The sequence below is a fragment of the Pyrus communis genome, chromosome 15 (genome assembly GCF_041283825.1).
Source record: "Pyrus communis isolate YQ-2024b chromosome 15, ASM4128382v1, whole genome shotgun sequence".
Lineage (NCBI taxonomy): Eukaryota > Viridiplantae > Streptophyta > Magnoliopsida > Rosales > Rosaceae > Pyrus > Pyrus communis.
The window spans coordinates 37,091,791-37,337,698 of record NC_142579.1 but is presented as its reverse complement, the minus strand read 5'-3'; the positions used below and the strand labels follow the sequence as shown (position 1 = coordinate 37,337,698).

At 36.4% G+C, this 245,908-nt stretch overlaps 18 protein-coding genes, 6 long non-coding RNA genes and 8 pseudogenes across 60 annotated transcripts; 19 read left to right on the top strand and 13 right to left on the bottom strand.

Moving 5' to 3' along the window:
• Positions 1-11,032: 11,032 nt before the first annotated feature.
• Positions 11,033-14,066, bottom strand: LOC148690975 (uncharacterized). Its single transcript, XR_015956540.1, has 3 exons — positions 13,560-14,066; positions 12,801-12,859; positions 11,033-11,240 (listed from the first exon to the last, which is right to left on the bottom strand). It is a non-coding gene; the product is annotated as an uncharacterized LOC148690975 (long non-coding RNA).
• Positions 14,067-17,752: 3,686 nt separating this feature from the next.
• On the top strand, positions 17,753-20,101 carry LOC137729181 (BURP domain protein RD22-like). The gene is made up of 3 exons (XM_068468037.2): positions 17,753-17,911; positions 18,006-18,114; positions 18,791-20,101. The coding sequence occupies exons 1-3, from the start codon at positions 17,873-17,875 to the stop codon at positions 19,861-19,863; spliced, it is 1,221 nt and encodes a 406-aa protein (XP_068324138.2). The 5' UTR covers positions 17,753-17,872; the 3' UTR covers positions 19,864-20,101.
• A 144-nt stretch (positions 20,102-20,245) lies between these two features.
• LOC137729433 (BURP domain protein RD22-like) lies at positions 20,246-22,363 on the top strand (annotated as a pseudogene). Its single transcript, XR_015956157.1, has 4 exons — positions 20,246-20,759; positions 20,848-20,959; positions 21,036-21,052; positions 21,684-22,363. The product of XR_015956157.1 is annotated as a BURP domain protein RD22-like (transcript).
• Positions 22,364-30,434: 8,071 nt separating this feature from the next.
• On the top strand, positions 30,435-32,749 carry LOC137729190 (BURP domain protein RD22-like). Its single transcript, XM_068468048.2, has 3 exons — positions 30,435-30,559; positions 30,654-30,762; positions 31,440-32,749. The coding sequence occupies exon 3, from the start codon at positions 31,879-31,881 to the stop codon at positions 32,509-32,511; it is 633 nt and encodes a 210-aa protein (XP_068324149.2). The 5' UTR covers positions 30,435-30,559; positions 30,654-30,762; positions 31,440-31,878; the 3' UTR covers positions 32,512-32,749.
• A 2,684-nt stretch (positions 32,750-35,433) lies between these two features.
• LOC148690974 (uncharacterized) lies at positions 35,434-36,254 on the top strand. Its single transcript, XR_015956576.1, has 2 exons — positions 35,434-35,651; positions 35,954-36,254. It is a non-coding gene; the product is annotated as an uncharacterized LOC148690974 (long non-coding RNA).
• A 3,040-nt stretch (positions 36,255-39,294) lies between these two features.
• Positions 39,295-40,956, top strand: LOC148690973 (BURP domain protein RD22 pseudogene; annotated as a pseudogene).
• A 2,914-nt stretch (positions 40,957-43,870) lies between these two features.
• On the top strand, positions 43,871-45,383 carry LOC137729154 (BURP domain-containing protein 6-like; annotated as a pseudogene). The gene is made up of 3 exons (XR_015956156.1): positions 43,871-43,955; positions 44,077-44,208; positions 44,470-45,383. The product of XR_015956156.1 is annotated as a BURP domain-containing protein 6-like (transcript).
• A 1,954-nt stretch (positions 45,384-47,337) lies between these two features.
• Positions 47,338-49,659, top strand: LOC137735877 (BURP domain protein RD22). The gene is made up of 3 exons (XM_068475234.2): positions 47,338-47,497; positions 47,592-47,700; positions 48,379-49,659. Exons 1-3 carry the CDS (start codon positions 47,459-47,461, stop codon positions 49,449-49,451), a joined length of 1,221 nt encoding a protein of 406 aa, XP_068331335.2. The 5' UTR covers positions 47,338-47,458; the 3' UTR covers positions 49,452-49,659.
• Positions 49,660-53,359: 3,700 nt separating this feature from the next.
• On the top strand, positions 53,360-54,384 carry LOC148690972 (uncharacterized). Its single transcript, XR_015956374.1, has 3 exons — positions 53,360-53,634; positions 53,716-54,076; positions 54,177-54,384. It is a non-coding gene; the product is annotated as an uncharacterized LOC148690972 (long non-coding RNA).
• A 1,553-nt stretch (positions 54,385-55,937) lies between these two features.
• LOC137729705 (aminopeptidase M1-like) lies at positions 55,938-57,762 on the top strand (annotated as a pseudogene). Its single transcript, XR_015956372.1, has 7 exons — positions 55,938-56,051; positions 56,361-56,542; positions 56,630-56,740; positions 56,838-56,905; positions 57,037-57,114; positions 57,252-57,329; positions 57,425-57,762. The product of XR_015956372.1 is annotated as an aminopeptidase M1-like (transcript).
• Positions 57,763-59,191: 1,429 nt separating this feature from the next.
• LOC148690971 (uncharacterized) lies at positions 59,192-60,672 on the bottom strand. Its single transcript, XR_015956373.1, has 4 exons — positions 60,124-60,672; positions 59,627-60,024; positions 59,425-59,535; positions 59,192-59,223 (listed from the first exon to the last, which is right to left on the bottom strand). It is a non-coding gene; the product is annotated as an uncharacterized LOC148690971 (long non-coding RNA).
• A 1,262-nt stretch (positions 60,673-61,934) lies between these two features.
• On the bottom strand, positions 61,935-65,357 carry LOC148690970 (uncharacterized). Its single transcript, XM_088685061.1, has 3 exons — positions 64,118-65,357; positions 63,639-63,808; positions 61,935-63,155 (listed from the first exon to the last, which is right to left on the bottom strand). The coding sequence occupies exons 1-3, from the start codon at positions 65,205-65,207 to the stop codon at positions 61,935-61,937; spliced, it is 2,481 nt and encodes an 826-aa protein (XP_088541187.1). The 5' UTR covers positions 65,208-65,357.
• Positions 65,358-71,018: 5,661 nt separating this feature from the next.
• LOC137748850 (protein ANTI-SILENCING 1) lies at positions 71,019-79,792 on the top strand. Of its 2 annotated transcripts, none has more exons than XM_068489040.2 (12): positions 71,019-71,312; positions 71,956-72,342; positions 73,341-73,509; positions 73,611-74,695; positions 77,047-77,073; positions 77,384-77,476; positions 77,677-77,755; positions 77,915-78,005; positions 78,432-78,537; positions 78,672-78,788; positions 78,924-79,023; positions 79,494-79,792. In XM_068489040.2, exons 2-11 carry the CDS (start codon positions 71,998-72,000, stop codon positions 78,990-78,992), a joined length of 2,181 nt encoding a protein of 726 aa, XP_068345141.2. In that variant the 5' UTR covers positions 71,019-71,312; positions 71,956-71,997; the 3' UTR covers positions 78,993-79,023; positions 79,494-79,792. The 2 variants fall into 2 exon arrangements, 1 of the variants encoding a protein (XP_068345141.2); XR_015956760.1 differs by having other exon boundaries at positions 71,059-71,312; positions 77,915-77,958.
• A 2,709-nt stretch (positions 79,793-82,501) lies between these two features.
• Positions 82,502-86,409, top strand: LOC137739773 (protein ALTERED PHOSPHATE STARVATION RESPONSE 1). Its single transcript, XM_068479480.2, has 4 exons — positions 82,502-83,867; positions 84,436-84,605; positions 84,847-85,070; positions 85,363-86,409. The coding sequence occupies exons 1-4, from the start codon at positions 82,910-82,912 to the stop codon at positions 86,138-86,140; spliced, it is 2,130 nt and encodes a 709-aa protein (XP_068335581.2). The 5' UTR covers positions 82,502-82,909; the 3' UTR covers positions 86,141-86,409.
• A 2,857-nt stretch (positions 86,410-89,266) lies between these two features.
• Positions 89,267-90,997, bottom strand: GLB3 (hemoglobin 3). The gene is made up of 3 exons (XM_068456167.2): positions 90,680-90,997; positions 90,432-90,562; positions 89,267-89,704 (listed from the first exon to the last, which is right to left on the bottom strand). Exons 1-3 carry the CDS (start codon positions 90,814-90,816, stop codon positions 89,496-89,498), a joined length of 477 nt encoding a protein of 158 aa, XP_068312268.1. The 5' UTR covers positions 90,817-90,997; the 3' UTR covers positions 89,267-89,495.
• A 927-nt stretch (positions 90,998-91,924) lies between these two features.
• On the top strand, positions 91,925-95,737 carry AME3 (Protein kinase superfamily protein). Of its 2 annotated transcripts, none has more exons than XM_068472754.2 (12): positions 91,925-92,328; positions 92,488-92,608; positions 92,714-92,740; positions 92,827-92,980; positions 93,070-93,118; positions 93,400-93,514; positions 93,675-93,766; positions 93,857-94,004; positions 94,776-94,840; positions 94,920-95,017; positions 95,180-95,285; positions 95,400-95,737. In XM_068472754.2, exons 1-12 carry the CDS (start codon positions 92,221-92,223, stop codon positions 95,541-95,543), a joined length of 1,227 nt encoding a protein of 408 aa, XP_068328855.2. In that variant the 5' UTR covers positions 91,925-92,220; the 3' UTR covers positions 95,544-95,737. The 2 variants fall into 2 exon arrangements, with proteins under 2 accessions (XP_068328855.2, XP_068328862.2); XM_068472761.2 differs by having other exon boundaries at positions 91,953-92,328; positions 95,422-95,737.
• Positions 95,738-95,922: 185 nt separating this feature from the next.
• LOC137716475 (putative pentatricopeptide repeat-containing protein At3g15130 pseudogene) lies at positions 95,923-97,569 on the bottom strand (annotated as a pseudogene). Its single transcript, XR_015956678.1, has one exon. The product of XR_015956678.1 is annotated as a putative pentatricopeptide repeat-containing protein At3g15130 pseudogene (transcript).
• A 6-nt stretch (positions 97,570-97,575) lies between these two features.
• On the bottom strand, positions 97,576-98,013 carry LOC148690969 (putative pentatricopeptide repeat-containing protein At3g15130 pseudogene; annotated as a pseudogene).
• A 3-nt stretch (positions 98,014-98,016) lies between these two features.
• MEF21 (mitochondrial editing factor 21) lies at positions 98,017-101,393 on the top strand. Of its 2 annotated transcripts, none has more exons than XM_088685711.1 (3): positions 98,017-99,803; positions 99,904-99,977; positions 100,072-101,393. In XM_088685711.1, the coding sequence occupies exon 1, from the start codon at positions 98,017-98,019 to the stop codon at positions 99,757-99,759; it is 1,743 nt and encodes a 580-aa protein (XP_088541837.1). In that variant the 3' UTR covers positions 99,760-99,803; positions 99,904-99,977; positions 100,072-101,393. The 2 variants fall into 2 exon arrangements, with proteins under 2 accessions (XP_088541837.1, XP_088541836.1); XM_088685710.1 differs by having other exon boundaries at positions 100,052-101,393.
• On the bottom strand, positions 100,118-101,336 carry LOC137718153 (uncharacterized). Its single transcript, XM_068457659.2, has 3 exons — positions 101,000-101,336; positions 100,813-100,914; positions 100,118-100,729 (listed from the first exon to the last, which is right to left on the bottom strand). The coding sequence occupies exons 1-3, from the start codon at positions 101,223-101,225 to the stop codon at positions 100,200-100,202; spliced, it is 858 nt and encodes a 285-aa protein (XP_068313760.2). The 5' UTR covers positions 101,226-101,336; the 3' UTR covers positions 100,118-100,199.
• A 908-nt stretch (positions 101,394-102,301) lies between the features above and the next one.
• On the bottom strand, positions 102,302-107,819 carry LOC137728959 (tRNA (guanine-N(7)-)-methyltransferase-like; annotated as a pseudogene).
• LOC148690968 (uncharacterized) lies at positions 103,939-104,571 on the top strand. Its single transcript, XR_015956364.1, has 2 exons — positions 103,939-103,968; positions 104,271-104,571. It is a non-coding gene; the product is annotated as an uncharacterized LOC148690968 (long non-coding RNA).
• Positions 107,820-113,970: 6,151 nt separating the features above from the next.
• Positions 113,971-117,382, top strand: LOC137715446 (NAC domain-containing protein 100). 5 transcript variants are annotated; one of them, XM_068454792.2, is made up of 4 exons: positions 113,971-114,197; positions 114,492-114,712; positions 115,398-115,669; positions 116,479-117,382. In XM_068454792.2, exons 2-4 carry the CDS (start codon positions 114,547-114,549, stop codon positions 117,094-117,096), a joined length of 1,056 nt encoding a protein of 351 aa, XP_068310893.2. In that variant the 5' UTR covers positions 113,971-114,197; positions 114,492-114,546; the 3' UTR covers positions 117,097-117,382. The 5 variants fall into 5 exon arrangements, with proteins under 5 accessions (XP_068310893.2, XP_088541328.1, XP_088541327.1 ...); XM_088685202.1 differs by having other exon boundaries at positions 113,973-114,197; positions 116,482-117,382; XM_088685201.1 differs by lacking the exon at positions 113,971-114,197 and adding an exon at positions 114,319-114,391.
• Positions 117,383-121,745: 4,363 nt separating this feature from the next.
• On the bottom strand, positions 121,746-126,478 carry LOC137743083 (uncharacterized). Its single transcript, XM_068483000.2, has 14 exons — positions 126,172-126,478; positions 125,617-125,744; positions 125,440-125,505; positions 125,222-125,335; positions 124,610-124,678; positions 124,468-124,524; positions 123,931-123,984; positions 123,793-123,855; positions 123,642-123,704; positions 123,150-123,314; positions 122,896-123,051; positions 122,405-122,485; positions 122,226-122,287; positions 121,746-122,120 (listed from the first exon to the last, which is right to left on the bottom strand). Exons 1-14 carry the CDS (start codon positions 126,353-126,355, stop codon positions 122,045-122,047), a joined length of 1,338 nt encoding a protein of 445 aa, XP_068339101.2. The 5' UTR covers positions 126,356-126,478; the 3' UTR covers positions 121,746-122,044.
• A 1,781-nt stretch (positions 126,479-128,259) lies between these two features.
• Positions 128,260-144,154, bottom strand: LOC137730275 (uncharacterized). The gene is made up of 15 exons (XM_088685359.1): positions 143,920-144,154; positions 134,165-134,560; positions 133,988-134,056; positions 133,754-133,867; positions 132,065-132,139; positions 131,914-131,970; positions 131,659-131,724; positions 131,383-131,496; positions 131,107-131,220; positions 130,522-130,584; positions 129,708-129,872; positions 129,500-129,622; positions 128,860-128,940; positions 128,684-128,745; positions 128,260-128,577 (listed from the first exon to the last, which is right to left on the bottom strand). Exons 2-15 carry the CDS (start codon positions 134,357-134,359, stop codon positions 128,502-128,504), a joined length of 1,374 nt encoding a protein of 457 aa, XP_088541485.1. The 5' UTR covers positions 134,360-134,560; positions 143,920-144,154; the 3' UTR covers positions 128,260-128,501.
• On the top strand, positions 141,579-142,859 carry LOC148690967 (UPF0481 protein At3g47200-like; annotated as a pseudogene).
• Positions 144,155-152,402: 8,248 nt separating the features above from the next.
• LOC148690966 (uncharacterized) lies at positions 152,403-153,135 on the top strand. The gene is made up of 2 exons (XR_015956437.1): positions 152,403-152,687; positions 152,858-153,135. It is a non-coding gene; the product is annotated as an uncharacterized LOC148690966 (long non-coding RNA).
• Positions 153,136-162,290: 9,155 nt separating this feature from the next.
• LOC148690965 (UPF0481 protein At3g47200-like) lies at positions 162,291-165,994 on the top strand. 2 transcript variants are annotated; one of them, XM_088685361.1, is made up of 3 exons: positions 162,291-162,471; positions 162,909-162,992; positions 164,506-165,994. In XM_088685361.1, the coding sequence occupies exons 2-3, from the start codon at positions 162,921-162,923 to the stop codon at positions 165,748-165,750; spliced, it is 1,317 nt and encodes a 438-aa protein (XP_088541487.1). In that variant the 5' UTR covers positions 162,291-162,471; positions 162,909-162,920; the 3' UTR covers positions 165,751-165,994. The 2 variants fall into 2 exon arrangements, with proteins under 2 accessions (XP_088541487.1, XP_088541486.1); XM_088685360.1 differs by having other exon boundaries at positions 162,337-162,471; positions 162,909-162,998.
• An 11,571-nt stretch (positions 165,995-177,565) lies between these two features.
• LOC148690964 (uncharacterized) lies at positions 177,566-180,911 on the bottom strand. Of its 2 annotated transcripts, none has more exons than XM_088685368.1 (4): positions 180,709-180,911; positions 178,139-178,290; positions 177,888-177,944; positions 177,566-177,713 (listed from the first exon to the last, which is right to left on the bottom strand). In XM_088685368.1, the coding sequence occupies exons 1-4, from the start codon at positions 180,833-180,835 to the stop codon at positions 177,570-177,572; spliced, it is 480 nt and encodes a 159-aa protein (XP_088541494.1). In that variant the 5' UTR covers positions 180,836-180,911; the 3' UTR covers positions 177,566-177,569. The 2 variants fall into 2 exon arrangements, with proteins under 2 accessions (XP_088541494.1, XP_088541496.1); XM_088685370.1 differs by having other exon boundaries at positions 178,139-178,287.
• Positions 180,912-217,444: 36,533 nt separating this feature from the next.
• Positions 217,445-221,218, top strand: LOC137730602 (UPF0481 protein At3g47200-like). The gene is made up of 3 exons (XM_088685362.1): positions 217,445-217,563; positions 217,999-218,113; positions 219,584-221,218. Exon 3 carries the CDS (start codon positions 219,885-219,887, stop codon positions 220,956-220,958), a length of 1,074 nt encoding a protein of 357 aa, XP_088541488.1. The 5' UTR covers positions 217,445-217,563; positions 217,999-218,113; positions 219,584-219,884; the 3' UTR covers positions 220,959-221,218.
• Positions 221,219-223,861: 2,643 nt separating this feature from the next.
• LOC137740917 (putative syntaxin-131) lies at positions 223,862-234,493 on the bottom strand. Of its 20 annotated transcripts, none has more exons than XM_088686639.1 (12): positions 233,993-234,493; positions 233,183-233,619; positions 232,896-232,968; positions 232,769-232,793; positions 231,548-231,757; positions 231,411-231,436; positions 231,242-231,319; positions 230,957-231,037; positions 228,611-228,699; positions 227,758-227,820; positions 227,004-227,078; positions 223,862-224,731 (listed from the first exon to the last, which is right to left on the bottom strand). In XM_088686639.1, exons 8-12 carry the CDS (start codon positions 231,001-231,003, stop codon positions 224,685-224,687), a joined length of 321 nt encoding a protein of 106 aa, XP_088542765.1. In that variant the 5' UTR covers positions 231,004-231,037; positions 231,242-231,319; positions 231,411-231,436; positions 231,548-231,757; positions 232,769-232,793; positions 232,896-232,968; positions 233,183-233,619; positions 233,993-234,493; the 3' UTR covers positions 223,862-224,684. The 20 variants fall into 16 exon arrangements, with proteins under 20 accessions (XP_088542765.1, XP_088542766.1, XP_088542767.1 ...); XM_088686640.1 differs by lacking the exon at positions 233,993-234,493 and having other exon boundaries at positions 233,183-233,242; positions 233,314-233,448; XM_088686647.1 differs by lacking the exons at positions 223,862-224,731; positions 232,769-232,793 and adding an exon at positions 224,801-226,882 and having other exon boundaries at positions 231,548-231,608; positions 231,693-231,757.
• A 5,734-nt stretch (positions 234,494-240,227) lies between these two features.
• LOC148690963 (uncharacterized) lies at positions 240,228-245,628 on the bottom strand. 5 transcript variants are annotated; one of them, XM_088685366.1, is made up of 7 exons: positions 245,343-245,628; positions 242,963-243,183; positions 242,719-242,775; positions 242,434-242,541; positions 240,877-240,957; positions 240,707-240,769; positions 240,228-240,600 (listed from the first exon to the last, which is right to left on the bottom strand). In XM_088685366.1, the coding sequence occupies exons 1-7, from the start codon at positions 245,467-245,469 to the stop codon at positions 240,589-240,591; spliced, it is 669 nt and encodes a 222-aa protein (XP_088541492.1). In that variant the 5' UTR covers positions 245,470-245,628; the 3' UTR covers positions 240,228-240,588. The 5 variants fall into 5 exon arrangements, with proteins under 5 accessions (XP_088541492.1, XP_088541491.1, XP_088541490.1 ...); XM_088685365.1 differs by having other exon boundaries at positions 240,228-240,551; positions 245,343-245,582; XM_088685364.1 differs by having other exon boundaries at positions 242,434-242,556; positions 245,343-245,566.
• Between the last annotated feature and the right edge of the window lie 280 nt (positions 245,629-245,908).

The window sequence follows — 245,908 nt, the reverse complement described above, 5'->3', positions numbered from 1 at the left end:
TAAGTTGTAATTGTATTGTAATAGTTGGTCATATATTTGTCTACATGGTAGGCTATTTGAAATTTGGGTTTTATTTGAATGTTTAAATTTAGATGGGTTTTTATTTGGAAAATAGGAGTTTCAAGGGTTTATATCTAAAGAACCCTTAATTTTATGATGAAACCTCAACGTTCTTCATTAACATTCATATTTACAAACTAGCATGCTAAGCCATCAAATTAACTTTTTCCTTTTTTAAAGGAATCGAATTAACCTTTTTCTATTATCATGGCACTTAAACTACTCAAATCAAGTACGATGTACAGAAAACTAAAACTAGTTTTTTTTTTTTTTTTTTTTTAAGACCGAAATGCGAAGAACTTAGTTAAAAAGGCAAAGGCATGCGGAAAGCTAAGCCTATATAGAATTAATCTTTGCATGAACTAAATAAGAAGGATAACACCAGCCGAAAGTATAAAGTGAGCAGAATAGTGTGTTAAAAATAAGTAAAAACACATGAGGGTATAGGCTTATAGCCTTAGGCCTATCTCCAATATAGGTGGAAGAGGTCAAGGGGGTAACTTAAACTAAATTCTGGAGTTGTTACTATATTTAGCATTTCTCAACAAAAGAATATTGGGAATGAGATTGAGATCAAAAAGTTGTTAATATATTTAGTAATATTCCATCTTCCCCCTCATATGGGAACTGAAAATCGAATCTAACCTAGCTAGGCTGTGGCAATAAGAAAATCTAACCTAACCGTATAACTCGACCTGCCCCTTTGAGAGTGAGAGAGTGAGAGAGAGAGAGTTGAATGGGACCCTTGGAAACGAGTTTGGAAGCCCACACTGAAAAGGATTCTAGCCGATCCTTTTTCTGGAAATTTTAGGAATTTTGTGTTCGTGATCATATATCGTACATCGTGCGATCATAAATTATTTTAAAATTTAAATTTTAAAATTCAATATAAATAGTATCTAACAAAAACTGACCATCACGATCACAGAATCTCTAAGATTCCTAAAAAAAAAATCCGCCGATGATTCTTTCCAAAACAACCAATAATTTGGGCACGCGGACTCTTTGAGAGCCAGACCTACTTAGTGTTAATATTTTGAAATTTTTATTTATTGAAAGAGTAAAGTGCGGTTTGCTATACGTGAGCCTGGCAGTCAGCACGCATATACGAGGTTTTGTTACTTTAGAGCTTTACCTCTTACCCGAAAACCTAGAGATAAATCCTAAGTGCAGAACAAAACAAGTTAAAATGCAAACCTAGTTGTGTTTTTGTTTGACACATGTACAGCTGCATGCAGATATGAGAGGTTAATTACTTTAGAGTTTATGTTCTTCTCACCCAAAAACTCGAGAGCTAAACCCTAAGTGCATAGGCATGCGAATCTAGAGACGAAATTTTGATGCCCTGAGCAAAAAAATTTAGTCATACTCATACATCTACAATTGGTAATTCTTGATTGTCGATGTAAGATCAAATTATGTATGCAAATCTAGAGATGAACTTTTGATGCCCTGAGCAAAAAAATTTAGTCAGACTCATGCATCTACAATTGGTAATTATTGATTGTCGATTTAAGATTAAATTATGTTGAAGGTATATGGTCAGCATAACAGAATATATATGAAGCTCTGTATTAGTATTTAAAAGGTTTTGTGCATGTCTATTCGTTGCCAATTGATTTTGTGTTGTAATTCTTAAGTTTAAATAACATAACAATATAATTATAAACTGATATATAATCAAATTTTTATGCCAAAGTATGTAAATTGGAATTATTTGCAAGTCTTGTGGTATGTCTAATCAAGTATTCTTTCACCTTTGCTTATCCAATTACTTATTAAAATGCCTACTTTACCTAAAAAATAGTTTTGTTTGATAGCTTTTAAGAACAATGAAAGCTAGCACAAACCACTTGCAGGTGCAATACAACACTTGTATAGTCTCAAGCTTTTTGATACATATCTTCATTGGTCATCATAAATTGCATATCTTTATACTTGTAGCCCACATGAAATCTAATGATGGGTACACACCATAATGCTTTTTTATTATTATTTGCTCGTAGAACCTTGATTCATCTCTATCATGTAATTTGATCTGCTCTTTGCAGTCGGTTCCTATTAACAAACCCCTGCCACTTAAAATTTTCAATTTACTTTAGCACTTAGACATTTTGTTTTGTCTATATTAGTCAATTCCACTATGAGTTTAGAGATAGTTTCCTGATTAAATGATGCTAATTAACTAGTAGGGCGGTCAAAGAGGGTGATTCCATCATATTTAAGCATAAATTAGGAAGTGACAATTAGGTTATTTTAGGTACAATCTTCATCCAAACATGAAATATTATCATGTAAACACGACATAAACTTCCATACTTTGGAAAGCACCCACACCCCTCTGTGGTTCCACTTCCATTAATCTATCTTTGCTTATAGTGCTGGACATTCTTCAACTTTTCCTAAATCGTGATACGTTTTGTAGTAGTCATCCACCAAATTCTAATAAAGGTGTGATCCTATCATGTTGGTTAAAATTTGACCTACCATGCTTCATGCCTTTTCTTTTCCTTTTTCTTTAACAACTTATTACTCCATTTAAATGAAGAAATTAATCCATATATATCAACCTTAACAAGAGAAAAATGTATCATCACAGTCCCACATATATATAGCCAGATGTATATGGGATGTGCGATGTGTACAGTACATGATGATGCAACGAAATCCCGGGACCAGCTCTACGTCTCCAATTTGCTCTTTTTTTTCTTTCCTTTCTTTTTTCTTTTTTGTCACTTCTAAGTTTCACTGCTTTCATAATCAAATTACACTCCAAAGTCCAAATTAGAAAAACAAAAACAGTAAAAAGTGAATGTGTGAAAACTCAACTCCTCATGAATAAGTATGCGTAAAAAAGAAAAAAATTACAAAATCAGTACTTACATCCATAATTATCCATTGAAAATCAAACCCGCGTGCACAAATTAGTAATTTAACCCACTAAAAGTACTCTAATCGTAGCTTAAGTTGACATAATCTTTGTGGTTTTTTAATCATCCTATTTAATTTGCCCAAGGGCATTATGCGGACGATCCTATAAAATTCAGATATTAACAGTTTAATATTTGTAAGTTGTACTATATATATATTTATAAAACCAATCTAATCATCACGAAATAAGTGGGGACGTGAGGAAAGGAGGACAAGCAACTCACTTTCGAAGTACTTAAATTAATAAAATTTAAGCACTCAAATATGAATAATTTAGTATGTTAATGGGAAAGATAGTATAGGTATATAGTATTATTGTGTGACAATTAGGCACATTAGGAAGCCTAACCCTAAGGTTGAAAATAACATCACTGTGAAGTTTAGATCCATTGATTAATTCCCCTTTAAGTTGAAGCACAATTAGAAAATGAAAAATTAGATTAATTACAGGCTCTGTATAATTTAAATAGAAGTTTGTTGAGAATAAATTCCACATTAGTAGGAAGAGAAATCTTGTATGGCCTTACAAGTAAGTTGGTCTATTCCTTGTTGCCAATTAACTTTATGGTAGAACCTCAATTTTCTTCATGATATTAGAGCAAGTTGTCCCACATGTGATGCTCAAAGCCTACATGTGTTCCTTACCACCTGATTTGTTTTGTATACGTGTTAGACTTGAAAATTCACCACAGTTGACGTTGTGTGTTTAGAATGAATCTCACATTGATAAGAGATAAGATATTACATGGGCTTATAATTAAATTGAACTATCTCTTATATTGCTAATTAATTTATAATGAAACCTTAATTTTTTTGAGGTTGATTTATTTTTTTGACCTTTCTTTTCTTTGGCTTTCTGAAAGTGCCTGCGTCAGAAAAGCAAAGTGAACAATTCATATTTGAGGTTTGGGGTAAGTTAACAGGCAGAAAGACCATATAAAATTAGTCTATTATGTCTGACTTATTCGAAGTGAAAAAGTGACAAGTGTTATACATAAACCCAGAAGACGACATTTTGATAGTGTAATTACCGAAAGAAGTTAAATGTCTTCTTCTGTAGCACCTATTTAAATCTTAGTGGATGATCCATGTTAAGACTTACACCGCACGTTTTCTATTTATTTGATAAGAGACACTTTGGATGCGGTTCTTAACTACCAATATTCTTTGATTGAAACCTTCGTGGTTTTTAGTTTTTTATCGAAGTCCCTAACATTAATGTAATAATGTATTTCTATGTAAGTTATTATATTTTTAAATTAAAAATGAAACTTGTAGTTACTTAAATTAATGAGATTTTAAATAAAACTCATAATTTATAGGAATAACAAAATTAAAAATGAATTATACTCTCCAATATATTCTGTACACACACACACACATATGGGTACATTCATCAAAACCAACCAAAAAATTATTGTACCAAAACATAGGCACATTTTTCAAAAACACAAAAAAAGAAGATATTAGGCTTAATAACATTATTAAATTTCTTCTATTAAACTTGACATGGATACATTCTCAAATAAATAGAATGTACCCATATAAGTGTAAAAAATGGACTACAGAAAAGATTGAATGGATTTTATATAAAAAAAATGGGTATATTTTATATTAAAAAAAAAAGAGTACATTTTTCATATAACAAATTGGTATATTTAAGAATGGGTACATATAAGATTAAAAAATTTAATAGGTACAAACTTATTCTAATTTTATTTTTTATATTTTGGAAATGTTTGAATTGAAAATTAATTAGGAGTTTAATAAGGGTGTGAGTATTAAAACTCTAAATCAATTACTAATTTTTATTATAAAAATTATGTAACTTATATGTAATTCATTAATATATTAATGTCAGGGACATTGATCAAAATCTAAAAACTGATAAGGTCTTAGTCAATAAACATTAGAAACTAGGGATTGGATACTAATTTTTCCATTTTATAATTCCACTATATTTATTTATTTTTTATTGAAAAAGAGATCAGTTGGTGGCTTCGTCATGGCAGTTCACCGTTTTGGCAATCGGAAAGACTCATAAAGGCATTTCAGCCTTTCACTGACCACCATCGTGCGATTTGCTAGCCTCATAAATTGAAACCAGGACATACCGTGTGGAATACGGACTTGAAATTCATTCTAACCATTGGGCCACCCTGTAATGGTTATTCCAATATATTGAAACATAGCTCTTTGTTTGATTTATTAACCTGGAAAGCCAACATGTCCATGCATATATTACCTTATCATAGCAGTTCTATTTTGATACTAAATACCTATTAGATTTAAATCATTTTGGACATAATCAGGCTATTCAAGCTTCATCTTATTTTTTTTTCATTTTTGATATAAAAAAAAGGTTGAGATTTAGTTCAATTTGAACCGGTTTATTCTGTTGAGAATGAATTCCACATATATGAAAGGAGAAACTTTGCATGTGCTTATAACATATTAGACTACTCTCTATATTTCCAATTGTTTTTATGGTGGAACCCAACTTTTTTCATGGTATCAGAGCCAGGTCGTCTCACGGCCACACGCATTGCATGTCACACAAGTTGTGTTGTTTACGTATTATAAGAGATTTGACTACTCTCATATTAATAAGTAATTTTATAATAGAATTTCAACTTTTTTCACAATTATTAAAAAAAATTCCAGGAAAGAATTTCCGCAACAAATATATATTCTACCTTGATGATTGCAAACTCCCAATTTAATAAGTTCAAATAAGAGCTTTTTAAACCCTTTTTGAACACAATAACACTTTATATTCCATCAAATATCATTGCACAACAAGAGATGTATCTATTTGATAGAGACCTATTTTGATATGATAAGAAAAATATATACATGAATATATTCATATAAAAACATCAATCCCAGAGATTTTATTAATTATGAATATAATTCTTCCACTCCCTCCATGGAACAACTTTGTAGAAGAGACAGAATCAGCGTGGGTCACGTTCTCCACTCCCTTCAATAACCTTAGCCTTTTACACTCCCAAAACCCTACATATAAAGCTCAACGTTTTGATTAGACAGTTGTGGGGATGCAATTAACTCTAATTTCCTTTATTAAATTAAATTAGCTAGTATCCCACTAATTTCAAAATGCTTGTATATATACCACTTCAAGCATGACATATGCCAACAGATCATATAATTTTAAGAAATTAATTTGGATCCTCAATAGACGAGGAGTTCCTCCTCAATGCTTCACTATTGATATACGAAATTTGGTACTTATAATCAGAATCGTTTATATTATAAATCACATCAAAAATATCATATATGCAAAAAAGCAAATTAAAAAAATGAGATCGTTGGGCCATTGAACTGTATAAAAATAAATGGTCGGATAGTATAAAAGCATTACGAACTGTTTATCTATTTACTACATTTGCTTTTTTGCATAAATGATCTTTAATTACATAGTAATTTATAATATGAACTATTGTATTTATAAATACAAAATTTTGTAAATTGGTAACAAAGCATCTTTAAATACTTCTACTTATTTTTAAAGGACACTTTGGATGCAATCCCTAACTACTAATGTTATTTGACTGAAACCTTGGTGGTTTTTAATTTTTGATCAAAGTCCCTGACATTAATGTAATAGCGTATTTCTAGTAGGTTATTATATTTTTAAATTAAAAATGAAATTTGTAGTTATTTATATTAATGAGATTTTAAATAAAACCCATAATTTATGAGACTAAAAATATTAAAGATGAATTATACTCTCGAAGATATTGTGTGTGTATGCGTACGTTCATTAAAACCTACCAAAAAATTATTGTACCAAAGCATGGGTACATTTTGCAAAAGCACGAAAAAAAAAAAAGATATTAGGCTTAATAACATTATTAAATTTTTTCCATTAAACTTGACATGGATACATTCTCAAATCAACGAAATAGAATGTACCCATATAAGTTTAAAAAATGGATTAGAGAAGAGATTGAATGAAATTTTATATAAAAAATGGGTACATTTTTAACGAATTGGTATATTTAAGAATCGATACATATAATGTGACATCCCACATCGTCCAGGGGAGTGGATCATGTAAGCCTTATATGTATATTCTCATCTCTACCTAGCACGAGATCTTTCGGAAGCTCACTGGCTTCGGGTTCCATCAGAACTCCGAAGTTAAGTGAGTTCGCGTAAGAGCATTCCCAAGATGGGTGACCTCCTGTGAAGTTCTTATGTGAGTTCCCAGAAACAAAACCGTGAGGGCGTGGTCGGGGCCCAAAGCGGACAATATCATGCTACGGTGGAGTCTAGCTCGAGATGTGGTAGGGGCCTTGGTCAGGATGTGACATATAAGATTAAAAAATTGAAATGGTTACAAACTTATTCTATTTTTGTTTTTTATATTTGGAAAATGCTTGAATTGAAAATTAATTAGGAGTTTAATAAGGGTGTGAGTATTAAAACTCTAAATCAATTACTAATTTTTTTATTATAAAAATTATGTAACTTTCATGTAATTCATTAATATATTAATGCTAGAAACTTTGATCATAATTTAAAAACTGATAAGATCTTAGTCAATGAATATTAGAAACTAAGAATCGAGACTAATTTTTCCTATTTTTAAGCAGCCAAGCTTTCCTCTAATTTCGAAAGGGTATGCAACTATATGGTGGATTATCTGAAAGATGCTTATTCCCTAGAAAACAACTAGCTAGCTGATGGCTCTGGGATGATACTAAACCAATCATTTAATGTACATGAATGCTTTGCAATAGCCTCACTAATAAAACATATATTATATAAAATGTAACATCAAATAATTTGGATGGAATTGGAACTAATGATCTAGTATAATTAGCTTCTATGCACAAAATTATATAGTACTACTATTCTGTATTGTTTTTTTCCTCGTCTCTTTTTCTGTGTGATTAGATTCGTTTCCTTTTGTAGTGACCAAAATATCAAGTGCTACAGTAGCAAGGAGCATATAATGCATTTAAACTTTTTTTCTCCCGATGAGGGTTCTCTACCATTCCATAGCTTCCTATTTGAACGGTCACGGTTAAGCCATGTCAACATCTTATATTCATTTTTTTTATAGAGATAATAAGATAAAAAATAATATGTGAAAGGAGGGGATGAGAATAGAAGGGTAGAGAATCCTTCTTCTTTTTCTCCATAGGATTACTGTGCCTCTGGGATGCATATCATATGACATTTGTTTGTGTGAAAGAACCTTTGAGTGGTCAATTATATATGCGGTTTTGAATATGAAGGTTTAATTTTTATATGCTTTCACTCGAATCAAATGAAATAATGCTTTGGCTACGTAACTTCTATAATTTTCTCGATTTAAACCAACTGAATTTTTAAATGACGTTGAGTGTACTGCGTCGGTCTCTAACAAAAACATTATATTAGGGCATAAGCACATAGAGGAAAGGTTATTGGCAGAGTCGAGTTATGCTCAACCTATACATAGATAAGCTTGTTGTGTGTATGTTAAGACAACACTAATTAAGGCTAATGACTATTTAGGCCAATAAGATTCTCTTAACATGCAAAACTTATCAAAACTCTCCATTAAGAAAACCAAAAAGAAAAGGAAAAGAAACCTTGCGATCGAGGAATTGCCACCATTCTTTAAAACCAATCTCTTTTGAATTCAAACAAAATAAAATGTCACTAATGATCTAACCTTCCATTTTGGCACAATGTTCTTGTCATTTACTATTTATGAAAAGTAGAAAGGAGAAATAAAAATTAAGATCACCAAATCTTAATTACTATTACTAATAGCCTAGGGGAATCACCTTTCTACACAAATGGCTTCTTTTCAATTTCATAGCCCTAGTTTGGTACTTAGTTGATTCTGAAAAAGTGGTTATAAAAAAAAACTCCCAACTTTTTTATGTTTAGTAAACATTCAACTTCAGTTTTTTTTTCATAGTTTGGGGTGAAAAAAAAAGTCAAAAACACAAAGCTGCAAAACCTAGCTTTGAAAAACCAGCTTTTTATTTCACATCTGTTTTACACAAAAGTTTATCAAACACTATAATACTGTTTTTTTTTTTTTTCAAAGGCACTTTTACAAAAAAGTTTAGCAAACACTCTGCTACTTTATTTCACATCTACTTATCCTCACAGTACAGCAGAAACAATTTTATTTCAAAGCACAGCAATACCAAACCAACCCTTAGTACAAGAATTGCTTTCATGACATGCTCAAGCTGTCCACATTGATTAGGATTCAAATTAACATCATCACAATTATCTCCACAACATTTCCTCAAGAGAACAATTGCTCAATATGCAAACCGCCCCACCAATGTTTTGCTTTGACAAACAACAAAAACCCCACAAGGGATTTGACTAATTTCATGAGTCTTAACCAAAAAGAAAACCAAAATCTTCTAATTAGTGGATGACACACCCCACCAAAGTTTTACTTGCTAATTATTCAACAAGAATGCCTTAATAAAGGCTATAATAAAAGGCACGTTAGTGGGGAAAGGTCCGAAAGGAGGCTCTTAGATCAAAACACCTGAAAATTGCTTGTTTGCCAAGATGCGAGAAAGTAAAAAAAAAAAAAAAAAACAAAGAAAGTAAAGGAAGATAGTGGTGCGCTAGCCCACCGTACAGACTATGGGCTGTAGGACTTGAAGTTTGTTATTTAAAGTAAAAAGGAATGTCACAAATTAAAAAGGGCAGCCGACATAAGTTTTACAAAACTAAACCATGACTTGGAATTACAGATCAAGTATTTTGTACTTATTTTATGTGTGGTATCTATCATTAATTGATATGTGATAAATTTATGATAATAAATTAAGGAGTGTTACATTTATTAACACGTATCAGCCAACAATAAATGTCACATAAAGACCACATACAAAATAAATGCAGAATATTTGAATTATGTAATTTCATCTAATGTTTTCATGTATGATTCATAATCTTTCAGATCGAACTGTTCTATTTTTATTTTGCAAAGTTTTGGTTGTCGGGATTAAGGTTTTGTCGAGATTATAGCAAATATTTTGCTTTCTAATGACCACAAAGACAACAAGCCCATAAATGTAATGAGTGCCTAATCTAGGGTAAATTACTTGATTGGCCCATAAATATATATTGGATACAAAGCTCCTACATATGCTTAAGGCTCAAACCATGACTCTTTGGCAAAAATTGAGGTAGTGGATTCACGTATGTTTATATTCATCCAAAGCCCATAACATGAGATTGAGAATTCTTTTGTTCATTTTGGAAATATCAAGAAACCCAACAATTTTCTTTTGACAAATAACAACCTTTTTTTTTTTTGTAACTTCAAAAAGCCAATATTGTTGGGAAATTTGGAAAAGAGTAATTCTTGGGAGACTAAATTTTTTAAACCAAATGATGTGTCACTAATAAGAAACAAGCACATTAAACAACACTTAATTTATAATCCAATCATCTCCAACCACATCATTTAGTTTACAAATTTGGTTTAAAAAAATTTGATCTCCCTAACATTATTCTTTGGAAAAATGTAGTTTTTAGGGGCTCAAAACACTTTTGTCCTCCATTTTAATTTTTCTAGAATTGTCAATTTTTACTATGGAACAACTTAACTAACCCTATGACAGTTCTAGAAAAATGGAAACCAAGAAAATAGTTTAATACGTGAACCACATTATTGCTAGCACATTATGAGGCTTAGGCCACCCCATCCCATTTAGTGTAGATAATATTGTTTGTTTACAACATACAAATATAAAACTTGGGAGAGTCTCAAGTTTTTTTTTCTTCTAAATTTCTCAATTTTACCCCGCGCAAGGTGAATTAGGTTGTTACCTTGGAGTAGAGGAACATAAAATATAGATACCTTTATCAAGAAGAAAAATATTAGTAGTATTTTAGCAAGGCCGTTTATGAGATTTTAGAAGCTCTGTATGAAATTTATAAAAGGGCCCCTTTATGACACACCCCAACCCAGAAAGTCCACTTGGACCCTGAATCGAACTGTGCTGGCCGACACCTGGAAGGTGACGAAGCCATAAAATGTGATAGTGTACAAAAAGTGAATAAATTTGAATCTAAAAGTGTCTAAGTACCAGAGTGCGCTACGAGTGAGAGCGAACCCATTTCACACACGATGTCAGAGCATAAGTAAGGTACAGTAGTATGGGTAAGAATCATACCCTCAAAAATATCCATTAATACTAAGATTCACCACATATTGTTGTCGATACAAACTCAGCAGCTAAAACCTGGAGGGCACCAAACAGAAGGTGTGAGTAAGCAATAAAACCAAGCTTCCCAAAGTTATTACCTCTCTAAAAGTAATGCCCTAATGTAAAACCCGTATCGTTTTCCATAAGACAGTACAACATATATACATATATCCAAACCATACTCAGAAATGACCAAAACCACGGTTTGCCATTAACTCCACCATACATTAATAAGTAGGCCAAATGAACTAAATCAATACAAAGTGATATATCAGTCAGAGTCATCTAAAATGACATGTACAACTTATTCGTATCTCATCAATCATGGCTAGCATATAAGTCGGAGTCACCTCTAGTGACCTGTACGACTTATCCATATCTTATCAATCCTGGCTAGCATATAAGTCGGAGTCACCTCTAGTGACCTGTACGACTTATCCATATCTCATCAATCCTTATCCATATCTCATCAATCCTGGCTAGCATATAAGTCGAAGTCACCTCTAGTGACCTGTACGACTTATCCATATCTCATCAATCCTGGCTAGCATATAAGTCGGAGTCACCTATAGTGACCTGTACGACTTATCCCTATCTCATCAATCCTGGCTAGCATATAAGTCGGAGTCACCTCTAGTGACCTGTACGACTTATCCATATCTCATCAATCCTAGCTAGCATATAGCTCAATAAGTATACCTGCACACGAGTCGGAACCACCTAAAGTGGTCTGTACGACAGGACTGGGTGTAAATAAATAAGCTCAAGTGCTACGATCACGTGAAAACTGGGCGAATAATCGCGGGTCACCTACGAGTCGGAACCACCTAATGTGGTCTGTACGACAGGCCTATGCACCTAACTTGGATCCAAGATGAGCGTGTGGTGCGGGAGGTGAACATCACGTGAAGGACTGTGCCCTACTCTGGGCGGGAGCACTAACACCGGGGGTGCAGGTTATGAGCTCTCTAAGCATCTCAATATAACATGTGCAACTCATGGCAACCAGTACGACAGTATCGAAGTTGCCTAACACATAACTGTAGTCATGCTATAACGAAATCGATTCAACTAGTACCATAAACTCACCTAAACTTACCTGGGTGTCCTGAGTTCACCTTTGCACTTGAAAGCATTCCCAATAATTATATGCAAGTAATATACATATTGATATACTATGATGCAATCTAATACTCAAACATGTCGTAGCATGTTCAATTATAAACAATACAGTGAGAAGTGTACAATCAATAACGCATTACTCCCAAACTATTTATTTTCAGGGATAATTATCCATGACGACCCAATTAACACTAATTTAGCTAACTAATTCATAAAACTAAAACTTGCCTTTACCAATTTCCTTCGCCTTACTCAATTTCCCAAGCAAGGCTTTGGTCTCAAATATTTTATGGCTGCATCTAACGTCTTGTTACACTGCCTACGTACCCTAAATAGGGATCAAGCCATTCGTAGTTCATATCGTACTTCAAGCATTCACAATAATTATATATGAAAGTAATATACCTAATCAATTTAAAAGTGTCGATAGAACTCTCAATAATATGTACGATAAAAAGGAAAAGATCCACTTACTTGGAGTCCACGCTATGATTCTCTAGCGCACACATCGAGGCGTCCTGAATGATTGGTCCCTGTGACCAATTATCAAATCACATCTCAGAACTCTTATCCGAAGAGTACGTAATTCACATAAAACACAACCTCAACGACATTCTAATATAGTTTGATACCCATTGACCACAAGTCAACCGTCGATCAAAGATCGACGGTAGGGTTTACAACCCTGTATAACTTGACCCGGAAGATCCGCATATCAGATTTCCAATCCGCAACTCCCAACGATCCACAATATGTTTCAAGAATAACATACTAAAATTTCATTACGATCCAACGGTCAGATCTCCGCCAATTGCCTAAAACAAGTGGCCATGAACATTTATTTTACTAACTTACAAATCCAATTCAGGAAGATCCGTAAGTCGGATTCCCGATCTGTAAATTCCTATAATCTTTAAATATTACGTATTATAATATATCCCATTTTGGTGACGATCCAACGGTCGGATCATCGATTCACATTTTCATCAAGTAACGTATCGTAATGAATTTAGGTTCCAACTATCAACCTACGTCATTCAAATGACAAAACTGAATTCAAGACATTTGACATAGCCTAAAAATAGCATTGGCGGCCCACTGCCGCACGCGCCGCCGCACGCGCCGCCGCGGGTGGCGGTCGGCCGCCCCGACTCGCCGGAAAATCCAACTATTTCCAAAAATTCTCAAACTTCACAGAAATGAAGATCTCAGTGAGTGGAGCAACTTTCATACCTGCCACGAAGTCCAAAAGTGGACGGAAGATGGTCAATTTTGCCCACGAAGCCGGCGGATGCCTAAAACTTCCCGACGTCGATTCGTCGTCTACGGTGGTCCAACGGGGTCAAGGTTGGTTGGGTTTTGCTCCTGGGATTGTGGGCTACAAAGCCCAAGTGGTGGCATCGGCCATTGCTTTGCCGATTGGCCGGAAAATCGAAAAGGGTGGCCGGAGCACCATTGATTTTCGTCAACTTTCGTGGCCTCAAACCGTCTCATACCATGGTCAATCAAGGTGGTTCTTGGGTGGGTTTTGTAGAGGGGAATGAGAGCTTCAAGATGGTGGTGGTGGCATCGAAAAACTCCACCGGAGTTGGCCGGAATCGGCCTTGGAAGGTGGTCTCGTGGTGGCGCGGGTATGGGTGCACGGGAAGCTCTCTTCCCTGTGTTTTTTTTTTTTTTTTTTTTTTTTTTTTTCTTCTTTTCTTTCCTCCCTCCGTTTCTGATTTTGGGCTTCCCCCACAAAGTGGGGGTTTAATTTAAATACACACTAAACCTTGAATAACCAATTTCGAACGTTCGTAACTATACCGTTATAATCCGGACGCGCAAACGGCTTTCGCCTATACGTTCGTACCAAAGAGTACTACGAGGATATGCTTAAAGAATAAGTCCCACATCTCTCAAGTCGATGGTCAACGGAAGTCAAAGTCCTTGCCTCTAGGGCAATTTAGTAAATTCACGCTTTTAAAATAAAATAAAAACGTAAAATTTGGAACGGGTTGTCACACTTTAAGATAGTTTTTAATTTTTTTTTTAATTTTTTTTAAGTAAGATAATGTGTTGATGCTAGAAAGCAATAACTTAAATCAAAATAAACTTTAGGACTCATTAATTGTAAGTTTACAAACGTCATTAAATAATAAGTAAAAAGAGTTACAAACATACATTCACTAAATAATCAAAAGCAGTCAAATCTTAAACAACCAAACAAGAAATAAAACTTCAAAAACTGTAACTTTAAAGTTTCACTTGAATATATAGCATTTATTATATAATAAAATTTGAAAAAAAAAAAGCGTTTTATAGGGTGTTATAGGCACTCCAAATTTTATAATTAAAAAGAAAACAATTTACACTTATGAAGAGTGCACAATGAAATTTTAAAATGCTAATGAAAGTAAATTTTTTAATATATAGCATTATTACATATAAAAATTAAATGGTAAATTTTTTTGGAAGCCCTTCAAATTTAGGAGTCCATATTTTATGCACCCAAATATCCCTACGACCCCTCTGTGACCCATCTAAATATGCGACACGTGTCCACCCACTCACTAATATTATCTCTGTTAATTTTTCAGTTAGCGTTGACCCCTGTTATCTGCTAAAATTATCAGTCTCCCTCTGTAAGTAATTTGTTCTTATTTTATATGTGAATGAATTGACATAGATGCAGCTTTTGTTTATGGCTTTTTTTGTTTTTTTTGTTTTTTTTTTTCACGGCTTTTGTCCTGATTTTGGTCTTGATTAAACTAATCCAAGCTGGATTTCGAAATTCTCAATCTTCATGTCCAAGCACTGAACCATGGAGCCCAGATTTTGATCTTGATAATTTTGGAAGCCAAAGCGAGGGAGAAGGAGAGTCGCGACAAAGGTAATTGGAAGAGTCCAAGCGTCATTTGCATTTTGCAATTATTTTCTAAAAAAATTTAGTAGATAAAAGAGGAAATAACATGGGTTAATGCGAACTGAAAAATTAACATAGCTAATATTAGTAAGTGATGGACACATATCGCATATTTAAAGGGGACATAGGGGTATTTGAGTGCAGAAAATTTAGACTCCAAATGATTAGGGCCACATAAGACCTTTGGTTCCCGAAAACCGACTCTATTTTTTAGACCTATATTATCAAGCAAATGCAAAAACAAAATGAAAAGAAAACAGTGATTATAATAGGTTTCGTCAAAGACCATTACGCTATAAGAATCCTTCATTTGGCCAAACACTGGTTGGCTTTTGATCTCTACGTTGTCCTAACATGCATCGATCCTTATAAAATTCATGCCATAGTTACATAGTAAATAATCAAATAAAAGTCATGTCATGTCATCTTTATTTCTTTGTGACTTATGATCCCATTTGGGTTGGGAATTGGAATTGCGTTCTTCACATCACGGCAGCTTTCCTCTGTCACCGTTTACCGCCTACCATTTCCATTTCCATTTCCATTTCCGCACAACAAACTAAAATAGGCTCTAGGAATGCTAAATCAGTCGGTCACTGTTTAACGTTGTCGACGATGACCGACAGACCGATAGTTGTCGGTGACCGCTGGTCACGCCACAAAAGGGGAACGGGCTCACGTAGGTCATAGGTAGATCCCATATCATCTTTTTGGGGTGTGAGTAGACATTTAACCAAAGGTATATCTCCAAAGTAATTAACTCTATTTAAACAGGAAAAAAAATTACATGGGTTTAAAGTAAGAAAAACTAATGAAAAAAGTTTGAAAACTTTGAGTTTTAACGATAAGAACAAAATAAAATGTAAATTGAATAGTACCAAGATTGACCTTTTAGTGTACAAATGTGGTTTTTCGTTAAAATGAACAGTACTGGAAGTTTTTCGTTAAAGTTTCCTTCAATGTACCTTGTGCCAAGTAGGGGACATCAAAGGAAAAAACCAAACACAGTATCCAAGTTCCATGATATTATCAAAGTTTTCATTTTTTTTCTTTGTGTTTGTCCCACCATGGGGGGAGTTGGTGGGATTTGCCCCAAAAGAAACCTTCAGAAGCTTCTGCAAAACAAAGATTGTACGTAGTGAGATATAACATACTTTCTCCAACCATCTCGATTAACTTCTGAACTTGGTAAATGAAATTAAGACCAAATAAGTTCTTGCCAAAACTAACGTGTGCAACAAATTCACGTTACTTATTCACAAGCTAACGTGGGCACCAATTCACATCACTTTTCCGAATATGGAAAGGGACATGAGAACAAACAGAAGAGAAAATAACTGGTCGAAGCCACCAAAAATTAATGAGAAAAGAAGACGACATGCAACTCCTACTAAACCCTAATAAATGGGGCAGTTGGTTGTTTAGTTTGAAACGATTAAAGTCCCAAGTAGTAAAGATGGCCCCATTCCTCTAAGAAAAGATATAATGTTTGTTTTTTTTGTCAAACGAAAAATTTTGTTAGATTAAATGTTAGATTAACTACCAACAAAGTTCGAACCCATGCTGTTATGCAAGGGCTCAATACCTTTTCACTACTGTGGCAAATGACCACTTGCGACATAATGTTTGTGTGTGGTGGTAACAATATATATACTACACATTTTCTAAAGAGTACTTGATAAGTTTGCATTAATTTTAAGTATTAACAAATAAAACATGTAATTCAATATTAATAGATTGTAAGCCTTTATGAAAGTGGTTTAAAAATACTCTAAATCGTTTTCAGCTCCCAATAAACGTTTTTAAATGACAAGAAAGTTCAATTTTTTTTTTGTTTAAAAAATCACTTAAATTGTTTTATTTTAAAAGTAAAATTTTTATTAAAATTTTTAACATGCTCTAATTAAAAAGCTTAACACTTTTACGTAAACTGATCCTATAATACCACCTAATAGAGTTACAGAGACCTTAAAATTTTATCAACTGTCTCTCATTGAATTAACTTAAAGTACAAACCAATGACCAGTCCAAGCTATGCACCTATTTGTTTTCAGAGTTTGCACGCACTCACACACTCACATGTATATCCTATCTTATAACAATTTTTGTCACAAATGATCTTGAAATTGACATATCAAATCAAGATGATCATTAAAATTAAAAAAATTTCAATGCAGTTATTAAATAAAAATGCTATAGATCAATATCATCCATATCTAGAGACTGCACTGAATTCAAGCACCTATGTTTAAAAATTACATTAATTGACTTTCGATTAAAATAAAATCATCTTAATTAGATGTGTCGAGACATCTTGCGATAAAAAACCAACTCATATTGTTTCTTGTTCACTCTCATGCAGCTGCATTGTCTTGAGTCCCTACATGGCCTGCACGTGTCCTAATCGATATCCATGAAATTAAGTATCAATGAAATTAAGTGAGTGAGCCTGGGGCAGTTGACGTAATTGAGTAGTCGACATGCTGGTGGAAGTCTTACTTATGGACCCATCAACTTTCAGTACATGGTACATTTTCCTCTATAAATGTGGAATCTATTTGCTATTGTTACCACATTCACTAGCTCTGAGTTACTTTCTTTCTTCATCCATTAGCTTTCTGTTCCAATATTTTCAGTCTCAATGGGGTTCTGTCTCCCTCACATCCTTGCTTTTCTAACTGTAAGCTTTCTAATTTTGATATATTACTTTTTGATTTCAGTTGATTTGCGTTTGCTTCCGTGCTGATGAGGGTTTAAATATTGTTAATTTGCAGCTCACACTGGTGGCATGCCATGCTGCTCTACCACCTCAACTTTACTGGAACTCTGTCTTGCCAAACTCAAAAATGCCAAAAGCTATCAGTGAACTTCTCCAGCCTGCAGGTTAGTATTAGAGTCTCAGAGAAGCTCATATATTGTGTATTCCTTAGACAATAATTCTATTTAGACATACAAAATTAACACCATTACTGACACTCTCGCTGACGAGTTTAACCATCGTATACATGTAAGAAATGCATCTAAATATTCTCTAAAAGTGATATAATCCATTGTAATAGCAACAATTTAGTATTATAAAAGATGAAGGGATGGAATAGCTTAAATGTTCTCATTGATCATTGGATTGTGGTCTTGGTATACATGTACTTATTTTCTCACATGTGTAAAAAAAAGCCAAAATATAAGAAGTCAATTTCAAAACAATCAGTCAACTTTTTATAAACTTTTCTCTTGTGTAATTAACTGAAATTTCTGAAATCAAGTGGTTGATGCGTTCTTAATACCTTCAATAATTTGACTTCACAATTGTGCGTATCTGCTGATAAACTTAATGGCACTTAGCTATATGATTTTATGTTGTTGAAAATATAATTTGACTTCAAAATTATGAATATGTGCCGATAAACTTGACTGCACTTTTAGTTTTAGATATATGATCTTAACAGTGAATCCCCATATTTTCTATATATGATCCGAATATTCTCACAAATTTTAGCTTAATAATTTTGATGTTCTACCTCTTCTCACTTGTTCTATATTTATGTTTGCTAATTTGCAGATTTCACAGAAGATAAGAGCACCTCTGTTGCAGTAGGAAAGGGTGGTGTCAACGTTGATGCTGGAAAAGGAAAGCCCGGAGGCACCCATGTCGATGTTGGGAAGGGTACCGGAGTGCATGTGGACGCTGGAAAGGGAAAGCCTGGAGGCACCAATGTAAACGTCGGGAAGGGCGGAGTGCACGTGGAAGCCGGAAAAGGAAAGCCAGGCGGCGGCACTAAGGTGAACGTAGGAGGCAAAGGCGGTGTTGGGGTGAACACCGGCAAGGGAACCAACGTTGGTGTTGGCAAAGGAGGAGTGTCCGTAAACACAGGGCCCAAGGGAAAGCACGTGTATGTTGGAGTAAAACCAGGAGAAAGCCCTTTTGTATACAAGTATGCAGCCACGGAAACCCAACTCCATCAAGACCCAAACGTCGCTATTTTCTTCTTGGAGAAAGACATGCGTCCTGGAACAACAATGAAATTGCACTTCACCACGAATTCAAACACACAAACCTTCGTGCCGCGCGAAACTGCGGAATCCATCCCATTTTCGTCGAACAAGCTGCCAGAAATCTTCAACCAATTTTCAGTGAAATCGGGTTCTGTGGAAGCGGATATAATCACTGGTACGATTCAAGAGTGCGAGAATCCAGCCATTAGAGGAGAGGAGAAATATTGTGCTACCTCTTTGGAGTCCATGATTGACTTCAGCACTTCCAAGCTTGGAGGAGAAAATGTTCAAGCAATTTCGACAGAAGCCGGGAAAGGAGCCACTCTGCAGAAGTACACAATAGCTTCTGGAGTGAAGAAGTTGGCGGCGGATAAGTCCGTCGTGTGTCACAAGCAGAACTATCCCTATGCTGTTTTTTACTGCCATGCAACGAAAACAACCAGAGCTTATGTGGTGCCCCTTAAAGGTGCTGATGGGGTGAATGTTAAGGCAGTAGCAGTCTGCCACACAGACACATCAGATTGGAACCCTAAACATTTGGCCTTCCAAGTCCTCAAAGTCAAGCCGGGAACTGTTCCGGTCTGCCATTTCCTTCCCAGTGATCATGTTGTCTGGGTTCCAAACCAGAAATCTACATGATTTGACTGATCAAACCTTCAGTTCTACATATGATGATGTGATCAGCTTAATTAGCATAGTTTGAGTGGCAACAGTTTGAAATTAAATCGACTGTCGATTACTTCTTATTGTCACTATGTATTTCAACCTATGTATAAACTCATAAATGAAAGCATGCTATCGTGTGGACTTGTACCAAAAGCATGCTATAGTGGACGTGCTCTACAACATTCAGTAATAGTTATATATGCTTTGACTCTGCGGTGCCAACTGTCCATTGGTTCAGTATTGAATTGTGGTGCTACTATATGCATGATACACAGGTTACATCTCTTTTGTCTTAGAAGAGGGAGGGTGTTGAGTATGTTGAGAGTGTGAATCACATGTTAGATATTTAACGAATTCTGTATTTGCTTATAAGGAAATGTAACCTCAATTTCTTTACGATCTAATCAAAGCAAGAGAATGCCAAGAAGCTAAAATCCTAAACCAAGGGACACCTCATAACAAAGGGAAGTTTCATTTGTACAAATAAAAATCCACAAAAAACCTTACCACAAAAATACAAATTGAAAAAAAATCAGGCCACTATTGCATGCTTCAAAATTAAAGAAAATTTCAGGCTACTGCATGCTCTTGCTTTCCGGGGTTTCCCCACAAAGTTTTTCTGTTGACAGGTAGGCCGACAAAATAATGAGAGCTTCACACCAGGCAATGGCAAGGTCTGCATGTTTTACACCTAATCCCAACAAATTTGGTAGTCCACCTTCTTACTTCCCTATAAAGATTGAACCCATATGCTATTGTTTACCATATCTCTCTTGAGTTTTCTTGTTTCATCCAGTAATTTTCATTTGTGTTGCAAAAGTTGAGTCTTTATGGGGTTCCTTCTCTCCAGATTCTTTGCTTTTCTAACTGTAAGTAAGCGCTGTAATTTTGAATCCTCCCTGTGACTGGTTAATTTGCGCTCTTATGTTTTTGCTAATTGTGCGAGTTTAGTTGCAGCTCACACTGGTGGGAGTCCATGCTGCTTTACCTTTGTCACCTCAGCTTTACTGGAATTCCGTCCTGCCAAACACACCAATGCCGAAAGCTATCAGTCAACTAGCCCAGCGCGGTTAGCATATATGTACAACCTCAGATTGGCTTCAAGAACTCATTTCCACAACCAATCGTCCTTGTGATTTACACAGGTTTTCACTTTCGCACGAGAAGAAAATGAGGCAACAACCACGGAACAAGCTTGGCTGTTGCTAGCCTAGTGATTGTTAAATACGTGACAAAAAGTTAAAAAATCGCACCAAAAAGTAAAAAATTATGACATACTGTTTGTCACGCTTGTAGGAATAGCTACCCCAGAAACAATCACCTGGCTCCGTGGCTATTTCCCTTTTTTCTTGCAGTGTTCGCATGTAGCTCTTGTTAATTTCTACTTTGTATAGTTTGAAGAATTCCATTTTGAATTTATTTGCCTTTGCTTAAAATGAAGTTGCGGTTTTTGAAGAGTATTCTTCGGGATTTCTAAATCTATTTTTAACTTCGATTTTTCATGTTCATATGATAAAGTAATTGAGTTAAAAAAAAATAAAAATAAAAAGAGAAGTTTTTTACTTAAAATGGTTTTTATGATTTATATAACTCCTTATTGGACAAACTCAAAAATTACTTCTACTAATTCTCATTATTAAGATAAAGGTGAGGAGTTATGTTAATCTCAAATACCATTTTGATTATAAAAAGTAGAATAAATTACGTTTTCCCTTAATGATTTTGACAAGCTAGCTACCCAAAAATAACAACCATCGTATGAAAAGTTTGGCTAACATATCTTGTTGTCCATTTATGTTGGTAAATCCGCGGACTTCATTACTATTGGCAAAGGGGGTGTTATCGTTCACAACCAAGTTGCAGATGTTGCAACTAACATTCAAAATCTTTACCGGGATGATTCAACTGAAAGCAAAATGTTCGGCTACAAGCAAGATGCAGCTGAAAAAGTAAAGACTTACAAAGATGCTGCTGAAAATCTAACACTTGAAGACCCAACTCGAGTACTTTTCTTCTTGGAGAAGGACATTCATCCTGGCACAACAATGAATTATCGCTTATCCGGAAATTCAACCAGAGAAACTTTCCTGTCCTGCAAGACCGCAGAGTCCATCCCCTTCGGTTCAAGCAAATTGGCAGAAATTCTTAACCAATTTTCAGTGAAACCGGGGTCTTTGGAAGCCGACATAATGAAAGAACCATCCAATATTGTGAAGGGGTGGCCATGAGAGCCGAAGAAAAATATTGTGCCACCTCTCTAGAGTCGATGATTGACTTCACCACCTCCAAGCTTGGAAGAAATAATATTAAAGCAAGCAATCACGACGGAGGTGGAAAAAGGAGCTACTCCGCTGCAGAATTACACAATAACCCCTGGGGTGAAAAAGCTGGCAGGCAACCAACTTCTTGTGTGCATAAGAGCAATTTTCCACCCCTAAAAATAAATACGCCAACATTCAGCTCATTTAATTCATTCAACGAATAGTGATAGACTCCAATAAACAGTAATAGGCCAAATGCATATCCACCCCTAAAACTAAATAGCCTAGTCAATTTTATTAAAATTTTATTAATTTTTATTATAAAATAATAATTTAATTTTTAATTTCTAACATGATCCTTTCTTCTTCTTACCACTTTTCTCAAAAGGGTCTCTCTGGACCCCCTTCTTTTATTTCTTCCCTAATTTTCCAATTGTGTGGTCAAGCACAGTTTCACCACTTTTTCTTCCCTTCTTCTTTTTCTTCTCTTCAAACCGCCAAAACCGTTCCTCCGCGTGGTTTGGTGTTATCCTAGTAAAACAATTGGTATCAGAGCACTGGTTGCTCTTGGGTACTGTCTAATTGCCAAAAATGTCAGACGGGCAAGATGAGAATTCTTTTGGAAGCAGCTCCGGATTTGCAAGAACTACGGTGCAAAACGCAAAGTTCGAAGTTGAAAAGTTTGATGGCACAAACAACTTTGGGATGTGGCAATGTGAGGTCAAAGATGTGTTGGCTCAACAAGATCTACTTGCCGCTTTGGGAGAGAAGCCGAAAGCTATGTCGAAGCCGGAATGGGAGAAATTAAATTTGTGGGCTTGCTCTTCAATTCGGTTGTGCCTTGCAAAAACTCAGAAGTATTTTGAGATGTGGGAGACATTGGCAAGTGTGTTGTGGCAAAAATTGGAAGACAAGTATATGACGAAGAGTGCAGAGAACCGGCTACACTTGAAGAAAAAGCTCTACCGCTTCCAATACAAAGAAGGTACAAAAATGATTAGACACCTTGATGCTTTTAATAAGTTGATTGTCGACTTGTTAAATTTAGATGAGGATATTAAGGATGAAGATAAGGCCTTAATATTGTTGAATTCCTTGCCGGACTCTTATGAGCATTTTGTTACCACTATTATGCATGGTAAAGAAACTGTGAAATTTGAAGATGTGTCAAATGCCTTGATGAATTATGAAATGAGGCATAGAGATAAAAATCATGATAGTACCTCGGAAGCTTTATTTGTTAGAGGTAGATCATCGGAGAGAAGATCATCTTCTAGTAGGAAAAAATCACAGTCTCGACCTAGAGGAAACTCTAAAGGTAGAAAACCTTTGGAAAGGGATGAATGTGCCTTTTGTCGTAATAAGGGCCATTGGAAGAAAGATTGTCCTAAATTGAAGACCAAAGGTAAAGAAAGTTCTGAAGCTAATGTTGCTGAAGTTGAAACAGATTTTCCTGATTTTGCTTTAACCACTTCCTCATCATTTGATTGTGCTACTAAGTGGGTGTTGGATACGGGTTGTACTCATCATATGACTCCTCACAAGGATTGGTTTTCAAGCTTGAAAGAGTTTGATGGCGGTGTTGTGTTCATGGGAGATGACAATCCTTGCACAACAAAAGGGATTGGTACAGTTCGTTTGAAGTTGCATGATGGCATGGTTAAAGAGTTGACAGGTGTTCGGTATGTACCGAATTTGAAGAAAAATCTTATTTCTTTGGGAACTTTGGAAGCCAAGGGCTTCAGGTTTCATTCAGATGGGCAGACATTGAAGGTGACTTATGGTGCACTTGTTGTGATGAAAGCTCCTCGATGTGGCCATTTGTATTTATTGCAAGGAAGCACTGTGACAGGTGAAGCATCTGTAGTCTCATAAAATATGGGCACATCCGATTCTGATACTACTAGATTGTGGCATATGAGATTAGGCCATGCCGGTGAGAAAGCTCTACAAGGGCTTGTGAAACAAGGTCTTCTAAAAGGTGCCACGACTTGTAAGCTTGATTTCTGTGAGCATTGTGTCTTGGGGAAGCAAACTAGAGTGAAGTTTGGTACTGCTGTACATTAGACGAAGGGCATTCTTGATTATGTGCATTCGGATGTTTGGGGTCCTACAAAGACTCCCTCTTTGAGTGGTAGACATTGGTTCGTGACCTTTGTTGATGATTATTCAAGAAGGTCTTGGGTCTACACTATGAAGCACAAGAGTGAGGTGTTGAGCATTTTCTTGGGTTGGAAGAAAATGGTTGAGAACCAGACTGGGAGAAAGATTAAGATTTTGAGATCGGATAATGGTGGTGAATACACATCCGACCCTTTCTTTAAAGTTTGCAAAGAGGAAAGGATTGTGAGACATTTTAGTGTCCGGGGAACTCCACAACAAAATGGAGTTGCAGAAAGATTGAATCGAACCTTGCTTGAGAAGGTTAGATGCATGTTGTCTCAGTCGGGTTTGAGCAAGTCGTTTTGGGTAGAGGCAGTTACTTATGCATGTCACATCATCAACCGATTACCCTCAGCTGCTGTTCAGGGTAAGACGCCAATGGAGGTATGGACTGGAAAACCTTCTACTGATTATGATTATATTCGTATTTTTGGTTCACCTGCTTATTTTCATGTAACTGAAAATAAACTTGATCCTAGAGCCAAAAAGGCTATCTTTCTTGGTTTTAGTAGTGGTGTCAAAGGTTACAGGTTATGGTGCCCGGAGATGAAGAAACTTGTAATCAGCAGAGATGTGACATTTGATGAAGAAAATATGTTAAGAGACTCTGAAAAGAATGTGAAAGATGTCCAACAGGTGGAGCTTGAGAAAGTTGCCTCTAGTACTTCAAATCCTATTTCCGCTGATGTCGAAGCCACTACAAGTGAAGAAGTGGGAGACCATGAGGATGTTGAAGAAGTTGAACTTGAAGATTCTATTCAAGTTGAAGAGCAAGTTTCACCTCAAGAGTCTATTGCCAAGAACAGAGGAAAAAGACAAATTACCAAGCCAGCTCGGTATAGTGACTATGTTGCTTTTGCTTTTCCTATTATCACTGATGAGATTCCATCCAATTTTGAGGAAGCCATTGAGAGTGAGGAAAATGAGAAGTGGTGCAATGCCATGGGTGATGAGATGAATTCTCTCTTGAAGAACAAGACTTGGGAGTTAGCTAAATTGCCTAAAGGTAAGAAAGCTATTGGTTGTAAATGGGTGTGTGCCAAGAAAGAAAATGCTAATGAGAAAAACAATGTAAGATTCAAAGCAAGATTAGTTGCTAAAGGGTATGCACAAAAGGAAGGCATTGACTACAATGAAATTTTTTCTCCAGTTGTGAAGCACTACTCAATTCGCATTATGTTAGCTCTTGTTGCACAATATGATCTTGAGCTTGTGCAACTCGATGTGAAGACGGCTTTCCTACATGGTGATTTAAATGAAGAGATCTATATGTGTCAACCGGATGGGTATAAAGTGAAAGGGAAAGAGAATTTGTTTTTCAAGTTGAAGAAATCACTTTATGGCTTGAAGCAATCTCCAAGACAATGGTATTTGAGGTTTGATAAATTTATGAGAGGCCAAAATTATTCTAGAAGTCAATATGATCATTGTGTGTACTTCAAGAAGTTGCAAGATGGCTCTTTCATTTATTTGTTGATATATGTTGATGATATGTTGATTACCTCAAATAATGTCAAAGAGATTGATAAATTGAAGAATCAAATGAAGAATGAGTTCGAAATGAAGGATCTTGGTGAAGCAAAGAAGATCCTTGGCATGGAGATCACTAGAGACAGAGAGAAGGGTCTGGTTGGTTTGAATCAAAGACAATACCTTGAGAAGTTGATTCGGAAGTTTGGAGTTCATGATTCAACTAAACCGGTTAGTACCCCTTTTGGCTCCTCATTTTAAATTGAGTTCTCTACAATGTCCTAAAGCTGATAAGGAGAAGCTGCAAATGAAAAATATACCATATGCAAATTTGGTTGGTAGTTTGATGTATGCAATGGTATGCTCTAGACCAGATATTGCTCATGCAGTTGGCATAGTGAGTCGATATATGCATAATCCTGGTAAAGAGCACTGGCAAGCAGCTAAGTGGATATTGAGGTATCTCCATGGTACTCAAGATGTTGGTTTATGCTTTGAGAGGGATGACTCTGGTATTGGTCATTTTTCTGTTGGTTATGTTGATTCAGATTATGCAGGTGATCTGGATGGAAGGAAGTCTACTACAGACTATGTGTTTACTATGGCTAAAAGGCCAGTTTGTTGGAGGTCCATTTTGCAATCATCTGTTGCCTTGTCTACTACAGAGGCTGAATATATGGCAGTTGCTGAAGCTATAAAGGAGGCCATTTGGATACATGGACTGATTAGAGATTTGGGGGTTGATCAGAAGCAGGTGGATGTACATTGTGATAGTCAGAGTGCCATTTATTTGGCTAAGTATCAGGTTCATCATGCGAGGACCAAGCACATAGATGTGCGTTATCACTTTGTTGGTGAAGTTGTTGGTGAAGGGGAAATCATTCTCCAAAAGATTCCAACTAAAGACAACCCCGCTGATATGTTGACTAAGGTTGTTGGTGTAGCCAAGTTTGTTCATTGCTTGAACTTGGCTCACATTTTGCCTATATAAAGAAGGCGTTGAGCAGTAGGAGTTTTTGGAGCATTTTGGCTTGTCATGGCGTTTTCGGAACTTGGCCAAGGTGGAGATTGTTGGATTATGTGGCCAAGTGGCCAACTCACATCCACTTTCGGCTAATAAAATAATAAGGTGGACAAAATCATTGTTGCTTTCCTTGTTTTGAGGAGAAAAGGAAAAGGCTAGCAAGTAGCCTTATTATTTTATTTGTATTTGGTTGTTTTTAAAAGGGAATGAAGGGTGCAGCCGAGAGAAGAGAAAAAGCAGGAAGGGCACCATTTGTTTTTTAAGCATTCCTTTTGTGAGAGCACCGAGAGTAGAGAAAAGTGAGGGAGCTCATTTCAGTTTTGGGAGCAAAATTAGAGAGTTGCTGAGAGCCCAAAAAGAAGAAGAAGTTGCTGCTTCAATTGGTTAGTAATCATCCACCTGAGTAGTTGTTGTTGTAATAACTTTGAGTTATATGTATAGAGAAGAAATTATTCATTATATTTCTTTTTCTATTTGTTTCTTTGGTGTGTGAGAGCTATTGGGTGTATTGGGCTTTTGGGTTGTGAGATTGCCGACACTTTGTAAACTTCCATTTGGTTGATAGTGGATTATTGGGTGAGCTCCTACTGCTCCGAGGATGTACTCCAGTTACACTGACTGTGGAGGAACCTCGTTAAAATCTTGGTGTTATTTTCTATATTGTTCTTGCATTTCATTTGATATATTTTCTGTGAGTTAGCTTGATTTGGTTCCGCGTGGTTTGGTGCTATCCTAGTACAACACATATATGATCAGATTTGTATATGTATAGTTAACCTGGTTCCTCATGTGGAACTCCAGGTTGCGGAGTTACAAGGGAGGTCTACAAGTTTGCAAAAGTGAACCACACTCTATCACACTGAGGATTTGTTTGGGAATGATTTTTTTTGCAATATGGAATAAGTATTTACAAATTTGCTATAGTGAACCACAACAGTCAATAACATGACTAAAGTTTCTTTTGATAATCGTTTCGCTTTTTTTTTTAGTTTTCCCCTCTAGTACTTGCAATATGAGAAAAATATATATGAAAAGAAACAAGGGTGAAGAAGTGAAGGAAAACTGATATAATGCATGTAGAAGAAAAATACAAGGAATGATACATAATAAATAAAAAAATTATTTTAAGTTATTTTCACTTTCAAGATTTTATTTTCATTCATTGTTCATTAGGGTTAGTCCGTTTTGGTGCACAAATAGCATAGGGGTATAAATGGCATTTTCAAAATGTAGGATGACTGATCATCGCTCAATTGGAAAGGTCGATAGTTGGAAAAAAAAATTAATGGATCTTAATTGATAAGCAAAATCACGATGACTACGCATAGTATTGAATCCGTAAGTGGTCTTATATGTAATCATATGCAAGATGACTTTTATAGAATACTTGTTTAACAAATAATATTATTTACACAAAAAAAGATGATATATTAAGTTTCATAATAAGTTAGTAATAACGTAATTATATAAAGTACTTGTTTTCGTTGAAAATAAGAAGCTCGATGTATCGGGAAGGACTCAATTGACTAGTCACTACATTAATGTTTAGTTTGAAACGATTAAAGTTGCAAGTAGTAAAGATTGCCCCATTCCTTAAGAAAAGATACAATGTTTATTTTTTTTGTCAAACGATAGATTTTGTTAGATTAGCCACCAACGAGGTTTGAACCCACGCCGTTATACAAGAACTCAACACATTTTCACTACTGTGGTAAATGACCACTTACGACATAATTTTTGTGTGCGGTGGTAACAATATATATACTACACATTTTCTAAAGAGTACTCGATAAGTTTGCATTAATTTTAAGTATTAACAAATAAAACACGGTAATTCAATATTAATAGATTGTAAACCTATATGAAAGTGGTTTAAAAATAATCTAAAGCGTTTTCAGCTCCCAATAAACGTTTTTAAATGGCAAGAAAGTTCAAAAAAATTTTTGTCTAAAAAATCACTTAAATTGTTTTATTTTAAAAGTAAAATTTTTATTAAAATTTTTAATATGCTCTAATTAAAAAGCTTAACACTTTTACGTAAACTGATCCTATAATACCACCTAATAGAGTTAGAGGGACCTTAAAATTTTATCAACTGTCTCATTGAATTAACTTAGGGTACGTTTGTTGACCGGACTGTTTCGGACTAAACTAACTTCAGGGACTAAACTGGACTGACTTAGACTAGACTAAGCTGGACTGACTTAGTGAAGCATTTGGTGTAGTGTCAGACTAAAAAAGAGGATTATAATATTATATTATTTAATAATATTTAATAATATTTTATTTTTAATTTAATATATCAATTAATATTTTGTTATTACTTTATCTTTTTCCCTATTTTTCTAGAACCCTCTCTTATCTGTTCATTCATTTTTTTTTCTCCGTTTCTCCCTCCCTATTCCCCATTCCCCATTTCTCCCATTTTTGTTCCTTCTTTTTTTTTTTTTTTTTTTTTTTTTTTATTGTAAATCCTTTGCCTTTTCACTTCATCTTCTTCGCCTCCTGCCTCTACAGTCTACACTTCACCTCTCCCTCCTGCCTCTTCACTGCCTCTGCACTTCACCTCTTGCCTCATTTTTTTCGATGAGTTGCAGATTTCTCGACGGGTTTTCTAACTAAACCTCATCAGGTTAGACGAGGTTTCCACCACTAACAAACTCTTCCTCATCTTTGGTCCCATATTCGAGCTTTGCATGCTTGATTTGTCATGGATTCGAAAAAAACCCAAACCAGCCGAGACTTCCAAGCCATTTTCCAGCCACTTCCGACCACCTTTTGGCCTCGATTCATGTAGAATTGTAATCCCTTCTCTCCCATCTTCAATTTGGTATTTTATATGAAAATTGGTTGTGAAAAGCATCCCATGGTTTTCAAGGGTGAGTGGTCGAGGAGCAAGGCGAGGGGGAGAAAGGGGACAATCTTAGCTAGTCCCATGGTTTTCAAGGGGTTACGTTAAGACTAGCTAGTCCCAGATTTAGTCTAGGCGAGTGAAACTTAGTCTCATTAAACCTAGTCCCTGTCAGGAGCAAACATGGGACTCGACTAATTCTTAGTCCAGTCCAGTCCAGTACACTTTAATGAGGGCAAACAAACGCCCCCTTAAAGTACAAACCAATGACCAGTCCAAGCTATACACCTCTTTGTTTTCAGAGTTTGCACGCATTCACACACTCAAATGCACATCCTATCTTATAACAATTTTTGTCACAAATGATACACATCAAATCAAGATGATCATTAAAATTAAAAATTTATCAATGTAGTCATTAAGAAAAAATGCTATAGATCAATATCATCCATATCTAGAGACTACACTGAATTCAAACACCTACGTTTAAAAACTACATTAATTGATTTTCGATTAAATTAAAACCATCTTAATTAGATGTGTCGAGACATCTTGCGATAAAAAACCAACTCATATTGTTTCTTGTTCACTCTCATGCACCTGCATTGTCTTGAGTCCCTACATGGCCTGCACGTCCTAATAGATATCAATGAAATTAAGTGAGTGAGCCTGGGGCAGTTGAAGTAATTGAGTAGTCGACAATGCCGGTGGAGTGTTACTAATGGACCCATCAACTTTCAGTACATGGTACATTTTCCTCTATAAATGGGGAATCTATTTGCTCTTGTTACCACATTCACTAGCTCTGAGTTACTTTCTTTCTTCATCCATTAGCTTTCTGTTCCAATATTTTCAGTCTTAATGGGGTTCTGTCTCCCTCACATCCTTGCTTTTCTAACTGTAAGCTTTCTAATTTTGATATATTACTTTTTGATTTCAGTTGATTTGCGTTTGCTTCCGTGCTGATGAGGGTTCAAATATTGTTAATTTGCAGCTCACACTGGTGGCATGCCATGCTGCTCTACCACCTCAACTTTACTGGAACTCTGTCTTGCCAAACTCAAAAATGCCAAAAGCTATCAGTGAACTTCTCCAGCCTGCAGGTTAGTATTAGAGTCTCAGAGAAGCTCAGATGTTGTGTATTCCTTAGACAATAATTCTATTTAGACATACAAAATTAACACCATTACTGACATTCTCACTAACGAGTTTAACCATCGTATACATGTAAGAAATGCATCTAAATATTCTCTAAAAGTGATATAATCCATTGTAATAGCAACAATTTAGTATTATAAAAGATGAAGGGATGGAATAGCTTAAATGTTCTCATTGATCATTGGATTGTGGTCTTGGTATACATGTACTTATTTTCTCACATGTGTAAAAAAAAGCCAAAATATAATAAGTCAATTTCAAAACAATCGGTCAACTTTTTATAAACTTTTCTCTTGTGTAATTAACTGAAATTTCTAAAACCAAGTGGTTGATGCGTTCTTGATACCTTCAATAATTTGACTTCCCAATTGTGCATATCTGCCGATAAACTTAATGGCACTTAGCTATATGATCTTATGTTGTTAGAAAATATAATTTGACTTCACAATTATGAATATGTGCCGACAAACTTGACTGCACTTTTAGTTTTAGATATATGATCTTAACAGCGAATCCCCATATTTTCTATATATGATCCAAATATTCTCACAAATTTTAGCTTAATAATTTTGATGTTCTACCTCTTCTCACTTGCTCTCTATTTATGTTTGCTAATTTGCAGATTTCACAGAAGATAAGAGCACCTCTGTTGTAGTAGGAAAGGGTGGTGTCAACGTTGATGCTGGAAAAGGAAAGCCCGGAGGCACCCATGTCGATGTTGGGAAGGGTACTGGAGTGCATGTGGACGCTGGAAAGGGAAAGCCTGGAGGCACCAATGTAAACGTCGGGAAGGGCGGAGTGCACGTGGAAGCCGGAAAAGGAAAGCCAGGCGGTGGCACTAACGTGACCGTAGGAGGCAAAGGCGGTGTTGGGGTGAACGCCGGGAAGGGAACCAACGTGGTGTTGGCAAAGGAGGAGTGTCCGTAAACACAGGGCACAAGGGAAAGCCTGTGCATGTTGGAGTAACACCAGGACCAAACCCTTTTGTATACAAGTATGCAGCCACGGAAACCCAACTCCATCAAGACCCAAACGTCGCTATTTTCTTCTTGGAGAAAGACATGCGTCCTGGAACAACAATGAAATTGCACTTCACCACGAATTCAAACACGCAAACCTTCGTGCCGCGCGAAACTGCGGAATCCATCCCATTTTCGTCGAACAGGCTGCCAGAAATCTTCAACCAATTTTCAGTGAAATCGGGTTCTGTGGAAGCGGATATAATCAAGGGTACGATTCAAGAGTGCGAGAATCCAGCCATTAGAGGAGAGGAGAAATATTGTGCTACCTCTTTGGAGTCCATGATTGACTTCAGCACTTCCAAGCTTGGAGGAGAAAATGTTCGAGCAATTTCGACAGAAGCCGGGATAGGAGCCACTTTGCAGAAGTACACAATAGCTTCTGGAGCGAAGAAGTTGGCGGCGGATAAGTCCGTCGTGTGTCACAAGCAGAACTATCCCTATGCTGTTTTTTACTGCCATGCAACAAAAACAACCAGAGCTTATGTGGTGCCCCTTAAAGGTGCTGATGGGGTGAATGTTAAAGCAGTAGCAGTCTGCCACACAGACACATCAGATTGGAACCCTAAACATTTGTCCTTCCAAGTCCTCAAAGTCAAGCCGGGAACTGTTCCGGTCTGCCATTTCCTTCCCAGTGATCATGTTGTCTGGGTTCCAAACCAGAAATCTACATGATTTGACTGATCAAACCTTCAGTTCTACGTATGATTATGTGATCAACTTAATTAGCATAGTTTGAGTGGCAACAGTTCGAAATTAAATCGTCTGTCGATTACTTGTTATTGTCACTATGTATTTCAACCTATCTATAAACTCATAAATGAAAGCATGCTATCGTGTGGACTTGTACCGAAAGCATGCTATAGTGAACGTGCTCTACAACATTCAGTAATAGTTATATATGCTTTGACTCTGTGGTGCCATTTGTCCATTGGTTTAGTATTGAATTGTGGTGCTACTATATGCATGATACACAGGTTACATCTCATTTGTCTTAGGAGAGGGAGGGTGTTGAGAATGTATGGAGTGTGAATCTCATGTTAGATATTTAACGAATTTTGTATGTGCTTATAAGGAATTGTAACCTCAATTTCTTTACGATCTAATCAAAGCAAGAGAATGCCAAGAAGCTAAAATCCTAAACCAAGGGGACACCTCATAACATCGGGCTGCTCTGTTTTCAAACTATGTTGGCTTGTCTGGTTACCGCTTCTCAAATTAATGTACATGTTGGCATCCAGGTTTGTCTCACTTTCTTTTTTTTTCTTCTAACTTTAAGGGGTTGTTTGACTTGTTTTGCAGGTTTAGACCTTTAGCTTTGGTTTTAGAGGAGTTAGGTTTCACGTCCCCCCTCCTGTTTTCTTTATTTCATTCTCGTTTTGTGTTTCTAGAAGGGTAAGGTTTATGTCCCATCTTCTTTTTCGTGTATTCCTTTTTATTGTCTTTGTTTTTTGAGAGGTAAGGTTTATATGTACAACCTCAGATTGGCTTCAAGAACTCATTTCCACAACCAATCGTCCTTGTGATTTACACAGGTTTTCACTTTCGCACAAGAAGAAAATGAGGCAACAACCACGGAACAAGCTTGGCTGTTGCTAGCCTAGTGATTGCTAAATACGTGACAAAAAGTTAAAAAATCGCACCAAAAAGTAAAAAATTATGACATGCTGTTTGTCACGCTTGCAGGAATAGCTACCCCAGAAACAATCACCTGGCTCTGTGGCTATTTCCCTTTTTTCTTGCAGTGTTCGCATGTAGCTCTTGTTTCTACTTTGTATAGTTTGAAGAATTCCATTTTGAATTTATTTGCCTTCGCTTAAAATGAAGTTGCGGTTTTTGAAGAGTGTTCTTCGGGATTTCTAAATCTATTTTTAACTTCGACTTTTCATGTTCATATGATAAAGTAATTGAGTTAAAAAAGAAAAAAAAAAGTTTTTTAGTTAAAATGGTTTTTATGATTTATATAACTCCTTATCGGACAAAGTCAAAAATTACTTCTACTAATTCTCATTATTAAGACAAAAGTGAGAAGTTATGTTAATCTTACAAACTATTTTGACTATAAAAAGTAGAATAAATTACGTTTTCCCTTAATGATTTTGACTAGCTAGCTACCCAAAAATAACAACCATCGTATGAAAAGTTTGGCTAACATATCTTGTTGTCCATTTATGTTGGTAAATCCGCGGACTGCATTACTGTTGGCAAAGGGGGAGCTATCGTTCACAACCAAGTTGCAGATGTTGCAACTGTTAGACAAATAAGGAATATGGTTGGAGTCCTTGTGTAATTGTATATAATATTATTATTGGAAGAATAAGCCGTCCTACAGCCGTCCTACCTTGTCCTACCTACACACTAGGACGGCTACCTTGTCCTCTACAGCCGTCCTACCTACACACTAGGACGGCTACCTTGTCCTACCTACACACTTGTATCATGTATATATATCCTTGTAATCTTGTAGAGAAACACAATGAGAAAAAATTAAGCATTCTCTTCCATTTGCATTCTCTTCCATAAGCATTCTCTTCCATTTGCATTCTCTTCCATTTTTCCACATTCATGTATCAATAACAAATATAATTTTTAGCCTACATACCTTTTTCTACATGGTATACAGAGCAGGTTTATAACCCTAGCCCTAATTTTTTTTTCGGCAGCTTTCTCTGCCGTTCCCATGGCTGACTCTTCTTCTTCCGATGGTGTTTTTTCCCTTCATCATTCCGACCACCCGAATCTTGTCCTTGTATCCAAGAAGTTGAATGGTGATAACTACACATCCTGGGCCCGTGGCATGCAGCTTTCCTTGAGTGCCAAGAATAAACTTGGTTTCATCACTGGCGATATCCAAGAACCTTCTTCCTCCGACGACCCTGATGCTCACGCAGCTTGGCGTCGTTGCAATGACATGATTCTCTCTTGGCTTCTGCATTCCTAAGAACCTGACCTTCAAGAATCTGTGCTTTTTTCCACCTCTGTCCAAGCTGTATGGGATGATCTTCGCGAACGCTTCTCTCAGAGTAATGCTCCACGCATCTTCCAACTCAACCGGGAACTTGCTACAATTTCTCAAGGTTATTCTTCTATCTCCGCCTATTTTACTCGCCTGAAAGCTCTCTGGGATGAGCTTGCTTCTTATAATGATGGCTGCACGTGCTCTTGCAACGCCAAGCATGACCGTCAACAACTCATGCAATTTTTAATGGGCCTCAACGAATCCTTTGCTGCTGTTCGTGACCAGATTCTTTTAATGAATCCCCTTCCCACTGTTCGTCAGGCCTGTTCCTCGGTGTCTCAAGCTGAAAAACAACGCTCCCTGGGCGTCCTCCGCTCTGTCGATCAACCTGCTGCCATGGCTGTTCGTGGCCCGTCCCGTCCCTCCTCTGCTCGTCCTCCCCTCCACTGCACCTACTGCAATTTTGATTATCATACCCGAGACACCTGCCATAAACTTCATGGCTATCCCGTTGGCCATCCCCTCCATGGCCAACCGTGGCGACCACCGCGCCGTGCCACTGCTTCCAGTTCTTCCCGCAGCCATGCACCTTCCAATCCTCCCCGGCAGCCACGGTTTTCTGCTTCCCGCCCCCATAATTTCACCCAGGCCCATCACGTGCAAGGCACCCAGGCCCCCGCCTCCTCTTCTACTCCAGCGACCCACCAAGTGCACGGGGCCCAGCCCACTTTGCATGACTTGCAGCTTGCCATGCCTGACCTCTCTGCCGAGCAGCACTCCCGTGTTCTAGCTGCTCTACGTGACACCACCACCCCTCCTCAGGCCAATGCCGTGCTCACTACTGATTTTGCCCAAGGTTTGTTACCTGTCACCTCTCGTCATGGTCAATGGATTCTTGACAGTGGTGCTACGGATCATATTACTTCTTCCGCTTCATGTTTGGTTAATCGTTTTCCTTCACATTTGCCGCCTGTTTCTTTGCCTAGTGGTGCTTCCGCTCCCATTACTTTTACCGGCACTCTTCCTTTAAATTCATCAGTTACTTTGAAGGATGTTTTATGTGTCCCTAATTTCCGAGTGGACCTTTTATCGGTTGGTAAACTTACAGATGGATTATCGTGTTCCATAACCTTCTTTCCTTCTTGGTGTGTTTTGCAGGACTTGGTTTCGAAGGCGATGATTGGTGTGGGTAAGCGACGTGGCGATCTGTATTACCTTGTGGCCCTTACCTCTTCTCTCCCCACCCGTCAACCTCTCTGCAACATCATTACCATCCCCTCCTCCCTCTGGCATAGGCGTCTAAGTCACCCCTCCTCCACTCGTTTGCAAGCTTTAGCATCTAGCTCTCTTAATTGTACTTTTGATTCTAGTCATATTTGTGATGTTTGTCCGTTGGCAAAACAAACTCGTCAACCTTTTCTTTTGAGTTCAATTTCATCAACTTTCCCTTTTGCTTTAATTCATTGTGATATTTGGGGCCCGAATCGTCAATCTTCTCTTTCTGGTGCTCATTATTTCTTAACCATTGTGGATGCTTTTTCTCGCTTTACGTGGGTCTTCCTCATGAAACATAAATCTGACACTCAACAATTAATTAAGGATTTTTTTGCTTATGTCACTACCCAATTCCGCACTACCATCCAATGCATTCGTACTGACAATGGTGGTGAATTTTTATCTCTACGTAGTTTTTTCTCTGATCATGGGGTGCTTTTACAAACTTCTTGTGTTTATACCCCCCAACAAAATGGCGTTGTTGAAAGAAAACATCGTCATCTTCTTGAAACCGCTCGCGCCCTTCGTTTTCAATCTCATCTTCCTATCAAGTTTTGGGGGGAATGTGTTCTTACCGCTACTTATCTCATCAATCGTCTCCCTACCCGTCTTCTCCATCATAAATCCCCATTTGAGGTTCTCTTTTCGAAAACCCCATCTTATGACCACTTCCGCGTCTTTGGTTGTCTGGCATATGCCACCTCTGTCACTCCCACCACCAAATTTTCCCCTCGGGCTCATCGTTGCATTTTTCTCGGTTATCCTCATGGACAAAAGGCCTATACCCTTTACGATCTCGACAATCACCGCATTTTCACTAGTCGAGACGTCATCTTTCACGAAACTACTTTCCCTTATGCCGTTTCTCACCCTCCTATCCCTTCCTCTTCGCCTACCCTACCCATCCCACCCCCTCTGGACTTTACATATAACCCACCCCTTCCTGCCCCGACGCCTCACCCTCCTCCACCTTCCTCCCCTTCCACGCCTCCCACAGATTCCCTTGCTGCCCCATTACCCGTTCCTCCCCTTCCTCGCACCTCTTCCCGTGCCCATAAACCTCCATCCTATTTAAAAGACTACGTTTGCTCGCGGGTGATTCTGCCATCCCACCCATCTTCGACTTCGCAACCCGGTTCTACACAAGGTACGCGATATCCACTTTGTAATTTTCTCTCTTATCACCGTTACTTTCCCAGGCATTTTTCTTACATTAACTCTGTCAGTCGGACTGTGGAGCCTTCCTCCTTTGCCGAGGTTGCCACTGACCCCAATTGGCAACGTGCTATGACTGAGGAGCTTCAAGCTTTATATGCTAATGGTACTTGGACTTTAACTTCCTTGCCCCCTGGCAAAATTCCCATTGGTTGTAAGTGGGTGTACAAACTCAAGCATAATTCCGACGGCTCTATTGACCGCTACAAAGCTCGTTTGGTTGCTAAAGGCTTCACTCAGGCTGAAGGTATTGATTATCATGACACTTTTTCTCCTACTGCTAAGATGATTACGGTGCGTTGTCTTCTTGCTCTTGCTGCTAGTCAGTCTTGGTCTCTTCATCAGCTTGATGTTAATAATGCTTTCTTACATGATGACTTACATGAAGAAATCTATATGTCTCCTCCTCCTGGTCTTCGGCGACATGGGGAGAATCTTGTGTGTCGCCTTCACAAGTCACTTTATGGTCTTAAGCAGGCTTCTCGCCAATGGTTTGCCAAATTCACTAGTGCCATCATTTCTGCCGGTTTTCAACAATCCAAAGCTGACTATTCATTGTTCACTAAAAAGTCTGGTATTTCTTTCACAGCTTTGCTCATTTATGTGGATGATATTGTGATTACAGGCAATGATGCTAGTGCCATTAATTCTCTGAAGTCTTTTCTCCGTGATCATTTTCGGATAAAAGACCTTGGTGATTTAAAATATTTTTTGGGTATTGAGGTTTCTCGTTCGAAACAAGGGATTTATATTTCTCAACGCAAGTATGCATTAGAGATTCTCAAGGACTATGGTTTTTTGGGAGCACGACCCATTGCTTTTCCTATGGATGACACAAAATTATCTGATAAAGGAGAACTTCTCAAGGATCCTAAAAAGTATCGACGATTAGTAGGTCGGTTAATATATCTCACTATCACTCGGCCGGATATCACCTATTCTGTGCATGTTCTAAGTCGTTTTATGCACGAGCCAAGGATATCTCATATGGATGTTGCGCTTCGTATTGTTCGTTATTTAAAGGCTACTCCAGGTCAAGGTTTATTATTTCGTTCTGACAACCAGACCAAGTTAACTGCGTTTTGTGATTCTGATTGGGCAGGTTGCCCTATCACTCGCCGTTCGACTACTGGGTATTGTGTATTCTTGGGCGGTTCTTTGATTTCTTGGCGGACGAAACGACAGAAAACTGTTTCGCTCTCTTCAGCAGAGGCAGAATATAGGGCCATGGCAGGTGCTTGTTGCGAGATAGTTTGGCTTCGTTTTTTGTTGAAGGATTTGAACATTCCTTTGGATGGTCCTTCCATTTTATTTTGTGATAATCAAGCAGCATTACATATAGCTGCCAATCCTGTTTTTCATGAACGAACTCGTCACATTGAGATAGATTGTCACTTTATACGAGATAAGATTGTAGATGGCACAATAGAGACCAAGCATGTGGGTACGGCACAACAGTTGGCAGACTTGTTTACCAAACCTCTTGGGAAAGAAAAGTTTTCGGGTATGTTACGCAAGTCGAGAGTTCTTGACATCCACTCTCCAACTTGAGGGGGAGTGTTAGACAAATAAGGAATATGGTTGGAGTCCTTGTGTAATTGTATATAATATTATTATTGGAAGAATAAGCCGTCCTACAGCCGTCCTACAGCCGTCCTACCTTGTCCTACCTACACACTAGCCGTCCTACAGCCGTCAAGCCGTCCTACAGCCGTCCTACCTTGTCCTACCTACACACTAGGACGGCTACCTTGTCCTCTACAGCCGTCCTACCTACACACTTGTATCATGTATATATATCCTTGTAATCTTGTAGAGAAACACAATGAGAAAAAATTAAGCATTCTCTTCCATTTGCATTCTCTTCCATAAGCATTCTCTTCCATTTGCATTCTCTTCCATTTTTCCACATTCATGTATCAATAACAAATATAATTTTTAGCCTACATACCTTTTTCTACAGCAACTAACATTCAATATCTTCACCTGGATGATTCAATTGAAAGCAAATGTTCGGCTACAAGCAAGATGCGTCTGAAAAAGTATAGACTTACAAAGATGCTGCTGAAAATCTAACACTTGAAGACCCAACTCGAGTACTTTTCTTCTTGCAAGATCGCAGAGTCCATCCCCTTCGGTTCAAGCAAATTGGCAGAAATTCTTAACCAATTTTCAGTGAAACCGGGGTCTTTGGAAGCCGACATAATGAAAGAACCATCCAATATTGTGAAGGGGTGGCCATTAGAGCCGAAGAAAAATATTGTGCCACCTCTCTAGAGTCGATTGATTGACTTCACCACCTCCGCTTGGAAGAAATAATATTAAAGCAATCACGACGGAGGTGGAAAAAGGAGCTACCCCGCTGCAGAATTACACAATAACCCCTGGAGTGAAAAAGCTGGCAGGCAACCAACTTATTGTGTGCCATAAGAGCAATTACACCCCTTAAAAAATGCATCAACATTCAGCTCATTTAATTCATTCAATGAACAATAATAGACTCTAATAAACAGTAATAGACCAAATGCATTTCCACCCCTAAAACTAAATAACCTAGTCAATTTTATTAAAATTTTATTAATTTTCATTATAAAATAATAATTTTAATTTTAATTTCTAACATGATCCCTTCTCATTCTTCTTCCCATTTTTCTCAAAAGGGTCTCTCTGGACCCTCTTCTTTTATTTCTTCCCTGATTTTCCAATTGTGCGGTCAAGCACAATTTCACCACTTTTTCTTCCCTTCTTCTTTTTCTTCTCTTCAAGCCGCCAAAACCGTTCCTCTAACGCCCGCGAAACCGTTCCTCTATAAAACGCAAACCCAGAACCCCTAATAAATCAGTTCACTCTCCCACCGCAACTCTCTCTGCATCTCGCTCCGTACACCCACCAAACTACTCACCACACTAACGCTCCCCTAAAAGTGGACCTCCTCCTCTTGGAAAAGACCCTTTTGGGTCTCTTCGTCGTCGTGATCGTCACCATCGCCATTTCAAAACTCCGCGGCAAGAAATTCAAGCTCCCGCCTGATCCTATACCCATACCCGTTTTTTGGAAACTGGCTCCAGGTCAGCGACGACCTCAACCGCCGTAATCTCACCGACCTCGCCGAGAAATTCAGCGACTGCTTCCTCCTCCTCATAGGGCAACGCAACCTCGTAGTCGTCTCCTCGCCGGAGCTCGCCAAGGAGGTGCTCCACACCCAGGGAATTGAATTCAGGTCGAGGGAGGCGTGGCGGTATTGCCTGGCATCATGTAGGTCGGGCAAGGGCTCAGCACATTCTGAGCCGGCCTAAAGACCAGCTTGGGCTGGGTGCCAGCCTATCTACTCGGCTGGAGTGGATTGGCAAGGTGCCGGCCTAAAGGTTCCCCGGTGGAACTACTCTAAGATGATTTATCCGTGTGCCGTTTTCTACTGCCATGCAATTGAAAAAGCAAGGACTTTTATTGTGCCTCTGGAAGGCGCTGACAGGACGAAAGCTAAAGCAGTAGCAGCCTGCCAGACACATCTGAACGAAGCCCAAAACATTTTGCCCTCAGAGAGCTCAATGTTAAGCCAAGAACAACTAATCTCATCTGCCATTTTCTTGAAAACGAGAATGTTGGTTGGGTTTCAAAACAAAAACCTACATGAGTTGAATCCGCCGCTCGGGTCCTCTACTTGATTATGTAGCCCATCAATAACAGTAATTAGCCCGCTCCATTGATAAAAACAATCCCATGAGACTGATTAGCTGTTTATGTCTGAGACTACGTACTCACTTCATAACATATTCTTATTACTCATTGGCAATGCAAAATTCCCTCTTGTAATAGAGACAAAAAAAGTACCTAAAAAAAAAAAAAAAGCAAAGGAAAAAAATAAGATGGGAAGGACAAAGATTAGTTACATATATTTTATTGTATCTCTTAATCTTATCCTACCTCCTATATCAATAATTTGAATGGAAAAAATAAGAGTAATGCTAAAAAAACTAAATTTGAAGATTAAAATTGCAAACTGAATAATGTGTCACCAGTAGAAATAAGCACGTCTTTTAACACTTAAGTAATAAACCAATCATCAACTTTTAAGTTGTTTAGTTTTCAAATTTTAGTCTTCAAATTGAGACTCCTTAGCATTACTCAAAAAATAATAATATCAATGAATATGGAAAAAATATATATATATAAAACGGTTGATCTCTATTAAACTTGCTAATGACCCGAAGCATAAAGTACTTGCTACCAGTGCAATAAACACTCGCATTACTCAAAAAATAATAATATCAATGACTACGGAAAAAAATATATAAAATGATTGATCTCTATTAAACCTAAATGACCCCAGGGTCGGCCTTGAGAATTTGTGAGCCCTAGGCGAGTCTTCAAAGTGGGGCCCTAAATTTCTCGGACCTCCGACTCTTTGTATATTGGTATGTAGTAAAAAGAATTCGCTAATTACATGAAAAGTCTATTTCTTCATCGAATATCTTTAAAAATGAATATCAAAAGAAAAAAGATATACTAACATTACTTAATATTACATGTCACATGTCTTTAGACACAAATGTACTACGTGTTTGCAGTCAAGAGTCTAAGTACTGATTTGGTACTGAGGTGTTTTTATAAAAAGTGGGTATAAAAAAAAGTTGAGTTCAAAAAGGTGTTTGGTAAACATTTAAAAACAACTTATTTTCACAGTTTTGGGTGAAAATAAGCTGAAAATGTGAAGCAACAAAAATGAGCTTATTCTCATGGCATAGCAGAAGCGGTTTTTTTTCAAAGCACAGCAATACCAAACTAGATTGAGAGTGAAGAGCAATAAAACTTGATGACCAAGAGAGTAAAAAACAATAAAACTTGATTGATGAATATAATAAGTCAACAACGCCAAGTGGTTCTCTTGTGTTCTTTCTAAAATCAACACACACTAGCGAATCAAATTTCAGAATAACCTAGTTTAACAATGAATTATTGAAAAAGAAAATTTAAATTCAAAGTTAAGGTTACCTCAAATTACAATCTTCAGGACCTAGCGATAGAAAGACTGGGAAGTTGAAAGAAAAGGATTCCAAAGTTATGATTATTCTGGTTTTTGTTATTTTTTTAGGTTATTTTCAAAAGCAAAAGAAAAACAAAAAAAGCATTTGGACAGATTGAGGCCATTAATTTCACTAGCCTCTTGTCACACTCGTAGGCTTGTGACAATTGGCCTTTGTATGTTTTTTATTTAAGAAACTCAAGTTTTTTTCTATTTATACAATTTTTATTTAAAATATTTTTGAAAATAAATAAGAATTTAAACATAAACCACCCATAGGTTTTGTTATTTTTTTTCTAAAGTTGAAAATTTTAAATTCATTCAAAATTAATATTTGTTGAATTATTTTAACTCCTTTTGATTCTAGTAATTTTAAAATTTTTAAAGAACAATTTATCTTTATTTTTAATTTTTAATTTCTTAGATTTGAAAAAAGCAAAAACTTAATGCTTACAAGGTGTTTCGAACTTCCAACCCCAATAAAAACAAAGCGTAACTGTTTCCACTGCACCAACGAAATAATTATGATGTTTCTTACGTTTTCTTTATTTATATTTTATATACAGGATGTATAAAAAAATTTGGGATCCCCCGCCCCGGGAACTTGAGGGCCCTAGGCAACCACCTACCTCGGCTATATGGGAAAAAAATATATATGGAAAGAAAGAAGGATGAAGAAGAATGAAGGAAAAATGGTATAGTGAATGTAGAGGAAATATACAAGGAATGATACACAATAAAAACAAAAAAATTTAAGTTATTTTCATTCTCAAAATTATGTTTTCATTCGTTGTTCTCTATTTTTTGAAGCACAAGTTTGGGTGACCAAAATAGCCTAAGGGGACCAAAATAGCCTAAGGGTATAAATGACATTCGCAAAATATAGGATGACTCATTGTCAGTAAGAAGTTGGTTAGTTGAATCAAAAGTTAATGTACCTTAATTGATAAGCAAAATCACGAAGACTAAACTTAATAATTGAAACATAAATGGTCTTATATCTAATTACGTGCAAAATGACTTTTTCAAAGGCGCTGTTAGAGTGAAACGTAAGAAAAAAAAATGTCGAATTAAATACTAGCCACCCCATTAATGTCGAATAAATTATGTATCCAGGGCTCAATCTACTAGCAACCCCATTAATGTCGAATGAATTATGTACCCAGGACTCAATCTACTAGCCACCACATTAATGTCGAATTAAACACTCCAATTTATTTCCACACAAAGAAACAAATAAGAAACGTAAGAAAAAAAATAAAGGCCACCGCATGCTCTGCATTTTCGGTTTCATCCGGTATGGATTATTGGATTTCTTATGGTTTTGACATAATATTTTATAATGTTAACACGAAAAGTTTGCTAAAACCACTACATGACGAAGAATCTACAAAATGTCTCACTTTTAAGAGATTTTTCTTACTATTTCTATTTGAATTTGGTACAAAGTTAGAATAAATGCGGAACATCACACGAGGCAGTGGAAGGGGGCACGTGTTAAACCTAATCCCGACAAATTTGGCACTTCAGTTGACTTCCTCTATAAAACTTGAATCGGTCTCCTATTGCTCACCATAGAACCTGAGTTTTCTTGTTTCATCCTTTTCAATGGGGTTCCTTCCCTTGAGAATATTTGCATTTTTTACTGTGAGTAAACTGTGTAAAATTTGAATTTTCCCAATGAATTTTTATGAATCTTATAGGTACACATATAAACATATCTGATTTTTTTTACCTCATGCTAACGAGAATCTTAACTATTTTTCAGCTCAGACTGGTGTCAACGGCAAGCCATGATACTTCTTTACTGCCACCTCAACTTCACTACTGGAACTCCATCCTGCCGGACACACCAATGCCAAGAGCTCTCAGTCAACTTGTCAAACCAGGTTTTAACTTACAACTCTGACTCAAAGAGCTTTTCCCATCCCATCATTTTATTGACACGATACGTGGTTAAAACTTAAAACCAAACAATAGGAATAATTATGAGTTATTTTTGTCATTTCAACATAAATATCCTGCAATCTTCCTTGATGAAAAAAAATATTTATATAAAAACTAGAAGATGGGGTTATGATTATTTTGAGGTGCTTATAAGATTTTCCTTCTAACAATTGTGATCTGAAGAGTTTCGCTTTTTCTCCATTTATGTTGATAATTCTGCAGACCACACTGGTGTTGGCAAGGAAGACTTGTCTTTTTCAGCCAAGATTATGCCCGAAACTGCTGGTGGCGTATTTTTGTAAATTACGATGGAGGTGGAGACATTAGTCAAGTAATTAATTTCTTCTTGGAGAAGGACATGCATTCTGGAAATGCAAAGAAATATCGCTTAGCTAAAAATTCGACTAGAGCTATTTTCCTGTCCCGCAAAACTGCAGAGTCGATCCCCTTCTCTTCTCACAAAATGCCAGAAATTCTCAACCAACTTTCATTGAAATCAGGGTCTGTGGAAGCGATGAAAATTAATGAAACCGTTCAGGAATGCGAAAGTCAGGCCGTTAAGGGAGAAGAAAAACAATGTGCCACTTCTTTAGAGTCGATGATTGACTATGCCACTTCCAAGCTCGGAAGAGGTGGAAAAAGGGGTGCAGAATTGCACAATAATTTCCCTTGGAATGAAGAACTTTTCTGCAGTCGACAAGAGCAAAGTCATTGTGTGCCACAAGTTAAGCTACCCATATGCTGTCTTCTACTGCCATTCATTTCGAAGGATTAGGGCTTATATGGTGCCTCTACAAGGATCTGACGGGACGACTGCGAAAGTAGTTGCTATCTGCCATGCAGACACATCTAGATGGAACCCAAAAATCTTACAAGGTTTGAAAGTTGAACCAGGAACCGTTCCCGTTTGCCATTTTCTTTCTGACGGCGATATTGCCTGGGTTTCGAAACAGAAACTTTAGCTACCTGGCATGATCACTTGCCAAAGAGCTTCCCTGTAAAATGAATTCAATAAGAGCAGTTGCACCCCGTTCTGTATGGTAAAAAAATCCCATAATTAATAATGGGATGTTACTTTCATCCCATTATCAATAACTTGAATGAAAACGATTGATCTCTATCAATAAACTTGCTAAGACCTGAATCATAAAGTACTTGCTACCGGTGCCATAAACTCTGCATTTGAAAAACTCTTCCTTCTTTATTCGTTATTGTATGTGTAATACATATATGATCAGATTTGTATATGTATAGTTAACCTGGTTCCTCATGTGGAACTCCAGGTTGAGGAGTTACAAGGGAGGTCTACAAGTTTGCAAAAGTGAACCACACTATCACACTGAGGATTTGTTTGAGAATGATTTTGTTTGCAATATAGAAGAAGTATTTACAAATTTGCTAAAGTGAACCGCAACAGTCAATAACATGACTAAAGTTTCTTTTATAATCGTTTCGCTTTTTTTTTTAGTTTTCCCCTCTATTACTTGCAATATGAGAAAAATATATATGAAAAGAAACAAGGGTGAAGAAGTAAAGGAAACCTGATATAATGCATGTAGAAGAAAAATACAAGGAATGATACATAATAAAAATAAAAAATTATTTTAAGTTATTTTCACTTTCAAGATTTTATTTTCATTCATTGTTCTTTAGGGTTAGTCCGTTTTGGTGCCCAAATAGCCTAGGGTTATAAATGGCATTTTCAAAATGTAGGATGACTGATCATCGCTCAATAGGAAAGGTCGATGGTTGGATAAAAAATTAATGGATCTTAATTGATAAGCAAAATCACGATGACTACGCATATTATTGAATCCGTAAGTGGTCTTATATGTAATCATATGCAAGATGACTTTTATAGAATACTAATTTAACAAATAATATTATTTACACTAAAAAAAATATGATATATTAAGTTTCATAATAAGTTAGTAATAACGTAATTATATAGAGTACTTGTTTTCGTTGAAAATAAGAAGCTCGATGTATCGGGAAGGACTCAATTGACTAGTCACTACATTAATGTTTAGTTTGAAACGATTAAAGTTGCAAGTAGTAAAGATTGCCCCATTCCTTAGGAAAAGATATAATGTTTGTTTTTTTGGTCAAACGATAGATTTTGTTAGATTAGCCATCAACGAGGTTCGAACCCACGCCGTTATATAAGGGCTCAACACATTTTTACTACTGTAATAAAGGGTCACTTGCAACATAATTTTTGTGTGCGGTGGTAACAATATATATACTACACAATTTCTAAAGAGTACTTGATAAGTTTGCATTAATTTTAAGTATTAACAAATAAAACACGTAATTCAATATTAATATATTATAAACCTGTATGAAAGTGGTTTAAAAATAATCTAAAGCGTTTTCAGCTCCCAATAAACGTTTTTAAATGGCAAGAAAGTTCAAAATTTTTTTGTTTAAAAAATCACTTAAATTGTTTTATTTTAAAAGTAAAATTTTTATTAAAATTTTTAACATGCTATAATTAAAAAGCTTAACACTTTTACGTAAACTGATCCTATAATACCACTTAAGAGAGTTACAGGGACCTTAAAATTTTATCAACTGTCTCTCATTGAATTAACTTGAAGTACAAATCAATGACCAGTCCAAGCTATACACCTCTTTGTTTTCAGAGTTTGCACGCATTCACACACTCACATGTATATCCTATCTTATAACAATTTTTGTCACAAATGATACACATCAAATCAAGATGATCATTAAAATTAAAAATTATCAATGTAGTCATTAAATAAAAATGATATGGATCAATATCATCCATATCTAGAGACTACACTGAATTCAAGCACCTTTGTTTAAAAAATACATTAATTGATTTTTGATTAAATTAAAACCATCTTAATTAGATGTGTCGAGACATCTTGCGATAAAAAACCAACTCATATTGTTTCTTGTTCACTCTCATGCACCTGCATTGTCTTGAGTCCCTACATGGCCGGCACGTCCTAATCGATATCAATGAAATTAAGTGAGTGAGCCTGGGGCAGTTGAAGTAATTGAGTAGTCGACAATGCTGGTGGAGTGTTACTTATGGACCCATCAACTTTTAGTACATTGTACATTTTCCTCTATAAATGTGGAATGTATTTGCTCTTGTTACCACATTCACTAGCTCTGAGTTACTTTCTTTCTTCATCCATTAGCTTTCTGTTCCAATAGTTTCAGTCTCAATGGGGTTCTTTCTCCCTCACATCCTTGCTTTTCTAACTGTAAGCTTTCTAATTTTAATATATTACTTTTTGATTTCAGTTGATTTGCGTTTGCTTCCGTGCTGATGAGGGTTCAAATATTGTTAATTTGCAGCTCACACTGGTGGCATGCCATGCTGCTCTACCACCTCAACTTTACTGGAACTCTGTCTTGCCAAACTCAAAAATGCCAAAAGCTATCAGTGAACTTCTCCAGCCTGCAGGTTAGTATTAGAATCTCAGAGAAGCTCAGATATCGTGTATTCCTTAGACAATAATTCAATTTAGACATACAAAATTAACACCACTACTGACACTCTCACTGACGAGTTTAACCATCGTATACATGTAAGAAATCCATGTAAATATTCTCTAAAAGTGATATAATCCATTGCAATAGCAACAATTTAGTATTATAAAAGATGAAGGGATGGAATAGCTTAAATGTTCTCATTGATCATTGGATTGTGGTCTTGGTATACATGTACTTATTTTCTCACATGTGCAAAAAAAAAGCCAAAATATAATAAGTCAATTTCAAAACTATCGGTCAACTTTTTATAAACTTTTCTCTTGTGTAATTAACTGAAATTTCTAAAACCAAGTGGTTGATGCGTTCTTGATACCTTCAATAATTTGACTTCACAATTGTGCATATCTGCCGATAAACTTAATGGCACTTAGCTATATGATCTTATGTTGTTAGAAAATATAATTTGACTTCACAATTATGAATATGTGCCGACAAACTTGACTGCACTTTTAGTTTTAGATATATGATCTTAACAGCGAATCCCCATATTTTCTATATATGATCCAAATATTCTCACAAATTTTAGCTTAATAATTTTGATGTTCTACCTCTTCTCACTTGCTCTCTATTTATGTTTGCTAATTTGCAGATTTCACAGAAGATAAGAGCACCTCTGTTGTAGTAGGAAAGGGTGGTGTCAACGTTGATGCTGGAAAAGGAAAGCCCGGAGGCACCCATGTCGATGTTGGGAAGGGTACTGGAGTGCATGTGGACGCTGGAAAGGGAAAGCCTGGAGGCACCAATGTAAACGTCGGGAAGGGCGGAGTGCACGTGGAAGCCGGAAAAGGAAAGCCAGGCGGTGGCACTAACGTGACCGTAGGAGGCAAAGGCGGTGTTGGGGTGAACGCCGGGAAGGGAACCAACGTTGGTGTTGGCAAAGGAGGAGTGTCCGTAAACACAGGGCCCAAGGGAAAGCCCGTGTATGTTGGAGTAACACCAGGAAAAAGCCCTTTTTTATACATGTATGCAGCCACGGAAACCCAACTCCATCAAGACCCAAACGTCGCTATTTTCTTCTTGGAGAAAGACATGCGTCCTGGAAAAACAATGAAATTGCACTTCACCACGAATTCAAACACGCAAACCTTCGTGCCGCGCGAAACTGCGGAATCCATCCCATTTTCGTCGAACAAGCTGCCAGAAATCTTCAACCAATTTTCAGTGAAATCGGGTTCTGTGGAAGCGGATATAATCAAGGGTACGATTCAAGAGTGCGAGAATCCAGCCATTAGAGGAGAGGAGAAATATTGTGCTACCTCTTTGGAGTCCATGATTGACTTCAGCACTTCCAAGCTTGGAGGAGGAAATGTTCGAGCAATTTCGACAGAAGCCGGGAAAGGAGCCACTTTGCAGAAGTACACAATAGCTTCTGGAGTGAAGAAGTTGGCAGCGGATAAGTCCGTCGTGTGTCACAAGCAGAACTATCCCTATGCTGTTTTTTACTGCCATGCAACAAAAACAACCAGAGCTTATGTGGTGCCCCTGAAAGGTGCTGATGGGGTGAATGTTAAAGCAGTAGCAGTCTGCCACACAGACACATCAGATTGGAACCCTAAACATTTGTCCTTCCAAGTCCTCAAAATCAAGCCGGGAACTGTTCCGGTCTGCCATTTCCTTCCCAGTGATCATGTTGTCTGGGTTCCAAACCAGAAATCTACATGATTTGACTGATCAAACCAGAAATCTACGTATGATGATGTCAGCAGTTTGAAATTAAATCGACTGTCGATCACTTCTTATTGTCACTATGTATTTCAACCTACATATAAACTCATAAATGAAAGCATGCTATCGTGTGGACTTGTACCGAAAGCATGCTATAGTGGACGTGCTCTACAACATTCAGTAATAGTTATATATGCTTTGACTCTGTGGTGCCATCTGTCCATTGGTTCAGTATTGAATTGTGGTGCTACTATATGCATGATACACAGGTTACATCTCTTTTGTCTTAGGAGAGGAGGGTGTTGAGTATGTATGGATTGTGAATCACATGTTAGATATTTAATGAATTTTGTATGTGCTTATAAGGAAGTGTAATCTCAATTTCTTTACGATCTAATCAAAGCAAGAGAATGCCAAGAAGCTAAAATCCTAAACCAAGGGGACACCTCATAACATCGGGCTGCTCTGTTTTCAGACTATGTTGGCTTGCCTGGTTACAGCTTCTCAAATTAATGTACATGTTGGCATCCAAGTTTGTCTCACTTTTTTTTTTTTCTCCTAACTTTATGGGGTTGTTTGACTTGTTTTGTAGGTTTAGACCTTTAGCTTTGGTTTTAGGGGAGTTAGGTTTCATGTCCCCCCTTTTTTTCTTTATTTCATTCTCGTTTTGTGTTTCTAGAAGGGTAAGGTTTATGTCCCCTCTTCTTTTTTGTGTATTCCTTTTTATTGTCTTTGTTTTTGAAGGGTAAGGTTTATATGTACAACCTCAGATTGGCTTCAAGAACTCATTTCCACAATTGGCTTCAAGAACTCATTTCCACAACCAATCGTCCTTGTGATTTACACAGGTTTTCACTTTCGCATGAGAAGAAAATGAGGCAACAACCACGGAACAAGCTTGGTTGTTGCTAGCCTAGTGATTGCTAAATACGTGATAAAAAGTTAAAAAATCGCACCAAAAAGTAAAAAATTATGACATACTGTTTGTCACGCTTGTAGGAATAGCTACCCCAGAAACAATCACCTGGCTCCGTGGCTATTTCCCTTTTTTCTTGCAGTGTTCGCATGGAGCTCTTGTTTCTACTTTGTATAGTTTGAAGAATTCCATTTTGAATTTTTTTGCCTTTGCTTAAAATGAAGTTGCGGTTTTTTGAAGAGTATTCTTCGGGATTTCTAAATCTATTTTTAACTTCGATTTTTCATGTTCATATGATAAAGTAATTGAGTGAAAAAAAAAAAAAAAAAAAAAGAGAAGTTTTTAGTTAAAATGGTTTTTATTATTTATATAAATCCTTATTGGACAAACTCAAAAATTACTTCTACTAATTCTCATTATTAAGACAAAAGTGAGGAGTTATGTTAATCTCAAAGACTATTTTGGCTATAAAAAGTAGAATAAATTACGTTTTCCCTTAATGATTTTGACTAGCTAGCTACCCAAAAATAACAACCATCGTATGAAAAGTTTGGCTAACATATCTTGTTGTCCATTTATGTTGGTAAATCCGCGGACTTCATTACTGTTGGCAAAGGGGTAGTTATCGTTCACAACCAAGTTGCAGATATTGCAACTAACTTTCAATATCTTTACCGGGATGATTCAACTGAAAGCAAAATGTTCGGCTACAAGCAAGATGCTGCTGAAAATCTAACACTTGAAGACCCAAGTACTTTTCCTCTTGCAAGACCGCGGAGTACATCCCCGTCGATTCAAGCAAATTGGCAGAAATTCTTAACCAATTTTCAGATAAACCGGGGTCTTTGGAAGCCGACATAATGAAAGAAACCATCCAATATTGTGAAAGGGTGGCCATGAGAGCCGAAGAAAAATATTGTGCCACCTCTCTAGAGTCGATGATTGACTTCACCACCTCCAAGCTTGGAAGAAATAATATTAAAGAATCACGGCGGAGGTGGAAAAAGGAGCTGCCGGCTGCAGAATTACACAATAACCCCTGGAGTGAGAAAGCTGGCAGGCAACAAACGTATTGTGTGCCGTAAGAGTAATTCCATCTCTAGAAAAATGCACTAGCACCAAGCATCTGCTATACCTCAATGGCAATCAGCAATGCAAGAAGAGTATAATGCTCTTAAATCTCAAGGAACTTGGAGATTAGTACCTCCTCCTCCTGACAGAACGATTATTGGCAGTAAATGGGTCTATAAAATCAAGAAAAATCCTGATGGCAGCGTGTCTCGGTACAAAGCTCGCCTTGTAGCTCAAGGTTTTTCTCAAGAACAGGGTATTGATTACTCTGAAACTTTTAGTCCAGTAGTGCGACACACAACTGTGAGACTTATTTTGTCCTTGGCAGCGATTCACAAGTGGGAATTAAGGCAGTTAGACATCAAAAATGCTTTTTTACATGGGGAGTTGCAAGAGGAGGTTTATATGAAACAACCTCAGGGTTTTGTTGATCCGTCTCATCCGAATTATGTCTGTCAACTAGTCAAGTCTCTGTATGGTCTCAAGCAAGCACCAAGGGCCTGGAACTCCAAATTTACTAGCTATTTGCCAACATTGGGATTCAGTGCATCCTCTTCTGACACCAGTTTATTTGTGAAAACTGATGGGGTGGATGTACTTGTTTTGCTCTTATATGTGGATGATATCATCCTCACTGGATCTAATGGTACCAAACTACAAGCTGTGATTCAAGATTTGGCTGGGGTATTTGAATTAAAGGACATGGGAAGACTTACATATTTTCTGGGCTTGCAGATTCATTACAAAGCTAATGGTGACATATTTGTTAATCAATCCAAGTATGTCAAGGATCTCATTCACAAAGCTGGTATGGAGTCTTGTAAACCTGCCTCTACACCATGTAAACCTCACTGTCAGATGTTGCTCACTGAGGGTACCCTGTTGAAAGATGCTACATTGTATAGGAGCTTGGTTGGATCATTACAATACTTAACATTTACTAGACCCGATATAGCATTTGCTGTCAACTCGGTATGTCAATTCATGAAAGCACCAACGGATGTTCATTTCAATTCTGTTAAGCGGATTTTGAGGTATCTTCAAGGAACTTCAGAGTGTGGCCTTACATTTACATCTGATACATCTATTCAGTTGACTGCATACTCAGACTCAGATTGGGCTGCTGATTTAAATACAAGAAGGTCAGTGACTGGGTATGTTGTATATCTAGGCAATAACCCTATATCCTGGCAGTCCAAGAAACAAACCTCAGTCTCTCGGAGTTCCACCGAAGCTGAATACAAAGCCCTGGCACATACGGCGGCTGATGTGGCCTGGATCAGGTTGTTGTTCAAAGATATTGGGGTTGAGTTACCTGAGCCACCAACCATTTATTGTGATAACATGTCCGCTATTGCTTTAAGTGCCAATCCCGTGTTTCATTCTCGAATCAAGCATCTCGATACAGATTATCACTTCATTCGGGAAAGAGTTCACAAGGGAGACTTGTTGGTTCAGTATCTGTCCACTGATGATCAAACTGCAGATGTGTTAACAAAAGGCCTTCACAGTCCTACCTTTACTCGGCATTGCTTCAATCTCAAGCTAGGTTACCCTAGTTGAGATTGAGGGGGGATGTTGACATATATTGATTTAGAAAATCTGAAGTGCCATGTCATCAAATATGAAGTGCCATGTCATAGAAAAGGTTGTTAGAATCTGTTAAAATAGTTAGGATCTGTTGGGATAAGATTGGTCTAGTTAGCTAAGATTGTAGAGGTGTGGTTACTCGTGTATAAAAGAAGAGAATGTGAGACTGTGAGTTTGATCATGTAATCAAAGAATATTCAGACCTTTCTTTAAGAGTTTCGTTGTATTTTCGTTCTTCTTCTTTCTTTCTTTCTTCATCTTCTTCTCTGTATTCTCTTGGTGGTTGTAATACAACCTAGACTGTTAATATTTATGGGATAAGAAATCATTCCTTAAGTTCTTGTTAGATTGTTTTACTAGGATTGTTTGAATTGACCCCATTTATTCTTATCGATTGTAACTTTGATTGACAGGCTACATTTAAGATTAGACTGGATGACATTCCATCTGAATTAATTGCACTGACCAACATGCCCATTATTGAAGAAAAAGTGGATGGACATCTGAAGACTGTTTTGTATGAAGAGTCACCTATCATGTCGACGTACTTGGTGGCCATTGTTGTTGGGTTGTTTGATTACATTGAAGATCATTCATCTGATGGTAAAACTCATACGCAACATCTCTTGTTCTGTATTTGTTAGTAACCGTTTCTTGACAGTGTCATATTTCATCTCGTCACAGGAGTCAAAGTGTGGGTATATTTTCAAGTTGGTAAAGCAAACCAAGGGGCGTTTGCTCTGAACTTTGCTGTCAGCGCTCTTGAATTTTACAGAGAGTATGTTTAGATCTCAAAATAACTCAATGAATCCTTTCTCTGATTTTTTCCCCTTCCGTGCTCATGTTCAATTGTTTATCATTTGATATGAAATCAATGACAAAAAAGTTCTACAGTTACTTTGCTGTGCCATAACCCTTACCAAAATTAGATATGGTTGCAATCCCTGATTTTTTTGGCGCCATGGAGAACTATGGTTTAGTTACATACCGAGAAATGCTTTTGCTCTTTGATGAACATAACTCTTCAGCTGCCAACAAGCAAATGGTAACATAAACATACTGAATGTCAATCTTGTTTTCATAATTTAGCTTCATTCTAGCTATTGTTTTTTAACCTTTATCATTTCATTTTGTTTTTGTGGAAGGTTGCAACTGTCGTGGCACATGAATTGGCACACCAATGGTTTGGCAATCTTGTAACGATGGAATGGTGGACGGATTTATGGCTAAACGAGGCATTTGCATCATGGGTAACACTTTCTTCATTTGTTGTACTTGTTATTTTACATGCTTTAGACTTAAAGTTCGTGTTTTGACGTCATTAGGTGAGCTATATAGTTATAGACATCTTGTTCCCAGAGTGGAAAATATGGACTCAGTTTCTTCGCATTGAAGTTAGTGGGGGTCTTAAGTGGGACGGGCCTGAAGAATCTCATGCCAATGAGGTTCAAAGTGGACTAGGTCTTCCATAGATTTTTTATTCTTTGTCTGAAGTTTTATTTTTCGCGGCGTAGGACCTTGATCACCTGCATAGCAAGCTTTAAATAGAAATATGCACGTATACTTTCACATTTGTAGTATTTCTTGTACATCTTATTCCCTTTTTTTCGCTAGGTGGATATTAATCGTGCTTCCGAGCTTCATTAAATATTTGATGCAATATGTTATGATAAGGGAACTTCTGTTGTTAGGATGCTACAAACCTATCTCGGTGCCGAATGCTTCCAGGTTGGTCTTTTGGTTTGTTAGCAATTGTCCTTGACGACTAAATCAACAATCTTATTTATGAGTTTTTTTTTACATTTATTCCATGGAAATTTCCGAAAATCCAAGGCTTCAAGGCATGCAGGATTATAAGAGGATATATCCTGAAAAATGATTATTCTTTGAGATTTTTGTTCACACGTATGCTGGTTCGTATTGGTTATCAAATATGTAACAACCCGTCTCAGGATTTACGGAAGAAAATAAATATTTTTGTATTTTCACTAAGTTTGGATGATACTTTCCTTTTTTAAATTGTTTTTTTAACCTTAATTGGTGAGCTCAAGGGGCCCACCCCTGTTTTGTCCCCCGTTCCCTTTCCCTTTTCTTTTTTTTTTCTGAAAAGTCTTCTCTTCTCTCTTCTCTCTTTCTTCCTCCTTGCTCTCTCTTTTTCCCGCCCTCTCGGTGCTCTTTCCTCCGACAAGAACACATACACATACACACACCCATGCCCACACCTATAGCTCTTTTCTAACCCTGTGGTTGTGTTTTGGACGTCAAACCACGAAGAAACCACCTCAGAGACATTTCCCAGTTTTCCGGCGAGCACCGCCCCTTTCGAGTCAATTTCCGGCCAAAAAGGGCGATTTGGCCGGCGTGCAAGGTATCAATCTCTTCGTCTCGCTGAGTACTACAACTTTCCTTTTTGTTTCACTCAATTTCATTGAGTATTGAAGAAGTTATGCTCATTTGAATCTTACCCAGTTTCCGGCGGACACTCGTGGCTTCCAGGCTGTTTTCCGGCCAACTCCGGCCACGATGACGGGAACCAAGGGTATATTTCGATTCCTTACCTTCGGGGCTTCAATTTGGTATATTGAATGACATGTTTTGGTTGAGTTTTGAGCTCCAACGGAGCTTGGGAATTCTCCGGCCGAAATCCGGCCTTCTCCCTCCTTGGAATCCGGCGAACCACCCAAACCCAAGGCCTTTGGGCCTTTCCTGCCAAACCCAATACCCTTTGTAATTGGGCCTTTGGGCCGTATGGTTTCTAACCTAAAACCCAACCCACCTAACACCTAACCCAAAAACTAAAGCCCTGACCCGTGACCCGTGACCCGTGACCCGTTGACCCGTGACCCTGACCCGTTGACTCTGCATTGTGTTAATTTCCCGGACTTATAACCTTAGTGTAATTCATGTTTTCACCTTTCACAGATATCTTATAAGCTGGCAAGAATTGCAGCTGATGCTGTACCGGATCTACTGGATCTTATTAATCAGTTCTTTCTTGGCCTTTTTCAGTACTCTGCAGAGTAAGCTTGTTCTCTTTTTTTTTTTCTTTCCCTCAACTAGCCAAGTACCTAGCTAGATAAAAATTCTTTACGCAGACATCGGTTCTTTAATAAATAAAAATGGGTGTCCAGTTGGTACTGCCTACAATGATATCGTTACATTACTTCATGGCATATCGACAAATTGGTATTCATGCATACTGTCTAGGTAAATACGCTTGTGTGATGACAATAGGGCTGGAGCAAAATGTTTTAACACTCCCAAACTATCCACAATTTTGCTTCTTTCTTTTCGTTTATTTATATATTTAAATTTGGTTTTGTTTCCAGGAAGCTTGGCTGGGAGCCTAAACCGGGTGAGAGCCATTTAGATGTAATGTTGAGAGAAGAAGTTTTAATTGCCCTTGCTGTGTTTGGACATGGCCCGACAATAAACGAAGCAAGTAGGCGTTTTCATGAATTCTTAGATGACAGAAATACGCCTCTTCTTCATCCTGACATAAGAAAGGTTTGTTTTGTTGTAAACCATTAATTAAACACTTTTTAATTCTCTGTTGATCATCATTATTAGTAACTCTTAATTCTTGCACTGCGGGCAGTGTATGTGGCAGTAATGTAAAGAATAAACATGTCTAACAGATGGGGCTACGAATCTCTTCTTAGAGTTTACAGAGAGACTGATCTGAGCGAGGAGAAATCTCGCATTTTAAGTAATACTACTGATTAATTTGTACAATTAAGGATGTTGATCCAACATCTGAATTTGTTATGTCGTTGGAATAATAATGTATCTGTTTGTGCCTGTAGGATCACTAGCATCTTGTCCAGATCCGAACATAACTCTGGAAGTTCTCAACTTTTTGTTGACTTCTGAGGTATTTCTGATTTTGTCTCTCTTAATCGCAGGTTTAAATTTTAATTAGGTACCACAACATTAGAGTATCTCAAACCAATTGTGATTGACGATACTGGGTTTAATCCCATCGATTGCCATCTATGCATATAGGTACGCCGTCAGGATGCTTCCGCTGTGCTGTCCTCAGTTAGTAGGGAAGGACGGGAAACAGCTTGGACGTGGCTGAAGGTAACTCTCAATACCACTAGTTTCTAGGGAGCATGCATACTATGAAATGTACGTACCCACATTCATGGATTTGGTTTCTTTCCTGGTCTTGTTAATATGGTTCATTTTGCCTTTCGGGGATGATATCCGAAATACAGGATAACTGGGAGCACATCTCAAAGACCTGGTGTTCTGGATTTCTAATTACTCAGATTGTCAGTGAAATTGTTTCACCGGTTCGTTCTCTCTCTCTCTCTCTCTCTTGAAACTTTTAATTGTTCTCGTATCTGGGGCGTTGTATCCTTGTGTAATTACCTTCCTTGCTACGCAGCTAGCGTCATTTGAGAAGGTTAAAGATGTAGATGAGTTCTTCAAAGTCCATTGTATCCCCTCGATAACTAGAACCTTGAAGCAGAGCGTTGAGCGGGTGCGGATCAAGCCAAGTGGGTTCAGAGTGTTCAGGGTGAGAAAGATCTTGCCGATGTTTTGAAGGAGTTGGTATACAGGAAATACTAGCTTTGATAGAAAAATGGGTCTGGATTTTCCTCAGTTATTATGCAAGTTACATATTTTCCAAAAGAAGAATAATGAGACATGGATAAATATAAATGTACTGTCAAATTATAAGACTATATTTTCGAGACACATAATTTTTGATCTATTTCATAAAGGGACAAAACTTATCCATGTGGCAGGTGATGTCATGGTTGCTTTTTTAATTGTCGTATTTGCATCCTTAGAGTTACTAAACTAGACAGCTAAATCGGTCAATCGATATGCTGACCTCACTCGGAGTGCGTTGTTGTGAAAGTTGAGAATGCAAACCCTACGTGCTATAACCGAGAGAACTAAAAAATCGAATGAAACAAGTGACTTGCATGTGAAGAAAGTGACATATTAGGGTTTAGGTGTCTTAGGGGATGCATGCTTATGAAAGGGGCTGCAAGTTTTGCACATAATTAATCCCAAAAATTGGTACGTTAGTTCAAATTACGGTTAAACTTTCCACGTCCGAAGAAATATTTAAGCAGTGTCGACAGAGGTGAAAAAAGGAGTGCCTGGAGTGAAGATGAGTATCATTTCCTTTGCCGTCTTTGAGGAATTCAGGTGGGCAGGGGAGAGATCCGTCAACACAAGCAATCAAACGGCGGCTCTTCAAAACTAGAACGATCTCAGGAAGCAGAAGGGAAGACGGTCAGCAGGAGGAGGATTGGTAGAAATGGTTGACGCGGTGGGACACACTTGCGAGGGTAGAAGCAGGATTGGAAAAAAAGACGGTGTGAAAGAGGCGTAGGCAGAGAAGATGACTGAAGTGAACGGCCTCGATAACTCATCAGAGGCATAAGGTGTGTATTATATAATCACGCTGTACAATGAATACATTTGATACATGTGACATATTTAGTTGATGAGATACATCTGTACAATCAAAGACTAAAAACATCTGATACAATGAATGATGATTTTATCGTTTTATCACCTGGCAGGTGACGAAAGAATTGTTTGTCATAAGCTCGAAAGAATTGTTTATCACCTGGAAAGTGATGACAACATGAACGATAAAGCTAGCAGTTTTCAATGTGCAGAGACATCAAAATGGAACCCAAAGCACGCTGTCTTCTAATTTCTCAAAGTTCAGCCACGAACCATTGCCATCTGCCATTTTCTTTTCGAGGACACTATTGGTCTGGTTCAAGAAATCAGGAGCTTACGATCCTTGAACCCGTCAGTTCTACCTGGTCACTTAGCATAGTGTTTCTATTCCGGGTGGTTCTTCTGTGCTCACTACATTCAACAACAGATGACATTCTCGGAACTGAACATCTTGGACAGCCCCAACCCGGATCACTACGTTATGAAAACCACTGCATTATCACATAGTGCATCATAAAACTTTGCATACAAAAGCTTGAAGCATAACTGCCCGTAGACCACTTTTGGATGCTATTTTTCCAGTGGAACATACTGAGAGAGGATCTCACAAGTTCATAAACCTGAGCGACCGCTCTGCAAATTTTCTTCAAGAACTTCTAGATGATGTGAACCGATGGCAGACATATTTGCAAAATTGAACTTTGACTGACATGCTCATAAGTCACATCGGTTAGCCAGAATACATAGTGAATTTCCCTGTGTATTATATATATCATCAGAACATGTAAAAAAGAAAAAAAAAAAAAAAAAAAAAAAAGAGCTGCAAAATGACTAGAAAACATGTCTTAGAACATTTCTTTTGACAACAAGAAGTACATAGATTGGTAGTAAGGCCATCACCCACCGCCATCCAATGCTAGAAAGTTTTACTTTTTCAGATCAACAACAAGAACACACCTTGGTCAATCTATGGTTCAGGCACAACAGCTTTATCTTTATATTGGTCGCCGTGAAAGGGTTGCAAGGAACCCCACGATCTTCCAACTTTCAGTTTGACATGCAACGGAACTGGACAACGAGTACTTAAATTAGGTACAGCAAACAAATGTCCTCAAATTATCGAGCACTAAGCAATGTTCCAGAAACTTTACAAATATACCACGAAGCGAAACAGCATTTTCCATGCTCGTCTGTAGCAGCAAAGCAGCCTCCTTTATCACAACAGGATCAACTTCCAGTACTACTTCATCATGCACCTGGTTAGAAACAACCAACAAACATTGTTACATGAGTTGCCTTGTAAATGAAGCAAAACTATATTTAAATAACAAAGCTAACAAGATGCTAAATATTTTAGTTTATTAATATCTTCCTCTACATTTCAAATTGACCAAAGAACTTAAAATTATAGAATTGTAAACAGAATTTCCAAAACCGGCCCTTCAGTACGTGTAACTTTGTTGCAGGGTGAGAAGAAGAATCAGGCCTTTCAACACCTTCAATTATCACGGAATATATATTTATCATTGCAATCTTAGTTATGTCAGCAGCAGATCCCTGTAAAAGGAAGACATCAGAGAAAAATACTACACTTTTGTGATTACCCTTAAACACCCACACTCCTCATCCCCACAGAAGGGAGGGAAAAAATCATACCCGACATATGGAATTCACAGCTTGTCTCTGAGCCATCGACTTTTCTTTACTATTCCCAAGTTTTATTTTTGACAAAAAGCGCTTTCTTCCCTTAAGGGTTTTGATGTATCTGGGCACAATAATGCACATAATGAACAGTTGAATAGCTTCAAAGAAATGTTTACAGCATTGTATTACAAGGGAACTAACAGACTCTTCTGGAATCCCAGTCCATCTAGCTGCTATCATGGTGAAGACATCACCATGGGGATTACTAAGGAGTTCAATGAGTGCAGAGTCTCTAGAGAATGTGCCATCAGCCGCAATTCTATCTGAGAATAATCTGCAGTTAACAGTAACCAGTTGTCCTGCAGTAGAATAGCAACAATAAATCGATTAACGTACACCATGGAGTCATAAATCCCATCCCCTTCTCCTAGTTATCCCACCAAAAAAGTCCTAATCTGAATATTTGACAATACTGCACCAAACCTCCCCCGCATCCTCATCTACTCGAGAATTTTATTGACTTTTATGGTATAAATATAATAATAACACACAAATGGCCTTCAAAGATCTTGAAGTTTTGGTTTCAACTTGTTGTTGTTTTCTTATAAAACTGCTGCAACGGCAGCATGGTTTATACACATTTTACATACACGCATGCACACATACGCATGCAATAAACAAATGCAATACAGGGTGTTGTGCTTGCTGTCCATGATGCAGCAACTAGAGAAAAATAAGCAACAAACCATGTGGTGTCTAGCTGTCAAGGAATATACAACATTCCTTTTCACGTGCAATATTCCCTTCCATACTGTCCATACTGTCAATACTCCCCCTCAAGCTGGATCAAGGGGGTTGATTGATCCAAGCTTGAACAATAACCGTTGAAACTGTGTAAAATCGAGATCTTTCGTGAAAAGGTCCGCAAGTTGATCATGACTTCTAGTGTACACAGTTTCGATGACTTTGGATTGAACTTGAGTGCGGATGAAGTGGCAGTCAACTTCAATGTGTTTAGTCCGTTCATGGAAGATAGGATTGGATGCAATATGCATTGCAGCTTGGTTGTCACAGAATAAGGACATGGGTTCCTTGCTGGTGAAGCCAAGATCAAGAAGGAGACTCTTCAACCAGATGAGTTCAGAAGCTGTTGCTGCCATGGCCCGATATTCAGCTTCAGCACTGGACCGTGCAACCACTGTTTGTTTTTTACTTTTCCAGGTGACAAGGTTTCCACCTACAAAGGTACAAAAACCTGTGGTGGATTTTCGATCAAGGGAATTACCAGCCCAGTCAGCATCGGTATAGGCCAGAATGTTATTAGACTCATTTTTCTGCATGAGTATGCCTCTGCCGATCGAACCCTTGAGATATCGGAGTATTCTCTTGACAATTTCCCAATGAACCAATGTAGGAGAATGCATAAACTGACTGATAAGGCTAACGGAGTAAGCAATATCAGGCCTTGTGATAGTGAGGTAAATGAGTTTCCCAACCATGCGTTGATACACATTAGGATTTGATAGGGGTTTACCTGGAGCATCCAATTGAAGTTTGCTAGCAAGTGGGGTGCGAGCAGGTTTGCAGTTGACCATATGTGCTTCTTTAAGAAGGTCAAGAACATACCTCCTTTGATTCAAGAATAAACCCTTGGAAGAGGTAGCCATCTCAATTCCCAGAAAATATTTCAAGGTTCCCAAGACTTTAATGGCAAACTGTTGGTGAAGCGACCTTTTAAGAGCCTCGAGTTCATCCATGTTGTCCCCCGTGATGATAAGGTCGTCAACATATATAAGAACTATGAGCTTCCCTTGGACACCACTTCAAACAAAGAGAGAGGAGTCAGCATGACTCCTTTTGAACCCTGCCACTTCAAGAACGGAGCTCAGTTTGGCGTACCAAGCTCGAGGAGACTGTTTAAGTCCATATATAGCTTTATGAAGCTTGCAGACTTTGGTAGGTTCTTGTTCTTGAGGGTGTCCTGGAGGTAGCTTCATGTACACCTCTTCTTGAAGCTCACCGTGAAGAAATGCGTTTTTAACATCCATTTGAAACAAGGGCCAGTCGTGGTTGACTGCTACTGATAACAACACCCTTACTGTGTTCATTTTGGCGACGGGAGCAAAAGTCTCCTTGTAATCAATACCGTAGGTTTGAGTGAACCCCCGTGCAACCAATCGTGCCTTGTGTCTTTCAATGGTACCATTGGAATTGAATTTGGTCTTGTAAATCCATCTACTCCCTACGGCTTTCTTCCCTTTGGGAAGGTCTACCACACTCCAGGTTTGATTTTCGTTCAGTGCTTTGAGCTCATTATGCATGGCTTCTCTCCACACGGGCATACATACTGCTTCTTGAAAGTTTTCAGGCTCAACATTATTTGTCACCTGACTTAGGAAGGATGCATGAGATGCTGACAGTTTGTGATAAGTAAGAGCTTCAGAAATGGGATGCCTTGCACTGTAAGTGATGTACTCTTGTAGCCGTAGAGGAGGATTGCGATCGCGAGTTGGGTTCCTTTTTGGTGCTGCTACAATTGGTTGTGTGGCAACAACTGGTGCTGAGGCACGAGGTATATCTTCACTGACCATCTCATCAACTGGGGAATCACTTATAGGGTGGTATGGGGGGGTGTCTGTATGGATTTCAGCAAGAGTTGGTAGTGGAAAAATATCCATTAGACTCTCCCCCTGAGAACTATTCGGGGAGTGATTGTTGAAGAAAGGAACGAGTTCATCAAACCGTACATCCCTAGAAACAACCAGCTTCCCAGTGTGTGGGTTATAACATTTGTATCCCTTTTGAGAACTCGAGTACCCCATAAACACACACTTGATAGCTCGAGGTTCAAGTTTATCACGATGATTTGCTTGAACGTGAACATAACAAGTGCATCCAAAAATCCTGAAATGAGTTAAATCAGCAGTTCTTCCCTTCATAACTTCAAAAGGTGATTTGGAATTCAGGACACGAGTGGGAAGTCTGTTAATGATATAGGCTGCAGTGAGGAGTGCTTGGGACCAGAATCTCTTGGGAACTTGCATCTGAAACATAAGAGACCTAGTTTTCTCCAATAAATCCCTATTCTTGCGTTCGGCAACACCATTTTGTTGTGGTGTACCCACACAACTAGTTTGATGCAAGATACCATGACTGCTCAAGTAGTTTGACAGATTATTGGAGGTATACTCGGTGCCATTATCTGACCGTAAGGTATATATTTTTTAGGAGAATTGGTTGGTTATTAGCTTATGAAAGTCTTGAAAAGCTGTAAAAAATTCACTTTTAGACTTTAAGAGATATAACCAGGTAACCCTAGAGTAGTCATCTATGAATGTAACAAAATACTTGTACCCATCAAATGACTCAACACGGGAAGGTCCCCAAATATCTGAGTGTACAACTTCAAAGAGTTTACTGGTTCTAGATTTAGAGGGTACAAAAGGTAGCCTAGTGGCTTTTGACATTTGACAGATCTCACACTCATGTGTGTTGGTACAATAATTTGGAAATAATTTAGACATTACTGGTTCGGAGGGATGAGCGATGCGTTGGTGCCAAAGTTGATGCTTCTGGACATGGCTTAGGGTGGCAATGGGTTCCTTAATTTGATTGAACTCCTTTGAGATGTAGTACAGACCATTTAAGAAAAAACCCTCACCAATCTTCTTCTGAGTGACTCGATCCTGAAACACAACTGTGTGAGGAGAAAAAATAGCAAGACAGTTCAAAGTATGTGTGATGTTTCCTATGGACAGAAGCTGAAATGGAAATGAGGGTACATATAGTGCCGTAGACTCTACATCACTCCCTATCAATTTAATTTTTCCTTTTCCTAGGACTGGTTCCCCTTTCCCATTCGCTACAGACACATGAGTAGGATTAGGTAATTTTTGAAACTCATGTAGACAAGCTTGGTTGTTGGTTATATGGTCAGTGGCACCTGAGTCTACAATCCAAAAATAGTGTGTGAGATTGAGAGCCGTGGAAAGTGCACAAATGATACCTGGGATATTGCCGGATGTAGTGGTGTTTGAATTTGCCAAAAAACCAGCAAATTTTCCAAGCATTTCTGTGGAATTTTCCGTGGTGACATTGTTACCCTCAGCGATATCACTCTTCTTTTGGAGAAAGGCGGCAAACTCATTGATCAGGGAGATAGGGCTTGAGGTGAAGTTTGACATCTCTTTAGATTGGAAGGCTTTAGGCACAAACCCTTTCCCATCCCTGATCATTTTTCCTTCCTTGTTAAACTTAGGTTTTAACTCAGGGTGTAAAATCCAGCATTTTTCCCGTACGTGCCCCTTGGTGTTGCAGTATGTGCATTTCCAGTCAGCTTTCTTTCCATTAAAAAGCCTTTCACTAGTGAAGTTGTGGTTACTGGTGAAAGCCCTAGCTTCTGGGCTAGACCAGGGCTCAACATGCATTACTTTCCTTCGAGTTTCCTCTCTTTGGATTGCATGACACACGTTGACGAACGATGGTAGCTCAGGAGTCATTAGTAAGTGGCTACGCAAGTCTTCATACTCAACTCCCAAGCTTGCCAATAGTTGGAACACTTTATCTTCATCAGCCCTTTTCAAGAGTGCAGCGGATTCAGTGGTGTGTGGACGGTATAGATCAAGTTCATTCCACATAGATTTCATGCTTCCAAGATGCTGAATGAAAGTTTGATTACCTTGCTTAAGTCCAGCGAGGCTTTTCTTCAGTTCAAACACACGGGCAGCATTGTGTTGACTGCCGTACATTTCCTTGATCGATTCCCATAAGATGTGTGAAGAATCTGAGTAGCTGAAGATCTCGGACAACTTAGGCTTCATCGAGTTAAGTATCCAGGACATAACAAGCTGGTCATTTGAGTGCCATGCATCAAAGGTAGCTGAGGAAGAATCTGGAAGCTTGATGGTTCCATTTACGTACCCTAGTTTCGATCTTCCTCCTAGAGCAAGAGATATAGCTCGTGACCATGGCAAGTAGTTGAACTCATTCAACAACACGGAGCACAGTCGTGGGTTGCTCTCCCCGTGTATCATGTTGGCTGGTGTTAGGGTTGAGGAACTTGTAGCCTCAGAACTAAATGAGATATCTTCTGCCATCACAACAAATGATGAACAGAGGAAGAAGAACAAGCTAGAAGGATAAACAACAGAGGCAGGACCCTATGGTTCCTGCTCTGATACCATCTTGAAGTTTTGGTTTCAACTTATTGTTTTCTTATAAAACTGCTGCAACGGCAGCATGGTTTATACACATTTTACATACACGCATGCACACATACGCATGCAATAAACAAATGCAATACAGGGTGTTGTGCTTGCTGTCCATGATGCAGCAACTAGAGAAAAATAAGCAGCAAACCATGTGGTGTCTAGCTGTCAAGGAATATACAACATTCCTTTTCACGTGCAATATTCCCTTCCATACTGTCCATACTGTCAATAAAAGACATGAGCAAGCTGATCGTTACCTGAGTAGGAATGAAGTAATCACAAGCATTGATGTTCAATTGATCAACATCAGTTTCGTTTCCATTTCCATCCTTATTTATTTTAAAGTCAACCATACGTTCAACACGCTGCATAAATCAAAAAGAACAAAATGTGATATTATAGTAATGATTAAATCTTGTTAACGACTGAAGGAGAGGGAAGAGAGAATAAAACGACTCGTGGGAAACCCAAACCTGGAGATTTGGTTCCTCCATTAAAGGCGACCAGTTGCTGTTGATGTTTGGAGCCATTGACCATGTAATGTGTACTAATTCTGTGTCCTCACAGAGCCTACCCAGTGAACAAATTGATCCCAATGTACAGTTTAAAAGTTTTGCCAACGTACAATGTTCCTTAATGACAGGAATTATGGGATGCTCATCCCTGAAATGAAATCGATTATAGGATGCTCATCCATCAAAACAATGAGAGGCTGATGCACAAAATCAAGACATTCAAATGTGCAAGCAAGAATACTTTAATACCATCTCCTTCAAGTGTTCAATATTCAAACGAAACAATCTAAATGGGATGGAAGCCTCTATGGAATCAAATAACTAAACTGTAATCCTATTCCCTTGAGTATTTATATTTCAATAGCTAATTCACACTTGAGAGGGGTAAGGTTACGAAGTCCAATAGAAGAAAAGAAGTCTCGCTAATACCTTAATAAATCCAAGCAGTGCTTGTCCGTACTTGGATGTTGTTTCCCCTTATTGCGCCCCTCTGGTATGGGCAGCTTCAAGTGTCCATACAATACATTAGCAATATCTGCTGCCGTAGATAACGAAAATGTCATGCCAGCCAGCTTATAGGCTTCCTTCTCAAGCTGCCTTTGCTTTTTTTCCTAACACCTTGCGTGCTTTTAAGCATCCCTCCATGTCAAGACCCACTCCCCAAAGCTCCATGTCGGCAAGAATATTAACCTAGCATACAAATAAGCAATAAGCTATTGTCGAAGTGGTTGGGTTGGGTACTGGTTCTCAAGCACCCAGCTAAACAGTGGTCATGCATTTAAATCCAAAACAAACAATAGCAATAATGTAAACCTCAAATAAAATGAAGCTCCCGCAAAAAAATTAAGTCAGATGCTATGAAAGTAACTTACCAATGGGAATTCAATATCTAGGAGGGCTTCAGTAAGGTCTTCAGCAACAAGTAACTTCCAAAGAACAGAACATAAGGCTATTTGTGCAGCCCGACGGCAGCAACCGTTATGTGCAGCTCTTCGCATCTGATTCTTCCACATTCCGATTAGCAGCTGACGCAGCTTCACTGGATAACCTTTTCTTAACTTCAAATAAATCGTTCTAAAATCTTCAAATGCAAATTCAATAGCGATGAATATGTAAATATTGAATGAAAGAATTATAGTTAAACACTTCTGCCTTCAAGAAATGCTTTGATTGAAATGATGAAGTTCCTTTTTTATCTTACCTTTTCCAGGTTAGGATTAGAGCTTCTCTCCTCATCAGGCCAAAGAACCCAGGCCACGATGCACATGTCAAGTCCATCTTTTATATGAACTGGAGGCAACAATAAAAACGAGCTGTCTATGATTTCAAAACAAGCACTTTTCCCTCCAAGATTCTGGCAGCCAAATCTCTGAGTATGAACTGCAGGACTTTTAAGTGCCTGAATCCGGACTTTCAACTTCCAAGTAAATTTTCTGACACCTCTTTTCCCCATTATTTTACCAATCCTATTCCTTTAGCAATTCCCCATTATTTCTAACATTTTCTTGTTATATGAGGGGTAAGGTTTATGTCCCCCTGACTAGGTGTAACTTCTTTTTTCATATCAATAAATTCGCATTTAGAAAAAGGTCTTGGCATAAGTTATCACACACTAAAACTTGCCTTCTTAGGCAGAATTCTTTTCTGTAGTTATTGGTTTGTAATGTTACTTAAACTCAATTCCTTTTTTAAAGGTCAAAGAGAATGCATGGAGTAAGCTAAGAAACACACTTCGGGGTTTCAGAATGTCTCCAAAGCAAAGAAATGCTAAGAACTAAGCTAAGAAACAATTATTTCTCAGTAGTCCTGGTAACCATCACAAATCAAACATAGTTTAGAAGAACATGATCTTGTCAGGACATCAGATGATATTAAGATATCATTTACCAGGAACTTATCATAGGAAACTGAGAAGCCGTGTACTAAAATTAGAATCTTATATGCATCACCTTGTTCGTTCCATGATGAAGATTCAAAAAGAGCTTTGACTATTTCAGGGAGTCAGGGATGGACGCTTCAGCAATTGCTACGCAAGCCAGCTTTATAGAGTGCCCTCGCTTTAGAACCCTACAGATCAACACATACCGTTTACATATAAATATATAAAAATTACTGTTGAGCATATATCAGGTGATGAGTTGATATTTTATTATATATTCTACCATATTCTTAGTATTAATATATTAGTTATTTTGATAGAATTTTGATACTTTGAATTACATATTTTCAATATAGGACATTCGACTTCCTCTGAAGCAAAAAATGATCAAACGGATGAATTTAGAGTGATTCGAATTGGAGGATGTTCGTGTGCCTTTCAAGTTGATTGTGTCAAAATTCCAGATTTCTCTATCAAGCCGTTTGACCATGGCGATGAAATTAAGGCTCAGCGCGCAGCTTTCCTAGATTGACGTTTTGGATATTTTGGAGGTCAAGATGGCGTATTTTGAGGAAGATTCATTCTGAGAATTTGTAGGGGACGTCTTCAGCTTTAAAAATAGATATTTTGGGACCAAATCGGAGATGATTTGGTCAGTCAAAAGTGGGATTTTCTATCCATATTTTTAATAATATTTTGTTTTATGATTGTTAGTAACTAGTTTCGTTTGCTAGGGTGATGCCTTGAGTCTTAGCATGAATATGTAGTTTTTATTTAATTACTTATGATATTATACATGCATACTTTAAATTATTAATCACTGTGCTTTAAATTGTCTCTATATCTTAATGCTTAGCTACCATTAGAATGTTTAGATAAGTAATTGGATGCAATTTTGGCGGAGGGCTGTCCCTAAAATTGACTAAGGCTTCTTGTGATTAACATGTGTAACTACTTAGGATAGATGACACGTCTTAGGAGTTACATGGTTTTTCAAAAGGTTTTCACAAAACTTAATGAGTCTTGCATGTTCACATTCGATCTGGACGTCACGGACGGGTTGCATGTTAGATATATGTTCTATGTTGGGGGTTCCAAGTAGGGCATACTTTAGGAAAACCTAACCTTCAAAATATGCATGTGTAATTCATAATGAATTAGAAGAATTGCGTATGATTGTTAAGGGGACGGCGGAACTCTAGGCTTTTACAATTTGGTTTTCAAAACGTTTTCCTTTGTTTTCTTTACTTTGCTAATTTCTTTAACCTTTTTAATTAAATTCGTTTTTATTATTTTTAAATTCAAAACCAACTTCTTCCAATTTTTGTTTTAAAATATTAATTAAGATTTAATATTTACATAAATTATTCATTCAATTCCTACGAAAAACGACATTGCTTAAGCCGTTTATACTGCAACTACCTTGTTCTCTTGCAAATATTTTTAAGTGTTTTTATCCCTACTTTTACAGACGGTAAAATCCCCCCATCATCAGGTATCAAAAGGAGATTACGAATGTAACTGTAGTTCACATACCTTGATATATGGAATTGTAGTAAGCTCTACAATCTCTGCTCTCACTCCAAATGAAACACGATTTTGGAACTTGCAAACCAAGCCCTCGAAATCATGCCATCCAAGCCTCTCACAAAACATGGTTACCATAGATGCAAACTTTCCAGCATTCTCTTGTAAGGCCTGCACCATACCTCTGGCCACTTTGAAAGCTTCACATGTTGGATTTGTGACCAAGTGCACAACAATCCAAACAACTTTGGCTATAAAAAATTATAAACAAAAGAAGGTGGGAAACACCTTCCTTGTTTTGGGGGAAAAAAAGGGAAGGCTGGTTTTGTTGTTGGCAGAGATTTCGGCTTTTGGCTCCCACACTTGTTGCCTTTGGTGAATATAGATACCGAGGGAGAAAAGAGAGAGCACCAGAAAAGAGAGTTTTTTCTGATTGCAAAGAACAGAGAGCAAGGGGAGCAGAGGAGAGAGCATTCGGCTCTCCCATTTGAAACAGTGCTGCTCCTTCCCATTTGTTTGTAATCCCCTTTTGTTAGTGATCACTCAATCAAAGTTATTTGTGCTACATTTTGTGGCTTTAGAGAGAGAAGGAATTTGGTATATGTTTCCATCTTCTCCATTTGTTCTTTGTGAGAGTGAGAGCTATTGGGTGTATGTGGGCTATTGAGTTTGAGAGTTAAAACTCTATTTGTAATCTCCTTTTGACATTAGTGGAATTTCCTCGCCGTCTCGGAACTGGATGTAGGCTTACGCCGAACCAGTATAAATCCTTGTGTTTATTTTTGGATTATTTGTCTTGTCATATTTTGCCGTATTAGCTTTGGTTTCATATTTGAAGCTTCCGCACAACATCACGTACCTCAGTGATAGCAGCTTCCTTCACCACAGATTGAAGAGTTCGCATTTAGCAAGGCAGAAGTCAACAAATCTCACAAATTATATAGAAGCAATTGCAATTCATATCCCATAAATAAATAAATAAATAAATCTAAACTGATAGATACTTGAAAAAGAAAAAGAACAAAAATTTAAATGACAAGACGAAAGGAAGAAAATGCATGTCACCTCCCATGTGCGTGTGTATAGATGGTTGATTTCGTCAGATCGAGTTCATTGAAGAGGTGAAGTCAAAATTGATTTGATGCTTCAGTTATATTGGTTTTATTCAGGTGAATAAGTAGTTAGCTTATATGAAATTAATATTATTTACTCCAATTTTATAAAGTTTAGTTAGCAGTTTCAATGTGAAAATCCAATTATGACTTTTCCTCTTTCCTTCCTCTTATTTTACTTACAAATTACTAAACGAGCTATAATAAAAGCATTACCAATGAAGGCTTTATCCTCTATAAAGGTACTATCTTTTAAGCCTTAATAAGAAATGAGGAGAAAAATATGTGTGGTTAATATTTCTCGTTTAACATGTTGAAATTAAGCATGCCGTATAAAAACGGCAAAGCTTTATTTTCCCTTACTTGAACAACTAAACAGTATTCCGTGATTTCTTTCACTCAAAGTAAAGCATATATGTCCCCAAGAGAACCCACATTTTTTTATTCTTAATTAAATTTTAATAAGAACATTTAGAATTATGATCTAGTGGTATTCCTCTTCATTTGTAAACGAGAGATCTTAAGTTCGATTCTCGTCAAAGATAAATTTGAACCGCATTTTATATATAAGTGTATTCTTCTCCAAAAAATACAAAAGAATCATAGAGATATCTAAAAACAAATGTTTTTATTATATATAGCATTTAAAAACATATGTTAGATTATAGGGAATAATATAGAAAATATAGCATCAGCCTCTCACTCAAAAATAAAAAGTAAAATGTAAAAAGAACAGAGAGACAAGTACAGTCGAGAAATTCTATAAATTGGAGCGAGGAGAGAAGAGGAAGAGTCCCGTGCAGCATCTCAGCGCGCGATCGTTTTAGGGTTTTTCATCAGAAACCAGAACAAGTTTACAAACAAAGCGAATCGGCTTAGGGTTCGCACTCTTCCAGTTCTCTGGAGAACCAGCATTGCGTCCATTACTATCTTCGGCTCTGCAGAGAGCCGCTGTAAGGTTCGATTTTGCCCCTCTCATTTATTTAATTCGTTAAATTTTCACTCGCGAATTGTTTCTTTGATTGGTGGTTATATCTGGGTTTTATTCGTTTGATTTAATTGTCAGATTTTTGTGGGTTGGTTGAAAAGTTTTGGAATTTCATGCATTTGGGGATTGTTCTACGTGTAATTATCTGTGGTTTTCATCATTTAATTATTTTTTATTTTTTATTTTTTCCCTTCGGAGGTCTTCGGGATGTAATTTTGATTGCTTAAATCAGAGGCACAAGATAGTGCAGTGTTAGTGTTCCAAGAAATTGGGAGTCTGGGATTCTAGGGTTTGTTTTTGTATCAATTGAAAGCTGTTTTATTAATTTATGGAGAGAAAGTCTTGATTTGTTATCGAACAGTTATTTAAGTCTTAAGATAAGACAAATTTAGTGGTGTCCTGAATCACTTTCATTTCGCTGGAATGTATTCCTCTTTATTGCTTTGAACTGCAGTAGCGTTTTCTGCTTAAGATAAACCGGGATTGGTAACTGTAGTGGAAAAAAAAAAATTTCTTAGGTGTAAATTGTTCTCGGGAATCATTATCTTCTTACATTATTGACTGGCAATTGTTCTATCACAATATTGGTAATAGGTTTTTCCTACTTTTTCAGGTTAACTGTGAGTCTGCTTTTGAAGAGGCCTGGTGGGGGAATATGGAACAAGATACACAGACTGAAAAGCTTGAATTTACATGGGGAAAGAAGAAAGGAAAGGGAGGGAAAAATAAGGACGTTCAGTTTTACGAATCTTTTACTTTTGATGGTGAAGAGTACACGCTGTATGATTGCGTTTATCTTTACAAGGAAGATGAACTTGAACCTGAGATTGGAAAGCTAATAAAAATATGGGAAACTGGTGAGAAGGCAAAGAAAGTTAAAGTTCTATGGTTTTTTCGTCCTTGTGAGATTTCAAATTTTCTTGGAGGTGAAGAGGTACTTGAGAATGAATTGTTTTTGGCATCCGGTGATGGTGTGGGCCTTGCGAATCTTAATCCATTGGTACTTACATTTTGATTTATGCTCTTAACTAATTTTATTATTTGTATTTGTTAGAATTGGAATGATTAATTGATCACATAAAGGTGTGGTATATAGTTTGTTAGCTTAAATGAAAATAGTCTTTCTGATTTTCAATCAATAATGATGCAGGAACTTTCTATGCTATATATCTTTGCAATGTTATTGTTTCTTTTCTTCATTCTGCTGCCAAGTTTGTCTTCAATTTTTCACTTCATTTTTCACCGAGTTCACTAAACCCTGCAGCTTCTTTTATAGATTGGTTGACGTGTTTGAATATAATTTACAACAAATTCTACTTCTCTGATATAGTAGGACAGTGAAACATTGTTAAGCTTCTTAGTGTTCTATTTTTTATATTTCTTAAAAGACTCTAATTGGCAATCCTTACACCTTTGATTTCCAGCAATACAATAAGATTTGCGTTCCCCTTGTGATGACAGTTAAATTGTGTCAGATTACATGTTGCCCCTCTCTCTCTAACACACACAATTACAAATACATGCTAAGGCTGAACTTGAGTTTTGAACTTTTGGTAGTATTTGATAGATGTTATATCCCTAATAGACATGGTAATATGACAAGTGAGAAATGGTTTCGATTGGTAGTAAATATTCTTGCACTAAATGAAACTAAGCACTTAGAAAAATATATTATGTTCATGTCTTGGTTAGTAGGAATTGTATTTAGACTTTATACTATGATAGCATTGTGGCACAATCTTAACAAGTTAAGATGTGAACCAACAGTTATGTTATGTTCTAACACTGCCCCCCAATTTTGGGACTCTTTATCACAAGAGTTCATTTGTGGATTTCAAGCTTTGTTGGAAGGTACAATTCCAGAGACTTCAACATTGAAATCCGATGCTTTGATACCATAATAAAATTTTATGTTGTTAGGATATAAATCAACAATTATTTCATATTCTACTATTAAAGATCAACGGTCTAGTTGCTGAAGTTTTATAATCAAATCAGGAAGCCATTGCTGGAAAATGCAATGTTCTTTGCATTTCAAAGGACAAGGAAAATCCTCAACCATCAGACGAAGAGCTTCAAATGGCCGAATTTGTGTTTCGTCGAACCTTTGATGTTGGGCTGCAAAAAATCACTGACAAGATAGAGGGAGCAATTGCTGGGATTGATGGTATGTATATCTATCAACTTGGAGCCTTGTAGTTTGACTTATAGTTACATGTTTATTTCCATATTTTGAGTCTTAAATCTTTGTTTATGTAATTGTTGCAGTTAAATTCATGTTTAACAGAAAGGATATTCAGAAGCCTGGTGGCGTTCTGAAAGTTGATTTAGGAAAAAATGAAGTTTGTGGGAATTCCATAGCAAGTAATGAAACAGTGGTTCTATCAAACAAAAACTCATTTAAAGAAAATATCACTTTAGAGACAAATGGAAATATTGTTGATTCGTCAACACTAGAAAATGGTGATTTGGTTAAGCATAAACCATCACTTGTAGAAAAACCTGCTTATGGTGTAGGTTTAAATTCAAATGAAAAGGATAAAATGAATGAAAAACAGGAACATGTGTCAAATCCCAAGGTCTTGTTGAGTTCTGAAGTTAAAAGTGATGAAGGTGAGGTTAAGCGTGGTAAAGTTCATGCACAAGAAGTTGAAGTGGAAGAAAAAGTGACGTTCACTAAGGATAACGTTGATTCGGATAATAGGCCAACCAAGAAGGCGAAGCTTGATGATGATAAAGGTAGTGAGCAAATACTTGCGGAGGTGGAAAGAAAGAAAAAATGTACCAATGTTTGTGATCCAAAGGCGAAGAATGACACTTCAATTGAAGCGGTCAATGACAAAAAGAATAGTAGTGACCTGAATTGTATGAATGTTACAAAGGCTGTATCCCCAAAGGTTCCTGTTGAAGTGGACCATGGACAATCTAAAAAGCCAAAGCTTGACACTTCAATTGAAGTGCCCAATGACAAAAGCAAAAGTAGTGACCTAAAGCGTGTGAATGCTACAAAAGTTTTATCATCGACTACCTCTGCTCTTGATGATGAATCCAAACATAAGTGTGTAGAGGATTCTCTTGGAACAAACAATGCTTTTCTCAAGAAGATGAAGCCTGATGATAAGGCAATGACCATTTCCAAAGGCAACAATGGCAAGTTGCCTAAAGCATCTCAACGTAAAGTCAAACATGTAGAGGATTCTCGTGGAGCAAATGAAGAGTCTTGCAAGAAGATAAAGCTCGATGAGAAATCCATGGCACTTTCTGATGGCAAGTTGCCTAAAGTACCTCCTACACAATCTCAAAGTATGGTCGAAAATGTTGATGGCCAAGAAGTTACTCGACGTCCCGATGTTGTAAGTAACGCCATTCTTTCCTCTTTTCATTCTAGTCCAAATGATTCCCTTATTGAGAGCGTGAGTTGTCGTTATTCCCCATATGAAGTTGAATATTGGTGTCATTTCTGGCATGTTTTTTTTCTTTGGGTCTTACAAATACCATGCATTGTTTTATATGGTGGAGTGTCCATGTATCCTATCTCTCATAGTTGAGGGTTTTTCCAATGCGAAATTTTGGCGACTCCCTAGGTTGTCATACTTGGAACTACTTTTAGCGTTGATTTTGGAACGTTAAATACTTTGGTGAAGGTTGATAGTTATGTTTTCGCAATTGCCTATCCTTGGAGATGTTCTAATTATGGAGAGGTAGGATGTTGCAGTTAAGGCTTTTGTAGTTAAGGCACAAATTGGCACTTGATTGTAGCATTCAATAATTGAGTTCTACTCGAAGAGTTGGCACACATTCATTGTACACCTGTGGCGAGTTGACTCTCGTTTGTACTTAATTGTGGTGTGGACATTGTGTGTCATGTGCTACACAAGAATTGCTTCATGCCTTGCCAACATTGGTTACTACCAAAGTTTTCAAGGAGTATTCAAATCATCAACCAAACTTCAAATTTGCAAAGGTTCTTTCATGACTTAAAAATGTTTCTTCACCAAATTGTCCATTTGCGTCAATTTTTTTTCGTGTTCTTGCCATGCAGAATTATGGTAAATTTTGAAACTTATGGTGTTCCAATATATAAAGTTGAACCATTCCCAAATGTTGCATGCGAGTTCATGTCATGAATTATTTCGCCAGTAGTTAATAGTAATGGCAACAATGTTCCACTATTTTATTTGTAGCTGAGGCATCTCCTTTGTTCTCATCCTTGCTAAATTTGATTAGTGTCCACGTGGTGAAACCTTTATTGGGTTGAAAGTAGTTTTTACTTGTTTCCTTCTTCATTGTGCTCCTTTCATTTAGAACACTAAGAGTGCGTTTGTTGTGTCGACTAAATCGGACTAGACTAGCTTCATGGATTTAGCTGAACCGACTTAGGATAGACTAAACTGGACTGACTTAGTTAAGCGTTTGGTGCAGGATAATTATACTAACTCTAATATTATAGTATTTAATCCATATCTATTAGTATTTTGATATTAATTCTATCTTTTTCTTTTTTATAGAAACCTCTTCCACTCTCTTTAAACCTCTCCCTCTTTTTCTTTGTGCCACTCTCTCTCTCCCCTCTTCCTCTTTTTCTCCCTTCAATTTAAGAAGTTGGAGAGCTCTAGAAGCATGACCAATCAAATCCCTCCAATCCCATTTGAAACTTGGATCGAATCCCTCTAGAAGTTGGAAGATCAAGATGAAAAACCCAAAAGTCAAGACGAAAGCTAAGTTCAATCATTTACTTGTTGGATCCCATTTGAAACCCAAATCGAATCCCTCCAATCCATCAAATTCATAGCCTCCTCCTACCCGAGCACCACCACACCCTTTTCTTAGGTAACTTCCACAACCACCTAGGTCACAGATGACGAGAACAACCGATCCTTATCGCCTTTGTCCGAATGGGTTCGAATTCAGAAGCCATCGATGCCTTTTTGCAGCAGAAGCTCTTAAGTGGCAGGGACGACGAGGCACCTCAAGATCCTGCGTAGCCCTTCACCACTGAGTCGAAGTTCATGATGGAGAGGATTCTCATTGAAATGGGTGAAAACGATGGGGAAAATGAACGCGGACTGCTAATCCCAACTTTTCACACGGTATTAGTGGTGAGGCGCGAAGGCTCTTCCCACTTAATCTCATTAAAGCTAGTCCTTTAACCGTGCCAAACAAGGAACTAGGACAATAACTAAGCCAATCCTAGCTAAGGAGGCCAAACAAACGGGGGCCTAAGGGCTCATTTGGAACTTCTTTTAGAATGGATAAAAGCATTTTTAGATAACCAAGGGCACTTTCTTCTTTAGGAAGTATGGTTACTCATAAGTGATTTTATACTCATTAATCTTTTCCTTTTTTCACATTAGATGGTTTCAAACTATGGACCTAGCCTACCGTGCAAGTCACCCTACGTCCACCCTCAATACTAGGCTCATAAGTGCTTTTATAAGCCACAATCATTTTTAAGTTTTTCTACCAAGCATTGAAGAAGTTTTTTGGTTATCCGCAAGCGCTTTAAAGCTCACTTGGAACTACTTGTTTAGAAAGCGCTTTGGCTACAAGTGCTTATTAAACACCCCTTGAGGGTTGGTGGTCAGATTTACTGTTAGTTATTTTGTGTTATTAATGCCTAGTTCTTCCAAAATGATAACATAAAGATTCCAAAAAAGTTAACCTTGTATTTAACTCTTACAGTTGCTCATCTTCATTCTTGCAGGACAGAAGAACATGGTTCAAGGGATTTGTGAGTTGTTCATTTTCACTTCTATTCTTGGTTTTAATTGTTAATTTTGCTTGTGAATCTCAAGTTTTTGTTTATTGTTGAATTTGATTCTAGTGCATTGCACCTGTAAGGCCTCGAAACTGTCTTCCACTCTATGGCCTAGGGGCAAGGAAACATAATGGGGTGTTCCCAATTTGAACCTCAATTAGTAATTACTTTCACCAAAAAAGTTAAAAGAGAAGTTCCTTTAAATTGACATTTAGTGGATGTTTTAATGTGGACGGTAGTGAGTGCCATGTTGGACTGATGAAATGTCTTTTATCAATGTCAGCCTTGGGAGGATAGAATTCAGGCTGCACATGAGCAAGGCACCCTTGTTCTACTCCAGAATTTGGATCCAGCATACACTTCAGCTCTAGTGGAGGTAATAGTCGCATTGGAGCTTTAGTTGCAAACACTGTTATTACTTGGAGTATAGATTTTGAACTAAATGTACTAATGCAGTATGTAGATGTGTTTGTACTCGTTCAATTTTTCATCTTTGTCAACTCTAGGCTGCCACTTATGTGTTGGGTTTTCTACTTTAGAGCAACATCTCATTTGATCTTTTGAATTACATTTCAGGACATACTATGGCATGGTTTTAAGGAGAGCTGCACGGCTAAGATGATTCAGCGGACCGCAAATTCTAGTCCTCACTATGGTATGGATAATGTATTTAAATCTTATATTTATTCTCCTATCTATTTTCTCAGAAAAATTGACTTGATCTTGTTTTCAGATAACATTTATTTGTAAACACAACATGGATGAAATTACTCTTATAGTCTACTTCTAAATTATTTGTTTGTTCTTATTGTAGGACAAGCTCTTGTTATTCTCAAAACTAGGGAAGCAGCACAAAAGGTTGTTAGAGAATTGGATAAGGGATGTTTATTGTTGTCAAATGGAAGGTTTGTAGTTGGCTAATATTCTGGCATAGGTCGTGTCATCAGGCTCTACAGCATGATGCATCTGTTTGCTATTTAGTCTCTATATCTTGTTTTATTTCTCCTTGTTTCTCTGTTCCACTCCCCATTAAATAATTTAGAATACTCCACATACCAAGTTTTTTATTTTGAAGTCCTTTCTTATGACTTACTGGTAATCTTTTCTGCTGTATCCTATTTTTCTGTCTTATCAATTCCAAGCAGTTGACATGTAAGAATTTTTCACTAGGTGGTATTTTTTTCTCTAGGTTCTGTTAATTAACTGTTTTTGATTGACGAAGGAGACGAGCTTCTGTCAATTTCAATGTGATTATCAACTTTTACTTTATATACAGCTAATTTCTGCAAATAGTGTGGTTCACATGATGATAGTTTTTATACAATTTGTAGGCCTCTTGTTGGCAGCTTTGGAACTCCTTGTTCCTCAGAAAAGAAGGCACCCTTTTTTGGTCATCTTACTATTGAGAAACTACGGCACCAAAATGCACGGGAAATGGTACAGTTGCATCTCTCTCTCTACAAGCATCAACACATATATGAGAAACACAAGCGTATAACGCTGGTATTGTTTGTTTCTGTTTTCACTGCCTTCTCATCTACATGTTTATACTTCTTCCTTTTTGGATCCAGAAAGAAGCCATATCTACTTCACATTGTTCCCAGCCCAACACTATTGAATACGATATGGCCATGGAGTGGTGTTTACAACAAGAAAGATCAGATCTCTTGTGGAGGAACTTATATAAGGTCTTGGAAATATTCATTGTCATTTACAATATATTGTATTGTGTTTGAATAATATGCGATTTAATGTTTCTGGGTGTTGTTTCCTTTGCGAAACTATCTCAAATGACTTTTTTCTCCTTTCAAATTTTGTTTTAGCAACAAGGAAAGGAGTTGAGAAAACTCAAAGCGGAACTTAAACTCAAACCTGCACTTAAGAAGAAATAAGCAATGTGGCTGGGTGAACTTACTCCCACTGGTAAGTTTTACAACAAAGAAAGATCCCTACTTTCATTTTGAGTTACTTAATTGCATTGCTCAATGAATTTTTTTGGCCATCATTTTCACGTCGGCTCCATGCATTGTGGTTCAAAAGAAGCTTTTCTCCTCTTTTGGAGCTTTATGAAATTGTCAAATTAACAGGATCTGCCATTTTTATAATAGACATTCGTGAATGATCTTTGTTTTTTTTTAATCTACTTGTGCGGAAGTGACTCATGAAAGTTCAATTCAAAGGTTTTCAAGGCTTTGGGCATGCATGTGATGTATTCCTGTGTAGTGTAGATCCAACACATTAAGTTACAGTTAAATACTTGCATCATTCGTCGTCGTTTCCTTGAGTAGGAGAAACTCTAAAATCATGTATATGCATATTCTGTTTAGTCTGTATCATCTCTCTCTCTCTCTGTCTCTGAGTTCAATCCTTTTTTCCTCCCCCATTTTTATTAGAAAGGTGATGAAAGAACTTATACGGTTGGGCCGTAATTCAAGGATCGGGCAATATCATGGTTGCGCAGGTGCAAGTCTTTTGTTCAGGACCGGTATCCGGCTGTTGTGAATCTCATGTGAAGTTTTTGGCGGTAGGAAATAACTGGACGGTCTGCTTCATATGAGCACCATCACCGAAGAAAAGTGTAAATTCCTTTGTATCATCTTCAGATAGTGAATGCCGTTGTTTGTACAGTTATTGTTTATGTTAAACAAGTGTTTTATCCCAGTCGAAAATTTAACAGCCCTAAGTTCTCGTCTACTCTTTCTTAAACTCGATTTACCAATGGGAAGTTTCTCTTGGTGGGGTAACTGGTAGAATTCACTCTTTCTATGGGAGAAGTAAGGGGGATGGCAAGTGTATGTTTTAAATTAATCACGTTGTGTCATGTGAGAAAGTTGGAACAAATGATGATGATGGTCGAGGGATAGGTTTGCTGCACTGCCACTTTGGCATGGGGTTTGTTGTTGAATTTCGGTATTTTAGCAAATTAGGGATAAAAAAGCCTTGCCCTTTGCTTTTAGGGTGTGTTTGTTTGCCCTCACTAAGTTTTATTGAACTAGACTAGACTAAGAGTGAGTGTAGTTTAGTGTTTGTTAACAGAAGGGACTAACTTTAAAGAGATTAGGTGGGACTCGCATGGACTAAAGAGCTCGCTAGGGGTTCTTAGCGAGAGACCTCGAAAAGCGTCGGACTACTAAGACCGTTTCTGGGTTTTGTAGCGTATCGAGAAATCCAAGCGTTCCAACCCCAAGTCACCTTAGTCTCTCACTCCCTTGAATCCAGAATCCCCCACTCCCCTCCGGTTAACTTGTCGGGCCTTGTTGCAGGCTGGTTTCACCGCTCCCTAGAAGCTGTTTGAAGATTCGACGACAAACAACGCGATGTCTCAACACATGATTCGGCCAAAAACACGAAGAAGGGGAATTTGGGAATTGCAAAAACCCCAAATATGTTGAGAAGACAAGAAGTGGAAGGGCAAAGAGGAGGGAGATTTGACTAATTGGGAGAAAAGAGAGCAGCAGCATAGAGGTAGGGGTTGGATGCAGAGTTTGATAGAAACAATGAAGATAAGAGAAATGAAAGTAAATTAAAATTAATATTTTATAATATAATATTTGACTGTTTTTGGTTTTTTAAAGTAAAAGTAAATTAAAAATGATAAAAAAATATTTTGGGCTTTAAAATAATTTTAGTCCATAAATTAGTCCGGCATTGCACCAAAGACTTTACATTATTATCATGCTTGGTCCAAGTCAAGTCAGTCCAACTTAATCCCTTAAGCTAGTCCAATCTGAGATAATCTATGCAACAAATGCACCCTTAATTTCTAATTAATGGCTGGATATTTAAATTTATATCTTATTCCATGGATAGTGTGGGGATGGGACATGGGTCCTCTTCGGATGTATGTATCCTAATCTACTAAATCCATGTATCCAGGTTGTTGAAATTTGATCTAACGATTAGAGTTATTAAAAATTTTAAAAGTGAGCCTTATTTGTAGTCATTGAATCAAATTTCAACAATTTGGATACATGGATTTGATGGATTATGATACATGGATCTGGAAAGGACCCATGTCTGTGGGGATGTATGATACTTTTCTAATGGATTTGACATTTCTCCCAGCAAAGCAACAAAAGTGTTGAACCAATGAAAAAAGTTGATTTACTTTCACAATTCTTAAAATTTTAACTCATTCAATAATAGTAAATAGCGGGATGAACATTACTATCACTTGAGAGGATGAGCAAAAATGTTTCGTAAAATATATTTTAAAATTATAGATTCTATTAATGGGGTAATTAATAACACCTGATTTGTTTTTTCTAGTTTTGTGCAATTTAAAACTTATGTTTTTACAATTTGGCAATGTCAATAGGACCTGGATTGTCTGTCATTCTCATCTCATACCCTTCCCATCTCCTCTTATTTCTGTGATCACGGTTAAGGCACGTCAATATTTTATATTGATTTTTTTTTATAGAAATAATAAAACAAAAAGCAATAGAAATATAAAATATCGACGTGACTTAATTGTGATCACAGAAATAAGAGATGATGAGAAAGGTATGAGGAGGAGGGTCGACAATCAGGTCCTTGCCGATAGGGCTGAGGGCTCGTCCAATAAACGTGTACTTTTTTTTTATAGAAAGCACATAGTGGGAGGAGAAACTGGCTCCAAATCTCGGGTGCAAAGTGGGATACTTTTAACCAATTGTTTTACAAAAGACTTAGCAGCACATACGTGTTTATGAGGCTATTTTCCCTTGAAAATTTCATCCCTTCCGTTTGCTTTAAAACTCATATGAGTATGTACCATTTTCGTTAAATGAAATGACAAGAATTCTCTTTAAAAAGAACTTGTACATTGTTAAGAACAATAATGATATTCTATTTTAAGTAACTTATTAGGCACATGACAACCTAGGACGATCCTCGTCGGATCCTTCAATCACATATGTTCATTGTATATCGTGCGGTAAAAAATTATTATAAATTTTTTTTATTTAAAATTGAATATAAATAGTGTCTGATAAAAATTGACCGCACAATATATAATAAACGAATATGATTAGAGGTTCTCTGAAATATTTGTAAAAAGGATCCGGGGGAGGACGGAGGGAGGATCCACCCTCCATGACAACGGCACAAAAAGGAAAGTTTTTGTTGGAGATGATCAAAATTTCAAATTGCTTAATAGCTCTTACAGTGGTGGCCACAGTAATATCACCTTTTACCTAATTCACCCCAACTGAGCGTTTATTCCATTTCACATTAAGTAATTTTTTTTTTCTTTACTTTTTCAAATGAAGCAAGTAATTAGGTAGGTAATTATCTGGTTGCCTACTCAATTTTTGACTGATTCACCACTTAATTCACTAATCAACAAGTACGACGCCGTTTCACGTGCCTCAAAAAATGTGACCGTTACTTTAAAAAATCATAATTAGGGACACCGAGTAATCAAAGCGCGCGAGTAGACGTTAATTCCTCCGTTCCGTGAGAGTACACAAAAAAGTCACTCCCTCTCTCTCTTCTTTCTCTCCTCTCTCTCTGCTCTGTCTGCTCACTTCTGCACCTGTTTTGGCAGCACTCACTCTCTTTTCATTTCACTTAATTGTCCTCCTCCATTGAAACCCTCTCTTCTCTCTCAAATCTCTCTGACCTACCAGGGCTCCCAAAACTCAGCTCCGACAAGCTTCGCTCTGCCATTTCCATGGAAGCGGCGCCGTTTTAGCCGCACCCAGAAGCTCCAAACCCAAACCCCACATCTTCTTTTTGTATATTTTTTCAACCCTTTGCTCTTAAATGTCAAAAAGTACACAACTTTAAGGAGTTTTTAGTCGTTTTTTCAAGACACCCACGAAAAATGGGGTGCGCCCAATCGAGAATCGAAAACGAGGAATCCGTGTTGCGATGCAAGGACCGCCGGAACCTGATGAAAGAGGCGGTGGTGGCCAGGAACGCCTTCGCTTCCGGCCATTCTGGCTACGCCGTGGCCTTGAAGAACGCCGGTGCCGCGTTGAGTGATTACGGCCATGGAGAAACCCAAGTGACCCCGGAGATGGAAATCCTTCACGGCCAACATCGGCCGATGGACCCCGCATCTGAGCCGCCGCCGCCTCCGCCGCCCCATCTCGAGAACCTGAACCTTCCGCCGCCTCCGCCGCCTCTGCCCACTTTCACTCCAAGCCCGATCAAGCGGGCCACCAGCATGCCAGTGATGAGCGCTGAGGCTCGGAAAATGGGGGGGCGGAGAGTTGGGCTGGCCATTGCGGAGGAGGATGAGGAAGAAGAGGACCATGAACATGATGATGAGGATGAGAGCCATAAAGGGTTTCAGAGGAGATCGAGAAATGGGGCTTCGGAGACGACATCGTCGCCGCCGAGGACGCCGGAGATGAAGGCGGTGCCTCCGATGCCGGAGTCGAAGGGCATGGCTTGGGACTATTTCTTTATGGTGGATAACATGCCGGGACCATCTTTGAGTGAGAATGAAGAGGCTGAGGAATTTGGTGAAGATGAGAATATGGGGGTTGGCGGTGGTGCTGATTTGGGTGATGAGGTTGAGCCCAAGACTCCGGAGAAGGTGGAGGAGATTGAGGAGAAGGCGGAAGAGGAAACTCCGGTGGCAATCGAGCATTCGAAGACTGCGCCACCGGAGTTTAGCAGGAGAGTAGCTAATGTGATTCCTGGTGTGACTTTGATGGACATATTGAATAAGATTGACGACCATTTCTTGAAGGCCTCGGAGAGTGCTCAGGAGGTTTCGAAGATGCTCGAGGCCACTCGGTTGCACTATCACTCGAATTTTGCAGATAATCGAGGTATACGAGTTCTATGAATTCCCTTTAAGCCAAATTCTTTATATGATGTTCTTGTTTTTGTTCTGCTCCTTAGGTGTAATGTAATGGTTAAGTTGATATTGAAGTTTGAAAGAGACCTTATTTTCTTCTCAAAAGCTTTCAAAAATGTCTACAAATTGTCCTATAAAAAACATGTGGGCAAACATCTTGACTTCACTCGGGCCTTAAGCCTTTAAATATCAAAATGATAAATCTTTGGTTTTCAAATTACTTTTTGTTGATCTGATCTCAACCTTAGATATTTGCACTTTCAAAAAAATTAAAGTGAGAAAAAGCACTTTGTATAAGCACTTTGCCCATATGTTGCCCTTAGTTGTCGGTATTTACCCTTTTCTGTTTAAAGGCTGATGCTTTGAATCTTCCTGTTCGAGGACTTGGAAATTGTTAAACTAGTTTCGGAAACCACTGTGTGAATGGCCGTTCCACCAAAAACATCTTTTGAATTTTAAATATTGTTGTCATTTGTTTTTGTGAGATATCTTTTGAATCATTTGTTGGATGCGGTACTGATTCTCGTGATGTTGTGCAGGACACATTGATCACTCTGCAAGGGTCATGCGTGTTATTACATGGAATCAGTCGTTCAGAGGCATGCCAAACGGTGATGGGAAGGATGAAAACTCAGAAGATTATGAAACTCATGCCACTGTTTTGGATAAGATGTTGGCATGGGAAAAGAAACTTTATGATGAAGTGAAGGTATATTGCATTAGTTTGTTTCATTTTGTTTTTTTGCTGCTTTTCATCTTGATTCACTAGTGTCAATCCACATCATGAACACTGTTCGTGGTGGCGGTCCCTTTTGTATTTGGATTGTTGATATCACAAAAAGTACACACCGGTTAATCAGGAGAATCATTTTCCAGCACAAAAATTATCTTCCTACTTATTTATTTTCTCACGCTGAACCTTTTTTTGTTATCTTACTTTACATTGATAGCAAGGGGAGCTTATGAAGGTTGAGTATCAGAGAAAAGTTGCAGTGCTTAATAAGCAGAAGAAACGCAGTGCTAGTGCTGAAACATTGGAAAAAACAAAAGCAGCTGTAAGTCATTTGCATACAAGATACATAGTTGACATGCAGTCCATGGATTCTACAGCTTCAGAAGTAAATCAATTACGGGATGAACAGCTGTACCCTAAACTTGTTTCTCTAGCTGAAGGGTAAGTTTGTGCATTGAGAATTCTCGCTATCTCTTTGTTTCGTTCTTGTTGCCCCTAGTGTCTTCTTGATTGATCAGACTATCCTTATTCTGTCTTAAAATCATTTGGCATGCGTCTAAAAAGCACCATTTCTATTGCGGAAAATTTGAACTGATGGTTTCCACTTCTGTAAGGATATGTGTTGAATTTTGTGGAAGTTATTGCTTCCTTCTTAGTTGATGTCCCCATTTGTTTATTGTGCTATTGAGAAAAGGTTTCCTCTGCAAATATATTCATCACATCTGCATCACAGGATGGCAAAAATGTGGGAGAACATGTGCACACATCACGGCAGCCAGTTGGAGATTGTTACAGGTCTAAAGTCCCTAGACATTGCCCATACTCCGATGGAAACAACCAAGCACCACCATGACCGCACTGTCCAGCTTTGGAATGTTCTCCAAGAATGGCATTCTCACTTTGAAAAGCTCGTGACTCATCAAAAACAATACATCCAAGCTCTTAATAGTTGGGTGAAGCTAAATCTCATACCTATCGAGAGCAGCTTAAAAGAGAAAATATCATCCCCGCCAAGAGTTCAGCGTCCACCAATCCAAGCTCTCCTCCATTCATGGCACGATTCTCTTGAAAAGCTTCCTGATGAACTTGCAAAATCTGCAATATCGTCTTTTGCAGCTGTGATAAAGACTATCATACTTCATCAGGAGGAAGAGATGAAGCTAAAAGAAAAGTTTGAGGAGACACGGAAGGAGTTTCTGCGTAAAAGTCAGGCCTTCGAAGAGTGGTACCAAAAGTACGCGCAGAGACACGCGGAAATGGATCAGGAGAGAGGTGAAGATGCAATTCCCAAGGACCCGGTCTCAGAGAAGAAATTCATTGTTGAGAGCTTGAAGAAAAGAATGGAAGACGAATGTGAAGCTCACCAGAGACACTGTATCCAGGTGAGGGAGAAGTCACTTGGGAGTCTCAAAACTCGCTTGCCTGAGATCTTCCGCGCCATGACAGACTACGCTCATACCTGTTCCGATGTTTATGGAAAACTGAGGTCCACCACAGAGGCAAAAGTATGAGTGGTGATGTCCTAATATGTGTATGATTTGTTTTGCTAGGAAGGAGGCTTTTGTACTGTTTTGTATCGGAAAACTTGTTTCGGTTAGTGATATCTTTGTCCTCGGGAAAATTTGCTGAAACATGCAAATCACGCGTAGAAGGCAATGAAGTTGTGACTCGAGGGAAATTTCGTGTAACTTATTTAACTTGTTCTTTTTCCTTGTGGATTTGGTAGTAGGCTATTAGCACTACAAAATAGTTATATTTGGCTCTTCTGCGTTTTTCTTAACAGACTGTTGATATCTTTGGAGTGTCGATAATAGTTTCATTAATTTTTTTTTGCTCGGGGTAAAGTGAGTTGATTTTGTGTATGGTAGCATTCACACAAATGGTGACCCGAAATCGCGAATGATTTCCACATGCAGTTTAGATTCTCTCGTGTCACCGTGACGACTTCTTATTAGACGGGCATTGCATTTTTTCAACACATGGCAATTGATTATGGACGGTGGCATCACAGAAACTAAAGCTTAATTACATAACCCCTTTAATAAATAATTATCGTATTATAAATCAATGATATGAGATAATCTCGTTTTTATGGGTGATGTGCATTGAGGTGGCCCTACACAAAAATTTCTTGGTAAAACACAGAATTTATCAGAAGCAATCACGGTGGATGACCAAGTGACATTGTCAGCCAACGTGCGTGCCAAAATTAGAGAGAGAAAGATGTCGTGAAATAATTGAGAATATAAGATAATATGTCATAATTAATACGATATGTCATGTGACATTTTCAACACAAAAACAAAGAAACATTATTTTTTGGCTTTGATTAATTTAACGGAATTTTAATGAAACATTTCTGGTACTGTTTATTTTTAATGAAAAATCACATTTTTACCTTTCCCTTGTATTATTCACTACATCTTTATTTGTCATTTTTCATTAAAACAAATTTTTTTTTTATTTTTTTCGTTAATTTTCCTTTAATTTTTAATCTCAACGTAATATGTTCTTGTATTTATGTTTTTGTTTTGTTAGACTACATTTTAAGCGAGCATATTTGGTAATCGCTCGATTACCAATTATGAACATTGCTTTTGACACAAGTGATAATTGAGAATGGAGAATCGAACCTAAGATGGAGATGAAGAAATTTTTTTGTTTTAGTCACGTCGCAAGCGTCTTGTGATCCGAAAATATATTCGAAGAATTTCGACGGAGGGAAAGATGGATGGGGCCGGATAGCTTGTCCCGGTTTTTCTAAGCTCGTTTTGCTAATCATGTTCGTGTTTACATGTAAAATGATTGAATTTGGCCAAAGTTTAGTCTTTGGACTTACAAGGAGAAGAACTTTCATACAAAGAATACGTCACTATTACGGTATTCTAAACCAATCAGACATTATTATGTGTTTTAACTTCTTTACGTAGTAGTGCATGATTGACTTGAAATACCGTCACAATGGCATTACAGTGCAGCCATGTAGGTGAGTTTTGCTCACATAGAAGGTAAAAACACAAGACGAAAAGAGAGAACCTTGAGTGTTTTGAGTTTGAACCTTTTTAGTCTCTATTTTGTACAGTTTCTGTGATTACTCGGATATATCAAGAAATATAGAACTTAACTTTCCTCTTTGTTTGCACAGCCTTCCGAAAGAACAAAGCCAAAGTTGTCCACATCCTAACCACAAACTGCAATGTTAAATGGGTGATTAGGTTGTGGATAGCTGAAGAATTTGTTGAACCTAATGATGGGGTCACACCAGAAAAAGTTGCAAAGGACTATCGTACGGAATTTACCGCACGTAGCATGCTGCAAATTATGCAAACGAATGAAGATGGAAGAGCAAAAACATGTAAGATGCATGATCTCCCGCCTGAGGTTGCTCTGTCGATATCAAGAAAGGAAAATTGTGGTGCTGCATTTGTTGGCAGAGAAGTGGCAAAGAAGTTGGAATGCGTAGATTGTCAATTCGAATAACTGAAGAATTTAATTCTTGCACAAGCATGTCAAAGCTTCGGTTGCTTCTTGCCCATCTTTGCCGCAAACATGTTGTATGAGTTTAAGAAATTGCCTTCTAGATTCAAGTTGCTGACAATTCTTGATTTGGAGGACGTCCCAGTTGTTAGAGTCCCGAATGAACTAGTGCACCTATCCGATTTGAGATATTTGAATCTGAAGGATACTCTGATTGAGCAGCTGCCAGAATCCATAGAGTGGATGTGCAACCTTGAAGCTTTGAACATCCCGTGACAGTAGGATATAGACACTTCCAAGAGCCATTTCAAAGTTAGTCAGCCTACAACATCTGATCGTGTACCATTACATCAGTGATTAGTATGTGTTTAGATAATACATGGGATCAAATTTTAGGCAGTTGAAGAAACTACAAGTTCCATCACGCGTTGACTCAAAAGGACAGATCATTAAAGTCGTCTGGAATATGATCCAACTTACAAGGAAAGGCATTACAAATGTAAAAATGCAAGTGACGAGATGCGGAGATGTGGAATTGAAGACATTGCCGGAATCTTGAGTTCTTTTTCAAAATAGAGAACTGAATTAGAGGCTTGTCCCACTGCAACTTATAGAGTCCATAGAAGGAGGCATCACGAAAGCTTGTCTAGTATACATTGCAGAAGGCATGGAAACCAGGAATGTGCTGCACCTTTACACGATCCATGCCTCCTTTTACGGACTCTATAAGTTGCAGAAACTACATATCGAACCTGGTTTTCTTACTCGTCCTGCTAACTGCATCAAACGGCTTATATTTACAGACTTACCTCTATACATATATATGGAAAGAAAATCCTTGTAAAATGGATGCATCTGGACAATAATTCATGGAAAATTGCTAGCTATTATATCATTTTCTTGTTTTTGTTCTGTCAACTAGGTTTTTAGCGTTTGGAACTTAGTCTGTCATCTCAATGCAAGAAGAACAACTTTTGTGCAACAAGGATGTCAGTGTAACGGTATTCCAAACCAACCAAACATAATTATGTAACTTCACCACATGGTAGAATCTTATTGACTTGAGAAGTTGTCGCAATGACATCCTCGATGTTGTATGCTCGTCCCCAACGGAAGCAAAAACGCCAAGTGCAAGAGGAGAGAACCTTTGAATGTTTCAATTTTAGGGTACGAAATGTATTTCTTCATGATTTATTCATAAGTGGCTAATAATGTGTCAAGTTGTGCTCATTTAAGCACAAAAATGAAGAGAGTTTGACAAGTAATACAATCTTGTTCCTCCTATGTCTTCACAACATAACACAATTGAGCTCTGAATATGGAGATTAATTTCCTGTCTAAAATCTTCGGCACGCACGGTGGTTGCTGCTGGCGATGCTTACTAAGAGGTTATTGTGCCGGATTCTGTCTCTTCTTCAACTCGTCTCCGGCCACAAGGAAGAACGCAGTGTGCCTGAAAAAGTTCATCATTTTGACCTTGGACTCTGCATCAATGTCTGGAGTAGTGTCCAGTGCTTGCTGCATATGATGCAGCCACCTCTCCGCAGCTTCGTGCGTGACGGGAAATGGACGGTGGCGTGCAATCAGAGCAGGATGGCCTGCCAATTTCCAATTACAACATAAGGACTCAGATTGGTAATCAAAATGTCACGGGCTTCAATGCAATGCATTTGCTAAATTTTAACCAGTCATATTGGACTGGTACATATTTCATTGTTCAGAGAAATATTCAGTGTAACAGTAAAATCACGTAACATACTGGATCGGACAATATCACGGTAAGCAGAGAAACTATTCAGTGTGTAGTGGCATAACACACCATGTCGTTTGGTGTTACAAGTCCAACCAAATTATAATTTTTGAAATCTGTAACTAAATCAAACTCGTCCAACGGAATAGTTGCGAGCATCAAATGCTATGTAGCATTTGATGAGTTTTGTTTTTGGAAATTCGTGTGTTAAGTAAACTAAATCAAACTCGTTCAAGGACACATAACATGATATGACAAACAACAGTATTTCCAAAGGGGAATTGTTATTAACACTCCAAAAATCTCATTCTACACTCCAAACTTTTTATATTATGAAAGAAAAATATACTACTAAGAATGTAGAATGAGATTTTTGAAATGCCAATAACACTTCCCTTCAAAAAATTGTGAATTATGAATACTAAATTTATCATACGCCCCATAAGAATGTCATGTAAAGTTATCGTCACACACAATAATAATGTTACGGACTTAAATTCGGGCCTCCATAACACAAACCAAATGCAAATTTGGACAATAAAATGGAAATACCAAAAAACTTGACACACACGTACCTCTTCTCTGAGAGAAGAGATTTGGGCCTCCCATTCTCTGCACGAAAAACTCGTACTGGTTCTGGATGGCGTCTTCCTTCTTCGAATTGGCGAAAATCGACCGGAACCACTCCTGTTCGTCATCGTATACCCTGCCGATCAAGGCCATAATCGTAAATTCACTACCAATCCAATCCAATCCAATCCAATTCAGCATGTGGTACGATGAGATTGATGAAGACTGAAGAAAGACGAACCAGAGAACGAACCTGGTGTAGAAATTGGTGGAGAGGTTGATGAAGGCCTGGAGACCGAGTTTCTGAAACAGGTTTGTCTCGTCGATGGCGAACGCGTCGGCCGAGTCGACGCCGCTCCACTCGGCGGCCTTGGCTTGCAGGCTCTGCATTCTTTTGCTCACTGGTTGGTAGCGGAGTCCGCGTGCTTGTTCGAGGAAGTGTGAATTTGGAGATTTGTGAGGAAGCTGTTTGGTTTATACAGGGGGACTCGTGCCGCCCGCGTGGATTGCACGCTGCTGGATTTGATTTGCCGACCAACGGGAAGTCGAGGGGCTCGAAACTATGGGCAATGGCGGATTTGACATGTTGGTCCCCTTTTTCCTCTTTTATTCTTTATGTGACACTATGAGCTAATCATGTTGTCACTTACAATTTGCAAACAAATACAAAATGCCCTTTCTTTTTCAAAAGGAAAAGATAGAAATATCCTATGATCCCAATCGGAACATAATAATCATTTGATCGGTTGTAAAAGAGATATATAATGCAAAAATGTGGAGAAATTTTAGATAAATATCCCCACCATAGTGGTAATTGTGGGGAACATCACCTGGACAAGTACCGGAAACCTTGAAATATCTCTCTAAATTATGAGCTTAAACTACAAGAATTTTTTTTGGGTGTGCGATCACACAATATTGATCTGATAGTTTATATTTAGTTTATTAAAATGTAAATACATTTGTTATAATAAAGTGAAACTGAATTGACAACTTCATATGACAATGAGGCAAAAGAAGATATATTTGGACGAAATAATTTTTTAAGGATCAAGGAACGAAAATGAAATTACATGTGTAACATGCGTCTATTACATTTTTTGGTTTCATTATTGTCTATTTTTAGTCCCAGTAGATAAAATGAGCACAAATTGAAAAAAGATAACAATGATAAATCAAATAGCTAAGGATGATGGTTGAAACTTAAAAGGCTCTTGTGCACTAAAACACAAAATTCAAATATTGAGATTTTAATTTAAGGAAGTTGTTATTAACACTTTAAAAGTTTCATTAAAGCATTCTAGATTTTTTTTATAATTAAAAAGAAAAATACGAATGTAGAATGAAAATTTTGAAATGCTAATAACAATTTTCTAATTTAATAGTTCGGAAAGAATAAAGAACATTAAAAATATTACGAATCATGAAATAGCAATGTGAGATGGGATCCGAATACAGTGTGGGGTCTAAGATGGGCCTAATTGGGCTTTAGACCAATAGATAGGAAATGTTAAGGCATGAAAAATGGCGGCGCAACTAATCTTATCTTTAAAACCGCCAATCTCCACCGTCGCATACAAAGCAAAACGCAGACTGTAACATCCTTATATAACTAACATTTAACAAGCCCTAACCTCCTCCGTCGGTACGGTGCCTGTTGGCTGCTAATCTCTCTCCGTTTCTTTCTCCAGTAACCGATTCCTCCGAGCTTCGTCTCAGAAACCATAGAAAATTTCCCAAATTTTTGTTGTGAGAAATTTGGTTGCCGACGGCCGGGGATCGAATTTGATTCAGATGGTGTCGACGGTGGGAGTAGAGACTAGGATGGAGAACTCGCAGAATCGAATCAGGAAGCGGCCGAGGTCGGCGTGGGACGTCGGCCCATCGCAATCGGAACCGGAGGTTGGTTTTGGGCTATTCAATTGTTAGGGTTAGGGTTTCCAAATGAGAAGGAACGACAAGATTGGGGCTTTTTTGTGCCGCATGTGGATTTAGGGTTTGCAGATTAATGGTAATCGGACAGGGATGAAAATGGTTGATGGATGCATCTTGTTTTTGTAGGCTCAACGGGCTGTGATGGCATGTAATGAAGGAAATGGAAGGCGTGGATCGCCTCCGAAACGAGACGATGATCGGGAAGGGCATTATATTTACAATCTCGGCGAGAATCTCACTTCAAGATGTGAGTTTTTCCTGAAAATTTAGCGCATTGTTCTTGTTTTTTGTCAATTACATGTTTGTATCGGGTAATGATGTTGTTTCGGGGTTGTTTACGTTGATTTGGCAGATAAAATACTTAACAAGATGGGTGAAGGTTAGATGTCAAGTGTCCTGCTGTCTACAAGATTTTATTTTTTTGTCATTCTGCTTGTGTCATTCAGCATATTGCTAGTGCTGTAGGCACATTTGGCCGAGTTTTGGAATGTTGGGACCGTCAAACACGAGAGTATGTGGCAATCAAGGTAGTTCGAAGCATACGAAAATATCGGGAAGCAGCAATGATTGAGGTTGATGTGCTTGAACAGCTAGCTAAGCATGATAAGGGCAACTCACGGTACATGTCTTCTGGGTTTAGCTGATAGAATTGCTGGTTCAATCATTGTGATGTCGTCTAACTTCGAGCATGTTAATACATTGATGCAGCTGTGTGCAGATTCGCACTTGGTTTGATTACCGCAATCACATTTGCATTGTAAGTATCCCAATTAAATTCCTTCATGCTACTCTTTTGCTCCATTATGTTGTACTCTTTGACTGTTTTCTGCTTGCTGTTCTGAATCTGTGTAATATTTTTTCTACCATGCTGGTTATCTTCCTTCAAGTAGTTTAATGATCGATTCTCATATGCATGCATGTAATACCAATCAAGCTTTCAGATATTTACAGTTTGATATTAGTGTGTCCATGGACTTTATTTATAGAACTGAGAACTAAACAGAAACCTTCATTTGGATGCATTTAATGGTTTCTCAGGTGTTTGAGAAGCTTGGACCAAGCTTATTTGATTTTATAAAGAGAAATAAATACTGCCCATTCCCTGTGGATCTTGTTCGGGAATTTGGACGACAGCTTTTGGAATCTGTAGCATGTGTGTGGATAGTTCTTAGTCTCATTCTCTTTTTTATTTTTATTGTAACCAGTCACGCAAATCTGTTTATTGGCCTCTTGTCTGTCCATGGCTGTAACAGGGTGTTTTAATTCAGTCCTTTTGTTTTTAACTCACAATTTTTCTTCAATATATCTAACAGATATGCACGACTTACGCTTAATTCACACTGACCTGAAGCCAGAAAATATTCTTCTTGTGTCCTCTGAATATGTAAAGCTTCCTGGTTCTAAGGTATCTTGGACTTTTACAATTTAAAGTTCATGCCATGTTTCATATTTGGGTACAGACTCAGTTAATAAAAAGTGCTTGAAAATGGAACAGAGGTTTTCTTCAGATGAAACGAATTACAGGTGCTTGCCCAAGTCTAGTGCCATTAAGCTGATTGATTTTGGTAGTACAGTGTCTGATGATCAGAACCATAGCTCCGTTGTTTCTACCAGGCATTACAGAGCCCCTGAGATTATTCTAGGTAACTAATTATGGTGCTGGCCAGCCAAAATGTGATATCATTTCCTTTTTTATTCACCTTCTGTTCCCATCTTCACTGAAACCATACTAAGCAATATGGTGATTGATGAAAAGAACTATCTTAATGATGATTTAGAAAAGTACTTGAGGCTGGTACATCTGTAAACAAGTTTATTCAAAGGGAGTGTTTAACAGAGTCATAGGAGGTCATTGTGGGCATTAGTCACGTTATTTTATGCTGGATCCCCCAACATGGTCAATAAAAACACATTACATTGTGGCATCAATAACCATTTGGAACATAATAAGGGCAGGTTGCAGTATGGCATTGATAGTAGACTTATAACAATCTTTATTAGCTTTTACCGTATTGGTGTGGTTTCTTCATTTTATTAAGATGCATCAGTAGCATAGGATATTCATGTTTTTTTTCCTTCCCCTAAGCTCTTTCTTGGGTCTGTTTTGAGTTGAGTTCGGTGGCATTTCCAGCATGGTCATCCTTTACTTGTCCTGGTTCTGCAGAGTGTAATCATTTTTTGTGTGTTGGTTTGTAAAGATTATAGCTTACCAGCTATTTGTTAACCTAATTTTGTTTTACTTTATTCTCTCTTGTCATTTTAACTTATTATGGAAGTAGAGAAAAAATCATTTAGTTGTTTTTGGTAATAATTATTCTGTTACAATGGTCAAGCTTTATCTTGCGTACATCTCAGGTACTGACCAGTAATAGTACCTAAATTGTTCTCATCATTGCTGTATGTCTATCTTGCAGGTCTAGGATGGAGTTACCCCTGTGATCTGTGGAGTGTAGGGTGCATTCTTATTGAACTTTGTTCGGTTAGTCCTACATTACTTTATCCTGGTTCGAATATGGATTCTTCTGGTCAGGAATTTCTAAGATGGGGAATTTTGTCAGGGTGAGGCATTATTTCAGACGCACGAGAACTTGGAGCATTTGGCAATGATGGAGAGGGTATTGGGACCTCTGCCACAGCATATGACCCGAAAGGCCAAGTATGTATTGAAATATACTGATTCTGGCTATTTTTTTACTAGAACATGGTTGACCGAGTTTTGTATTGGATCTGGAGCACTTTTAAGTTTTGATTATTTTATTGAATTAGAAATTGGATGAGATTTATTCAAAAATTGGTACCATTTTTTATCCGTGTGTAGCCATGGTGCTGAAAAGTATTTTAGGCGGGGTGCACGACTGAATTGGCCTTTAGGAGCAGTTTCAAGGGAGAGCATTAGAGCTGTTAAGAAGCTCAACTGTTTAAAGGTTTTACCTTTTTCTTCTCGCTATTTCAGTTCCATAAAAGTATTTACATGATTTGATATCTTGTGGAATTTCTTGATTTCTTAGTTGATATGATGTCATTTATTTTGTATACAGGATCTGATATTGCGACTTGTAGGGTCGTCGAAAGCCAGTTCCTACCTGACTGATTTGTTGTACGGGTTGCTGAAATATGATCCTTCTGAACGCCTCACGGCTCGACAGGCACTTGATCACCCCTTCTTCAAGATTCCAACCTGAGGAACCGCATCGCGAAATATAATTGGGTTCCCTATGTTAGGATTCGAAGAAGGCAAAGCTAGCTCTTCTAAGGATGGCGAGAGATCGAGGGGGAGAGAGAGATGGAGAGAGCTCAAATAGTAAGTTGAGCTTCACTTGTATATGTACAAATAGTATAGTGGCCTCATCTATGAAATACTGAACTTTTTCACTTACCCATTTTGAATTAGTCTTGGTGATTCTAAAATGCATGGAGTTTTCGTGCTTTTTCGGCGTGCTCTGCCTCATATTTTCACGTCCTTTTACCTCTTGCACTCTGCTCTTTATTTTGTCCCGTGATTTTCCTAGATCTATTATATTCGATGGCCAGAAAGTCAGAAATAAAGACTGCTATAATCGCTTTATTTTTTTTATCACCCACAATTTATTAGATCACACAAGTACACAACGCTGCCATTGATTGGAAAAAGTAGACCAATAAGTTAGATGAATAGAATTACGTGTCAATTGGCTATCACCAATAATCTCCACAAGAACACAAGCCGTCCTCAAACTTGTGAAACCTATTTGCATCTCTCACCACAAACACCACCTTCAAAACCTTCGACAAGCCTTTGATAAAAGCATGGCAATCCCCACACACTCTCAAGTTCTTGAAAATCCGAATCGTTTTGTTTCCCTTCTCCATCTCACCACACACCAACGCCAACCCGATTGCCAACTTCTCACTGTGAAATCTCAAGCTCTCCTCCTTCGACTCCTCTTCCACGTCGTGCAGCGCAAACCTCACCCCATGAACATAACCCAGCTCGGATTTTATTCTCTTTTCCATCTCCTTCAACACTTGATGAATCTTTTCCGTAAGCGGGTGTGTCTCATCCCCATTGTAGAAGAAGTAGACCCCCTTGTTGATCTCCACCCAACTGCGTCCTGCCTCTTTCTTTAACCCTTTCATCTTAAACAGTTTTCTCATTCTCTCGCACTCTTTCCAGTAACCGGCCTCAGCGTAGATGTTTGACAGCATCACATAGTTGACAGGGTTATTGCTGTCCAGTTTCAGAAGCGTCTCGCCTACTTCTCTCCCTATTTCCAAGTCCCCATGATCTCTACAAGCACCAAGTAGAGTTTGCAGTATTCCAACATTCGGTTTCAAAGGCATGTTGTCGATGAGATTCTTGGCTTCTTTTACGCGTCCAGCTCTGCCGAGGAGATCGACCATGCAAGCATAATGCTCTACAATTGGTTTGATCCGTTTGTCAAGACACAATCTTGAGAAGTGATCTTTGCATTCTTCTATTAGTCCAGAATGGCTGCAGGCTGAGAGCACGGCCAAGTAAGTCACCCCATCGGGTTCTATGTCATCCGATTGCATTTGTTGGAACAGACGTACAGATTTCCTTCCAAGACCATGCTTTCCGTAGCCTGTGATCATAATCGTCCAAGAAATTACATTCCTCGCCGGAGTTTCATTAAACAGTCTTTCTGCCTCGTCTGTTAATCCACACTTGAGATACATATCCAGAATCGAATTAGTTACTGATATGTCTAAACCAGATGGGATTTTGAGAGTGAAAGCATGCATTTGCCTACCTTGTTCAACCAGGGCAAAATCAGCAAACACGCCCATAAGGCTTGAGAGAACAAACCCGTCTACTTGATGATCGATACTAACCCTGAGCTGCCTAAACAAGTCCATGGATTGTAGTAGATTGCATTCTTGGGCATAACCAAGAATCAGGGAACTCCAGGATACCAAATTCTTCTGTTCAATTTGATCGAATACCCTCTGAGCTTCAGTTAAGTGCCCGCATTTTACATACAGATCGACAAGAGCACCAGCAATAGTAGTCCGAACTGAGCACAGGAATCCTCTTGTGATTAAGGAGGAATGTATTTGGCTTCCTTGCCGGACTGCTCCAAGACCACTGCAAGCTTTCAGCGTACTTGTAATCGTATATTCGTCGGGGACTTCTCCTAGCCCTTGCATTTTCCTAAATAAGAGCAAAGCTCTCTCCCCATTTCCTTCAAGTGTGAATCCAGCTATCATCGCGTTTCAACTGATAAGATTCTTAACTGGCATAACATCGAACATTCGTGCTGCTTCGTGAAATCTTGCACATTTCGCATACATGTCGAGGATAGAATTGCTCACCACTGTAACCCATTCAAAACCAGATTTGGTGCACATATTGTGAATCTGCATTCCATTCTCAACAATGCCCACAAACCCAGACGCTTTCAGATTGATCGAAAAGGTGAACTCATTCGGCTTAATTCCCGAAAACCCCATTCTACTAAATAGAGACAGTGAGCCTTTGGCATTACCGTTCTGTAAGTATCCACACATTACAGCCGTCCACGAAACAACATTTCTCTCAGGCATTCTATCAAACACCTCAAAGGCAATCCCCATTCTCCCACATTTGCCATACATATCGATGAGATCGTTGTTTAACATTAAGTCAAGCCCAAATCCCAATCTCATCACCATCCCATGAGCCTGCAGTCCCTGATCAAGCAGCAAATTCTTCGAACAGTTCCGAAGGATATTCGCCAACCTCTGCCGCTCATTCATCCTTCCGAGCAACCCCGTTTTGCAAAGTCCCTAATGGCAACGAGATTCAGCGCCTTATCTGTCAGAGAACTGGAAAATTCCTTCGTACCCAGGTTACTAAATTGCAAAAGCACAAAAGGGTTGAAGAAAATTCACGCTCAGATTGTGAAGCTCTCGTTGTCACAGAGCAATTTCTTGGTGACAAAAATGGTGGACGTGTGTGACAACAGTGGGGATTTGCGCTACGCTGGTTTGCTATTCGAACAAGTTATGGAATCAAACGTGTTTCTGTTCAACGCCACGATCAGAGCTTATACGCATAATCAAATGTATGATTTAGCAATCAATTTGTACAAGCAAATGCTGAGAGAAGCAGAGAACCAAAAACTTCCTGACAAATTCACGTTCCCATTTGTGATCAAATCTTGCGCGGCGATATTCTGTGAAGTTTTGGGGAGGCAAGTTCATGCCCAAGTGTGTAAATTTGGGCCGAAGTCGCATTTGCTGATTGAGAATGCTTTGATGGATTTGTATTTGAAATGTGATAATTTAGCAGATGCACGCAAGGTGTTTGACGGAATGTCTGAACCGGATGTCATTTCTTGGAATAGTCTCCTTTCTGGGTATGTTAGATTGGGGAAGATGAGAGGGGCAAGGGCAGTGTTTGAGGAAATTCCTAACAAGACTATTGTGTCTTGGACAGCAATGGTTTCAGGGTATACGAGAATCAGGTGCTACGCCGAAGCTCTGGATATGTTCCGGCGAATGCAAATGCTGGATATTGAACCTGATGAGATTAGTATTGTTTCTGTTTTGCCAGCTTGCGCACAGCTTGGAGCTCTTGAGGTTGGGAAATGGATTCACATGTACTCGGAAAAGAAGCTGCTATTGCAGTCGGTTTGTGTTTGCAATGCCCTGATTGAAATGTACGTGAAGTGTGGCTGCATTGATCAGGCTTGGCACTTGTTTGATCAGATGTTGGAGAGGGATGTGATTTCTTGGAGTACCATGATAGCAGGGCTGGCGAATTACGGGAAAGCTTGCGAAGCAGTTGAACTGTTTCAAGAGATGCAAATAGTGAAGGTTGAACCGAATGGTGTTACGTTTCTAGGTCTTTTATCAGCCTGCACACATGCTGGTTTATGGAATGAGGGAGTTAAGTACTTTGATTCCATGAGAGAAGATCATAATATAGAACCGGAAATCGAGCATTATGGTTGTTTAGTTGATCTTCTGGGACGTGCCGGACACCTTGATCAGGCTCTTGACAGAATAAACAAGATGCCGATGAATCCAGGCTCAAAGATTTGGGGTTCGTTGTTAAGTTCCTGCAGGACTCATTGCAATCTCGAGATTGCCATTACCGCAATGGAGCACCTTTCGGTGCTTGAACCAGATGAGGCAGGTAACTATGTGCTACTTTCCAATATATATGCAGACCTAGGGAAGTGGGAGGATGTGTCAAGGATGAGGAAACTTATAAGAAGTAAGAGCATGAAGAGAACCCCAGGTTGCAGTTCGATCGAGGTTGACAATGTGGTTATGGAATTTGTGGCCGGCGACGATTCAAAACCATTTGCGAGAGACATCTTTTCCATGCTAGAGCTGCTTCTTTCGGAGCAGAACATACCAGATGATAAGTTCGGCGCAACACCAGAGGACTGCAGTCAATTCTTGTGTTAAAATGGGTATACGCTCGGGCTGAGAAACGCCCAGAATACAAAACTGTAAACAATCACTTCATTCTTCCAGGAATCTAAATTGTTTTTTTTTTTTCATAGCTGGTTACCTGAACTGTATAACTTGACCAAAATGTTGGTTTTGCAGATGAGGGAGGCTAATGGCCGAGGAAAATGGGGTTAGAACTATCAAGACAAGTACGAAAATGGCGAAGACGAAAGGTACTAGCCATTCTTTCGATCATTTTTTTTAAATCCCAAATGAATGCATAGGTGCTAACATAGATAAAACATAGCTATTTGTCTCCAACTGCAGATTTCCAACCAACAAAATGACACAACGACAACAAAAATATCGGAAATTCGGAAGCAAAGTTGATCAATTTCATTTATATAAACTCCTATTCCAAACAAAAAAACATACAAATCCTACTCCTAGCTGAACTACTGAGCAAAAGAGAGGCCACAAACAACAATTATTGCATACACAGCACAGTCCATAAACAGAGCATCAAGTACCTTCTTTCCCAACAAGCCTATCCCTAAAGCCTTCCCTAACCGCTCAGCCCACTCATACTCACTACCACTCATAGTTTGACCCTCACCAATTCCAGCAGGCACTCTGTGGTGTCTTTGTCGACCGCTGTCCAAAATTCGAGCAAGCACAAGTGTCACATTGGTCACCAAAACCAGGTACAGAGGCCTAAAACCCAAAAGGGTTTTCACCAATTTACTACCCAGTAAAGGAAAACCCAGATGGGAAAAAACCACCAGTACCGCAACCGCGATGGAAATGTAAATTCGGATCCTTTCTGATGCTTCAATGGCGCCACTAATTCTACTCGCAGTGAAAAGTCTAGGCTTCTCAAACGACAATGATGATGGTCGTGACTCATTCTGAACAGTTGATGGTGGTGATTCATCCTGAACCGTTGACGATGATGACCGTCTTTCCTCAATCTCAGGAGTGAAATCTGCAGACCCACAACCGCCATTAGCAAACACAACAACAGCAACTAAAGATGGAGACTTTTGGAGATTGAGTGAAAGAGGGTACCTGGGATTTGACCTGGGACGTGGGTTTCGGTCTGGGACGTCGGTGATTCATTCTGAACCGTTGATGGTGCTGACCACATTTCCTCAATCTCAGGAGTGAAAACTGCAGACCCACAACCGCCATTAGCAACTACAACAACAAAGCAACTAAAGATTAAGGCTTTTGGAGATAGAGAGAAAAAGGGTACCTGGGATTTGATCTGGGACGTGGGTTTTGGGAATCTGATCCGGGGAAATCGACGGCCGGGATGGCAGGTCTGTATCTTCACTGTGAGTTGCTGGGTCTGGCGGTGGTGAAGAAGAAAAAGAGGAGGAGGGGGGTAGGGTTTGGATCCGACCCGTGATTAGGGCAAGGCGGTCGGACCCTCGCTCCATGATCTTCCTCCGTCGGGCTTCTCGGCTGTTTGTGGTCATTTTTTCCTTCAATCAATCGATGACCGCTTAGTATTTTGCTTCTCAGTGAAGGCTGCAGTTCATACGAGTCTGTGATATCAGCTCTAGTTCTGGGTCGGTTGGTTTTGGATACTCTGCTTTTGATTCGGACCCGAGTCCGATAGTAGTAAATTCCCAACTTGACCTCGTCTATTAACCAGCTTTTTTTTCTATGGAAATTGTTATTAGCACTTCAAAAATCTCATTCTACACTCTAAAGTTTCTATATTTGAAAAGAAAAATACACTTTTAAGGAGTGTAGAATAAGATTTTTGAAGTGTCAATAACACTTCCCTTTTCTATTTCTCATTTATATATCTCAAAACTGACGTCAACAAAATAAAGAGTGAATTTCACCGATAACGGTTATAGGCTATTACTTGACTCCACGACAATTCTTTGATTCAATTATTTAATAAAAAAACATTCATTAAAAATGAGAATAAGCGTGTCCTTCAATACAGTGGAGTCTGAGTTTCACTGACAACAATTATCGGCTATTAATTATGTATCAACAATGTCTTGGTTCAAACTTAATCAAAATTATTCATTGGAGGTGAGAATGAGCGTGTCTCACAAAGTGAATATTGAGTGTCACTAGACGAAATAATCATTGGTTATTAACTAGTCATCAATGATCATTGTCGATTCAATAAACTAATCACAACCGTTCACAAAAGAGTGAGAAATGGGCTCTTTTCAAAAGTACAACTAGTTAATTTTTTTCTTACCAATTACCGATTTAGGTGGGGTGGGAGAGCCTCAAATTCGGATGAGAAGGGCCACAATGGTGCTTGGTTCCCACCATCACACTAGCCCTCCTCCTTGCCAATTACCAACTTTGATAACTGATAAGTATTAACTATGAATGCCACTTAGTACTCCGGTCTAGTGACATTTCTCTTCACTTGTAAGTAATTTTAACCAAATTATTATGACCAACACATTGCAAGAGTACATGTTGTAAAATTGCTTTCTTAAATAGCATGAATAATGACTTGCTTCTTTGTAAAATGTAAGTGATATAATGGTAAATAGCGTAACGCTAAAAACATTCATAGTTCAACAAAAATTTGTAAATCAAAGATTTCAAAAACCAGATGATCTTCTCAAGAGTTGTTAGCAAACTCCTTCAAAAGAAAGAATAATCCACTACTATTTTTAAGTTAATCAATCCATCTGTCGACTAAGATAAAATACCCAGAGTCATAGAGATGGCGCAATGCGTCTGTAAACCGCTCGGAAAGTCTGTCCCCCATTTCTGTCAACCTTCTGTCCTTCCTAGGTTGCAGAACTCAAGAGCTTCGTAACTGGATCTGCGTTGAGCTCTTCGTCGGTGAGAGCTTCAAACATGGGGTGATTCTCCAAGCAAGTCTTCATCCAGTCTCCGAGTTCCTCAACATCCGTAATTGTGTACATGATCCCACCGCCTTCTAGACCATAAGCATACTCGTCCAGCAAGAAAGGACTGATCACTCCACGCCGATGATTTTTCTCTTTGAAGTGAGGATCCGGGAACAGGAAAAACGTCTTTGAAAGCTGCCCTTTCTCAAAGTAGTTTGGAATGTATTTCATGGAATTAGTCCGAACGACTGAGATATTTTGGTATTGACCCGGATTTGTCACCCTTAATGCCAAGATCCTTTCCTTCACGTACTCTGTCACCTTATCCCTAAGCTCCATTTCGATTATCAAAGTCTCGGGGAAAAGGGTTGACAGACTTATCAGAACCCCAAAACCACAACCGATATCTGCAAACTGGATCTTCTTACAGCTATCAACTTGATCGGATGAGGGGAATGTTAGACAAATAAGGAATATGGTTGGAGTCCTTGTGTAATTGTATATAATATTATTATTGGAAGAATAAGCCGTCCTACAGCCGTCAAGCCGTCCTACAGCCGTCCTACCTTGTCCTACCTACACACTAGCCGTCCTACAGCCGTCAAGCCGTCCTACAGCCGTCCTACCTTGTCCTACCTACACACTAGGACGGCTACCTTGTCCTCTACAGCCGTCCTACCTTGTCCTACCTACACACTAGGACGGCTACCTTGTCCTACCTACACATTTGTATCATGTATATATATTCTTGTAATCTTGTAGAGAAAAATTAATGAGAAAAAGCATTATCTTCCATATTTTCCACAAAGCATTCTCTTCCATATTTTCTACACATTCTCTTCCATATTTTCTACATGGTATACAGAGCAGGTTTATAACCCTAGCCCTAATTTTTTTTCGGCAGCTTTCTCTGCCGTTCCCATGGCTGTTCGTGGCCTGTCCCGTCCCTCCTCTGCTCGTCCTCCCCTCCACTGCACCTACTGCAATTTTGATTATCATACCCGAGACACCTGCCATAAACTTCATGGCTATCCCGTTGGCCATCCCCTCCATGGCCAACCGTGGCGACCACCGCGCCGTGCCACTGCTTCCAGTTCTTCCCGCAGTCATGCACCTTCCAGTCCTCCCCGGCAGTCACGGTTTTCTGCTTCCCGGCCCCATAATTTCACCCAGGCCCATCACGTGCAAGGCACCCAGGCCCCCGCCTCCTCTTCTACTCCAGCGACCCACCAAGTGCACGGGGCCCAGCCCACTTTGCATGACTTGCAGCTTGCCATGCCTGACCTCTCTGCCGAGCAGTACTCCCGTGTTCTAGCTGCTCTACGTGACACCACCACCCCTCCTCAAGCCAATGCCGTTCTCACTACTGATTTTGCCCAAGGTTTGTTACCTGTCACCTCTCGTCATGGTCAATGGATTCTTGACAGTGGTGCTACGGATCATATTACTTCTTCCGCTTCATGTTTGGTTAATCGTTCTCCTTCACATTTGCCGCCTGTTTCTTTGCCTAGTGGTGCTTCTGCTCCCATTACTTTTACCGGCACTCTTCCTTTAAATTCATCAGTTACTTTGAAGGATGTTTTATGTGTCCCTAATTTCCGAGTGGACCTTTTATCGGTTGGTAAACTTACAAATGGATTATCGTGTTCCATAACCTTCTTTCCTTCTTGGTGTGTTTTGCAGGACTTGGTTTCGAAGGCGATGATTGGTGTGGGTAAGCGACGTGGCGATCTGTATTACCTTGTGGCCCTTACCTCTTCTCTCCCCACCCGTCAACCTCTCTGCAACATCATTACCATCCCCTCCTCCCTCTGGCATAGGCGTCTTGGTCACCCCTCCTCCACTCGTTTGCAAGCTTTAGCATCTAGCTCTCTTAATTGTACTTTTGATTCTAGTCATATTTGTGATGTTTGTCCGTTGGCAAAACAAACTCGTCAACCTTTTCTTTTGAGTTCAATTTCATCAACTTTCCCTTTTGCTTTAATTCATTGTGATATTTGGGGCCCGAATCGTCAATCTTCTCTTTCTGGTGCTCATTATTTCTTAACCATTGTGGATGATTTTTCTCGCTTTACGTGGGTCTTCCTCATGAAACATAAATCCGACACTCAACAATTAATTAAGGATTTTTTTGCTTATGTCACTACCCAATTCCGCAGTACCATCCAATGCATTCGTACTGACAATGGTGGTGAATTTTTATCTCTTCGTAGTTTTTTCTCTGATCATGGGGTGCTTTTACAAACTTCTTGTGTTTATACCCCCCAACAAAATGGCGTTGTTGAAAGAAAACATCGTCATCTTCTTGAAACCGCTCGCGCCCTTCGTTTTCAATCCCATCTTCCTATCAAGTTTTGGGGGGAATGTGTTCTTACCGCTACTTATCTCATCAATCGTCTCCCTACCCGTCTTCTCCATCATAAATCCCCATTTGAGGTTCTCTTTTCGAAAACCCCATCTTATGACCACTTCTGCGTCTTTGGTTGTCTGGCATATGCCACCTCTGTCACTCCCACCACCAAATTTTCCCCTCGGGCTCATCGTTGCATTTTTCTCGGTTATCCTCATGGACAAAAGGCCTATACCCTTTACGATCTCGACAGTCACCGCATTTTCACTAGTCGAGACGTCATCTTTCACGAAACTACTTTCCCTTATGCCGTTTCTCACCCTCCTATCCCATCCTCTTCGCCTACCCTACCCATCCCACCCCCTCTGAACTTTACATATAACCCACCCCTTCCTGCCCCGATGCCTCACCCTCCTCCACCTTCCTCCCCTTCCACGCCTTCCACAGATTCCCTTGCTGCCCCATTACCCGTTCCTCCCCATACCCCTGCCCTCTCGGCATCCCCTCCTTCACCCCCCACTACTTCCTTACCTTTCACCCTTTTACCCACGGACATCCCTACCCCCCTCCCCCCCCCCCACTACCTACCAATCCTCCCCTTCCCCGCACCTCTTCCCGTGCCCATAAACCTTCATCCTATTTAAAAGACTACGTTTGCTCGCAGGTGATTCTGTCATCCCACTCATCTTCGACTTCGCAACCTGGTTCTACACAAGGTACGCGATATCCACTTTGTAATTTTCTCTCTTATCACTGTTACTCTCCCAGGCATTTTTCTTACATTAACTCTGTCAGTCGGACTGTGGAGCCTTCCTCCTTTGCCGAGGCTGCCACTGACCCCAATTGGCAACGTGCTATGACTGAGGAGCTTCAAGCTTTACATGCTAATGGTACTTGGACTTTAACTTCCTTGCCCCCTGGCAAAATTCCCATTGGTTGTAAGTGGGTGTACAAACTCAAGCACAATTTCGACGGCTCTATTGACCGCTACAAAGCTCGTTTGGTTGCTAAAGGCTTCACTCAGGCTGAAGGTATTGATTATCATGACACTTTTTCTCCTACTGCTAAGATGATTACGGTGCGTTGTCTTCTTGCTCTTGCTGCTAGTCAGTCTTGGTCTCTTCATCAGCTTGATGTTAATAATGCTTTCTTACATGGTGACTTACATGAAGAAATCTATATGTCTCCTCCTCCTGGTCTTCGGCGACAGGGGGAGAATCTTGTGTGTCGCCTTCACAAGTCACTTTATGGTCTTAAGCAGGCTTCTCGCCAATGGTTTGCCAAATTCACTAGTGCCATCATTTCTGCCGGTTTTCAACAATCCAAAGCTGACTATTCATTGTTCACTAAAAAGTCTGGTATTTCTTTCACAGCTTTGCTCATTTATGTGGATGATATTGTGATTACAGGCAATGATGCTAGTGCCATTAATTCTCTGAAGTCTTTTCTCCGTGATCATTTTCGGATAAAAGACCTTGGTGATTTAAAATATTTTTTGGGTATTGAGGTTTCTCGTTCCAAACAAGGGATTTATATTTCTCAACGCAAGTATGCATTAGAGATTCTCAAGGACTATGGTTTTTTGGGAGCACGACCCATTGCTTTTCCTATGGATGACACAAAATTATCTGATAAAGGAGAACTTCTCAAGGATCCTGAAAAGTATCGACGATTAGTAGGTCGGTTAATATATCTCACTATCACTCGGCCGGATATCACCTATTATGTGCATGTTCTAAGCCGTTTTATGCACGAGCCAAGGATATCTTATATGGATGCTGCGCTTCGTATTGTTCGTTATTTGAAGGCTACTCCAGGTCAAGGTTTATTATTTCGTTCTGACAACCAGACTAAGTTAACTGCGTTTTGTGATTCTGATTGGGCAGGTTGCCCTATTACTCGCCGTTCGACTACTGGGTATTGTGTATTCTTGGGCGGTTCTTTGATTTCTTGGCGGACGAAACGACAGAAAACCGTTTCGCTCTCTTCAGCAGAGGCGGAATATAGGGCCATGGCAGGTGCTTGTTGCGAGATAGTTTGGCTTCGTTTTTTGTTGAAGGATTTGAACATTCCTTTGGATGGTCCTTCCATTTTATTTTGTGATAATCAAGCAGCGTTACATATAGCTGCCAATCCTGTTTTACATGAACGAACTCGTCACATTGAGATGGATTGTCACTTTATACGAGATAAGATTGTAAATGGCACAATAGAGACCAAGCATGTGGGTACGGCACAACAGTTGGCAGACTTGTTTACCAAACCTCTTGGGAAAGAAAAGTTTTCGGGTATGTTACGCAAGTTGGGAGTTCTTGACATCCACTCTCCAACTTGAGGGGGAGTGTTAGACAAATAAGGAATATGGTTGGAGTCCTTGTGTAATTGTATATAATATTATTATTGGAAGAATAAGCCGTCCTACAGCCGTCCTACCTTGTCCTACCTACACACTAGCCGTCCTACAGCCGTCCTACCTTGTCCTACCTACACACTAGGACGGCTACCTTGTCCTCTACAGCCGTCCTACCTTGTCCTACCTACACACTAGGACGGCTACCTTGTCCTACCTACACATTTGTATCATGTATATATATCCTTGTAATCTTGTAGAGAAAAATTAATGAGAAAAAGCATTATCTTCCATATTTTCCACAAAGCATTCTCTTCCATATTTTCTACACATTCTCTTCCATATTTTCTACAGGGAAGTATTGCGGGTAATGAAGAGAATAATCTACGTGACGCGGGGAGACAGGTACTGGAAATGGAAGTCACTCAGAGGGTTGCTGTGTGCTCTTGCTCGGTAGAAGCGCTTCCGAGGCAGGCCAGTTGACTTGCTAAACGTTGGGTTTGTTTCCTTCCCCGACATGACTTATTTCAGCTAACTGCAGTAACAAGCAGGAATTTCAGGACATAATGCTAAATTATAAAGGGAATCATAAAATGCGAAACTAAAGTACAAATTCCCCTCTTGTTGCTTAGGCAACTTAACTTAAATCGTCAACATCGCGAGGCGTGGAGCGAAAGGCCTAACTCCACGACTGTCCCTAACTCCGCATTGTCGACATAATGCTAGTCAGGAATACGTAAGTTCCACTAAAACAAGTGTTGTACAAAAGATGTCTGGGAGAGCAAAATGCAATCACCACTGTAAATCTTTGGAAAGTAACTAACTGCGAGCAATGTATAAACTATTCCTTGGATTCTAACTAGACAAACCAAATTGTAAGGAAAGAGGGTTGTTTCGGATATCTAACTTTTTCCACTTCTCTTAACTTCCAAATAATTTATTGGTGCATAAATTCGAAAGCAATTTCATAGAGGCATTACCGCAAACAGGTGGTGGGCGTATGTAACACGTACCAATTTCAACAAAACAAAGAAGATGAATGTTTACCACAGATTAAAAAATCAATAGAAAACAAAACTAAATCATTTGAATTGTTCAGAAGAAGCCTCAGATGGCCTAAAACCACAATAACAATGGAAAACCAGAGAAGGAAGGTTCAAAGAGAAGAAACACAGACCTGGGAACAAAAATTTGAAGCTTTTTGGAAGATGGAGGATCTCTGCTACCAAGTGTCGGGAGGCCGGGAGGGAAAGTACTGAGCGACTGGAATTAATTTACAGAGCCAGACAGGTCGGAGCGAAACGAAAAGGAGAGACTAAGGTTGGGCTCTGTTGTATGCGGGTTGACTCAATTTTAGCCCAATTTCTTCAGGGTTAATATATCCAAGCCCATTTTGATACAAGTAAATAAAAAATGTGCCACGAGGCCCACGGGCCACGACTTAATGGCCCATGACCCAGCTATTTTTCGAGGTGACTCTTTTTTGCCACACAAAATTTTCATATTTTGTTCGCGCACTCTATAATACATGTAAATCTCACATGCAAATGTGTTATTTTTGTGTGTTGAATAATTCATAAAAATAATTAACGAGGGGACAGAATCACCAATGAAAAGAAGCATTGAGAAATGTTTTTTTTCATAAAATCACTTAAAAAATCACTAAACACGTGGAATGCATTTCTCTTCAATATCCTTAAAGTAATTATCCAATTAATTTTATTGTTTTTTGATAATATTGGAGGTGGAGAAATCGAACACATGACGTTATGTGCGAGAATCGTATCGAACAATGTATCACCTGTGTCTAAGTAATGTTCTTTAATCACTTAGCTGCAAGCCCATTGTAAGGACTAAACTATTTAGTTAAGAAAGATTTTAGTCCTTAAATAAAAATTCAAGCCCCAAATTCTTAGCTCTAAAATTGCCGAAACCATCCGGTACACCAAATTCAAACTTCAACTATGCAGTTGTTCTAGAAAAAAATCCACTACATTACAAAGATCTGATTCAACAAAATTTAGTGTAATGGGTAATGCTAGAGAAACTAGATTTGTAGACAAAATTTGCAAACTAAATGGCATGGAACCTCATGATTTGATTATTATTTAAGTATTGATAAAACGTGCTCATTTCTTATTGATGACATAATATTTAGTTTGCAAATTTTGTCTACAAATTTAGTCTCCCTTTACCTTAGTGTAATTTAATGCGTTGACGCATGCTAATAAGAGTCTAGTATATCAAGATCACAGAATGACGATATCTAATGATCGACTTGTGCCTTGAACAAACTTTGATCTGAGTTTTCCTTGTATTTCTTTTTCAAGATATTAATTAGATCTCCACATATATAGATAAGTGTATATAACTAATTAATCAGCCTCTCGACACCTGTGTATATGCAGGCAGAAGCAATTTACTGCCCGTCCCCCTCACACGTATTAATGGAAAAGATAACCTGAAATTTAATGTAAGGATTTTTACATCCCATCGTATGTGTTCTTGTCGTAATCATACGCATGTTTATATGCAAAATGATATCTAAATTTAGTAAAACACAATCTCAGTACTCAACAGAAATCAGGCAAAACGTGTCCTTTAATGTTTCTCTCCATAGTCAGCTAGCTGTGGGTACAAAGTCTTAACATAGCAAATTGATGGGTCTGCCAGCATGCATGGCCCGAGTTTCTAATTAAGTTCTAATTAAGGTCTAATTCTCACCCAACTTGACCAATAAGCATCCTGTGTTGATATATTTTGAACAAGAAATGCCAATTAAATTAACTATTACATCTAACTTACGTACATACGTACGCATAATCAAGCACATGATTAAGGAAGGACAGTACTGTTCACAAAACTATCTATTAACTGTAACAAGGATCATAATTATAGACTTAGCTCTCATTTGGAAATCCTTTTAAAATAATTGAAAGTAGTGTTTTTAGAAAGAATGTTTTTTAGTTCTAAAAGCACTTGAAGTACTGTTTTAGGATTCGCTTGAATTTTTTACTAAAGATTGGTTGCAAAAATAATTTCACCAAAAGCATTTTAGTTATTTTATAAGCACTTTCAAATGAGCCATTAATCGGGATTCCCCCTTAATCTGCATATAAAACATTGGCTAGATAGCTTCATGAAATCTTTACATGCAACTACTCTTTTGAAAATTTGCATCCCTTTTGGGAACAATATTATCTCACCCTTATGCTGTCTTCGTGATCTTTCTTGCACCCTATCCATCCCCAACAACTTAAATCTATTTATACCGAATAATTAATTTAAAAGTTTGCTTAATTATTTTGTACACTGCAGGAAGAATGCAAACACATGCAAGTGAGATTTACAGCAGCCTGGTATTTTATTGTGAAGTGTTTGACAAGTAGCATGCCAGACATGAACATTGTGAGACTGGCTTAGGGGTTAGGGTTCTTCGTCATTGTAGAGTGTCTTCTTTGATATAAATCTATCAACTACTACTTTAATGTTATCAAAGTCGACAAAGTCGTCTGAAATTTTCAATTTTCAAAAGTAAATCGTTGAGCGTTAGAGAATTTGATCAAACACGCACGCATCCTCTAATTAATTATGTATATGTCAAGTCGCTCGATTTATAATTTTTTTTACATTGTTTGTAGATGCACGCAAACTTAAATAAATCTTTTAGTTTTGGTACATATATAATATGATAATTGGTTACATAACTAGATGACTTGTTCCTTGAAAAAATATTTATGTAATTACCAGAGAAACAACAGAGTAAATCAGTCATAACAAAAGCATAATCATTCATTCACATCCCCAATTTATTGAATAAACTGTGTGATATTTTTTTATTGATACAAAAACTGTGATTTTAATCATGTTAACTGTGAAAGCTACTCTGACTAGTAGCTTAATTAATGTAGTCATCCAAAACCCTAGCAAGCTAACATATTACATAATCAAACTAACATATTAATTACATAATCAAATATATCTCTTAATTTTAATCGTACGTAGCAGATAAATTAGTTTGGATAAATATAAATCTTCCATGGATATAGACTTAAATAATTAAACGTTTCAACAAAATTAAAACTCTTTAAAACAGTTTTATAATCTTGGAAAGGGGAGACACAGATGATAATCGTCTCTACTAATCAATTTGTCTTTGCCTACTATATATGTTGATAGTTACACTGACAAACGTCCAACAACTACTTCGATCATCATCCTGGCTAATCTTCTTTGACACAGATTATGAAAAATCGGTCCCAAAATTGGACTACCATGAAGAGAGGTTGAAAGTGCGCAAGTCCTTGTTTTCCTTTGCAATCTGGAAAGTGTCCTAATCTTTGGAACATTTCACAATTGTAAATTTAACTCTTCTGTATTTTAGTAATGAGGTTAGTTATGATTATGGAAAGATTGAGAGGAACAGAATTATTGAGCATTTTGGTCCATCAGCTTTTCGAGAATTTAATAAAGCACAGTATGTATGTAGTAGTAATCCATCACATCTCTCTCTTGATTACTTGACAGACACTTCAAATATCAAATTGGTATATGGGTCTTGATCAAACTCACCTGTTCTTCCATCCAGTGCTGTACAGATCACAACTTGCTAATAATTTACGAGGATATTATGCGCGATTGACCAACATATTAGGTGATTGGAAAAGAAAATCAAATAAAATTAAGAATCTGTTATATAGGACTGATTAAAAGGTGATAGTACACAGATTCAGTTACATGTAAGTATATACCACTGCAGAAGCATTTCTCTTGCTTTCTCTCACTTCACTTTCTGCCAAACACTTTCATATATACAGGGCCTCTCCACAAACTTATTGGTTTGATATATTAAGCACTTGAAGGGCATGAAGGATATGTATAGGGTTTAGGGTTATATATATATATATATATATATGTATGTATAACGTATAAAAGGATATCATATATTGCTATCTTGGTGTTGGACAAGTATATTAGTTGCTTTCTCTACGACTTCTTGTCTATTAGCAACCACAAGACGGACCCTTTGCTGTTGTCAAACAAGAAAGTACCACCCTTGATAAATTGTCAAGCAAGAAGCCAAAACATAGAAAGAAAGGGATCCAAGTTGTAATTATTATTGTTGGGTTTTCTTCAGTGATAATGCATATACATTCTAAAGATCACTTAAGTTGAGATCAATAATTATAGGGTAAGTGTCAATTATCGAAGAATTGTAATAGTCAATTCATATATTCTGTAGTGCATCATGGAGGTATTTAATATTTATCTTGGTTCCGGCATAATTAACATCATAATTGCTTATGTGCAGAGATATGATTGTACATATTTGGTTGAGGATATTGAGGTCAATATACATCATCCGTACATATGCATGAATATATATATTTTGGACAGGAAGAGCTATAGCTAGCCTTCTAGGAATAAATAAAAAGATTTGCGCTGGTCTAACCAATTTGCTATTCGATAAAATAAGGATGAGAACATTTGAGGGTGGTGCCATGAGACTGGGGTTCCCGTACGTTCTCCATATATATATGTGTGTGTGTGTGTGTGTGTGTGTGTGTGTATGTATGTATGTATGTATAGATTTGCACTAACTTTTTCTGATAAAGAATAAGCATATTGTATGAGAACTAATTAGAATTATGGATATAAATTAACATAAAAGAGCCAAAAACACCAGGAACCGAGGGCAAGGGAAACCAGGGGGTTGAGTCTGGTTTGTGCCTCAAACCCTATTCCTCTCCTATTTTTCAGTACTCTTCAAGCATGTGACTCTCCGAGTCTTTCCAATTCGGCTTTGCAGGTAGACGCTTCTATTATATGGGCTGTAAGTACATGTTAGCATCTTATATATCAGAAACAAATGAGATAAAAATTGATATAAAAATTGAATAACTCATCAAACATACAATCATTTTGTAAACAAAATTTAGCAAGTACGTGAACTCATATTTAATTGTCTCGGGGCGACTTAGTGACACATGCCATGCCCTAGTTAGTGACACATGCCATGCCATGCCATACTCAAATGGAAGGGCATACATTGGACCCCTATGTCTAAATATGACCTAGCCATCACGCTGGCTGCTTCTGTCTGAATTTGAACGGAGTTTACGTGAAGCAGTGGATATGTATACAATGGTCTTCTGCATGATTTGCCTTATTTGCATGTAGCAAGTCTCAGTAACTTATAATTATAATTTAATCCGTTATCATTTGCATCTTACTGCACTGCATATATATATATATATATATATATATATATATATTCACTTATTCAACTTCTTCGTCTAAGCTTCGATCCCATCACAGTTACAAAAATAACCCTCCAACCTTCAGTATATACTGTACATGCAAGTACATAAGTATTCGTGATATCACACAATCTGAGCTAAATTTTTTTTCCAAAAATATCTAAGAATATAGTTGTAAAATCAAATTCAAACTTCATATATATAACCAAAAAGGAAGATCCAGCTTCAGTAACTGTAGGATGTATACTTGAAAACCAACAAAAATGAATGCGCACGGGGTCATCAATTACAAAGGTCATTTCTGTCAATTCACACTTCAGAGGTGCAGGTAGACTACCATGTAATAATCCCAAAACAAGGATTTCGTCCATGATCTTTAAGAATATTAAAAGCCGTAAACCTGGCAACCTTGTATCTCAAGACCCATAGTAGGTGGGAACTTCACCTTCACACACACAGTTTGCCCCCAATTACTTTTCTTCACACCAGCTACTAGAAAGTTTAAATTCCAAAATTTCTTGTGCATGCTGAGCAAGAAAAGCCCTAGCTAGGCTCACCGTCTCTAGATCTCTCTTGCACCTTCATCACTCATCCATCGTACCCCTCGTGCATCGGATCTCTTGATATTATTTTATCCCCAAAACAAAAAGGTTTTGAAAAGTGTCAAGATCTAATCAATATGCATGAGCACATATCGCTTTCCATATATGCTAGGAAGATAGCTAGTTTTTTTTCTTTTTCTTTTTCTCTTTTGGTTTGTAAGAGCTAGCTAATTAATTAACTAGCTCCTACAAGTACCCATCTAGGGTTTATGTTGTTGAGTATTTTTAGGAGTTGAAGAAAAGTTAGATAGCTTTTTCAAACTTAGCAAGTTTCAAATTGAGTAATTCAAGTTGAATTCTTGATCGATCGATCTCATATGATTGTCTTTGTGATATATGCAGAAGCCAGACAAGCCGGGCAAAACCCTAAAAAGGAAATTTGAAAGATCATCACATCATGACAGCAGAGCCAAAGGAGGAATTGCCACCAGGTTTCAGATTTCATCCTACGGATGAAGAACTTATCACCTTCTATCTCATGAACAAGATAAATGATGCCACTTTTACTGGAAGGGCGATCACCGATGTTGATCTCAACAAATGCGAACCCTGGGAACTTCCTGGTACACATATATATAGTTTTTCCAATCTAACCCTTGTTTTCAGTTCATCCGTCACATACTCAAATTTGATCTATTTCTATATATCCATAGTTTTGTAGTTTTTGCAAGCAGCTTGTTCTTTGCATATATATACCCTTTAAAAGAACCCCAAATATTTTCACCGATCATCAGATCTTTTTTAGTTTTATACGTGTAATATGATCTGAGGGGCCGGGAAGGGGGGGGGGGGGGGGGTGGGGTGGGATTCGGATTTGTGCAGAGAAATAGCATTAAGAGCAGTAGCTAGTGGGTAAATCTTGCTTACTTTTCTCGGCTCTTTGTTAGATTTAATTTCTTTTGCTTATTGATATTATTAATTAATTTTTAATTATACCAAGTTTTTCATAAAATGTATTTCACTCACGTGAACTTTGCATATGAAAATTACATGTTTCATCCTATATACTCTTCTTCGATCAGAAGTATATATTCTTCAAAGTAGTTGTACTCACAAGATATATTGTTCTGAAAACATTTCTTGTAGCATTGATAATGGAAAATAATTAAAAAAATTTCCCATATATACACACACACACACACACACACATATATCAATATTCTCACCAGCTAGCATAGACAAATTAGCTTCTTGTCTAATTTAGTAGTGTTGATGAACAATTGTAATTTCTTGGATCAAATATTGTAGCAAAAGCGAAAATGGGAGAAAAGGAGTGGTACTTCTTCAGCCTACGAGATCGAAAGTACCCAACGGGAGTGAGAACAAACCGAGCAACAAACATAGGTTACTGGAAGACCACAGGGAAAGACAAGGAGATCTTCAACAGTGTCACATCTGAGCTAGCTGGGATGAAAAAGACCCTTGTTTTCTACAGAGGCCGAGCTCCTCGTGGTGAAAAATCCAACTGGGTCATGCACGAATATCGGATTCATTCTAAATCCGGCTTTAGAACATCCAAGGTATACCTAATTAAATTGATTAATAACATCTAAGTATGAATTTGAATTAAGGATCTAATTAGTTCCATTTTAAGTAATCTTATAATTAGTGGAAATCACCTTTGATATTAATAGGACTAGGGCTGATGAACTTGTGAAACTGAAATTACACTTCCAATCTCTCTCTCTCTCTCTCTCTCTCTCTCTCTCTCTCTCTGAGATAAACTTGTGAATACATGAACACATTGAGTTGAGCACAAGTTACATTTATATACAGCATGATTCCATGCAAGATTTGTGAAACGATGTTCGTAGACGACATAGCGTCCATAGTCCATATATAATAGTTATATAATATCAGGTTTTGCAAATAGCTAGCTAGTACTTGTACCTTGAATATAATATTCTAACAACTAAGAAGACTAATACAGTAGCCAAGTCGACCCATTGCATGAAGTTAACGATAGAGTTTCCAATAGTATGAACCTTAAAACTATTATGTTCCAATTTATAGGATCACATAGTATTTGTCGATATTTTCAATAGTTCGCTCATATTTATATCAATAAGATATCCACAAAACCCTAAAGCATATATAATTAACAACATATCAAATTAATAGTATAAATTGCTAATACACGATACGCAAAAATATAACGAAGAATACTAAAAAACATTCAAACATCTATACCAAAAGTAAAAGAATATAGATATTCTTGCCCCCTGTGATTTATGTCCTCCACTCTATATTATTCCATGAATATAGATTTGATATTATGGATCAAATAATGAATAATTTAACTGATTTGACTAAATTACTATTGTACTAGCAGGATGAGTGGGTGATTTGTCGAGTCTTCCAAAAGAGTGCAGGTATTAAAAAGTACCCAACGAACCAATCAAGAGCGGCCAATCCGTACAACCTAGAAATAGGTCCAAGTATGGTACCATCACCCCTAATGCAGCTAGGTGATCCAAACCACCATCAGTTCCCCTATGGCAGAAATTACATGACAAGTGCTGAGATGGCAGAGATTTCAAGAGTCTTAAGAGGCGGCGGAGGCGGCGGCGGATCATCAAGTAGCACCGTTAACCTACCAATCCAACCCCCGTTCAATTACCCAATTGGTGGAGGAGGTGGTGGTGTTGGAGGAGGAGGAGGGTTTACAATATCTGGGTTGAACTTGAATCTTGGTGGCCCAGCATCACAGCCTATGTTGAGGACAATGCCACCACCACAGCTGCATCATCAAGGCCCTCCATCTATGAATCATCATCCTCAAGTGCAAGATATTACTAATACAGCCATGATGAACGGTCCAGATCATCAAGGTGGATATGGAACAATAGACATGAACAACAACAACAACGCAAATGGTGGGAGTGGAAACAGGTTTATGAACATGGAGCCTTGTGTTGATCTTGATAACTACTGGCCTCCCTATTAGGTTACTTAAGAGTATCAACTATCTAGTATTCTCAAGGCCAATTAAGTTAGCGACAAGCTTGATTATTATTAGTTATTGTTATGCTTTAGGTATAAAATCGATTTACATGTCCTTCGCAGTTAGGGTAATCAAGAACTAAGAACCTAGCAACTATAGTCCTATGAATTAGAGTCAAGTGGCTACTCTCGTTCAGAAACGTTACATCTTTGGTTGTTCAATCTACTTCCGTCATTTTAATGTCTTTCAACAATTATTAAGCTTAATTATCAAGTTGGTTTTGCCTTAACACACATTTGACATCCTTTTTTTGAGTTGCTTATTATTACATTTCAACATGATTCACAATTACTCAAATTGATGCTACGATTATTTTTCAACATGATTCACAATTACCCAAATCTATGTTGCATATAGAAAGAGAATTTGTGGTCATTGGGTCGTGTCCATATTCTACTAAAATAATGTCATGTGCTATTACCGGTGGTGCAACCAGAGATTCTACCATGAGATGAACGTTAAATATTGATAAGTTTAAAGTGAAAAATGAAATAAATGAAAACTTATATAATAACATAAAATCATACTTTGAAACTCATTAAAGACAATTTTAAATGTGTTATGTATATTAACTTCTACATTTTTAATATGACATGATTAGACATAAAATGTATAATTAGGGTTGGTTATTAGCTAATCATTGACATTGACACAATATAAAGAAAAAAAAATCAAATGGTAAATTTCATTCATGAGTTATATCTCTGAAGATAAGGTCAAATAATCAAAAGTATAATACTTTTCAATGAACCTTCATTGGCTCTGTCAGTGGATGTAACCAATCGATGTATTCTAATATGGGAATACAAATAATTTTGCTCTAGGGAGTAGTTTGATGGACATGCTATAACGTGCATGGATTAATGTATTTTGCATTCATTTTCACAGTTCATCTCTATACACGTGGACTTGAACAATTTTCCCTGTTCTTCAAACTCTAAAGACTCATTTAGAAATATTTTTAAAATGACTGAAAACGCTTTTGATAAAATATTTTCCAAATCAATTTTTAGTAAAAATTCAAATGAATCCTAAAATAACACTTAAAATACGACCTGCAAGAAACATGTATTCGGTTCTTCTTCCATTTTGGAACCCAAAATCAATAATTTCATCAACATAGGCCGAGGCACTATAGGCCAGCATAGACCTTGGCCTACCCTCACTCTTCTATCTTTCTATATAATTTAGTATTATACTTCTTTTTGTGTGGTAAACTTAGTATTATGATTATTTTAATTTACAAAAAAAAAAAAAAAAACTTTTAAATTTTATTCACCAATAGTTAAAAACAAGAGTTCTCTTTTTGTCACATCCCAGTCCGGGACGGATCACTTCCCGGGCCCGCTTCACCACCGTAGTACGATATTGTCCGCTTTGGGCTTACCATTCCCTCACGGTTTTGTTTTTGGGAACTCACGAGCAACTTCCCAGTGGGTCACCCATCATGGGATTACTCTAGCCCCCTTCTCGCTTAACTTCGGAGTTCCGATGGAACCCGAAGCCAATGAGCTCCCAAAAGGCCTCGTGTTAGGTAGAAATGGGAATATACATTTAAGGATCACTCCTCTAGATGATGTGGGATGTCACAATCCACCCCCCTTAGGGGTCCGACGTCCTCGTCGGCACACACGCGACCAGGGTTAGGCTCTGATACCAAATTGTCACATCCCGGCCCGGGACGGATCACTTCCCGGGCCCGCTCCACCACCGTAGCACGATATTGTCCGCTTTAGGCTTACCATTCCCTCACGGTTTTGTTTTTGGGAACTCACGAGCAACTTCCCAGTAGGTCACCCATCATGGGATTGCTCTAGCCCCCTTCTCGCTTAACTTCGGAGTTCCGATGGAATCCAAAGCCAGTGAGCTCCCAAAAGACCTCGTGCTGGGTAGAAATGGGAATATACATTTAAGGATCACTCCCCTTGGTGATGTAGGATGTCACACTTTTTCTTTTCAATTCCAATGGGACTCATCTCAAATTAAATTTAACATCTTATTTTATAAGCAAATCAATTGATCCTAAAATTAAAATCTAAAGTTTGATTTACTTTTATCAAAAAATATTGTTTTCACATTATCCAATCGAAGAATTATAAACTTGAGCTTTTCTTCCCCTTTCTACTAAATTTTTAAAATTTCATATATTTTATTATTCAAAATTTAAATCCATTCTTCTCATTTTTTTGTTCTAAAATTCCCAATCCATTCGATATTGAATTGGTGTGATACTAGAGAGACAATCTACTTAAATCACATTTTGGCAGTTAATGGATGGACTATTCTTTTAAATTATTAAAGAAGAAATTCAATCATCAACCACCACATCATATGGTCTCCAATATATAGTCTAAAAACATGGTTTTCCTAGCATTTTTCATTGACTTGATATTAGAAGGTTAATTTCTCTAAATTCTCTTTAATTTTTTATTAATTACTTTCTATATTGACTTGATATTGGAATGTTAATTTCAACATTAAATATAACAATAATAAATAAATAAATAAAACATTTAGCACCTAAAAAAAGTTAATTAGCTCACAACTCCAAGCATGCATTCTACTCTCTAATTAGTTTATTTTGTTTAACATTTATGTGAGGCCCCTCAATTCCTAAGATCCTAACTCCGTCATTGTTCATCAAAAGTGTTTTCAGTCGTTTTAAAAACATTTCTAAACGAGTCTTAAGACTCCAATTTTATACATTTTAACTTTTGTTTTAAACGTAACTTTTTAGTTAAATTTAGTATAGGCTATCTTAATTTAATTTTGTGAAAATTTAACCTAAAAAACTCAAATTTCAACCAAGTTTAAAAGACCACTTCAGTTTGACTTCATTAAAACGAGATCGAAAAATATTGAAGCAACTTTGTTAGTGAGAGTAAAAAATTAAGGGGTAGTTAGATCCATGTCTAAAAATTCAATTTATTTTTTAAATTGATTCTAATTGTAACATACCTATATTATAAGAAAACTACAAATTTTTTCAGCAAAATATATTTAACATAGAATTGAGTACAACTAATTTTGGAGAGGTAGATTACAAGTATAGAAAAATATCTATAATATAGGTAGCTAAAAAACAATTTATCTGTGAGGTGGGTAGATAATCGATGAAGAAATCTATGATATATGTATACTAAATAAGTAAAAAGACTAAATGCAACATGCTTGAAGGGATTTAATTCTTCCTAGCCTTTTGCCATAAGACTACGTGTGTGACAATTGGTTCTTTTTTATTTTATTATTTATTTTGTTATTTGATATTGTATTTTTTTTTCTTTTCCAATATTACTTACTTTAGTTGTTGTTGTTGTTGTTTTTTTTTTTTTTTTTTCATTAAAACATATTAAAAATAATGAACTTACTAACCACCCACAGTTACCCTACTGAATGTTTGAAATATCCTGGATATGCTCAATATTTCCACGGAAATATACAAAAATTCAAGGAACGATATGGAAATCAGTCAATTTCCTCTATATTTTTTATACTTTTAGGAAATATCCAATGTTTGCAGACAGTTTGCAAAAAGTTTGTAGGAAATATCCATGAATCTATGCATTCTTTATTTTTTAATTTCTTTCTTATGGTATTAGATAAAACATGTGTTGCTTTTATGACGAAAATTCAATGAAGTTATATATAATTTATTCTTTCTAGTGAAATGCTTTATTTTATTACTTGTCATTATAGGGAAGTTCTTCTTCTCACATATCACATACTTATTGTTTACACATTATCTAATCATTAATTCTTGTTTCGTACGATGTTGTGGCTTCATATGACATTCCCTAAAAAGTAATTTTAAATTTTCATCATTTCCATTGAATGCAATCAATATCAACATCAATATACAATATACGATATATCCGTTGATATTTCCACAAATCTGCCTATCGATATTTTCACCGATACCAATATTTTAAAGTTTTAAACACTGACCCTACTTGGGTTTTTAAAAAAAAATCTTTTTCTTTGTTTTTAAAATTTTCTGTTTGATCACAAACTTAACAAAAAGATAAAAGTCAATTTGGACCTATCTTTAAAAAGTGGACTATTCTTAATAATAAATGACAAAATTAGATTACTGAATCTACCCAAAAATAAATGACTTCGTAAATTATCAAATAAACAGGTAGGTATTCATAGAGTTTGAGATGAGGTTGGAGGATGGATAAGATAAAAACTAAATAAATTATATTATTATTTTGGCCGTCAGATTGAAAAACGGTCGGGCTGGATTCATGGTCAGGAAATCTCTGAGACATGCAATGGGAAGTTTTGTTAGCTAAAAGTTCAAATTAGGCTAACTAGCGAGCGGAGGGAACAACAGGCAAAAGAAAAAAACACATATCGACAAAGCGTTGAGGGTAGTTCGTCACAAAACAGTCGTCCATTATTAAGCAAGTTCACTTGGTGCAGGAACATCACCGTTTCGATTATTAGTCTCCGTCACAACCAACGCACGCATCGGCCATCCTGTAAGGCTAGCCGACCCGTGCCATTGGGGGCGAAAGGAGTAACGTTAAGGAAACCATTAACCACCGTCACGTACACTACAAGGTGCTCACACAGATTAACCACCATCATTAACATTCAACAGCTTTATTAACCACATAAACCGGTCATCTTCGCTAAAATATTGATTCTCCACGGCGCTTCAAAGTTCAAAAGAAAAAATGACAATCCTTTGGGCTGTGAATTTGTAAGAATAAAAAATAAACTAAAATACACCTTTCAACAACATAAGTAAAAACTGCCCACACTACACAGCAACAACTCCTAGACTGATCTTTCGTCTAAACCCGTGTATCACAGTTTCTAAAGTTGTACACAGACGATTCAATCATGCACGGAAAAAGGACATGAGAACAAAGCCAGTAGCAGCTTACTTCTCTGGATGGCCCCTTTTAGCCTTACGACGTGTAGCGTTGGTACCTTGAACAGGTTTTTTAGTCTTTGTACTGCATAATGACGCACAAAGTCGTAATCAGCAAACAGAAATATGTTGGACTACTTTTCATTTAGAGAAAGCGATGTGCATGCCTAAGCACGCATAAGTAACTAACCTGAAAAGTGAGGAGAAAATTCTGAACAGAATGATAATGGGCAGGGCCAACAAAGCCGAGGCCTGCAACATTTCAATTGCGACTAAATAAGGCGATCAAACATAACATTCAAAGAAAAAGAAAAAAAACAGAACAAAGAAAGAAATGCAAGAAGATTGATTTCATTACACTGCACGTACCGCAAACCACTCCAACTCCTTTGTAGCAAGAGGTCTTGTCAGTTCATGCCTCTTCAGCAAATCTTTTACTGTCCCTTGAACCTTGAAGAAATATTGATTACAAAATTTAATAAACTACTACAGCTGGTTCGCTGAATGGCTTCAGCTACGCATCCACCATGGCAAGAACACCAAAAGGAATAAAAAAGAAAACGTAATTCATGCGCAACATGCAGTAACAGTCTTCAACAGCAAATAACACATGAACTGAAGACTGTTCAACGTTGTCACTATAAGATAGCAGATAAAACATATATGTCACCTTATGTCGCAATGAAGTGATTGGTCAAAGCAGTTGATGATTAAATGTTAATTATCATCATGAAATGGAGAAGAAAAAGTAAATGGAAAGAGAAGGAATAATAAACAAACTTGCAGCAATCAACCCTTGAAATAATTTGCATCTAATAGTAGCATAATGAACGGAGATTATTGCAAATTGATGCTGATACCTGATGATGGTATGCTGTTGCAGATTTGAGAAACTTCTCGTAGGCAATAACTGCCTTTTTTGTATAAGGCTTCAATACTACTCGAACCTTATCGACATGAGGTTTTGCCACAGTGGCCACCTGATCAACATATGGCTTGCTGAACTTTTTTGCTTCCTGTCACCCAAAAATACAGTTGTAGGATGCATGCAGGCAACATGAATGGACCAAATTCTTTGCCTAATGAATGTATGTATATATGAAAATATACATACCTGAAAATAAGGATCAACAACTTCTTGTGCTTTTATAACGTGTGGAGCTAGTGTAGTCTTTGAAACCTCATAAACTTCAAAAGTTTTTGTACTTAACGATTTCACATGAGGTTCAACAGTATCCTTCACCACCTCCCATTGTTCCTTGATTGCCGGGATCCATTTCTTCAATAGAACAGACATGAAAAGGGGGGATAATAAAGTTTAGTGAGAAAGGCAAACCATTTCTTATAAACAAGGCGTAAACCACAACAGAATAGGAGAACATACTAGCATCCATACATACATTCATGCATACTAACATACATGTATACATATTAGCACGCATGTGTGTGACTGTATCCTGCCCAAAATTATTAACAACCTGGAACGATTTTATAGCTAGAGACGTCGGAAACAGCAACACCATCAATTTCAGGTTGTAATGATGCAAAATTCTACATTGTTACACAAACGTGGAAATTGAAAATAAAATAAATTAACCTAGCTTACAGTTTTTAATGTTTCCACATGGGGTTCAGCCCACTTTTCAGCCTGGGCTTTTTTCTCCAGAGCCTGAACAAATTTGAAGGACCTCGTCAGTTATTAAAGGATAATAATACTCAGTAAATTTGAAGGACCATACAGCAATTAATTGTAATACCTTCTGAATAGCAATATCCACTGCAGGTTTTCCATGCACATTCCAGCGTGTCTCTACAAAGGACTGCAAGTTGATAATGACTTCAATTCCTTGAAAAAATTAACTTTTCTTTACGACAGTAAAATGCACTCAGTTTACCTGACACTGCATAAAATGTGCAGCAAGCCATGGTGGAATCCATGCACCATGCACCTGGTTCAAAAGAAAAAACAAAATATTCTTTAAGGACCGCAATCAAAATCTAATCACCACACTACTTTGAATATCATATATAAGTTATAACACAAGGGAAAGATGTGTGAAACCATATGATATATAGAGAACAGAAAAAAAGAAGAAGAAGAAGAAGAAGAAGAAAAAGAAAAAAAAAAAAAAAAAAAGGATATGTGCGAATTGAAAAGAAAAAAAAATAAAAAAAGCAAACCAAGCTTTCGCATCACTTTCAGATTCCAACTGAACCATTGATGGATGAGTTATCTAAATTACTGAAGACAATTGCAAAATTAACTTTAACGAACCTTAATTCTATGACACGCTTAAACAAAACCTTCAAATTCTATGTTCTTAAGAAACTCACTTAACTGATTTTTCTCAATTTACAATTACCTCAGAAAGAATATAGACAAACATTGGGAGAGAGTTATAATGAGCGAGAGAATTCATGCAACTTAGTACCTCATTTAACTCTTTTGCTTTTAGAGTAGCTTCAAACTTTGCTTTCAACATTTCCTCCTGAAGACAAATTTTAAAAAATATACTGAGCATAAGCACCAACCCCATCTAGAAAAATGTGTTTCCGCAGAGACTTAAAAATTACCTCAGCCACTTTAAGAGCAAGCTCGGTTTTAAGGATTTTGGTCTTCTGCTCATCATTAGTCTTCTCAATCTGTATGAAGATCATCAAACATCATTCTACTATCCCCACGGGATAACATTAAGCAAATTTGAAGTAGCATTACAAATACTATAAAATGATATGAAAGAAAAAGGAAGTAAACTTTTTTGTTCAGCATTATATAGAAGTCAGGATAATAATACAAAAAGCACTACAGCATCCCAATTGTGTCTACATTGGTGCCAAAGAAGGATGTAAACTAACATTGTTTTGCCCACCAACAGCGTACATTCTATACAAAAGACATATACATCAACAAACTTATTTCTGGGGAAATTAACAAAGGACTCATCACAAAAGGGACATGAAACGAATTGACAATATCTACAAAATCACAAAAATACATACCCAAACAAAACAGTGATCGATTGACAGAGTTGAGTTAAATAAGACAACTTTTAGTATCCTTTCATCTTCCCTCACTATCATTCTTTAATTAACTCTTAAATCCAATCCAAAACAATGTTCTGTTCTTATAATCAGAATCACTAAGGACTTTCACTATGAGCACATTCAGCTACAAAAACAACTCACATTCTCTATTTTTAAAAGCAAAACATCGATCTTCTTCTCAGCTTCATTCGCCCGGGCTTCCAAGCCCTCTTTCTCCTTACGTTGCGATTGCAATTCCTTTTTAAGTTCATTAACCTGCATAGGAGAATGAAATGAAAATTCAGTGGTATTCTCTTTTTTCGGCAACAAGAATGTAGTGGTTTTCACAGAGTAAAATAGTCCATTTCATCGTATCTAACCTTTTTCTCTAGTTCACCGGCACGTGCATGAGCCTTCCCAAGCTCAGCATCTAATGACCCTTTTTTCTAATATACAGAAGAAACATAGATAGAAATCAATGTGCAGATAAACAAACCGTCATTCAAAAAACAGATTGGGTAATTGGTTTTCTGGCATTTCATGCAAATGTGCCTAACCTGGAGAGAATCAATTTCACTCTGCAACGAAGAAATGCTATCCGAGTTCTCTTGGATTACTTTCTCCTTCTCTTCTATAAGCTCATTCTTCTTTTTTAGTTCCTTAATCTTCTCACCGACGTCGAATTCTTGAACATTAAAGAAACACAAACCGTCAGCCAGGAAAACCCAAACAGCACTCAAAAACACTTTAAAATGCTCGAAATTGAAATTTAACTAACATCGATGTTGTTTCTACTCACAAAGTAACTAAACAATTAAGCATCTTTATTTCTCTGATTAAAATTATAAAAACTGAAAACTCAAAGCTTTACAAGTAAGCACCAGAGTCAGCTAATTGGCAGTATTACTTGGATTCCAAAACAGAAACGCAAAATTATAAATGGAAAGAAATTAAAACACTTCCCAAGTGAAAAAACAAAGGATCTCTAACTTCAGTAAAATCTGTTTGGATGGCGAGAAAACCGAGGGAAAAAATCGACCCCACAAACACTTGAAAAATCACAAATTTCGTCCAATAAACCCTATAATTCGCAGAAGACGATAGAAACGAACCTAGGGAGTGGATCTTAGCCCTGAGCTGATCCAACTCGATCTTCAGAGCGGCCGAATCAGGGCCGTCCGATCGGGGGAGCTTCACTGGCTCGTCTTCCTCCGCCGGGACTGAAGCGTCAGCCCGAATCTGGGAGAAAATAAGGGCAAGAAAGATTGAGAGAATCGCGAGCTTGGAGGCCGCCATGGGAGCATGCAATCACGGCCAACGAAACTCTCACAGCGACAGTTTTTCCAGTGTTTTTTTTAGTTCGAGTTTGATTTCTTCCGACTACAAATATTAAATACCCTTTTGGTACCAAAAATAAAAAAAAACGAAAATGAATATAACTGTCAACTAATTCATGACACCAAAAATTGTTTTTTTTTTTTTTTAAAGTAAAATCTCAAAATATTAAATTAATTAATTAGAAAGAAATTTGCCAAAAAAAAAAATAGAAAGAAAACGGTAATTTCAAAACAACCCTACTTAATGGCTATTACTTTCATGTGTTACTTTGAATTTACAAACATAATATTAGCTCATGGTATACGCCTACGCATATGCTAATTGGGTTTTTTTAGTAATTATATATTTTTGCTACTAATAAAAATATGGGGCTTTTAGATCTCTAAAAACATAGATTGTTATTAGGATATGTAACATTTCGTGTTTGAAAGAGATGAGTAATTTTCATTTTTATACAAGTAAAAATTCGTTGAGTTGTTTAATTTTGACTTTTTTCAAGTGAAAACTGTTTTTATTACAAAAACATTATCAGATATGAACAAACTACAAGATCATATTTATTTAAAAAATCATCTCTATTGACCTAAATTTCCTTTAACATAAAGATAAATAGACGATAGAAATTCCTCATTGAAAATACAACATATATGACTTTCATTTTTCTCAAATTTGAAGATAAACGTGACATTGAATACGAAAAACAAGGAAATTCTTTGTTGATGTCATGCTCGAGATAGCAAAAGAATATCATGAAAAGTATCATCGTCGATTTCTGAAAAAGCATAATTGAAGTGTTTTTTACTATAAAAATTTGAGATATAAAATAGGATTTTTGTTCCAAGACCTTCGCTAAACTAGTTGATTTGTAACGTACTACCGAAAAGGTAGTGCCAGTGATTTATAAAGAGAAACAAATTTCCCAAAATTATGTTACCGACATTTGTATTTAATTTAGAAAGGTAAACGTTTTAGGTCATCCTTTAACCAAATTAAAGGACGATTATTATATTCAACGAGTGGAATTCAAAATTTATCCTCTGTCGATGGCATGCTTGAAATAGCAATAGAATATCATCAAATAGCCATCATTAGTTTTCGAAAAAGCGTAAATTGAAATATTTTTTGTTGCAAAAAGTCGAGGTAGAAATAAATTTTTTGTTAGAAGACCTTCAATTTGCTGAGTCATACATACATTATTTTGACCATTTAACTCGAACTAACAAAAAGACAATACTGGTGACTAACAAAGCGAACCAAGTTTTCTAGAAAGATGTTAGCGACCTTTGCATTAGATTAAAAAGATAAACTTTTTAGATCATCCCTTGACAAAGTTAGAGGACGACTATTTTATTCAACGGGTGGAATTCAAAAAAGATGATGGCATGTTTGAAACTTTGAAAGAGCAATAGAATATCATCAAAAATCTCACCGTCAATTTTTGAACGGGCGTACATTGAAATACTTTTGCTTGAAAGAGTCGGGGTAGATGATTAAATAAAGGAATCATCTAAGACCATTATCATTAAAGTGCCATGGAATTATTACCTTTTTATTATTGTGAAAATGATTTTGTCTTGGGTATTTTGTTTGATAATTTGTACCCACCTACTTCTTTATATCAGTTAACATTCCCCTTTATTTTTTTTTTTATGGTTATAAACTTTTATACTTTTTAATTTTTGAACTTGAAATAATTTTAAATATTTTTTGAATAATGCACGTGACACCAAATTATTGGACATGTCATCAGAACATTTAGCAAAAAATAATATTATGAATCAAATTAATGTGCGCTAGTTAATTTCAGAGATCGATTTTGAAATTCAAAAATCAAATAGCGAGTGATGTAAATTCAAAGACTATTTATGATCGTAACCCCACTTATATATAATAATATTGATATGTAGTTTGTCAGCTTTTATTCCAAATACACTAAAAAGATAAACTAAAATACACCTTTCAACAACATAAGTAAAAGCCGCCCACCACCACCAACTCCTAGACTTATCTTAACGTCTAACTGGTGCATCACAGTTTCTAACATTTTACACAGACGATTCAATCATGCACGGAAAAAGGACATGTAAACAAAGCCAGTAGCAGCTTACTTCTCTGGATGGCCCCTTTTAGCGTTACGACGCGCATGGTTGGTACCTGGAACAGGTTTTTTAGTCGTTGTACTGCATAACGACGCACAAAGTCGTAATCAGCAAACAGAAATATGTTAGGGTTACTTTTCGTTTAGAAAATGCGGTGTGCAGGCATGAGCACGTATAAGCAACCAACCAGAAAAGTGAAGAGAAAATTCTGAACAGAATTATGATGAGCAGGGCCACCAAAGCCGAGGCCTGCAACATTTTAATTGCGACTAAATAAGGCGATCAAACATAAATTTCAAAGAAAGAAGAAAACAGAACAAACAAAGAAATGCAAGAAGATTGATTTCATTACACTACACTTACCGCAAACCACTCCAACTCCTTTATAGCAAGAGGTCTTGTCAGTTCATGCCTCTTCAGCAAATCTTTTACTGTCCCTTGAACCTTGAAGAAATATTGATTACAAAATTTAATAAACTACTATAGCTGGTTCGGTGAATGGCTTAAGCTACGGGTGCATCCACCATGGCAAGAACATCAAAAGGAATAGAAAAGAAACCGTAATTCATTCACAACATGCAGTAACAGTCTTCAACAGCAAGTAACATATGAACCGTAGACTGTTCAACGCAGTCACTATAAGATAGCAGATAAAACATTTATGTCATCTTATGTTACGATGAATTGATTGTTCAGAGCAGTTCATAATTATCGTCATCAAATGGAGAAGAAAAAGAAAATGGAAAACACAGGAATAATAAGCGAACTTGTAGCAATCAACCATTGAAAAAATAAAGGAAAACTAATGAAAAGGACTTGAAAACTTTGAGTTTTAACGATAATGACAAAATAAAGAGTAAAGTAAATAGTACCAGGATTGACTTTTTAGTGTAAAAATATGGTTTTTCATTAAAGTGAACAGTACCACGGGCTTTTTGTTAAAACTCCCTTGTATCTAACAGTAGCATAATGAATGGAGGTTATTTCAAATTGATGCTGATACCTGATGATGGTATGTTGATGCAGATTTGAGAAACTTCTCGTAGGCAATAACTGCCTTATCGACATGAGGTTTTGTCACAGTGGTCAGCAGATCAACATATGGCTCGCTGAACTTTTTTGCTTCCTGTCACCCAAAAATACAGCTGTAGGATGCATGTAGGCAACATGAATGGACCAACTTCTTTGTCTACTGAAATGTATACATATACCTGAAAGTAAAGATCAACAACTTCTTGTGCTTTTATAACATGTGGAGCTATTGTAGTCTTTGAAACCTCATAAACTTCAATAGTTGTATTACTCAACGATATCACATGAAGTTCAACAGTATCCTTCACCACCAGCCATTGTTCCTTGATTGCCGGGATCCATTTCTTCAACAGGACAGACATGAAAAGGGGGGATAATAAAGTTTAGTGAGAAAGGGAAACCACTTCTTATAAACAAGGCATAAAGCACAACTGAATAGAACATACTAGCATCCATACACATGCAAGTATACTAACACACATGTATACACACTAGTATGCATGTGTGTGATTGTATCCTGCCTAACACTATTAACGCCATGGAACAATTTTATAGCTAGACAAGTCGAAAACAGAAACCCCATTAATTTCAGGTTCTCACTTAGCCCTAGTTTGGTACTGAGGTGATTCTGAAAAAAGTGGCTATCAAAAAAAGTTGGGAGCTTTTTTATGTTTGGTAAACATTTAGCTTCAGCTTTTTTTCACAGTTTTTGGTGAAAAAAAACCAAAAACACAAAGCTGCAAAACTCGGTTTTTTTTTCACATCTGTTTTACATAAAACTTTATCAAACACTATAATATTGTTTTTTTTTTTTTTCCAAAAGCACTTTTACGAAAAAGTTTACCAAACACTCTGCTGCTTTATTTTACAATTACTTATTCTCACAGTACAGCAAAAACAGTTTTTTTTTCAAAGTACAGTAATACCAAACCAGTAATGTTACTAAGCTCTACACTGTTACACAAAAGTGGAAATTGAAAATAGCTAGCTTACAGTTTTCGTTGTTTCCACATGGGGTTCAGCCCACTTTTCAGCCTGGGCTTTTTTCTCCAGAGCCTGAACAAATTTGAAGGACCTCGTCAGTTATTGAAGGACAACAATACTCGGTAAATTAAGCACACACTTGTAAAAGAGAAAATTGTAGGAGTGAGGTATCAGGTTCTTCAAGTGACCATACAGCAATTAATTGTAATACCTTCTGAATCTAATCACCACACTACTTCGAATACCATATATAACATAAGGAAAAGATGTGTGAAAGCATATGATATGTAGAGAACAGAAAAAAGAAAAGCATATGTGTGAATTGACAAAAAAAAAAAAGCAAACCAAAGCTTTCGCATCACTTTCAGATTCCAACTGAACCATTGATGGATGAGTTATCTAAATAACTGAAGACGATTGCAAAATGAACTTTAAAGAACCTTAATTCTATGACAAGCTTAAACAACACCTTCAAATTCTCTTTTCTTAAGAAACTCACATAACGGATTTTTCTGAATTTACAACTACCTCAGAAAGAATATAGACAAACATTGGGAGACAGTTAAAATGACAAAAAAAAAAAAAAAAACTCACGTTCTCTATTTTTGAAAGTAAATCATCGATCTTCTTCTCAACTTCATTTAACCGGTCTTTCAAGTCCCCTTTCTCATTACGTTGCAATTGTAATTCCTTTTCAAATTCATTAACCTGCATAGAATGAACCTTAATTTCATGACAAGCTTAACACAAAAACCTTCAAATTCTATGTTCTTAAGAAACTCACTTGGCTGATTTTTTTGAATTTACAACTACCTCAGAAAGAATATAAACAAATATTGGGAGATAGTTAAAATGACAAAAAATACTCACATTCTTTATTTTTGAAATCAAATCATCTATCTTCTTCTCAGCTTCATTTACCCGGTCTTTCAAGTCCCCTTTCTCATGACTTTGCGATTGTAATTCCTTTTCAAGTTCGTTAACCTGCATAGAATGAACCTTAATTCGATGACAAGCTTAAACAAAACCTTCAAATTCTATGTTCTTAGGGAACTCACTTGACTAATTTTTCTGAATTTACAACTACCTCAAAAAGAATATAAACAAACATTGGGAGACAGTTACAATGAAAAAAAAAAAACTCACATTCTCTATTTTGGAAACCAAATCATCAATCTTCTTATGAGCTTCATTTATCCGATCTTCGTTAACCTGCAAAGAATGAAACTTAATTCAATGACAAACTTAAACAAAATCTTTAAATTCTATGTTCTTAAGAAACTCAGTTGACTGATTTTTCTGAATTTACACTTACCTCAAAAAGAATATAGATAGACATTGGGAGACAGTTAAAATGAGAGAGAGAGAGAGAGAGAGAGAGAATTCATGCAACTTAAATACCTCATTTAACACTTTTGTTTTTAGAGTAGCTTCAAATTTCGCCTTCCACATTTCCACCTGAAGACAATTTTAGAGACATAGACTGAGCATAACTGCATAAGCACCAACCCCAATCTAGAAAAATGGGCTTCCGCAGAGACTTTAAAATTACCTCAGCCACTTTAACTTCAAGAGCATGCTCAGTTTTACGGATTTTGGTCTCCTGCTCATCATTAGTCTTCCCAGTCTGTAAAAAGATCATCAGACATCATTCCATTATCCCCAAGGGATAACATTAAGAGCAAGTCTAGCGTGGTTGATAGCCCGATGGACAGAACCGATGCAACCCAATTGCCTTTCAAATTTGCTTTAGCCCGGGCAATTGGGCTAAGGGGGAGTCGGTGAGAGAGGGCAGTGGGAGTTCAAGGCCTGAGTGTCTAAGGGCTCTATGAAGCAAGGCTGATGTCAACCACGTTATAAAAATAATTTACGTTAGGTGCGTGCATAACACGCGCGAGTGAGGGTGCGTCTCCAACAAGATTTTCAGATGCTGGGACCCGCATGTCAGCCCCACTCAGTTAACTTGGAATCTGGATCGTTGATTTCCAGATCAACGGTCCAGGTTTTTAGGCTTTAAATTTTTTTTTAAAAGAAAGAAAAAAGGAAAAAAAAATAGAAATGTTATGGTGGGCAACGTGTCACATTCTGGACTGTTGGATTTCAAATTTTTTTGTAATCCAACGATCCAGATTAATTAAGTTAATAATTTTTTTTAAAATATTAAAGATCCGAAAAATTTCAAAAAAAAAAGATTAAAAAGATTATAATTTTTTTTCTATAAATACCTTATCATTTTCTCCTACTTTACACCACATTTCAATATTTTCAACGATTTTAAAAAATTAAGAACATGTCGCTCGACAGAATTGGTTAAAATTTTTATCGTAATCTATCTACAAAAATCTTACTTTCAGATAATGCCATATGGCGTGACAAGATTGGTTAAAAATTCAATTCGAAATTTAAAATTATTTTTTATTATTTTATAAAATAAAAAAATACTAGTATTCTATTACCTATTGCCATGACTATTCAATTTAAAGGTGGAGATGCAACTCCTACGTTGGAAGTGCTCTAAGCAAAAATCCAAGTAGCATTACAACTACAAGTATAAAATATATGAAAGAAAAAGAAAAAAGAAGCAGACTTTTTTGTTCAGCATTGTATGGAAGTCGAGATAGTAAAAAAAAAAAAAAAAAAAAACGCCACAGCACCCTAATTGTGTCAACATTGGTGCTAAAGTAGGAAGTCAATTTACATTCTATACAAAAGGACATTCCCATCGAAAACTTCTTTACGGGGAAATGAACAAAGGACTCATCACAAAAAGACATAAAACGAATTGATAATATCTGCAAAATTACAAACCAAAACAAAACAGTGATTGAGAGAGTTGAGTGACAACTTTTAGCATCCTTTTATGGAGGCGGATTATCTGCCCTCCTGTTACCGTGCTCTTTTCATCCCCTCTTATTTGTGCAGTTACGGTTAAGCCACGTTAATATTTTATATTAATTTTTTAATAGAAATAATAAGACAAAAAACAATATGAATATAAAATATTGACGTGATTTAACCGTGATCGCACAAATAAGAAGAGATGAGAAAGGCACGGTAACAGGAGGACAGACAGTCTACCTCCCCTTTTTATTCCCTTACTATCATTCTTTACTGAACACTTAAATCCAATGCAAAATAATGTTCTGTTCTTATAATCAGAATCACTAAGGACTTTCCCCATCACTATGAGCACATTCAGCTACAAAATAACTTTTCTTCCAAATGAGAAAAAATAACTTACATTCTTTATTTCTGAAAGCAAACCATTGATCTTCTCCTCAGCTTCATTTGCCCGGGATTCCAAGTCTTCTTTCTCTTTACGTTGCGATTGTAATTTCTGTTCAAGTTCATTAACCTGCATAGGAGAATGAATTGGCAATTCAGTAGTATTCTCTTTTTTTTTTTTTTTTTTTTTTTGGCAACATGAATGTAGTGGTTTTCACATACTAAAATAGTCCACTTCATTGTGTCTAACCTTTTTCGCTAGTTCATCGGCACGGGCTTGAGCCTTCCCAACCTGCTGCTCAACTAATGACCCGTTTTTCTAAAATATAGAAACATAGATAGAAATCAATATGCAGATAAACTAACTGTCATTCGAAAAACAGATTGGGTAATTGGGTTTCTGGCAATTCATGCAAACATGCCTTACCTGGAGAGACTCGATTTCACTCCGCAAGGAAGAAATTATATCCGATTTCTGCTGAATTACTTTCTCCTTCTCTTTTATAAGCTCATTGTTCTTTTTTAGTTGGAGTTCCATCGAAGAAATTCTATCCAAGTTGTGTTGAATTACTTTCTCCTTCTCTTTTATAAGCTTATCGTTCTTTTTTAGTTGGAGTTCCATCGAAGAAATTCTATCCAAGTTGGGTTGAATTACTTTCTCCTTCTCTTTTATAAGCTCGTTGTTCTCTTTTATTTCGTTTTCTTCTGCATTAAAGAAACACAAATCGTCAGCCAGGAAAACCCAAACAGCACTCAACAACACTTAAAAATGCTCGAAATTGACATTCGACTAATATCGATGTTGTTTCTACTCCCAAAGTAACTAAACAATTAAGCATCTTTATTGGTCTGATTAAAATTATAAAAACTGAAAAATCAAAGCTGTACAAATAAGCATCAGAGCTCAGCTAATTGCAGTATTACTTAGATTCCAAAACATAAACACAAAATTATAAATGGAAAGCATTACATAACACTTCCCAATGGAAAAACCAAAGGATCTCCAACTTTAGTAACATCTGTTTGGATGGCGAGAAAACCGAGGGAAAAATGTTATGAACTCAAAATGAATACCAAAATTTAAGTCAAATTTTCCAATCAAATGATACGTCATCAATAGGAAATGAGCACGTTAATCAACACATGCGTAATAATCTAATTATCAACATCCACATCATTTGATTTACAAAATTTGATTTAAAAATTTAGTCTCCCTAGCATTACCCACTCAAATTAGGATTGATTTGTGATTGCCTTAATTAATCACCAATTAAAGAGTTTTTTTTTTTTTTTTGTCAAACGATAGATTTTATTAGATTAGACATTGACGAAATTTAAACCCACACCATCACATAAGGACTCAATACATTTCTATAATTGTTAATTGAAAGTTTTATTCTTTAGTTTTATTGTTAAGGATTATTAAACATATCCGCTAGCATTAAAAAGTATAGTGACTGTATAAAGGGAGGCCAGCTCCCACGTTTTACAGAAGAAATCAAATACCAAAATTATTGCTCCTCTCTTCCGTCCCTTCCTCTTCTTCCATTGCAGTCAGGGGTGGAGCCATGATGGGATCAGAATGGTCCCATGTTTATTTGGGCATTTTTTTATCCCTTTAATTTCCAAAGATTTTTCAGGGTAGTAAAGCCTCAACAAAAATCTTCTCCTTATTCCTTCATTGGATTCAATTTGAGATTGATGGCTCTTAATGTAGTTAACCAACGTCAATATTAGTTTTAAAGGACTCAAACGATCATAAAAAGAAGAGAGAGGAAGTAAGCGAGATAGTTGGCTTTTATTTTTTATTTTTTATTTTTTTTTCCTAATTCACCTCCATCCATTTGGTGAGATAAGGCTTTGTTGTTGTTGTTCTATTCCTCTCATATTTCCTTCTTTCATTCAAAAAGACTTTTATTTTGAATCTAAGTCATGATATATAATACGCTCTACTTCCTTCTTTCATTTAAACAGACTTTTATTTTGAATCTGAGTCATGACAATACGCATGGGATTGAGTTGAGGAAAAGAATGACAATAATGACGTCATACCAAAGTCAAATGATAGTGGTTTGTAGTTAGGGCAAGATGGATCTTTATTTTTCTTAGATCAGAACAACGTTTTGAGGTGAGACTTTTGACCCCTCCTGAGCCAAAATTCTGACTTTGCCACTGCTGATTGTAGTAGTTAAGGTTAAGTTAGGGTTGAGATTTGGGTCCTAATAAAGTATCGAATCGATGAAAAAGCACAAATTCATCCAATAAACCCTTGAATTTGCAGAAGACGATAGAAACGATGAGTGGATCTTATACATGAGCTTACGAAAAAAGCCCCCCTTCGGAGGGCTCTCGCGTTTCTCCGCCGGGATTGGAGAGTCTCGTTCGTTTTCCTCCCACGAGATTCCAGTTTCTGCCTGAATCTGGGAAAAAATAAAGGCAAGAAAGATTGAGAGAGTCGCGAGCTTGGAGGGCACAATGGGAGCTTGCAATCACAGCCAACGAACCTCTCACAGCGACAGTATTTCGAGGTTTTTTTTTTTTTTTTTGAGTTGGAGTTCGATTTCTTCCGACTACAAATATTAAATATCGTTTGGTTCCAAAACAATCTTGTATTACCTCAAGGAAAATGGATATATAACTGTCAACTAATAAAGCATTTTAGGATACCAACAATAATTTTTTTTTACTAAAATTTCAAAATATTAAATTAATTAGTTAGGATTAAAATAGTAATTTCAACTCACTTTTAATGGATATTTCTTTCATTTGTTGCTTTGAATAAATAAAGGAAAAATATTTTTTTATTGGCAAAAAATAAGAAAAATATTTTATTAATTCTAATTTAAAACAAAAATATATCATGCAATTAAAAAAAGTCCTATTGGCATATGTGTACGCGTGATTGAAAGAGATATGTAATATCCATTTTTATATAAGTAAAAATTCGTTTGGTTGTTTGATTTTGAATTATTTTTTGGTGGAAAATTTGAATATTTATATTAACCCAAATTTTCTTTAATATAAAGGCAAATAGATGATATAAATTCCGCCATAAAAAGACAACATATAACAAAAGAAAAAAAAAAATATCCTTTGTTGATATCATGCTTGAAAGTTGGAACAGCATAAAAATATCATGAAAGTATCCCGTCCGTTAAACTTGTTGATTCGTGCATACAATTTTTTTACTGTTTGGCACATACTAGGGCAGGGATTTATATAAAAAACCGACTGAACCGTCCGAATAGTACCGATGGTTTTTTTTTTTTTTCTTTCTTTCTATATGGGACGTTTTGATATAGGCGTTTTGTTTTTTAGTTTTTTTAGATTAAACATACACTTCTTTTAAAAATTTGATCAAACATTTTCCTAAACTTTTGGTTATTAATTTCAGTTTTTCACATAAGTTCAATTTTGTTTAGAATTTAAGTTTTTCATGACTTATGCTGAACATTTCGTTTTTTTTTCTTTTCTTTTCCTATTATCCCTATATTTATGCATTTATTATCCATCTCTATGCATTTTTTTATTGTTTGTTATAATTTTTACTTTTTTTTGTGAATATAGTAGAATATTTATAAAAAAAATGTCAGATTTTATTATTTAGAAGACCCAACACATAATAAACATTTGTTTGATTATATAGTTACGTCTAGTTACCTATAATATGGACACATGTAGTTTTATAGTGGATTTGATTTTTTGTATTTCTCGGTACATTTGGGATATAAATGTTCCAAAAAGGGTTATCTAATAGAGATATTTGGTTTTGTGGCACATTTGGGATTTTTTGTTCATTTGGTATTTTGGTACATTTGGAATCTAAACATACCAAAAGGGTTACCTGACAATAGACACATTTGGTTTTTCCGTACATTTGAAATCTAAACGTACCAAAAGGGTTACATAACAATAGGTACATTTAGTTTTATGGTATATTTGGTTTCTCGGTACATTTGAAATATAAACATAGTAAAAGTCGATATTTTTGTTCTTAAATGTACCATAAGTTTTAAGTATATTTTTTATATATCTATACGTGAAAAAAAAAATATATTGAAGACTTTTTATTGAGACATTTTTAATAGAAAGAGAATTTTTTTTTTAAATACTGATAATAAGGAAATGAGGAATTAGTTAATTATTTTTTTTATTAAAAAAATATCATTTAATGTGTAGAAGGGGATTCGAAATTAAATTCTTATATTATAGGCAATTAGTTGCTAAGCTACCTTATGCCTCTATATAAATGCATTTAAATTAATGACATGGAAATTAAATAAAAAGAAAATTATTGAAGTGGCAATTGATCAAAGCACCTTAATCAAATCTTTAAAAGGAATGAATGTTTAATCTAACAACTATAGAAAAGATGTAGGGCATTCTAATTTTTTTATTTTTTTTATTTTTTATGGTGAAACCGAACCGTACTGATCACAATCGGTCTAACAAACGGTTCTCCGAAGGTTAACCGAACCGCATTGCACCTGAATTCTTTTCTTCACCCAACCAAAAAAAAAAAAAAAATCCAAAAGAGAGCAGAGCACCCAGAAGTAGAGAAAAAAAGAGAGGGAGAGAGGAGAGAGCACAACACCCAGAAAGAGAAAAGAGAGAATTAAGACAGAGGGAGAGGCTTCAGCACGCAGGAGAGATGAGGTAAAAAAAAAGAAAGGAGAAAAGGAGAGGCATAGCAAGCAGGAGAGGAGAAAAAAGAGAGAGAGAAAGAAGAGCACTGCAGGCAGAATGAAGGAGAACAGGATTTAGATAACATATGGATTCAAATTGTGGAAATTCTAGGAATCTTCATATTTTAGTAGTTCATTGTGCGATCAGAAATTATTTTTGAATTTTTTATTTAAAATTAAACAGAAATAGTAATTAACGAAAAATAAATGATAAACGATTAAGATATGAGAATTCTTAAATTTCCCGCAAAAGAGGATCCGAAGAGAGGATCCTCATCCGCAGAACAGAGTGAAGACAAAGAAATGAAGTGAATTAACAATTGAAAAGGATAACAGATGGGGTGGGGAGACGAAAGAACCCGTGCGTTCTAGAGGGTTGGTGGAGTGGTTTTTTATTTTAAAATTGTTGATTAATAATAAATATTGTATTGTGAAAAGGAAATGAATTTTTTAATAAAAAAAGAAAGAATCCAATGGACAAAAGAAAATAACCCGTGGACCAATTGAAAATTTTATATATAGTGTGTCAGCTGTATTCCGAGTATAGTAAAAAATTTATGGAGAAAGTGTGCCCCATTTTTCATGTATTATTACATATATTAGCCTATTAGGGACCTTTTTTTTTGGTAAAAATATATAAAGTAATATGTATATGATTGTTTGTAGGTTAAAAGATAGAATCAAAAGCATGATCCAATTCCTAAGTTTATGCAATATTTTGTTGTTGATATACAATATTTTGCATCATTGGAAATGAACATTTCAAATAGTAGGTAGGTAAATTAATATGGTCTAATTATATAAATACACACACAGTATATATATATATATATTTATACACATCTTGAATCAAATAACCATTTTTGTACATGGTAGGTAAATTACTTTTTTTTTTTATATGTATTATTACATATATTAGGTTTTTTTTTTTTTTGGTAAAAATATATATACATGAACTCATAATGCCAGATACATAGAATTAAGCCAACAATTCTCATATTTGATATTAATATGCAATGAATTTTTTAACATTAAGGTCTTATTTTTCTTTTTGCGAAATCATTAACTCTCTCCTTACAATATGCATAGAATTAGTTGTGCACATCAAATATGCAATAGGGGTATTTTAGGCATCTAAAAATGTAAAATGTGTAAAGTAATATATAATTAATGAATTCACTTAGGTGGATCCTAGTCATTGGGTTTTTTTTAGTAAAAAAATTATGTCGGATTTTATATGGAAAAAATTGAATTTGAGGGGTTAAAGTCATATTTTTTTAGTTATTAGGGGTTATTAATACAGAGTTTAGTGTATAGGAGTTGGAAAGCAATTTGCATTAGTGGAAGGGTTTAAACAAAAAAGTACAGCTAAAAGGCTAAATTAATTAAGCACAGTAATTGAGATAAATCTGGTTAGCACAATTTCAAGACTCTTCCAAATCTACGTTATGTGAGACTCACTATATTAAATGGGATTTGGAATCTATCTGGATTCGAATTGTGGGGATCCTAGGAATCCTCATATTCTAACCGTTCATCGTACATTGTGCAGCCAGAAATCATTTTGAATTTTTTTATTTAAAATTAAACAAAAATAGTACCAAACGAAAACTGATCGTACGATATACGATGAATGACTAAAATGTGAGGATTCCCTAAATTTCCACAAAAAGTATCCTTTGAGGATTGTCATCCTATTAATTGGAGAATTAGTATCAATCACTTATGGTTTTTTTTTTTTTTTTTTTTCAAAGGAACTGGAAATTTTCATAACTAGGACAAACAACCATCAGTGCAAAGAAAGAAAAGGTTAGGTAGCTACATGAATCATGACATTAATTTAATTAAGCCAAGTAAAAACCTTCTACAAAAACATATTGAAGAAAAAATAGTTATATAAAGGCAGCCTATCATTGTGCTATTGTTAAAAGAAAATTTATTTTTCATATACCAGAGCAGAGAGCAAGTAATATTATTGAGTTTTCTTAGTTAACTATGGAAGGCAAATTAACTGTACAAACTTGTTTGTTTTCCATATGCAAAGCAGATGCAAACTCACTTCATTTATTTATTTTTTTCCATTTTCGATGGGAAGTACTGTTATTGACATTAAAAAAATAATCACGGCACTCATTCTCACAAGATTTTGAGTTCGATTCCCTTTCCTACTTGTCCATGGCTTGTCAAGGTTAATATGAAAACTTTTTTTTTTATTAATTTTATTATTATTAAGAGAAGTGGGAGAATTCGAAACTCTTACAATAATTCAGGGGAGCAGGGAGTTTCGACCCGAGACATGGGTAAAAACCTTTTGGGGAAACTTGATATAAGTTCCATTTTTTAAGCCAATAGTAGGAATAGTCCAGTTTATTAAAATAAGTCCAATTTGTTATATTTAATTATTTAATTATCAATAGTTATCTGTTCAATGATAAGATTTATTATAAAAATCAAATTTCTTCCCAATTATCTCTTTGCTTATTTCTTTTTATTTATCTTTTTGTTATTTCTCGTTCTTCCTCCTACTTTAAAGCCCATTTATAGATTTTATTTTTAATTTTTATAATCAACCTATATCACAGGTTAATTATATTTATCTACCTATATGACAGATTCTTTTTTTATAATCAACCTATCACAGATTAATGTGTCTTACTTGTAGGTATGTTATGTTTTTTCTACATTTTAATTAGGTTTCATATCTCACGTATAGGTATTATATACATTCATATATTTGTTACTTGAGTTAGGGTATAATGTTTTGTAGATAAATTTATGTTAGTATATTAGTTTTTTTGTTATAAGATATTAAATATATTCTTTTGGAGTTGGAAAATGCACAATATTAGAAGATTTTAATTGATGTTTAATATTTTTAGAAAATATAAAATGAGTATAAAAGAAATAAAAACATATAATTAGATAACTGGACTCACTCCTAAAAACACTCTACATTTTTGGACTTGGATCTAAAAGCCCCATACTAAATCTACTAGGATATTGAACCACATGCAATCAGGGTTCATATGAATATTTAGTAGCGACATTCCACAATAACTCCGAAGGCATTTGGCGAGGTTTTTTTTTTTATGTTTCTTACAAAAGTTTGCTCGAAGTATCTTAGTTGATTGTGTGCCTAATGAAATATTTGAATCAATGCAGATAAAGATGTCAGCCTATCAAATGGCACATGACATAGAAAACCAGTTGGATAACTTGTCTGACCTGTCCAGTGAGGGGTGTATCTATAGAGTTCCTGAGCGACTACGGCAAGTAAATGAGAAAGCATATACACCTCAAGTAGTCTCTATAGGCCCACTTCACCATGGCAAAGAACCCTTAAAAGCCATGGAAGAGCACAAATTAAGGTACCTGCGCCATTTTCTAAGTCAAACCAGGGTAAGATTGTCTGATTGTTTACAAAAGATACAGGAGCAAGAGCACAGGTTGCGACATTTTTATGCAGAACCCATTGTGTTTGACAAGGATGAATTTGTAAGAATTGTTTCAGTGGATGCCACCTTCGTCATTGATTTCTTATTGAGGTTTCATTACTCCAATTATCGAAGGAACGAATATGATTACGTATTCAGCAAACCTACGATGATATGGGATGTGTCTCGAGATTTGCAGTTGCTTGAAAATCAGCTGCCATTCTTCATTCTTCAAGATCTTTTCACACTTTTACCTTCTTCACATCAACTGCCTTCGTTACTTCAAATTTCCTACTATCTTTTCCAAAGCGAAATCAATACAGAAGGGAAAAAAGCGAAAATTGACAAGATATGTTCTTCTGGAGTAGAAGTACAACATTTTGTTGATCTGATATGAATTCTATAACTGCCGTTGGAACCAGAAAAGAAACCTATAACCAGAGACACACACATCATCAGAGCCACTCCCAACGTGACAGAGCTACTCCAGGCTGGAGTCAAGTTTGAGGTAGGAAAAGACAGCAGTTTATTTGACATAAAATTCTCGTGGGGGATCCTCGAAATTCCGAAGTTAACAGTGGACGATTCCACGGATTTGGCATTCAGAAATCTCCTTGCTTTTGAACAATGCCGTCACAGAGAGGAGGATCTAGCTACTAATTATGTTTTCCTTATGAAGCGTCTCGCGAAAACCTTAAAGGATGTGGAATTGCTTGTTGAAAAGGGAATTATTGAAAATTGGCTAGGTGATACCCAGAAGATATCTACTTTGCTTCATGACCTTGACACCGGGATGATAGTTGACGAATGTTATTATGCCCATGTTTGTGAAAACCTGATAAAATACCGCACAAGTCCCTGGCACAAATTTAAGGAAAATTTCTACGTGTTCCTACAAACTTATGCTATCACGCCTTGGTTCATTATTTCTTCTGTCCCTGCTGTTATTCTCCTCATACTCACTCTCGTACAAACTATGTGCTCTATTAAATCTATTGCTTAGGCATCAACAACCGCAAGTCTCTCATTTTCCAGAGGATCCGCTAGTCTCTCCTTCGCTGTATCCTCTCTCCGAATCCTATAAGTCTTGCTAGTCTTTGAGAGAGTACAGAGTTTGCATTAGCAATCTAAGGTTTCCTTGAAGTGAGTGCAATAGATGTTCCAACAAAATCAAGTATTGAAGAGTGAGCTTTTATATTTGATAGGGAAGCAGTGTCTACTTGTAATGACTTTCATTCAAGTGTGTGTTGTAAATAAAGGGAAGTGAGTTTTGTAAATCCTTATGTCTTCTGCACGTTTATATCTTCTGGTCTTAGATTCAAACAATCGTGCGGAAATCACTTTTTTAAATTAATGTGTATGTAACTTCCTATGTCGTAACAATATGATGTTCATGGACCTATGCTTATGTATGTTTAAAGAAAAAGAAGAGTAAATGTATTTTGTTGTTTTTTGCCCCACGAAGTCAACATTTCCGTAAAAAATGTTGCTTTAAGCATCACTCCCAAGGATATGGAATTGCTTGTTCAAAAATGTAATAGTTGAAACTCAATGCTTGGCAGGGACGAGGTTAACAAACCTTATTAATCCGAAGAAGAAAATTGTTCCGAAGAAATCTCTTTACTGATCTTATTAAACATATCAATGCATAATACAGAAGTGGAGGGCAATGTTGAAACAAACACTCTTTCAATCTCCATGCTCTCTACTTTTTATTGTTGCGGTTGCTGCAGTCCTCGTGATCACTTCCATTCAAACAGTGTGTGTGTCTAATCGCTTTCTTTCGGCATCACCTGTCATCATTAATGGATTCTAGTTTGTTCATGACCAAGGAAACTGATGACCACGGAAATGATAACTGTTCATCATTACTTTAGTCTAAGGAAGGGGAGGAAAGAATTACAAACACTTGCCATTTGAAAAACCAAAGGATCTCCAACTTAAGTAACATCTGTTTGGATGGGCGAGAAAACGGAGGGAAAAAATCGAATCCACAAACACTTGAAAAATCACAAATTTCACCCAATAAACCCTAGGATTCGCAGAAAACGAAAGAAATGAACCTGGGGAGGGCACGGCTCGCCCCCATTCCGGAATTGGAATTTCAGCCCGAATCTGGGAGACAATTAGGGCAAGAAAGATCGAGGGAATGGCGAGCTTGGAGGGCGCCATGGGAGCACGCAATCACAGCCAACGAGACTTTCACAGCGACAGTTTTTCGAGTTTTTTTTTTTTTTTTTTTTTTTTTTTTTTTTTTTGAGTTCGAGTTCGATTTCTTCCGACTACAAATATTAAATATCGTTTTGGTACCAAAACATATCTTTTATAACCTTAACGAAAATGGATATATAACTGTCAACTAATAAAGCATTTACGATACCAACAATTGTTCTTTTTATTTATTTATTTTTATATAGTAAAATTCAAAAGATAAATTTTGTTTGGACTCATATAACCTTTTTCTACACCTAATTTATGTTAATCTTCATGAATTGAACTATATATCTTTCTATAATCTTTCTATAGTATGCAAGAACTAGAGAGAGAGTAGAGAGAGAGAGAGAGAGAGAGAGAGGGAGAGGGAAGAAGAGGAGATATTATTTCTGTAAAGTATATTTCTTTCATACTAAGTAATCCAACAATCTTGCCTTATATAGGCAGTTACAAAACTAGTTACTAATGAACCAATACACCAAGATTGTGATAAGTGTCACAATCATGGACCATTGACTATATATTCTAACATCCCCCCGCAAGCTCATGCTTTGATGAACTAAGCATGAGATTGATACAATGAGTTCTAAACAGAGGACCACTTAAACCTTTGGTCAATATATCAGCAAACTGTTCTTGGGATGAAACAAACTGCACTGTCAATTGTTTCTTGGCCACCCGTTCGCGAACAAAATGGACATCGATTTCAATATGCTTAGTCTTCTGGTGTTGCACAGGATTAAAGGACAGGGCAATAGCCGACAAGTTATCACAGAAAAGAACTGGAGGTATGGTTACAGGAATATGCAAAAAGACAAGCAGTTGCTTAATCCAATCTAATTCTGCAGAAGTAGAAGAAAGAGCTCTATATTCTGCTTCAGTAGATGATCTAGACACAGTTTGCTGTTTCTTGGAAGACCAAGATATGGGATTTGATCCTAAAAACACAACCAACCCTGTAGTGGACTGTCTGTCATTGGGATCTCCTGCCCAATCTGCATCACTAAAGGCCTTGAGGTGAAGATCTCCGCAAGCATAGGTCACTCCCACATTCATAGTACCTTTTAAGTACCGGAGAATTCGTTTTACAGCAGTATAATGAGCGACCATAGGTTGCTGCATAAACTGGCAAACCTGATGCACTGAAAAGGCAATGTCAGGCCTAGTGAAAGTAAGATACTGTAAAGCTCCCACAATGCTCCTATAAGCACCAGGATTAGAATAAGGATCACCATCATTTTTAAGAAGTCGACTATATGGAATGCATGGTGTATCACAGGCCTTGGCGTCAAGCATTTTAGTCTTCACTAACAAATCATGAATGTATTTAGTTTGGGACAGAAACAATTCGCTGGGAGTCTTGGAAATTTGAATGCCTAAGAAAAAATGTAAATTCCCCAGATCTTTGATATCAAACTCAGTAGTAAGAGCACTGATAACCTGTGGAATTGAAGTTGTAGCACTCCCAGTGATGATTATATCATCCACATAAAGCAATAGGATCACAACTGTATTTTCAACATATTTGACAAACAGTGAAGAATCTGCATATGTATTGACAAATCCCAGCTGAGGCAAGAACTTTGTAAATCGATCATTCCAGGCTCTAGGAGCTTGCTTCAAGCCATAGAGTGATTTATGAAGTTTGCACACTAAATGAGACTGAATTGGATCTTGAAAACCAGGTGGTTGTGCCATATAAACTTCTTCTTCCAAAACTCCATGCAAGAATGCATTTTTAACATCCAATTGTCTAAGATCCCACCCAAAATGTGCAGCAAGAGCAAGGACTAACCTCACAGTAGTAGGTTTAACCACAGGACTAAAAGTCTCACCATAATCCAAACCCGGTTCTTGACTAAACCCTTTAGCTACCAAACAGGCTTTATGTCGAGCAATAGAGCCATCAGAGTGTCTTTTGATTTTGAAGATCCACTTGCAGGTAACAAGATTTTTAGTAGATGGCAAAGAAACCAGAGTCCAAGTACCCTGAGCTTGGAGAGCAGCCAGTTCTTCTTGCATAGCTTTGAACCATATAGGATTGTTAAGAGCTGACTTATAAGAGCTGGGTTCAATTAGAGACAAATCAATCTCTTCACAGGCTTGAGCAGATGCAAGGAAAGCCTTCTTCTTACAAATACCATTTTTTCTTCGAGTTTGCATTGGATGCAAATTGATTGGAGGAATATCCAAAACAGCTTGCAGAGAATCAGGATGAAATTCAGTGTTTTCAGTACTTAGTAGAGGACTTGGATCAGGTACCACAGGGAGCTGAGAAGATGATGCAGGTGCACTAGTAATGGACTGAGGATTAAGTGAAGGGTTTGTAGATGTTGGTGATGAAGACACAATAACATTGTTTGTATTAACCACTGCTATGGGAAGGGAAGATGAAGTGAGAACTGATGAATTAGGGTGAGTAATGGTGGCTTGTGTCAGTAAATCTGCATATGGGAACTGTTGTTCATAAAAAATAACATGCCTAGAAATGTAAATCCGTTTCTTAGGCACATCATAACACATATATCCCTTATACTTAGAAGCATAGCCTAGGAAAACACACCTGGTGGTTTTGGGTTGAAGTTTGGTGCTGTTGAATGGTTTTAACAAAGGAAAACAGGCACAACCAAAAATTCGAAGATGGGATAATAATGGAACACTACCAAATAAGAGTTCAAATGGTGACCTGTTTTGAAGAATAACAGTTGGCATTCTATTGATCAGATAGATAACAGTTTGACATGCATAAGACCAAAATTGATGTGGCAGATTAGCAGTTTGCAATAATGTCACAGTGGTTTCGATAATATGTCTATGTTTACGTTCAGCTAACCCATTTTGTTCAGGGGTGTATGGACAGGACTTATGATGAACAATACCTTTGTCCAAAAGAAAAGATTGAAGCCTATGACTCATATACTCTCCTCCACCATCACTTTGTAAAATCTTAATCGGAGTAGAGAACTGATTAAGTACAAAAGAATAGAATGCAACAAAGGTAGAGTACAAATCAGACTTGTTTATCAATGGAAAAAGCCAACAATGTCGACTATATTCATCAATGAAGATTACATAATATTTGTAACCATCAACAGAAACACAAGGTGCAGGACCCCACAAGTCACTATGCACAATTTGAAAGAGCTTAATAGACTTATTGACATGAGGTGGAAAGGGTAATTTGCTAAATTTGCCTTCAAGACAATGATGGCACAAAACAGATGACTTAGAAGGGGTACCAGGTACATTGGCTTTATGTAACATAAGAGAAACAACATGATTTGTTGGGTGACCTAACCTATGATGCCAAAGCTAAGATTTAACAAGTTGTCCCAGAAAAGCTTTTGCAGATAGTGAACTTTGTGAAGAACCGGAGTTGGGATAGGAAAGGGAATGAATAGGATAGAGTCCATTACTACATAGCCCTCTGTAGAGGATCCTCCCTGTGGCCTTGTCCTGAATCCAAAAACACAAGGCATCAAAGATTAGCCAACAATTATTATCAAGGCATATCTTATGTACTGACAATAAATTGTGTGTTATCTTGGGAACATATAACATAGAATTTAATTTGATTGGTTTTGCTGGAGTATGAATAATAGAATTCCCAACATGAGAGACTTGTAAACCTTCACCATTGGCAGTTTGTATGGTCTCACTTGTAGGATAAGGTGATGCCAATGATAAGTTGTTCATGTCAGCAGTCATATGATTGGTGGCGCCAAAATCAGTCAACCAAACTTGGGGAGGTGCTGAAGGAGTAGCTGGTTGAGGTGCAGAATTGAACACAGTGTGCATAGCATACATTGGAGATTGTTGTAACTGATGTGTGTGTGGTTGTGGAGACGTTTGATATGAATACTGAGGTGAATGAGGCAGTATGTGATAATTAGGAGGGGCAGATGGGAACCCATTAGAATGTGGCCAACTAGGAAAGCCAATGTAGTTAGGTCCTTTATCATTGTAGAAACAAAACCAAGTCACATGATTCATTTTGCCACAGATTTGACAGCCATGCCTTTCTGAAGGCTTTGCACCACAAAATGGAGCAGTGTGACCATCAATGTTACATAACTGACATGTAGGAAGCATAGAGGTAGAGGAAGACCCCACTGAAGATATTGGAGAGTGACCAAGAATTCCTGATGCAGAAGTAGACAAACTAGGTGCCTGAGTTGAGTACACAGGTCTGGGATTGAAGAATCTGTGTCCCTGATACTTTCCTTTACCCTTATGTTTATTCCCATTGTAAGCTTTGTAACCGCCAGAGGTAAATTGAGATTGACCATGAATATTGCCAAACGACTGCAAGGATGATACATTTTTAGGCTGAGAATTATCAACCATAGCAGTCATAAAGGAAGCATTCGAATGATTCTCAACAATGATTTCTTTAGCAAGTAACTGTGCCCTAAAGCTTTTTAGGGTAATGACACTTTCACGACCTCGGATCACACAATGAAAAGTATTGTATTCAGAAGGCAAGCCATTAAGAGCAAGTATTACAATATCCTCATCCTGAAAGAACACTCCAGCAGCTGATAAATAATCCCTAGCTTCTTTAATACGTTGCAGATAAACTGAAATGGAATCAGACCCCTTTTTAATTGTCTGCAAGTTCGACTTCATATGAAAGATACTGGTTTTGGATACAGTGGAGAATTGCTCATTTAAACGATTCCAAAGATCTCTCGAACTTTGACTCCCAATAGCACAGGACATAGCCACAGGTGATAAAGTCGCAGTAATCAATTGTATTATAGCCCTATCATGCATTCTCCAAATCAAAACATCATCATTCTCAATAGACATAGAAGAATTAATACCAGATTCACCAGTTTGTGAGGGACAAGAGGTCGATCCATCCACAAATCCCATAAGCCCATTGCTTTCAATTAAGAGTTGCATCTGAAAATGCCAATTAAGATAATTGGAGTCATCAAGCTTGACGTTAACAAAGATCGAGATCGACGAAATAAGGTTCGTAACCGAAGATTGAAGTAACTGTAGCTGAGACGCAGTTACCATGTTTCACGCAAGATTGCAGATTCTTGAAACACAACCCCAATTTCAGTCAGAAATTTTCACAAACACGTAATGTGCAAAGATCGCAGACAACAAATCGAACCAGAAACTGATCCAGAAACTAAACCAGTAATCAATCACAATGAATAATCACCAACAAAACCCTAAAAAACAAAGAAGATTGAGTCCGATCAGAAAAAGAAACCGAGAACACTGAAGATGAAGAAGGAAGAAGCGGAAGCAAGAAGGATCGAAGATCACGCGTCAGCAACAATGGCGAGTGATACCATGTTAATCTTCATGAATTGAACTATATATCTTTCTATAATCTTTCTATAGTATGCAAGAACTAAAGAGAGAGTAGAGAGAGAGAGAGGGAAGAGAGGAGATATTATTTCTGTAAAGTATATTTCTTCCATACTAAGTAATCCAACAATCTTGCCTTATATAGGCAGTTACAAAACTAGTTACTAATGAACCAATACACCAAGATTGTGACAAGTGTCACAATCATGGACCATTGACTATATATTCTAACAATTTAAACTTTAAATGTGAATTGTTTTCCCCTATTGCATAATTACCATCAAGTACAAATATAATTAATAATAAAACTAATATTTATCAATAAACCCATCCCAAAAATTAAACTCTACCATCATACAAAGTTTATCCTACTTTCATTCTGGCTAAAACCCAATAGCTCTCGTAGAGAAAAACAAGCTTTTTTTTTTAGTGGAGAAGATGAGTTTTTGGGTTTCAATTCACGGCTATCAACGCTAGAAGTTGAGAAGATGGGTTTTTGAGTTTCGCATCATATATGGTGGCAAAACCTCCTCTGCCAATTTGGTTTCCTCGAAGGTTTAGGCAAATCTTATAATTCCTTGTCTCTTTTTTGCCATTGCAGTGCATCTAATCTTCTCAACAAACACAATAGTTCCTCAAATTCAAGCCATACAATCTGAAGGGGAAACTAAAAAAGAAATTATTATTAGTATATGGAAGATTCATAAACAAGTAAAAACTTCACCAAATTATTCAACTTGTCCATAGAAGTCGAACTCCAGAAAGCTTTCATAATTCCCATAAACAAGTAGAAACTTCACCAAATTATTCAACTTGTCCACAGAAGTCGAACTCCAGAAAGCTTTCATAATTCCCATAAACAAGTAGAAACTTCACCAAATTATTAAATTTGAGATTTTATTTTCTAAATGGGTGTCAAGATAAATTTACATTTTGAATTGGGTTAGTGCGGTTAGTTTAGGTAGTAAATTTGGGTTTAAAGAGATATTACGTATTTAATTAAAAATAATATGGGGTAGAGAGTAAGTTGGGTGTAGAAAGAAGGAATATAAGTTCAAATAAAATTTCTCAATTCAAAATATTAAATAAATTAGTTAGGATTAAAACAATAATTTCAAATGGTAATGTTAGGGAGATTAAATTTGTAAATTAAATGATGTGTCACCAATAAGAATGAATACGTTTATTAACGTTTAAGTAATAAACCAATCATCAAGGTTCATATCCTTTAATTTTCAAAACTTTAATTACAAATTTAGTCTCCCTAAAATTACCCAATTCCAAAATAACTGACTTAATGGATATTACTTTCAGTTGTTGCTTTGAATAAAAAACAGAAAAACATTTTACTATTTAAAAAAAAAAAAGGAAATTTTTTTTCATCTACATATATAAATGAAGAAGGAAAAAATAATGAAACATTTACAATTTTAAAATTACCCTCTCCCCATTAAATTTTCAAATAATAAAAGAAATGCACCAAAAAAAAAAAAAAAAAAAAAACCGACTTCCATAACTAACTTTATTTTAAAAAAGATATATATTTTTTTGTGTTTTTTTTTCAAATAAAAATTTAACAAGTTATGTAAATTTCAAAAATCATTTATAATTATAAAAACTCAACTTATGTTTAATAATATTGATATATAACGTGTCAGATGCATTCCAAATACATTTATGAAGAAAAGTGTGTCCCTTTTTGAGTAGAGGACCAATTGAAAATTCAAGACCTATGTTTAATAAATTCAGGACCAATTGAAAATTCCGAATACATTTATGTTTAATAAATCTCGTCGTTTCGGCCAAATTACGGATCAGTCTCTTCCTCTCTGCAGCAATGTTCAGTTCCAACTTGCTCTGAGCTTTTCTTGTTCTGCTTTCGCTTCTGGAGCTCTCTGGGACTTGAGGTGGATTACATTTCTCTGATTAATTTTGTTAATTTCGTTTTTTTTTTCTTGGAAGTATTGATTGTAATTTGCTGATGAATTGTAGTTTAATTTGCTGATTAAGTTTTGGGTGATGAATTTGAAGTGAATTTTGAGAGGTATTATGAATTGGGTTTTGAATTTCAGTCGGAGAAATGAATTTTCCTGAGAATTTGTGGTGGGTGGGAGTCAGGTGAATTTAGTAAAAGTTGTTTGAAGCTGGCATCCCTAAGTTTCCATTTTTTGTTGGATTACCATTGTGAAAGAAGTTAACTTTGTATGCACATGTAAGTATGAATTACACTGGAGGAAATTGGCAGTGAGTGATCGAAATTCCCAAGGGAAATGGGAGTTACGAACTAAATTCGTATGAGTATTCGTATTCGGGTTGTTCTAAGTTCGAGTTTATGTTCATGAGCTTGAGGTCGGCACATTGTCCGTATAAGAACACTTGAAAGGTTTGGTTTTGGTGGTGTTGTTTGAAGCTGTATCAATAAATTTCAAATCTTGTTGAATTCTCATTGTGACAAAAAAGTACCTTTCTATGCGTTGCATCCAAAAATTACCATTGTGTGCGCATACATGTACACGTTTCAATGGAGGATAGATGGCGATTGCTCACAATGCCTCGCTAGGGTCAATGGGAGTTAAGAACTATTTAGTAGAAGTAGTTAAGAACTATGTGGCACAACCATTGCCGCATAGATTCTATAAGATCACTAGAACGGAGTATTTGGCGAGAACAGTATATGATCATCTTGATTGCTGATGTACGTGCCTCTCTATGAAATTTTCTTTGGCAACTAGTTTGCCCGGATATATATTTGGCATATTCTTTTCTTTTTCATATGAAGCCGCATGCCTTCACTTTAAAAGGCTTCCATTTCATCGTTTTATTAGTCAAACAGAGTCAAATAGGATTTGAGATTATACAATGATTGCTTGAGTTGCTTGGAGTTTCAGCTCACTTAGTTTCAAATTTGAGATTTTGCATTTTCTTGAGCTTTCTTCCCCCTTTATCTTTTCCTCTTAACCGTTCTATTCTTTCTTATTTAGTTAAATTTAGGGTAGTCATCTCTGATTTTAGTCTTAGGTTGTGGACATATACTTGACTTTTAGGTTGTGGACATATTCTTGACTTCATTTTGTGTTGTATTTCCCTTACTGACCATGTGTCGGTTTGTTTGCATCTCACAAAATAGATCCATTTGTTTTCCCTTGTTTTCCCTTCTGTTCCCCCAAGCAAAGATTTGTGAATATAAACTACTCTTGGGTCCACTTACACCGATGGGAGGGGAAACATCTACAAAAGACGCATGAAAGTATGCACAGTTGCTTTTCTGATATACCTAGATTACAAGGTGAATTTCTTTCATTTCCTTTCACTTATAGGCTGCCTATTTTATATAAAATACCCTTTTAACTTGTTTTTATTATAAATAATTGAAGGCTCTGATGTTAGACTTAAAACGTTCATGTAATATTAAAACACCATTGTACTAACCTTGTGAAGACATCCTTCAATGCACAGCAAGGACTGAAGCTGCAGCAAGCACACCAAAGCACCTAGAACTTAGAGGAGGGTCTTCTCCACACTCACCACGACTGTATTACTCGAACCTGTGGGGAATTATCTAAGTATATGTTTCGGTGGTGTATGCAGGGACCTTCCCTTGGTATTTATACTACTACAACCCTAGTGCACATTCCCATAATCATGCACTAGAATTCCTTATTGTACAAGGATACAATCTACCAAATCTCAGTCCTAATAGGATAGTATCAAGAACCCTAATTCTCCAATTATAACCGGATTATATACTTTACTTGGAGTCCAAGTTATAGCTTATAACTAAACCCTAATCGTATTTGCATTCCACATCAATTCTTATTAACTATATTTACCTATTAGCCATTGGATTAGAGTCTAACATCCAACATCTGCAGCAAAGAGAGAAATGGACTAACAAAACTAAAAGAGATGCTTTATGGGAAAATGCGCATAAGCGAAATGCTAAACGTGTTCTCAGTTTGATAGTGGAGTTGGAAGGTTTGTGAGTGAAACTTCTGCAGTATCTGTCTACACGGGCATATGTACTTCCTGAGGCATACATATGCCTTCTCAAGCAATTACAGGACTCTCTTCCTCCTCGTCCTTTGGAAGAGGTTGTCTCTATAGATTTTGTGATAGGATCATACATGTTAAAAGGAAAATTGCAAGAAAGTAAATGCAGGAAATGGAAAAGGAAATCAAAGGAAATTCATATCTTCATTCATGCCCAATTTAGATGAACATAGTAGTTTAAATACAAAAAAATAGCTAGGGTTTAGTAGTCTTAGTGGGCTCAACACTAGCAATGGGCCAAATAAATACTAGTAAACTATGGTGGCCTAAAGGGTCCTAACAATCCCTCCCCCTTAAAATGAGGCATGTCCTCATGTCGTCAAGTTAGGCATATAGAGGCTTGCGCTGCTTGTTCTCCCAAACCTTGGGGTTCCAAAAAAGTATCATGATAGATGCCTCGAAAACCAGTGCAGTGTGAATCTCCAAACGGACCACAAGAAAATTGGCTGCCAAACAGAATTTTGAACCAAGCCTGCCAAGTTGTGCTTCTACCATGCATGATCTCTGTAGAAGTGCAGGAGCTATGAAGCACACATCTCGTAAAATGGTATTCCACCTCTCCTTTGGTTTGACGAATGCTGAAAGCCCAAAAACCATGGCTGGCAAGGGATAGAGAAGATAACAGAGGAGTTCCAATTCAATCCTAGCAAACTTGACCTCAGTTGCTGAATATGTACCCGCATATACCCTTGGTGAAAAAATTCCCAAATTGTCTAACATTCCACAAGCACACTAGTTTCCAAAAATCCAGAAAAGTGATATAACCGAAGAACTTTGGCCGTAATGATCCTGATGCATATAATGCTACTGAACAAAGACCCAAAATGATCTTCAATTTATACCTTGATACATTCTGCAAGGAGGTATCATCCAATTTGGTGTTGATCGAATAATAATCTTGCATCCTCGGAGCAAGTAGCGATGCATCAGACAAATTGGCATCATCAACACAATAATGTATCAACTCTGCCAAACATGACAGCTCTTTGACCATGAAAGAATGATCTGCAAACGAAATGGCCCAAGTCTTGATATCATGAACATTTCCAAAATGGCTCAAAACACCATACATCACGGTACAGGTTTGGTCAAGACTCTTGGCAGTCCAAAGTCCCAAAATGGCGTGGTTATAGATTGTGTGGTCCAGCTGGACCCCAACACTTCTCACCAGCTTGATAATTAGCTCAAAACACCGTGTTCCATTGTCATGAAAATTGAAGTAAGCAAGGTCTAAACTAGCCTGTCTTGCACCAAATTGCTCCAGGAGAATATTGTGCTGGCTTTTGTGGGACTGGGCTAGGTCATTGATAGCAAATGAATGCACAACTATTGACTCGGCACTCAAGAACTGAGGCAAAGTTAGAGAACACTGTAATATCATAGTTTCTAGTGTAGCATTCCAGATTGCTATGAAAATTTTCAATGCATTATCCATGAGCATAGGATGCTCAGTCGCTTGCGGAGACTGCAACTTTGGAAGAATGATCATCCAATAGAAGGTCTCAATCTTAACAAGATTAGGAGAAAACGAAGAGCAACCAATCTGCTCAGTACCCACTGCTAGAGAAAAAACCATAGAAATCAACTTCTGAAAATTAAGAGAAAGTGACTCTGCCATGATTTGGAGAGGATCGGGTATGTGTCCCCAGTTAAGAACTGCAACCACTTCCTCTTCGTGTCTAAAATGTCCATATGTAGGCCATTTCAAGTTGGCATATTTTTCCAAAAGGCTGATAATGGTTCTAGTAACACATGTGTTGCAATGGGAGACAAGTAGACAAACTGATGTCATAGTATCAATCATATGTCTAGATAAAGTAAAAGTGGAAATTACTTTAGTCAAGCCACTCACGAACGTGGAGAAAATACAATGGCCCATCAGAGTTAAATTATTGTTCCAAATGGTAGAACAAACCATGGAACCTCTAGCAGTAAATCTAGAAGTCTGCAGTGCAGTTTGCTGCAGCCTGTCAATTGGGTCAAAATTATCAAAATGGATTCCCCAGTGCGTACTGTCCAAATTAAAACCGAAAGCGGTTATAATCCTCATGTGCTGACAGATTTCCCCAAGCAGTATGTCACAGAGCAATATATGAACAGAACTGTTTGTGTGTTGTATATATCCAGAAAATTGCAGATCACTAAAAACTGGTATAAGCAGTTGCGGATTAGTGAACGGAATGAAACCGAAAGACTTACGAATGCCACTGTCCTGTAAATCTTTGGAAGAAAAGGAAAGTCCATTTTGTTGTTCATGGTGACCAAGTGCCAGTAGCTCCGCTTTCACAGCAAATATCTGTTTTGAGCTCAAAACATGCTGAACCACGGAAGTATTACCCAACAAAAAGTGCAATTGTAGCCAATCCCACTGATGGAAGTATGCCAGGTTGTGGTCGTCCCCAAAAAATAACTGCTGAATACATTAGTAGAAAAACATGTTTACGCGACGGAGCAAATTTCGTTGCGCAAAGTATGTTTGCGAGACGCAAAAAAAAGACGTCGCGCAAACGGTCTTTGCTCAACGGCACTTTGCACGACGCAGGCTGGCGTCGCGCAAAGACGCTTTGCGCGACGTAGGAACACCTGCGTCACGCAAAACACCTTTGCGCGGGGTCGCGCAAAGTGCCGTTGAGCAAAGACCGTTTGCGCGACGTCTTTTTTTTGCGTCACACAAGATTTTAGCCTCACAATAAATTAGTAATAATATAATTTAAATTCATTTTTGACGAAAATCAAATCTAAAATTACTAAACCGTAGTATTCTTTCATACTCATGAAACATTTCAATTTTCGTATTTAAGCCTTAACCAACAAATTAAATATCCAACTACTTGCTGTCGGTGTGGTATACATCTATTCTATAATTATTGGCCTCATGGCACCCAATTATATATGTCCTCTATTTAAAAGTTCGTCTATCTTCATGCTATTTATTGTTGTCGGCAGCCAAAGGCTAAGAAGGATTCATGTTTATAGAATGCCAAAGCCCCGAACCATAAACCTTCCAACACGTGTAAATCTTCCAGCCACTCAAAATGCTTCACGGAAAGTTTACTATTATGAATATTATCACATTCCATCAATTTGTGCACGACTTGAGGGATGAGTATCCTCTTTTGATTGTTTTTATGAGAATTTTAGGAATCTTTACCTCTTGATTTTGATAATTTATTATATATTATAGGGTCAGTTTTTGTTAGATATTATTTGTATTTAATTTTGAATAAAAAAATTCAAAATGATTCACGCAATGTGCGATGTAGAATAAACGGTTAGGATGCGAAGATCCTTAGGATTCCCACAATTTGGATCCAGACGGGATCCAAATTCCAACTTGAGAACTGATTGATTGTTATAGTTTGTTTAAATTAATCTAACAGTAGTACGTTAAATTATTGGAAAACTAGCAATAATAGAATAATTTCATTATGTTTGGTACTATCTACACACTATTTTTATCTTCTACACATATTCTGTTTATTTATTTTTTTTAATATTTTTCAATTGATTCGATTTGACAGTAGAAAATTGAGAAGAGTGTGTAGATGTAAAAAAAAAAAGTGTGGATAACAAGACCATTTCATTATTTGCTTACTGAAATAGAAAGAAAAATATAAAAGAAATGAATAATAGAGGCGATGATAAGAACTGCCTATTGTACCCTTGCTTAGACCATCTCTAACCGAGGGCTGGCCAGAGGGCTCAGCGATGATAAGAACTGCCTATTGTACCCTTGCTTAGACCATCTCTAACCGAGGGCTGGCCAGAGGGCTCGTTTTAGCCCTCTGGCCCTCCAAGATTCTCCAAGATATTAATATTTTAATGAACATTACAGTGCCATATTTGCCTCTGTCTCCAACCGAGGGCCAAATGGCCATGGGGCTCGTTTTAGCCCTGTCACGAAAAACCGTCTCCAACCGAGGGCCAAAGGGCCATAGGACCAAACATAATTTATTATTTAAATTTAAAAACTAAAACAACTTAAATTCAAATCCAATAACTTAAATTTAAAAACTACAACGATAACTGGCCCAAAAAACCAAAAAAATTAGAACTTAAATTTAATGAATGGTTTAGGTATTTATAAGAAAAAAAAAATTAGAATTTTTAAGAATTAAAAAAAAAAAATTGGCCCAAAAAACCAAAAAAAAAAATTTGAATACAACGGCTAGCTGACTAGCCGTTGTATTCAAATTTTTTTTAAGCAATCCTGTTGATTATAACCGACAGGAATGCTATATTTTCTGGCCAGCCCCGGGCTGGCTGACTGCTTGTAGCCAGCCCTCCAGCCCTCTAGCCCTCTCAGATTCCATAGCCCTCTGGCCTAGCCCTCGGTTGGAGACGGTTTTCAGGCTATTTTTGGCCCTCTGGCCCTCTGGACCCTTCGGTTGGAGATGGCCTTAATATTTTAATGAACAGTACATGGCCATATTTGACTCCGTCTCTAACCGAGGGCCAGAGGGCTCGTTTTAGCCCTGCCACAAAAAATCGTCTCCAACTGAGGGCCAAACATAATTTATTATTTAAATTTAAGAACCACAACAACTTAAATTCAAATCCAACAACTTAAATTTAAAAACTACAACGATAACTGGCCCAAAAAACCAAAAAAATTAGAATTAGAATTTAATGAATGATTTAGGTATTTATAAGGAAAAAAATTGGCCCAAAAAACCCAAAAAAAAAAAAAAAAATTGAATACAACGGCTAGTTGATTAGCCGTTGTATTCAATTTTTTTTTTAAAGCAATCATGTCGGTTATAACCGATAGGATTACATTTAATTTTTAATATAAATATATTCCAGTCGGTTATAACCGACAGGAAAGTTATATTTTCTGGCCAGCCCTCCAGCCCTCTAACCCTCTCCGATTCCATGGGGCCCTCTCAGATTCCACAGCCCTCTGGCCTAGCCCTCGGTTGGAGACGATTTTCGACCCTCTGGACCCTTCGATTGGAGATGGCCTTATATAGTTGTCTTTGCAAGCCAAACAGAGGTTGCTCATTCATTCCACAACAAACATTGTCTAGGGCAAATCCTGTAGACTGGATTTGCTCTCACCACTCTCATCATCCTTAGAGGTCAGTAAGCTCATCTCCGTGCAATTATTATTTCACTATAAGTGAGAGATTTTTTTTTTCTTTTAACATTATCAGTTATGAGAATATTAAATTAATCAAGCACAGTAAGAAAGATAAATCTGGCTAGTACAATATCAAGACTTCCAAATTCACGTTCTGTCAAACTCACTACATTAATTGGAAAATTAGTATCAACCACTTTTGTTAATAGTCAAGGAAAGATAAGGGTAGGTAGCTATAAGAATCACGACATTAATTTAATGTGGACTTTACATGCAAGAAAGTAAGAGTCTTGCGTTAATGTGGCAAAAACAAGTAAAGAATCTTGCTAGGTATCAACCAAGCTATCATTCAAGGAAAGATAAGGGTAGGTATTATGCGATTCACATTAAGGGTAGGTAGCTATATGAATCACGACATTAATTTCATGTAAAGTATCATTCGATTCATTCAATTCATTGACGGTAAAGTATTACATAGTGTTCGTGATTCAAAAAAGGTATTTCGTATGTAAAAATAGCCTATCATGAGCTGTTTTTATAACATAAAAACTCATCGGCAACAATTGTAACTTGTTTATATTGATACATTATGAATGAACGACATTAATGTTGTCTATTATCTAAAAGGATTTGGTTACCTACAATTTTTTTGGGACCTTTTATCGTTTTAAATTTTGTCCCTTTCCCAACTATATCTGGCTTCGCCATTGAACTCATGCATTACTTTTTTGCACCAAATAAGTTTGGGTAATGCTAGGGAGATCAAATTTTTAAACTAAATTTGCAAACCAAATGATGTATCATCAATAGGAAATAAGCACGTTAATTAACACTTAAGTAATAATCCAATTATCAACAACTACATTATTTGGTTTAGAACATTTGGTTAAAAAATTAATTTCCCTCGTTTTACCCCTAGGTTTATTGCCCTGAAAAAATATAAGGGTAGATAGAAGAAATTATTCAATCTGATTAAATGTGCTCCTCAGAAATATATAAAACGAAATCTACTTGTTTAATTTTTGTAAACAAAAATATACTTGTACAAGACTACATTTTCTTTTTTGTTTGTCTTTTCAATTTATGTATTTTTTGGTTTCTTGAATATTTTAGTTTTTTTATGTATGAATGGTAGTTGGAAATTGGAATTTATAAGGAACGGTAGACTGGGTAGTTATGGAAACACGTCTTATTTTAACTTTCATTAGAATTTTGTTCGTCTCTTCTCTTACATGTTTTGACCCGAAGCTTGAAATCAAAGAAGGAACACACTTTCTAGAGTTAGTTACTGGACATACTTGAGTATCTTTCTCTATCTCTTCTAGTGTTTGGCTCAACCTTGGTAGTGAATCACATTATTGAACAATGAATTAAATTTGAATTTCATTTTATGTAAAAGACTTATTTACATATTCCAATTGCACACTAAATGTGGGAACAAATAAAGTCTATAAAGGTTTTGATGTACCGTGCACATTCTTTCTTCCTCTTGAAACATTTCAAACTTTCGTATCTAAACCCCAACTCACAAATCAAATATCCAACAACTTGCTACTAATGCAGTATGCCTCAATTATTGGTCTCATGGCCCCAATTATATATGTCCGTCAAATGAAAGTTCGTCTATCTCCAAGTGAAGGGACCATTATTGCCAAGCGATGTAGCCTAGGCGATGTCACACTGTTATTGATTGTTGTCATCAACCAATGGTTAAGAAGGATTATCTTCACTTATAAGTTAGAGGTCTTAGGTTTGATTCTCGTCAATGGTGAATTTGAACTACATTATTGCAATTGCCTTCTGAGGCTAAGCACACCCTCTCCCCCTTAGTGTAGATAATATTATTTTTTCAGAAAAAAAAAAATTAAATATATATCAAAAAATAAAAATATACTCAAAGGGGATGAAAAAATAAATTTTTGTTTAACAAACAATATTATCTATATTAATAGAATGTTAAAGGGAGCTAAACTTCACAATAAGCTTGCTATCATAAAATTCATCTTCACTCACAAATTAAATATCCAACAACTTGCTACAGGTACAGTACACCTCTTCTGCAATTATTCGCCTCACGGCCCCCAATTCTAACTGTATGTCAAATGAAAGTTCGTCTATCTCCACGTGTAAGGACCATTATTGCCATATGAAGGGATCATTTTGCCATAGTAAAATTCCAAAGCACATTAAAAAGAATAAAACTTTGAGTACTTATTGGGGTGTACCCAATTTATTGACCATTTAGGGCCGGTTTGGTATTACTGTGCTTTGAAAAAAAATTGCTTCTGCTGTGCTATGAGAATAAGTAGTTATGAAATAAAGCAGTAGAGTGTTTGGTAAACTTTTTTGTAAAAGTGCTTTTGAAAAAAAAAAAAGCAGTATTATAGTGTTTGATAAACATTTATGTAAACAAATGTGAAAAAAAAAACAGGTTTTTCAAAGCTGAGTTTTGTAGCTTCTTGTTTGTGGTTTTTTTTTTTACCCAAAACTGTGAAAAAAAGCTGAAACTGAATGTTTACCAAACACAAAAACAACTCCTAGCTTTTTTTTATATTAGTTTTTTTCAGAATCACCTCAGTACCAAATCAGTCCTTAATCTAGCCCAATAATTTTAGAACACATGTCATTTAATTCTCTTCCAATATTTTGCCATCTCTCTGTAACCAAACACATTTTATACCTGAGACCAAACACCTCTTTTTCTCCATCTTCCTTCCTTCTCCAGCGACCATCTCCATGCCTTTGCTCCACTTTTGTTGATGCAATGGCAGATCCACCAAAGGTTCTCCGTCTGCCCAACCACCCATGTCTCTTATCCCTTGTCATCAACACCTATGGCCAATCTGTTACAGGTTGACTAATTTTTTTGTCGAAATCACTTGCTGATTGATGTTGCAAAGAATTTGGAGAAGAGGATGGCGTTCAGATCGACGAGTGAGAGTTGGGTAGAGTGGAGGTGTGTCGTTATGGTAAATGGTTGGAAGACTGGGGCTGACGGTTGGAGAAGGGAACGGAGATAGAGTCCACGATTGGAGGAGGGTGGGATGGGATGCAACAGAACGATCCGGCATGGCAAGGAAGAAGATGGAGAAGAAGAGAGGTGTTTGGACACGGATACAAAGGGTGTTTGGTCCGGACCCTTCAAATTTGATCTGACGGTTACCAGCAGGGCCTACTCTAAAAGTTATAATAATTTTAACCGTTGAATCAAATTTCAAAGATCTGAATTATTTTATGAGACTGTTTTTAGATAGAAGGAATCCGGCGAGAATGTCTTTCCGCGTTTTAAAGCAGTACTATCTGATGGCTAAAAAATGGGAGAGAGAAAGAAGTGAGGAGTCCAGCAAAACGCAAACGCATGGAATATATTTGGGAAGAAAAAAAGCGGGAACAGAAAAAAAAGTTAACCATTATATTGATTGTATATTTATTAGTAAGAAAAATAATTATGAGAATTTTAAATATAAAAAAATGATAAAATATTATATTTAATATTTGTTATGTAACGAGTTTTGAGTAGATTGTAGTGTCACTTGGTAAAATTCAGTGGCAAACCAAATCCCACACAAGTTTTTCTCTAGTAAGTGAGATAAATCTGGCTAGCACAATATCGAATATCAAGACTTTTCCAAATCCACATTCTGACTGTCATTACATTAATTGAAAAATTAGTATCAACAACTTATGTTTATAGTTAAGGAAAGACAAGGGCAGTTAGCCATATGAATCACGACATGAATTTAATGTGGCCCATTAAATACGTTATGCAAAAACATATTGAAGAAGAAATGCTTATATATAGCTAGCCTGTCATTGCGCTATTGTTAAAAGAAAATTTAATGTTCAATTACCAGAGGAGCGATATGTATTGAGTTTTCTTTGTCATCTAGAAGAGGCAAATTGACCATACAAAGTTGCTTGTTTTTTGGTATACAAAGTAAGTGCAAATTCAATTTATTTATTTATTTTTATTTTTTGTTGGAAGTACTGTTATTATTAACACTTTAAAAAATTATCACGCACTCATTTTTAAAAGAATAAATTTCACTTCAAACCGAGTTAGATGACTAATTAGTATCAATAACAACTCATTTTTCAATTTATATCTTTTTCCTTCCTTTCATCTGGCATGTTTCTTCTCCATTGCTTTGTTTGCACATATTCATTGTTTTGAAGCTTTTAGTTTCATACTTACCGGTTAAGGACACTTTCTTCTTAATATCTATTAGTTGAATAGTTTGGATGTGTATATACATATGTTTTGATTTTATAAGTGTCAATAAAGTACAACCACGCACTAATATTGCCTTCAATCAACCATTTAGGTGTAATATATCAATGGTGTCAAACTTATGGTGTGATTGTTTGCTGCAGGCTTCGGACCCCATGGAGGAGCCAAGGAATTTGGGAAAAACAGCGATGCCAGCCAAAAGTGAGGCTGAAACTAAAAGTGAAGAGGTTCGTGTAAGTGATTCTCATCTCCTAGACGGTAAATGTAGTTGGGTTTGGGAGCACTTCAAATCGTATGAGGTTAAGACCCTAGTAAGCATCATGAGAAAGAGAAATTTTGTACACTGTGGAAGATATAGATGCTTTGGCTTTTTAAACTGTTTAAAAACCATGTGGAAAGTATTACATCTATATACGATGGTAACTATTTACATGCGTATAGAAATTTATTTGCAACTTTATTTACAATAAACAACAAAATAGGTGTTAAAAGCGGGGTTCATAACATTTTTGCAAATTTAGAGTAGCGTTGAACTTACGATTCCATTATCAATGTAATACTACATCCTAAGCTAATTATAATTATAAAAATACGGAGTTTGGTGTATAGGAGTTGGAAAGCAATTCAATTCCAGTTGCATTAGTGGAAGGGTCTAAACAAAAAAATACAGCTAAAAGGCTAATTGGGATTTGAAATCTACGCTAAAAGGCTAATCTGGCTAGCACAATTTTGAGACTCTTCCAAATCTACATTATGTCAAACTCACTATATAATTGGGATTTGAAATCTATCTGGATTCAAATTGTGGGGATTCTAGGAATCCTCATATTATAGTCATTCATCATACATTATGCAGTCATAAATCATTTTAAATTTTTTTATTTAAAATTAAACAAAAATAGTACCTAACGAAAACGGACTACATGATGTACGATGAACGACTAAAATGTGAGAATGATTGTCATCCTACTAATTGGAGAATTAGTATCAACCACTTACGTTTTTTTTTTCTTTTCGGAAACTGGGATTTTTCATAAACAGGACATCAGTGCAAAGAAAGATAAGGTTAGGTAGCTACATGAATCATGACATTAATTTAATTTAGCCAAGTAAACACCTTCTGCAAAAACATATTGAAGAAAAAATGGTTATATATAGCCTGCCTATCATTGTGCTATTGTTAAAAGAAAATTTATTTTTCATATACCAGAGGTGAGCAAGTAATATTATTAAGTTTTCTTAGTTATCCATGGGAGGCAAATTAACCGTACAAACTTGTTTGTTTTCCATATACAGAGCAGATGCGAACACACTTCATTTTTTTCCATTTTTTATGGGAAGTACTGTTACTGACATTAAAAAAATTATCACGACACTCATTCTCACAAGATTTTGAGTTTGATTCCCTTTCCTACTTGTCCGTGGCTTGTCAGGGTTCATATGAAAACTTTTTTTTATATATTAATTTTATTATTATTAAGAGAAGGAGGAGAATTTGAAACTCTTACAATAATTCAGGAGATGAGGAAGTTTCGAATTCGAGACATATGGGTAGAAACCCAACACCATATCCACTAAGATATTGGACCACATGCAATCAGGTTTATATAAATATTTAGTAGCAACATTCCACAAAACTCCGAAGGCATTTGGCGGGGTTTTTTTTTTTGTTTCTTACAAAAGTTTGCTCGTAGTATCTTAGTTGATTGTGTGCCTAATGAAATATTTGAATCAATGCAGAGAAAGATGTCAGCCGATAAAATGGCACATGACATAGAAAACCAGTTGGATAACTTGTCTGACCTGTCCCGTGAACGGTGTATCTATAGAGTTCCTGAGCGACTACGGCAAGTAAACGAGAAAGCATATACACCTCAAGTAGTCTCTATAGGCCCACTTCACCATGGCAAAGAACCCTTAAAAGCCATGGAAGAGCACAAATTAAGGTACCTGCGACATTTTCTAAGTCGAACCAAGGTAAGCTTGTCTGATTATATACAAAAGATACAGGACCAAGAGGAAAAGTTGCGAGGCTTTTATGCAGAACCCATTGTGTTTGACAAGGATGAATTTATAAGAATTGTTTCAGTGGATGCCGCCTTCGTCATTGATTTATTATTGAGGTTTCATTACTCCAATTATCGAGAGGACGAAGATGATTACGTATTCAGCAAACCTACGATGATATGGGATGTGTTTCGAGATTTGAAGTTGCTTGAAAATCAGCTGCCATTCTTCATTCTTCAAGATCTTTTCACACTTTTTCCTTCTTCACATCAGCTGCCTTCGTTACTTGAAATTTCCTACGAATTTTTCCAAAGCGAAATCGATAGCAAGGGAAAAAAATATAAATTTGACAAGATAAGTTCTTCTGGAGTAGAAGTAAAACATTTTGTTGATCTGATAAGAACTCTATACCTACCATTGGAACCAAAAAAGAAACCTAAAACCACAGCCACACCCGAAACCACAGACACACCCAACATCACAGCCACACCCGAAACCACAGACACACCCAAAACCAGAGACAAACCCAACACCACAGCCACACCCAACGTGACAGAGCTACACCAGGCTGGAGTCAAGTTTAAGGTAGGAAAAGACAGCAGCTTATTTGACATAAAATTCTCGCGTGGGATCCTCGAAATTCCAAAGTTAAGAGTGGACGATATCACAGATCTGAAACTCAGAAACCTCCTTGCTTTTGAACAATGCCATCACAGAGAGGAGGGTTACCTAGCTAATTATGTTTTCCTTATGAAGCGTCTCGTGAAAACCCCAAAGGATGTGCAATTGCTTGTTGAGAAGGGAATTATTGAAAATTGGCTAGGAGATACCCAGAAGATATCTACTTTGCTTCATGACCTTGGCACCGGGGTGATGGTTGACAACTCGTATTATGCCCCTCTTTGTGAAGAGCTGATAGAATACCGCGAAGTCTCTCCTCCGGAGGATCCGCAAATCTCTCCCTCGCCGTATCCTTAGAAGTCTAGCCTAGTCTTTGAGACAGTACAGAGTCTGCATTTCAATCTCAGGTTTCCTTGAAGTGAGTGTAATGGATACTCCAACAAAATAAAGTATTGAAGAGTGTGATGTTATATTTAATAGGGACGCAATGTCTACTTGTAATGGCTTTTGTTGAAGTGTGTGTTGTAAACAAAGGAAAGTGATTTCCGCAGACCTTTTTGTCCTCTGTATTAATTTGTGAACTTGTATATTGCATTGATAATCATATTCGTACACAAGGTAGGACCTTTATACAAAGCTGATTAGCTATTCTAAGTAAACATAACCTATAATCAAGCTAATTACATTTACATCCTACAATCACTCTATCACAAGAGTTGACAATTCCAGAAGTTGTAATCACTCTCAATCAGATCACGTGATTTTCTTTCCTTTAACACTCCCTCTCAAGTTGGGGTGTGAATGTCAATCACACCGAACTTGCCTAGATGTGCATGGAAAATAGGCGCATGTAATGGCTTGGTAAACAAGTCTGCAACCTGCTCCCCTGTCCTAACATAGGAAGTTTTGATTTCTCCTTTTTGAACTCGCTCTCGGACTGTGTGGCAATCGATCTCGATATGTTTTGTACGTTCATGATACACCGGATTTGTGGCTATGTGTAAGGCGGCTTGGTTGTCACAAAATAATCTTGCCAGCTAAGGATGGTTAACACGCAATTCTTCCAATAAATATCTCAACCAACTTATTTCACAAGTGGCTGCAGCCATGGACCGATACTCCGCTTCCACGGATGAACAGGCTACTGTGTTTCTTGCTTTTCCAAGTCACTAGTGACTTTCCAAGAAAAATACAGTAACCGGTTACTGATCGACGTGTAATGGGGCAACTAGCCCAATCTGCGTCACAGTAACCAGTTAAATGTAATTCACTTTGGGAAGAAAACATCAAACCTTGCCCAGGAGCTCCTTTAAGGTATCGAAGAAGTCGATACGCTGCATCAAGATGGTGTCGTTGTGGATCTTGCATAAAATGACTCAATGTGTTGACAGTGTATGCTATTTCCGGTCTTGTGATGGTCAAATAAATCAATTTTCCAATTAAGCGCCTATACCTCACAGGTTCATAAAGTGAAGTGTTTCTTGTGCGTGTAAGCACCAAATCGGCCTCCATTGGAACTTTCATAGGTTTAGCACCAAGTAACCCAGCCTCCTTCAATATGTCCAGTGTATATTTCCTTTGGCATATTGTGACTTCAGCTTTCGAACGTGCGACCTCAACTCCAAGGAAATATTTCAAAAGTCCAAGATCTTTAATTCGAAATCGATTGCTAAGAAAAGCCTTTAGGTTCTTGATTTCTGTCTCGTTGTTGCCTGTAATCACCATATCATCAACATATAACAATACAATAGTGAGCGAAGTACCCTTGACTTGAGTGAACAGAGAGTAATCTGCCTTAGATTGGCAGAAACTAATGTCACAGATTGCAGAAGAAAATTCTCGAAACCAACTTCTGGACGCCTGTTTAAGACCGTATAAGGATTTGTGGAGTTGACACACAACATTCTCCCCCTGTCGACGACAACCCGAAGGGGGAAACATGTATACCTCTTCTTGAAGTTCGCCATGAAGAAAGGCGTTTTGGACGTCCATTTGATGTAAGGGCCAATTGCGGACAGCAGCCACAGTCAATAAGCAACGCACGGTAATGAGTTTAGCCACTGGCGCGAAGGTCTCCTTGTAGTCGATACCTTCATGTTGGGTGAAGCCTTAGGTCACGAGACGCGGTTTGTAGCGTTCAAGAGTTCCGTCGGAGTGGTACTTGAGCTTGAAAACCTATTTGCAGCCAATGGGTCATTGTCCGGGCGGTAGAGGAACAAAACTCCACATTTTGTTGTCTTCGAGAGTTATGATTTTGGCTTGCATTGCGGCAATCCAGTGGGGATTTTGACAAGCCTGTTCATAGGTAGTAGGCTCCACCAAGTGTGAAATATGAGAAACAAAGCATTGATACCCAGGAGACAAGCAGGAATAGGAAACATACCGATGTAGTGGATATCTCGCGCTGGACATGGATTGTGAGAGGGGATCTGTGGGTGTGAGCAAGGTTGAATGATGAGCCACATAATCCTTGAAGTGAGCAGGGGGTTTGGTGGGACGAGTAGAGTGACGAGGGGGTGCAGATGAGGAAGGTTCAGGTGGTGTGTGACTGTCGGTGGTGGCATGTGGAATGGGAAGGCTCAAGTTGGGTACGGAAGGCTCGAGTGTGGTGAAGATAATGGGTGGTGGAAGTGGTGATGAAGTCTCAAGGTCGGTCGGGGAAATAGGAACCTGATTTGGTGGTGAATCAAGCATCGTGGGAATTGAGTCAAAAACGGAGGTGAGGTGGGTATTGGTATTTGTGTTGTGTGTTGGGTGGAGAATGGGAGTAATAGGCATGTCATTTTGGTCAATGGTGGGTGAGGTTGTGTAAGGAAATATATGTTCATGAAAGATGACATCTTGTGAGGTGAAGATTTTGTGTGTGACAAGATCATATACCTTATAACCTTTTCGGCCAAGTGGATAACCAAGGAAAATACAATGACGAGCACGGACGTCAAACTTAGTGATGGGTGTGAGGTTGGTGGCATAACTAAGGCATCCAAAAACCCGTAAGTGGGTATAAGTAGGTGGTGTGTTATGCAAAAGTTCGTACGAAGAATTATAGGAGAGCAAGGGTGTAGGTAGACGATTTATGAGATAACAAGCAGTTTGGATACTTTCTCCCCAAAATTTTAAAGGTAAGTTGGCTTGAAATCTAGGAGCATGACCAACATTTAAAAGGTGCCTATGTTTACGTTCAACCACTCCATTTTGTTGTGGTGTGTAAGGACAAGTATGTTGGAAGGAGGTGCCACATGAGTCTAGGTAAGGACGCATGGAAAGAAATTCACTCCCATTATCCACACGAAGGGCTTTAATGTTACGTTGAAATTGGGTTTTGACCCAAGAGAAAAAAGACTTCAATAATGTTTGGGTGTCGGATTTGAAATTCATAAGATGTACCCCAGTAAAACGAGTGAAATCATCCACAATAGTGAGAAAATATCGTGCCCCAAAGTGTGTTTGGTGTCTTTGAGGGCCCCAAATGTCACAATGAATTAAATCAAATGGTGCGGAAGTTTTAATTTCACTATTATGAAAGGGTAAACGAGTTTGATTTGCTAAGGGGCAAACTTCACAAATGTGTTTGAAATCAAACATTATTTTAGTATTATTCTTGGCCTTTGAAAGTAAAGATGCGGATGATGGGTGCCTAAGGCGCCGATGCCATAGGTTGGTGGTATGATGAATGTGGTTGGCGAGGTGAGGATTTTGTTTTGGTGTAAGGTAGTAGAGCCCATCAAAATGCTTGCCCAGGCCAATCACCCTCTTTGTATCCATGTCCTACACAACACAAAAATCAGGATAGAACGTCACTATACGTCGCAAAGCTTTTGTCAATTTACTAACAGACAACAAATTGACGTGGAACTTTGGTACATAAAGAACTTGATAGGAGCATATTTATGCTACTTAGCTATGTTGTTTCCTTGCATTTAGTTAGTTAATTAATATTTATTTTATTCTTTTAAGCTATTTTTGTATGTTTTTAGGTCCTAATGGAAAAAGGAGCAAGAAAGTGCATTTTGGAGCCATTTGGAGCAGTTTTGGGCATGGATTGGGTAGCTTAAGTATGGAGCAAAGTGGATGGACGAAATTGAAGTCAAGAGAGGCTAGGAAAGGCTACAAATCTGGAGAAAGAAGTCCAAATGCAAAGAAGATAAGGAAAGAGCAAGAAATAAGGAACCTTATCCAACCTTATCTTATCCTATCCTAACCAACCTTATCCTTTCCTAATTCTAACATTATCCTATCTTATCCTATCCAAATCAGGTTGTGCCTTAAATCTAGCTATTTAGAAGGATTAATTATACATTTAAACACTTAAACTCACATTCTAGAAGCCTAATCCCTTGTGTGCTGCATATAGGTCATTCCTTGGAGGTTTAAGAGTTGTAATTCATATCCTACACTTATATCATATGTCCTTATCCCTTTAGGTCTAGAAATCTGCCCTTTATCCCTTCTAGAAGTCTAAATTCTGCCACAAATACCTAATTTCTAGAAGCCCTTAATTTCTGGCGAAAATTCCCTATCCCTTTCCCTTTTGGTTTCTGCAAAGACTTAACCATTTTTCTATTGGATTGTGCAATCCTTTTCCTTTAGAAATTGTGCATAAATTAGCCTATAAATACAACCCTATGCCGCACCATTCAAACCATCCATTCACTCATTCATTCATTCATACTTTCAGCCATCAAACACCAAAATTCACCCTACACCAGCCTAGTGCCGCAAGGAAGGAAGGAAGGAGAAGAAGACTTGTGTAATCTGCCATCCAAGGGAGTGCCGTGCATGCCATTGGAGTGTGGATTGTTTCTAGGTGTATTCTATCCTTAGTTTTAGTTCAATGTTTATATTAATTTGGTTTTCAATTATGATGAACATGAGGAACTAATGTCTTTTTAGTTGGAGGTGAATTCAAAGCCATGATTACATGTGTTATATGAATTGATTACGTCCGGTTATTGTTTGTTAAGGCATGAATGTGATTTGCTTATCTAAGTTATTAAAACTTATTTATGTATACGGGTTGGGGGTCGAATATAAGGGGGTTTCACGTAATAGTTATTCACTTATATTCACAAGTAGTGGAGGTTGCTAGTCACAATCGTGAGTAAATCCTTGGTATGAGTCTCATGCGTTTCATGGTGATGAATGCCTTGTCAATGCTTATCATTTTCTTGGAACTTAATGACTTTTGATATGTATCTTTATTATGCGTTTCATATAGAGAACTTGAGAAAGATAATTTGGTTGCGATGCGTATTCCATCTAATTCAATGAGATAAGGAAAATCTGATGGTTAGTTGTGCGATGCAACTAACTTAGGGGCCTTGTCATTCATAGTTTAAAGGAATAATAACTGGAAATTGGTTTATATGCATCTATCATGTGTGGAGAAGGACCCTCTAACTAGCCTTTCACCCATTTAATTCACTTAAATTCGTTTTTACAAAGTGTTTTATCCAAAGTTTCTGTTTTAAGTCTTAAATTCGTCAAAAAAAAAAAAAAAAAAAACAATCCCTTTTCATTTAGTCTTGTTATTTGAGTCAAAATCTGTTTTCTTTTAGTCTTTTGAGTCAAGTTAAGGTTTATTTTCGTACAAAACACTTGTTAGGTCTAGAATTGAGTCTTTTTTATCGTTGGTTGCTGTTTTAAGTGTTTTAAGTTAGTTTTGAGTCTATAGAGTCTAGTTTAGTGTTTTTGAGTCTTATTTGTATTGATTAGCATCCCTAGTTAATCCCCGGTCTAGAATGATCCCTACTTATATATCTACTACAATTGTCATAAATAGGGTTTAATTTGTGTGTCAAGTTAATTTTCACATCAAATTTTGGCGCCGTTGCCGGGTATTAGCAAACTTTCTAATCCCTTTTGTTTGTGTCGTGTCAAAGTGTCTTTTGTGTGTTTTTGTGTCTTTTTATTTATATTTGCCGTGCCCTTTAAAGTGGTTGCTAATTTGGTTTGTTTGCTTTGTTTTAGGTACTAGTTTATGACTTGTAGTTCTTAACCTATTCGTGCAAACATATTGGATTTTGACGACGATTTTGAACGAAGTTTGAGAGGAAAGAGAAGCAACTAGAACCTAATCCACCAAGTTCAAGTTCAGAGTCCGAATCTGAATTTGAAGAAGAAGAAAGCATGGCGGCTGACAATCGAATAATCAAAGAACTTTCGGTCTCGGGGTTGGACAATGCCCTGCCTATTTGCATTCAATACCCTAGGGCAGCCCCAGACAAGACCGATGAGTTTGAATTAAAGTCAAGCTTGTTGCATCACATTCCCAAATACCATGGCATGTCCATGGAAGATCCAAACAAGCATTTGAAGGAGTTTGAAGTTGTATGCTCAAGCATGACACCCATGAATGTCGATGGGAACATTTTCAAGATGAAAGCCTTTCCATTCTGTCTTTTGGAAAAGGCTAAAGATTGGCTATACGAATTGGCATCCGGAACCGTTACTTCTTGGGAAAATATGAAACAAGAGTTCTTGGAGAAATTCTTTCCAAGTTCAAGAGTAATTCTTTTGAGGAAGAAGATTAGTGGAATTCAACAAAACCGAGAATCCTTTCCAGCATATTATGAGCGTTTCAAAGCCCTTGTTGTATCTTGCCCACAACACCAAATGAAGGAAGAGCTTCTAATTCAATACTTTTACAAATGACTCATTCAAATTGAGAGACAAATGCTAGATCCTTCAGCGGGAGGTGCTTTGGTTGACAGAACACCGGTGGCTGCCAAGGTTTTAATTGCAAATCGAGCCTTGAATGCACAACAACATGAAGGTGTTGGACAAAGAGACCCCTCACGGCAACAACAAGTGAACGAGGTAAGTGCAATTTCTGAAATTCAATCTCAATTAGCTAATTTCACTATGCTTGTGTCTCAGGTTGTTGAAGGATCCAAAATGCAAGGTGCGGCCATATGTGGAGTGTGCTATATGCAAGGGCATCTCAATGATCAATGTCCTCAATTGATAGAGAATGGAGGATGGGAGAGTGCCCATGCCGTGGGGTACCAAAGTCAAAATCAACCAAGGAATGATCCATACTCAAATACATACAATCCGGGGTGGAGAGATCACCCAAATTTCAAGTGGAGGGAGCCTCAGCAACCTCCACAACGAGGAGGTTTTAGACAACAACCCCCAGGGTTCTACACCAAGCCATACGGCCCCAATACAAACCAAGCACAACCTGCCCAAAACAATCAAGGTACGTCTTTGGACAATGATACACTTATTAAGTTACTAACCAATTTGTCTCAGGGGCAAGAAAATCAAAACAAAGCGATGCAAAACCAAGACAAAAGGGTGGACAACTTGGAGAAGCAAATTGGGCAAATTGCGGAGTTTGTAGGACAATTCCGAGACCAAGGCAAGCTCCCTAGCTCAACCATTGTCAATCCAAAGGGAAGCTTTGAAACCGCCAAGGCTATTATGTTGAGAAGTGGTAACGAGGTTGGAACCACCCCAAAACCGTCCAAAACAAGCCAAGAGGAGGAAAAGCTGCTGCAAGAAGAAGAACAGGGAGCAAAGGCCACGGCAAGGGAAGCCAAAACCTTGCTGCAACCCTCTAGTGCACCAAAACCATCCCAGACCACCAAGGTAAGTACAAATTCGAATTTTTCTAGTTCTATTCCACTAAATGTGCCCTTTCCTAGGAGGTTTATGCAATCTAAGACAGAGGAGGATGAAAAAGACATTCTGGAGACATTTAGGAAGGTGCACGTCAATATCTCGCTCCTTGATGCAATAAATCAAATTCCGAAGTACGCTAAGTTTCTGAAAAAGATTTGTACAACAAGGAAACAGATTCGGGAGAAAGAGGTGGTACATGTAAGTGAGAATGTCTCTGCAATGTTGCAAAGAAAGTTGCCACCTAAATGCAAAGATCTAGGTAGTTTCACTATCCCTTGTGTAATTGGTAATACAAGGTTCGAACATGCTATGCTAGATTTAGGTGCATCAATTAATGTCATGACATACTCTGTTTATGCATCTATGAATCTAGGATAGCTTAAAAATGATGGTGTTATTATTCAATTAGCCGATCGATCTAATGCATACCCGATAGGAGTTTTGGTGCAGGTAGACCACTTGATTTTTCCTGCAGATTTCTATGTGCTTGACATGAAGGATTCAACCCACTCTCTACCATCGCCACTCTTACTTGGACGACCTTTTATGAAAACAGCCCACACCAAGATTGACGTGGCCAAGGGAGCTTTAACTATGGAATTTGGTGGTGATATGATGAACTTTAAAGTTTCTGAATCCATTGAGAATCCTAATGATGTTCGTTCTTGTTTTTCCATTGGTATAATTAAAAATATAGGGCAGGAACGTTCAACATCAATCAAGAAAGATGCATCTAGAACCACCATCGAGGAAGGAATTGGAGTGGAGCACAAGGAGCACGCCACTACCCTAAAAACACCCAATATTGCCGTGCCTAGTGATAAAATTGGCGAGATGGTGGCTGCCCTAGGGGCATTGCCACAACATCCTAGTAAGTCTCCAACCCCAATTCCAATTCCCATTTCAACTAATAGGTTGTTACCTTCTTTGGTGCAGGTTCCAAATCGATTTCAAGGTGGTGGGAGCATTTACATGGACTTTAGGAACCAAAACACCACAATCAGGGAGGATCACTATCCCCTCCCATTCATTGAGCCATACTATGAGAACTTTGAAGAGCATGTCGTGGATGGTGCAACCTTCCATGTCGTGGGCTCCAATGAAGCTTAAGAGGAAGGATCGTCCGGCTGGAAGACGTTAAAGCAAGCGCTTCTTGGGAGGCAACCCATGCATGCAAATAAAGAAGACCTAGGAATCTCCAACACTCCCCAACCAGATTTGCGTTCCTAAACCCTACTCTTTATTGTTTTTACTTTGCCATGATTGTCATGTTTGTTAGTTATGTTATTTGTTTGTTTGTTTGTGAGTCTATGCTTAAAACATTGAGGACAATGTTTGGTTTAAGTGTTGGGGGGGGGGGGCGGTAAATAAAGTGTTTTTCAAGAAAATTTGTGGGATTTTATCACCTATCACTTCTAAAGTTGTTATTCACTGTTTTTAAGTGTTTTTAGTGTGTTTTGAAGTGTTTTTATGTGTCTTAAACAGAAAATCCGAAAATTTGAAAAAAAAAAAATCGAAAAAGAGTGTTTTAAAAACCCAAAAAGAGTTGTTTTTAGAGTCGTTTTTGTTTTATGTTTGTTTGTGTCTTAGGATACCTTCCAACACAATGATGAGGATTTGGTTTTTAATTGCATGACTATTAAAGAAAGTTACAAACATGGATGGAAGTTTGATATGCTCTTTGGTTTATGCTTAGTTGTAGTTGACATTTACGAATTCACATTTAATCACAAAAGGGAAAAAAATCAGTTTTTGTAACATGCTTGAAGGAAGGAACTCAAACTAACGCTACAACCTTGAGAGACTTGAGCCTAAACATTCTTTGGAGAGTTATTAATCTTGATTTCTTGTTTTCTAAGTCGTTGCATGATCTCATTATTCTTTGCTTGGTTGCTACTTAAAATACGTTTTATCACTATAGTTCCAAATACTAGAACTCATGCCCATTTCATTCAAAGCATAAAATTGAGTGCATAACATATAACAAGATGAAGTTGTTTAGTTAAACCAGAGCCAAAAAGCGTTACCCTTTGCATATGTATTGTATGTTAACCCCTTTGAGCCTTTGTTAGCCTATTGTCTTTGTTAGCCCACATTATCCTTACCTAGCCTAGAATAGGACTATCCATACCCTTGTTCTTAAGGTATAGTAAAGCATGACTTGAAGGGAATTCCTTTTGTTCTACAATTTGCAGAAAAACAAGTGTGGGGGAAGGATTTTCATGGGAATCTAGGAGAACGTATGATTTGTGTGCCAAAGGAAGACTAGGGCATGAAAGAAGAAAAAAAAAAAGGTGAAAAAGAAAGGAAAAAAGGAAAGAAAAGGAGTTGAAAATAAGTGAGAATGAACTCACAAGTGTTGGTTGTTGAAGAAAGGGTCCAAAAGTTTGAATATGGCCCTAAGTTTTGTGTGAATCTGCCCTTGGTGTTCAAAGTTGATTTTTGCATTCAAAAGTGAATTCTAAGTGTTTATTTCATTACTTTGCTTACTATTGCTTTAAGAACTTTTGTTTATCCTTACCTTTCTTTGTTAACCAATACCTTAGCCCCGTTACAACCCTTTGACTTCGATCTTGATTGTTATGTGTGTCAATATGTGGAGTTTAAAATTGGTTTGAGCATATGGTATCCCTGGTTCTCGCGTCTAAGCAGTGGCATTCCATTCATGAGATCATATACATGTTAATAATTCCAGAAAGTGCCTTCTTTGTTATGACATATGTGAGTGTTAGTCTATATGTTTACATCAATCTTCTCACATATATTTAGTGTAGGGAGTGTAGTCAGAAAATCTGTGTGAAAATAGAGTGTATCCAGTAAGGAATTGAGGGATTCTCTAAGGCATGTTACTACATTCAAAATTATGTTTTAATTGATGAAATGGGAGGTTGGATGCGTGAAAGCTTTAGAGTTTCATAGCTTCAAGGATTTGGGGAATTCTCTTCCAATTTGGGAGTAGAGAAATGTATATGTGAATTGGTGCTTGAAATGGCCTTGTATTTATAGAAATTTTCAAGGCCTAATTTTGAATATAATATTCAGATGAAATAAATCATTTCTGCCAGGTGTTGACACGTGTCATATTTGATGACTTTTCTGATTTATTTTTTCAAATTTTCGTTGAGTCACACGACACGTGTAAAATTTATGTGATACATGAACATTGAAATTTTAATGCATTGGTTAACATTTATATCATCGAAATTTCGATGTCTACAAATGCCCCCATTTCAAGGCACGTTGTATACATGTGCTTGTCACATGTAGAAGATACATTTTGAAGTCCCTTAATGTAAACGCTGATCCAAGAGCCGTCGAGGCTTGTTCTTGAATTGGGCTGAAAATTTCTTCAAGGGCCGTCAGGGCTTGATCTTAAATTCGGTAGGAAGATTTTCTAGTTTCCTCCGATTGTTAATTTTTCACAGGCTTAATCTTGAACTGGGCTGGAGGGTTTTCTGGTTTCCTCCAAAGGTCTGAACTTACTCTTTTTATTTGGAGCTAAATTTGATTCAAGGGTGGTGGACACTTGATCTTGAATCGGACTTGTGATTTCTTCAAGGACCGTCGAGGCTTGATCTTGAATTTAAATAGGACCACGAGCGGTTTCACCTGGCAAGTGAGATTCAACTTTGTTGGGGATGAATCAGCACGTGCAGCTGTTGCGTTTGTTGATTATCCACAAGCTTGATGTTTCATTGTCACTTGTCTTATCTGTTCTCCAGGCAGATGTGGTATCTTCTTTGGAAATGCATTAGCAGTTGAAGATGAGTACTCGAGAACGATGCTAGGTAAGCAATCAGGGAAGGGGTTCCAGGCAGTCAGTTCCTGACTAGAAGCTTGATTCCAAGTGCCGACTGATTGCTCTCCTTCTCATTGTACTGTAGATAAGAACAAGGACAAAGAAAAGGATAGAGAGAAAGCACGATATGAGATATTATTGCTTTTGAAGAAGCAGTGGTGATTTGACAGCGTTGCAAGGCGGGGCTTCGCTCTTCGGCGACATTGAGCTTGGATTTGACTTAGACTTGTCCGTCTGGATTATACAGTTCTGCAAGGAAGGGTGTCGTGCTATAGTGACCTATTCCAGCTCATCATTGATCATTCGACTTCAATCTTTTGCATAACAGAAATGGTGCGCAACCTTTGCATTTGAATGGTCATTTATAACATCTCTTCTTAGCAACTCATCCATGTTTGGCAGCTTCAGTGTAAAGGGCTAACATCATATCAATTGTCCTGAAGTATTCATAGAGGAAATTCGAGACCTAACAACAGTTGATGATGAGTACTTGAGAGGAACGCAAGGTAAACAACCAGGCAAAGTTTCCAGGCAATCAGTTCCAGATCGAAAGTTTGATTTCAGGTTCCGACTGATTACTTTCTTTCTCCTTGTTTTGCAGGCAAGAGCAAGGGCAAAGGAAATGACAGGGAAAAAACATGATATGAGATACCTTTGCTTTCGACCCTGATGATATGAGATTCGTTTGCTTTTGAAGAAGTAGCGGATGAATCAGCACATGAAGAAGTAGACAGATATTGGGAGACAGTTAAAATGACAAAATAAAGAAATAAATAAAACTCACATTCTCTATTTTAGAAAGCAAATCATCGATATTCTTCTCGGCTTCATTCACCCGGTCTTTCAAGTCCTCTTTCTCATTACGTTGCGATTCCTTTTCAAGTTCGTTAACCTGCATAAAATGAACCTTAATTCCATGACAAGATTAAACAAAACCTTCAAATTCTATGTTCTTAAGAAACTAACTTGGCTGATTTTTCTGAATTTACAACTACCTCATAAAAAATATAGACAAACATTGGGAGACAATTAAAATGTGAGAGAGAGAATTCATGCAACTTAATACCTCATTTAACTCTTTTTCTTTTAGAGTATCTTCAAACTTTGCCTTCCACATTTCCACCTGAAGACAATTTAGAAACATAGACTGGGCATAAGCACCAACCCCCATCTAGAAAAATGCGATTCCACAGAGACTTAAAAATTACCAGTGCAAAACAATGTTTTGTTCTTATAATCAAAATCACAAAGGACTTTCACTATGAGCACATTCAGCTACAAAATAACTTCTCTTTCAAATGAGAAAAAATAACTCACTTTTTTCTCTATTTTCGAAAGCAAATCATCGATCTTCTTCTCAATTTCACTCTGCGACGAAGAAATGCTATCCCACTTCTCTTGACTTACTTTCCCTTCTATATACTTATTCTTCTCTTGTTCATCAGTCTTCTCATGAAAGTGGTTAACTTCTACATTGAAGAAACACAAACCGTCAGCCAGGAAAACCCAAACAGCACTCAAAAACACTTTAAAATGCTCGAAATCGACATTCGACTAATATCCATGTTGTTTCTACTCCCAAAGTAATTAAACAATTCAGCATCTTTATTGGTCTGATTAAAATTATGAAAAAAAGAAAAATAAAAGCTGTACAAGTAAGCATCAGACCTCAGCTAATTGGCAGTATTACTTAGATTCCAAAACATAAACACAAAATTATAAAATTACGATTAATTGTTGCTTTGAATAAATAAAGGAAAAGTATTTTATTATTAGCAAACACAGGAAAAATATTTTATTCTAATTTAAAACAAAAATATATCATGCAATTTTAAAAAGCCCAATTGGCATATGTGTAGGCGTGTTTGAAAGAGATATTTAATATCAACCTTTATATAAGTAAAAATTTGTTGGGTTGTTTGATTTTGAATTATTTTTTGATGGAAATTTTGAATTTATTTCTATTGCAAAAACATTATCATATATAAACAAACTATAGGGTCATAATTATTATAAAAAAAAAATTTATATTAACCCAACTTTCCTCTAATGTAAAGGCAAATAGATGATATAAATTCCTACATGAAAGGATAACATATAACCCAAAAAAAAAAAAAAAATAATAATAATAATTATAAAAGTATCACCACCAATTTCTGAAAAAGCGTAATTCAAGTGTTTTTTGTTGCAAAAGCCGAGGTAGAAGATAGCTAGGATTTTTGTTGCAAGACCTTCATTAAACTTGTTGATTCGTGCATATAGTTTTTTTTACTGTTTGGCACATACTAACGAAAGGGTAGTGCCAATGATTAATAAAGATAACCAAGTTTCTAAGAAAGATATAGCGACATTTGCATTTAATTTGAAAAAGATAAACTTTTTAGGTCACCCTTTAGCCAAATTAGAGGATGAATGTTACATGGAATTAGAAAGGAATTCTCTGTTGATGGCATGCTTGAACAAGCAATAAAATATTATCAAAAATCGCACCATTAGTTTTCAAAATAACATAAATTGAAGTATTTTTTTTCTTGCAAAAAGTAAAGGTGGAAGATAAGATGCTGGTGATTACATCTTTTTGGCCATTTGACATATACTGACATCTTTTTGACCATTTGACATATACTGACATCTTTTTGACCATTTGACATATACTGACAAAAAACAATGCCGGTGATTAATAAAGCGAACTAAGTTTTCCAGAAACATGTTAGCGGCTTTTGAATTAGATTTGGAAAGATAAATTCTTTTAGGTCATTCCTTGACAACGTTAGAGGACGACTATCTCTTTTTTGATTAATTGTAAAACATTCTTCTGTCTCGGGTAGTTTTGTTTGATAAGTTGTACCCACCTGCTATCTTTGTATCAGTTAACATTCCCTTTTTATTTTATTTTTATAATTTATAAACTTTTATATTTTATAAATTTTGCTAGACTACAAATACTTTTAAAAATTAGTCATTTTTTGTGTAATGCACATGGCACCATATTATTGGACATGTGTGCCACGTCAATATATTTGAACTAATTTTTAAAACATGAACCGAATTGATGTGCTGTAATTAATTTCAGGCTGCATTTGATCGATTTTGAGATTAAAGAAATAAAATAACGAGTCATGTGAATTTTATAGATCATTTATAATAATTAAAAAAAAAACCCCCAACTTATATTTTATGATATGGATATATAGTGTGTCAGCTGTATTCCGAGTTGACTAGGACCAATTGAAAATTCAACACCAACCCAGGCGGCTAATGTCCTATTACTGCGCGCGAGTTCCGGTTACTTGGATTTCGACCATGCTAACCTCACCCGCACACTGCACTCCCCAATCACCTCGCGACGCGTAACCTCATTTTATTTCCCCGCGGGTTCTTTTTTCCAATTGGACGAGCTCGCAATCCAAACAGTCACCGACCGTAGCGGCGTGTAATGTCTATACCTAATGATTTAAGACAAAGATAAAGATCCTAGAACAAGGAAATACCGTTTTCAATTGTGTTAAAAACCAGATCATATTTAACAATCAAAATATATTATAAAGGAGACAGACAAAAAAGATCAGAGACCACTCAATAAATTTAATTGAGATTACGCATCTTTATTGCTCTGATTAAAATTATAGAAACTGAAAAGTCAAAGCTTTACAAGTAAGCATCAGAGCTCAGCTAATTGCAGTAATACTTAGAATCCAAAACAGAAGCACAAAATTATAAATGGAAAGAATTACAAACACTTCCCAATTAAAAAACCAAAGGATCTCTAGCTTTAGTGCATCTGTTTGGATGGCGAGAAAACTGAAGGAAAAATTCGACAAACACTTGAAAAATCACAAATTTCACCCAATAAACCCTAGGATTCGCAGAAGATGATAGAAACGTACCTGTGTTCGAAGGGGACAAGCCGGGCATTTTGCCTGACCCCAATTGCTCTGGTGGACTCTCTGCCCGAATCTGGCAGAAAATTAGGGCAAGAAAAATCGAGGGAATGGCGAGCTTGGAGGGCGCCATGGGAGCACGCAATCACAGCCAACGAAACTCTCACAGCGACAGTTGTTCGAGTATTTTTTTTTTTTTTTTTTTTTTTGAGTTCGAGTTCGATTTCTTCGGACTACAAATATTAAATATCGTTTTGGTACCAATCTTTTATTACCTTAACGAAAATGGATGTATAACTGTCAACTAATAAAGCATTTATGATACCAACAATTGTTTTTATTTAGGAAAATTAAAAATATTAGGCTTTTTATATTAGCATCTCACAAAATGTTGAATGCATTCCACATTAAAATTTAATATTAAATGATTTATTTACCCTACTATACAATGATAATTTTGACCTTATTAGGTTTTAAAAAATATATATATTCTAAATACACCTCAAATCACTTTTAACGTATTATTTATCATCTTCAATTATCAAAATCCCTCCGACCCTCCATTGTTGAATAAAACCCTAACCAATGAAACTACAAACATGTTGATTGAGAAAAATTATTTTTGACGAATGAAATACGAAATCGATGTTTCGGAAGCTTCTCATGAGGTAAGACTTCATATTCTTTATTGTTTTAGTGATGTTGACGACATCTAATCTTGCTTTTGCTGTGTTATTCAAGCTTCTATGTTCGCATTCATCTTTTAGGGATCACAGGGATTACATGAAGAATTAAACCCCTAAAATTACCATCAAATATTTAAAACAGACGATATGGGTTTTAATGGTGGAATTGAAAACAACCCACATATGCATTAAATGTCACATCCCGGCCCAGGGCGGATCACTTCCTGGGCCGGGATGTGACAAATTTGGTATCAGAGCCTAATCCTGGCCGCGTGTGTGCCGACGAGGACGTCGGGCCCCTAAGGGGGGTGGATTATGACATCCCATATCGCCCAGGGGAGTGATCCTTATATGTATATTCTCATCCCTACCTAGCACGAGGCCTTTTGGGAGCTCACTGGCTTCGGGTTCCGTAGGAACTTCGAAGTTAAGCGAGAAGGGCGCTAGAGCAATCCCATGATGGGTGACCCACTGGGAAGTTTCTCGTGAGTTCCCAAAAACAAAACCGTGAGGGAATGGTAAGCCCAAAGCGGACAATATCGTGCTACAGTGGTGGAGCGGGCCCGGGAAGTGATCCCCCCCGGGCCGGGATGTGACATTAAATCCCAAGCGGCATCTTTTGTCAAAATTCCAGTCAGCATTTTTTGTCCAAATTAAAAGCTTTATAAGATTTCAGAAATGTGGAGTGTATAAAAATTATGGGGTGCATGTAGAAAATATAAGGTGTATATTGAGAATGTGAGGTGTGAGGGTATTATGGGGAAGTAAGTGGGGTGTATTAAGTATGTGGGGTTTATTCAACAATTTGTGGGGGGTGTTAATATAATAAGCCAAATATTAAATCAATTAGTTAGGATTAAAAGAGTAATTTCAAATAGTAATGTTATGAAGACTAAATTTGCAAACTAAATGATGCGTCATCAAAAAGGAAGGAACACGCTTATTAACTTTTAAGTAATAAATCAATCAATAAGGTCCATGTCTTTTAATTTCCAAAACTTTATCTACAAATTTAATCTCTCTAACATTATCCAATTCCAAAGCAACTGACTTAATCGATATTACTTTCATTTGTTGCTTTGAATAAAAAATAGAAAATATTTTATTATTATCAAAAAAAAGGAAAAATATTTTATTCTAATTTAAAACAAAAGTATGTAATGTAATTAAAAAATGGAGCTTTAATGAAAAGGGCTTGAGCCAACAAATATTTAACCAAAAACCATCCCAAAATGTTATTTAATTAAAATGGCTCAAAGTTTAATAAAAAATCATCCAAAATTATTGTCCACAGGCCAACAAATATTCTACCGAGTCCATACACTACCATAAGGACCAAACCTATTGGCACTATCTTGGGAATGTCTCTGCCTCCTCATCTTCTTTTTCCCTTTGTCTTTCCTTGAGCCACTTTCCTCATGCCTGCTCTTCTCTCGCCTTGAGCCATTTTCTTCATATCTGATCTTCTTCCCCACCTCCCAATTTTCTTTTCCCTTCTTGATTGACTTCTTTTTAAATGAAGCTTTCTTCTTCTTTCTTGATGATTGCCCACTGTCACCCTGCAGCAGAATCATGTCCCCGCAGCAGGAGATCATCTTCATCATCTAACTGCCAATTGCTCGGTTAATTCCCCAATTTCAAAAACAACCAAATCAAAGTTGAAAAACGAAGCATATATTGGAACAAAGTAGCCGAAACAAGTTCAAAGAAGTTTAATGGTAAAAACCGGTGAAAATTTGTTTGAAAAAAAAAGAAGAACCAAAACATAAAACTGTTTCTGGATAACCCAAAACATAGCATTGTTTATGAAAAACAAAAACTCAGATACAGTGTTTGTTTTGTTTGTGCACAAACAAACATTGTATCTGGAAAGAAAAGAACTAAAATCCAAAAACAGTGACTTAAATTCCAAAAACAGTGACTTAGATTCTAGAAACAATGACTTAAATTCCATAAACAGTGACTTAGATTCCAGAAACAGTGACTTAATTCCATAAACAGTCTATTTTTTAACCTTCGACTGTTTCTTTTCTTTCATGCATCAGTTGATTATATTTAAGAAATATGGTGCTTATTTTGCTTTGAATCCAAATACAGTGAATTTCACTATTTATTTTCTAGCTTACATTTAAGAAACAATGACTTAGATTTTAGAAACAGTAACTTAGATTTCCAGAAACAGTAACTTAGATTCCAGAAATAGTGTTACTTAAAATGCAAAAACAGTGACCTGTTGTTATTATTGAATAGCATGCAGATTTCAAATTTATTTTCTGGAGAAACAAACGATGAAAACTTATAGTTGGGCCATTTATCCATTAACGACAAAAATCTGGAATCAACCTAAAAAAGTTAGAGGTAAAATCGACAAATTATAATTTATTATAGTTGGACCATTTTTAGTTGGACTACTTTAATATGGGTTTTGTACTAATCATTAAACAAAACTTATAACATGATTTTTTATTAAAACTAAAAGTTTTCAAATCATTTTCATTAGTTTTCCTATTAAAAAAAGGCTAATTGGCATATGTGTAGGCGTGTTTGAAAGAGATATGTAACATTCACTTTTATATAAGTAAAAATGGGTTGTTTGATTTTGAATTATTTTTTTGGTGGAAATTTTGAATCTAATTTTATTACAAAAATATTGTCAGATATAAACAACGGGTGCACTTTTTAACACCAAAACAATTATGGTGTATGCTCACCATACAACTCGTCATATGCCACATGGCCTTTCATCTAACCTGCTTGGTTAATTTTTTCAAAAATGAAAAAGCAACAAATTAACCAAGGTTGGATAAAATGACACGTATGAGATGATTATGAAAAAATTATTTATATTAGCCTAAATTTCCTTTAATATAAAGGGAAATAGATGATATAAATTCCTCCATGAAAAGACAACATATATGACTTTCATTTTTCTCAAATTTGAAGATAAACATGATATTGAATGCGAAAAACAAAACAAAAAATCCGCAGTTGATGTCATGATTGAAACAACAAAAGACTATCATGAAAAATATCATCGTCAGTTTCTAAAAGAGCATAATTGAGGTGTTTTTTTTTTTTTTTTTTTTGGCTGTAAAAAGTCGAGGTAAAAGATAGGATTTTTGTTGCAAGATCTTCATTAAACTAGTTGATTCACAAATACAATTTTTTGACTATTTGGCACATGCTAACAAAAAGGTGGTGCTGGTGAATTATAAAGAGAACCAAGTTTCTCAGAAACGTTTGCATTTAATTTGGAAAGATAAACATTTTAGGTCATCCTTTAGCCAAATTAGATGACGACTATTATATTAAACGAGTTGAATTAAAAAAGAATTATATGTTGATGGCATGCTTGCAATTACCTTTCTATGAATTGCATCCAAAAATTACCATTGTGTGTACACGTTCCAATGGAGGATAGATGGCGATATTTTATCCTATCAAAACTATGAAATTGGGACTGAAAAAGTACTTTTATTTTCTGTAAAACTCGACTGAACACTACTCCCTTGTGAAAGAGGATTTTTGCCGTCCACAATCGCCACGTCATAAAGTATTTTTGAATTTTGGGCCATGCACTATTTATTTGGTGCACAAATTGAATACGTACTAAGTTTTTAGACAAATATTAGTGTGTTGGGCATTCGACAGGCCCAACAATCTATTTTTAGCCCAAACATCCATATTGCACACTAAGGGGGGTGTATTCAATTGAGATTTTGATGAATTTTAATTCTTTTAATTAATCTAGGGGTATAAAGTTAGGATTTTAAGTGATTCTCTGAAATTCAAGGTGTATTCAATTAGAAATTTAGGATAGTTTATTAAAATCCTTAGAAATTCGGGTGTATTCAATTACGATTTTAAAGAAGTTTATAACATTCCAGGTTAGAAATTGATTTTAAACAATTTGAGAAAGTTGAGGAATTAGACGGAATTGGAGAGATTTCGAGGGAATTGAATCAAAATTTTATATGGAATCTCTACAAATCAATTAAACTCCATAAAAATCCATTAAAGTCTCTCAAATTCTCAATTGAATACACCCCCCTAAATATTGGGCAAATAAAGTCTAAAAAAAGTTCTATGCACAATTATTTTTCTTTGAACAAACGATAGTATTTACACTAAGGTATTAGGGGAGTGGGTTCAGCCTCACAATATACTAGTAATAATGTGGTTTCAATTCGTGTTTGACGAGAATCGAACCAAATGCCACTAGACTGTAGTACTAAATGGAAAAATTCTATGCACATTGAAGTATTCTTTTTCCATCTTGAGACATTTCAACTTTCCTATTTAAGCCTTAACCAACATATTAAATATCCATCAACTTGCAATCTGTGTAGTATGACACACCACGACCCCAATCGAGGCATGCTAATCGTTACGTAAGGGTGACGTAGCCATGTACGCTGTGCGGAAGTAAACGTGATATGAAAATACGGATAAATAAAAACTTGCTAACTAATTACACTAGACTAACATATCAATGCGAGTGAAAATGTTTAGAGTAAAGGACACACATAACCAGAGCGTAGGTATCATAATGCAATCCAGAAGTTTAATTACTAATTATACGGATCATAAAAGAAACCCTACACTGGTGAATGTCTGTCAGAACCGCTGTGAAGTCCTCATGAGCCACTAACACAAACTTCTATGTAGAACTTAGAGGAACGTAAAACAGAAAGTGTGAGTGGGCAAAAACAAAACTTTGAAAACCATTTATCTTTTCAAATGTAATAACCCCTCACTATAAAACTCGTATAAGTTCCCCAGAAAATAATACTATAAACATATATGAAAACTATACTCGAGAATAACCAAACCATGTGTATGACATGACAATCATCTCAACCATGAATAAGTAAGCTAGGTGAATTGCACTAATATGAAGTGACATATCAGCAAAAATCACCTAACGTGACCTATACGGCTGAATCTATTAGGGGTGGGTTCAAAAAATCGAAAACCGAAAAAAATTGTATCGAAAATCGAACTGAGGCCGAAAAAACCGAACCGAAAAAAAAACCGAACCTAAAGTGTAAAACCAGACCGAACCGAATCTGGTTCAGTTCAGTTCGGTTTCTGAGGTTCGAAAACCGGACCGGACCGAACCGAACCGAAATAAGGCAAAACGACGTCGTTTTGTATTTAATTATAAATTAATAATTTTTTTTTATCTGGAACGGTGTCGTCTCAGTGTCTCACTCAGACACTCACTCTCGTCTAGGTCTAGTCGTCTTCACTCTTCGCCTTCAATCTGAAAGTGAAACCCTAAACGCTCCGGCCTTCCTTTTCCCTTATCCTCCTCTGCAGCACTCTCACTCTAGACCATCTCCTTCCCAGCTCCGCCGCTCTTCCGCTTCGTCTTCTTCCTTCCCTGCGACCTACTGCGACCTGCCTCACACATCTCGCTGATGCGACGCCGTCTTACTCTCTCTCAGTCTCTCACCCCCGTGACCTGTGATCAGTAACTCGCGCGCGACCCACGACTTCCTCTCGCCATTTCTAGTCTCTAGTCTTGACCCACAAATTCCCTCCTTTGCAAGGTTAGTCTCTCACCCAGTCACCCTGCTCTGCTGTGTGCAGATTTTTTTTTTTTTTCGATTTCATTGGTTATAATCTGTAGACATTTCTATTGGGTAATGGGTATGCTATAACCATTGAATGGGAGCTGGTAATGTTGGAGACGGAGAGTAACCATTTTTGATATATTTTGAATTGATAAAAGCTGTGGAGTGTTAGTGCTGGTTGAATGAATTGGATGGATGATTTGTATCATTGTATAGGGTTTAGGTTGGTTTGCAGCATCATGTGTGGTAGTGGATCTGTTTTGCAGCATCATTGTATGGGGTTTGGGTTTTTTATTTTTTCACAATTGCTTATTGTTTTGTTCATTCAATATTTGAAGGAAATTCCTGGAGCATTTCAGTTCAATTTGCTCCCCATTTTTGGGGACTTTTATATCGTAGTGGATCTGTACAATTTTCTCTATTTTCTTTTCAAAGTTGGTTTTGCATTTTCTGTTTGCATTCATGCCCGCGTCATTTGGCTCTTTTTTATAGTGAATATCTATATAGAAGGGAATAGATAATGATAAAAGAAAGCAAATCACAAGAAAGGTTGGGTTAGCTCAACTGGAAGATGAAATGCTTTATTAGTTGGGATTATTTGTGATTTAATCAAAGTAGTTAGTCTAACAATGCTTAAGATATGTGTGTGATTATTCTGGCAACTAAAGTAACATGGTGGCATTTGTGAGTAAGATTTCAAAGTAATTGTCATGATATGGACTGCATGATTACAACAGTATAATTAGTAGAGCTTCCATGAATGTGTCGAATAAAGAAGTTTTTTGGCTTTTCTTCTGAATGAGGTGCATGAATCAATCCAGTTTTAGAGGGTTATGGCCTTTTCTTAAGTGAATAAAATGATGAATCGGCATAATCAAGATCTTTTAATTTATATTAGAAGTACTACTATGCGGGTGTGTGTGAGTGTGAGGGGGAGAGATGGGGTTTGAGAGAAGAAAAGTAGAAGGAAAATATTAAAAATGAAATTAGGTAAGGAAGAGAGGACCCTTTTAAACCGAGCCATAGTCGATATCACTGATGGAAATCTTTGAGTGGTTCAGATGTAGAGGAATGGAAGAATTTCTTAAGGGAGCAAGGGACGAGGAGATGGATCTTCAATGGGATCAATTTGGTTTTGTCTTCCCTTTTGGTATTTGCATTTTCAGAACTTAGGAATAGTTCTTTTCAGGCTATATTGCATGTTGCGGTACATTAGTTTTTTGTTAGTCTGACTCTGCTGCCATGTATCTTTGTTGTTTAGTTGAGTTTGTTGTCTTTGTTGAATTGTTTAGCTAGCATCTTCTAACTAGACTATTGGTCAACTTGTTCCCTACATTGTTCTGTTTTTTAAATGAGACTATGTTTCTTATTAGAGGGGCAGGATTATTATTAACACCATGATTAGTAGAATATGGGACAGGAAAAATACTAAAAAAAACTTTTAGTATTACTTGTATTACTTGTAGTCTTGTATAGCCCCTGGAACCTTTTATTTAAGTTTATATATGAAGAAGAGAGTATGTGTGTAGTCATTGTGTTACCTTTGAACAAGGCAGATTTTCGAACATATTTTTACATAGGTGACCATTTGCTAATATTCGACTAGTAATCACCGTAGCATAAACCTATCACCCTAGCACCGTAGCATAAGTGACCATTTACATATTTTTACATATTCCTGAAGATGGTCTAAAACCAACATAAACCTATCACCCTAGCACCGTAGACATAAGAAGGGCATCGAGGATACTCATAGTTACAAATGCATATAGCCAAAATTTTGTAAGTTGCACTGTTGCAGAAAGAAATTAATTAACATACAAAGAAATAGGTAAGAGAATGGTACTGGAACACAAATGTCACACTCTTTATTATGTGCATTCCTAGCTTTTGCATGTGAATCGTACCTTTGCTTATTATATGTTTTGTATCTTAATTAGATGAAGTCAAATGCATCAAAGGCCTCGAGCTCAAGCTCAAACTCAATGAGATCATCAAATAGCTCCCGTGAAAAAATAAACTCATCTACTTCTACTCCATCGCAAGTAAGTTGTCATCTCTATACTTTCTCTATGGTTCTTATGTCTCAATTTATTTAATAATTAATTGTAATGATTCTTACTCTTATTTTTGAAGGACATTGTTGGTGAATCAACTCCACCTCAACCCCCCATGATGGCAACTCAACAAACTCCTCTTACTCATGGTGGATCCACAAATTTATTCGATGCAACTCCAAAACAAGGTGGCTCAAGTGATCAAGTAAGTAAAGAAGACACTCTCTTGGATTCACTAAAAAGTCATTTAAGATCTACAATTTGGGAGCATTTTGATAGGATAATTGAGGGAGGTAGAGTTAAAGGGGTGTGCAAGTATTGCAACAAATCGTATATGGCCGACACGGATAAAAATGGTACAACTAGCATAAGAAATCACTTAGCTAGATGTAGGAGCTATGGTCCTAATAAGGAAATATTTGCCGCAAATAGGCAAAAGATCTTAACCTTTGCCGGCACAAAAGATAAGTTGGAAGCTATTGGTTTTTCTCAAGTGGAAGTTACTAAGGCTTGTGTTGAGATGATAATTATAGACGAGTTACCTTTTTCTTTCGTCGAGGGAGATGGTTTTCGTCATTTTTGCATGCATGCATGTCCTTTGTGGAGAGTACCTAGTCGTAAGACAATAGCTAAAGATGTACTTGGCTTGTTTTACTCTGAAAAGGAGAAATTGAAAAGTCAGTTGAAAACATTTAGGGTGTGTCTAACAACGGATACATGGACTTCTATTCAACAAATAAATTACATGGTTCTCACCGCTCATTTTATTGATGATGATTGGATGTTACATAAAAAGATTTTGAACTTTTGTGTCATTCCAAATCATAAAGGAGAATCCATTGCTCAACTTTTGGAGGAGTGTTTGGTGGAGTGGGGCATAGAGAAGGTGTTAACTATTACGGTTGACAATGCTTCGACAAATGATTCCGGCTTAAGGGATTTGGTGCACCGAATAAGTGGGTGGGGGATTCCTAATGCACTTTTGCATGATGGAAAGTATTTGCACATGAGGTGTGTTGCTCATATCCTTAATTTGGTGGTGAATGATGGGATAAAGATGTTGAATACCGCCATACAAAGCATTCGTAATGCGGTTAGGTATGTAAGATCTTCCCCTCAAAGGTTGGAGAGCTTTAAAAGGTGTGTTGAGAAAGTGAGAATAGAAAGCAAAGGGCTTGTGATTTTAGATGTCCCTACTAGGTGGAATTCCACATTTTTAATGTTAGAATCGGCTTTGAAGTTCAAGATGGCTTTTGATAGGTTGAAAGTAGATGATGGTCATTACCTTCCTTACTTTACTAAAGAAAATCATGATAATATAAGGGAGGGGCCACCTTCGACTCATGATTGGAGTGAGGCGGGAATATTTGCATCATTTTTTAGACCTTTCTATGAAGTCACTTTAAAAGTGTGTTGTTCTAATACTCCAACAATTCATACTACTTTTGGTGATTTGTTTAAGATCAAAAGTCTCCTCCTTGAAAACAAAGATAATGAATTCTTGTCTATGATCTCCATGTTGATGCAAGAAAAATATGACAAATATTGGGGATCAATTGATGATATGAATCAATATGTTTTTATTGCAATTGTGCTTGATCCTCGCCATAAATTGGAGAAGGTGGTTGATTATTATGAGATACTATATGGCGAGGATGAGGAAAAAGTTGAAATTGCAACCAATGCGGTGAAAAATTTGTTGTTTGATCTTTACAAGATTCATGAAGAGTTGTCTTTTGATACACAACAAAGCACAAGTAGTGTTGGTAGTTCTCAATCGGTAACTACAAGTGGAGATCCTTTATCAAGCATGACAGAGATTGAAAGAAAGTTGAAAGAGAAAAGTGAAATGAGAAAAGCAAAGAGAGCCCAATGATTTGGATAGGTATCTTTCGGATCCTAATGAAGGGGAAGAAGAGGCAAACTTTGATATCTTGAATTGGTGGAGGGTGAATGGACTTTCTAAGTATCTTATTTTGGCACGAGTTGCAAAAGAGATTTTAGCTATTCCCGTATCAACCATTGCTTCGGAATCCTCCTTTAGCACAAGTGGACGAATAATTGATCCATATCGTAGTTCTGTGAGTCCAAAAATGGTGGAAGCTTTGATATGTACACAAAATTGGCTTAGGTCAATTCATGCAGCATTACATCATGAGCCAACCATTGAGGAGATTGAATTTTGTGAAGAAGTTGAGAAAGGTAATTTTACTTATTGCATTTGGTTTTGTTAGACTATTTTAATTACATGCTAAGTCGCATGCTTGCTTTACATCATGTTGTTTCATTTTTTATTTGTATGTAGAAATGGCAAGTGGAAACTTAAACAAAGGTGCTATGTTGCCGCCAGGCCGCCTAAGCGTTGAGCTTGAGGACTTGGAAGATTTTATTTGTGCCAAGACATGAAATGATGAAACCTTGAAGGTTTATTTGACTTGTGTAATGTTTATTTTAAATTTGGACTTTTTGAAGACTTAAACTTTGATGTTTATTGAAGTTTGGACTTTGGAAATTGGAAGACTTGATTGATGATTCTAGTTGGAACTTAGAAGACTTAAACTTTGGATTCTCATTGTGGTTTTGTTGTTGAATATGGTCTCTAAGTTTATGATAGTAGTACCACTTCTCAAATGGCATATCTTTCCTTTTATGTCAAATGTAGATGGATAAAATTGATTTCATACTTGTAGGTTTTCATGTGGATGACTATGAAGAAGTGACTTTGAATGTGAACTTTCATATTTCCATGTTTTTTTTTTTCAATTTTGGAGAAAAAAAAAAAAAAAACCGAAAACGAACTGAGAAAAACCGAAATAAAATTGAATCGAACCGAACCGAACCGAACCGAACCGAAATTTCGATTCGGTTTCGGTTTTAAGAAAAAACCGAACCGTTGAGAACCGAACCCAGCCCTAGAATCTATAACTCAACAATCAAATCAAATCTTGCACATGAGTCGAAACCAACGACAGGCTAGGTGTAAATAAGTACGCTCAAGTGCTACGATCACGTGAAGGCTCTGCGAAGTATCGCAAGTCATCTACGAGTCGGAACCACCTAATGTGGTATGTACGACAGGCTGGCACCTACCTTGGATCCGAGGTGAGCGTATGGTGCGGGAGGTGAACCGATCATGTGAAGGCTAGGCCTTACCCTCGTGCGAAGCACTAACACTGGGGTGCAGGGTATAAATCATTGAAAGCAACTCATTATAATCATACACACTACCATCACAACCATTGCTATATACTCACCTGAAGCTTACCTAAGCGTCCATAGCGTCGAACAGTAATATGCATAGCTATATTAAAGCATATTCTAATATGTAATGCATACGACATGGTATTTAAAACGTAAAAGCCATTTAAACAGTTTCTGGGAAACATAAGGTATATATATATATGTGTGTGTGTGTGTGTGTGTGTGTGTGTGTGTGTGTGTGTGTAACCCAAAAGGCCACTCACTGGTATGTAGCCGGGTCGTAACCCCCAAGTCTTGCCTAACTGCACTCGTCATTTGGAAACGTCTCACCTATATGTGAAACAACTATTTTAATGTTATTTTTAAGCACATAACCATCACTATGAAATAACATCTCGTACGTTGCTCAATTGGGGTGTTTGAATATACTATCGTGGCCTACTCAACACCTCGAGCATCCCCATATTTTTTGAATAATTTTCCAACGTCCCACGCACCCCCACACGCCGGCCAAGGCATGGCCATACGCGTCGGCCACGTGCGGTCACGTGCTTGGCACGCTGACGGTAACCCTAACGCCGTGAGGAAATAAGCCATTAAATAATAGGATATTCCGTTAAATATACATGACGCTATTAAGAATATTTCGTCAAAGTTGACGGAATATGCTCTGTCTTCTCCGGTGGTTCGTTGGATTTCGTCGCCAGAAACTAGAAAAATTCTTAAACCTTAATATCTTCTTCGTTTTTCAACCAAATTTCATGAAAATTATACCAAAATAAAGCTCTAAACGAGTAGAACATGTTCTTACCTGTTTAGAGTCCTAAAACCAACGGTATATGGTCGGAAAATTCTTGAATAGTCCGACCAAATCTGCAACTCGATAAACCCGAGTATCTCAACGTCAAAACTGCTCTAAAATTGTTCCAAAGTGCTAGTGGAGCAAGAATAGTACCTTATTAAGTCCTAAAACTAACTAAAACCTTTGCAATCACGTTGGAGAAAATTACACCCCTTGCTGGAGCTTATGGAGTCTTGGGTTTTCGAAATTAAACCACTTAACAAAAGGTATCACCGTGTTCTAGGGTTCGAGAAGAGTAAGAATCTGGAAACACCAAGTTTGATCCGTAGAGTTTTGGTTTAGTTTGAGGGTGAATGCTCTTGATTGTACGGACGGGGAAGAAAATTCGAGAAAGAGAAAGAGGATGCAGATTGCACATGTGCGTGTGTGTGTGGCCACGGGTTGGCCATATTAAAATGGCCTCAAGCCCTAATTGGGCTGCATGCTTTGAATTCATGCAATTAAACCCAACCCAATTCCTTTATTCCTTTACAACATCTCCACTACGTACCCGACTCGGCCCTAATTTGCATCCACGTTCTCATGACGTCGAATACCACTTACTCACGTTGATGTAAAAATGATTGAAGACTACATACATACATCCACGTCACAAGGCCTACAAGGGCAAAATAATCATTTCAGCGCACTCGAAGATTATATACTATAACTCGGGACAGGTCATCACATAGTATGCATCTGTTCTATAATTATTGGCCTCATGGCCCCCAATTATGTATGTGCTTTATTTGAAAGTTGGTCTATCTTCACACGCCAGATGATAACTTTGTTGATGTTATTCTGCTGTAGATGTTTATAGAATGCTAAAATCCCAAACCATAAACCTTCCAACACGTTCCAGCCACACAAAAAGCTTCACGGAAAGGTTACTATGAAGAATATTGTCACATTCCATCAATTTGTGCACAACTTGAGGGATGAGGATTAAGGATGGCAACAGGACTGATTGGGTTTGAATGTGTCATCCCCAAATCCAAACCCGTTTATTTTCCCCATACCCAAACTCATAGAATCCCCAAACAGGTTTTCCCCATAATCGAACCCGTCGGGTGATGGATTTTTGATCGGGGAACGGTTTTCCCCGTTATGAGATTTATATATTTATTTATATTATTAACTAAATGAAGAATATTTAGAAAAAAAATGTTAAATAAATTGCTATTATTAATACAATTGATACAATGCATCTAATAAGTAATATTAAAAAATTGTATTACTAAGAAAACATTTACACTCTTAAAAATTATAAGCATATAATTCTTATTATTAATGATATAAAAGTAAATAATTAACTTCATATTTAATAATGCATGATTATTAACAACCCATTTTCACATAATAAATATTTATATTTTATTTTATAGATGAAATTGTTCAGTTTCGTGTATGGGTTTGGGGCGGATACCCCATTAACTATAACCAAACCTGAAACTGAAAAATTTACCCGACGATTACCCATACCCGTAAAATACCTGAAATTTTATACCCGAAACTGAACCATTTGGATCGGTTACTTGAGGGGATCGGATTTGACAGGTTAAATTGCCATCCCTAATGAGGATCCTCTTCGGATCTTCTATGATCACATCTTAGCAGTTCATCGTACATTGTATGGTTAATTTTCTTTATATACTATTTGTTTAATTTTAAATAAAATAATTTAAAATAATTTTTAACCACACGATGTATGATAAACGACTAAGATGTGAGAATCCTTAAGATTCCCACAATTTGGATCCGGATGGGATCCAATTCCCAACTTAAGAACTGGTTGATTGTTATAGTTTGTTTAAATTAATCTACAGTACAACGTTAAATTATTGGAAAATTAGCAATAATAGATAATTTCATAATGTGTGGTACTATCTACAACCATTTTTTACCTTCAACACATATTCTGTTAATTTATATTCTTTAATCTTTTTCAATTTATTTGATTCGATGGTAGAAATTTGAAAAGAGTGTAGATGTAAAAAAAATGTGGATAACAAAACCGTTTCATTATTTGCATGCTGAAATAGAAAGGAAAATATAAAAGATATGAATATAGAGGCGGATGATAGGAAATGCCCAAAGTGAGGTTGCTCGTTCATTGCACCACAAACATTGTCTAGGGCAAATCCTGTTGATTGGATTTACTCTCATCGCTCTCATCCTTAGAGGCCAGTAAGCTTATCTCAGTGCAATTATTATTTCACCATAAGTGAGATTATTATTTTTTCCTTGTATAATCTTAGTGTTATAAACGTTTCTCTAAGTTATGAGAATACTAATTTAATTGAGCATAGTAAGGAAGATAAAATCTTGCTAGTATAATATCGAGACTCTTCCAAATCCATGTTCTGTCAAACTCAGTACATTAATTGAGGAATTAGTATCAACCACTTTTGTTAATAGTCAAGGAAAGATTAAGGTAGGTAGCTATATGAATTACGACATTAATTTAAAGTGGCCCATTAGACGCGTTTTACAAAAACAAGTTACTAATAGTACTACGTGATACTTTACATGCGAGAAAGTAAAGTCTCCTCCGTTAATGTGGCAAAAACAAGTAAAGAGTCTTTCAAGGTATCAACCAAGCTATCATTCAAGGAAAGATAAGGGTGGGTACTATTCGATTCACATTAAGGGTGGGTAACTATATGAATCACCATATTAATTTCATGTAAAGTATAATTCGATACATTCGATTCGACAGTAAAGTATCACGTAGTGTCTGTGATTCAAAAAAGGCCTCTCGCATGTAAAAAAAAAGTCTATTATGCGACGTTTTCATGACATGAAAACTCGTCGGCAACAATTGTGACTTGTTTATATTGATACATTATGAACAACATTAATATTGTCTACTATCTAAAAGAATTTGGTTGCCCACATTTTTCTAGGACCTTTTACCGTTTTAAATTTCGCTCATCACCGGACTATTTCCAACTTCGCCATTGAACTCATGCATTACTTTTCTGCACCAAATAAGTTTGGGTAATATTAGGTAGATCAAATTTTTAAACCAAATTTGCAAACAAAATTATGTATCACCAATGAGAAATAAACACGTTAATAAACACTTAAGTAATAATTCAATTGTCAACAACTACATCATTTTGTTAGAACATTTGATTAAAAATTTAATTCCCCTCGTATTACCCCTAGGTTTATAGCCATAGAAAAAATATAAGGGTAGATAGAAGAAATGATTCAATCTGACTAAATGTGCTCCTCAGAAATATATAAAACGAAATCTACTGATATGCAAAACTACATTTTCATTTTTGTTTGTCTTTTCAATTTATGTATTTTTTGGTTTCTTGAAGATTTTAGGTTTTCTATGTATCAATGGTAGTTGGAAATTGGAATTTATAAGGAAGGTAGACTAAGTCACTAGGTAGATATGGAAAGACGTCTTATTTTAACTTTCATTAGAATTTTGTTTCTCTTCCCTTGCATGTTTTGACTGGAAGCTTGAGATTTAAGAAGGAACACACTTTCTAGAGTTAGTTTCCGGACATACTTGAGTATCTTTTTCTATCTCTTATTGTGTTTGACGATTTTTCAGATCGGAATGCGGAATGCTACACTACGTGTCACTATACAAATAGTGAAATATGTGTGTTAAAAAGTTAATAACTTAAAAAATAAAATTTCTCACCAATTATATAAAAACACGTGGTGTTACCACCCGTGTTCCAGTCACAATGAAAAATATATATCCTTAATAGTGAATAACATTGTTGAACGATGAATTAAATTTGAATTTCATTGTATGTAAAAGATTTATTTACATATCCCTATTGCGCACTAAATGTAGGAACAAAAGATTTCGATGCACCGTTAAACATTCTTTCTTCCTCTTGAAACATTTCAAACTATCGTACCCTAAACCTCAACCCACAAATAAAATATCTAGCAACTCGCTACTAGTGCAGTACACTTATGTTCTAAAATTATTGGCCTCATAAACTCCAATTATATATGTCCGTCAAATGAAAGTTCGTCTATCTCCACGTGAGGGGACCACTATTACCAGATGACATAACCTAGGTGATGTCACACTATTATTGATTGTTGTCATCAGCTAATGGTTAAGAAGGATTCATCTTGATTCCTGTTTGAGATAAGAAAGTCTAAATTAAATATATATGAAAAAATAAAAATATACTCAAACAGGATGAAAAATTATTTTTTATTTTTTAACAAACAATATTATCTACACTAATGAAATAGAGGAATGAGTTAAACCTCATAATGAGATTAGCATAATAAAATTCCTCTTAAGCCACAAATTAAATATCCAATGACTTGCTACTGGTGCAATATACCTCTGTTCTACAATTATTGGCCTCATGGCCCCCAATTATAAATGTCTGTCAAATGAAAGTTCGTCTATCTCCACGTGAAGGGACCACTATTGCCAGATGACGTAACCTAGGTGATGTCACACTGTTATTGATTGTTGTCATCAGCTAATGGTTAAGGAGGATTCATCTTGATTCATGTTTGAGATAAGAAAGTCTAAATTAAATATATATGAAAAAATAAAAATCTACTCAAACGGGATGAAAATGTATTTTTTATTTTTTAACAAACAATATTATATACACTAATGAAGTAGGGGAGTGAGCTAAACCTCACCTCACAATGGGTTTGACATAATAAAATTCCTCTTAACCTGTGACAACCCGTCCCAAATTTTATTATTTTATAAATTTTAAAATGTGAAATTTATGAGAATACTCTAGAGACGAGGGTATTGATTTTCGTTGATCGTTAGTTCATGACGCGTATGAACTATTACCTTACTGTATTCCAAAAGTGCATTGGTAAGAATTGTTATTTATTATCTTATTCAGTTCTTATTATTATTATTTTTATGAAAAGGGTTGTGGGAGATTAATAAAAAAAAAAAGAAGAAAGAAAATGGGGGGATGGCTGCCTGATGGCAGCAAAAGAGAGGGAGAGGAAGGAGATGGGCACTACCCAATTAGAAATGAGGTGAGAGGGAGAGTGATGAATGGGAGAGAAGAACCAGGAAGGAAAGGAGAGAAGAAGAAAAGCAGGGAATCCAAATGGGTCTTCCTTGACCTGTGTGACCCGGCCGGCGGGAAACATAAAAATCGATGGTTTCTCGGCCAAATTCCAGTGAATTAAGCCAACCATCACCTGGAAACACCTCCCTAGCTTTCTCCTTACCATTTCTACCCCTAAATTCATACAATTTGGCCTTAGATTCGAGAGGAATGCACCGGTGGTGCGCGTGGGTGTTCGGCAGTAATTCACAAAACGTGAAGCTAACATAGCTAATTATCACTACCAATAGGCTCCCCTAAACCTCAGGAACAAAGCCCAAGTGATGGTAGGGGCGTCGGAGCATCCATGGAGTCGAATTTAATATACCCAAAAACTAGGGTTCATGTGGGTTTTCGTGAAATTGGAGCCTTTCCAAGCCAAATTGGCCTTAGCCGCAGGTATAAAGTTTGTACTACTCACTGAGATCTTCATTTCTGTGAAATTTGGTAATTTTTGGAAATAGTTGGATTTTCCGGCGAGTTGGGGCGGCCGACCGCCACCCACGGCGGCGCATGCAGCGGCGCATGGCCACTGGGCTACCAATGCTATTTTTAGGCTATGTTAAATGTCTTGAATTCAGTTTTGATATTTGAATGACGTAGGTTGATTGTTGGAACCTAAATTCTCTATGATACGTTAACGTTAATAGGTATTTATGTGAATGGATGATCCGACCATTGGATCATCACTAAAATTTTAGTATGTTATTCTAGAAGCATAATTTGGATATTTGGAAGTTACGGATTGGAAATTTGATATGCGGATCTTCTGGACCAAGTTATAGTGTTGTAGACCCTACCGTCGATCTTCAATCGACGATTGACTTGTGGTCAATAGGCCTCAAACTATTTTAGAATGTCCTTGAGGATGTGCTTTATGTGAATTACGTATTCTGTTGATAAAAGTTCTGAGAGGTGATTCGATAATTGTTCTAGGCACCAATCATTCGGACGCCTCAATGTGTGTGCTAGAGAATCATAGCTTGGACGCCAAGTGAGTGGGTCTTTTCCTTTCTATTGTGTGTGTGTGTATATATATATAATTGATAATACCACAAACGTTTATAAATCGATTATTGCTTATGATTACTTTGAATGCTTTGAAGTAATTAATGTGAACTACGAATGGCTTGATCCCTGTTTAGGGTACGTAGGCAGTCTAACGAGGCGTTAGATGCAACCATACAATAAGTGAGATACAATAATTGAGACAAAAACCTTGTTTGGGAAATGGAGAAATGTGAAGAAAATTGGTGGAAATGTGAGTTTTAGCTTTATGAATTGGTGGTTAAATGTGGTCATAAATAAATGTGTGAGGAATAGAGAATTGAAGTAAGAAATTGTCAGTTTTGATAGTTAGTTTAACTAGTGTTTAGTTGGGTTTATCACCGATAATTATTCCTGAATGTAAATATTTGGGAGTAAAGCATTATTGCTTATTTGTTTTACGCTGTATTATATATTTTGGGAATACTATGAAATGCATTCTTAGATTTGCATCATGGCATGTTCTTATATATATTACCTGAATCTAATTATTATGAATGATTTGAAGTGCCAAATAACGTTGCGGACGCCCAGGTAAGTTTCAGGTGATTTCATATTGATGATAGTGATGGTAGTGAGTAAGAATATGTTGAGATGTATTTAATGCTTATTATCCTGCACCTCGGTGATAGTGCTACGCCCTTGGCTAGGGCCTAGCCTTCACGTGATCGTTCACCTCCCGCACCACACGCTCACCTTGGTTCCAAGGTAGGTGCCAGCCTGTCGTACAGACCACATTAGGTGGTTCCGACTCGTAGGTGACTTGCGCACTTCGCACAGCCTTCACGTGATCGTAGCACTTAAGCGTATTTATTTACACCCAGCCTGTCGTACAGACCACTTTAGGTGGTTCCGACTCGTGTGCAGGATTTGTTAGATGAACTGATTGATGAGATATGGATAAGTCGTACAGGTCACTATAGGTGACTCCGACTTATATGAGCTAGCAATGATTGATAAGCTGATTGATGAGATATGGATAAGTCGTACAGGTCACTATAGGTGACTCCGACTTAGATGTGCTAGCATTGATTGATGAGATATTGATTTAGCCGTACAGGTCACGTAAGGTGACTCCAGCTAACATGTCGATGAGATATACATGTTTGTTGAGATCTATGACATGATATTCATGTGGACTTTGTTATGCCGTGTATGAGATTGAGATAGATATGTATTCTATTTTTTGGAAAGTATACAGGTTTTACAGAAAAAGGGTTATCACTTGGTATTGAAATTGGTTTGAAAAGTTTTGTTCACTCACTCACACTTTCTATTTTTGCACCCTTCCAAGTTCTAGCAGCAGAGTTCCGTATTGACGAGGATTCGTGGCACTTTCCAGTACAGATGTCTTCTTATGATGGTATAATCATTATCTTACCTTACTGTACTATACTTATGCTTTGTATCACGCATGAAATTGGTCCAGACCCGCTCACCGCGCACTCGTGTACTTAGACACTTTTAGATTTTAATTGATTCACATTTTATACATTATCACACATTATGGCTTCGTCACCTTCTAGGTGTCGGCCAGCACACCTCGATTTGGGTCCTAGTGGATATTCCGGGTCGGGGTGTGTCAATTTGGTATCAGAGCATAAGTTGGGCAGTATTGTGTTCATCACATGCGTGATGTGAGCATTCTTGGTTTTGTGTCTAATGTTTGAATCTGCCACCTCGTTGAATACAGAAAAATATGTTAGCTTTTCTTCAACTTTGGGTAGTTTTGTGGTCTTGATGACATTGTAGAAAATCATTTTGGTGTTTGTCCTTAGAATTAAAACGAAGTTATTCCGTGTGGAAGAAATGTGTAGATTTGAGGCAAGATGATGGCCTAAGTTAATGTATTGATAACTGTGAATCACCAGAAACTTTACCAATTAATTCCTTTATTATTCTTCCGTTGTTAGAATTAATCCTTTTGAGATTGGAAATGCCAACTAATTTTGATTCCTTGGTAATATTGTTAGAATATCACCTAATGGAATTCTTGTGAAGTCTACTTTTGTTAAGACTCTAGAAATGTTTCATGTGACAATGTGATGCTAATATGGTAATATTTGAAGGAAGATCATTTGAGGGACAAATACTTTTGGTCCCTGTTATCACTAATATCGTTAAACGCACTAGTGTTTAAATTGGATCTTCAGGGGAAAGATCGACTACTGATAGAGTCCTTTTCAAAGTAGATCTTTAGCAAGGTCTTTTCCCGCCTTGGAATTTTTCAACCAACGATAATTCCCAGATTTTGTTTTCGTTGTTATACTTATTATATGAGTGAGAATAGGCTTGCGAAAGTGAGTTGTCATATCCTGGGAGTAGTAGGAAAAAAAAAACAGTAATTAACTCCTCGTAGGATCAGTGAACTACTTCGCTTGAGCCTAATAAACTAGGATCGTGGAAGCTTAGGAACAAGCTTTGTATTAAGACAGTAAACTTATGGTTGTTTTTACCTTATCACTAAATTGTGAAATGAAGTACATCATCAACCCACTTCCTAGCATTACACCAAGTTTTCCTTGCTTTACATTGAATGTTTTTGACATCCTTGAGAAACTTAGTTACAAAGTTTACCAATTAGGAATTTACCCAACCAAGGACTAAACACTTTATCTGGGAAACCTCAAACACTAGTTTTGTTTAAATTGGTACTCTTCTTGGGAGATGTGATCTCCACAGATGATATTATGTTCTCTTCCAAAAAGGTTGTAACAAAAGAAAATGGAAAATCTCTCCAAGTATTGTGGAATTGAGATATCCTTGGTTTTGTCAAGTTTATCGACAATTTGTTAAGCTATCTTTTGGCTATAATGTTTTTCCTCAATTGTCGATCAAGGAAAATTATTTTGGTTTGGGATGTTGTTTATGAATAAAGTTTTTGACAACTGAAGTGTTGTCTCATCTTACCCCTATTTTACACTTTTTGTTGACTCTGATCATATCGAAATTCAGTCTGACGTGCTATTTGGATGTTTCAACACGGCTAAAGCAACATGACGGAATATTATTTTTATTTTCCAACGATTAGAACCGTTCAAAACGAACCATCTAATTTATGTCCTAAAGTTTACAATCATCATCTGATTTTGAAAGCTAGATGACACTTATCTGTGGTGATTTTGGTGATGTATGATGATTGTCGATTGATGTGATAAGTTAATTTGCTTTCCGTTGGTTCAAAAGGACAACATTTTCTTTTTGGTATTGGAAGGTCTCCTAGTTAACCTTGGGTACGTGTCCACCCTACTGCATTTATTATTGGTGGTTATGTTATTGGTAGTTATGAGTAAAATTAGGAAATGAAATTTTGAGTTGTTTAATATGAACAAATTTTCAGTTGTGTGAGACGTGAAGTTTTATGAATTATGGAAAAAAAAAATTATGGAGGAAGGGTATAATTATAAATGTGTTGTTTTGGTTGCCATGGGTCATAGGTGGTCGTTGTTGGAAATTGATATTACAAACAAAACTGATGATGAGCATATTTTCTCTTGGCTATGTGATTAGTTAGGATTAATTCTGTTGACCGTTAAGGTTGTAAAATGTGAATTTCTCTTCCTTGGTTGGCGAAATGTTAATAGTATTCTGGAAGTGCAGCTCACTAATTTATCCGAGTCGGGATGACACATTATACCACTATATTATCAAAGAAGGAAGATAGTATGAGTTTGAGGGCAGGAAAAAGGAATAATTACATTTCGACCGCGGCAGAATGTCATTTTCTCTTTAGCACAAATGTTCTAAATTGATTTTTACTTTACTTATATATATTATTCTCCTATCTTCCAGTGCTGAATTGTAATGATTTTAAATTTCGGGGACGAAATTTTTTAAGGTGGGTAGATTGTAACAACCCATCCCAAATTTTATTATTTTATAAAATTTAAAATGTGAAATTTACGAGAATACCCTAGAGACGAGGGTATTGATTTTCGTTGATCATTAGTTCATAACGTGTATGAACTATTACCTTACCATATTCCAAAAGTGCGTTGGTAAGAATTGTTATTTATTATCTTATTCATTTCTTATTATTATTATTTTTTAATGAAAAGGGTTGTGGGAGATTAATAAAAAGAAAAAGAAGAAAGAAAATGGGGGGATGGCTGCCTGATGGCAGCGAAAGAGAGGGAGAGGAAGGAGATGGGCACTGCCCAATAAAAAATGAGTGAGAGGGATAGTGACGAATGGGAGAGAAAAACCAGGAGGGAAAGGAGAGAAGAAGAAAATGAGGGAATCCAAACGGGTCATCCTTGACCCGTGTGACCCGGCCGGCGGGAACCATAGAAACCAATGGTTTCTCGGCCAAATTCCAGTGAACTAAGCCAAACCATCACCTGGAAACACCTCCCTAGCTTCCTCCTTACCATTTCTACCCCTAAATTCATATAATTTGGCATTAGATTTGGGAAAAATGCACCAGAGGTGCGCGTGGGTGTTCGACGGTAATTCACAAAACGTGAAGCTAACACAGCCAATTATCACTAACAATAGGCTCCCCTAAACCTCAGGAACAAAGCCCAAGTGATGGTAGGGGCGTCGGAGCATCCATGGAGTCGAATTGAATGTACCCAAAAACTAGGGTTCTGGTGGGTTTTCGTGAAATTGGAGCCTTTCCAAGCCAAATTAGCCTTAGCCACAGGTATAAAGTTTTTTCTACTCACTGAGATCTTCATTTCTGTGAAATTTGAATTCAATTTTGATATTTGAATGACGTAGGTTGATTGTTGGAACCTAAATTCTCTATGATACGTTAACGTTAATAGGTATTTATGTGAATTGATGATCTAACCGTTGGATCGTCACCAAAATTCATTACATTGTAGTACGTAATATTTGAAGAATGTCGGAGGCTACAGATTGGGAATCTGACATACAAATCTTCCCGAATTGAATTTGTAAGTTCGTAAAATAAATGTTAACCGCCACTTGATTTTGGGCAATTGGCGAAGATCCGACCGTTGGATCGCAATGAAATTTTAGTATGTTATTCTAGAAGCATAATGTGGATCTTTGGAAGTTACGAATTGGAATCTTATATGCGGATCTTCTGGACCAAGTTATATAAGGTTGTAGACCCTATCATCGATCTTCAATCAACGATTGACTTGCGGTCAATGGGCCTCAAACTATTTTAGAATGTCCTTGAGGATATGCTTTATGTGAATTACGTATTCTATGGATAAAAGTTTTGAGAGGTGATTCGATAATTGTTCTAGGCACCGATCATTCGGATGCCTCGATGTGTGTGCTAAAGAATCATAACGTGGACGCCAGGTGAGTGGGTCTTTTCCTTTCTATCGTGTGTACATATATATATATATATAATTGATAATTCCACAAACGTTTATAAATCGATTATTGCTTATGATTACTGTGAATGCTTTGAAGTAATTAATGTGAACTACGAATAACTTGATCCCTGTTTAGGGTACGTAGGCAGTTTAACGAGACGTTAGATGCAACCATATAATAAGTGAGATACAATAATTAAGACAAAAACCTTGTTTGGGAAATGGAGCAATGTGAAGAAAATTGGTGGAAATGCGAGTTTTAGGTTTATGAATTGGTGGTTAAATGTGTTCATAAATAAATGTGTGAGGAATAGAGAATTGAAGTAAGAAATTGTCAGTTTTGATAGTTAGTTTAACTAGTGTTTAGTTGGGTTTATCACCGATAATTATTCCTGAAAGTAAATATTTAGGAGTAGAGCATTATTGATTGTATGTTTTACACCGTATTATATATTTTGGAAATACTATGAAATGTCTGATTCTTAGATTTGCATCATGGCATATTCTTATATATATTACCTGAATCTAATTATTGTGAATACTTTGAAGTGTCAAATGACGCTGCGGACGCCCTGGTAAACTTCATATGAATACATGTTGATGATAGTGATGGTAGTGAGTAAGATTGTGTTGAGATGTATTTAATGCTCATTATCCTGCACCTCGGTGATAGTGCTCCGCTCGTGGCCAGGACCTAGCCTTCACGTGATCGTTCACCTCCCGCACCACACGCTCACATTGGTTCCAAGGTAGGTGCGAGCCTGTCGTACAGACCACATTAGGTGGTTCCGACTCGTAGGTGACTTGCGATACTTCACACAGCCTTCACGCGATCATAGCACTTGAGCGTATTTATTTACACCCAGCCTTTACGTGATCATAGCACTTGAGCGTATTTATTTACACCCAGCCTTCACGTGATCATAGCACTTGAGGTTTTAGGACTTGGAAATATATTCACTCACTTCCTTAACACTTTGGAGTAGATTTGGAGTGGAGTGGACGTCGGAATAGGCGAGTTCGAAGAGTTGCAGAGTTGGCCGAAACTTTTGAGAGTTTTTCCAACCATTTTTCGTTAGTTTTAGGACTTCTAATAGGTACGAATGTGTTGTACTCTTCAAGACCTTCAAATCCATATAAATTTCATGGATTTTGGTTGAGAAATGAAGTAGTTATTAAGCTTTGAAAATTTTCCAAAAATCGGTGGTGGACGACGAAGTCCAACAGAGTGACCAAAGAAGAAAAGGAATATTCTGTTAACTTTAACAGAACATTCTAATGGCGTCAGGTACCGTCAATTACATTTAACGGAATATTAACGGGTTTCCGTCCTGTATGCTAGGCACGTGCCTGCGCTTGAGGGCGAGTCTAGCATCCAAAAAATTTTCTTAAAATATGAGGGTGTTTGTGTTGTCGAGTAGATCACGTGAGTATATTCAAACACCCTATTTGAGCAACGTATTAATCCTAGGTTTTGTTTATGTATTATCAAATTAACATAAAAATAGTTATTTCACATATAGGAGAGACGTACTCCGAGCACGAGTGTGGACAAGCGAGGTTAGGGGGCTACGATCCTGCTACTTATCAGTGAGTGGGCATTTGTTTATATATATATATGCTTTATGATTTCCAGAAAATGTTTTTAAATGAATTTATGCCTTGTATGCCATGTCTATATCGCTTATTATTGTTATGAATGGTGAATTATACTATTTGATGTTGCGGAGGCTCATGTAAGCTTCAGGTGGGATAGCATGTGAATGGCTTTGTTGCATTACATATTGCTAGGCATTTATACATTTAGAGCTTGTTGTGCTGCACTCTGGTGTTAGTGCTCCCGCCCGAAGTTAGGGCACAGTTTTCATGAGATTGTTCACCTCCTGCACCGCACGCTTACCTTGGATCCAAGTTTTGGTGCTAGCCTGTCGTACAGACCACAATAGGTGGTTCCGACTCGTAGGTGACCTGTCATTTATCACACAGCTTTCACGTGATTGTAGCACTTGAGCATACTTATTTACACCCACCATGTTGTACAGGTCACATTAGGTGACTCCGACTCGTGTGCAGACATATATTGATAAGCTACGGGTCCAATCGTACAGGTAACGTTAGGTGACTCCGACTGGAATACTATTTTATATTGGTTTCACACCTAGCTTACATTTATTACTGCTGAGATATTATGACGTGGCATACTTCAGTTTTCACTGCTCTTATGCATTGGTTTTCATACCTACGTAGTAGTATTTTCTGGAAACTATACGGGTTTTATGGAGAGGGGTTATTATGTTCATAAAGATAAATGTGTTTTCAAACCTTTTGTTTTTGCCCACTCACCCTTCTGTTTTGCGCCCCTTTAGGTTCTAGGTAGATGTTCATCTTTGGTGGCTCACAAGGACTACATGGTGGTTCTGACGTTTCCATAAATAAGAGTAGGGATCTTCTCCCTGTTTGTATAATTAGTACTTAGATAGTTCGATTGCACTTCCGTTTTACCTATGCTCTGATATGTGTGTAACTTATGCTTGGTCACTTCCACACTTCGTATTATCTCTAGTATAGATAAGTTTTAGTTGGTTTTAATTTATTCACATTTCTTATTATCATATTCACTTCTGTTGCGCACTTAGCTACGTCACCCTCACGTGACGGCCAGCATGCCTCCACTTCGGTCAGGGTGTGAAAAAAGGCTCTTTGCTTTGCATATCGTTGGACGTTTGATATATTGGAATAATGTACTAATGTTTTTTCATATGTAATACTTGAAAGACAATTGTGTTTTTATGTTTTGAAGTGATATTTATGTGATAATGTGCTGTGTAGATACTAATTTACTATTACGTTTTCATTTGATTATTTATTGAAGTAAAATCTATTCTTTTTAACGGGTTAGGTCATATTAACCGGTAATATTAACAGTCGAGTTCGAGTTAGGTCTTATTATCCCTTCATTTTAATGAGTTGTTACATGACACGACCCATTAAGATATCGAGTATGTTACGAAAATGACATGAACACAAGGAACACTAGAGGAACAGCAAGTCTAGATAATACCACCCTTTCATTAATAGAATGAAATATATAAAAGATTGAATGATAAGCAGAGGATATGAAATGCCTAAAGTACCCTTGCTTATATAGTTGTCTTTGCAAGCCAAATTTTGGTTGCTTGTTTGTCTAGGGCAAATCCTTCAAACTGGATTTTCTCTCATTGCTCTCATCCCCAAACGTCAGTTAGAGCTGGTTTTGGAATTGCTTAAATTTTTCTGCAAGCTGTTTTTCTTTTTTTCTTTTTTTTTTTTTCTTTTTTAATAGTTGGCTAAAATTGTGTTTGGTAAATGAAATTTTTTTTTTTCCTTTCAAAATCATGGTTATAAAATATCAAAAAATAGAAGCAGTTATACCCATACTTCTAAATAAATGCTTTTTTTTTATTATAGGAGCATGTGGATTCAATTAATAAAACTTTCATATTGACAATCCAACCTTGTCTCTTTTTTGGCTAAAAACATTTTTAGAACTATAGTTTACTATACACTACCTACTTTTTCTTCACAGTTGTTTATTCTCATAGCACATTAAAAGCAGTTTTAAAAAAACTACAACAATCTCAAATTAGCTATTAGCCCATCTTCCAGCACTTATTATTGTGCAATAAGTGAAAGAATTTTCATCTATAGTTTGAGTAGTTTAAACTTTTCTCTCAATAACATTATAAGGTACGAGAAAACTAAATTAATCGAGCATAGTAAGTGAGATAAATCAAGCTAGCACAATATCGAGACTTTTCCAAATCCACGTTCTGTCAGATTGTCACTACATTAATTGGAGAATTAGTATCAATCACTTATGTTTATATTTAAGGAAAGACAAGGATAGTTAGCTACATGATTCACGACTAGTGCAGTATACCTATGTTCTACAATTATTGGCCTCATGTCCCCCCATTATATATGTCCATCAAATGAAAATTCGTGTTTGAGATAAGAAGGATTCATCTTGATTCATGTTTGAGATAAGAAAGTCTAAATTAAATATATATCGAAAAATAAAAATATTCTCAAACATGATGAAAACCTAATTAATTTTTTTAACATACAATATTATCTACACTAATTTGTTTATGTTTTGAAGTGATATTTATGTGATAATGTGTTGTGGAGATACTAATTTAGTATTACGTTTTAATTTGATTATTTATTAAAGTAAAATCTATTCTTTTTAACGGGTAACGGGTTAGGTCATATTACACGTTAATATTAACAGTCGAGTTCGAGTGAGGTCTTATTATCCCTTCATTTTAATGGGTTGTTACACGACACGACCCATTAAGATATCGAGTATGTCTTGAAAACAACACAAACACGAGGAACACGAGAGGAATGCCAAGTCTAGATAATGCCACCCTTTCATTAATATAAAGAAATATATAAAAGATTGAATGATAAGTAGAGGATAGGAAATGCCTAAAGTACCCTTGCCTATATAGTTGTCTTTGCAAGCCAAATTTTGATTGCTCGTTTGTCTAGGGCAAATCCTTCACACTGGATTTTCTCTCATTGCTCTCATCCCCATACATCAGTTAGAGCTGGTTTTGGAATTGCTTAAATTTTTCTAAAGGCAGGTTTTTTTAATAGTCGGCTAAAATTGTGCTTTGTAAATGAAATTTTTTTTTTTTTTTTTCAAAATCAAGGTTGTAAAATATCAAAAATTAGAAGCAGTTCTACCCATACTTCTAAATAAACACTTTTTTTTTATATAGGAGCATGTGAATTGTTTCAATTAATGATACTTTCATATTGACAATCCTACCCTCATCTCTTTTTTGGCTAAAAACATTTTTAGCATTATAGTTTACCAAACACTTGCCTGCTTTTCTTTTTCACTGTTGTTTATTCTCATAGCACATCAAAAGCAATTTTAAAAAAACTACAAAATCTCAAACTAGCTCTTAGCCCATCTTCCAGCACTTATTATTGTGTAATAAGTGAAAGAATTTTTTCTTTATCTATAGTTTGAGCAATTTAATCTTTTCTCTCATTAACATTATAAGGTACGAGAAAACTAAATTAATCGAGCATTGTAAGTGAGATAAATCAAGCTAGCACAATATCAAGACTTTTCCAAATCCACGTTCTGTCAGATTGTCACTACATTAATTGGAGAATTAGTATCAACCACTTATGTTTATATTTAAGGAAACAAGGACAGTTAGCTACATGAATCACAACTAGCGCAGTATACCTATGTTCTACAATTATTGACCTCATGTCCTCCCATTATATATGTCCGTCAAATGAAAATTCGTCTATCTCCACGTGAAGGGACCACTATTGCCAGATGAAATTAACCTAGGTGATGTCACACTGTTATTGATTGTTGTCACCAGCCAATGGTTAAGAAGGATTCTTCTTGATTCATGTTTGAGATAAGAAAGTCTAAAGTAAATATATATCGAAAATAAAAATATTCTCAAACGTGATGAAAATTAATTAATTTTTTAACATACAGTATTATCTACACTAATGAACTAGGAGTGTAAGCTAAACCTCACAATAGGCTTGACATAATAAAATTCCTCTTAATCCACAAATTAAATATCCAACGACTTGCTACTGGTGCAGTATACCTCTGTTCTGCAGTTATTGGCCTCCTGGCCCTCAATTATAAATGTTTGTCAAATGAAAATTTGTCTATCTCCACGTGTAAGAATCATTATTATTAGATGAAGGGACAATTATTACCATAGTAACATTCCAAAGCACATTAAAAATACCAAAACAGTTTTAAAATACCAACACATTAAAAATTTCATAATAATTAATTTACAATGTGAACAATGTGAAAAAAAAAAAAAAAGTATGCAAATGCTCATGATCTCAGTCTCTATGCATGGATGTTGGGTATATCGTCGTTTGAATTTTTAAGACCCTACAAACACTCGAGAATAGTGTTTTTTTAGGGCAGTTCAAAGTATGCGAAAAATGTGAAAAGAATATACAAATGTTGGTGATTGCATTCTCTATGTTTAGACAATAGGAACATCGTCGTTTGGATTTTTAAAACCCTCATTTTTTTTTTTAGTATAATAGGAACAAATGCTGGTGACTAATTTTTTTTGTTTGAGTACAAAATTAAGAAAAATTCATAATAATTAATGTAGAAGTGTGAAAAATGTAAAAAAAAAAAAAAAATAGTAATACAATCACTCATAATGACAAGCTTATCAATATTTGTGAAGGGGTTAACTCTGAAATTCGGCACCATAATCGCAAACCCTAGATTTATATTTAGCCACCGAACATCGTTTACGCTCTATTTTTCTCACTGGATTTTTTTTTTTAAACATGATCTTTTATCGGATGAAAAAAAATGAATGGTTCAGATCGTTGATATCACGTTCCGATGTTTATGATTAACTGAAATAATGAGTCGATATTATATGTTTCTTGAGATTTTATAAACTCTGAGCAATATTTTCACTAGCCGTAAAAATCTGAACGTGATTCAACGTTCAAAACCATTCATTTTTCTACATCTGCTAAAAGGTCATGTTTTCGAAAAAAGATAATCTGAAAAAAAAAATCCAGTGAGAAGACTAGAGTGTAAACAATGATTGACAGTTAAATATAAATCTAGGATTTGTGGATTATGGTGCCGAATTTCAGAGTTGACCCCTTCATGAAAATTGTAAAACTTGTTATTACAAGGGATTGTATATTATTTTTTATTTTTTATTTTTTATTTTTACATTTTTCACACTTAGCCATTAATTATTATGAATTTTTATTAGGCTCCACAATTTTGAAAAAAAAGGCTTTTCATTTTGCATATCGTTGGACGATTGATATATTAGAATAATGTACTAATGTTTTTTCATTAGGCTCTTATTTTAAGGTTTGTAATACTTGAAAGACAAATGTATTTTTATGTTTTGAAGTGATATTTATGTGATAATATATGTATATACTAATTTAGTATTACATTTTCATTTGATTATTAATTGAAATAAAATCTATTCTTTTTAACAGGTAACGTGTTAGGTCCTATTACTCGTTAATATTAGCAGTCAAGTTTGAGTCAAGTCTTATTATCCCTTCATTTTAATGGGTTGTTATACGACACGACCCATTAAGATATCGAGTATGTCACAAAAACGTCACGAACACGAAGAACACGAGAGGAACGCCAAGTCTAGATAATACCACACCTTTCATTAATAGAAAGAAATATATAAAAGATTGAATCATAAGCAAAGGATAGGAAATGCCTAAAGTACCCTTGCCTATAAAGTTGTCTTTGCAAGCCAAATGGAGGTTGCTCGTTTATCTAGGGCAAATCCTTCAAACTCGATTATCTCTCATAGCTCTCATCCCCATATGCCAATTAGAGCTGGTTTGGAATTGCTTAAATTTTTCTAAAAGCAGGTTTTTTTAATAGTTGGCTAAAATTGTGTTTGGTAAATGAAAAATAAAACAAAATTTTGTTTTCTTTCAAAATCATGGGTGTAAAATAGCAAAAAGTAGAAGCGGTTCTACCCATACTTCTAAATAAACACTTTTTTTTTTTGTAAGAACAGGTGAATAGTTTTAAGAAAAACTAATGAAAAATGCTTAAAAATTTTGAATTTTAACGACAAAGACAAAATAAAGGGTAAAGTGAATAGTACCAAGATTGACTTTTTAGTGTAAAAATGTGGTTTTTCCGTTAAAGTGAACAATACTGGGAGCTTTTCGTTAAAGTTCCCTAGTTTTAATTAATGAAACTTTCATATTGACAATCCTACCCTCGTCTTTTTTTTTTTGGCTAAATACATTTATAGCACTATAGTTTACCAAGCACTTACCTACTTTTTTTCATAGTTGTTTATTCTCATAGCACAACAAAGGCAGTTTAAAAAAAAACTACAACAATCTCAAACTAGCTCTTAGCCCATCTTCCAGCACTTATTATTGCAATAAGTGAGAATTTTTTCTTCATCTACAGTTTTAGTAGTTTAGACTTTTCTCTCATTAACATTATAAGGTGCGAGAAAACTAAATTAATCGAGCATAGTAAGTGAGATAAATCAAGCTAGCACAATATCGAGACTTTTCCAAATCCACGTTCTGTCAGATTGTCAATACATTAATTAGAGATTTAGTATCAACCACTTATGTTTGTAGTTAAGGAAAGAGAAGGGCAGTTAGCTACATGAATCACGACTAGTGCAGTATACCTATGTTCTACAATTATTAGCCTCATGTCCCTCAATTATATATGTCCGTCAAATGAAAGTTCGTCTATCTCCAGGGGAAGGGACCACTATTGCCAGATGAAATTAACCTAGGTGATGTCACACTATTATTGATTATTGTCATCAGCCAATGGTTAAGAAGGATTCATCTTGATTCATGTTTGAGATAAGAAAGTCTAAATTAAATATATATCGAAAAATAAAAATATACTCAAACAGGATGAAAAATTAATTAATTTTTTTAACAAACAATATTATCTACACTAAAAATGTAGGGGAGTGAGTTAAACCTCACTATGGGCTTGGCATAATAAAATTCCTCTGAACCCACAAATTAAATATCCAATGACTTGCTACTGGTGCACTATACCTCTGTTCTACAATTATTGGCCTCATGGCCCCCAATTATAAATGTCTATCAAATGAAAGTTCGTCTATCTCCACGTATAAAGACCATTATTGCCAAATGAAGGGACAATTATTGCCATAGTAACATTCCAAAGCACATTAAAAATACCAAAACAGTTTAAAAATACCCGCACATTAAAAAGTTCATAATAATTAATTTACAAGTGTGAACAATGTGAAAAAAAGTATGCAAACGCTTGTGATCTCAGTTTCTATGCTTGGATGTTGGGTATATTGTCGTTTGTATTTTTAAGACCCTACAAACCCTCGTGAATAGTGTTTTTAGGGGGAGCTCAAAGTATGCAAAAAATGTGAAAAGAATATACATACATTGGTGATTGCATTCTCTATGTTTAGACGATAGTTACATCGTTTGGATTTTTAGAACCCCCTAAACTCTCATGAATAATTTTTTTTATTTGAGTACAAAATTAAGAAAAATTCTTAATAATTAACGTAGAAGTGTGAAAAATTGTAAAAAAAAAATAAAATAAATAATATACAATCGCTCATAATGACAAGCTTTACAATTTTTGTGAAAGGGTCAACTCCGAAATTCAGCACCATAATCCCAAACCCTAGATTTATATTTAGCTGCCGATCATTGTTTTCTATTTTTCTCACTGGATTTAGTTTTTTAGATTTTCCTTTTTGAAAACATGACCTTTTAGCGGATGTAAAAATATAAACGGTTCAGATCGTTAATATCACGTTCTAATGTTTACAATTAACTGAGATAATGAGTAGATATTAGATTTTTCTTGAGATTTTATAAACTCTGAGGAATGTTTTCACTAACCGTAAAAAATCTGAACATGATATCAACGTTCTGAACCATTCATTTTTCTACATCTGCTAAAAGGTCATGTTTTCAAAAAAAGATAATCTGAAAAACAAAATCACATGAGAAGAATAGAGCGTAAACAATGATCGACGATTAAATATAAATCTAGGATTTGTGAATTATGGTACCGAATTTCAGAGTTGACCCCTTTATGAAAATTGTAAAACTTGTTATTACGAGCGATTGTATATTATTTATTTTTTTTTTAATTTTTCACACTTAGCCATTAATTATTATGAATTTTTACTAGGCTCCACAATCTTGAAAAAAAAAAAAGGGCTCTTCATTTTGCATTTCGTTGGACGTTTGATATATTGGAATAATATACTAATTTTTTTCATTAGGCTCTTATTTTTTGGTATGTAATACTTGAAAGATAAATGTGTTTTTATGTTTTGAAGTGATATTTATGTGATAATGTGTTGTGTAGATACTAATTTAGTATTACGTTTTAATTTGATTATTTATTGAAGTAAAAATTTATTCTTTTTAACGGGTAACGGTTTTGGTCATATTACCCGTTAATATTAATAGTCGAGTTCAAGTCAGGTCTTATTATCCCTTCATTTTAACAGGTTGTTACACAACACGACCCATTAAAATATCGAGTATGTCAAAAAATGACACGAGCACGAGGAACACGAGAGGAATGCCAAGTCTAGATAATACGACCCTTTCATTAATAGAAAGAAATATATAAATGATTGAATGACAACCAAAGGATATGAAATGCCTAAAGTACCCTTGCTTATATAGTTGTCCTTGCAAGCCAAATTGAGGTTGCTCGTTTGTCTACGGAAAATCCACCAAACTGGATTTTGTCTCATTGCTCTCATCCCCAGACGCCAGTTAGAACTGGTTTGGAATTGCTTAAATTTTTCTAAAAGCAGTTTTTTTTAATAATTTGCTAAAATTGTGTTTGAAAATAAAAAAATGTTTTTTTTTTATTTCAAAACCATGGGTGTAAAATAGAAAGAAGTAGAAGCAGTTATACCCATACTTCTAAATAAACACTTCTTTTTTTTTTATAAGAGCAGGTGAATAGTTTCAATTAATGAAACTTTCATATTGACAATCCTACACTAGTCTCTTTTTTGCTAAAAACATTTTTAGCACAATAGTTTACCAAACACTTACTTGTTTTTTTTTTTCACAGTTGTTTATTCTCATAGCACAGCAAAAGCAGTTTTAAAAAAAACTACAGCAATCTCAAACTAGCTCTTTGATAAGCTCATATTTATATAAATTTTACATCAAATTCAGTTGTCTTTTCTTAGTTAGTTCCTTATATTTTTGAGTTATTTACTTTGTTTTGTGTTTTGTAGGATTTATCAAGTAAAAAAAGGAAAAATAGCACAAGTGGAATTTTAAGTAACAAATTTGTCAAAACTGCCTGTGCAGGTCATCTGACTTTGGAAGCAAGTTGTGGATAGCTCAGAATGAATTAGAGAATGAGCCTTAATGCTTGAAAAGCTACGGATGTCTATTTTCTGGAGCATTTCACGGATTGTTAATATCATTTTCTAGAAGAAGTTATGGCCGTTTTAACACTGAAATGTTCCTAAGAGGCTGAGCAGTTTGTAACTGACAAGAAAGCATTTAAAGCAATAAATCCAATAAAACTAGCAGCCAAAACTGATGCAGCCAAGAACAAGCCAGCTGACACCTATTCAAATATCAGAGGAAATGGAAAATTAAGTGGGAGTAATGGGCATAAAGGCTGCCCAAAGAGTTACAATTGTTTTAGTATTTCCTCTCACTTATTGTCATCACTACATGGCTGTTAGTGGGGTGAGTTATGGAGAAAAAATTGTGGCAGTAGAAAAGAAGAAAAGGGCTGCAGGTTAAGTGTCATCGCTAAATGGCTATTAGTGGGGTGAGTTATGGAGAAAAAACTGTGGCAGTAGAAAAGAAGAAAAGGGTTGCGAGTTGCAGCGAAAAAAGTGTGGAAAAAAAGTGTGGAAAAAAAGTGTGAAAAAAAAGGTGGAAAAAAAGATAGAAAAAAAGGAAGGAAAGCAAGGAAAAAAGGCAAGGCTGCTGCGTTGAGGAAGGAAGGAAAGAAAGGAGGAAATCTTGGCATTCTCTTCTTTCGGTTTTATCTTCTCAAACTCATGTCTTTCTTTTGGTTTAATTTGAGAATTATGTGTAACTAATTTTTAGTAGTTAGGGGCTGTTTTGAAGCCCCGAATATAATTGCAAGTTTGTTATGACATTTCGTTTGAATTACTTTTATGAATGAATGAAAATTGGTTCACTACTTGTCTCATTGATGAATTCTTTATGTGTTTTCTACGGATGCATACTTAGTAAGCATATCTAGGATTCTAATGCTATGAATATGTGTGCTCCTACCCTTGTCGAATGAAGACCTACATATGTTCTAGAGTAGTACTTGTTAATTGCGATTAACATGTGAATCAATTTCTAGGATAAGTAAGACAACGCTAGTACTTACGATGTCTTGTGATGACTCAAACTCCTTTCATTCTTAATGATTTCTACTTGTTAAATCTATGAACACACCATTCTAGATTGCATGTTAAGGACTAAGTTAAGTTGAAAACGCCATTCTCTTAACATACTACATAAGAAAGAGTAATAGGATGTGTTCTAACATTGAGCCAACTTGAGCATCTTCATCCAAAAATGAAAGGAATTAGAATGAAACATAACATGTTTGCATGATTATTTAGTGGTGGATAGCAATTCCCCTAACTCGTTTTTCTTAATTTGCGAACTACTTAAAATCTGTTTTTGTCCTGTTTTTGTTTGATTTAATTTAAATAGAAAATCAACTCCAAAAATCCCAAAAATTTGTGTGAGTGTAGCTCTGTGTGTCGAGTATCTGCATATAAAATTTCGTAGACTTTAGATAAGTGTAAGTTGGTCTAATAATTATTTTTCAGTGGCTGGTCAGTAGGGATAACAGCCCAATTTTTGTGACATTTTAAGTAGTTAGATAAAACAATCTTCTGCGGGAAAGATCCTTATTTTCATATGCTACAATTGACAAATCTTATTGTTGATAAGAAAAATTAATAGAATATTTGTGTGCTACTTTGTGGTGTGCTTTTAATCTTATCACTCTTAGCCTATCTTCCAACAGTTATTATTGCGCAATAAGTGACAGAATTTTTCTTCATCTATAGTTTGAGTAGTTAAACTTTCCTCTCATTAGCATTATAAGGTACGAGAAAACTAAATTAATCGAGCATAGTAAGTGGGATAAATCAAGCTAGCACAATATCGAGACTTTTCCAAATCCACGTTCTGTTAGATTGTCACTACAGCAATTGGAGAATTAGTATCAACCACTTATGTTTATAATTAAAGAAAGATAAGGGCAGTTAGCTACATGAATCATGACATTAATTTAATGTGACCCATTAAACATGTTCTGCGAAAACATATTGAAGAAGAAATGCTTATATATAGGCAGCCTATTATTGTGCTATAGGTAAACGAAAATTTAATTTTCAACTACCAGAGGAGCAATATGTATTGAGTTTTCTTAGTCATCTACAAGAGGCAAATTGACCATACAAACTCGCTTGTTTTCCTGTATACAAAGCAAGTGCGAATCCACTTCATTTTCTTTTTCATTTTCGATGAAATGCACTATTATTGATACATTAAAAAATTAACACGCACTCATTCTCAAAAGAATAAATTTCACTTCACACCGTGTTAGGCAACTTATTATTAGTACCAATAACAACTCACTTTTCAATTTATAATCTTTTTTTTTTTTTTTTCCTTTCATCTGGCTTGTTTCTTCTCAATTGCGCACATGTCCATTGTTTTGAAGCCTTCAGTTTCATACTTACCGGTTAAGGGAATGTTGCAGCTTTCTTCTTAATATCTTTTAGTTGAATAGTTTGGCTGTGTATATACATATGTTTTGGTTTTATGTCTATTAAGTAGAACCATGCATTGATATTGTCTTCAATCAACCACTTAGGCATATACATGACTGGTGTCAAACTTATGGTATGATTGTTTGTTGTAGGCTTCGGACCCCGTGGAGGAGCCAACGAATTTGGGAAAAACAGTGGTGCCAAACGAAAGTGAGGCTGAAATTTAAAGTGAAGAAATTCGTGCAAGTGATTCTTCTCTCTTACACGGTACATGTAGTTGGGTTTAAAAGCACTTTAAACCGTATGTGGTTAAGACCTAGTAAGCGTCATGAGAAAAAGAAATCTTTGTACGCTAAAGAACATGTAGATGCTTTAGGTTTTTAAATGGTACATAACATGTGGAAAGTACTAGATATATACACAATAGAAACTATTTACATGCAGGTGGAAATTTATTTACAACTCTATTTACAATAAAGAACAAAATAAGTGTCAAGAGCGGGGTTCATAAATTTTTGCAAATTTAGAGTAGTGTTGAACTTAAGATTCCATGATCAAAGTAAAATTACATCCTAAGCTAATTGTAATTAGTAAAATACACAGGGAGTTTGGTGTATAGGAGTTGGAAAGCAATTCATTCCAGTTGCACTAGTGGAAGGGTTTAAACAAAAAAGTATAGCTACAAGGTTAAAGTAATCACGTTTAAACAAAAAAGTATAGCTAGGTTAAATTAATCACGCAGTAAGTGAGATAAATCTGGGTAGCACAATATTGAGACTCTTCCAAATCCACGTTATGTCAGATTCACTATATTAATTCGAGAATTAGCATCAACCACTTATGTTTATGGTTAAGGAAAGATAAGGGCAGTTAGCTATATGAGTCATGAAATTAATTTAATTATTAATTTAATTTGGCCAAGTAAACACCTTCTGCAAAAACATACTGAAGAAAAATAGTTATATATAGCCAGCCTATCATTATGCTATTGTTAAAAGAAAATTTATTTTTCATGTACCGGAGGATAGCAAGTAATATTATTGAGTTTTCTTAGTTATCTACATGAGGCAAATTAACCGTACAAACTTGCTTGTTTTTTATATACAAAGCAGATGCGAACTCACTTCATTTTAATTCTATTTATTTTTTTTTTTATATAAGAAGTACTGTTATTGACACTAAAAAATTATCACAACACTCATTCCCACAAGATTTTAAGTTCGATTCCCTTACCTACTTGTCCATGGCTTGTCAGGGTTCATATGAAAACTTTTTTTTATTAATTTTATTATTTTAAGAGAATGAGGAGAATTCGAAACTCTTACAATAATTCAAGGTAGGGAAGTTTCAAACCCGAGACATATAGGTAGAAACCCAACACCATATCCATTGGGAGAAATTTTTTATTGTGACCAGGACACGGGTGGTACACTATGTGTTTTTATATAAGTGGTGGAATTTTTTTTTTTTTTTTAAGTTATTAACTTTTTAACACACATATCCTAGCATTTGTATAGTAACACGTGGTGTAGCACTCGATGTTTCGGTCACACTGAAAAATTTCTCATCCATTAGGATATTGGACCACATCACATGCAATCAAGGTTCATATGAATAGTAGCAACATTCCACAATAACTCCGAAGGCATTTGGCGGGGTGTTTATTGTTTCTTACAAAAGTTTGGTCGAAGTATCTTAGTAGTCTGTGTGCCTAACGAAATATTTGAATCAATGCAGAGAAAGATGTCAGCCGACAACATGGCACATGACATAGAAAACCAGTTGGATAACTTGTCTGACCTGTCCCGTGAGCGGTGGTGTATCTATAGAGTTCCTGAGCGACTACGGCAAGTAAATGAGAAAGCATATACACCTCAAGTAGTCTCTATAGGTCCACTTCACCATGGCGAGGAACCCTTAAAAGCCATGGAAGAGCACAAATTAAGGTACCTGAAACATTTTCTATGTAAAACCAGGGTAAGATTGTCTGGTTGTATACAAAAGATACAGGAGCAAGAGGAAAGGTTGCGAGGTTTTTATGCAGAACCCATTGTGTTTGACAAGGATGAATTTGAAAGAATTGTTTCAGTGGATGCCGCCTTCGTCATTGATTTTTTTATTGAGGTGCTATTACTCAGATTATCGAGAGGAAGATGATTACATATTCAGCAAGCCTACGATGATATCGGATGTGATTCGAGATTTGATGTTGCTTGAAAATCAGCTGCCATTCTTCATTCTTCAAGATCTTCTCAAACTTATTCCTCCTCCATTTCAGCTGCATTCGTTACTTGAAATTTCCTGCAAAATTTTGCAAAACAAAATCGATAGCGAGGGAAAAAAAGAGAAAGTTGACAAGATAAGTTCTTCTGGAGTAGAAGTAAAACATTTTGTTGATCTGATAAGAAGTCTGTACCTACCGTTGGAACTAAAAAAGAAACCTAAAACCACAGCCACACCCGAAACCACAGACACACTCAAAACCACGGACATATCCCACATCACAGCCATAACCGAAACCACAGACACACCCAAAACCAGAGACAAACCCAAAACCACAGACGAAACCAACATCACAGCCACACCCAACGTGACAGAGATACACCATGCTGGAGTCAAGTTTGAGGTAGAAACAGGCAGCAGCTTATTGGACATACAATTCTCGGGTGGGATCCTCAAAATTCCGAAGTTTAAAGTGGACGATGCCACAGATCTGAAACTCAGAAATCTCCTTGCCTTTGAACAATGCCATCACAGAGAGGAGGGTTACCTAGCTAATTATGTTTTCCTTATGAAGCGTCTCGTGAAAACTCCAAAGGATGTGCAATTGCTTGTTAAAAAGGGAATTATTGAAAATTGGCTAGGAGATACCCAGAAGATATCTACTTTGCTTCATGACCTTGGCACCGGGATGATAGTTGACGACTGGTATTATGCCCCTCTTTGTAAAAAACTGATAAAATACCGCAAACAGCCCTGGCACGAATATATGGTAATTTTGAAACAAGAGTATTTTAACAAGCGTTGGTCCACCATTTCATCTGTTAGTGCTTTTATTATCCTCTTACTCACTTTCTTACAGACAGTGTGCTCTATTAAATCTGTCCTTTAAGCATCAACGACCGCCAGTCTCTCCTTCTCCGGAGGATCCGCAAGTCTCTCCCTCGTCGAATACTTAGAAGTCTAGCCTAGTCTTTGAGAGGGTACAGAGTTTTCATTTCAATCTCAGGTTTCCTTCAAGTGAGTGTAATAAGACGTTCCAACAAAATAAAGTATTGAAGAGTGTGATTTTATATTTGATAGCGAAGCAATGTCTACTTGTAATGGCTTTCATTGAAAATGTGTGTTGTAAATAAAGGGAAGTGATTTCTATAGACACTTTTGTCCTTTGCACTTCTATATTTTCTGGCCTCAGATGCAATCAATTGTGCGGAAATCACTTTCCTAAATTAATACGTACGTAGCTACTTATGTCATACCAATTTAATGTTCATGGACTTATGTTTATGTCTTTGTATGTTTGAAGAAAAAGAATGAGTAATTGTATCATGTTTTTAGTTTTTTGGCCACACGATATGAACATTTCCATTAAAATGTTGCTTTAAGCATCACTCGCAAGGATATGGAATTGCTTGTTCAAAAATGCGATTGTTGAAACTCAAAGCTTGACAGGGACGAGGTTAACAAACCTTATTAATCCGAGGAAGTAATGTTCCGAATAAATCTCTTTATTGATTGTAGTAAAGACATCAATGCATAACGCAGAAGTGGAAGGTTCAACAATCTCTTGCAATCTCCATGCTCTCTACTTTATTGTTGTGGTTGCTGCAGTCCTCGCGATCACTTCCATTCAAACACTCTGTCTAATCTCTTTCTTTCGGCATCAGTTGTTAGTCTCACAATAAGCTAGTAATAATGTGATTCAAAGTCACTTTTGACGATAATCGAATTTAAGACCTCTCAGTTACAATTGAAGAGTAATACAAACAGCCCACATTACTAGGTAGGTTTATTTTATGGTAATAAACTTTCATATTTTATAAATTTTAGAAATTCAAATAATTTTAAATATTTGTGGCACCAAATTATTGGACATGTCAACAGAACTTTAACAAAAATTGACATCATGAATCAAATTAATGTGCAATAGTTAATTTCAGAAAATACATTGATTGATAAGTTTCAATGTGAATAGTTAATTTCAGAAATTTAAGAATCAAAATAATGAGTCAAGTAAGTTTCAAAGACTATTTATGATAAAAACGCCACTTATATATGAGGCTCATTCGATAAGTGTTTTTAAAGAAAACATTTTAAAAATCAATCTTTAGTAAAAATGCTAATTAATCATGCAAAAACACTTCAAATACCTTTAGATCCCAAAACATTCGCGATCGAACAGTCACAGGCAGTGGCGGAAGACTCTTAAATCGCGTCACGAAAACAAAAGTCAGTCGTTTCGACGAAATTGCCTCAGTCTCTTCTTCTCTCTGCTTTCGCTAACGGAGCTCTCTGGGACTTCAGGTGGTTTATATTTCTCTGATTAATTTTGTTAATTTCGTTTTTTCTTGGAATTATTTATTGTAATTTGTTGATTAGTTGTAGTTTAATTTGCTGATTAAGTTTTGAGTGATAAATTTTATGTGAATTTTGAGAGACTCGATCTCACTCTGCAACGAAGAAATGCTATCCGAGTTCCCTTGAATTACTTCCTCCTTCACTTCTATAAGCTCATTCTTCTTTTTCAGTTCCTTAATCTTCTCACCGGCGTCGAATTCTTCGACATCAAAGAAACACAAACCACCAGCCAGGAAAACCCAAACAACACTCAAAACACTTAAAATGCTCGAAATCAAATTCGACTAACATCGATGTTGTTTCTACTCACAAAGTAACTAAACAATTAAGCATCTTTATTGCTCTGACTAAAATTATAAAAATTGAAAAATCAAAGCTTTACAAGTAAGCACCAGAGCTCAGCTAATTGGCAGTATTACTTGGATGCCAAAACATAAACACAAAATTATAAATGGAAAGAAATTAAAACACTTCCCAATTGAAAAACCAAGGGATCTCTAAATTTAGTAAAATCTGTTTGGATGGCGAGAAAACCGAGGGATAAAATCGAATCCACAAACATTTGAAAAATCACAAATTTCGTCCAATAAAGAATTCGCAGAAGACGATAGAAACGAACCTAGGGAGTGGATCTTAGCCCTGTGCTGATCCAACTCGATCTTCAGAGCGGACGGTTCAGGGCCGTCCGATCGGGGGAGCTTCACTGGCTCGTCTTCCTCCACCGGGACTGAAGCGTCAGCCCGAATCTGGGAGAGAATTAGGGCAAGAATGACTGAGAGAATCGCGAGCTTGGAGGCCGCCATAGGAGCATGCAATCACAGCCAACAAAACTCTCACAGCGACAGATTTTCGAGTTTTTTTTTTTTTTTTTTTTTTTTTTTTTGTTTTTTGGAGTTCGAGTTCGATTTCTTCCAACTACAAATATTACATATCGTTTAAAAGTGAATATAACCGTCAACTAATAAAGTATTTATCAAAAATTGTTTTTTTTTTCACTAAAATCTCAAAAAAACAAAAAAAAAAAAAAAAGAGAAAAGTAATTAGTTAGAATTAAAATATTAATTTCAAAACAAGATATTACTTTCATTTTTTACTTGAATTTTGAAAAAAGAAAAAGATTTTATTATTAGCAAAAAAAGAAAAAAATATATTTTATTCTAATTTAAAATTAAAATTGTATGTCACTTATTACTACGGTTTATGGTATTCTTTTTCACTTGTAAGTGAGAGATCTTATATTCAATTCTTGACAAAGGTGAATTTCAACCATATTATTACTAGTCCATTGTAAGGCTTAGCCTATATGCTTCTCCTTAATGTAGATAATATCGTTTGTTTAAAAAAAAAATCAAAATTGTATAATTTAACAAAAAAACCCCAACTAGCATATGCGTAGGCTAATAATAGGAATATTTAATGTGTTGCGTTTGAAAGAGATATGTAATTTCCACTTTTATATAAGTAAAAATTCGTTGAGTTGTTTAATTTTGAACTTTTTTAGGTGAAAATTTTGAATTTATTTTATTACAAAAACGCTATCAGAAATAAACAAACTATAGGGTCACAATAATTAAAAAAAAATTATTTATGTTAACCCTTTGATATAAAGGCAAATAGATGATATAAATTCCTTTACATACATGACTCTCATTTTTATCAACAAAAGAAATCCTCTGTTGATGTCATGCTTGAAACAACAAAAGAATATCATAAAAAGTATATCAATGTGAGTTTCTGAAGAAGCGTAATTGAAGTGCTTTTTGCTGCAAAAAGTTGAGGTAGAAGATTGGACGTCTGATCCAAGACCTTCATTAAACTAGTTGATTTGTACGTGCAACCCTTTTTTTTTTTTTTTTTTTTTTTGGGTAAATTAGGAAATCTATTCCAGGACAAAGATGCCAAGACAAACAAAGAGAGCCTACAGCGAGGCAAGCACAAAGTTAAACAAGCAATAAACTAAAACAGTGCAGGGGGTTACATCAAAGAGGACGCTGCAACAATGCAAAAGCATCGCCCCCTGCCGATACAAAAAAACTTAATGAGGAGAAGGTAAATCATTGTTGTTCAAAACATGCACCAACGAAGATGGGTTCTGATCGACCCAAATAACATTGCACATACAACTTTTTGACTGTTTGGCAGGTACTAAAGAAAAGGTGGTGCTGATGATTTAACGAGTGGAATTCAAAGGAATTTTAGGTTATTCACTGGAATTCAAAAGGAATTCTCTGTTGATGGCTTGCTTGAAATAGCAATAGAACTAGAAAATATGCCCACGTTTTGCTACGGGACCTTGAATGCACCAGCCTTAAGTGCATAAATAAGACACATTTAACCTGAAGAAATTAAACATAATCTTGAAAGAACAGAGGGATAGATAAGTGACATTTTCTTGATTTTTCTTGTAACTCTCAAAGCTTACTGTCCAAAACCAAATAATTTGTACCATTTACATGTTTGTGCAACATATGCCTTACACTGGAAAAACATAAAAAATCGAATACAAATTTGTAAATCATTGACAGATTTTGTTTTACATTTTTATAATCAAATCAAGTGGCAGTGTAACACGCAAAATTACAAACTTGAAGCAAGCACAGAGAGCAGAAATTAAGATGTAGAAATATACTCAAACTTGCAACATACTGTATGGAAGCTAACTGTAGAGGTTTGTGAAGCAAACTGCAGCATGAGTTGCAGTCAATTTAACAAAAACATAGTAGTTGAAGTAAAAAATGCATGATGAAATGGATTCATAGTTTTCATGCATGACACAACCTTGTATTATTCCATAAGTCAACTTAATATCATTCCACAAAGTGAAATTATAATGCTTACTTGTCGCAGAGAGGGCAATGCCACAAAGAAGGCATATGGCGAAACATAGTAACCTGTAGCATTCATTGCACTTTGTAGCCGATATGATTTTGCCCATCTGATGGCATTTGCTAACACAAAAAAGACCACAAAAGGGATGCCAAGTCTACTTTGATTCCTATGTCATGCAATAAATAGAACAGATAGATGATGTTTTCCATATCAATAGCATACCAAGAAATGTAAAGGACACAACACAGTAGCTTACTAATTCAAAAGATTAAATGAACTATAAATGGACTAGTGGTTAATTGAACAAATTCAATACAACTGAATCACATTCTAATTTTACGCTAAGCACTATATTGCCAAGAAAAGTGCTCATATTGGTGTGAATGTTAGAAAAATGAGTTAGCACTATCCACTGCTCATTTTGCTAAATGAAACGCCTAGAATCTATTCATTTCAAGTAAGTAAAAATCCAGAACAGGGAGATGGAGATATCGGACGTTGAAAAGTGATTAAATTGTCATCTTAACAATCGATTTAACCTATGTACACCTACAGGTATCAAATTCGATCTTAGATAAAAATAAAGCTACTAATGAGATAACTGATTCCTGGTGTGAGTCATCACTTCAACTTTTTATGGCAATGATTACTTAAAGTTCTCATGCATACTCAATTGATCAATAATATCGACAATATATCCATCATTTTAGAAGGGTCATTACTGAAGGTCTTGATAAGCATTCTGAGAAGAAACCATTATAGTATCTGTGCACAGTATATGTATTTGTGGGTGTTTATCTGAGTCCATCATTCATTTGTGCTAAGAGTATTTAGGAGTGTAAGTTCGTGTGTACTTGCCAAAAAAATATGATTTTTACTTTCAGTCGATCAAATAAAAATTTATTCAAATATAACACTACTTGGTTTTGAGACTCCTAGTATTGGCAAATTAAACAAAAAAAATAAAAAAAATTGACTCCTAGTTTTCTCCCAATGTTAAGATTTAATAGTCATTTTTGCTTGGCTTAATGATAATTTCTATCAATTGATCATTGGTCTAACGAATCTCCACATTCGTTGCAACCCCCAAGGTAAACTACCCCTGCTGGCGGATACAAAGACCATAATAAACAAGGTTTTAAATATTAGTCTCATCTATGATATATTTGGTACTGTCATAGATAGAGAGATTAATAAAAGACCTCTCGCAATGTTACTGTGTCATAGTAATAATTTATATTACTTCTTTTATTATAACCAAACCTATACCAGTTTGTAATATTCAACCAACTTTAAACATTTTGGATTAGAACACGGGCAAATGAAAAAATAAGTTAATGCAAAATCTTTAGTACCTCAACTTGCAAAATATTTGCAATATATTGAGATCTATCACAAACAAAACAATGTCGAAACCAAAGCTACTAACTCCCAACACAATCAAAACTACATATAGGAAAGAAGAAATGAAGCTTAAAAAACTAAATTAGGGAAAAGAGTTGGAGAAGCAACAACTGACATTATTTACCAAGGCTTTTCAAGGTTGGCAATATAATGGATATGCTTCCCAAGAGCTTCAACTAAAGCTTGATAAATTGTTGAAATGGGTTGGAGCATAAGTAATTTAAACTAAAACCCACAAATTTAAACGAAAAACTCTATAAAATCATGAAAAATTTAATAAAATCCAAGTATTTTAATCACAAATTCGATCATACAAATCTTCACATCCAATAAGTCTAGAAGGTACCTAGCTTCGTTGCAAAATCGTATCTATACATGCCAAAGCTCAAATTTCCTTGCAGCTGCCTTGATTCGATAAGTCCTGATTCAAGCAGACTTGAAAAAAGGTTTTTAAAAATAGGAACAATATTGATAACAAATAAGTTGGAAAACGTTTGCAAACAAAAGTTATTGCAAGAAGCTCAAGCATTTTCTATAAAACTACTTTTACTAAATTGTTGGTAATGACTTAAAATGCTTGACCAAGAAACTAAAAGAGACGTTGCACAAAGAAATTATACATATTTGAAAAGAACTGAACCGATTGAAAAATTTTGATGGAAAAAACTGATGACAGGATTTTAGGCATCAATATTTCTTAAACCTAAAATGTTACAAAAATTTTACATAAAAAATGTTTCATCGATACAGCTTACAATTTTTTGTATTTGCATGTATTATGTTTAAGAAATGATATATATTACCTAAGTTTCATAAGACAAAAACTTCAGAACTTCATTCATTTTATAAAATAGAATAAAAAACATGACTTAAACTTTTAAGGCACACTCCAATGTTGATATCAAGTTGATAGTGGGTTGATTTGTGGCTACCAACTGTAAATGAAAAATGTAAATGTTAAGTTATGTTACATGTTTAATTGTTTGGTAAATGCTAAGTTATGTTATTATGTATGATGGCTTGCCAAAGACTGAATAAAAAAATAAACAGTGAAGAGTTAAAACTCAAAGTTGAAATTCCATCTTCTATGTCCAACTCACCTTTCTTAATCTTTTCTGAAGAAATAAACAGAACTTTTCTTGTACTCTTCTTTAACCACTGCACTGAAAAATAAACACACATTGCTGTTTAAATATTAAAACTGAAGACCTTTAAATTCATAAGTTATCCAAAACTTAATAAGCTAGTCCAAATAACATTCATCACGACAATAGCACTAAAATTAAGCTGTTTTGTTTCTGAACAATTTCTTAGCAATCAAGTGGAGGAAATCTGTGTTAAACTAAGCAGGCAGTGGTGGTTGATTTATGTTCTTTAAATTTATAATTTTTTTAACATGTGAATTGATCATTACTTTTTTAATTTGCTTTGGAAATGCGGTCAGACCATGTTGTCTGAAACAATTGTTAACATGTTATTGTAGAATATATTATAGCAAGGAGTAAACAATTTAACACTCGAAAACCTGCAAGCCAGTGGCTCCAAGACGAAAAAACCTATATAAACCCAAATCAACTAAGTTACAAAACAACTAAATATGCAAACAACATCAGAGTCTGCAGTGATCTAGTTTTTTATTTTGTAATTAAATTTAATCTCAATTTTTTGCCCAACAATGGAACCATCAGAGGTTGTACAGCAATAGTGCACAACAGTTTAGTAAACACCATAAGAGAATGGGGATAAATTGAATATTAATACATACACATCTATCAGAATAATAAAACTAAAAGAAACTAAACATGTAACATAATTCACACCAATAAACCATCATTCAATTTGAATTTTGAAGTAATCTGTCCATATTGCCTTAAACTATTTAACCAAAAGAGAACAAATTTACTGGAAAAATTCTAATTTTTCCTAATATGTTAGTGGAGAACAATTTCTTACATGTTTCAATATATGCACAAAAATGGTTCTTTTTCCTTATGAATCTGACATGGACACCTGCAACTCCCCTATAGAAATAAAAAAACAACCTGAAAAATTAAAAGGAAATGATTAGACCCAATACTCTCCGATGAATTTCCAACATATTGAATACGGGTTTAGATAAATAGGCAGAAATAAAAAAAATGCATTCAAATACATGAACAAAAGATATTAAAACAACAAAAAATCAAGAGAAATCAACTTTGCAAACTCTAGATCCCAAAACAAAAAAATTATTCCTTAGCTAGCCACCACTCTCAAAATTCCTCAATCCCTTATATCTCACAAAGAGAAACACATGCATGTCCATTTCAGCTCTTAAAACTGAAAGAAATGTTACGGTTTCTTAGTTTCTTACCCAAATCCACCAATTTGAATCAAATCTTTGCAACACAGATGTGAAACAGATACACAAAACACCAACATTACAACGGGTTTTTTTTTTCATTCAAAGCATTGCATAACTGAGAAAGCTATATTTCTAAGAAAGATTAAAACCTTTTTACAAAACACACTGAAAAACCTCACATTTATAAAGACTGGAAGTTTTTGCTCTAATTTGGTTTCCTTTATCTGTTTAAAGTTAATTTCCTCTCTCTGTTTTACAACTGTATTTACACATATTTACAACGATATTTACAACTCTTTTGCAAGAATCACATACTCAAAAAAAATTCGAAATTAGCAATGTTATTTCTTACCCCCCAAAGACATTCCAAGTCTTAATGGTTACATTCGTTAGTGAAGAAAGCTACACCACTCAAATGACAAAGATTAATAACCAGATACCCATCCATTTTCTAAAGTGACCTGAATGATTCCTTCTCTGATAAAAAAAAATTATGGCCTCTGCTCAATTTAAAACCACACTAACAACGTTAACATCAAATTACAACACTGTAGATCGAAATGATGTTTGACACCAAAGAATATTAACGTATACGATAACGTTATACTTAGTTAATTTGTAAAATGATAATAACTTATTCTAATAACCTTAACATTATACTCAGTATGCTTTGTAACAATCCGAATTTCAATATAACCCTAATTAAGGAGTGTCTAATAACCTTAAATAAAATTATTACTAATAACGTTAAGGATATATGATCAGTAAAATGATTTTAACAATCTTAAGATTAATTTTTATTCTAATAATGTTATTGGTTTATAAATAACGTTAATGAAGATTCTTGTTTTTGGCGTGTGTCAATGAATATTGTTTTGTTACTTCATTTTATTACTTTACATTATTAGTTAAATTTAAATACATAATGTTATGATAAAATGATGACTTAAACTTAACGTTACTGATAACAGCATACTAAGTTTCAAAAAACAACATTGAACTTAACTAAGTTTGATGTGAGGATTATGTTGAATGTAAATCCTGGATCTATGCTCTAATCTGTGCATGACACACATCATACACATTTTAAAATAAACAATAACAATCACAAAAGAACCAACAGAGTGATGGCATAAAAATCTGAAGCATGTGGCATCATCTATCAATGAAGAAAAATCAGATGCATTATGTATTGTAGAGGAATAGATAACTGAGAATTCCATTCACAGAGTCACCATCACAACAACAAAGAATAGATGCATGAACAAAAACATGCATAACACAGTGTGTTTTTTGCAGAGAGGTTGTAACACTGAAAAAGCAGCAGAGCAAGAGGAAAAAGAGGAGAGCAAGATGGTAGCCAAAAGAGAAAACCAGAGTTATCAAATAGCAATCAGCACAAAATATCTTCTTAGGTCTCCTAATTTAATAATTTAGACTCAAAATAAATTCTATCAGATGTCTTTCAAGATCCATGTTTTGAGAAAGATGGTATTGTCCAAGGAGAGCGGGACTTTTCCTTTCTAAAAAAAGAAAGCCAACAGCAATCATGAATAAAAGTGGGTAGAGAATATAAAATTCTACTTATCTTTTCAGATAAGCTGCAGAAAAGCAGGAAAAAAGAAGCAGAATTAAGCAGAAAAGCAAGAAATAATCAAATTGGACTCGAACTTACCAATTTTTTATTCAAATAAACTAAAAAAAGGAGTTGGAATCAAACTAAACCTGAAAAATATCATATATCCAATATTAAGTGTACACACCTATAAATTAATCTTTATATATACTTTAAAATAATACAGATCAATGTAATCTAAAATGTTATTATATTCATTACGGCAATACCAAATTGTAAAGTTAACTCTTAAAAGTAAGGCCTATGGAAGACATCTGTATTATATAGCAACTTCATTTCCATCAGAGAGTACACATCATTGAACAAACTAAGAAGATACCTGTTGTAAATTGAGCAGCTTCCTCTCAAGATCTCTAACAGCATCATGTGGCTCTTGAATTTCGGCCAGAGCGTCCATTATCTACAATTTGATACACAATTTTGGAAATGATCAATCTTAATCAGAAAATTAAGTGTTTGAACAACCCAAGCTAGAAGAGTTAGGAGCTTAAAATTAATTGTTCAAGATGTAAAAAAATGTGTCAAGTTTGTGAGAGAATGCACAATTTCAATAGTAAAAAGTGCTTATTTGGGGGCAGAGAATAAAAAAGGATATTTAACAAACCTGGCCTCCCCCTTGTCCTTGGATTGCCTTCTGGAAAATTTGTTCAGTGTCTCTTGTCTCGATTAATCTTTCAATTGTCTGTACAAAGTTAAATAATTAGAAAATGAGCTTTCACAGTGGTATAGAATCTATAGATATACCGTAATTTCAACAGTGCAATAAGTTTTACCTCTTCATCAGCTCTTGTGCCCATCACTGACATTCACAAAATGCAAGAGAAATAAACTATAAAATCAGATCATGGAAATTCAAGTAGAAGCTCCAGAAATAGCAACCACTGATGAGTGGCAAGTGAGGGGTTCAAACCTGTAAAAACTTGCCTCTCGACAACATCACGATACTCTTGATGGATGGTGTCCCTCATAGTCTGCATGTTTTAAGTTCAAAATTTAGCGATGAAGGAAACAAAGATTATGAGATTAAAACAAAACTGACCAAAAAGGATACAGACCCGGCGACTTAAAAATCGATTCTAATAAAATTGAAAACCCAGTCATTCTGGCAGTCACCATACCACTGAGAAAACATCAAAAAATGAACACCAAAGAAGTCAATCACTGAGAAAACATCAAAAACCAAAATCAGATGCCAAAAATCAATAAAAATAAAATACGAGTTTTATTAATCGGGTAGTGAATCGATAAAATAGCACGAATGCTGGTTCAAAAAAAAAAAAATTAAAACCTTGAAACCAAAGGACTGCAAAGGATTGTTTCATAGAAAGTAAAAGAATAAATTGAATCAACTGAACATGCTTCTTGCCAACCAACAAAGTAAAACACAGGGAAACAACCATTTCTTTTATCCCATTTGTCCAACACCACCCGCATTTCAAACAAAAAGGAAGAGTTTAATAACTAATAACTTCAGGCACTTTCCAATTGTCAGCTAGCATGATAAAGACCATGGATAATTTATTGTGTTCATTTTCCTGCCATCTTAAGTGACCAGAAACTGAAAATTTCTTATCAAATGTGTTAATGCTGCAATATATAGGATGACGGGGAAAATTCCAGTGAAGATTCGTTGAGGAAATTGACAGTGTCACTACTCGCCTTTGGAAAGATGTCTTTTCTGGAAACCCTTTCAAAGTGTTTAGGATCCAAAAACTTGTAATCGATTAGAGTGTGCCGATTAGGGTGATTTGCTATCTAGGACTCACTTGGGAGTTGGGAGCGAAGTTATAAGTCGCAAGCTCTTGAAATGCAGTAATGAATTTGGATAGTTTTGGACATGGAAGAAAATATCACATGCACAGCAAGCTACAGCGACCATAAGAAGAAGAAGAAGAAGAAGAAGAAGAAGAAGAAGAAGAAGAAGAAGAAGAAGAAGAAGAAAAAAAGAGATCTAAAGCAAAAACCATGAATCGAACTCAAAAAAGAAATCATCCAAATAACATCTCAAACCAGAACCCAAATCAAATGCACCAAATCTCACATCAAAAAATAAATTATACAAATTGACATATTGGTAGAAACCCAACAGAGATTTTAGAGAGAGAGAGAGAGAGAGAGAGAGAGAGAGTACCAGAGGGAGTGAGATATGGTTGTACCTGGAAAGCCAAAAATAAATTATATAAATTGACCTTAACATTTGTTGACTCGAACAAACTGATACATAATAACAGTTGTTTAGGATATAGATATGGGTGTACCTGGAAAGATTAAAATTCACCATGCAAGCCGTATTCGTGGAGGACTTGCTCTAGTTCTTCCATAGTGATATACCTGATAATCAGAATGCATTTTGGCAACATTGTTATAAATAAGATGTTGAAATTTAAGAGCACTATGTATAAGATATTAAAAAAAAAAAAAAATTTAAAAAAAAAACCCCATCTATTATGATCTCTGCATACCCCGGCTGTCTCGTAGGAGAAGCCGATGAACAGTGGCAGTAGAATCAAGCAACCAAGTTATGAAATACGAATTTAAAATGTACCTATTTACTGTGTCTGTAATGAATCTGTGAAATCAAATAGTTTAACCCTAAAAAGCACCACTGCAAATAGCATAAGAAAATTGAAATTAACCCTAAAGAAATTGGGAGAGAAGAATATGAAAAGGGAATACCTTTCGGCCCTTTGAGTTATTGGAAAAAAACCCAACAGAGCAAAAGCCTCCAACTCCAAAGACTGTTGTGGGATTATACTTATAATAACAACTAATCAAATAGAACTAAAAAAATATGGAGGAATCATATCAGTCACACTTGAAAGATATCATTTCGAGCAACAAAGTCAGTCTCACAGTTAAGTTCAATAATAGCAGCCTTGTTCTCATTCTGAGCCAGAGCCAGCAAGCCCTCAGCAGCCATCCGAGATGACTTTTTCGACGCCAAAACCTTCCCTCTCCTCCTCAATTCCTTCTGAGCAGCCTCTGCATTTCATTAAAGAAACCAACTTTGATAAGGATTAAAATATATATATATATATATATATATATATATATATATATATATATACAAAAATTAAAAGAGCCATGTTCAAAAGAGTTTTCTAATTATCTCGAGGAGAGGAGGTCACCCAACATGACCAAAAACAATATTTCTTTTACTACAGCTATTAAACATCAATTTCCATCTGACAACAAAGCTTAAATTACATGGATAATATTTATGGTTATAAACTGAGAACACAACCTGACATGATCCATGATAATGCACTAATTTGAAGAGCAACCACACAGGCATGGTTATATTCTCTCTCCCTGTTCACAGACAAAAATACAAAAGGTGGTTTAAAAGGTGTACCTGTAGTGAGTGAGTGAGTGAGTGAGTGAGTGAGTGAGTGAGTGAGTGGGCGAGTGATGCTGCGACTGTGAGAGGCTGAGAAGAACACGGAGATGGGATCGAACAAGATCAAGGATCTGCAGCAATGGCGCTGAGATGCCCACTCTTCCCTTTCCTTCTCTCTGTGTCGCTCTGTCTCTGTCTCCCTCTCTCCCTCTCCCTCTCCCATCTTTATCTCCATCAGCATGGCCTCCCAACTGTGAAACCCTCAGCGAGCAATCCTTACTCCTCCCTCTCCCACTCTCTCTTTCGCGCTGTCTCCCTCTCCCTTTGTCTCCCTCGAATCGTACACCCCCTGTGACTCTGTCTGCCTGCAAGCCGCATGCCTTCCTCTCACCAAATCCCTATCTCTCTCCCTCCGTGTCTCTCTTCTCTCTCTGCTCGCTCGGTCTCTCTCTCCCGACGGCATGCTCTCACCGAGTCCCACTGCAGCTCAGAAAGAAAGGAAATGAAAGTCTCTAAGAGCAACTCCAGCGTTGGAGCCCTCCCCCTGGCAATACACTATTCAATCCACCTAATGAACAGTAACTGCCCTTAATGAACAGTAAGTAGCCCTGGCAATAGAATTTGCATCTCCACCGTTACACTTCAATAGCCCTGGCAATAGGCAATAAAATATTAGTATTTTTTTTATTTATAAAATAATACAAAATAATTTTAATTGTAATATCGGATAAGATTTTTAATCGTTCTCGTTGCGCCACGTGTCATTATCCGAAGTATTATTAAATAATACAAAATATTACAAAATAATACAATTATTGGTGATGGATTTCTGATAAGATTATTAACCAATCACGTCGCGCCACGTGTCATAATCGGTTCACAATCTTTGAGGATAGATTTCCATCAGATTTTTAACGAATGACGGCATGCCACGTGTCATAATCTGTTTACAATCTTTGAGGATAGATTTCCATCAGATTTGTAATGAATGACGGGATGCCACGTGGCATTATGCACAACCTAATCCTTTCTGAATCCTCTATATAATTCACCATCCATCCTCACAAATCTCACACCAAAATTCTCAAGCTCTCTATCATTATTCATAGTTTCTGCTTCCTTATTCACAAAAATCTGTATCATTATTCATAGTTTCTGTTTCTTTCTTTCAATGTCTTCTTCTTCTTCCTCAAGGATGATGTGGGAATTCAATCAGGAAGAGGAAGAATTGTTTAACGAATCAGAAGCAACATTCAATCACCAGGGGGTAAGAAATGAGAGGGAAGAGGATGAGGAGCGTCAAATGAGAGATGACAAAGTAAGAAGGGGCAGAGCCTCACATTCCCGTCGAGTCATCCAAGCTGCGGCTCAGATCTGCAGGCCCAGCCGTTCCGGAAACCTTGATAGAAGCAGGCAACGACGAGGTATGGAACTATTGGATGATTATTTTGTTCCTAATAGTGCATTCCCTGATACGTACTTTAGACGTCGTTTTAGAATGGAACGACATTTGTTCAACAAAATCATGATTGTTGTTTGCAACCATGATTCTTATTTTGTGCAAAAAAAAGATGTTTTTGGTGCTATGGGTCTACTGCCTGAGCAAAAAATTACTGCTGCCTTGCGGATGCTTGCATATGGAGCATCTGCAGACCAAGTGGATGAGATAACGAGGATGGGGCAATCAACCATTCTTGAGTCCCTGATGAGGTTTTGCGGAGCAATCGAATCTATCTACACCGCTGAGTACCTCCGCAAACCTACACACATGAACTTGGAGCGGCTGTTGAAGAAGGCGGAGATGCGTGGCTTTCCTGGGATGATTGGAAGCATTGATTGTATGCACCGGACGTGGAAAAACTGTCCAAGTGCATGGCAAGGCGCTTACGGGGACAGAAAAGGAGCAAAAAGTATCATTCTGGAGGCGGTGGCATCTTTTGATACATGGATTTGGCACGCCTTTTTCGGGGTCCCGGGAGCTCAAAATGACATCAACGTCCTTGCCCAATCCCCAGTGTTCAACGATGTCCTGCAAGGAAAGGCACCAAAAGTTACGTATGAGGTCAACGGACGTATGTACGACGGGCCATACTACCTAGCTGACAGCATCTACCCCCGCTGGTCAACATTTGTCAAAACAGTGCCACGTCCACGGAGTGCAAAGGAAAAACACTTTGCAAGCTGTCAAGAGGGGTGCAGGAAGGATGTGGAGCGTTGTTTCGGTATCCTCCAAGCTCGCTGGGCGATCGTCAGGGGTGCTGCCAGATTGTTTGATGTAGAGTCGCTTCGCTCCATCATGATGACGTGCATCATTCTTCACAACATGATTGTGGAAGATGAGTACGATTATGAAGATGTTGATGAATATGAGCCAGACCCGATGAACAATTCAAGAACACGTATATATTGTGCTCATGACGCCACCGATGAGCCCGTGCAACATGAGCCATTACAAAGGGATGGACGTTACAATGAAAGGCTCATTCAACGATATACTGCATTTCAAATGCCAGACATGCACAATGCCCGACAAATTGACTTGATTGAGTACCAGTGGGCATTGAAACAAGCTGAAGATAATTAAGTTCATGTAATTCTTATTTGGTGTGTTTTATTATTTGGTATGTTTATGTAATTTTTTTTATGTTTATGTTTATGTAATTCTTAGTATATGTAATTCTTAGTATGTTTATGTTTATGTTTATGTAATTTTTTTATGTTTATGTTTATGTAATTCTTAGTATATGTAATTCTTAGTATGTTTATGTTTATGTAAAGGACTTTTAATTAGAACCATGGACTTTTAATTAGAACGATGGACTTTTAATTATTTTATACAAGGACTTTTAATTAGAACGATGGACTTTTAATAAATAACTTACCAAATTAATTTGAATAAATATTCAAGAAATTGGAAACAACATAAATAATACAAACAATAAATAATAAATTACAACCCAAAGTGATTGGAAAATTATGGGCTCCGATTACAAAAAGTACTCTATTCATCATCACTTAACCAATTTGTGGTGCTAGGATGATCTTCTCTTGTGGTGCTAGAACCACCTTGGCTTGCTATCGTTTCTCTTGCACGCCTCCTTCGCACCACGTCCGCTTTCTCTGACTTCCAAAAATATTTTGAATTTGGAGACTTCCCTTCTAAAGACATGTTCATAATCTCACGATCTTGTTGAGCCCGTCTTTCTTCTCTAACATGTTCCCTTTCTTGCCTAAGTAGCTCTCTTTCTCTCTCATTAGCATAAAATTCTCTCTCAACAACTGCTTGTTTTGATGCCTCTCTAGCCTTATCAGCCTCATCTTTCGCCAGGTCCCTCGCCAAAGTCAATTCACCTTGGCGAGTAAGTTCTTCCATGAACTTTGCATAATCGTTCTTCGAAGCACTCCCTTTTCTCTTTGAAGCCTTCTTACCTTCAGGCCTAATTGGAAAACGGGTCGAACCCGACGCTTGTTCAGGGAGGGGCGTTTCGGGCACTTGTTCTGCATCATCTTCATTAACATGATCGGGTGTAGAGTGTAGAGGGGTGCTGTTCATGTGCACTTTTGGACCGACGTGCACAATTCTAAATTTAGGACAATCTTTGACAATATTCCAACATTCCCACCGGTTGAATGATTTATTTTTGCTTTTGGTTTTGGCAGCGTACCAAGCTTGTGCTTGAAGTTCCTACACAATAAAAATAAGTAACAAATAAATAATACAAATAAGTAAGAAGGCTTCAAATTTAGTAAATAATGAAAATAAGTAACAAATAAATAATTATAATGAAAATAAGTAACTAGCAAATATATACATATATATATATAAGTAACAAATATAATGAAAATAAGTAAGAAGGCTTCAAGTTTAGTAAATAATGAAAATAAGTAACAAATAAATAATATTAATGAAAATAAGTAACTAGCAAATATATATATATATATGTCATGTTAATCATAACATGGGGCTAGAGTTCCAAGTTTAGTAAATAAATAATACAAACAAACAAAAAATAAATAATACAAACAACATAATTATAATGTAACAAATAAGTAACAATAAATAATAAATTTTGTACGTAACAAATAAATAATACAAACAATAAATAATAAATTATGTAGATAACAAATAAATAATACAAACAAATAATTATATTGTTACCTGATCCGAGTAATTTTCTCCACTTCGAATATTACTACTAGCTTGTGCCAAAGCGTCTCTCCACGTACTAAACGATTGGCTAAGTAATTTCCAACGACTGGACATCGATTCTTTGGTTCTTTTCCCACCAATTTTCCCAAGAAAATTGGTATGAATAAGACTCCACATTTCTAGCAACTGCATCTCATTACCCGTAAGCGAACTATGAGTAACTTCAACCCATCTAGTACACAACGCAACATCTTCAATAAGAGACCAATTCGTACCTGCACCAGTGGTCATTTTGTTGAAAAAAAATGGATTCAAACTTTGAGACAAAGAAAGGAATGTGATTGAAAGTAGTTGAGAAAATATGAAATTGTTGTGTAAGGTAGATGATAATGAGAAGGTATTTATAGAAAAGTAAAAACAATTTTTTTTACAATTTTTTTCAGATTTTTCAGATATTTTTTTGAATTTTTTTGAATTTTTTACAATTTTTTTAAATTTTTTATTCAATTAATTAATCTCTGCCGTTGGATATAAAAAAATTTGAATTCCAACGCTCCAGATTGTGCCACGTGGCACAACGGTAACTTTTCAGATTTTTAAAACTATTTTTTCATTTATTTTTTTATTTATAAAGCATTTTAATATCCACCGTTGATCTCAGATCGAACGGTGGATATTAAATCTGACTTAATTTTTTTTTTTTTACCGTTGAGATCTAACGGTCCACATTAAGTGACCGTTAAGATCTAACGCACCGTGGGAAGCCACGTGGCTTCCCAACGGTCACTGACAAAACCCTTTTTTCTGATTTTTCTGTCGGGACGCGCCCCCACGCGCAGGTGGGGTGCACGCGCCTGACACAAAAAAATAAAATATTAGGCTGACGCCACCCTGGCGTCAGCATGACGTCATCCCCACCTCGGGCTCAAGGGCTGGCAATCCCTCACGGGCCCTTTTCTCGGGCCTCCCCCTTCCGCCGGGCTTCCTCACACTGGAGGCCTGCCACCGGCCCTCGGGCCTTTGTTTTGCACACTGTCCCCCGAGCAATTTGCTACGGTGGGAATGCTCTAACCCACCCAACCCGTTCGAAACCCTACAGACTAAAATGACCATCGCACCCCTGCCTTTCCACGATCATCAACACGTGGCATGAAGATCGGGCGGCAGAAAGAGTCAGTGGCAGCCTCGTAAATAAACTGAAATTCAGGTACCATGAACAGTCAAGAACAGTGCCTATTGCAATGCTTTCTTTAGACTAAAGTAATATCATTGAAAATGCCATTATTAGTTTTCGAAAAATCATAAATTGAGGTATTTTTTGTGGCAAAAAGTCAAGTAGAAATAAGTTTTTTATTGCAAGACCTTCAATCTGTTGAGTTATATTATATTTTTTTGATCGTTTGACAAATACTAACAAAAAGACAGTATTGGTGATTAATAAAGTGAACCAAGTTTTCTAGAACGATGTTAGCGATGTTTGCATTGGGTAAGAAAGATAAAACTTTTTAGGTCATTTTCTGACAAAGTTAGAGAATATTTTATTCAACGACTGGAATTAAAAAAAGATGATGGCATATGCTTGAAACTTTGAAAGAGCAATAGAATATGATCGAAAGTTAATCGTTAGTTTTTGAAAGGGCATATATTGAATTATATGTTTGCTTGAAAAAGTCGGTGTAGATGATTAAATAAAGGAATCATCTAAGAACATTGTATAATTTGGTGCCGCGTGCTGCGTGCATTATATAAAAATAAATTTTAGAACAACAAATAATTTTAAATATTTTAATATAATGCATGTGGCATCAAATTATTGGACATATCAACATAACATTTAGCAAGTCATTTAGTACTACAGTCTAGTAGTATTTCTCTTTACTGGTAAGTGACAAGCCTTAGGTTCTATTCTCGTCAAATGTGCATTTGAACCACATTATTGCTAGCATATTCTAATGTTTAGCCCACTTCTCACCTCATTAGTGTAGATAATATCGTTTATTAAAAAAAAACATTTAGCAAAAATTAACATCATGAATTAAATTAATGTGTGGTAGTTAATTTCAAAGATCGATTTTGAAATTCAAATATCAAAATAATGAGTTATGTAAATTCAACGACTATTTATAATCGAAACCTCACGTATATACAATGATATTGATATGTAGTTTGTCGGTTTATATTCCGAGTACACTAAAAGATAAACCAAAACGCACCTTTCAACTGAAAAATAAACTAAAACACACCTTTCAACAACATAAGTAAAAGCTGCCCACACTACACACCACCAACTCGGAGACTTATCTTAACGTTTAACTAGTGCATCACTGTTTCAAACATTTTACACAGACGATTCAATCATACACAGAAAAAGGACATGTAAACAAAGCCAGTAGCAGCTTACTTCTCTGGATGGCCCCTTTTAGCCTTACGACACGCATGGTTGGTACCTGGAACAGGTTTTTTAGCGTTTGTACTGCATAACGATGCACAAAGTCGCAATCAGCAAACAGAAATATGTTAGGATTACTTTTCGTTTAGAGAATGCGGTGTGCATGCATAAGCACGTATAAGTAACTAACCTGAAAAGTCAGGAGAAAGTTCTGAACCAGAATTATAATGAGCAGGGCCAACAAAGCCGAGGCCTGCAACATTTTAATTGCGACTAAATAAGGAGATCAAAAATAAAATTCAAAGAAAGAAAACAGAACAAACAAAAAAAAAAATGCAAGATTGGTTTCATTACACGCACCGCAAACCACTCCAATTCCTTTGTAGCAACAGGTCTTGTCAGTTCATGCCTCTTCAGCAAATCTTTTACTGTCCCTTGAACCTTGAAGAAATATATGGATTACAAAATTTAATAAACTACTATAGGTCGTTCGCTGAATGGCTTAGGCTACGGGTGCATCCACCAGGGCAAGAACATCAAAAGGAATAAAAAAGAAACCGTAATTCATTCACAATATGCAGTCACAGTCTTCAACAGCAAGTAACATATGAACTGTAGACTGTTCAATGCGGTCACTATAAGATAGCATATCAAACATATATGTCATCTTATGTTACGATGAATTGATTGGTCAAAGCAAGATAATTATCGTCATCAAATGGAGAAGAATAAAAAATGGAAAACAAAGGAATAATAAACGAACTTGTAGCAATCAACCATTGAAATAATTTGTATCTGACAGTAGCATGCACTACTAGAATTTGAAGGACCTCGTCAGTTATTGAAGGCCAACAATACTCAGTAAATTAAGCATAAACTTGTAAAACAGAAAATTGTAGAAGCGAGGTATAAGGTTCTTCAAGTGACCATACGGCAATTAATTGTACCTTCTGAATCTAACCACCACACTACTTCGAATACCATATCTAACATAAGGGAAAGATGTCTGAAACCATATTAGAGACCAGTAAAAAGAAAAGCACATGTGCGAATTGAAAAAAACTAAGCAAACCAAGCTTTCGGATCACTTTCAGATTCCAACTGAACCATTGACGAATGAGTTATCTAAATTACTGAAGATGTTAAGAGTAAATGTATAATTATGGAGAATAATCTGAATGATGACTTTAAGGTACGACTTAAATCGTTTCTTTAAAGTGTTATTTGCCCCCACTCGAATGAGTTTGCTAAAGGGTTCTTAGCAAGTCACTTCCAGGATACAACAAAGTATGGAATATTCGATTAGCAAAACCGAATTGTATTTCCTTATAAATAACTAGAAAGAAATTGTATGAATGTGATAGAGAGAGAAGAGAGAGCAAAGAAATTGTGTAGACAACAAATTTCTGAATGATTTTCGTCTACTAATATTACCAATATATATAAAGAGAATTGCACCTTTTAGACATATCTTTTGGTTTTGGATGTGTCCTCTCACCACAAGATACAACTGAACATTGCAGCAATGTTTCATAGATATGTCTGATACAAGAGAAAAATGCATCTGTTTGGGATGCAACATGTCTTTTCGCAAAAACAGAAAAGGTGCATTGTTTGTGATTGTTGGGTCAATGACCCAATTCCATCATATGTCAAACAGCCGTATATACATACATACATATATATATATATTAATTACATTATATTATATTCTTAAAATATTCAATAGAAGATGATTGTAAAAATGAACTTTAAAGAACCTTAATTCTATGACAAGCTTAAACGACACCTTCAAATCCTATGTTCTTAAGAAGCTCACTTGATTGATTTTTCTGAATTTACAATTATCTCAGAAAGAATATAAACAAACATTGGAAGACAGTTAAAATGACAAAATAAAAAATAAAAAAAACTCACAATCTCTATTTTTGAAAGCAAATCATCGATCTTCTTCTCGGCTTCATTTACCCGGTCTTTCAAGTCCCCTTTCCCGTTACGTTGCAATTCCTTTTCAACTTCGTTGACCTGCATAGAATGAACCTTAATTCCATGACAAGATTAAACAAAACCTTCAAATTCTATGTTCTTAAGAAACTCACTTGATCATTGATTTTTCTGAATTTTCAACTACCTCATAAAGAATATAGACAAATATTGGGAGACAGTTAAAATGTGAGAGAGAGAATTCATGCAAATTAATACCTCATTTAAATCTTTTTCTTTTAGAGTAGCTTCAAACTTTGCCTTCCACATTTCCACCTGAAGACAAATTTAGAAACATAGACTGAGCATAAGCACCAACCCCCATCTAGAAAAATGCGCTTCCGCATAGACTTTACCAGTACAAAACAATGTTTTGTTCTTATAATTAAAATCACAAAGGACTTGCTATGAGCACATTCAGCTACAAAATAACTTTTCTTCCAAATGAGAAAAAATAACTCACCTTTTTCTCTATTTTTGAAAGCAAATCATCGATCTTCTTCTCTATTTCACTCTGCAACGAAGAAATGCCATCCGACTTCCGTTGAATTACTTCCTCCTCCTCTTTTATAAGCTCATTTATCTTTTTTAGTTGGAGTTCGATCGAAGAAATTCTATCCAAGTCGAGTGGAATTACTTTCTCCTCTTTTATAGGCTCATTGTTCTTTTTTATTTCGGATTTTTCTACAGTAACGAAACACAAACCGTCAGCCAGGAAAACCCAAACAGCACTCAAAAACACTTAAAAATGCTCGAAATCGACATTCGACTAATATCCATGTTGTTTCTATTCCCAAAGTAACTAAACAATTCAGCATCTTTATTGGTCTGATTAAAATTATGAAAAAAGAAAAATCAAAGCTGTACAAGTAAGCATCAGACCTCAGCTAATTGGCAGTATTACTTAGATTCCAAAACATAAACACAAAATTATAAATGGAAAGCATCACAAACACTTCCCAATTGAAAAACCAAAAGGATCTCCAACTTCAGTAACATCTATTTGGATGGCGAGAAAACAGAGGGAAAAATATTATGAACTCAAAATGAATAATGTTAGAGAGACCAAATTTACAAATCAAATGATAGGTCACCAATAGAAAAAAGAGCACGTTAATCAACACTTGAGTAATAATCTAATTATCAACATCCACATCATTTAATTTACAAAATTTGGTTTAAAATTTAGTCTTCCTAGCATTACCTACTCAAATTAGGATTGCTTTGTGATTGCCTTAATCACCTATTAGAGAGTTAATTGAAGGTTTTATTCTTTAGTTTTATTGTTAAGGATTGTTTCAAACATGCCAGCTGGCATTAAAAAGTATAGTGACTGTATAAAAGGAGGCCAGCTCCCAGAAATCTTTCATATTAGTTTTACATAAGAAATCAAATACCAAAATTATTGCTCCTCTCTTTCTTCCTTCCCTCTTCTTCCATTGCAGTAGTTAAGGTTGAGTTAGGGTTGAGATTTGGGTCCTAACAAAATATCGAATCGATGAAAAATCAAATTTCATCCAATAAACCCTAGAATTCGCAGAAGACGATAGAAACGAACGGTGGATCTTATACATGAGCTTACGAAAAAAGCCCCCTCGGAGGGCTCTCACGTTTCTCCGCCGGGACTGGAGAGTCTCGCTTGTTTTCCTCCCATGAGATTCCAGTTTCAGCCCGAATCTGGGAGAAAATAGGGCAAGAAAGATTGAGAGAATCGCGAGCTTGGAGGGCGCCATGGGAGCATGCAATACAGCCAACGAAACTCTCACAGCGACAATTTTTCGAGGATTTTTTTTTTTTTTTTGAGTTGGAGTTCGATTTCTTCCGACTACAAATAAAATATCGTTTGGTACCAAAAAAATCTTGTATTACCTCAAGGAAAATGGATTTATAACTGTCAACTAATCAAACATTTATGATACTAACAATTGATTTTTTTTTTACTAAATTTTCACAATATTAAATTAATTAGTTAGGATTAATTGTTGCTTTGAAAAATAAAGGAAAAATATTTTATTCTAATTTAACAAAATTATATCATGCAATTTAAAAAAGCCCAATTGGCATATGTGTAGGCGTGTTTGAAAGAGATATGTAATATCAACTTTTATATAAGTAAAAATTCGTTGTAATTTGCTGATTAGTTGTAGTTTAATATTTAATTTGCGGATCAAGTTTTGGGTGATGAATTTTATGTGAATTTTGACAGGTATTAGAATTGGGTTTTGAATTTCAGTCAGAGAAATGAATTTTCATGAGAATTTGTGGTTGGTAGGAGTGACGTGAATTTAGTAAAAAGTTGTTTGAAGCTACATCCCTGAATTTCCATGCAAATATGCCTTACCTGTAGAGACTTGATTTTCACCCTGGAATGGATGAATGCTATCCGGTTCATTATTCCCTTTTACGTGGTTAAATTCAACATTAAAGAAACACAAACAGTTAGCCAGGAAAACCCAAACAGCACTAAAAACACTTGAAAATGCTCGAAATCGAAATTTATCTAATATCAATGTTGTTTCTACTCACAAAGTAACAAAATAAACAATTACGCATCTTTATTGCTCTGATTAAAAATTATAGAAACTGAAAAGTCAAGGCTTTACAAGTAAGCACCAGAGCTCAGCTAATTGCAGTATTACCTAGATTCCAAAACAGAAACACAAAATTATAAATGGAAAGAAATACAAACACCTCCCAATTGAAAAACCAAAGGATCTCTAACTTCAGTACATCTGTTTGGATGGCGAGAAAATTGAGGGAAAAATTCGAATTGACAAACACTTAAAAAATCACAAATTTCACCCAATAAACCCTAGGATTCGCAGAAGACGATAGAAACGAACCTGTATTCGAAGTGTACGGGTCGAACAATGAGCCTTCCGAGAATTCTAATCGTGGACTTTGAGCCCGAATCTGGGAGAAAATTAGGGCAAGAAAAATCGAGAGAATGGCGAGCTTGGAGGGCGCCATGGGAGCACTCAATCACAGCCAACGAAACTCTCAGCGACAGTTTTTCGAGTTTCCCTTTTTTTTTTTTTTTTTTCTTTTTTTGAGTTCGAGTTCGATTTCTTCGGACTACAAATATTAAATATCGTTTTGGTACCAATCTTTTATTACCTTAACGACAATGGATGTATAACTGCCAACTAATAAAGCATTTATGATACCAACAATTGTTTTTTTTTTTAACTAAAATTTCAAAATATTAAATCAATCAGTTAGGATTAAAACAGTAATTTCAAAAAGTAATGTTAGGAAGATTAAATTTGCAAAATAAATAATACGTCATCAAATGAATGAGCACGTTTATTAACTTTTAAGTAATAAATCAATCAATAAGGTCTATGTCTTTTAGTTTTTAAAACTTTATCTACAAATTTAATCTCTCTAACATTACCCAATTCCAAAA

What these genes read in the sequence shown, in the direction of transcription:
- LOC137729181 (XM_068468037.2), top strand. Translation starts at nt 17,873, where the DNA reads ATGGGGTTCTGTCTCCCTCACATCCTTGCTTTTCTAACT. An exon ending in ACATCCTTGCTTTTCTAACT is followed by an intron (nt 17,912 to 18,005) that starts GTAAGCTTTCTA and finishes GTTAATTTGCAG; the next exon opens with CTCACACTGGTGGCATGCCA. An exon ending in TGAACTTCTCCAGCCTGCAG is followed by an intron (nt 18,115 to 18,790) that starts GTTAGTATTAGA and finishes GCTAATTTGCAG; the next exon opens with ATTTCACAGAAGATAAGAGC.
- LOC137729190 (XM_068468048.2), top strand. Translation starts at nt 31,879, where the DNA reads ATGCGTCCTGGAACAACAATGAAATTGCACTTCACCACGAATTCAAAC.
- LOC137735877 (XM_068475234.2), top strand. Translation starts at nt 47,459, where the DNA reads ATGGGGTTCTTTCTCCCTCACATCCTTGCTTTTCTAACT. An exon ending in ACATCCTTGCTTTTCTAACT is followed by an intron (nt 47,498 to 47,591) that starts GTAAGCTTTCTA and finishes GTTAATTTGCAG; the next exon opens with CTCACACTGGTGGCATGCCA. An exon ending in TGAACTTCTCCAGCCTGCAG is followed by an intron (nt 47,701 to 48,378) that starts GTTAGTATTAGA and finishes GCTAATTTGCAG; the next exon opens with ATTTCACAGAAGATAAGAGC.
- LOC148690970 (XM_088685061.1), bottom strand. Translation starts at nt 65,207, where the DNA reads ATGGCAGAAGATATCTCATTTAGTTCTGAGGCTACAAGTTCCTCAACC. An exon ending in TACATCCGGCAATATCCCAG is followed by an intron (nt 63,809 to 64,117) that starts GTATCATTTGTG and finishes CTCCTCACACAG; the next exon opens with TTGTGTTTCAGGATCGAGTC. An exon ending in TCGCTCATCCCTCCGAACCA is followed by an intron (nt 63,156 to 63,638) that starts GTAATGTCTAAA and finishes CTTATGTTTCAG; the next exon opens with ATGCAAGTTCCCAAGAGATT.
- LOC137748850 (XM_068489040.2), top strand. Translation starts at nt 71,998, where the DNA reads ATGGAACAAGATACACAGACTGAAAAGCTTGAATTTACATGGGGAAAG. An exon ending in ACCAAAATGCACGGGAAATG is followed by an intron (nt 78,538 to 78,671) that starts GTACAGTTGCAT and finishes TTTTGGATCCAG; the next exon opens with AAAGAAGCCATATCTACTTC. An exon ending in TGTGGAGGAACTTATATAAG is followed by an intron (nt 78,789 to 78,923) that starts GTCTTGGAAATA and finishes ATTTTGTTTTAG; the next exon opens with CAACAAGGAAAGGAGTTGAG.
- LOC137739773 (XM_068479480.2), top strand. Translation starts at nt 82,910, where the DNA reads ATGGGGTGCGCCCAATCGAGAATCGAAAACGAGGAATCCGTGTTGCGA. An exon ending in GAATTTTGCAGATAATCGAG is followed by an intron (nt 83,868 to 84,435) that starts GTATACGAGTTC and finishes GATGTTGTGCAG; the next exon opens with GACACATTGATCACTCTGCA. An exon ending in CTTGTTTCTCTAGCTGAAGG is followed by an intron (nt 85,071 to 85,362) that starts GTAAGTTTGTGC and finishes TCTGCATCACAG; the next exon opens with GATGGCAAAAATGTGGGAGA.
- GLB3 (XM_068456167.2), bottom strand. Translation starts at nt 90,816, where the DNA reads ATGCAGAGCCTGCAAGCCAAGGCCGCCGAGTGGAGCGGCGTCGACTCG. An exon ending in TCCACCAATTTCTACACCAG is followed by an intron (nt 90,563 to 90,679) that starts GTTCGTTCTCTG and finishes CTTGATCGGCAG; the next exon opens with GGTATACGATGACGAACAGG. An exon ending in TCTCTTCTCTCAGAGAAGAG is followed by an intron (nt 89,705 to 90,431) that starts GTACGTGTGTGT and finishes GGAAATTGGCAG; the next exon opens with GCCATCCTGCTCTGATTGCA.
- AME3 (XM_068472754.2), top strand. Translation starts at nt 92,221, where the DNA reads ATGGTGTCGACGGTGGGAGTAGAGACTAGGATGGAGAACTCGCAGAAT. An exon ending in CATCGCAATCGGAACCGGAG is followed by an intron (nt 92,329 to 92,487) that starts GTTGGTTTTGGG and finishes TTGTTTTTGTAG; the next exon opens with GCTCAACGGGCTGTGATGGC. An exon ending in CATATGACCCGAAAGGCCAA is followed by an intron (nt 95,018 to 95,179) that starts GTATGTATTGAA and finishes ATCCGTGTGTAG; the next exon opens with CCATGGTGCTGAAAAGTATT.
- MEF21 (XM_088685711.1), top strand. Translation starts at nt 98,017, where the DNA reads ATGAGCCTGCAGTCCCTGATCAAGCAGCAAATTCTTCGAACAGTTCCG.
- LOC137718153 (XM_068457659.2), bottom strand. Translation starts at nt 101,225, where the DNA reads ATGACCACAAACAGCCGAGAAGCCCGACGGAGGAAGATCATGGAGCGA. An exon ending in CGTCCCAGATCAAATCCCAG is followed by an intron (nt 100,915 to 100,999) that starts GTACCCTTTTTC and finishes GTGGGTCTGCAG; the next exon opens with TTTTCACTCCTGAGATTGAG. An exon ending in CGTCCCAGGTCAAATCCCAG is followed by an intron (nt 100,730 to 100,812) that starts GTACCCTCTTTC and finishes GTGGGTCTGCAG; the next exon opens with ATTTCACTCCTGAGATTGAG.
- LOC137715446 (XM_068454792.2), top strand. Translation starts at nt 114,547, where the DNA reads ATGACAGCAGAGCCAAAGGAGGAATTGCCACCAGGTTTCAGATTTCAT. An exon ending in CGAACCCTGGGAACTTCCTG is followed by an intron (nt 114,713 to 115,397) that starts GTACACATATAT and finishes CAAATATTGTAG; the next exon opens with CAAAAGCGAAAATGGGAGAA. An exon ending in CCGGCTTTAGAACATCCAAG is followed by an intron (nt 115,670 to 116,478) that starts GTATACCTAATT and finishes CTATTGTACTAG; the next exon opens with CAGGATGAGTGGGTGATTTG.
- LOC137743083 (XM_068483000.2), bottom strand. Translation starts at nt 126,355, where the DNA reads ATGGCGGCCTCCAAGCTCGCGATTCTCTCAATCTTTCTTGCCCTTATT. An exon ending in GTGAAATTGATTCTCTCCAG is followed by an intron (nt 125,506 to 125,616) that starts GTTAGGCACATT and finishes TCTGTATATTAG; the next exon opens with AAAAAAGGGTCATTAGATGC. An exon ending in TTGCTCTTAAAGTGGCTGAG is followed by an intron (nt 124,525 to 124,609) that starts GTAATTTTTAAG and finishes ATTTGTCTTCAG; the next exon opens with GAGGAAATGTTGAAAGCAAA.
- LOC137730275 (XM_088685359.1), bottom strand. Translation starts at nt 134,359, where the DNA reads ATGGAACTCCAACTAAAAAAGAACGATAAGCTTATAAAAGAGAAGGAG. An exon ending in AAACAAAAGTGTTAAATGAG is followed by an intron (nt 131,725 to 131,913) that starts GTATTTAAGTTG and finishes CATTCTTTGCAG; the next exon opens with GTTAACGAAGATCGGATAAA. An exon ending in ATGTGGAAACAACGAAAACT is followed by an intron (nt 129,873 to 130,521) that starts GTAAGCTAGCTA and finishes GTCCTGTTGAAG; the next exon opens with AAATGGATCCCGGCAATCAA.
- LOC148690965 (XM_088685360.1), top strand. Translation starts at nt 162,921, where the DNA reads ATGGAGGAGCCAAGGAATTTGGGAAAAACAGCGATGCCAGCCAAAAGT. An exon ending in CTAAAAGTGAAGAGGTTCGT is followed by an intron (nt 162,999 to 164,505) that starts GTAAGTGATTCT and finishes GAATCAATGCAG; the next exon opens with AGAAAGATGTCAGCCGATAA.
- LOC148690964 (XM_088685368.1), bottom strand. Translation starts at nt 180,835, where the DNA reads ATGGCGCCCTCCAAGCTCGCCATTCCCTCGATTTTTCTTGCCCTAATT. An exon ending in CTTGTCCCCTTCGAACACAG is followed by an intron (nt 178,291 to 180,708) that starts GTACGTTTCTAT and finishes TCTTCAATGTAG; the next exon opens with AAGTTAACCACTTTCATGAG. An exon ending in TTTCGAAAATAGAGAAAAAA is followed by an intron (nt 177,945 to 178,138) that starts GTGAGTTATTTT and finishes AATTGTCTTCAG; the next exon opens with GTGGAAATGTGGAAGGCAAA.
- LOC137730602 (XM_088685362.1), top strand. Translation starts at nt 219,885, where the DNA reads ATGCAGAACCCATTGTGTTTGACAAGGATGAATTTGAAAGAATTGTTT.
- LOC137740917 (XM_088686633.1), bottom strand. Translation starts at nt 234,218, where the DNA reads ATGCTGATGGAGATAAAGATGGGAGAGGGAGAGGGAGAGAGGGAGACA. An exon ending in CACTCACTCACTCACTACAG is followed by an intron (nt 233,620 to 233,992) that starts GTACACCTTTTA and finishes AATGAAATGCAG; the next exon opens with AGGCTGCTCAGAAGGAATTG.
- LOC148690963 (XM_088685367.1), bottom strand. Translation starts at nt 245,469, where the DNA reads ATGGCGCCCTCCAAGCTCGCCATTCTCTCGATTTTTCTTGCCCTAATT. An exon ending in TTTCAAAAATAGAGAAAAAG is followed by an intron (nt 242,776 to 242,962) that starts GTGAGTTATTTT and finishes ATTTGTCTTCAG; the next exon opens with GTGGAAATGTGGAAGGCAAA. An exon ending in AGGAATTGGAGTGGTTTGCG is followed by an intron (nt 240,770 to 240,876) that starts GTGCGTGTAATG and finishes AAAATGTTGCAG; the next exon opens with GCCTCGGCTTTGTTGGCCCT.